Source organism: Heteronotia binoei, chromosome 1 (genome assembly GCF_032191835.1).
Source record: "Heteronotia binoei isolate CCM8104 ecotype False Entrance Well chromosome 1, APGP_CSIRO_Hbin_v1, whole genome shotgun sequence".
Taxonomy (NCBI): domain Eukaryota; kingdom Metazoa; phylum Chordata; class Lepidosauria; order Squamata; family Gekkonidae; genus Heteronotia; species Heteronotia binoei.
Window position 1 is genome coordinate 29,381,335 of NC_083223.1, and position 288,358 is coordinate 29,669,692.

At 46.0% G+C, this 288,358-nt stretch overlaps 2 protein-coding genes across 3 annotated transcripts; both read right to left on the minus strand.

The window, feature by feature from the left end:
* Positions 1–478: 478 nt before the first annotated feature.
* On the minus strand, positions 479–79,956 carry ETF1 (eukaryotic translation termination factor 1). Of its 2 annotated transcripts, none has more exons than XM_060232860.1 (11): positions 79,729–79,956; positions 79,367–79,497; positions 41,554–41,729; positions 41,332–41,471; positions 27,302–27,440; positions 25,471–25,661; positions 24,490–24,619; positions 19,974–20,129; positions 17,915–17,979; positions 11,152–11,299; positions 479–2,463 (listed from the first exon to the last, which is right to left on the minus strand). In XM_060232860.1, the coding sequence occupies exons 2-11, from the start codon at positions 79,450–79,452 to the stop codon at positions 2,381–2,383; spliced, it is 1,314 nt and encodes a 437-aa protein (XP_060088843.1). In that variant the 5' UTR covers positions 79,453–79,497; positions 79,729–79,956; the 3' UTR covers positions 479–2,380. The 2 variants fall into 2 exon arrangements, with proteins under 2 accessions (XP_060088843.1, XP_060088852.1); XM_060232869.1 differs by having other exon boundaries at positions 79,367–79,488; positions 79,729–79,863.
* Positions 79,957–84,296: 4,340 nt separating this feature from the next.
* On the minus strand, positions 84,297–127,244 carry HSPA9 (heat shock protein family A (Hsp70) member 9). Its single transcript, XM_060232924.1, has 17 exons — positions 126,824–127,244; positions 119,913–119,971; positions 118,332–118,419; positions 118,062–118,243; positions 117,072–117,196; positions 116,049–116,122; positions 115,393–115,499; positions 110,125–110,287; positions 104,923–105,015; positions 103,611–103,820; positions 102,729–102,956; positions 98,901–99,005; positions 96,967–97,084; positions 95,030–95,124; positions 87,522–87,614; positions 86,905–87,045; positions 84,297–84,971 (listed from the first exon to the last, which is right to left on the minus strand). The coding sequence occupies exons 1-17, from the start codon at positions 126,869–126,871 to the stop codon at positions 84,912–84,914; spliced, it is 1,989 nt and encodes a 662-aa protein (XP_060088907.1). The 5' UTR covers positions 126,872–127,244; the 3' UTR covers positions 84,297–84,911.
* Positions 127,245–288,358: the final 161,114 nt, after the last annotated feature.

Here is a 288,358-nt window from a genome sequence, read left to right on the forward strand (position 1 = left end):
CAATCCACAGACTCCAATCCTGTGAATTTGAGGGAGGTATTTGTGGGTTTCCTGCAATGTGCAGGGGGCTGGACTAGATGACCTTGGAGATCCCTTCCAACTCGATGATTCTGACTACATTCCTCCACAACTGATGGCAGTGGAAAGTGACTTATGGTAACCCCATAAAGTTTTCAAAGCAAAGAGATGGTTTGCCATTCCCTGTCTCATGACCCTAGACTCCTTGGTGGTCTCCCATCCAAGCTTTAACCATGGCAAACTCTGCTTAGCTTCTGAGATCTGATGGGACTAAATTAGCCTAGCCCAACAGTGGAATTTTCAGTCACTTACAAGGCACAGTGCCAGTGCAAAAGTTTGGATCAGGTGGCTTTGGATCAGAGGCTTTAGCACTCTATTCAGAACCATCTGAAATGATTAAGACAAGCAATAGCAAACATTGCAACCCTCCAACAAAAAATAAAATCAGGAATCCAGACTATATTCTTAAATATGGTTTAATACTCTTCTCCATTTCTGTACATCACAACACCAAGATATCACTGCTGGGAGCTCTCTGAAGAGGCTATGTAGTATGCAAAAAAAAAAAGTTAGGATTCCCACCCTTGTAATGTGTTTGTATAAGTGTAATACATATCAGTATATATTGATATACACATCAATATATAATGCAATATATATCACCAGAGATAACACATTGATTAAAGAGGTAAAAAAATTTGGCATCATTTCCAAACTTAAATAGTAAAAATAAAACTACAAAAAAGGAGCTGCATACCCTAAATGTGAAACAAGCAGTATATTAAAAAAAAATATATGTAAATTTACATCCAATTTTTTTCTGCTCATGTCATGTCACAGCGGACCCATTTACCATGGCAAAAATCAAAGTGTAACTGCTTTGAAGAGCACAAGAATGCTTTATTTTCAGGCGTTCCACTTGCATACCCAAGATCCCACAAAGGGCTTCTGTTGAGAGACTTTGCCCAATACAAACACTTCTTGTGGACAACAGCAAACACTGCCCTGCCTGCTGAATTATAAAAAGATACAAATTCTATTGCTCACACTGACAGAAAGTAATTTTGGACCTCTTTTTAAGAATACACTGTGATGGGAAGGTGTAATTTTTAAGACAAAATCTCCCCTTCTTTGATTCAAGTGAGACAGGATTATTGGGAAAATGCATGATGTTTCCAAAGTTGGGGAGCTTCTGACCCAATATGAGAGAGACAGGAGTCAAAGGTGAACAGAGCTAGGCACTAAAATATCAGAGTATCCTTCAGAAAACTAGCCAGATCCAGAGTGGGAATAATAAGGAGGGTTAGATACCTGCCTTCCATATGCCACAGTGTTCAAAGTGAACCTTTGGTGCCAAGCTTCTAAAAACAAAACAAAACCCTTAACCAATTTTTTAAACAGATGCTTCGTAGCCACCTGTGCCAAGGATTAAGTCAGTCACAATTTGCTAGCTACTTGCATTGAAAGCAGGGTTTTTTAACTTGTTGATCCATCAAGACATCTTATGCAGTCCCCAAAGGAAAAAAAAAGGATTTAAAAAACCCCCAAACCCTAATAAAAGAATAGAACCAAGCATAAGAAGCATTAGGCTTGCTTGTGGAAACTGTTTATTGACTGACAAGAGGGAAGAGTAAAGGCTGCACAACTCACATCCTCAGTTAAAAGTCTGCTGAGACCCTGGCATTTCAATTGCTGTGAATGAAAACACACTTTCTGGATTTGTAACAAGCAGTGCTGGTTGCAATCTTAAGATTTGTTTTTAAAAGGGTGGACTTCCAGACCATCTGAATTTGCAAGTCACACCTGTCAAGCTGGCATACCATTGTATTCAATTCCTCAGACCCTCCACCATCACTGAGCAAGAACAACAGGAACAATCTCTCTCTCCCCAGGATTCTTCTGCTGCAGTCTAAGCCAAGAACGCCATGGAAATGGGTCGTGTCAACTGCAAAATGCAGCAATAAATTGTCTCCAATCAAAATAAGAAACAAACCAGTATAATCTTTCTAATAATCTTCCCCCTCCCCAAAAATGGTTTACAGCAGTTAATGTAGCATGGTTAAAAAAATCATTTCCATAAAATACAAGAGCAACCAATTTCACCATCAAGTAAAAGTAAAAACTGGGATTCTTTGCTTTAGATTAGTCCAAAATGGTATTATAGAAACTTAGTAGATTGCTGCTGTACTGACACTATGACAAACCATTAGGGCTTCATTTTTGTTTTCAACCTGGTATTTCTGGATAAAGTTCTGGAAATACTCCAATTCTAAGGCAGGGATCTTGTTTTCCATTGCGAGTTTGCTCCTTGGGTTGGATGCTGGAGGGGTGAGGCACATTTTGCCAGACCCAAGTCGACTACCTAGTAGTCATCGAGGTCAAAAAATTCGTCGTCTCCTCCTTGGTATTCCATGCCCTGGAAGTCCACTCGGTACCGCAAGATACCTGAATACATGACAAAGAAAGATATTAGCACTTAAGGACCTTGACCAACCCCCCCCCGCCCCCCCCAAAAGTTCTCATGCTGGACCTAAGAATTTCCTTTCCGCTTATTTTTATTTTATTCTATTGAGTATTTTTGACTGACTGATGTAGACGCACCATTTTTTATTTTCACTAGCTGCAAGGAACTACTGTACACAGCAACTGGCAACTTGCTGTTGAGGTAACTAGCTGGCAAGACCCACCAACCTCTATTGCAACTGAAGCTGCATTTCTAGGTTCCAAATGAATGAGAGAGCTGCAATATGCCTAGAAAATGGAACCCATTTGATTGAGACCAGGGCATGGCTACTAACAATAAAGTTTTGGCTACGTTTACACTTTAGGGCAGACCCTGCTAGTTATATTCACATGATGCTGGCAGACTCTTTCATTTCCAATTGGTATAGTCGGATCCAGAAGAAAATATATTCCATAGGTGTCTCCCTGGACAACCTCTGTATGCCAAGTGAAATGCAGGCATTCAGAATTCTGAAACAGAGGATTTTAGATATTGAGAAACAGTCCCTTTGTTCCTCGAAACATAAAACTTGTTCCCCTTTAGCATTTGGTATCTTCCCAAATTATGGGCTGCCTGCTGCCTACCGTTCCCCGCTTACGTCACCCCAGTTAAGCTGCTCTTTTATGTTAGGAAGACTTAATGTTTTACCCTCAGCGCTACCGTCTGGGAGGTTTGCCAACATCCCTTATCAGGAAAGATTCTGCCTATGTAATGGAAGGCACCTCAAAACGGTCACCCATGTCTTACTTCACTGTGATTCTATGGGGAAGTGCAGGACTGTATAATCAAACCTATCCTGTCTAACCTTTATAGACTACCTGAGGCAAAGTTGATTTTCTTTCTGCTATCTGAATGATGTTCCTATACCACCAGCCAAGTTGCAAAGTACCTTTTGGCTGCCATAACAATCAGGGAGCAAAAGACTAGCTTCCCTTTTTGATGCTTGACTAGTTTTTATAACTGAAACTCTGTAAATTTGCCATACTGTACTTTTCACTTCTATGCCAATAAACGTATTTGGATTGGCTATTAGCATATTTTGTACCCTCTTCTTCCCACTGTCCAATTTTCTAGTCCTCTTCATGTTCCAAGTAATGTGCAGCTGCTACTCTGTGACAAAGTGTGCAGCAGCCAGGGCTGCACTGGTCCAGGGTGCATTGTTGAGTATTAGCCTCCTCCTTGTTTCAGCTGTAGGGATGTTCTTAACCGGGGTGGCCAGACTGTGGCTCAGGAGCCACATGTGGCTTTTTCACAAACTCTGTGTGGCTCCTAGAGGTTAAGAAGGAGCTTAATGCTAGCTTACTCTCAAGTAAGCGTGTTTAGCATTGGGACCTCAGTCAGCCTCTGAGTGCTGACCCATAAGTAGGTGACTGTCCCCACCATGTGTGAAAAGGAAAGGAGGGGGAAATAGGCAGTCTTGCCTATTCACCACACCCGGAGACCTAGAGCACGGAAAGAGTGCAAGAGCCAAGGAGTCACTGGAAAGAAAGACAGAATTAAAGAGGGCAGTGCAGAGTTCCCCCTAAGTTTCATAGCTCTTATAGGAGCTGTATGGTGTCAAGGCAAAAAAAGATACATAATGATGCAAACGATGGTCAGTGATTTCTATGGTACATGGTGCCAAAAAATAATTCCCCAATCCTTCCCTATGGTGGTTTTATAGGGACTGTTATTCCCAGTTTTTGTTTTTAAAAATATCTCCTTCTAGCATGGTCATGTTGCAAAGTGCACACATATGTATTTTATCTTTCTGTGCAAATAAAGTATTAAGAGTTTTAATAAAGATGTGTGTGTAATATTTGTTCATGCCTTGAGGCTCTCAAATGTTTATTCTATGTGGCTTTTACATTTAAAAAGTTTGGCTACCCCTGTTCTTAACAATGCCAGCTAGTCCTCTGCCTTCACTTCTCTGTGTTATCTGGAAGACTGCCTAACAGACAAACTTCACCTCTTTGTCTGTTCGAGGTGTCAAAACACTTGATGTCAAAACATATAGTGTTGATAATGAAAAGCTGATTTCAAGAATTTATAAATTACTATTGAAATGGTCTATGGAAGATGAAGTAGTTAAATCTCAAATGATAAAATGGGCAATTAATATAAATAAAGAAATACAAATGGAATCTACTTATGGAAGAACTCTATGAAGATATCGACATGTTACAACATTAAAGAAAATTGCTTCAAAATGTTATATAAGTGGTATATGACACCTACGAAATTGGCAAACATGAACAATCAGGTGTCAGACAGATATTGGAAATGTAAAAAGCATGAAGGTTCTTTCTACCATATGTGGTGGACTTGTGAAAAGGCAAGACAATTTTGGCAAATGATTCAGAAAGAAATGTCAAAAATTTTAGGTTACGACATTAAGAGGTCTCCAGATATTTTTCTGTTGGGATTACAACTGGAAAGTTTTCCGAAACAAGATAGGACGATTGTGTGGTATCTGCTTTCAGCTGCAAGGACATTATATGCGCAGTTATGGAAGCAAAATAAAACACCAGAAAAATGGGATTGGATTTTAAAAGTTATGTCTTGGGAGTAAAATGGACAGGCTTACAAGAATCTTAAAAGACTATGACATGGAGAAATTTAAAATGGAATGGGAGAAATTTCAAAAATGTTGAAAAACATTGGAAGGTAAAGGGACATTTAGCGATTTTTGATAACAGTTGAAGTTCTGTGGATAATGGACTAAAAATTTTTATTGTGTTATGTTTTGTTTTTTTTAATAAGGGTTGAAAGATAAGACTGAAGATGGACTACAATTATTTTATAGGGTTTGGTTTTTCCTCTACTTACTCTTTTTTCATTTTCATTTGTTACAAGGTTTTTAATATGAAGATTCTAAGACTGATAAAATTATCTTATATCTTTAGCAATTTAAGTAAACACCGGCGGGAGTCATGAAAAGGGGGGAGGGGAGGAGGAAAAAAATGTAATGTATTGGTATTAATTTCATATTTTCTTTTAAGAATATTATAACAATATACTGCAAATTTAATAAAAATTGTTTTACCCAAAACACACAGTGTTGATTAAATATCATTTTCTTTAATGGGAACAGGAAGAATATAGAATCTAGGCACTGCCTGTTAGCACCACCAACCATAATCTTTATTTATTGGAAGGAAACCTCAGTAATTTAAATGCAACCAAGCAAGTTCTAGTTAAAAGATATGCTACTTTTCAGTGCCACCAGACTGTTCTGTCCAGTGTCCTTTTTCAGGAAGGTTCTTGGTAGTGGCTGCCTCAAAATGCCACTTCTAACCCCTACATTTCACTCAAATACATCTTTCCCTCTGTCTACACAAATAAGCTTATTGGTACATGGCATTTCCTCTTTAGTGCCTACTGAAAAGCCTGGCAGCACTTTTGTATTTATGGAAACAAAATATGCATTCCCTGCTCTTTTGTTTTATGAAGTCCTGTAAGCTACACAAATGTCACAAAGATAAACTTTAAAATGTAAACAAGATTACAGTCTAGTGTATATTTGAAATGTGGGACTGGAGAAGAATTTTACAGATATCATGGATTGCTAAAAAGACAAATAAATGGGTTCTAGATCAAATCAAGCCTGAACTTTCTCTAGAAACTAAAATGACTAAAACTAAGAAAGTGAAATTAATTGCAAAACACAATAATGCTAGGAAAAGAGGAAGACCCAACAAGAGATGAATGGAAGCCATGGCCCCCAGTCTGCAAGACCTGAGCAAAGTTGTTAACAATGGTTTCAGGAAAAAAGCCCAAAGGAAAAAAGCTCACAGAAAAAAACCCACGGATATAAATGCTCACAGAAAAAAAGCCCAAACAGAAAGAAGCCCAATTGGAAAAATACTATGTAAAGCACCATAGACATTTATAATTGTGGATAACCATGCATCTTCATTTATGAGAATGAACAGGTATTATCTATATTTTATATTTGTCGCGCCCTGGTCACCCCTCCCGGTCTCCCGGCGCCACCGGCGCCCCTCCCGGGCTCTCTGGGGCATTCAGCGGGCATGAGCTTGCGGCTGATGAATAGCACCGGGCGTTCGTCCCCGGGGCTCCCCTGGAGCACAGCCGCCTCGATACCGGTCCCCGAAGCATCGGTGTGCAACACAAAGGGCTGGGAGAAGTCCGGGTTGCGCAGCAGAGGGTCATGGGAGAGGCTAGTGTGCAGCGTCTCGAACGCTGCATCCTGGGCTGGCCCCCACTGCAGGACGTTCGGGCACATCTTTCGCAGGCTGTCCGTCAACGGGGTGGCCACTGCCGCAAAGTTGGGGATAAACTTGCTGTAGTAGCCCGCGAATCCCAAGAAGCGCCGTAACTGCTTCTTGGTGCGCGGGCGGGGCTGTTGTTCCAGGGTGACGACCTTTTCTGGCAGGGGTCGGAATTGGCCCTTCCCCACTAGGAACCCTAGGTATTTTAGCTCCTGGAAGCCGAGGCGGCTTTTCCGCGGGTTGACGTGGAGCCCGGCGGCTCGCAGGGCTTGGAGCACCTGGCAGAGGTGGAGCAGATGGGCGTCAATATAGGCCCGAGCAAAACCCTAGGGGGGCTTGCGGCTCTGCCCTAGACGTAAGGCGCTGGCAGATGTCGCAGGAGCGACAGTAGGCCTGGACCTCCCGCGCTACGGAAGGCCAGAAGAAGTTGGCTAACACCCGAGTCAGAGTACTCTTCACCCCCTGGTGGCCCGCCCATTGGTGGTCGTGGGCGCCCTTCAGGACCTCGGGCCTGTACCGGTGAGGGACCAACAGCTGTTTCCCGTGGCCCAGCCGCCCTTTTACCTCTCTGAACCAAACGCCTTCTTCCCGGATGATCCGAGGCAGGCGCCGGCTCCGGCGCTCATCCACGACCACCCCGTCCCGAAATGCTTTGTGCTGTCGCAACGCCTCCAACTCCTCGTCCTCGGCCTGAGCCTGCATGAACTGCGGGTCCGCCGGCCACGTCTCTCGGCCGCCCGTCGTGGGACGTTCTGCAGTGGACGGGCCCTCCCCGGGGTCGGTATCCTCTGGCTCCCCTGCGGGGGCGGCGGTGTCATAGCCAGCCCCGGCAGGCTGGCCCTGCTGGCCGGGGTTTGCTGCCTCCACCACGTCTCCAAAACACGGAGCATCCCGCCCGAGCAGTACTAGGTAGGGTAGGCTGGTTACTTTGGCAACCGGCACACTCCAGTAGCGGCCCAAGTACTTCAGCAGGATGGACACCACTGGGCTCCTTTCGATGTGTCCATGGACGCACTTGATGGCGGCAATGCGGATGACAGGCAGCGGGGCGGTCACCAGGTGGGCCCGTATCATGGACAGTGAGCTGCTGCTGTCGACCATGGCCTGCAGTTGCCGCCCTCCCAAGGATACCGGAATCGCCGGGGGGGGGCGAGCCCCCACCTCGGCCGCCTGCCAGGACTCTTCCCAGCTCACGTTGCACTCCATCAGGGGGCACTCTTGCTTGAGATGGCCCCACTGGCCACAGGTGAAGCAGGGCCCTACGTCTCCCGCCGTGTGGTGAGCCTTCGGCAGTGGGCGTCCCTCCTTCTCCCCCTCGCGGCCGCCGGGGCGAAGACTTGGTCCGGGTAACGTCGGGCGTCCTCTGGGCCCCCACCATCCAGGCGCGGCGCGGGCCGGCAGCAGCCGCGCCCAGCCTCCACGGTCTCCGGTCCCGAGCGCCTTTCCTGGTGTTGTTCCTGGGGGCGGCCCGGCCGCCGGGCTGGGGAGAGCCCTTCCCTGGCTTGCCGCCCTCTGCGCGGGGGGGCAGGCTGTGGTGGTCGGTGGCCTGAAAGTTCTCCCACAGCTCCTGGACTTCACTGAGGCGGGTTGGCTTCCAGCAGACCACCCAATGGCAGGTACGCGGCGGCAACACCTGCAGCAGCTGCTCCACTACCACCAGCTCCACGATGCGCCGCCCGTCGCTGGTGGTGGGGTTGAGCCAACGGGTGGCAGCATCCTTGAGGGTCGCTATCGCCGAGCGTGGTCGAGTCTCCCCTGTCGGTAGCCAGGAGCGCAGCTTCTGGCGGTGGGCCTCGGGCGTGATCTCCAGGCGGTCTAGGATGGCTGCCTTGAGTGCTGTATAGTCCGCCGCCTGGGCCCGCTCCAGGGCTTTCATGGCAGCCTGGGCCTCCCCTGTCAGGTAGGGTCCCAAGATAAAGGCCCACTGCTCTCTGGGCCAACGAGCGGCCTCAGCCACTCGCTCAAACGCCTCCAGGTAGGCCTCGACATCGTCCTCCACTCCCAGCTTCGTCAGAGGGGGCCAAGGGCTTCTTCCGGCGCCAAATGGTGGTGGCCCCGCCGGCTCCGGGCGGGCCAGGAGCGCCTGGTGGAGGTCCCGCACCAGCGTGGCCTGAGGCGCCGTCTGCTGCTGGGTGACCTCCCGTAGAAGCTGCACCTGGAGGTCTGCGAGCCACTGCCCAAATTGGGCCAAATCCACGGGGGCGGGGTTAGTGTCCATAGCAGACATCAGTTCTAGGTTTATCACAGAGTCCTCACTCGTTTCGTCTGTTGACGAGTCGCTGGACTCCGGCTCGATGTGGGGTCGCCACTCGACTTGAGTGCCACCCGGGCGGGGCCGGAATATGGGGGCGTGGCCATCTTAGGCTCGGGAGAGGGCCCGCATTCTCCACCACGTTGTCGCGCCCTGGGCACCCCTCCCGGTCTCCCGTCGCCGCCCCTCCCGGGCTCTCTGGGGCGTTCCCCTGAGGTCTCAGAAACAGGGGTGGGAGCCAGGTCCCCCGTGGGAGCCAGGTTACCACAGGCCCCCCGTTCCCCTCCTGGCTGTGCTGCGGCTCCTGTCCCTCTCTCTCGCGAGGCAGCCTCAATAAGCCCCGGCCAGCTTCCTCCCCGACCTCCTCCTTCCTTTCCTTTATCTCCCTGGCCCAGTCCTCCCCCTTCCTGGGTTCTGCCCCTCTCTGGCTCCTCCCCCCTTCAAAGCCCCAGACGCCCGGGAGAGGCGAGCCGGGGCTGGGCTGCCTGGGGCGTCCCGGACCTCTGCAGCGTGCTGGGGTGTGGTGTCTCTCGCCGCCATGGGTCAGGCGGCTCTCCTCCTCTCTGCCCAGCGCTGGGCTCAGCTTCTCCCTCCTGCTCCCCGATGTCTCGCTCTGGCCAGGCTCCTCGGAGACGGGCTCGTTGGCTGAGAGGCGTCGTTCGGGCGGCTGTTGGCACCCCCTCAGCCCAGGTGAGGGGTGGGGCCGCCACGGGGGCTTGGGAAGGTGTGGGAGGCTCTCGGGGCGGGGGCTGGGAGCGGCTGGCAGGCACCGGGGGGTCCCCCTTGCGTAGTCCTCGCCCGGGCTGGGCGGGACAATATTATTTTAGGATCAAAATATATTATATTCACATGCAACAATATGTGTTGTGATTTGTATTAAGTCTAATTAAATAATTTTTTTGCTAAGTTATTTGTATATTTGATGGACTGCAGAGGGACCTGGCTTGCCAACGCATGGCCAACACGTGGGAGTAGGAGAGGTAGGAGGTGGCCTGGGGTGCCACCTCACCTACAGGGCACTGCTAGGTGTCCCCACCCCACCCCTCGTCCTGCAGCTCTCAGCTTCCCAAGTCACAGACGCGAGAAGCTGAGAGTGGCTGGATGGCGTGTTGGTGAGGCTCTTCTCCAAGCCCAGCTTCCCTTGCAAGGGAAGTTGGGCTCAGAGAACAGTGAGCCCTGCATGGCTGCTCTCGCCTTGATGAGCAGGGCGTGTTCCTCTTCTCCAAGAAGGAGCTCACTCTTCTCAAAGGGGAAGAGTGAGACCAGCTCTGGGCTTGCCACAAACTAACACTGGCTAATGCACAAGCAGGTGGCAAGCCCAGGTCCAGCACTTGGGGACCTTGAGCATCCAAGGTCAACACCTGCCCCCGTGCCCCACCATCCATGCCTGCCCCGCTGCTGCATCCCCACCCGGGGGGAGGGCAGGTGCAGCGGCATGGCAGGAGAGTGCAGGGATGGCTGTTGGTGACCCGCACCCTCGCTCTTGAAAGCAATGTCCCTTCTTAGGGCAGTTTTGGAGCACTTCTGAGAGTAAATATAACATATTTTGATTTTTTATTATTATTTATTTATTTATTTGTATCCCGCCCTTCCCACAAGTGGCTCAGGGCGGCTTCCAGATCTTAAAACAACATAAAATATAGATAATACCTGTTCATTCTCATAAATGGAGGTGCATGGTTATCCACAATTATCAATATCTATGGTGCTTTACATGGTATTTTTTGAAGTGGGCTTTTTCTGTATGGACTTTTTCCATGTGGGCATTTTTCCATGGAGGTTTTTTCCTGTGAGCATTTATGTCCGTGGGGGTTTTTCTGTGAGCTTTTTTCCTTTGGGCTTTTTTCTGGTTACCGTTAACAATAGGACATTTTGAAGGACATTTAATTCACAGGGTCGCCATAAGCTGGAAGCAACTTGACAGCATTTAACAAACACAGCTTCAATAAGACATCTGTCCAGCTCAACTATTCCACAATTAAGAATGTTTCTCCAGTTGAAACGGTTCACTTTGTAAAAATACAGGGCCATGAAGAGGTCAAGTGAAAAGTGCAGCTTGTTCCAGATTGAAGCTGTGGCTACACATTTAGTGTCCCACTGGTTGATACCATACCAATAAAGAACACCCCCCCCCCCATTGATATATGCCACTTTCTCCTTTTTACCTCCAATTCCACCAAATCCTTTCACAAATTGGGATCCTTCCTGTGACTTGTCTGTCACAATTTCCAATGTGGCTCCAAATTTCTTGTAGTTGTTTGCAAACCACTCAAGGAGGGGCATACTTTCTATCAGCTCATGTTCTTGTCCAGTCTACACAAGATCAAAATTGAAAACAAATGCGTAAGCAATGCAGCTTTCTGTAACTCAAACTGCCAGTTGCTATGCCAACTGTTTGCCAAGTACAGAAAGACCTGCTGCTAATAGAAAAAGTACAGTCATGTGACTGAGAACTGGTCACTGAGAACACCTCAGCAATGCTGATTACAAATATACAAAAGCAGAAAGATCATAAAGATGAAGGTACAAATCTATCCTGTCAAGCCTGTCATGTGCTCATTCCATCATCAGCCTTTTATAATTCTCTTTCATGCTTTTCAAGAGCATTAAGTATTCAAACAGGAGAAGTCACAAGCTCACTTTCCCTTCTCTGAGATGTTTCTCCCCAATTATACAGATGACACGATTTTAAGTGTCCTTTGCTGGTTTGCCAGCTACTCTTCCCAATTAGGGAACAGAGTTTAGACTTCTTTCTCCTGGCAGCTTGCAAATCTGTTGTGTGAAAAGTGATTTGGTCCACACCCACTAGTGTGAGCTATGTCAGAATTAAGAAAGACAGGTTGCTTGCCTGTAACTGTAGATCTTTGAGTGGTCATCTGTGCATTCACACCCATGGGATAGTGCGCCTGCGCCGATCCCCGAATCGGTACCTGAAAAAGCCCGGGATTTTTCCGCGCTCGGCGCCAATGGGCATGCACAGGCGTCCCAGTACGCATGCTCACCGGCACCAGCGCGGGGATCCCGCCAGTTCCTTCCTGACCGCTGGAAGCTCCTACTGGAGGGAGACTGTCAGCAGTGGGGAAGGAGGGCGGGTAGTGTGAATGCACAGATGACCACTCGAAGATCTACAGTTACAGGTAAGCAACCTATCTTCTTCGTGGTCTCTGTGCTTCACACCCATGGGAGACTAGCAAGCAAAACATACCTGGAGGCGGGAAGACGGTCAAACGGAAGAAACAGCTTGCAGCACCGCAGTTCCCAACCGAGTCCTCTGCTGAGCATGCACGTCCAGCATGTAGTGCTTCATGAAGGCATGTGGAGAAGACCAGGTAGCAGCCTTGCAGACATCGGAAAGGGACACACCTCTCAGGAACGCCACTGACGTGGCCATCGCTCTTGTGGAGTGTCCACGAACAGGCCCAGGTAAAGGCTTCTTCGCCAACAAATAACAGAGTATAATCGTCTCCGTGAGCCATTTTGAGAGCCTCTGAGACGAAATCCTGGAACCTAACTTGGGAGCAGCATATGAAACAAAAAACTGCTTGTCTTTACGAAACCCCCTTGAACGATTGAAATAAAACAGTAAAGCACGCTTAACGTCCAGAGCGTGCAACCTACGTTCCTCGTCCGAGGAAGGGCTAGGGTAAAAAGTGGGTAACCAAACTTCTAAATTAAGGTGGAACTGAGAAACCACGTTGGGGAGAAAAGTGATGTCTGGAGCTAAAGAAACCTCAGCCTCCCAAAAAGCAAGGTAAGGGTAGTCACAACGCATCGCCGTGAGCTCCCCCACACGACGTGCTGAAGTGATGGCAACTAAAAATGCAGTCTTCCATGACAAAAGTTGTAAGGAGCATGTTGCCATGGGTTCAAAAGGACGACGAGTCAACTTGTCCAGAACCAGAGTCAAGTCCCACAACTGCGGAGGGGACCTAAAGGGAGGATGAAGTCGGAACAACCCCTTCATGAACCTTTTGGAATGAGGGTGAGCAAAAACAGAGTAACCCTCCACTGAACCATGGAAGGCAGAAATGGCTGCCAGGTAGACCTTGATGGAAGAGAATACCAGCCCCTCATCCACCAAAGCCAACAAAAACTCGAAAATTGCTGAGAGCCCGACACTGTCAGGCGGCACAGGAGAGTCAGCCACAAAGTTGCTAAACTTCTTCCACTTCCTCTCATAAGAAGTACGGGTGGAAGGCTTCCTACTGCTTAGGAGGACTTGTTGGACCCTGGTAGAAAAACCTAGTGGTCGATGAACCACGCTGTCAGCTTCAGATGCGGCACGTTGTGGTGGAGCACGTGTCCGCCCTGAGCCGACAACAGGTCCGGTTCCGCCGGAAACTGGTAAAAGACCCCCCTCGACTGTTGGAGCAGGATTGAGAACCAATTCTGATGAGGCCACCAAGGCGCCACCAGGATGCAACGTGGCCCCTCCTGCACTAGCTTGTGGACCACCCTCGTCAGCAGAGGTAAAGGTGGGAACATGTAAAGGAACCGCCCCCCCCCCCCCCGGCAGTAGGAGTCCATCTCCCAACGAGGCTGGATCCGCCCCTCCCCTGGCACAGAACAAAGGGCACTTCTTGTTCTCGGCTGTCGCGAAAACATCCAGCTGTGGGTACCCCCAGAGTTGGAACACAGGCTCCAGGAAACGCCATTGCAGTTCCCATTCGTGTGGAGAGGCTCCACCCCTGCTGAGAGAGTTCGCCTGTATGTTGAGGACCCCCGGCAGATGTGTCGCCTTCACAAAAATGTCTAACTGGAGGCACTCCATCCAGAGATCCATCGCCAGCGCACATAGCCGGCGAGATACTGTCACAGTAGGAGCCGGGAGATGGAAAGGAGCTCCCTGGCAGATGTTGTTCTCCGACTCCCACCATTGCAGCGATTGATGGGATGGTGAACCTCTTTCGAGGTGAGTCTCTGAGAGGACGAAAATGGCGCAAGAACCATAGCTGAAGACCTCTCATTCGTAGTCTCGCGAAGCGTAGCATGCTTGTTGTCGTCGCCATCAGCCCCAGCATCCGCTGAAGCTGCTGCGCTGTGCCCCACTTCTGCCTTTGAAGAAGCTGCACCAGACTGACAATGTCTTTTGCCCTCTACGAAGGCAGAAATGCCCGATGTTGGTCTGTATCCAACAGAGCCCCTATGGACTGCACTGTCCTTGACGGAGTGAGATGGGATTTCTCCAGATTGACCTGCAGCCCCAGGGTGTCGAGAAGACGCATATTGATGACAATGTGCGTTGACAGACTCTCCCTCGATTTCGCCACAAGGAGCCAATCGTCGATGTATGGGAAGACAACAACTCCCTGAAGACGAAGATGGGCAGCTACAACGCTCATCAGCTTCGTAAACACCCGAGGTGCAGTAGACAGGCCGAACGGAAGGGCTCTGAACTGGAAGTGCTGGGCACCCACTGCAAACCTGAGGAAACGTCTGAACGCCAGATGGATGCTGACGTGGAAATAGGCATCCTTGAGGTCCAGGGTTGCCATCCAGTCTCCCTGATTGATGAGGGGCAGGATTGTTTGCAGCGTGGCCATTCTGAACTTCTGGTACAGAATGAATTTGTTCAGATTCCGAAGATCCATGATTGGATTCAAGCCCCCGTCCCTCTTGGGGACCAGGAAGTAGCGAGAGTAAAAACCTCCCGTCCTGGCCTCCAACGGAACTTCCTCTATGGCTTGTTTCTGTAGGAGGTTGCTCACCTCCGCCAGCAGAGGTGGGGAGGGGGGAGTGGTAATCACCACGGATTGGTTCGGGGTCTCAATAAATTCTATTTTGTAGCCCTCTTTTACAATGGACAGGGCCCACCTGTCCGTAGAGATCAACTCCCAGGCAGGCAGGAAAGGGCAGAGGCGGATGGATGTCGTGCCAGTGGGGGCGATGACGCGTGCTGTAGAAAAGTCGAAGGCCCTGCTTCTGAGGGCGAGCACCCTTGGACTTGCTCACGTTCTGGGAACCATAGTGGCTCCTATTATTACCGGAGTAGGAAAGCCTATCAGGCTGCGCAGAGCGGGGACGCCACTGTTGCTCAGAGGAAAACTTCTGGTGGGGCTTCTTGGCCCAGGGTTTGTGCCACTGTTTTGACCTGGGAGCCTTCGATATAGCCTGCATGCCCAGGTTCCTGGAGGTCTTGACACTCTTGTCAAACTCCTGCAGTGCAGTGTCTGTGGTGGTACTGAAGAGGCCGTCTCCTTCAAAAGGCAAGTCCTCAACGAAGGTCTTGGTTTCCTGATGCAAGGCAGTCAACCTCAACCACGAGTGGCGCCGGATACAGACAGCAGAAGTGATGGCTTTAGCCGACACCTCCACCATGTGCTTTGCTGCAGCCAGTTGTTGCTTGGCTACAGCAAGGCCTTCTTTTTGTAACTTTCTGGCAGCCGCCTTCTTATCCTCGCTCAAGGAGGAGAGGAGGGGGGAGAGCTGTTCCCACACGGAGTACTGGTATCTAGCCATGCAGGCTGCATAATTAGATACCTTTACTCCGAGGGCCCCTGCTGAATAGACCTTCCGACCCATGCCGTCTATCTTCTTCCCCTCCTTATCCGGTGGGGAGGAGTGGACCTTGCGCGCTTTAGAGGAGGAGACGACGACCACTGAGTTCGGCTTCGGGTGGGTAAAGAGGAACTCGGCTCCCGCCTCCTGGACCCTATACATATGGTCCAGCCGCTTGGAGGAAACCGGTGTGGTTGATGGCCTCTTCCAGGGCTCCTTCACCGCCTGAAGGATCACCTTGGTGACTGGCAATGCAATGGCTGTGGATGTATCTCTTTGCATGATATCAAAGACGTTATCATCCACAACTGGCTGAGGCTGAGTCACAGGCAGGTTGAGGGTGGCAGCTATTCTCCTCACGAGATCCCCATAGGACTTCAGATCCTCCGACGGTGAAATCGGAAGATCCTCAGCCGTCTGGGAACCAGGTGAGGGCTCCACGTCCTGGGCGTCGCTGTCTGAGGCCGATGATGAAGACTCCTGACGAACTGAGTGTTCAGATAAGATCGGTGTCGATTCCCTCGGTGGCGACCAGATCGGCGGCGATGCTCGTCGATGAGGCTCGATCGGCACCATGCGCCTCTCCGGAGGGATCGATACCGATGCAGACGGCTTTCGGGAGCGATGCGAGACCCTGGACATGCAGGACACCTCCGACTCCTGCTCCCACTTTGGAAATTCCCTTGGGTACCACTGGTACGGCGGGTAGTAAGAATATGGAGGTTGCCACCTGCACTGCTCCCACGGTGGTATCGGGAAACATCGAGGTGCAAACGGGGGTTCCGCCTCCCGTCTCTCTCTGGACCTCATCGGCGTAGCCGGGTCCATTGGTGCCGATGCCTCCAATTCTGACCCGCTCGCACTGAGCCGGCGCGACCCGGATGACTAAGATCGCTGGGTCAAATCTATCTCCTGCTCATGCTCTGACGCCGAAAGACGGGGCTGAGTCACTGGGCTGCGGCGTGGGGAAGCCAGGATCTTCCTCGGTGGTGTGGAAGCCGAAGCGTCGACCGAAGGCGATGGAGTGCGGGGTCGCTTCCACTTCTCCTTCGATTTTGCCTTCTTAGAAGTGGATGCTCGGGTCCCTGAGTCATCCCGACGCTTCTTAGCGGGCGTGTCCACCGAACCCTCATGGGAACTTTTTGTGGAGCCTCGCTCTTTCAGCAACTCGGTCACAGTCGGAGCCACATCGGCCGATGTGAGCTCCTGGGCCAGGGTGTCTGCCATCTTCGATGCTGACGAGCCCGATACCGATTTCTGCGGGCAGAGTGCCGATTCGGTCAACGCTGCCGACAGTTGCGCCACCCGGTTCTTCCTCATTTGCTTGGAGAAGCGGAGGCAGTGTGGGCAGGCCTCCACATGATGCGCTTCTCCTAAGCAGAGCAGACACAAGGAATGGCCATCGGGGGGGGGGGCAATCTTTTTCCCGCAGGCACGGCACCGCTTGAAAAACCCCCAGCGACTGTCCATAGACAGCAGTCGCCAAAAAACCCGCTCAGAGTCCTCTGAGGGGAAAAAACTGGGGGAAAACAAACAGGGGGAGAACCTCGAAGGATAGGCCGACAAACACACACAGAAAAGCTTTTTTTTTTTTTTAAATTATCTAACTAACTATCTTATTTAACTAACTACACTAAGTAAAACAATAAACGGGCTATATACAACGAGAAGACGCAAAGCCAAAAAAACTCACCGACCGGAGAACACGAAAGGTAAACCTCTCAGCGCAGCGGTCAGAAAGGAACTGGCGGGATCCCCGCACTGGCGCCGGTGAGCATGCGTACTGGGACGCTTGCGCATGCCCATTGGCGCCGAGCACAGAAAAATCCCGGGCTTTTTCAGGTACCGATTCGGGGATCGGCGCAGGCACACTATCCCATGGGTGTGAAGCATAGAGACCACAAAGAAGATCTCTCAAAATAATGTGCATGCCTGGAACGAGTGGACTTCACAGGGAAATAAGCACAACAAAGAAAAAAGCACCAGAGAAGTTGGTCTGGCAATTTCTCTGCTAAGCAACTCATTCTAAGCTGTTCTAAACCCTTTAATTTGTCTGCTAGGGAGGAATCAGCAACAAGGACTTCCTTTCCTTTGCTGCCAGTGGAAAGGGTCTTACGTCTGCATGTGCTTTTGAAACTGAGCAGAGAAAGGAAGCTGCAGTTGCCAATTCCTGCTACATCAAGAGGAACAGAACTAAAGCTTCCATGTAAGAAACATTTAGCAGATACAGGAATGTGTAGGTAACAAAGAGAATAAAGGGGGCTGGGTCGCCAGTTAAGTTTTCCACAGCCATTTTCTCATACATGTATCACAAATATTGTCTAATTACAAAGCACCTGTAAGGTAAGTTAGGCAGACACACATTCATTAAACCCCAAGCTGCCAGCATGCTTCATAGCTAGTGTAAGTGATGTGGTGTTTGAAAAATACCTCTTTATCTGTGAAGTGGGATTTATCTTTTTCTTGTTCTGGTGTCAAATAGAGTATCTTCTCCTCTGGCAGGGTGGAAGAAAGAGATTCATCAAAAATTTACAAAGCAGATTAAGGAGCACAAAATTCCTAACGAGCACAAAAGCCAGATGATATTAATACAGGGGACTGGAAACTCCCTTTTTTGTGAGGTGTGCACTCTCGCTCAAACAAGCATGGTTGGACTTTGTGAACAAATACAAGTTAGTTGTGTTAGAAGCATAGGCTGTGTCATTACGCCTCACCTGTTTTGGATTTCAGAGAGAGGAGGTTCTTTTCCACCACTGGCTAGAGTAGAAGATGGCCAGAGAGGTTTTCAGAATGGTTCATTAATATCTATAACCTGCCCTCCCCTCCAAGGCAGCAAATATGGGGGCTGTCCCAATTTTTCCTGTGAGGCAGGTTAGGTCAAGAGATGGTCATCATCCAGTGAGATCATGCCCAAGCTTACTTTGTGCAAGCACTGCAATGACCTCACCCATCCTGATCTGCCTTGGATAGCAGCTGCTCTGAACTGACAATGGAGAATAGAAGCTATCATTGCAGGGAATAATCTATTACTGACTTTAGAAAGAGTGGAGTGCTGCTACGCAAGACAGGTCTTATTCTGGCAGCAGCTTGCCTCTCCTACTGCCTGCTCTGAAGAGCTGTGGCTACAGATGACATCTTGGTGTGAGGCAGAGGCTTGTCTCCCCTATCTGGGAACATGGAGGTAGTCCTACTAATGTCATTGTAATGACCGATAATGGAAGGAATAAAGGGGAGGTAATTCCATTCCAGTTTTCAGCACAGGTGAAAGTGTTTTCTCTCCCAGTAGCTGGGACAGATGTGATTCCTGTCCTTTTTTCTACCTGTATGATGCAGAAGGATGTGGGTGAAGATTACATTTTTCAAGACTACTCAGCCAGGAGATTTTAAGATGGCAAGTACAGGGCCACAACTGCATTCGAAGATGAATTATAGCTCACAGGTTTGGGGAAGCCCTAGACAAGATGCCCTCCAGCAGACCACCTCCTCTCGGCTCACCCCAGTCAAACACTTCCTCACTAGCAGGAAAAAGCAGAGCGCAGCTTTTTCTAGCTCTGCCAGCCCCAATGGGACTTAGAAGTGCAAATGCACCACATTCCACTGGTGAGACAGGTACAGTTCCCAGAAGTCAGAGAGTGACAATGCTCATGCTCAAGCATGCCCATGCCCAACACCTCTCCAGGTGCTTTTCCCCAAAGAAAATGCTCCTGTCATAGTGCTGCCTCGCAGCAGCTGAAGGGAGGGGAATGCAACTAGTTCACAGTCTTCTGAGCCTTGTTGATGCCCACCAAGGCTACAATGAATGTGAAGGAGTTATTCGGATCTGTCTCCAGCTACTGGGAGAGAAAACACTTTCCCCATGCTCTTAGAAAAAACTGTCAGCACCAACAATGTTTAGAGAATCAAAACATCCATCATTCACATGCTCCATGGTCCGCTCCCAGTAGCAGATGAAGGATTATTCCAATTCCTGCTAGGAGAGGATGGGCCAGTCAGGAGGTGGACCCTGGCAGCTGCCCAACTAGGCTGACTCTTGGTGTTAACCCTGAAAGCCTCTTCTTACCTCTAAAGCCAGGGCTTTATCACTTAACGGTTTACCACCCATCTTGAGGGGTTTTCTGAACATGGATTGCAAGGGCAAAACAGGTATGTTTACATACATATATTAACCGTGCTGTGCACTTAAGACACTGGTCTTTACTGTATCCTAACCTGATTTACATCTAGATGACTTTGTAAATAGTTATCTGAGTTAGTTTGAATGTTGATACAGGAACCATTTATATACACTATTTTTGACATTAAAAAAGTTGTATTAAAAAAAAGACACTGGTCTTCAAATCCATGTTTGTGTATTTACAGATGCCCCAGAGATCGTGCTTTAAAACTTCAAATGAGTCATATCAGCAAAAGAGAATATGCAAGATCAAAAGCGCTTTAGAATGTAATCTGCATCATTCTAAGCAGATATGCAATTGCTAAAATCCCATACCTTCTGTGCCTTGGCAATGGAGCACATATCTCATTATATCCAGATTCTCATAAACTATCAGGATCTCTACTGCTCCCATTTCTAAGGCTTTTAGAGTGTCTTCAACACCAAAACAGTACTTTCCTGTGTCCTGGCTGATTTCATCAAAATATCGGCCTAGGGCAAACCAGAGAGAGAGAGAGAGGAATGAACATTCCTTATGTATTATAAATCAAGGTTCAAACTTTGCTCAGCAGAATAGCAAAACCTAACAAAATGACCAAATGATTCATTGGCAATAACACAGCTATAGCAATTGCATGTATTTGACTTCTTCTGACACAGGAATCCTCCTAACGCCTAATTACTGTCTCTAGCAGGCTTGATTCATAGGAACAAACAGAGTTTCCCTTTATTGGTGCACAGTTAGATTTCATTTTGAGGACAGAAGGTGGTCACAAATGAGGTTTTCATTGGTACCTTGCAGGAACCCGATCAAAGGTAATCCAGACAAAACAGCAAACCAGTGTAAGAAAAACTATGTTCTTATTTGCATTTTTGCATTTTTGGAAGGTTCTCATTCCCTAGAACCCAATTTGGAATTACTCAGATCCCCAATCTAAGCCCAAACACACGCTAGAACATGCTGCAGTTCTGACTCTCCAAGAATTTACTGTTGCTTAGAACTTCTGTTACAAACACTAGAGAGATAAATGCCATCTCCCGTAAACCAATTGATCAAGGACTTTACAACCTTATCAATATTTGAATATATGGCATGCAGACAACAATTGCACATGGACGTAGTTTTAGATATTTGGAAATGTTTTGCACGCTTACTTGCTGACTTGTCACCACTGTCTTACATTCTAATAGTGAAATCCAGATATCTTTGGATACTTAAATCTGGTGACTGGAGCTGTGAATAGGCAAGAGAGATTTTTCTACGAACCTGAAAAGAGCCCTACATTTGCAAAAAAATGTAAAATCTAAAAAAACAAAAACACTGGGTAGTTAAAAAAATCTGAAAACAATAAACAGAGCCTGTAGCTTTAAGCAACGGATTCCCTTGAGAGGAATGAACATTCCTTATGTATTATAAATCAAGGCTGTTGCTAGGCAACAACAGCATTTCAAACTTGTCTCTGTCAGTAAAAATCAGGGGAGGGTGTAAGGCCCTTTCCAGCCCTATTTTGGCCTTTGAGGGAGAATTCACTGAGTTGTCAGCTCCAGGTTGGGAAATCCCTGGAGATTCTGTGAAGTCTGAGGAGTGCGCACAACACAAACAAATGGCTCCAACACAGCCATTTTCCCCAGGGAGACAGATATCTAGAGTTTAGTTGTAATTGTGGGGAGTTGCCAGGTCCGACCAAGAGGTTGGCAACTCTAGGCCTTGCAGCAACCTCTGGGTGATGTGATGCCACCTGCCTCGCATGACTCAAGTAGCCAGAGCTGCTTGCAAATGTTCAGCAGCAGCTACCCAATGAAAGCCAGTGTGCTGTAGAAGTTACTGATTTATATTTATACATTACATTTATCAAATGGCCTCCCTGGTAGAACCAGGCTCAGGGCAGTGTACAATAGTGATGCAAAACATCAATAAAACAAATACAATTTAAATAAGACAATGAACACATAATAATCTAATTCATTATCTGTCTTCATTGACTACAGATGGGGCTAAAATGCTAACATCCTAGTGGCACCGCTATCTCATGGGGAACAGATGGGGAATGGGAAATGGGATTGCCAAGACAGAACCTTCACTGTCCTCAACCAAACGCCTGGTGGGATATCTCTGCCGTGCACAGGCGTGGATGTTATTTGGCAAAGAGTTCCACCAGGTTGTGCAACCTGATGTCTCTCAGGCCAGGGACCACCAGTAAGTTCCGATCTTTCAAGTATTACTGCTCTTCTGGGGTTATACCAGGAAGAAAAGGAGATTGGATTTATATCACACCTTTCACTACCTGAAGGAGTCTCAGAGAGGCTTACAATCTCTTTTCCCTTCCCCTCCCCACAACAGACACCCTGAGAGGTAGGTGAGGCTGAAAGAGCTCTCCAAGGACTACTTTTGAGCAGAACAACTCTAAGTGAGTTATGATTGACCCAAGGCCACTCTAGCAGTTGCATGTGGCTCTGGAGAGGTGGTCCTGGAGGTACATAGGTCCCTGATTGCTATGGACAGTACCATATCCTTGAATCTGATTGGGTACTCCTCTGGAAGCCAATGCAGCTTGCACAGTGCTGGATGGATATGTAGTGTGAGAGGTGTATCTGTAAGGACCTGTGCTGCTGCTTGCAGCAATTTGAGTTTCTGGGTCAGCCCCAAGGGTAGGTCCATGTAGAGGAAGTTACAGTAATCAAATACTAAGGTGAGCGCTGCATGGATTATAGCGGCTAGGTCAGGGTGAGACAGGTAGGGGGACAGTTGCCCATCCTGGAGCAGGTGGTAAATGCCAGTCTGACAACATGTGTGACATGGGCTTCCATTGTCAAAGAGGCATCCAGGATAACACTCAGACTTCTGAAGGTAGGTGCCAGTCTCAAGGACACACCACCAAGGACTGGGAGTTGGCACCCTAACCCAGAGTCTCCCTGGCTCAGTCACAGAATCTCTATCTTAGAAAGATCCAGTTTCAGCCGTCTCTTTTTAACCATCCCACCACAGCCTCCAGCCCCTCTGTCAAATTTTGTAGGGCAGTATCTGGCCGATCACCCATCAAAAGGTAAAGCTGGGCATCATCAGTGAATTGATGAGCTTCAGTGTACTTAGAGCTTCAGATTAGTGTCTACAAGACTCAGGTTCAGATCGTGTAGTAGCAGCTGTGTTATTTTGGACCAGCCTCATACTTCAGCCTACTTCACAGGAGTGTTGTCTGGATAAAGAGGAGGAGGAGGAGATTGGTTTTATACCCCACCCTTCATTTGGAGTCTCAGAGCAGCTTACTATCTCCTATCCCTTCCCTTCCCCACAACAGACATCCTGTGAGCTGAGGAACTCTTTTGGGAACTGAGCTGAGAGAGACCTGTGGAGCTGAAAGAGCTCTTTCAAGAAATGCTCGTGAGAGAACAGCTATGAAAGAACTTGTGACTGACCTAAGGTCACACCAGCAGATGAATGTGTGTGTGTGTGTGTGGGAGGAGTGAGAAATCAAACCTGGTTCTCCCAGATCACACTCCTAACCACTACACCAAACTGGCTCTTTGTGAGAATAATGTAATTATTATTCTGCAAGAGAATAATGTAAGCTGCTATGGTCCCTACTGCGGAAAAAGCTGGGGTATAAATGAAGTAAAGTAAGAATTAATATAGCTGAAGGTGGAAGGCAGTAAAAGGTAGGTTGGTAAATGGCTAAGGAGAGACTGAGGCAGGGAGAAGATATGGGAATTGCCAAGAGGAGGGAATGAGTTTAAGAGCTTAGGGTTGGAGGAAAGGAGAGACATCAGAGGGATATAATGCCACAAAATCCACCCTCCAAATCATCCATTTTCTCCAGGGAAACCAGGGTTGACAAACTCCAGGTTGGGACTGGTGACCACCTGGGAAGTACAGATGATTTCCAGATGACAGAGATCAGTTTCCCTGGAGAAAATGGCTGCTTTGGAGGGTGGACTCTATGTCATTGGAGCCTACTGAGGTGTCTGTCCTCTCAAGTCTTCATGCCCAAATCTCCAGGCATTTCTCATCCTCAATCTGGCAATCTGAGATGCCTCCCGCAAGTCCTTGTGGGTTCCTGCTTGCTTTGTTTTCTATTTCTTTTTGGGAATTGTAGTTCAGGTCCTAGGAAAAAAGGCTGAAGGAACTTGGTACATCTCTCGTCTGGAGAGGAGATGACTGTAATATGATCACCATCTTCAAGTACCTGAAGAGGTCTCATAGAGAGGATGGTGCTTTTTGTTGCCCCAGAAGGTTAGACCAGAACCAACAGACTGAAATTAAATCAGAAGTGTTTTCACTAAACATTAGGAAGAACTTCCTGACAGAGTGGTTACTCAGTGGAACAGGCTTCCTCAGGAGGTGGTGAGCTCTCTTTCTTTGGAGGTTTTCAAGCAGAGGCTAGATGGCCATCTGACAGCAATGCTGATTCTGTGAACTTAAGCAAATCATGAGAGGGAGGGCAGGAAGGGCTGAATCAGTGCTTAGTTCTTGTGGTCATTTCTTACACATCTAGGAAAATGCCGATCGCCACTTTGGGGGTCAGGAAGCAATTCTTCTCCAGGCCAGTTTGGCCAGGGACCCCTGGAGGTTGTTGGATTTTTTGGCCATCTTCTGGGCATGGAGCAGGGGTCACCGTGTGTGAGTGGGGAGGGGGGGAGGTCTTTCTGAATTTCCAGCATTGTGCAGGGGGTTGGACTTTGGGATCCCTTCCAACTCTATGATTCTACGGTAATAAGTACAACACAACCTTGCTAGTATTATTTCCCACTATAGCAGAAGGAAGATTCCTATACCTTAAATAAGTACTCCTATGGAATATCTGAGGTCTGTTTATGCTGCAAGAAAAGGTCAGATGATCAAAGCATTTATTCATACCTATTAGTTTCTTTTCTTGAATGAATTTCACATTAGACAGAACCTCAGTGGACAATTCAATAGCTTGATTGAACCCATTTTCACCACCATATGAGATGTCAACTAGCTTTAGTACTTTGGACTGCAATCGCTACAAAGAAAAGATGCAAACCTCAATGTTAGAAGCATTACTCTAAAAGATGAAGAATGTTTCATCATTTACTAAAGCAGAACTTCCACTCAAATACGGGCATTTCATACAGAGATAACCAAACACTTCCCATACCAAATTCAAGGGACAGGGCATCACTAAGATTCCTGCTTTTTGCACTCAAAAAACGTAAAATGAAATCCCACCTCTTATGTAAAGGTAGATAGTGACCATTTGCTTTTGTGCTCAGATCCTCATTGTGCAGCTCTGTCCTATACTGCACAACACATTCCTTCAGCACAAGGTGCTTTTCGCTCATGCAAAAGCCTGGACTTGCATCAGCCAAAGGCATCAGGAGAACATTCTCTGCAATCAAAGACAGCTGTGCAGGTGGGAGGTGTAAGGTCCAAGTCATTATTTCTAAATAAACCAAACAGATGGAACTAGCTAATGGAAGGGGTGGGATAATTAACACCCAAGACCTCTTCCTGCTGCAGCCCCCCTCTCCCCAGATTTGCCTCTCCCTGAGGATTCCCTGTCCCCCAAGAGCAGCATCTTGGGGAGAACTGAGGTATACAGTGAGAGGAGGCAAGAATATTCAGTTCTACTGACAGAAATAACTTGCATAAACAGAAAACAGTCTGGATCCACCTCAAAAGTTTTAAGTCTTCAATGCTTTTATAAATACAAACATGAACAGTGTTTGATGTATGCCTGGAATCCAGGGGAAAATTTCCCATTGTTTCTAGTGGTCATTGTCTGCACAGTTCATTCTCTACCCACACCCAGAATTAGGCCCACAAGCTGTCAACACAACTGAACACTGCTTGACAAAGGACATTTCTGTGTACCTGATCAAACATGTCTGACTGGCTCAGCTCAGTTTTAAAGTCAGCCGATCCAGCTAACACAAGGCCAGCCACGTTCACTTTGTCTCCAGAAATGAACAGCTGCACAGCTGTCTCTGCTACTTTCCTTACATAGTTGTGCCGTTTCTCCATCCTCAAGCGAGCAAAACGCAAGGCAGACTGACCTCCTCTTCCTTGGAAAGAGAGAAGTTAAAATGTAGCAAAACTGAAATTTCTCTTAACAAAAATGGGGTTTCAGCCTAAATTATCTCTTTTCCCTTCAGATGCCTGGACCAAGTACATATTTGTCAACCCATGACCAAGTTCACAGAAAACAGATCTCCATGCCACTATCCATAGATAGCTATTTCAAGGCAAATTCAAGATTTACAATTTATCTGCAATCAGCCTGACCACACTGTGAATTAGGATCTGTGTGCTTAAAATACAAAGCTAAATTTATTCATCGTGTTAATCTGGCCTCAAAAGACCTCTGTTACAACCTAACTTAGAAAAGCACTTTACTGGTGCCATGGCTGCATGCTTCATAATTAAACTTTCATAGGCCAATGCAGAGCCTGTGGGTCTCCCACAGATTTCAGGGGGCCAGCCTAACCATACCTAAGCTAGGGATGGATTATGGCCAGACTTTCAGAAATGGACAAATATTCATTACAACTACAATTTCCTTCTTCTTCCTTTCTGCAATTCCCCCATTTGGCACTGGTTTTTGACCACAATGTTCCCCATCATCACCAGAAGGAATAGGCAGTAAAGATCTACTTCTGCCTTCCAGCTGCATAGACAGAGCATTTTGGGTGGAGGGGCCCAGGAGATAGAAGATTTGTTGGTGGTGCCACGGGGCTTGGTTGCTTCTTCCCTCCAGTGACCAGCCCTCCCGGTCCTAGCTCTCACCCCAAAAAAGGAATAAAAAGGGGGGGGGGGGGGAGAGGCATGAAACAGTAGTGGACTAATCAAGAAATCCGGGCAAACACCATCACAAAAGTACCAGCACTGATGGTCACAGCCTGTACATTTAGAAAACCATTGTAAAACACTTTGGTTGACTGATAAAAAAAATGGGTTCATTTCAGAAGGGGATGATAGGAGGCACCGGCCCTAGGAAGGAGTGGTAAAAATGAGAAGGGGGAGAGAGTTCCTGTCTCATGCGCTTGACACCTTAGTAAATAAAAAATGAACTAAATAAAAATTAGTAAATAAAAAAGGGGTGAGGGGGCAGGGGTATTATTTTACAGTGTGTCTTCTCTCCTGTGGAATGTGCAGTATATCTGATCTGGCCCCAGGCCCTCTCTCTCTCTCTCGCTGTTCTTCTCTCAATCTCCCCCTCACTGTCACTTTCTCACTCTCTCGCTCCACCTCGCTGCCGCTCTCTCACTCTCCCCCTCACTATCTCTCTCTCGCTGCTGCTCTTGTTCTCCGCCTCACTGTCGCACTCTGTCTGCCACTCTCACTCTCCCCCTTGCTGTTGCTCTCTTGCTCTGTCGCTCCCTCTCGCTCCTCTCTTCCTTGCTCTCTCTTGTGCTCTCTCTCTCTCCCTCCCTTTTCCTCAGGTCCAATGGAGGAGCCCTACAGAAGGAAGGGGGGTTGTTAAATAGAGCAGCCTGGCCCCCCATAGCTATGGGCCTGCAGCCTTCCAGTGGCAGTTCATAGGATCCATCCCAATGTTTATACCGGAAGTAAAATGCATTCATACATAAAATACATAAAATGCATTCTACCCAGTCAAAATTTGATTAAAACTTCTCCTCCCTGGAGACACTCTTGATTAGTCTAATCTCATCTTTTATACTTAGGGGTCCATTTTATACTTTACCATGCTTCTTTGGAAGATCTACTGTGAATTTATGCAGCACTTCTCGGGTGTTTCCTTGAAGAGTGCCAAAAAGTGCCCCACTACCGTCTATTACGATAAAGCCAAACTTGCTGTCATCTGACAGTAGCGCTGTAAGGGCCTGCAAGGCAGCATAGAAGAAGAAGAAAAATACAAGCAGGTGTCTTGAAATGAAACCCTGGCTTTCAGTGCTTATGGGAACTCTGTAGAGTGAACTGAGCAGGAATCAGCAAGGTGAAGAATTGTGTATTTAATTCATTTACACCCTGCTTTTCTCCACAATAGGGACCCAGTGGCTTAAATCACTTACCTCTCCTCCATTTTATCCTCACAGCAACCCTCACAGCAACCTGTGAGGTGGGTAAGGCTGCGATTGTAACTGGCACAAGGTCTCCCAGCAAGTTTCCATGGCAGAGGGGGAATTTAAACCTGGGTCTCCTAGATTTAAGACTAGCACCCTAACCACTACAGCATACTGGCTTACTTCTGCTGAAGGGATACGTGCATCCATTTTGACTTCAAACCAGGTGAACCAATTGTCTGATGTCATACTTCCTGAAAGCCAAGTTAATTTAAAGCCTATTATTGCTGCCCTAGATGAATGGGTGATTTGATTTTTACATGAAGTGAGAGTTACTGCCACATAGGTTTAGATGATGATGTTCCAAATAAATAAGGGGAAAACAGATTTGATTAAAAGTGAAAGGAGAAGCACTAGAGGAGAAAGAAAGCTTTACACTCAAAGCTCAGTCAAACTTGAATTAAAAACAGTCATACACCACTGTAAAAAAGAAAGGAGGGAAGCACCAGAAGTGACCAGAACAGGAAGGGAGGCAAACCAAAAATAACGCCCACTGAAGAACTTATAAGTAAATACACCACAAGTCTAGGATTTACATCTTTAAGCAACTGACCAATTAATGAGCATGAATTGCCTTTAGGCAAGTAAGACAAGTAGCAGAAAGATGTGTCATTAAAGCTCTAGAGTTGGCACGCCAGCACTATGTGCTTGTTGCCCACCCTGGGCTCCAGTTAGGGGTATATGTCAAGCTTGGTTATTTTAGTATAAGATGGCTGACCAAATATCAGGTTAATAATCTGGTCCTTCCCCATTATTTATAACCTAGCAACCACATACGCCTCACCATTTGGCAGAAGAATGCTTATGTTACTGGGGAAGGCCTGCTGTGTCTAAAGGATGCACTCCCTAAAATTCACAGGCCCGTTATCAGTTTGCAATGTAGTGTGAGAATGCTTTTGTAGTGAAAATGATAGTTGCTGCTGTACCCTTTGAACCTTAGATTTGAGTAAAGAGCCTTTTGTTATGGTTTATGATACCCTATATAGTAACCATGTAACCTCTGGTATCTCAGTATTTCCAAGGACCATGTTCCTTGGAGCACCTTTGAATCCCTAAATAAATCAGTCTATTTGAAACAAAACAAAGGACTTCATTATTGAGAATCTCAGGGCTTGACAATATAACATCGGAAACACTGTTCGAAGTCTGTGGCAATCTCAGCAGTTACAGGCTTCTAAGCATCCACTACTTGGGCAGCCATGTTAGCATACTTCAGAATCACAAGGGGCTGCATGCTGCTTAAGAACAAGTTTGTTAAATTCCCCATGTATCAGAAAAACAAGCGAAATACTAGTGAGGAACCACAAACAAGCACAATGGTGTGGTGCAGTCAGTCTGACACAATGGGTGCATTGCACACAGATCTGGAGATGCAGGTTTAAATGCCCATGGGGCCTAGCAACTGCTGCCTAACCCAAAACCATAAGTTAAACCAGAAAGCCAGCAGTCATCCAGAAAAATAATCCAGCACATCCAAATTGTTCCCTGATCAAAATGAAGACGGGAGATTTATACCTTGCTCTTCTCTCTGAAACAGAGACTCAGAGAGCCTTACAAACGCCTATATCTTCTCCCCCCACAACAGACACCCTGTGAGGTGGGTGGGGCTGAGGGGCTCTCACAGCAGCTGCCCTTTCGAGGAAAACTCTTGCGATAGCTATGGCTAACTCAAGGCCATTCCAGCAGCTGCAAGTGGAGGAGTAGGGAATCAAACCCAATTCTACCAGATAAGAGTATGCACACTTAACCACTACACCAAACTGGTCCTATGTGAATGTTCCTTTTGAGTATTACAAATAAAGTAACTATTTTTGGAAAATGCTGTTTTAAAAATCAAGATATCTTAAGAAATTTTACTTTGGTCAGTGATTTATCACATTTTCTTTAAAATACAAAGTGATTTTTAAAAGCAAACCATGCACATTGAGAGATTATTAAAAGGGACAATTACTGCCTGCGGGCTCACCATCTAACAGTGACGTGAAATATAAAAATAGGGAAGGAGTTAAAACACAAAACTGGGAAAAGTCTGAGCAAAGAAATGAGTCTTTAAATGTTTCATGAAGATGGTGACGGACAGAAAGAGCCAGGGCATTCCAAATACAAGGGGCAGCTAAAGAAAATGCAGGCAAGGAGAGCTCAAAGCAGGGGTGATAGCAGCAAGTGGGAAAACAGAATGCAAAGAAAGGGACCTAGGACACAGCTTTTTTCATGGCATACTCTTAAGGGTAATACTCATTTATTTTATGGCAGGGAATCATAATCTGGCAGGTTCCATATTACACTACGCACAGGCGGCTGGGGCAGTAACTCAAGAGTTGGTTTGCCAGAATGCCAGAATCAATCTGTGCTAAGGATTACATTTCATTACAGCTTTTCCTGGAAAATCTTGTCTTTGAAGCTTGATCTTGAAAGACATGACAATTCAAATCACGTGTCCTGTTTATAATGATGGGCTTTACCCTGGAGGACAGGCAGTGAATTCCAATTTCTAATGCCATGTTACACCAGGAAAATCCATGTAGCCCACTGTCAAGCTCCTGCATATATCTTTCCCTTAGAAGCTGATTTTTAGTATTTACTGCATAATAGCCATAGCCATTTGGCTAGGGAGTGTTTAGATTCTCACGAAGTACTGTTTTGTCTCATGAGTGTGAGAAAGAATGCTCTGGTAGCTTCAAAGTCCTTATCTCTTTGATATGTGGTTCTTCCTCCTTTGTTGTTTATTATGGTAACATTTGACCCTGAAGTGCCCATCAAAATAGTAACTGTTGTAAACCCCTATTACAGGGGTGGCCAACAGTAGCTCTCCAGATGTTTTTTGCCTACAACTCCCATCAGCCCCAGCCACTGGCCATGCTGGTTGGGGCTGATGGGAGTTGTATGCAAAAACATTTGGAGAACTACTGTTGGCCACCCCTGCCTTATTATATACCTCTGTATGTGGTTTGATTCTTCAGTTCTTTCAGTTACCTGTCTTGTAAGCATCTCTAGGTCTTAATAAATGAATCTTTTTGAAGTAAACAAAGGATATCGTTATTGGGACTATTGGAGCTTGACATTTTGAAAGAACTAGGACTGAACCAGATCCAGTAACTTTTAACGCTATGGCGGAAGAAGCAACGGACAACAGCCAGATTCCAGATCAACCAGCCTCTCCAGAAACCGGGGGCTGGGAACCAGGAGCCATCCCAAAGCAACCCCTGTGGCACATAATGGACATGAGGAGACAGGCTGGGAGGGGTTCCCCACTGCACATCCAGCGACTATTCATCACCCCAAAGGACTGGAGGCCACCACCTTAATGGATGCAGGCTCAGCCAGATGAGATGTGGTCCTGGAACTACCCCCCCTCCAACTACGAGGGGAAGCAGAGGACAACCAGGACCAGCTAGGAGCAGGAGGGGGTAATGGAAGGGAAGAGAAGAGAAGAGAAGGCGACAAGCCCGATCCCTGATGATGAGGCAGAAGAAGATGGAGTGGATTTGAGAGACTTCCTCCATCTGATGAGGCTCGAGATGGTGGAGATGGCACACAACCTGAGGGAAGAAATGCGGGTGAACAACACGTGCCTTACACAAGAGGTCGGCCACCAGATCAACCAAGCACTGGACCTGCAGCGACCACTTGCCCTGCAAGGTAGACCGCCGCCACCACCCTAGCTGCCACCAGCCCAACAGCTGCTACTGCAGCCCCAGTTGCCCCGACGGGGACCCCAAAGAAGTAGAATATTTCACCATACAAGCTAACAGCTTCATGTATTACTGGGGGTATACCTTCCCCGATGAGTTTAGATGGGTGGATTATTTGGGGTCGAAACTACAAGGAGCAGCCGAGAGATGGTATGTAAGCCTCTATGAGAGCCGCAGTCCAGAACTGGACACCGTATAAGAATTCCTACGAGGTGTCCTAATCCAAGAGACTCGGGCTCTAGCCATATTGCATGATATGCAGCAAGGGACCTGGTCCGTGAAAGAGTACACCATGGAATTTCAGGTCAATGCAGCCAAAGTACGCGGTTGGAGTGAACTGATGATGGAGCAGTTCCAGAGAGGGCTGAACGCCAGCATACTGGATCGGGCCCTACACCATGCTCAACTGACCTCGCTGGTGGGGTGGATCCAATTAGCAGGAGAAGTGGAGATCAACATGTGGCATGTCGCCCTCCAGCGACAGCAGCAGCAAGGGGGTAAGGGGGGACATGAGTCTCGGTCCGGAGCAAAACCAGAAAGGAAGAAACAGGGACCCAAGCGGGGTGCAACGAAAACTCGCAGGGCCCCGACGTTGCTTCTGATGTGGGGATGTGAACCACATGGCGAATGAGTGCCCAGAGAGACCTCGAGACCTCCCCCTTACTCTGAAGACCAGCGCACCCAAGCAGGCAGAAGGCTGCTCGAAGGAATCAGGATGGGGCAGCATCGCCACGGCTGCCCCGCGAGACGAGGATGTTATAGCAGTGCTGGACTCCAGAGAGGAATCCTGGGAAGAAGGGCTGTCGGGAAACAGGAATGACCTGCACTAAGTGGCGCCGAGCAGCAGGTTGGAAATTGAACATCGCCCCTGAGGATGAGAATTACGGGGACTTTGTTTTTCATCCCTCTAACTTTATTGAACTCTGCCCAGAAACGCTTCATGCATGTAAGGACTTTGCTGGACTTGGGGTGCACCAGAGACATAATTGCCCCCCAAAATGGTGGAGGTTCTGGAACTGGCCAAGAGCCCTCTACACCACTCTACCAAATTTGAGCAGATGGATGGGACAATAATGGAGGGGGAACCTTGCACCGAGCAAACCCAGTTGGTACCAGTAGGAATAGAGGTCCACTGGGACATGGAGATTTTTGTAGTAGCCCCCTCATCCTCATTTGACCTAGTGTTAGGAGTAGGCTGGCTAGCTAAACATGAACCGAACATAAGGTGGGGAGACCAAATCATAGACTTTAGGGACCCAGCCTGTGATAGCCGTAAGTGGAGAAGCAACTGGGCCCCCGATCCACCCCCGGTGAATGAGAAATGATGCCTAACTATAGAAGAAGTGAGATCCATACTTAAAGAGTACAGAGATCTTATGGCGGTGTTTAGCAAAGAAGAAGCCAATGAGCTACCTCTCCACTGAGACACCAATTGTGCCATAGAGCTGGTCCCGGGGCAAAGCCTGCCTAGAGCCAAAATCTACCTGAGCGAAGAAAAGAGAATTTCAGAAATTTTTGGATAAGAATTTAGCCACAGGGTTTATCCGCCCAGCTACGGCCCCTCACGCCGCGCCAGTGTTGTTCCACAAGAAAAAGGATGGGGGGGGGGGAGGCTGAGACTTTGTACTGACTTTAGGGGGATTAGCGCGATTTTGGCATCAAATGCCTACCTGATCCCACTCATAAAGGACTTGTTGAATACAGTGTCCCAAGGGAAAATCTTCACCAAATTAGATTTGAGGGATGCCTACTTCCGAGTACACATAAAAGAGGGAGGTGAATGGAATACGGCATTCAACACCCCCCTTGGCCAATTTGAATACTCAGTGATGCCATTTGGATTACAAGGCACTCCCGGGGTCTTTATGAATTTCATAAATGAGGTGCTCAGGAAATATCTGTACAAAGGGGTTGTAGTTTACCTGGATGACATAATTATTTATTCGAATGATATGCAAACACACATGAAATTAATGAGAGAAGTGTTGAAAACACTCTACGACCACAAACTATTTGCTAAACTTTTGAAATGAGAGTTCCGTAAAGTGGAACTAGATTATTTGGGCTACCGGGTGTTGGGGAAGGGATTGTTGATGGACCTGACCAAGGTACAAGCGGTTTTAGACTGGCAGCCCCCCAAACCACAAAAACAATTACAATCTTTTATCGGATTTGCGAACTTTTATCGTAATTTTATCCAGGGGCCCATACCATGCTACCCCTGACAGACTTGCTAAAAAGAAAAGGGAAGGATCCTGATGCAAAAAAACCTGGGGCAAAACTCACTTGGACTGATGAGTGCCAAAGAGCATTAGAAAAGTTAAAGAGGTTGTTCACTAGTGAACCGATATTAGTACACCCCAATGAATTAAAACCCTTTGTGGTACAATGTGGATGCTAGTGATGTGGCCGTGGGGGGAATTCTAATGCAAATGGATGAAGGGAGGAACCTAACACTGTGTGCCTATATCTCCTGCAAATTCTCCGCTGAACAGTGTAACTAGTTGGTATTGGACAAAGAGGGGTTTGCAGTTAAATGCGCCCTAGAAATCTGGCTTTCTTGGTTTGAAGGAGCCAGAGTCCCATTTGAAATATGGACTGATCACAAGAATTTAGAAGTCCTGACAGGCCGAAGGAAATTAACTGAGAAACAAATTCGGTGGGCAGGCTTCTTTGCCAAGTTTGATTTCAAACTGAAACACATCACTGGCTCTCCCAACTTCTTAGCAGATGCGCTCTCCCGACTCCCACAGCACAATAGCCAAAAAGAAGTAATAGATTCGTTGATCTCTCCTTCCCACCTCGGAGGGGCTGTAATTAAGAGATCTCAGAAACCCTGTTTACAAGCGGAGGAACATTGGGGGGAAAGGCTAAAAGCGGCAGACAAAGGCGAGAGCCGACCCACGTAAGTATGCCGAGGAGAAGAGGGGTTTTGGTACAAGGACGAGAAACTGCATGTTCCGGAGAGGTTGCGCAAAGAAATTTTACAAAACTGCCATGATAATAAGACTACTGGTCATTTTGGGTATGTCAAAACACCACATTTAATAAATCGACAATTTTGGAGGTCGTTCATGAAGAAGGACATTTCTGAGAACGTGGCCTCTTGCCCAATTTGTGTAATGGCTAAACGAAGAGGGAGAAAACCTCCGGGACTGTTGCAACCCCTGGAAACGGCTAGCCGATCATGGTCGGTAGTCTCCCTGGACTTTATAGTTGAGTTATCCCCCTTCCAAGGGAAAATGGTGATATTAGTAGTAGTGGACACCTTTTCCAAACAAGCTCATTTCATTCCTTGTTCGAAAATACCCACAGGTAAGAAACTAGCACAATTGTTTTTCCCAGACGTGGTGAAATTCCACTCATTTCCCAATAAGTTAATTAGTGACCCTGGAGTTCAGTTCATTGCCAACTTCTGGTGGGAGTTTTGCAAATTGATTAATATTGAGCAGGGGCTAAGCTCAGCCTACCATCCCCAGACAGAAGGGCAGACAGAACAAATGAATGCGCTGCGGTGTTTTGTAAATCATCAGCAGTCTAATTGGGTGGAGTTTCTGCCGTTTGCTGAGTATGGTTACAATAATAGTGTGCACAGTTCTACAAAAGCAACTTCTTTCTGGGTAGTGAATGGGTATGAAGGGAAATAATTCCCTCTCCTGCTGGGGGGAGAACAGGAATTTCTCCCTTCACCTTTGAACAGTGGTGGGCTAAACGGAGTGAAGCCTGGGTGGCAATACAAGAGAATCTAGATGCCACCAAAGAGACTTATAAAAAACACTATGACAAGCATCATTCCCCCCACCTGGGATTTTAAAGTGGGTGACACCATGTTTCTGTCCACAAAGAACTTACCGTTGCATCATCCGTCCAGAAAACTTACAAATATGTGGGGTCTTTTAAAATAAAAAGGGTGATAAAGTGACTGTGGAATTAGAACTGCCTAAAATGTTTAGTGGGAGAGATCCTGGATGCTAAATTGAAACAGGGGGGGCTGTATTATTTAGTCAGAAGTACTTCCCACCTTCACACAATGAATGGATAGTCGAGACGGATTTAAAAGCTCCGCTGTTAATCGAACAATTTTATAAACATTTCCCCCAGACGCCCCAAGGGATCATCTGAGGGGGGCAGTATGTCAAGCTCTTGCATATATCTTTCCCTTAGAAGCTGATATTTGGTATTTATTACATAATAGCCATAGCCATCTGGCAAGGGAGTGTTTAGATTCTCACAAAATACTGTTTTGTCCTATGAGTGTGAGAAGGAATGCTCTGGTGCATTCAAAGTCCTTATCTCTTTGATATGTGGTTCTTTCTCCTTTGTTGTTTATTATGGTAACATTTGACCCTTAAGGTAGAAATGCCCGCCAAAGTAGTAACAATTATGAACCCCTATTATATACCTCTGTATAAGGTTTGATTCTTCAGTTCTTTCAATTACCTGTCTTGTAAGCATCTCTAGGCCTTAATAAATCAATCTATTTGAAGTAAACAAAGGATATCGTTATTGGGACTATCAGAGCTTGACACCCACTTGGGTATTCTTGTTCATGCTCTCAGACACAAAGAGCTGTGGCAGAGAGAAGAATCAACAGAAATTATCTGAGGAACCAGTCAGATCAGGAAACCACTAGAAGGGTACTTCAAGTCATGACAAGTGGTGGCCTTAGATCCAGTCCTTGGATAGCAAGTAAATGATGTGGCTGTCAAGCATGGTAGAATTCTATTGGTAATTAATTGTTTTAGGGTCCTCCATAAAGCTGGCCTATGAAATATCATGGAGGACCAAGGTCTATTAACTCTGTTATTCTTTCCCCCTCCCCCTTCTTACTTTATTGCTTGCAAAGTAGAAATAGAGAGAAACGAAACTAACTTAAGAGTCCCATACATTCCTGTTAGGGAGTGTGGCACATCTGGGGAAAGCAAGGACAGAGTCCTGATAACGCTATGAGAATGTTGACATTTATAATCATTTATGTGTGAGAGCGCATCCCTCACCCCCACCTTTTGGAATCCTTTTGAAGTATGCCTTAAATTATTGTATCGATGTATCTTTAGCATCACTCTCAAGAATCTGTTACACTGAAAGTATCGGTCTATGAATAAACGTAGTTTTGTATCAAACCTGACTCGTCATTGAAACCGCCTGCTTGACATTTTGAGAGTGATCCTATAAGAAGTTTAACAGCCCTGGCAACTTTGTAACCGGATGGCTGAAAAGATTCCAGTGAGCAGTGAACTTCCAGAACCTGAAGAAAGGGCGAGAGCACCAACACTACTGTGGCATGTGCTAGACGCCTGGAGAGTTGCTGGAAAGGGCTCCCCTCTCTATATTCAACAACTCTCGGTTACCCTGCGCCAGTGGCAACTGCGCACCTCTACCACCACGATGGACGAGGCACCGGCACGCAGAGATGCCATCCTAAGCAGGCACATGCGCCAGGTGAAGATGGCCACAGGAGCAGGCGAGGCGGCCGAGCCTGGAGAGGAACGGAGCGCAGTAGTGACCTGCACGGAAATCGATCCACCTTTGGCAGAGGTGGAAGTGGCTGGGACCCATGAAATAATGGGCCCAGGGGAGGAGGAAGACGAGATTGCTCGAGAATTCCGGTCGATGGCAAGAAAGAAAGTCAAAGAGGTCGCCAAAGGGTTGTGGGATGAGATGCAAGTGATAACCACCATGATGGCCGGAGAATTCAATAGGCAAGTCGACTATATTCTGAGGATGACTGACTTGAGAAGAGCCCCGCAACCGCCTGCAGCTAGACCCTCAGCAATACTGCCCCAGGCGCAACTGGTGGCACCCTGGGCCCCTTGAGAGCGCGGCCGAGGGAGGGAGTTGGAGGCCACCTTCGATGGGGACCCTGAAGAGGTGGAGTACTTCACAATCCAGGCCAATAGCTACATGCATTATTGTGGAAACACCTTCCCTGACGAATTTAGCCGTGTGGACTACCTGGGATCGAAGCTGAAGGGAGCCGCTAAGCAATGGTACGTGAGTTTGTACAAGGCCATGGGCCCAGAATGGACAATGTGGCCACCTTCCTCCAAGCATTACTGGCCCAGTAAGGGACCCCCTACAGGAGACCCACGCGCTGGCCGCCCCAAGGGACATACAACAAGGCTCTAAGTCGATCTGTGAGTACGCGGCTGAGTTCCGCACCAACGCAGCTAAAGTGAGGGGGTGGAGTGAGCTGATGAAGATGGAACATTTCACCCGGGGGCTGAATACGAGTGTTCTGGATCGAGCCCTGCAGCAAGCGAGGCCAACCACCCTGGTGGGGTGGATACAGCTGGCGGGAGAGGTAGAGACCAACATAAAGAGAGTGGCCATGCAGTGCCAGCAGCAGAGCGGCAAGACGGGCTGTGACCAGAAACCATGGGTGAAGACGGAAGGCAAAGAAGACCCAGGTGGGGGGAGGAGCAGGAAAGTCCTCGGCGATTCGTAAGTGTTTCCGTTGCGGGGACCCGAACCACCTGGCCAGCGGCTGCCCTAACCCCCCTAGGCCAGCGTCAACCACCACCAAGACAAGCACTCCAACTCCAAAGAAGCAGACCAGCCGCCCTAAGGATGCGGCGAAGAGCAGCGTGGCCACGAGCTCGGTGCAGCTCATCGTCATTGATGAGCTGAGTGAGATGTCCTGGGAGGACGAGCCGGCGGGAAACGAGGACAACCTGCTCTAAATGGTGCTAATCAGCAGGTTGCCAACGAACCGGCACCACTCAGGGTGAGAGTAACGGGGTCACTATATTTTGTACCAGTGATTTTGTAAAACAGCAGACTCAAGAGGTTCATACAGGTGAAAGCCTTGATTGACTTGGTGCGCACGAGGGACATAATCACCCCTAAACTGGTGGACGCGTTGGGGCTTCCCACAATGGCTTTTCCGCATGCCATCGAATTCGAGCAAATGGATGGGTCAGTGATGAGGGGAGAGCCATGCGTGTTAGAGACTCAATTAGTGCCAGTGGGCATTAAAGACCACTGGGACCAGGAGGCTTTTGTTATAGCCCCATCTTTCTCTTATGATGTAGTTTTAGGAGTGGGGTGGCTGGCAAAGAACGAGCCAGACATCTGCTGGGGGGACCAGACAATAGAGTTCAATGATACGAGGTGCCAAGCCCATCATTGGAATAAGGAATGGGGCCCCAGTCTGCTGCCCAGAAATGAGAAGGTTTGCCTGACAATGGAGGAAGTCCAGACGATCCCTAAGGCATATTAAGACTTAAGGGGGGTGTTCAGTGAACAGGGAGCTAATGAACTCCCGCCCCATAGGGACACGGACTGTGCTATTGAACTGATCCCGGGGCAAACCCTGCCCAAGGCAAAGCTGTACTCAATGGGGTGGGCTGAAAAAGTGGAACTGAGGAAGTTCCTAGATAAGAACCTGAAGAGAGGCTTCATACGACCCGCCACGGCCCCCCACGCAGCCCCTGTCCTCTTTAGGAAAAAGAAAAATGGCTTGCTTAGACTTTGTGCTGATTTTCGCGGGATCAATGGGATTTCCACTTCTAATGCATATCCAATACCCCTCATCAAGGACTTACTCAGTACAGTGTCGGAGGGGAAGATCTTTACTAAATTGGATTTGAGAGACACGTACTTCAGGGTGCGCATCAAAGAGGGGGACGAGTGGAAAATGGCGTTCAATACACCAATGGGACAATTTCAGTACCTAGTGATGCCATTGGGGTTGCAAGGAGTGCCGGGAGTGTTTATGAAATTTATCAATGAAGTGCTGAGAGAATATTTGTTTAAGGAGGTGGTGTTGTACCTGGATGACATAATTATCTATTCTCAAGACCTCCAATCACATGTGAAGCTAGTGAGGGAAGTCCTCAGCACACTGCTAAAGCACAAGTTGTATGTTAAGTTGTCTAAATGCAAGTTCCACAAAACTGAACTTGATTACTTGGGTTTCAGGGTGTCTGGGCAGGGACTGGCCATGGACCCGAGTAAGGTTCAGGCGGTTCTAGATTGGGCTCCCCCGAGGACACGTAGACAGCTCCAATCATTCCTCGGGGTCACAAATTTCTACCGTACCTTCATACCGGGGTTCGCTCAAATAATATTGCCCCTCACTGAATTATTGAAGACAAGGGGGAAGGGTCCAGATTTCAAAAAAACAGGATCAAAGCTAAATTGGACGCCTAAATGTCAAGAAGCGTTCAATAAGCTTAAAAGGCTGTTCACAAGCGAGCCAGTCTTGAATCACCCCAATGAATTAAAGCCTTTCATTGTGCAATGTGACGCTTCTGATGTCGCTGTCAGAGCCATCCTCATGCAAAGGGACGAGGAGGGGAGGCTGAAACCCTGTGCCTATATTTCTAAGAAATTTTCTCAGGAGCAGAGAAATTGGTCGGTGTGGGATAAAGAGGCTTTTGCAGGGACCTATGCTTTAAAAACATGGAGGTCCTGGCTAGCAGGCACCAAGCTGCCATTTGAAATTTGGACTGACCACAAAAATTTGGAGGCACTCACCGGCCACCATAAATTTACCGAGAAGCAAATTAGGTGGGCGGGGTTCTTCTCCAAATTCGATTTGGTACTGAAGCACATCCCGGGGACAAAAAAATTCTTAGCATACGCCCCTTCGCGCTTCCCTCAGCACAATAGCCAGAAGGAGAAGGTAGTGGACTCCCTGATCTCCCCCTCCCAAGTAGCCGCCATGGTAACCACACGGTCCAAATCAAGGCAGAATCCGCAGACAGAGAAGTGTGTGGGGGGAAACGGCTAGCCACCGAGACCGAAAAGCAAGGGGAAGACCGGCCGGGTGAAGTTCAAAAGGGGGAGGATGGGTTTTGGTATAAAGAAGGCAAACTATATGTCCCTAAGAGCCTCTGCTCAGAGGTCCTGCAATTTTGCCATTCCAACAAGTTGGCCGGGCACTTTGGGTATGTGAAGACACTGCACCTAATTAACAGGCAGTTCTGGTGGCCCTCTATGAAAAAGTACGTTTCTGAGTTTGTGGCTTCTTGCCCTATTTGCTTAATGGCTAAGAGAAGAGGGGGAAAGCCCCCTGGGTTGCTGAAGCCTCTAGAAACAGCTATACTTCCTTGGTCCGTAGTGTCAATGGATTTCATAGTCGAACTACCAGTCTCGCAGCGGAAGACCGTAATTCTGATAGTAGTGGACACCTTTTCCAAACAGGTGCACTTCATTCCTTGTGCGCAACTGCCAACCGCTAAGAGGCTAGCTTATTTGTTCTTCCACCATATTGTGAAACTCCACTCATTCCCCGATAAGATCATTAGTGACAGAGGCCCACAGTTCGTTGCCAACTTCTGGCAGGAGTTTTGCAAACTGATGGGTATAGAACAGGGGTTGAGCTTAGCGTACCATTCACAGACGGACGGACATACGGAACGGGTGAATGCGCTTTTAGAACAGTATTTACGGTGTTATGTATACCACCAACAATCTAATTGGGTGGACCTCTTGCCGTTTGCCGAATATGGTTACAACAACAGTGTGCATAGCTCAACCAAAACTTCCCCATTTCAGATTGTGAATGGATACGAAGGCAAGCCTGTCCCATTGTTGCCGGGGGGAGAGCGGGCCCGAGACTCCACCTCCTTCGAACAATGGTGGGGCAAACTGGAGGGAAGCTGGAAAGGAATCCAAGAGAATCTAGAACTGGCCAGGGAAGCTTATAAAAAACAATATGATAAATCCCATGTGCCCGTGTGGGATTTCAAAGTGGGGGATTCTGTGTTTGTGTCAACAAAAAAACTTTCCGCTGAATCAGCCTTCAGAGGAGGACCAATTGTGCATGCTTGACAGTGGCTCAATATCCTTGGCATGCAAGTACGAATAAAAGATTGTATGTAATGTTGTGCACGTGCAATTAACATCTGATTATATTGTGATGGAAACTGAGTAAAACAGTAAGCTATCGATTAAATGAGCAACATTACATAGTAGCTACAATTTGGACAAAAATGCAGAATGCTTCTTACCTCTGTATGGAATTTATTATCACACAAATACAAGGATGTATTTATTGGCTTGAAAGGTTCAAAGTCAATGTTCACTTTCTTCTCTTTTCCTTCTTCCGTCACAATTGTTCCACAGTAAACAACCAGACCATTTGGAGGTACTGTAAAGAACATAGGTTGCAACCTTAGATGATGCTGAAGGATGTGTCAAATTACACAAAATGTAAGCAGCAGAACCTTTACCTTTGTTATAAAGTTTTAGTCGTTGCTGTACAGATGTAATGGCGCCAAGGACTGAAAGGCGATTCACTCGAGACTTAATGTTGGATGCTGTACCAAACTCATCAGCTAACATTTTTGCCACTCGTGAAATCTGGTCTTTGGGGGGAATGATCAGTGATATCATGCTGGTGCCATTGCTAAGGGGGAAGAAAAAGAAACTAGGTTAGGCATGCAAATTCACACTCCATATAAACTCAAGCATGCATGAGAACATGTATCTCAAATCTATGCCACACCGTCAGGGGCTCCTTTAATTTTAAGTTGTTATTCCCCCCTCCCTTATATATCCCTTTTGACACGTCTCAGGCCAAAGAATGTCTAAGGGCCAAACTAGTAACCCTCTGCATACATTAGGATACTGCATTATGTGTCCCTCACCATTTGATATTAATGGCTGAATGACACAACTGGAATATTAGGATTCAGGGGTACAACTTATTTAAAAGGGACAGACAAATGAGAAAGGGTGGAGGCATAGCAGTATATGTGAAGGAGGTATATACTTGTGAGGAAATATGTGAATCTGAGCATGACAGCTCAGTTGAGAGTCTCTGGGTAAAAATAAAAAAGTAATAAACAACAGTGATATTATGGTGGGGGTCTGCTATAGACCACCAAGCAAGGCAGAGGACTTGGATTAGATACTCCTACAACAGAATGCAAAGTTCTCCAAGAGAAGGGACACAATGATCATGGGAGATTTCAATTACCCGGACATCTGCTAGAAGTCCAACTCTGCTAAAAATGAAAAGTCAAATAGATTCCTGACTTGTCCCGCTGACAACTTCCTTTTCCAGAAAGTGAAGAAGGAAACAAGGGGATCTGCAATCTTGAATTTTATTCTCTCCAACAAGGAAGAATTGATTGAAGAAGTGGAAACAGTGGGCACCCTGGAAAGTAGTGACTATATGATTTTGGAATTTACAGTCTTAGGGAAGGGAAAAGCTATATGTAGTCAGACTTATAGGTTGGACTTCAGAAAGGCTGACTTTGACAAACTTAGAACTATGCTGGGTAAAATCCCATGGTCAGAAATACCTAGGAAGAAGGGGGTTCAAGAGGGGTGGAAGTTTCTTAAAAGCGAAATACTGAAAGCGCAATCACACACAATTCCTATGAGAAGAAAAAATGGAAAAAGCCTAAAGAAGCTGAGTTGGCTCCATAAATAGCTCTCTAAAGATTCGAGAAATAAAAAAAGACTCCTTTAGGAATTGGAAGGAGGGCCTTATAACCAAGGATCAATATAAACACATCACCAGTGCTTGCAGAGAAAAAGTTAGGAAAGCTAAAGCTCAGTATGAGCTTAGGCTAGCCAAAGATGCTAAAAACAAAAAAACCAGGTTCTTTTCTTATGTTCAGAGTAAGAAAAAGAGCAAGGACATGGTACGCCCATTGTGAGGGCAGGAAAGTGAAATTGTTAACAGGTAATGAAAAGAGGGATGAACTGCTCAATTCCTACTTTTCCTCAGTCTTCTCTTCTGAGGGAAACAGTGCTCAACGTGGCAAAAACAGAACACATAATGAGGGTATGGAGTTCCAACCTAGGATCACCATAGGGGTAGCACATGAACACCTAGTTTCTTTAAATGAAACTAAGTCCTCAGGGCCAGATGAACTGCATCCAAGGGTTCTAAAACAGCTTGAGGATGTAATTTCTGAGCCTCTGGCTATTATTTTTGAGACTTCTTGGAGAACAGGAGAGGTGCCAGAAGACTGGAGGAGGGCGAATGTTGACCCCATCTTTAAGAAGGGGAAAAAGGAGGATCCAGGTAACTACCGACCCATAAGCTTGACGTCTATACCTAGAAAAGTTTTAGAACAAATCATCAAACCATCAGTCCTGGAACATTTAGAAAGAATGGCTGTGATTACTAAGAGCCAGCATGTGTTTCTCAAGAACAAGTCATTTCAGACTAACCTGATCTCTTTTTTTGAGAAAGTGCTGTAGACATCGTTTATCTTGAGTTCAGTAAGGCTTTTGATAAGGTTCCTCATACTGTCCACATACTGGGGCTCTTAAGATGACCAAGCAGTAAAAGGCAGAGAGAGAAGTACTTTCTCACAATACAAAAACCCATGGACACTCAATGAAATTGCTGAGCAGTCGGGTTAGAATGGATAAAAGGAAGTACTTCTTCACCCAAAGGGTGATTAACACACGGAATTCACTGCCACAAGAAGTGGCAGTGGCTGCAAGCATAGACAACTTCAAGAGGGAATTGGATAAACATATGGAGCAGAGGTCCATCAGTAGCTATTACAGGGTTGCCACTAAAATTTTATTTTTCATTTCCCTGACCAACATTTGTCAATTTCTCTGACCACCATTCAAATAGAACCAAAAGTTAAAAAATGAATAGGTCATGTTGCATTAATGCAAGGCTTAAGGAAATGTTCCATGCTACAACTACACAAGTCTCTGCATAAGTAGTTGTCAAAATAAGAGATTTAATATTAGCTTCTTTCAACATTAACTGCAGTGACATCTGTTTTGCAATTGAACCAAAAATTACACCAAGATACAAACTTCAATTCAAGTAAACTCTGAATGCTAACAAGTAGGAAAGTGGTTCCAGAAAGTGTAATGAGCAGATCAGCAGCAAGAAAGGAGGTGGAGTTTCTGCAATCTAGAGAAGCAGACACCCTCATTTGCAACCCTTATGCATGGGAGAAGTCAGGAAAGAGGGTGAGAGGGCTGGTTTTCTGTAAACTCCAGCAGGAAAAAGCAACCACATTTCCAAAATTTACTTTGCATGGTGCAGAGCAGAAAGTGCTAGTTGTTTGTGAAATCCAACAGCGGCAAAACTCATTTGGGTCTGTGATGGGTTTTAGCAGGAGACAAAATATCCATTCCATACTCAAGCATGACCCAAAAACATGCTTATTTTTATATGTAGGTTAAATGCAGTACTAACAAATAGGGATGAAAACAGATGTTTAAAGTTTGTATATTGCTATACATTTAAACAAGCCTTGCTTTGCAAATGCTACAGGCAGACCTTGGAAATCATGCAGGGACAGAGCTCAACAAACACATTAGGCTGATTGCTGGGAGTGGAGTTGAGAAAAAGATGGAGTTGGGGAAAGGGCATCATTAAGTTTTACTTGCATTCTGCTACTTCTCTATTCCAGTTGCCACAGGAACAGATCATGCTCTTGCAGCAGCAGGTCAAAAATCCACTGCTTGAATATATTTTAATCACAATTTCCCTGACTACAGACCGATTTCCTTGACTTTCCCTGATCAATTTCCATTTCCCTGACTTTCCAGAAAGTGGCAACCCTGTATTCGCTACAGTGTATTGTTGGAACTCTCTGTCTGGAGCAAGTGATGGCTAGTGTCCTGGCCCCACTGATGGACCTCCTGATGGCAGCTGGGTTTTTTCTGTCACTGTATGATACAGAGTGTTGGACTGGATGGGCCACTGGCCTGATCCAACATAGCTTCTCTTATGTTCTTAATGGCCAAGTACCTGCCTGGCATGCCTAAGGCCCCAGGTTCAATCCCCAGCATCTCCAGCTAAACAGATCTGGCAGTAGGAGATGTGCAAGACAGTAGGCATTAGTGTCCTTGATGGATCAGTGGTCTAAGTCCACTGATGGACCTCCTGATGGCACCTGGTTTTTTTCTGTCACTGTATGACACAGAGTGTTGGACTGGATGGCCACTGGCCTGATCCAACATAGCTTCTCCAGCTAAACAGATCTGGTAGTAGGAGATGTGCAAGACAGTAGACATTAGTGCCCCTGATGGATCAGTGGTCTAAATCCATGTAAGGTAGCTTCATGTATATTAACGTACAGTCAAGTAGTAATCCTCAAGAAAAAAGGGCCCCATATACTGTTAGGAAGATAGGACCACCCTCTAGGTGCAGAAATACATCTTCAATTTTACTGTTCTATGACTACAGTTTACAAAGGAATTATTTTCATTCAAGTTTTTATAGCACTAAAAAAGAAACCATGGGGGAAAGACACTTGGAAACAGGCAAGGTAGATTTGCAGAGTTTTACTTTTGAATATATCTAATCATACAGTCCTCATATTGAGGGAGCCAAAAATAATGTGAAAAAGGAAATTAAAGAAATCACATAATGGGTATCCAAACTACCTAAATATTCCTTTGCTCACAAATCATGCTATCACTGGCTTTCATAAGTTACAAACTTTACAACATAATGGTCAGATTTCTAAGAACCCAAGTTAGTTCCTACATGGTTCTTTTGTGTTTCTCATTTGGGTAGAAGATATGCCACTTATTACTAGGTTCTTAACTTTTTTTGTAGTATCTTGATGCTTTTAGCACACTGAACTCACAGGCTACAGACATAACAAAACATATAATCCGATCATGCAGTTCCTCCAACAAAACCTGCCACTTTACTGGCAGAAAAGAGGGTTGTGATTTCTGCTCCCTCTGCTATTCCTGTGGGTCAGCTGACTCTCAGGAACCAATCTTCAGAGGGCTCAGTAGCTTCAAGCAAGAAGGGCAGCCAGGAACATTGTGCTCTGTGAAATCCATTACTGGATACAGCCCCCCCTCCCCAATTTAACCTCACTGCAACTTGAAACTTGTATAGAGCTGGTTTTCATTAAAATTCATTTTGGGCCTCGGGGGAGGGGGGGGTTTACTATACCTATGAGGTATGCATATTTGGATCCAGGAAGATTTACTCAGTTAAGTGTCCCCTAACAGGGGAACAGAAAAAGGCAAATGGAAGGATATCTATTTTACTCCCAAATGCTGACTGTAGATGATCTACTAGAGCACTGTAGTCAATCATACCAAATGCTGCTGCTAGATCTAACAGTTTCAATGACAATGGAGTCCCTTATCCAGGTATAGCTACAGATCACCAGCCAAGATCAGTAGTACTGTTTTAGCCCTGAATCCAGATTGAAGCGACACAAGGGCAGTTTCACCCAGAAATGCCCTCAGTTTCCTCATTCACAACCTTTTCAACCACCTTGCCCTGAAAGGGGAGTATGGATTCAGGCTGATAAGAGGACCATTACTCTTTACATGCAGATAGATTCAGGTGGCTTACATGCAGTTAGCTTGTGGTAACAAATGTCCCTAAGCCACAGGTAGCTAGGAACACCACTATGAAGACGTTCAACCTCTGAAGTAAAACACAGCAGCAGCACTGGGGAAGCATGCACTGACTCCTTGACACTCTGAGGCCCAGAGAGGGAGCAGATGCAACTAGGACAGCACTGTATGTAACACTCGCAACCTGGGCATGAGTCACAGCATGCTTGCTACCCTCTAGGCTTTGCAAACATGAACCACCTTAATACAACTAGACCACCTGGGAGAAGTAGCTATGAAGCTGCCCAGCTTTAATAGTTTTAAACTGATAAATGTATTATGGTTTTATATGTTTTATGGAATTGATTGTTTTTATGATACTGTAAGCCGCCCTGAGTCCACTTGTGGAGAGGGCGGGATATAAATGTAAAGTAATAAATAAATAAATAAATAAATAATAAATTAGCAGAGGCATGTGCTGGCTGAATGGAAAGGAAACAAATGTAAAAATGCATGCAGCTTTAACTACTTGCAAAGCTAACCAGTTTCATAACCGTCACCCCATTATTCCACAAGAGTGCTTGTTAAAATTTCTCATCAGTATAGCAACTTATGAAGACATGAATACATACCTGATAGGGATGGGCACAGACCAGAAAATGCCAGTTCAGTTCATGAACCCAACCAGACCGGTCTCCGGACCAGTTCATGAACCAAACCATACCCTGGTTCGCTAATCTGTCCGGTTCATAAAAAAGCCCCCCCACTGGGCCTCAAGGCTCCAAAACGGCAGGATGTCTCCAGATCACTCTCCTCAATGTGCCCACAAAGTTTGATCCACATTGGGCTTTGGGGGGGCTGAGTCACAGACTTCTAAAAAGTCACTCAATGAAATGTTTCAATGGGATGTCACTTTCGCTGGTTCAAGAGTGACAAAAACTGACCTAGGTGAGCTAGAGGCCTTCAACTAACACTGTTCCTCCCTGGGGTGACCCTCCACATGCCCCACATTACATGCATGTCAGATTTGGGGGAGTCCAAGTAGCAGACTAGGCCACCAAGCAAGGTACCCCCCCAAGAAACTATTTTTGGGAGACTTGTCCAGGGCCAGCTTGAAACACTACAGTGTGGACCTGGTTAAGCTACAGGCATCAAACTCCCAGAGTAGCTCCCCAGGGACCATTCGCATGGTTGTGGGTGGCTGTGTCTTCCTGGGACCAGTCACCCAGGCCTGGTGACATGACTGATTGGGGCCAAACCTCCCATCCTACCTGGGAAGGTGACAGAGACAACCAAGCCTGACAACTGGGACTGACAGCTGTGGGAGGGGACACTGGTGGACTAGCTGAGGGAGTGTGTAGGTCCCTCCACTGAGGGGACCCACACCAAATCAACCAGACTCCCTGTGTGATGGAAAGACTCCCAAGTCCCACTGTTGAGATGGAATGCTGATCTACATCAACAGTGCCCTCAATGAGGCCAGACATGCATGGATGTTGTCAGGCTGGAGGCCAACAGTCTTTTGAGAAAAGACTGGGAGGTATGGTAAGGTGAGGCATCTGTGGTTCAGACTCAGACTGGAAGAGGGCAAGGGTGAGCAGATGATGGCCTTGAGGTGCACAGGTTTCATGGCTTCCAGCATGTTCTTTGACCCAAGGCCCACCAACCCAGTAGCATAGTCTCACATCCTGGTTGTGGTGGCCTTGCAGCTGAGGTGGAGAGTGTGTGCTGCTGGAAGGGGGACCTGGAGTGACTGACTCATGCCGATTACAGCGCCTGGGATCATCAGAAGTCTTGTATATGCCAGAACATGAATGATGTGAAGCACATCCAGCAAAATGGTTCCCTGATGTTTCTGTTTCATTTACCCTGGGCAGCGACTACAATGAAAAGAGGGGTCAGAGATGGCATCTATCAACATTCATTTTTAGTTTCCAGGGTTTTCCCATGGTGGAGAATGGGCAAAGACATAGAGGACAAGTGGGTCTGAGTTGGCAGGCTCAGCCAAGAACTGGCCATCACATCAGCAGAATCCTCTGCCATTGCATCTCTGGCACCCACACCAGTGCTCTCTACCTCCCACCTCACAGCGGACAACCAGAACTCCTGATTCCCATTCCCACATCTCCTCACCACCCCTGCCTCTTTGTCCTTCTCACCCTCCTCCTCCAACTGCCTCCCTTCCTCCTCATCCTCAACCTCTGCACCCTCCTCCTGCTCAGCATCTCTCACCTACCTGTTGTCTCTGGCCTAAGCGACAGCTTTGGAACTGTCGCACCTGGTTGCACAGTTCATGCTTCCACTGATGAAGCTGCATATTTTGGAGGGCAATACTTCCTTTGATACGGGGGTCACACATGGATGCCAGCTTGAACTACTGTACTTCAAATAGTGGGTGCAAGCACTCCTTAATGCCTTTCTGTAACCTGCCGACCAGGGCCCTGACTCGGTGAAGAACCTTCGTTCCTTCAGGGCCTGGCTGCAGCACAGACTCCTTTGCCCAATCTAACCCATGAATGAGGGGGATGACTTGCCCCAGGCTGGCTGTGTGGGCACAGAGCACATTGGTGGTGTCCAGAAATGGTTTCAGGACACGCACATTCTGGGAGAGGGTGAGCCAGTCATTGGAGCTGATACTCAGCTTACCCTTCCCCTCCTGGATGGATACGGAGGACAGGACATCCTGCACTACACTCTTGCCCCACCAAATGGGCAATTATGGCATAAGTGGAGTTCCACCGGGTCCCAATGTCCTGGAGGAGGACATGTTCTGTCTCATCCACATCACCCTGCCTCTCTCTCAGCAGCTGTGAAGCCCTGAGGCTTCTCAAGAAGTGCTCTGCCAAGCGCCGACAGTTTTCTAGTAGGGATTTGATCTCAGTGGCTCCCACCCCAGTCCCAACATTGCTTCCCAGCCCCAGGGCATCCCTCACCACTAGGTGAAGCTTGTTTGCTATACAATGTTTTTGAGTTTGGCTTCTTTGGCGGCCTTACGCATGTTTGGGCCACCATCTGTGACCAGAAACCATGGATGATCCCTTTCCCTCCAAACCACTCCCTCAGGCTACTTCGAAGGGCTGTTGCGATATTCACTGCTATATGCTCCATATCCATACCCTGAGCATGGAGGAGCACAGCCTTGTAGTCAGATGGAAGCGTCCCTGTCCCTGCTTGGGGCATGGCCCCCTGGTCATGCCGGAACTCCTCCGGTTGCCATCAGTGTGGTAAGGTAGTCATGGTGGTGGTTGCGCCAAAGGTCCGCTGTCAGGTGGACGGTTCGCCCTCGTGCCTTGGCTAGCTCTGCTTTGACCAGCCGCACCATGGAGTGATACATGGAAGGCAACACTCGCCAGCTCATGGTCCTCCTGGAGGGGATGATGTACCAAGGGACCACGCACTGTAGAAGCCCCCAGAATCCCACATCCTCCACCACAGAGAAAGGCTGACCATCCAGCGCAATCATCTGACCAATTTGCTGAGTGATTGCCTCATGAGCCCTGGACCTCATCTTCCGCCCTGGTGATGGAGAGGACCCCAGAAGCATGACCTCTTGAAGGGTGACTTGCCTAAGGGAACTCATGGCAGAGGCTGAAGATCCCGTTGTACTGCCCCGCCCCCTTGCTCCCCTTTCTTCATTGACTGGGAGTGTGCAGCCCATGCCCAGCAGCAGATTCTGGAAGTCCACTCTCCAGTCATGTCAAACTGGGGTGTGACCTATGCAAGTGCTTCTGTAGAATACTAGTGGTTAAGTGATACGGGTCTCGTCCCCTATGAATACGTGCCTTGCATACCTGGCACTCTACCACACAGGGATCACTGGATGGAATGTGGAAATACTTCCATGCAGGAGACTGGAGCTGTGCCTGAACTTCCATAACTGGGGCACTTTGCAGACACAAGTGCTTCCCAGACCCTTGAATGATTGGAGGAATAGGCAGGGGATCTTGACCGGGAATCTCTGGGAACAGAACAGGAAGACATTTTGTGGCCAGCATCACAACCCTTAGCACTAGTGATGACAGCTTCCCCACTCCCACTCATACTTTGCCTCTGTAGCCCATCCAGAACTGGTGGGAGCTCTTGAGTGGCAACCACTGTGGATGCTGCAGTGAAAGTTGATGTGGGGAAGGTACTAGGGGAGGAGGCCACTGGTGCGGGAGACGGTGGTCTTATCCTTCTACCTATGTTCACTTTTGCCAGTCTCCCCATCTGCCTGCATCCATGACCACGATCCCTTCTGCTCCCCTTCATGACCCTGCACGTCAGACACTGGTAGTAGGGACAGAACAATTATATCACAATATGCAGGGAAAGACAACAATGGTGGATTGGTGCTTATGTGGCAGAGGAGAAAGGATACTTTTTTGGAGCACAAAAGGAACCCACAGCAGAGAAAGAGGCAGTTAGCCAAGCCCCCCAGACATCTGTAGGAAGCTTGGGTGTCTGAGTGGGGTAGGAGAGAGAGAACCCCTCCAAGCAGAGACTGAAGCAATCCAGGAAAAGGGGGTGCTTATTGAAGGAGTCAGAAAGCGGACCCACAGCAGAGGAAGAGGCAGTTAGCCAAGCCCCCCAGCAGTCTGTAGGAAGCTTGGGTGTCTGAGTGGGGTAGGAGAGATGGACCCCCCCCCCAGGCAGAGACTGAAGCAATCTAGGAAGAAAAGGTGCTTAGTGAAGGAGCCAGAAAGTGGACCCAAAGCAGAGGAAGAAGCAGTTAAGCCAAGCCCCCCAGAAGTCTATAGGAAGCTTGGGTGTCTGAGTGGGGTAGGAGAGGAAGCCCCCCCAGGCAGAGACTGAAGCAACCCAGGAAGAAAAGGGGGTGCTTTTTGAAGGGACAGAAAGCAGAAATCTATCCACGTTTCCAACTCCTCACAGCAAAGAAAAGGGGGGGAGGGAAATGCAGAGAAAAAGGCAGTTTTCAGAACTTAAATAAAAAACCTGTTTTAAAAGTTCAGAAATCTATCCACGTTTCTCACTCACAGCAAAAAAAAAATAATGGGGGGGGGGAGAAAAATGTAGCTCTTAATGCAAGGAAAGGAGAAAAAAGAGAGCGATGATGCTTTTCCTCAGGCAGTTTGGATACAAGCCAGGAGATTCCATAGGTTTCTCCACCCACCCCAGTAATTCCCCCCCCACTTCAGTCCACCAAAAGATATTCTTTTGTGTGCAAGGAGAACAGAACTCTCAAAAACCCAACACAAACAGAGGACAGGAATGCGCCTCCAGTGATTATATACATCCCCCCTCCCATCCTGAGGAAGTCAGATCGATGCCTGTAATTGGAAATGAGACTTGCCTGTCAGCTTCCGATTGTCACTATTGGTCCCGACAGCTGGAAAAGTGGCTATTTTAGGCGCAAAATACAATAAAGTGGATTTTTTAGGCACAAAATACAATGGAAAAGTGGATATTTTAGGTGCAAAATACCAGGGGTGGAGTTGCTTTGCTGAGAGTGTACAAAAGCTTCCGAGCCAGGCAGAAAGCTTGGAGACTTCCTGGTTTGAACATGTGATTTCAAACCAAGTTCTCCGAGCCTGGAGCAAGGTAAAATCCAGACCGGATTTTAGTTCAGTGTTTGGGTCTGTGCCCATCCCGAATACCGGAGATAAATTCTAGCAGCTGTAGAATAGTTTATACTCTTACAATATGGAAATGAGTAGCTGATTGAAGTGTGTCAGATATACTATGCAAGTATCAATAAGCAAGACATGCTATCTGTGCCTGTTTATTCATCATTCTAAAACTTCTCTCCCTGCCTGTACAACCAAACCAACACAAGCACATACTGCAGAGCGTCGAAGCATATTTTGCAGTACGATAGATAATACACATGACATCAAATGGTAATGAGCCATTAGTGTCACTCAATTCCCAAAGAGAAGTTTAAACATCTTCTGGGGCTGGTAATTTGTCCGTTTGTAATTCAGAAATTCCACATCCATAGTTCACCTGAAATAATCCTGTATGGAATTCACATTTAGACATAATACAACTTAAAACCATGCTACTAGTTTGGGATCCTTCAGACAAAAGCCAATTACATCAGGGTGGATCTCACACAAAATATTTGCCAATCAAAGAGCTTTCCCATCAGTGGATTTCTTCACCTTCCTCTCTAATAGCAGCATGAGAGGGGATTCAGCAGTCTATGGCAAGAAGGGGGAACTGCCAAAAATCACTCCCCACTTTCCATCAGAAGAAATCCTACACTGGATCCAAGACAGTTTCATTAACTGTTCAGTAACCACAAATCACATGGATGCTAGCGGCAGCTTGCTCATTTGCTTAAATTTAAGTTTTTACACATAGTCATTGTGCGACACACTGCTGCCATCTGCTGGTTAAATCAGTAAACAGTACAAGCAGGAGAAAATGCAATCTATGGGACAGTTATTAGACTTGTACTGCCTTAATCAAGATTCAGATTAACTTTCAGTGTTCTGTAGTTTTGCTGCTCTAGAAACTGATATTTGGGTAACATCAAATATTCAGAAGATTCTGAATCTTCACCTGGCTTCAATAACTGAACACTATGAGCTGAAAACTAGGGCTCAGGGCATGTGAATGTAGCAAATTTTAACGTGATTAAAATTTGGTAACAATTAGGTGTGCCTGATAAAAAAAATTCCAGAAAATTTGGATTTGGGGGTATTCAGGGCTAGAAAATCGGGGGAGGGGGGAGAAATCATATCTCCTAATAGCAGCTTCAGTAGCTGAATCTGATTTGGGAGAAATTTGGCTATTCCTGAATATAGGGCCCTATTATACCCCTATGGGCCACTGAAGTCAATGGCAACACAGGGTATAATGAAAGGTGGCTGGTGGAGAGGAGGTTCAAGGTAGAGGTCCCAAAATTTCAGGGCAGCTGCAGGGGCCTCTCCCCTATAGAACCCCTAAGTCCCAAAAAGATTGGACCAGGGATTCCCATTCTAGGGGCTCCCAACAAGGTTCATTTATCCCAGTGGTGGTAAAAAAAGCAATCAGTCACTTTTCCCACTATAATAACAGTGGGAAAACTGACTCTGACTCTGGGGAGCAGGGGTTTGAGGGAGAGCCCTAAAACTTGCAGGGCAGCTGCATGGGGCCTCTCCCCCACAGAACCCCAAAATTCCAAAAAGATTGGATCAGGAGTTCCCATTCTAGGGGCACCCAAAAGGCCCATTTCTCCCAGTGATGGGGAAAAAAGCAGTCACTTTTCCCCACTGTAATAACTATAGCACCATAATGTTAATCTTAATGCAAGTTTTAATGATTTTAAGGATGATTTTATAATCGAAATTGTAATTATTGTATATGGTTTTACTGTACATTGTATTTATGTGTTGTGAGCCGCCCTGAGCCTGCTTTGCGGGGAGGGCGGGATATAAATAAAAAGTATTATTATTATTATTATTATTATTATTATTATTATTATTATATAATAACAGTAGGAAAACTGGCTCTGGGGACCAGAGAGTTTGAGGGAGAGTCCCCAAATTTGTAGGGCAGCTGCAGGAGCCTCTCCCCCATAGGCAGAGCCATGTCCTCAAGCAGAACCAGTGCCACCACGCTACTACCTTTGGCATAAGCGGTACATTAGATCAAACTAGGGAATCTCTCTCATTCAAAAATTGGGGTGGTGGCCAATGTACCCTCTAAGCTACAAAGCCTTGTGAGCAAAAATTCTACTTTGTGAGCTACTGGCATTAAAGTTGTGACCTACTGCATAAATTAGTGTGCTCTTAGGCCATTTTTCCTGAGCTAAGACAAAAATGTGTGAGCTGGAGGCTACAAATCTGTGAGCTAGCTCATGCTACCTCAGCTTAGAGGGAACACTGGTGGTGGATATCTCCAGTGCATTGAATGTAGTACTACCATGCAGCAGAGATGAGTCATGGACTTCCTGCATGTGAAACATCTGCCCACTGAACCACAGCCCCACAGAAGAAATACCTGTGTGGAATCCCTCAACGCTCCACATTGTTTGTCATTGAAAGAACATCTTGGAAACTACCGGTAGGACACTTGGGTTTTAAAAGAAGCTGATGGAAAATCAGGGCTGCCCAAGCGGAACTCTGACCGACATGCCAAGTGGCATGAAACTATCACCTCTGCTCTTTTTAAAAGCAAGTATCTTGGGAACCTGTCACTGCACCGTACTTATCCTACATCTTGGTCCTGCCATGGCACATTCCCAAAGAGAGAAGCATTCCTTTTATATCACAACAAAGCCAAGAGACCAGCCATCATAAAAATAGTCAACACAATGGAACCCTCAGAACATAACAGAGATATCTTGACTTCCTGTCTCAGTAGACATAATAATTAATAACTAAGTTGTTTAGTTCTCAGCTTTTCACAGAAAACAGACTATGTTGGTCTTAAAACTGCCACTGCAGTCAAACTTAGTTCTCAGGCATATTAACCCCATCAGTACCTGTTCTGAATCCAAAACTGCAACTTTTTTGCTCTTGTTTAATATTTATCCACTTCTAGCAGCAGTTCCCACTCTGTCACTCCGGCATCTAGATTCTAATGGTGCTTCCTGGCAACATATCTCTCCAAACCCCATATGTCAGGGGTGGCCAACGGTAGCTCTCCAGATGTTTTTTGCCTACAACTCCCATCAGCCCCAGCCATTGGCCATGCTGGCTGGGGCTGATGGGAGTTGTAGGCAAAATACATCTGGAGAGCTACCGTTGGCCACCCCAGCCACATGTAATATGAGGAGACATCCTTTTCACTGAATCTAATGAAGTTCTGGTTTCATTTATACCACCTAGCATTGACCTTTGCTTGTCTTGAGATGCCACTGGCACAACTTCTTAATGTCATTCTCTCACATTTAGGCGTTCAGGTTTGTAGTTGTTTGCTGCTGTATTCTTCCCTTCTTAGTTATACCCAGTGAACATCCAGGACTTAATATACATCTTGACTCTAACTGGGTCTTCCTGACCATCAAAACCACACACACCCCAATCTATGTGTTATGGCTGAATACTAAATAAAACTTAAATGTGACAATGGACTCTTTTGTAACTGTAATGGTGACCTAGCTCTTTGGTGTTACCCAAAACCCACATGGAGATGAGCTAGGGTTGCACCCCAATTGTACCCTGAACCAAACACAGCCTGACTCCATTTTAAAAACCCTCCCACCAAAAATCTGTTTTTTATTCATCCGTAACCTGTCCTTTTTTGTATTGTTTTAGTCTGGTTAAAGAAACTAGGTGGACCTGCCTCTTCCTGGCTACAGTTTTTTAAAAGCTACCCTGAGATGAAGGCAAACCTTTTCAGAAGGACTGGTGTACTCTTTGTTAAGCTTCTCCTGACTGGAGTATGAGACAAATCAGATTTCCCTGTAAACTAGAAATCGGGTGTCCCCTATGATTAGAGAAAAGCTGGGGGTCAACCTATGGAATGTAAAAATGCACTGACCAGTAACTGAAGGCCAGATGCATACACACCCTGTTCTCTTTTAAATGGAACCAGTTCTGGCCTAGTTACACTGCTTTTTGGAGAAACCTACACTCTTGGTTTGGTGTAGTGGTTAAGTGCGCAGACTCTTATCTGGGAGAACCGGGTTTGATTTCCCTCTCCTCCACTTGTACCTGCTGGAATGGCCTTGAGTCAGTCATAGCTCTGGCAGAGGTTGTCCTTGAAAGGGCAGCTGCTATGAGAGTTCTTTCAGCCCCACCTACCTCACAGGGTGTCTGTTGTGGGGGAGGAAGATAAAGGAGATTGTGAGCTGCTCTGAGACTCTGAGATTTGGAGTGGAGGGTGGGATATAAATCAAATATCATCATCATCATCATCATCATCATCTTCTTCTGAAAGTATCCCCTATCTGATCTAAGTTGAGAATGAGAAACTGAAGCCCTAAGCTGGATTTCTTAGACTAAGCTAACACAGGGGCAGAACAAGACCACTGAGAGAACACAAAATCTAAACTAAACTAACTTTTCCCTAAGGCTGAAGAACAGAAAAGCAACCCAGCAACAATGCCCCCCACACAATAAGGCCAAAATCAACTGAATCCGAACCTGATTTCAAAGTTAGAAAGAGTCAAGTCAGGCAACCAGAGGAAGCAAGTCACAAAGAGTAACACAAGACTGTGACAGTAACACCAGCTGCAAGGCCCACCCAGGAAAAAAGGCAAAAGCACAAGTGTGTGTAAGACAAAACAACTCAGAGAAACACAGCAACCCACTGACACCCACCACCAGTCCCCTTCCCAGCAACCAGAAGAGGGGGAGGGGAGGAACTTTAAAAACCAATCCTAAGCTCACAACAAATCACACTGTGCAAAAAAGGAGCTAAAAAAACCAACAGCACTATCCAGAAGAACTAAACCACAAGATACAACCCCACAATAGCAGCTGCCCCCTAACCCAAGCAACAAAGGAAACACCAGTAAACTATTTAAAAACATTTGTCAATGTCCACAAAACAGTAACAATTAAATCTGCAAACAACCACTAACACAACTTGTGATCAGAAATTTAACCAAACAATTAACAACAGTGAACAAAACACTCCCCCAACGCAGCAACAAAATAACAGCAATAATTCAGTAATATCTTGAAAGAAAGTACTGAAATATTTCTACAACAAACTTTTAAACCCTCACAAAATTTTAACTTCTAAAGACTAGGCCAACCCCATCTTCGCCAAAAACCCTATCCCATCTCAAGCAGGTCACTCACCCTAAACAGGATAGGTAAAAGGACACTATAACAACAAGTCCTTTTACTTGTCTTAAAACCTGCTTAAAAAAAAAAATCTCCCCAAAGCTTACCTGAAGATGTTTTCTTCAGATATCAGAGTCCAGTCCACCAGCAGCCAGGCAGACCAAGAGACACAGAGAGATGCAGAGAGAGCAACAGCAGCTGAAGTCAAGGGTCAGCAGCTACACTGGTCTGTCTCTCAGCCAAACTGCTAGCCAGCAATGGAATCCAGCCTAGGCTGCAGGACTCCTTAAATGCTCTCTGCCAATGTACAAAACAGTTTCAAAAAAGAACACTGCCCTGTGATTGGACAGAGAGCACTGCACCTTGCAATTCTATTGGCAGAACTGCAAGTAAACGGTGTTGCTAAGCTGGGCTGGTATAGCCCAGCCAGCAGCAACAACAGCCTTGCAAAGGTGCATACATTTTCAATTTAAAAATGAGCATCCTAAAATTGGACCCCCATAGTCCAATCTTTTTGGGACCTGAGAGTTCTGTGGGGAAAGAAGCTACTGCAGTTCCCCTACAAATTAGGAGCCTCTACCTCAAACCCCATCCCCTCCAGCCACCTTTCATTATTATTTTGCCATTGACTTCAATAACTCATAGGGTATAATGGTGAGATGGGGGCACCCTCTTTGGGTGCCCCTACAATTGGACCCCTGATACAATCCTTTTTTTGGGACTTGGGAGTTCCGTGGGGGAGAGACTCCTGCAGCTCACCTACAAGTTACGAGCTTCTACTTCAAAACCCCTCCCCTCCAGCTGCCTTCCATTATACCATATTTTGCTATTGACTTCAATGGCCCATAGTGTATAATGGAGCCAAATAGCTGCCGAATTTTAGTGGCTATTCACGGCTGCTGTATTGGCACCCAAACCAAATCAGAGAAATTGATTCGGCTCTATATGGCTCAAATACAGCTGAATCAGCTGTTTTTCAGGATTGTATTCGGTTCAACTAACTGAATGCACATCCCTAGTAACAATGCCAGGAATGAGATATGTCTTAATGGGATAATAATACAATGAAACAGGGATAAACAGTCCAAGAACTAGACACCTAAAAATGTAAAGAAGGTCACCACCAACCAGAACCCACTGAAATTTAAAAGGTAGAGCAGGCAGGCAGATAGATCTATATACTGCAGGGGTGGCCAATGGTAGCTCTCCAGATGTTTTTTTGCTAAATTATTATTGGTCAAAGGTTTTGAAGAGGGGGGAAGAAAACGAATCCAGTAGTGGTGCAGAGAAGAGTAATTAGACCAACGAAAAAGAATATGTTGTGCGGAATCAGGTTCCTTAAAGAAGCCGAAACCAACTCCTTATAAGGAATACCCTTATATCAAGACAGCTGAAGCCTTTCAAGACAATGCAAAAGAACAGTGGCAGCACAATATGTAAAATACAAAAATACAAAATATTGTGCAAAAACAAACTCTCTTGACTGGTGTATACAAAATTCTATTGTCATGAAATGAACAGCCTACAACAGTGGGCATGCATTCATACAGTATAAATAGACAACAAACAAAAGTCTCAAAACAATATTCCAAGGAGGACCCCACAGTCTCTGAGTTTTCCAAACTGAGTACTAAGACTCAATAATAAAGTTCCACAGGAGTCCCTCCGTTGCTTGTTGACTTCTGAAGGAAAAATTCTAGCCTTCACGCAAACCCCGGCTTTGATTGCGTTCCGCTGCTCCTGCAGCTTCCTCGTAAGTCAACTGAAACCTCCAGCCAAGTTGATTAAGCCGCAAATTAAGATACCAAAATGGGCATTTGAGAGAGAACTTGGCTGGAGGTTTCAGTTGACTTACGAGGAAGCTGCAGGAGCAGTGGAACGCAATCAAAGCCGAGGGACTCCTGTGGAACTTTATTATTGAGTCTTAGTACTCAGTTTGGAAAACTCAGAGACTGTGTGGGGTCCTCCTTGGAATATTGTTTTGAGACTTTTGTTTGTTGTCTATTTATACTGTATGAATGCATGCCCACTGTTGTAGGCTGTTCATTTCATGACAATAGAATTTTGTATACACCACTCAAGAGTGTTTGTTTTTGCACAATATTTTGTATTTCTGTATTTTTGAAGCCTTTCAAGACAGCTGAAGAGAAAAGATTAAATCTGGCAAGATGTAAAGGATTTGTCAGGTTGGAAAAATACTGTGCCATAGAATCTTGTGCAAGAGGCCAAAATAACATGGGAAGCAAACTCCAGAGCTACCAGACTTGATTATTTGGGTTTCAATTTCCCAGATCCTCCTTTGGACAATATGAAATATGGCCCTTTCATCAGAACTGGCCAGGGAATCTAGGTAAATTCTGATGGATTTAATTTTGGACACTATAAATTGTGACCATGTTGAGCTGTAAGAGTCTGCAGGAAGGAGAGCAATAAGTTTATTGGAAGGAGGACTAAAATGAAGACGAGGCCAATACTTTATAGCAGATGACCATGCCCACGATTTGATAAGATGCAGACCTATTTATTTTACTCTCAGCACAGAGAGTAAAATAAATGACAGAATTAAGTAGACCAAGAATCCTGTGCAGGAAGATAGCATTAATGTTTTCAACTTCTTTAAGAGAAATTCTGGATCCACACAGGGATCCCATACAACAGATGTGAGATAACTGTGGCCTGGAAAATTCACAGAGCAGCCAGAACGAATTGGTTACCTCTTAGATGGAAAAAATAAGTTATAGCCACAATCCCTGGCCAAATTAAGAGAATGTTCCCGATGGGAGCCTCATTTTAGGTTGTACTGAAACAAAACACTAAGGTATCTAAACGATTTGACCTGTTCAATTTTTCTGGCCTCTATTCTCCAGCTAAAATACTTTCAAGATTTAGAAGAGACCAATATTTTTATCTTGTCAAAATTAACAGAAAGGAAGTTTGTCTGCAGTAACTATTGAGAATCACAGTAGGCCAACCCTAGTAAAAGAAAGAATCATTGCATTGTCAGTGCATAATAAAACAGGGACCAAAAAAAATGTTCAATTTGGGCGGGTGGCCATCAGAGTTCCCTGAGTTAGTGTGAGCTCTGGCTCACAAATTTTTGTCTTAGCCAGGGCCTTTTTTGTAGGAAAAGCCCAGTAGGAACTTATTTTCATATTAGCCCAGTAGGAACTCATTTTCATATTAGGCCACACTCCCTAACATCACCATTATTTAACATAGGACATTTTTGTAGGAAAAGCCCAGCAGAAGTTCATTTGCATATTAGGCTACACCCCTGATGCCAAACCAGCCTGCGCTCCTGCTCAAAAAAAGCCCTGGTCTTAGCTCACAAAAAATGGCCCCAGAGCAAACAAATTTATGCAGTAAGTCACAACTTTAATGCTAGTAGCTCACAAAGCAGAATTTCTGCTCACAAGACTCCACAGCTTAGAGGGAACATAGGTGGCCATCTATTTTAGCTAAGAAAGAAGGTAGATCTGAGAGAAATAAATTAAAGGGGGGGGGGGGGCAGGACACATCCTTGTCACAGAAAATGTGTAAGAGACCCTCTCTTCCATTGAATTTAACCTGGCAGGCGTTTCCTGAATGTAATTTGGGAAGCAAAAACAAAAGACGATGTCAATGCCCAGTTTGTGCAGTTTTTCCCATAATAGGGGCCTGTTAATGGAATCAAAAGCTTTATGAAGGTCAATAAAAGCTGCATAGAGCTTTCCGCCTGGGTAGGGAAGATATTTCTCAACTAGAAAGGCTAGAATGGAACAATGATCCAGGGTGGTATGATTTGCCATAAAACCAATTTGTTCTTTGCCTGGTAAGTTATGCTCGGACATTCATTCAGGTAATTTTTTAAGATGTTTAGCATAAAGCTTTCCTAGAATGAATAATAGGTCTATAAGGGGACTATTATAGAATTCAATTAGGAGTCAGGGAGAATGCCATACTTATCAATCAATGTAAAAAGATGGGCAGGAGAATTAGACCACCATTCAATATTGGCCTTCAAAAGCTCTGCTGGAATACCATCTGGACCTGGGGCCTTATTAGGTTTGAGAGAATTAATAAGCTCACTAACTTCTTCATGAGTAACCGAAGGCCAGTCAGGTACAACTGATGACACTGAGAAGGCATTAATCGAAACGGTTGAGGCTGGATCATTAAACAGATCAATGTAACAGGCACTCCATTTCCTTGCTGGAATATTACAAGGAGATTGACATGTATGTTTTGTCTCCTGTGTTGAGCATTCTTTTGGACTTGGTCCAATAAATTTACTGGGGGGGGGGGGGTGGAATCCTAAATTGGGGTGGCCAAACTGAGTCAGAAGCCACATGCGGCTCTTTCACACATACTATGTGGCTCCTGGAGATCAAGGTGGAGCTTATTGCAGGCTTTCTCTCAAGTAAGCATGCTTAGCATCGAGACCTCAGTCAGTCTCTGTGTGCTGTCCCATAGGAAAGTAACTATTTCTGCCATGTGTGAAGCAGGGAAGGATGGGAAAATAGACAAGCTTGCAAGCCCTTCTTCTCCACCACAGAAGTCACCTGGAGATCTAGAGAGGGGGGAAAGAGCCCAGGAGCAGAGAGAGCCATTGAAAAGAGGGACAGAATTAAAGAGGGTGGCGCAAGATTTCATAGGTTTTGTAGGAGCTCTCAAAGCAAAGAGAATGTAAGGTTTTGCTAGGGTATTACTCAGGTAGACTTCTCATGCAGAGGCAGAAAAAGTTTATTTGAACTGAGTCAACAAAAAAAACTTCTTAGTACAGGCTTGTACATGTTGACGAGACTGAGGTCTTGCCAGAACTAAAGTAAAATGTAGATACAAATTAAAGTAAATTATGTAGATACGAATTAACTGTCACATAATTTCCTACTCAACCTGTTCCTGCTAGAACCATCTGAATTCAGTTCCCAGGCTCTGATGTTTCCCTTCAGCCAAGGTTGTAGACACATCTTGAGTTCAGGTTGCCTCTGTCTCATTGGAGACAAGATTAGAAATCCAGCAGTCGCTTTTGCTTTTGAGCACGCTTACACATAATAGTCCATTAACAGTATAACACTTTAAAATAGTCAAGAGAGTAAAATAAGCTGTTAATCCATCTGGTGGTTAATGCCAAGTGAAATTAAACCAATAACTGAATACATGGTGATGGTTATATGGCTAAATATATAAAACAGTGAGTAACAGCAAGTAATGCCAATAATGCAGGAATAACTCAAAACAACTGACACAGGGCAGCGCATTGTCAGGACTAGAGAGGTACAATTTCCAGAAATTCTGTAGCTTGGAAAAAAACGGAAATTTTCGGAAAAAATGAAAAAAAAAATACTACATCAGCACTTTTTTTCCCTTTTCCAGATTGAAAGTCATTCTTTTTGGACAATTTTACTTGGCATGAAATGATCACAACTAGCATATTAAAAATATAGTGCATCCAAACAATTATTACAAAAAGAATTTATTTTTTAATAATATTTATTTGTAATTGTAACAAATGGAGCAATAATCTCCTAACTGTTTACTAGTTTATGTGGGACAAAAAAACCTCCAGAAAACATTTTTTTAAAAATCCAGAAGTAACAATTATTCATATTTCCTCTCCACAGTATTAAATAAAAATAAAAAAACCCATTATCATAAAAAGAACTGAAGAGGGGGGAAGTGTATAGAACGGCGTGTGGGACTAAGTTTCAATGAATGGGCATGAAATTTAAATAGAATCATTTCCTGAGCTGTAATTATCAGTATGTTTCAGTCTCTGCTACTCTGATGTATCTGTGATTTTCACAGTTATTATGGACTTCTAAAAACTGAAGGTTTGCCCGGATTGAACTACCCTTTCACATGTCAGCTTATTTCTTGATTTAGTGTGAGTGTTTCCAAACATAGACCAGATTCTTTCACATGCTGCAGAAGCTGGGTGGAATCTGAAGGTGAGAAGCAAGAGGAGTCAGAGGCTGTGTTGTGCAAAGATCTTGTCACCATGTTGCAGGAGGAATATGTTTAGCAGAATCCCATATTGCATTCCTGGACCAAATCCCTGAAGATGTTCTATATTCTGCAACATTTGAAAGTACTTTCCCAACATCAAGTCCTAAATGTGATGCTTGTTTTGTAATCCAGGCAAATGCAGCAGCAGTGCTATCATCACTTATATTTCCATCTTTGAATCTTGGATCCAGCAGATTTGCAGCAGCATGAATTGGATGGCAACAAAATTCTTCCCTTTTTAAATAAAATCTTTCATAGAATCAGAGTTGGAAGGGACCTCTAGGGTCATTTAGTCCAACCCCCTGCACAATGCAGGAAACGCACAAACACCTTCCCCTAAATTCACAGGATCTTCATTGCTGTCAGATGGCCATCTAGCCTCTGTTTAAAAACCTCCAAGGAAGGAGAGTCCACCACCTCCCAAGAAAGCCTGTTCCACTGAGGAATCGCTCTAATGGTCAGGAAGTTTTTCCTAATGTTGAGCCAGAAACTCTTTTGATTTAATTTCAACCCATTGGTTCTGGTCTTACCTTCTGGGGCCACAGAAAACAATTCCACACCATCCTCTAAATGACAGCCCTTCAAATACTTGAAGATGGTGATCATATCACCTCTCAGCCGCCTCCTCTCCAGGCTAAACATCCCCAGCTCCTTCAGCCTTTCCTTATAGGACTTGGTCTCCAGACCCCTCACCATCTTTGTCACTGTCTTCTGGACCCGTTCCGACTTTAAGATCCTTCTTAAAATGTGGTGCCCAAAACTGAACACACTACTCCACGTGAGGTCTTACCAGAGTAGAGTAAAGCGATACCATCACTTCACGTGATATGGACACTATACTTCTGTTGATACAGCCCAAAATTACATTTGCCTTTTTAGTCACCGCATCACACTGCTGACTCATGTTCAGCATATGATCCACTAAGACCCCTAGATCCTTTTCACACATACTACTGCTAAGACAAGCCTCCCCCATCCTATAACCATGCATTGGATTTTTCCTACTTAAATGCAGCAGAACTTCACATTTATCCCTGTTAAAATTCATTTTATTGGTTTTAGCCCAGTTTTCCAGCCTGTCAAGGTCATCCTGTATCCTGCTTCTGTCTTCTGTGTTTGCAACCCCTCCCAATTTAGTATCATCTGCAAATTTAATAAGCATTCCCTCTATTCCTTCATCCAAATCATTAAGAAGTTGAACAAAACAGGTCCCAGGACAGATCCTTGAGGCACTCCACTTGTCACTCCTCTCCAAGAGGATGAGGAACCATTCACAAGCACTCTCTGGATGCGATCTGTCAATCAGTTACAGATCCACCTAACAGTAACACATTTTACCAACTTGTCAACAAGGATAGTATATGGAACCTTATCAAAAGCCTTACTGAAATCAAGATAAACGATGTCTACAGCATTCCCCTGATCCAGTAAGGTAGTCACTTTCTCAAAAAAAGATATCAGGTTAGTCTGACATGACTTGTTTTTGAGAAAACCATGCTGGCTCTTAGTAATCACATCCATTCTGGGATAGAGTCTCGGGGAAAAGGTTAGCTATGGGCCCAGCAAAAATACAGGCTGTGCTGGATTGGGAGCCCCCTAAAAACTCGTAAACAGCTATAATCTTTCATCAGATTTGCGAACTTTTATAGGGGATTTATTCAGGGGTTCGTCAATATCATGCTACTGCTAACCGACCTCCTGAAAACAAAGGGGAGGGGTCCAGAGACAAAGCGTCCCGGAGCCAAATACCTGGACGAGCAAATGCCAGGACGCTTTTAATCGCTTGAAAAGACTATTTAATTCACCCCGATGAGCAAAAGCGTTTTGTGGTGCAATGCGACGTCAGTGACATCGCTGTGGGGGGAATTCTCCTGCAATTAGATGATGAAGGGGCCCTGAGATCTTGTGCGTACATATCTAGAAAATTCTCCCCTGACCAGCAAACTGGTCGTATGGGACAAAGAAGCCTTTGCAGTAATATTTGCCTTAGAAACATGGAGATCATGGTTAGAGGGGGCGAGGGGACTTCACACTAAAACACATCCCAGGAACGAAAAACTTTCTGGAGGATACGCTATCCTGCATAACAGTCGAAAGGAAGCAGTCATTGACTCTCTAATCTCCCCTTCCCACTTAAGCAGGGAGGTCACCACTCGATCACAAAAGCTCTGTCAAGAGACTGATAATCAATGGGGAATCAAACTTAAATTGGAAGTAGAAAAAGAAGGGGAGGCTAAGCCCCAGGGAGTTGAACAAGGGGAAGGCGGTTTCTGGTACAAAGACGGCAAACTATATGTCCCAGAGATCCTACGCCAAGAGGTGTTACAGGCTTGCCACGATAGTAAAACAGCAGGCCACTTTGGCTATGTGAAAACTTTACACCTCATTAATAAGACAGTTCTGGTGGCCATTCATGAAACGGGACATTTCGGAATACGTGGCCTCTTGTCCGGTCTGCTTAATGGCCGAAAGTGGGGGGGGGGGAACCACCCAGACTGCTCCAACCGTTAGAATCCCCCGCAAAGCCGTGGCCGATGGTGTCTCTAGACTTCATCGTAGAATTACCAACATCACAAGGGAAAACCATAATCTTTGTAGTAGTGGACACCTTCTCGAAACAAGCACATTTCATCCCTTGTTCCAAACTGCCCAGAGCTAAAAAGCTAGCGCACCTATTCTTTCAACACGTGGTTCAACTACACTCATTCCCAGAGGAGGTCATTAGCGACAGGGGCGTTCAGTTCGTTGCCGACTTCTGGAGGGAGTTTTGCAAGCTAGCGGGCATCTAACAGGGACTAAGTTCTGCATACCACCCACAGACTGACAGACAAGACAGAACGCATGAACGCGGTGCTTGAACAGTACTTAAGATGCTTCATTAACCACCAACCATCAAATTGGGTAGAACTACTCCCCTTCGTGGAGTATAGATACAATAATAGTGTGCACAGCTCCACTAAAACCACTCCTTTCCTGGTGGTAAATGGCTATGAAGGGAAACCCTTCCATCCTTACCAGGAGGGAAGGTACTGGACAGCCCCTCTTCATTGGAACAATGGTGGGATAACTTGGGGAAACGTACAGGAAAACCTGGAAGCAGCTAAAGAGATTTATAAAAGACATTATGACAAATCCCACTCCCCCACTTGGGACTTTAAAGTGGGGAATACTGTATTTCTGTCAACAAATAACTTACCAATCACTCAAACTTCAAAGAAACTGGCATATAAATTTATTGGTCCCTTCCGGATGAAAAGGATTATAAACAAAGTGACTGTAGAGCTGGAATTACCTAAAATGTTTAGTAAGGTTCATCCCATTTTCCATTGCAGTTTACTCAAGGAAGACCCTGGGTCGATGTGTTGGCATCCCCAACAACCAGCCCCGGACCCGATCCCAGTAGGGAACCAGAACCATCACGAGGTGGAGGAGATCCTCGGCGCTAAAATAAAACGGGGGGTGTTGCATTTTCTAATCCACTGGAAACATTTCCCGAAATCACATGATGAATGAGTTTCTCACTATAATGGAGAGGCCCCAGCCCGGATCAAACAATTTTATGCTAAGTTTCCCAAAAAACCCTGGAGGAGGGCCTATGGGGGGCAGTATGTCAAGCACTGTGTTTTCAGAAAGATATAATGGCTGAAGTATCGTCAAGTAATGGCGCTGTGTACCAGTCATTTCCAACTCCCCTTTTTCTCATGTCCCTGTAGCCATCTGGCAGAGGATGTTTAACGGAATTGACTTGTTTTCTTTTAGTACCTACACTCCCCCCTAATATCCCAGGCCTCTACAGGTCTTATCTTGGTCACAGGTTGGCATTAGAAGGCTATTGCTAGGTATAGGAAAATTACTACTTTGCCCTTTGAACTCAGAATTCCAGACGTGTCTGTATCTATACAGCTTGCTGTATCCCTGTTTTCTTTAGTCATCTCAAAGACAGTGTCTCATCTGCAACATGGAATTTGAATAAAGTAACTTTGATTCAAAACAAAGGACTCTATGCTTGAACTACCTGTGCTTGACAATTTGCTAGGGGTTTTGATGGGGTCTAGACTGCAAGTGTTCTCTTGTGGAAGGGTTTAGTAGGGTTTTATTATATTGTGTTAAGATTTTAGTTTGAAATTGTGAGCTGCAAGGAAAGGGTAGAGTACAAATACTACAAATATTTTAAAAGATAAATAAGTAAACCATGTCGGAATTTTGGTGTGTTAGATGAGGTCAGCTGGAGCTAGATTGCTAAGAAATTCCTCTTCTGTAGTGGTGCTGTTGATGGGTTCTGGTGGCACTGGGTTTTAAAAAAATCTCTATAGTTCATAGTCCCATTTATAGAAACCTATAGTAGAACTGCACCTTATATGTCTGTGTTGTCATTTTCAGTATTTTATTTATTTATGTTATTTATAGTCTGCCTTTCTCACTGGGAACTTCAGGAGGATTACATAGAATAAATCAATGCAATCAACATGCCAGAGGTGAAGCACAGCATAAATATAAACATGGCATATTAAACTAGAAGAAAAATTACATAGCAGGAACCTACTTAACAGCAACAAATAGTACAAACTATACACAGTGGCAAAGTCTTTACCTCAAGCTTCTCCCTCTGAGGTGGAGGCCATCTCTGTAGGTTATTCCCATCCATCCTTAAGGGAGACAGGAAATACTTTTTTCTACTTCCTGTTGGCGCCTTCAGAATGACCCACCCTTCAGTTCTTTTCCTGCTTCTTCAGAGAGATCAGCTTAGATCAGGCCTTACCGTTCTAACTCTTAAACTCTAGATTTTTCTTACATATTTTCCCTCATAACTATCTTTATATACTTCCTTTAACTCCTTCACTGTTTTGCCTTATATTCTAACTCATTTTTGTAAAGACTAACAAATAAAATCCCTATTGCTTCTGGACAAAATCATGTGTCTGCTGATCTCCTGCTTAGACAGTCTAGTGGGCCAGGCTTCATTCCAGACCACTGCAGCATTCCCTTCGTTCCTACCAGTTGTCCATCATGGGAAAGAAGATTTTTCATCTCTGGATTCCTGTATCCATCAGATCCAGTCTTCTCTAGCAGGTGAAGGTCAGCAGTCTTTGACAGGGCAAGGTATTCTACGCTCAGGTCTATGGGGAGTTCTTCACAGCTACGAGCCCTCAACATTGGGGAGCTATCCTGAACAATGTTCTCGTACAGTGTCAGTGGACTCTCGAAGAATAGAGTTTTCCCATCAACTTCTAGAACTCAGGTTCATCCAGCCGGCTCTGAATTACTTCAGGTTGGATCCAGCCCATCAGCCTGTCTTTGTCCGGATGGACAACATCGCTACCAAGACATGTCTGTACCATACATCTAAGGGACACTGCTCTGGGAGGTCCCACAGAGATGGCCTCCACCTCAGAGGGAGAATGACCACTGGTACCACCGTGAAGGGTCCTTCTCCTCTGAGGTCAGAAGGCCATCTCAGCCCTCCCATCATCATCGACATTTCTGTTTCTATGTGCTCTTCTCTTCTTTTTACCTTTCTACCCTGTATCTCACCAGGTACTGTTATATGGCCATTAATGTTCTTGTTTAGTACATTTTCTTTAACAGAATTAGAGTATTACTTGAATTACGGTTACCGCTTTCAGAGTCCCAGAACTGAAGGATGGGTCATTCCGAAGGCACCACCAGGAAGTAGAAAAAAAGTATTTCTTGCCTCCCTGAAGGATGGATGGGAATAACCCACAGAGATGGCCTCCTGACCTCAGAGAAGAAGGACCCTTCTTGGTAAGTACCAATGGTCATTCTTCCTGAACCCTATTATTAGAATGCATACCTATTTCCTGTGCATAAAGCCGTCTTTAATAATTGAACTTCGCAAAGCATGTGGAATCCATATATCTGACTTTTTTCTCATTGCAAGAATTGGTATTTTAAAACTGAAGACTATTTAGGAGAAGAGTGGCCGAACCTGGGGCCTGGAGTCCCTCTGCCCCCGTGACAGGCTTTCTTGCTTCTGGTTTAGCCCCAGACCGATACTCACGTCCCCCCTTTCCTCCCTTTTGCTGCTGTTGATGGAGAGCCACTCTCTTCATTATGGTTTCGACTTCACCAGCTAGTTGTATCCATCCCACCAGGTTGGTTGATTGAGTTTGCTGGAGGGGTCGATCCAGCACACTCACGTTCAATCCCCTTTGAAATTGCTCAATTTTCATCTGTTCGTGCCACACTCTTACTTTTGTGGCATTGGCTCAGAAGTCTGCTGTGTACTCTCTCATCAATCGGGACCCTTGCTCCATGTCTCTTAGGGCAGTCAATGCTCTGGTTTCTTGGAGTCTTCATATTGTATCAGTGTGGCCCTCAAGAATGCCATCACCGTGTCTAGTTCAAGGCTGTGAGTCTCGTAGAGGCTCACATACCATCTCTTGGCCGCTCCTTCCAGCTTGGATCCCAGATAGTCCACTCTGCTAAACTTGTCTGGGAAGGTGTGACCCCAATAATGCATAAAGCTGTTAGGTTGTATGGTGAAGTATTCTACTTCTTATGGGTCACCATCGAAGGTGGCAGCCAGCTCCCGACCCCTCCCATAATCCACCGGACGGGTGGGAGGTTGTTGTGGTGGGGGTAGCTGAGGTGGAGGCGGCGGCGGCTGCTGTGGTTGTTGTGGCACTGGTTGCCCTCTGAGTGGGGCCGGGGGATGTAGTGCCTGGTCAATCCTTGTCCTCATCTCACGATCATGAAGTCATAGTTCACCCGCATCTCGTCTCTTATATCCTGGGCAATTTCCAACATCTGGAATCTTATGAGTTGGAAGAAGTCCTTTGGGTCAGGGTCTTGGTCTTCTCCCTTGTCCTCGGGGATCGGGTCCATGCCTTGATCCTCTCTGCCATCACCTCTGCTGGCTTCCGAGGTTTCCGGATTTCCCTCTTCTGACCGTGCTCTCAAGGGGGAAAGTTTCAGGATCGCTTCTCAGTGCTTTGGCCTCGAGTCTATCAGTGTGCTTGATCGGCGCAGACCCCAATCTTTAGGAGTGATAAATAGTTGCTGTATGTGCAGCAGGGAGCCTCTCCCGACCTGCCTCCTGGCGTCTAGGATGTGCCACAGAGGAGGCCTGGGTCCTGCTCCGGATCTCCGCCTGCCAGAGTGTCCGGGTCTGTGGAGCTTCTCTGTTGTCTGGACCTTCATCAGCCATGGCTTAAAAAGTTTCCAAATTCGGTTAAGACCCCACAAAAGAGTCTTCTCAAAATGTCAAGCACAGGCAGTTCAAGAATAGAGTCCTTGGTTTTGAATCAAAGTTACTTCTTTATTAAAACTCCATGTTGCAGATAAGACACTGTCTTTGAGAAGACTAAAGAAAATAAGGATACAGCAAGCTATATAGATACAAACAGACACGTCTGGAATTCTGAGTTCAAAGGGCAAAGCAGTAATTTTCCTATACCTAGCAATAGCCTTCTAACGCCAGCCCATGACCAAAATAAGACCTGTAGAGGCCTGGGATATTAGGGGGGAGTTTAGGTACTAAAACAAAGCAAGTCAATTCCGTTAGATAAACATCCTCTGCCAGATGGCTACAGGGATGTGAGAAAAAGTGGGGTTGGACATGACTGGTACCCAAGAGCCATTACTTGACAATACTTCAGCCATTATATCTTTCTGACACCATAGTGCTTGACACAAATAAAACAACCTTACAGCATCTCCTGAAAATGTCTAAACACTCTTCAAAGAACTATAGCATTAGAACTAGAGAACTCTCATCCACTCCTAAGATACTATTACCAGGTCAATATATTAGTTTCTTGTAAATTAGATGGCACTCTGCACTTTCAGACCCAGGGTTGATTTATTTAAAAAGGTAAAGGTGCAAGCACCAGTCGTTTCTGACTCTGGGGTAACACTTTCACAATGTTTTCATGGCACACTTTTTATGGGGTGGTTTGCCTTTGCCTTCCCCACTCATCTACGCTTTCCCCCCAGAAAGCTGGGTACTCATTTTACTGACCTTGGAATGATGAAAGGCTGAGTCAACCTTGAGCTGGCTACCTGAACCCAGCTTCCGCCAGGATTAAACTCAGGTTGTGAGCAGAGAGCTTGAACTACAGCACAACAGGTTTACCATTCTGCGCCATGGGCTCTAGTCAATATTTACATTGTTTTAAATTACTTCTAAAGCGTGGCTGGAGGAAATCCTGACCAGATTTAAGCTTAACTTCAGCTTTGAGTAAGGTTGTTGTCCTCACAACGGACTCAGGACCAAGGCAAGCAACATGGCATATGCCGGTTTACAAAGCAGCAGGCCAGGGCTGAAGAGGTCTTACTGAGCTATTCCTGATCTGTTGGGTATACCTGTCCTTGAACTAGGTCAAAGAGATAGCACTCAAAAAGTTTTGAGCCCACCCTTCAATATGTTTCTGTGTAGCTCAAACACATACAACCCTGAAGAAATCCAGTATTTCCATGGCTTGATACCTTGATGAACAGATGGAGGAAAAAAGAAAGAAGCGGGGATGAGGGTGCCCAGCTATGATGGAACCGTTGCTGTTATCAACCAGAGGCCTGGCGGAACATTTCTGCCTTATAAATCCTGCAGAACTGCATTAAGTCATGCAAGGGTCCTAGTGGTCCTTTCAGCGTGCCCTTTAGTAACCCTTGGGACCTAGACTTGCCATTCCCTTTTCTCAAATGCTGCTTCTTTCTGGGATACCCACAGACTCCACACTTTGCCCCTGCTTTTATAGTGCTGTGAGATGTGATACTGATGGGTTTTTACACTAACATATGCCCATTCTACTCTTCTCTACTAATTGCTATAAATACACCAAGAGATAGCATGGAGAGGGAAAAGACTATATTATGCAAATTATGATCAGGCTTCATGTTCAATCATGGTTTTGGGTCATTATTGCCCCACCTACTTTTTGTGCATGCCTTCCAGGCTACATCAAGATTTTAATATTAATCTAATCTTAGAATGCTTTTTAATTACAATGATTAATTTTATCAATGCTTGATTTATAATATGTATGTACGTATAGTATGTATTGTTTTAATTGTTGAAGTACCTGTGTTGTGAGCCGCCCTGAGCCTGCTTCGGCGGGGAGGGCGAGATACAAATTAAATATTATTATTACTCACTGTCCCTATTTCCACTCATGAGGACTAATCTCCTAAACCTGTTCTACTAGCAACAGTAATTTCCTTCAGCAAGGAGCCCTCTCCTGATGCAGACAGTTCTACTGCCAGCAGAATATATTGCCTTTTTCTCCAGAAGACATAAGCTTAAAAAGCAGTACAGCTGTCCTTCTATGCCTACTGCACCTAAACTGAATTTTTCAGGTCAGCTAACCAAAATTCTATCACACAGCATCTCAGTAAAATAATGCAATTATAGATCACAGCAGAGTATAGCAAGCCACTTACCAAAATGAACCATTTATTGATAAATCATTATCATCACTGGGGGGAAAAATGAATCTGCTCAATTTGAACTTTACTACAAACATGCATGTTACTACTTTTATAAAACAATGCATTTTTAGAAAATTGAGACTTCTCTGTGAAAACACAAGTAGTGAGCATTTTTGTGGGTCAAAAATGACTACTCTCATTAGATCCAAGAAGACTTTGACTTTGTTTTGGTTTTAGGTCTTATAATAATATTATGGATAATTATATAGAATCCAGTCCACCGTAATACTGAAACATCTAACATATACATGAAATCAGTTTTAATACACAGTTGTTTATGCTTGAACTGTGAATGGCCCAGAGCTAAATGGCAGAGGATTTGCTTTATGTATACACACCTGGCACCGTATGACAAGAAGCCCAAGACTGTGAAGAGCTGCTGCTAGTCAGGAGAGATAATGCTGGACTACATGTACCCCATAATATTTTAATGATTACAGTCACCAATAGGTTATCATTAGGGGTGTGATGGGGGCTTTGTTGCAGTACATTTTGAATTTGAATAACAAAACAGGTTTTAGGTATACTGATTTAAAGATGTATGTGCTGTAGATAAAGAACTGTTCCTTGTTCCCTTCTGGGTTTTATTAATACATTTTAAAAGACTGGATTGATATATTAAGGTATCTATGCTACTGAACCTATTGGCTACTTCCTTGTCATGAACATCTGCGTTATGAGCAGATCTAATATAACTTACATTTAGGAAAGAATACTAAAAAGTATTATATTAATTTCATATACTGCAGAAATTTCATTCCCGCCCCACAGCAAAAATAGCTAACTAGAATATCTGATCAGAAAAGATTCAAAGCAGATTTGCTGAGAATTAATGAGGGGTGCTTGTAAAAGACATATATTGTGATGGAATACTCTGTGGGGTAATCGTTGAGGGAAAAATGAAGTTTGAATCTGCCCAATTTGAACAGTATCACACACATGCATGTTACTACTTTTATAAGACAATGCATTAATTTTTTTTAGAAAATTGAATCTTCTCTGTGAAAACACAAGTAGTAGGAATTTTTTGTTCTCTGTAGCACCTATTTAGAATGCAAACACTGGTAATTTTCCTCAAGGTTTAAAAGATGTAACCTTGTATCAAAGAGGGAAGAAAAAACAGCTGATTTTAAAAAGTTTTGAAGAAGCAAATTGGAAGTTTTATTAACAGAACAACTCTAAAGGAATGTGTAAATCGTGTAAATCGATTATTGTGAACAGTGCTACAGATTATTTAACTGCAAATGCAGGTATAAGAAATCAGAGGTTAGCTGATTAGAGAAGCATCATGGAAGGAGATGGGTGATGATCTATTACATGTTTAGTAAAACTATGTGTTGTGCAGGAGGGGCACAGGTTGATCCTGTCATTAAAAGATTAAAATTTCACAGAAGAGTTACAAAACTGGAAGGATCAAACTGGAACAAAGGTCATTTACACTTACATGCCCATGCCATGTAACACAGGAGTAAGAAACTCCTCTATAGATTACTCTGGACTTTCTTTAGGCAAACCACATTTAGTTCAGTGGCTTTGATCGATCATTCATACAGATTTTGTGTTCAGACTCAATTATGGTTCAGGGGAGCTGTTTATAGGGCTGGGTCTGATTTTGAACATTAACCTGAAAAGTTTCATATGTCCCTTTGAGAAAATGCCTCTAGATTTTAAGTCTAGAGACAATCTCAAAACACCTCAGGAAAACTGAGCACTTGCAAGAAGGTTGGGGGGGACTTCTACAAGAGAGTTGAAGAAGATCATATCAGAATGGAATCAATTGCTCTTGTGTAGAACAATGTGAGAGAGCAAACCAGGAAGCATTGGCCTGTGTGACAAGATTAGCCACTGCCTGGTCATGCCTTTTGGAATGTTGTGCCTTAAGGGAATGGGTCATCAGATTTTTGGTTTCCTATGGTCACTACACAGTCATATACACATACAAAGTAATGAGATTTAATGTGTACACAAATGTGTGTATACAAATATTACACATACAAAGTAATGAAACCAACTGTTGGTAAACAACCCAGCCCAAGGAACATTGGCTTCAGACAGGGTGCACCCTCTGCAGTCCCCATTTTAAACTAAAAGGCAGGCAATAGCAGTATATAGCTTTCTAGCCACATTCATGGTAACTGGGCTCCAAAATGATTAACCTTGGACACAAGGGAAGTTAGGAGGTAGCCAGATTCAAACTGCTGGGCAATGAAACAAAGCTGCCCCCCCCCCCCATTCTGGATGGGGAAATTGTCCTAGTCAGCAAATGGAGCCCTAACAAATATAAGTAGGTAAGCTGCTGGCACTCAGGTCTGCCTCCTTCACTAGATCCAGGTTTGAGTGTATTTTCTAAAAGTCAGAGAAATAGAAAACAAAGAAACTATAAACATTGCAATAAAAATAGGGCAAGATTTTACCTAGACATTTCGTTGTTGTTCTGTCACACAGTTGAGTTCAACTCTGCGACCCCATGGACAAAGTCACGCTGGGCCCTTCTGCCTTCCACCATTCTCTGAAGTCTGCTCAAATTCGTGTTAGTCTCATCAGTAACACTATCCAGCCATCTACCTAGACATACGGGGCCTGTATACTAAAACTTAGTGTAACTGCATACTAAGCAAAGTATGACGCCTTCCTCCAATTTGTGACTTTTCTACTGGAGGAAGAAGACTGGAGGATAGGATACTACCCAAAGCATAAACATTAATACCACAAATAAAAAGAAGTCATGCTGCTAAAGGAAGAGGTCAGAAGTGTATAACCAGGGGTGGCCAATGGTAGCTCTCGAGATGTTTTTTTGCCTACAACTCCCATCAGCCCCAGCTGGCATGGCCAATGGCTGGGGCTGATGGGAGTTGTAGGCAAAAACATCTCGAGAGCTACCGTTGGTCACCCCTGGATACCCTTTATAACTACCTAATTGCTATGCTATGTGAGCAGAAGTATAAACAGTAACTTTTCACCTCTGCCTGCTTTATGACCCTAAGGTTGTATATCCATAGATCAGTGGATCCCCAGATTAACATGGGGATCAAAGAAGGGTAAGTTGCTGTGCAAAGGGAGAAACAGTGAAAACATCTCAGGAAAACTGAGCATTTGCAAGAAAGATGCAACGAGAAGTACGTACCAGAAGCAGAAAGCGAACTTTGAAACCAGGTCAAAAATAAATAACAGGTTACAGAAACAAATTTGGATATTTCACTAAATTCTAACACAAAACTCTTCCCAACTATTTAATCAAACTAATAGACAAGCTGCAATACCTGTACATAAAAATGAGCTTAAAATAACACCAATACTGAAAATGCACCAGCCCATTTATATATATGTAAAATATGTATTTTTCAAATAATATGTATTCTTCAAAAGGGCTGCTGCTTATAAACTAGTTTAAGCTTGCCGAAAGTTTGGTTGAAACAAAGAGTTCAACCATACTTGGAGAACAAAGGGGAGGGAATAGCCATGAAGTAGGGTTACTATATTTTGAAAAGCAAAAAGAGGACATATTTCCCAATTGACCATTTCAAGCGGTCACTATGACAAATTTTATTTATACCCCTACTATGTAAACTGCAATAATTTAAACTGCAATATTCCTAACTTTCCAATCCAAAAAGAGAACATTTTCATTTTTTTTAAAAAAGCCCAAAAGAGGGTGGACACACAAAAAGAGTGGACATCTGGTAACTCTATATAAATGTTATACAACCAGATCATTTGTTATGATGAAACCATCATGCATAGCATGCACAAGTGGATTCAGCCTTCACATTTTCCTTCTAGCTTGCTCTTCACACTAACAGGAGAATCTTGGTGGAATGCAACAATTATCAAAACAATCTTAACACAGCAAAAATGGAACATGAGAAGTTAGCACCACTACACCAAACTCTTCTTGCTTTAAATATGATGCTGCCTGCAATCATTCTGAAATACCAATTCTAATTGAATGCTTTACCTATATAAAGTCACCTGTCCTGACCCCTTTTGTACTTCAAGTGCACATACAACCACTAAATCCGATTTCCACAGATAACACCACACTTCATAAGCTTCAACTAAAGACAAAACAGCTTAAAACAAGCTGTATGACAACTGTATACCAATAAGGCCTGACTTGTTGCCTCCTGATGGCTATCAAAGTTTACCATCCAGTAATCCATGGCAACCCCTGAATTTTCATATCTGCAACTAAAGACAGTGTTTGGGATCCAGACAGCTTGACTGTATATGACTTATGTATGCAGAGTGCTTGCATGTACGAAGTAGAGAGAAGCTGATGCTTGCGCACCAGAGAGGAGAGTTCGTTTACTACCAAGCTAATGTCTCTGTGCAGAATAACTTCTTCCACTAACAGGGCAAACATTTCAACTCCCAGTGCACTGCATACACCTGAACTTCTGAACAATTCATATTTCCTAGCTTCTCCACTAGGAGCAGAGTACAACCAATGGAAATTCAGATTTTTCTTGTGTGCGGTTCAAGGATCACAAATACAGTACAGCAGGGCAGGAAAAGTTGCTTATACATCCCCTTTTCTCATTCCCTAGAAGATGAATTAAGTGCTATATACAGAAAACAACCACAACTGATTTTTAAATATAACAAATTGCTAGTGAATAATTTCATCGCAAAGCAAGCTCTCCCTGCCCACCTTTCTCCCCAAAGGAGGAGCCTCAGCCAATGGAGAAAATAGAGGTTTTGCTCTGTAGCTCCTGAGCGATTGAGCAAGCCTGGCAAAAAGTTGTGCTGCAGAAGGAAGCAAGAGAAAGGGAGAGGGAAGCAGATGACAACCAGTTGTTGGGGGGGCCTGATAGAAGCCCCCCCAAGGTTGCATGTTTGACACCCCTGCTCTAGACTGATCCTGCATTGAGCAGGGTGTTGACCTGTATGGCCCCCTTCCAACTCTATGATTCATAAAGGCTGCTGACTATTAAACATCTGCCCCATCTTCCCAAGTTTCCACAGGGCCTGAAAAACTGAGTTATTTCGACAGGCCTTTGGTACCTAAACCGAGAGAGGACTGCCACTGTACACCACTGAGAAATTGTGATCACTATGGGATCACTATTAGTAAAGGACGATCCCGCCTAGGTTGTTGCTGAACAGCACCATAAAATGTTTTAATTGTATTTATTGTTTGAAGTTATTTGAACTAATTGTCAGCCGCCCTGAGTCCGCTTGCGGAGAGGGCAGGATAAAAATTCAAGGTAATAAATAAATAAATAAGTTCTGAATTTCACAGGATGGTTTGGAGTCCATCAAAAACAATGAAAGCCAAGATTCAGATGATACTGAGAAGGCTGCCTGAATTTCTCTTCTCAGCTCTTTTGAACTTAAAAGAGGAGGAGAAAGCCAGGGTCTTTCTTGCTGTCTCAGCATGAAGTAGAAGATCCTGCCTGCCTAGAAGACTTGAGGAAGGATCTCCTATTGTGTTTTGGGAAAACAGAGGGAGGTGGTCATCACAAAGATTTGAGATTGTCCCTAGCTACCAGAAAAACATACCTATCTCCAGCTACTGTTCTCTATGGATTTAATAAGTCACACCTATTTTAATTAAAAGGTAAATGGAAACAGTCCCACATAGATAAACATTATGGGAGGAAAAGTCCCATTTCTTTGGCATAAAAGGGATACATCATTATAACAAAAAGGCAGCATAGAGAGTCCATCTATGATCTCAAGACAGACAATCAAGCCAAGCAAGCTATAACACATGTCATAATGAAGGCAAGATAGCTCAGTCACTGGCATTACAGGGCCAAGGAGAGACGCCCCACCAAAGCAGCCTGCATTCTTTGACTCCAAATAAATTGTCTCTATGGGAAGGCAATGAAAAATGCCAGCTTCTCACGGAAAAATAAAAAGGAACAAAGGAAGACTACACATCAAAGGGTGACAGTGATAATACAGCCCTTTATATATTTTGAACTCACTCTTGCTACATACACTTAATGTTATCTCAGTCTTCACCCAATAATTGTTGGTAACTCACCCATGAGAACAGACGGAACTGGGCCCAGCTAAAGGTTATGAATGGGTGGCCAAAAGGGCAGGTCTTGGAGAACAGTCTAGGCCTAGTTCCCAACAAAGGATCCCAAACTTGTGCGGATTATGGCACTTCAGATTGCAAATATTAGATCTGCGTGTCACAAGACAGAATGCCCCTCCATATTAGACAGAGAAAAAGGAGCCAGAAAGTAGAGGAGCCTTAGTCCGTGGCAAGGCTCATACAATCCTGGTTTCATACTGTGCCCCAAACAATACTACAATGCAATCCTATTCAAAGTTATTGTTTGCTAGAGCCCACCAATTTCAATGATCTTGTTTCCACTTAAGGCTACAAGATTCTGTTCACATACCTGAATACTTAACATACTTTTAGAACATGTGTCCCCACCACTTTGGGGACGCGGGACTTAGATAGGAAAGGTCCTGGCCTAGCCTCAGTCCCGTTCCATGTGGGGATTATATAATTATATTTCCCTCACCCCAAAACAGCCGGTCGTAGCCTGAATGGACTCGTTGAATTGTGTCCAGTGAGACCTAGTCCTTTGAAATAATGAGGTTTTTTTTTAAAAAAAAAAAAGAGCGGGGGGGGGGATATCGAGTCGCTGCCACCTCGGTCGGCCCTTCCGCTTACCCGCGCGCCGCCTCGAGGCTCTTGATGAGCTTCTTGATCTTCCAGATCTCCACGTTCCTGTCGGCAGCGCTGGGATCGTCCGCCATCTTCTCCCTCCTCCTCCTCCTCCTCCACCACCGCCCCTCCTGCGGCTGCAGTAAGCCAGCAAGGCCGCCGCACAGAAAAGAAAAAGCCCATTAACGAGAGAGAGAGAGCGCCACCGGGCCTGGGCTTCTCTCCGCTACCTCAGGCGGGGTTGCGAGCCCTTCAGCCGCCATCCCTTCCCTCCCTTTCGCCAACCAACTGGCATCCCGTGAGGCGGGCAAGCCAGGCAAGGAAAGGCTCGCCCGCGCTCTCCCTTCTTTCTTTCGTCCCCTCCTCACCTCAGGCTTGGCCGCCGCCTCCCGCTCTCCGGCTCCCCTTCCCGGACAGCAGCGCAGGGGCTCCTCGCGACGGCACTTGTGACGTCGTTAACCGGCTTCTTCCTTCCTTCCTTCCCCCTCCGCCTCTCCTGCTCTGCCCCCTCCCTCTCGCGTTTTCCCTCTCCTCTCCTCCGCGATGCATGTGTTGCAATCACCTCACATGGGGCTTCTGATATCACTTCCGGTTCTTTTTTTATTTTATTAAAAGAGGAGCAGCCACAACCTGCGTCACTTTCCGGCCACTTATCTTTCTCTCATTGGTTACGGTCACTTGCTCCATTGGCCAACTTCCTCCTTCCCCGAGAGAAGACAAGAAATGTGGCACCCATGGCACGGCGGGAGTTGTAGTTTCTGCTCGTCCAGGGTCACTCAGGGCGGATGTGCAGGATCTCGCGTTGTCGTGCCCTGAGTGGCGCGAGTTGCGTCAGGTCGCGTCCGCTTTAAAAGAGACACACACACCTTTTTTGGGAATGCCTGCGGATCCCATGAGTCAGAGTTCCGTAGGGTGGGGTGATGCTCGATCGAGTAGGGAGTGGGCTCGCGCTATGCAGTTGCAGAGTGAAATTGTGTCAAATTACGCAGCTAGAGTTTAGGTGCGATCCTAGCCGCTCAGAAGCAAATCCTCTGGGAATTCTATGTAATTTAATCCCTAATGAGTATAGTTAGTTGCAAACTGGGGACCTTCCAAATTTTCTGTCACTCGAACAAATTATGCATAGCGTGATGCTGAGCCGGCCCAATTGTTATAATTCGTTGAAGTTGTTCTGAGAATGTTGCCAACCTGGGGCCTGGAGATCTCATGGAATTTCGCCTGATTTCCAGACAACGCAGATCAGATCCCCTGGAGAAAATGGCCACTTTGGAAAGTGAATACTGAGGGTCCTCTTTTCCCCAAATCTTCAGGAATTCCCAACCCAGAGATGGCAACAGTAGCTCAACCTAACCTACCTTGAAAGGGTGTTGTAAGGATAAGAACAGATAAAGAACTGTTTTGGGTCCTCTTTAGGGAGAAAAGCAGTGAACAAACAAAATATATTATCTTGTGTATTCTGACTGGCAGTTCTTCAGGAGCTCTGACAGAACCACTGCTGACTTCACCTTTGTGTACATCAACAATTGCTGGATAGTTACCGAAATGGTACTAGAGCAGCAATTCTCAACTTGTGTATGAAGTTGCAATGCTTTATAACAGAGCTTTAGCATGGTACTTTTAAAGGCATATGGGAGAGGCAGGTGGGATGCTAGGATAAATCAATGTGTGGTTAGATTTAAGTCCAGTCGCACCTTAAGAGACAAGCAAGATTTCCAGGGTATAAGTTATCAAGACGTAGAATGTGTAAATGGAATGGCAGGCAAAAAATTTTATGGGATGAGAGAGCTTCTTGGAGATGCTTTATAGAAAGGGAAATTCACATCAACAACTGCCAGGAATCCAAGTGCAGATATGTCCTAAAACAATAGCTCAGCATGGCTCCTATGAATATTTGTTGAGACCTTGTGTATGCCACTTCCTGATAAAAGATTCACAATCACCAATGTTTGGACTGACTGTAACAACTTTTATAGATTATTAATCCACATAAATTATCCATAACTTTAAAACTGTATTTTCAGTTACAGCAGACTCCTGTTTACTGGCTCTTTGGTATCTCTTGCTCTGAATATTGACATGACACCCCGCCTCCTTCCTCCTAAGTAGAATTTGGATGAAGTATAGTGCAAAATATGTACCCTCTCAGTCCCACCCACCTCACAGGGTGTTTGTTGGGGGAGAAGATACAGGAGATTGTAAACCGCTCTGAGTCTCTGATTCAGAGAAGGGCGGGGTATAAATCTGCAATTCTTCTTCAAAATATTTTTAATGATCATTTAATTCAACATGCAACAGTACCATTCAATCAGCAGTGTATATATGCCAACTAAATAAAGTTCCGATAACAGGATTTTCCCAATCGTACTATAGCCTGCTTGTCAGAAGCCATGTTTTGTCCCCTACCATATTTTCTTCTCTTGCTAATGTTCCTGGACTTCGGGAGTGAGGGGGAGGCTGGGCTGTATTGTGTTGCATGTAATGTCTTTGGACTGTGAATGATGTCTGTGGAGAGAGCTGTGAATACTATCCTGTGAAATTTTTCCTCTTCCTAACTCATCTGGACCCAAAGGAGGAAAGCGATCTTAGAGATAAGACTGTGTGATCTTCCTGCCCTGTCTCTTGGCATGTTTATGTTAATGGGATCTGGGAGAGGAGAAACCCTCACCTTGGGGCAATTTAGGGGTGATAGTATTATGTGCCTTTATTCCTAGCAATGCCTTTCAGAAGGAGATCCTGTACTCGTAGCATATCAATAAACCTATCCCCATATGGTGGAAGTATATATGAATGTTACTTGGCAAACCTCACACTGCTGCATTTCCCCAAAATCCAGTTCCGGGGGTGGTTTACAGTAGAGAAAGTGGGAAGCAGCAGTTGAAACTATTTAGTGCATTTTAAAAAGCCTGAAGTATGAACCATTTACCAATGAGCTTTCAACCCACACTACAGTGCTATCGAAATGCAATGCCTTCCTATCCAGCTGGAAAGATGGTAAATGTTATATTTATTTATATTTTTGGCCTTTATATTTTTAGACATAAAAATGCTTTGGAAGGTCCAGATTGTTTCATCTGCAGTCCATCTGAGCATTTCAGACTTCACAATTGCATTTGGAGGAAGACACTACCTCCAAATCCAGATGACAGTAAAGAGGTATGCTTTGAGGCAATTTTATACACAATTTAAAGGCTTCGGAGACATTAAGTGGGACTCATTGACATGCAAATATATAGCCAAGAGATAATCAGGGAAATATAGCCACCAGCGAGCCTGCAGCAAACGTGGACTATTGCACCCTTCTTAAATCTTCGTTCGCGAAGCCAAGCCGAGAGAGAGACAGTCAAGGGGACATTCCACTCCCCACTCCCTTCTCTGTAACATACAAGTTAAAGCAAACATTTGGCAGCAGCGTCTTGGAAGTCATACCTTTTCAGAAATGAATAAATTCTATCTGGAGAGTGATTCTCCCCACCTACTTCATCTAACAGCCTCATGCAGAGGAGAAAGCTAAACCTGCTCATGTACTGGGAGTAGTCTTTTTTTAGGAGAAAGATAGCCCCTACATCTAACAACATCTAAACTAAAAAATCTAGAATAACATTAACTGACTGCTTCCTATTACTGCTTTTGTAAAGAAAAAGCAGAGTTGTAGCTCACAAGGGAATGAGGAAGATTATACAGTTGCCTGTCATTTATGTGTGAAAGGTCATGAGAACTTAATTAGTTATTGGATCAGACCAAGGTTAATTGAGTCAAGCCTCTTGCAACCAGCCTCTGCCACCTCCAAGCCTGCAAAAAGAGAAGGCTGTACCCTGCTTGGCCCTGGAATATCATGAGGGAGCTGCAAGTCATAAGAACATAAGAGAAGCCATGTTGGATAAGGCCAATGGCTCATCCAGTTCAACACTCTGTGTCACACAGTGCCCAACATCTAAAGTCAGGATTTCACTGCACCATCTTACATTGTTCCTGCCATCAGGCTAGGAAAACTTAAATGAAAAATCAACTTTGTGCACATTCCTACTTAAATAGAAGTCACCGTCATATTCCATCGCCATCTATCCCACACTCCATTCACCAGTCACCTTCCAGCTCAACAAAGTTATACCTGACACCAGCTCTAAAGACTGGCACTCCCTCCAAGAATACCCTCCTTTTTACTCCCTAGTAAATCCATCACTTTTTAACTAGAGGCTTTCTTTAATGGAGCCAATAGCAGTAATTTCTTCAATAGAATCATTAGATTTGAGTCCAGTAGCACATTAGAGATCAACAAGAGTTTCAGGGTGTCAGAAAGTGTAAAAGCGTCCTTCATCAGACAGTGTCTGATGAAGAAAGCTTTGACTTTTGAAAGTTTACACCCTGAAACTCTTGATCTCTAAGGTGCTACTGGACTCAAATCTAACTGATCTACAGCAGACCGACATGGCTACCCTCCAAACCTATCTTCTCTGGAATTATTCAGCTTGGATGATCATGGCTTCTACATATCATACATGACCAATTCTATAGGCAATGTTAGCAAAGTTTCAGATGATTTTTGAACACCACCTGGAAAAGAATCTGATGGTTTAAGTTCTGGGACAGGAAAATCCTAGCTTGCTCTGGAGCTGTTTGTATTTAGTGATACCCTGACCAGGAGAGGGAAAATGTTAAGTATGCCGCTGGAAAGAGATGCACCAATGCATGACCTCAGCTTGAGGTCTCTAGTTATGTGCCATCATCGCAGCTCCTGTCAACTATGCCAGGGTGGCCAACGGTAGCTCTCCAGATGTTTTTTGCTTACAACTCCCATCAGCCCCAGCCAGCATGGCCAATGGCTGGAGCTGATGGGAGTTGTAGGCAAAAAACATCTGGAGAGCTACCGTTGGCCACCCCTGAACTATACCATGAAGTCAGAGACGGGATAAAAAAAAGTAGCACTTAAAAACACGGATCCAGTAAGAATGATTTTATTAATTGAGAGGCTGTTTTCCTGTAAGAAGAAATGAGATATCAGCTAGAGCAGAAACCTTAGACAAGTGGTAAATGGAGCTTCAGAGTGGCCTTGTTTACAAACTACGGCGACGTGAAAACAATCCACTTCTTTGGATGCAAGGATAACTAAGCTAGGATAACTAAGCTAGCTGCAGACCTGAGTGCTGCGTACATCAACCTGCCACTGCTGAATCCAGGCTCCACTGCTATTCCTTCCCACAGAAAAACAGAAATCTGTTCCCAATACAGAGAAAAATTCAGGAACCCCAAAGCCCCACCCTGAATTTTATGACATGGTTCCCTTGAGCCTTCTGAAATTGAGTACTGCTGGAATCCTCTAGATGCCCTGGAAAAAAGGTCACTGGCACTCAGGGGAGCTGTGTTGCACTATTTTTTTTTTTTTAAATCAGGTGATGGTTTCACTAATAGACACTTCACTAATGTATACATTTAGGAAATTCTTATAGGATACTGCAAAAACACAGTAAAGACATAAATTTGCCCACAGTTGCTCAGGAAGCAACTTCAAAACATTTTGCCCCTTCTTCCTGCTCCAGTCTGTGCATAGACCAAATCATTGCTTTTCTTCCTTTTGATCCCCAGAGCTTCCAGAACTTTCCCGCTCTGACGCCATCTGTGGAAAGCGGGGGGGGGGGGGGGGGGGGGGAGAGGAAGCACAAGCACAAACATAGAATTTGTTAGCTATGAATACATGCTCCATGAAATTCCTTCTTATATAAGCAAGTGTGTTTTATTGCTCTATTCTGAAAAATCTTGGCCCGTTTTAATTATGATCCTCTGACACCTTATGAAGACTGTTCAAAAGGGCCTAACTACCACTACCATACAGGAATGTCACATCTCTACAACAGAGAATCTCAGGACTCTGAACAATATGAATGGGGGGACAGCTTATGTCACTGGTTTACACACAGCTGAAGAAGAAAAGCAATTTGAGACAGAGGGGCTGCGATAAGAGGGCACCGTGAAGCTAAAGGGCCTACTGCCAAGCAACAAAATGGCAAAATTGTGTAGAACAATGAAGGGACACCTTAATACGCAAGGGTCCACAAATAAGGTTCTCAAGCCATCAATGGCAACCAGGAAACTAGTTTTGGTGACCTCCATCCTCACAGAGGCAACCATTTTAAGAACTGCCAACTACACAGGAAAGCTGAGTATCACTTTTGAAATAGTAGCATGTATTCGGCGGTGGCCACTGCAAACCACATAGAGACACATCCAGTTTTCCCTGTTGTACTCATATGAGAGCCAGTTTGGTGCTCTAAGTGTGCGGACTCTTATCTGGGAAAACTGGGTTTGATTCCCCATTCCTCCATTTGCAGCTGCTAGAATGGTCTTGGGTTAGCCATAGCTTCTCACAAGAGTTGCCCTTGAAAGGGCAGCTTCTGGGAGCTCTCTCAGCCCCATCCACCTCACAGGGTGTCTGTTGTGGGGGAAGATATTGGAGATTGTAAACTGCTCTGAGACTCTGATTCAGAGAGAAGGGTGGGGTATCTGTCATCTTCATCATATGTGGCAGCTGGTGCAAAGGGATACACTTTTTCCTCTGGAGCAGGCAGTAAGGAAGGGGAGCAGTGCGGGCCACTAGAAACAATGTTTAGCTATCAAGCCCACCCTCTACTAATTGGGGATCTGATGTCAAGATGTATTGGGGGGGGGGGGAGAGAGAAGCCTAGCTGTCCACCCTGAATGGCAACAGTGTAGAGATCCCTATTCCCTAAGCACAGGGTGCAATCAGGTGTAACTGAGAAAAAACACTCCACTGTCTCCTTGGCATTCAATAATAAGAAACTACAGAGGTACGTAGGGGCTGAATGTGCTCGTAGGGAGAATGAACCATCACCCTTAATAGGCGTATCTACTTCGTATACGTCTAGCAGGCTATCATCTATCAATGTCTTGTCTGATCAGAGTTTGTTCATTTTACCAAAGTTATTAGCATTGCTGTCACCCAACCATTTTCCAAGAGAGGTAACCAGGGCAACCGAAGTTGCTGCCCCAATCCATTCTGATATCAGTGGAGAAGGTCAAGAAAGCCCAAGAAGCAGCAAAATCTTCAGTGGGTAGCACTATACAGAATTTGGGGGAGGGAGGAAGGAGTATTTTTGGTTCATCCCACTCAGCCTTGCCTGGGAGTCCCACCCCCAGTTCCCCACAAATACAAAATGTATTTTTTTAAAGTCATGAAATGGAGCATGGGGAAGCAGAATGAAACCATGCAAAATTGTATTATATTGATAACTGTTTAGTTTTGTATTAATGAAATAATGTAGCCAGCAATCTGAAACCGGGGACTTTGAGCCTTTCTATTGAAATGATCACCTTTACCATTAACTGTAATCTTTTTAAAATATATCCAAGGTGGTTAGTTGTGCCCTCTGTTTAGCCTGTTCCCGCATTCTCCCAATGGGTTTCATTTACTTTACTGAATTGGCTGCTCCCTCTTGAAACTGCACACACAGACATGGTTGGGGAGGGGGGAAGATCCAACAGTGGATCCCTCCTTTTCTTGCTCAAGTCCGTGGAGCTAGCTGCCTTCCTACCTTTTTGTAGGCCATTTCAAAAAGCTTCAGGGATGCCTGTTGCAGTGTGGATGCTGCCTGCCGGATGTTCTCGCCCGTTTCACTATCTTTACGAGCCAGCAGCTCACGTGTTTTGGCTATTTCTTCTCGCAGCTTGTTGCACTGTAAAAGCAATTGCAGACACACACGTCTGTGACCATTTTTGGCTTCTGGACCAAGGCACAGATCAGCCAACATATCCTGTAATAATTAGCAAGGCATGGCTAAGCTCTGACAGTACAGAAGGACACACTGAGAGTCCAACATGCTCAATGCTGTTTCCCTAACTGAATATTCCACAATAATGTCCCTCCATACCTTTCTCCAGCACTGCTTCTGCACAGAAGGGTGCACAAACCTCACAAGTTAATTTTCCTAGGCAGTTCCTTGGGAGAAATTTGAGTTTCTTACCTTTAATAAAGGTTTTCTTGGGTTAAGGTTACAATTCATTTTTAAAGAATGCCTTGATCCCAACAGGATGCTTAGTATTTTGCAGGATAAGTCAGAACAAACTTGTTGTGAAGGATTATGTAACTCAGAACAATTTTAAACTTTCTTTTTAAAAAGCTGAAAAAGTGCATCTGCTATCATATCCATACCTCCTCAGCAGGAAGCTGATCTTTGAATTCTTCCATCTTGGATTCTGTATCATGGATGATTCCTTCTGCCATGTTTACAGCTTCAACGCGTTCCTAAGTAAAGCAACAAATGGGGGGGGTAAGAGAACACACAGATTCCTGTGCTCACAGACCCTCACATATATCTACAAGATGGCCAGGACAGAAGCAGGAAGTCCCCAGCTGCCATTCTTGTCATATTTTAGGACACTCCAGTGCTTGCTTCAGCAGCATATAAGCTTAAAAAGTTTATTTCATGGACATATTTTGTGTGCATAAATATATCCCAACTCTATGAACCCTCAAGTCTGCATTCCCTCCATACAACCCAAAATCACAGAGGCTGGTACACATCATCTTTACGCAGTAGAAATGTGCCTGTCACCTACAGGGACATTCACAAGCTATTTATTTGGAATGCAAGAAATGAAAAATGCTTGCCACTTCATTTCCAGTACTAGGAAACTTCTAGCACCCTAATTGTATGTTAGGAATGCAAGGGCTCTGTCAGAACTTGTAACTGTGATTTCTTTGCTTAGCCAAACTGCCTCCATGTTGTAACTTAGAAAGCTGACAGCGGTCATTGACCCGGGCCTCTCTGCTATGCCAAATATTTAGGGCAGTAAGACAGGCGGCAGAGAGTCTCTGCTTAACATCCACAGGTGCCCTTTGAAGCCGAGCCGTTTGGCCTTCACAATAGGGGGGCATCCTCCTTTGCTGATAACGAAGGCTGGGAAGGAGAGACAACTGCTTGGGACCCGTGTGAATTATTGTTTTATTATGCTTTGCTGTGGGCATAAAATGTAACCAACTGCCCAGAATCGCCATTACTGTTATTTCGTTACTATAGTACTGTAGTTCTTCTAATAAAGATTCCTAACTTGCAACAAGTATTGGACTCTTCTGAAGTTCATCCAAGTTCTGACATTATAACAGTAATCCTTTTGTTTGGACTTATCGGAACTGGCAGCCTGGCCCCATGGCGGCACTGGCACCAGACAACGGAGAGCCCAATATCCCACCAGACGAGGAACCCCTCGACCCAAAGGTAACCGGGGCGAGGAGGAAGATTAAAGTCCCGGCACCGTTCTCCGTCGACGCCTTCCCCTCCCGAACCTGGAGCCTGCGGAAATCTACGACCGCGATGGAGGCCGCGGAGCAACGCTACCGACTCATCGCCACGGGCGAGAGGGAAGGGGACGAGGACGAGCCCAGAGACGAAGGGCTCGGGACTTATGGAGGAGGGGACCCGATCCGAACGTTGCGCAACGAGCTGTTCGATTGGGTGAGAGAGATCCACGACGAGGTTCATGCCTCCCGAACCCTGATGGCAGAGGAGATGCAGCAGAACCTGGGAGCGATCCGCGACCAAATCCGCACGCTCCAAGGAGTCGTGGCAACGGGACAAGCCCCGGGAGGAGGACCAGCGGGTCCGCCGGCAGGCGCGCCGGCTGGACCCCCGGCCGGGGCCCCAGCGGGGCCGCCGGCTGGCCCTCCGGCGGGACCGCCGGCCGGCCCCCCAGCAGGACCCCCAGCGGGGCCGCCGGCTGGACCCTCAGCGGGACCCCCAGCCGGACCTCCGGTCGGTCCGCCAGCAGGTCCCCCGGCTGGACCGCCCGCAGGACCGCCAGCGGGCCCTCCGGTGGGACCGCCGGCTCCGCCACCCAGTGGGCCGGTGGCTCCGGTGGCCCCCGCCCCCGTCGCCCCGGCCGGGGGAGACGGGGGAGGACACCGGGAGCTGAAGATTACCTTCGATGGAGATGGGGAAGCGGTGGAATACTTCACGATCCAGTGCAACACGTTTTTTACGCACTGGGGAGCGGGGTACCCCACGGAAGCGAGCCGCGTGGCCCACATCGCCTCCCGACTGAGAGGACCGGCCCAGAAGTGGTACGTGGGGCTCTACACGGGGCGGAAACCCGAGCTAGCCACCGTGGCCGATTTTCTACAGGCGATGCTCAGGCAATACGGGGACCCCCTGCGAGAGGAAAAAGCCGTCGCGGCCCTACAAAGGATCGAGCAAGGAAACCGCACCACCCGAGAGTACGCCACCGAGTTCATGGGCTACTGCACGGCAGCCAGGGGGTGGAATGAAGTTATGAAATACACCGCGTTCAAGAACGGCCTGAACGCTAACATCTTAGACCGGTGCTACCACCAGGGAAGGCCAGATACCCTGGTGGGATGGATCCAACTGGCCGGGGAGGTAGAGACCGACCTCCAGCACGTCGGGATGCGACGCCAGCAACGGAGTAAGAAAGGAGGGAGACTGAGCCCCTCGCCGAGCAAGACAAAAGGGAAGCGGGGCCCCGCAACCTCAACCCCGGGGTCGGCAGCGCGGAAGTGCTTCAGGTGCGGGGACCCGAATCACCTGGCAGCAAACTGCCCAGGGAAACCGACCCCTACTCCGACGCCACCCAAAGCGACGCCCACCGCGCCGAAGAAGAAAGGCGGACGAGCGAAGGAGCCCAGTCGGGGCACCGTCGCCACTTCCTTGGCGATTGACGAGGATATTACCACCATAGAAGAATCCAGCGAGGAGTCCTGGGATCAGGAGTCGGCGGGAAACGACAGCGACCTGCTTTAACCAGTGCCGCGAGGCAGGTCGACAAAACGCCGGCACTACTGACGGTGAGAGTTACCGGGGGGTTGTTGTTCATGGCAGTCACCCTTTTGAACCCCAACTTGAAAAGATTTATGCACGCCCGGGCCCTAATTGACTCTGGGTGCACGCGGGACATCATCACCCCCCGCTTAGTGGAAGCGCTGGGGTTAGCCACGGCCCCCCTTCCCCACCCCATCCAATTCGAGCAAATGGACGGGACACCAATGAGGGGAGAACCGTGCACCCTAGAGACCCAGGCCATCCCCGTGGGAACTAAAGAACACTGGGGGGTAGAAGCTTTTGTCATAGCCCCTTCCTGCTCCTTCGATGTAGTGGTGGGATCGGGATGGCTAGCAAGACACCAACCGGACATTCGTTGGGCAGAGCAAATAGTGCGGTTCCCGGACTGGCGGTGCGAGCACCACCACTGGAGACCCGAGTGGGGCCCGAAGGCACCCCCGCAGAACGAAAGACTCTGCCTCACCCTCGAGGAGGTGGGATCGATCCCCAAAGAGTACAGGGACTTGAGGAAAGCGTTTAGCGAAAGGGAGGCGGACGAACTTCCCCCTCACCACCCTACAGACTGTGCCATCGAACTCATCCCCGGGCAGACGCTACCAAAAGCAAAACTGTACTCCATGGGCTGGGCAGAGAAAGAGGAGTTAAGAAAGTTCATTGACAAAAATTTGAAACGGGGCTTCATTCGACCAGCCACAGCCCCCCATGCGGCCCCCGTACTGTTCCGCAAGAAAAAGGATGGGGGGCTTAGGCTTTGCACAGATTTTCGCGGGATAAACGGGATTTCTATGTCCAATGCTTACCCAATCCCGTTGATAAGAGACCTTTTGAACACAGTAGCCGAGGGCAAGATTTTCACTAAGCTCGATCTCAGAGACGCGTACTTCCGCGTGAGGATTAAGGAAGGAGACGAGTGGAAGACTGCGTTCAACACACCTATGGGACAGTTTGAGTATCTAGTAATGCCATTCGGGCTTCAGGGTGCACCAGGAGTCTTTATGAACTTTATAAATGAAGTGTTAAGAGAATTCTTATTTAAGGGGGTGGTGGTGTACCTTGATGACATCATTATCTATTCGAAAGATCTTGAATCTCATGTGCCCCTTGTGCGAAAAGTACTAGCCACACTCTGTAAGAACAAACTGTATGCTAAGCTGTCTAAATGTGAGTTCCACAAGACGGAACTCGACTACCTAGGGTTCCGAGTGTCGGGGGAGGGACTAGCGATGGACCCCGCAAAAATCCAAGCGGTTCTGGATTGGGAGCCGCCCCGAACCCGACGGCAGTTACAATCTTTCATCGGGTTCGCAAATTTCTACCGCGGGTTCATTAAGGGGTTAGCCCGGGTGACGCTCCCCCTCACAGAGCTCCTGAAAACAAAGGGGAAGGGGGAAGCGGCGAAAAAACCCGGGGCGCGCTATGGCCTGGACGCCAGAATGCCACCGGGCGTTCCAAGAACTTAAGCAACTCTTTACCTCTGAACCAATACTGGCTCACCCCAATGAATTAAAACCCTTCGTGGTGCAATGCGACGCCTCCGACGTCGCCGTAGGAGCCATATTGATGCAGAGGAACGAAGAGGGGGAACTGCGTCCCTGCGCTTACATTTCCCACAAATTTTCAAACGAACAAAGAAACTGGTCGGTGTGGGACAAGGAAGCTTTTGCTGTAATGTTTGCCTTGAAAACTTGGAGATCCTGGCTAGAGGGAGCCCGAGTCCCCTTCGAAATCTGGACCGATCACAAAAACCTAGAAGCCCTCACGGGCCGCCGCAAACTGACAGCCAAACAAATTCGCTGGGCGGGGTTCTTTGCAAAATTTGATTTCGTGCTGAAACACATCCCAGGCACTAAAAACTTCTTGGCTGACGCGCTATCGCGCATGCCCCAGCACGAAAGCCAGAGAGAGGAAGTGATCGACTCTCTCATTCCCCCATCGGCAGTTGCGGGAGGGGTCACCACACGTTCAGGGAAAACGACCGGAACCCCGGAACTGCCACATAGGGAGCGCTTTGCGTCAGAAGCGGACTTAGAAGGAGCAGAGCGCCCCGACGGTCTAGAGCAGGGGGAGGGGGGGCTTTGGCTCCACAAAGGGAAAATTTACGTACCAAAGTCTATGAGGAAGGAGGTGTTAGAACAGAGCCACTCCAACCGCCTTGCTGGCCACTTTGGGTATGTGAAGACGCTCCACCTCATCACCCGTCAATTCTGGTGGCCAAAACTAAAAAGGGACGTTTCTGAATTCGTATTAGCATGCCCTACATGTATTATGTCCAAACGCAGAGGAGGGAAGCCCCCCGGCCACCTCGTCCCTCTTCCCACGGCTAGCCGACCCTGGGCTGTAGTATCGATGGATTTTATAGTGGAGCTGCCCCCGTCCCAGGGGAAAACGGTGATATTGGTAGTGGTTGACACTTTTTCAAAGCAAGCCCACTTCATCCCTTGTAAGAAATTACCCACCGCTAAAAAATTGGCCCAACTGTTCTTTAATCACGTGGTCCGCCTACACTCGTTCCCGGAGAAGGTCATTAGCGACCGCGGGCCACAGTTCGTTGCCAACTTCTGGCGGGAGTTTTGCAAGCTAGCTGGCATCGAACAAGGGCTTAGCTCAGCCTACCACCCGCAGACGGACGGACAGACGGAGAGAGTAAATGGGCTTCTCGAACAATACTTACGGTGTTACATTAACTACCAACAAACAAACTGGGTGGAGCTGTTGCCGTTCGCAGAGTATGGATACAATAACAGCCTCCACAGTTCCACCAAAACCTCCCCTTTCCAAATAGTCAACGGCTATGAAGGGAGACCTTTCCCAAACCTCCCCCTTCCGGCAGGACCAAAAGAACCCACGTCTTGCCTCCAATGGTGGGAGGGAATAAGGGAAGGATGGAAGGTGATTCAAGAAAACCTGGAAGAGGCAAAAAGGGAGTACAAACGATACTTTGACAAGAAACATGCCCCGCAGTGGGACATGAAGGAGGGGGACACAGTGTTCTTATCTACAAAAAACTTGCCCCTTCCGCAAGGGTGCCGCAAACTCGCCCTCAAGTATCTGGGTCCGTTCAAAATAAAGAAAGTTATCAATAAAGTGACTGTCGAACTGGAGTTACCCAAATCCCTTAGTAAGATCCACCCTGTTTTTCATTGCAGCCTTCTTCGCAAGGATCCTGGAGCTACGCCATTCCATCCCCGCCCCCCGGAACCGCCGCCGACATTAGTGAAGGGTCAGAGTCACCATGAGGTGTTAGATATTCTAGACTCTAAGGTCCGGAGGGAGGTGCTGTACTATCTCATTAGGTGGAAGTACTTTCCCCCTAGCTGTGATGAGTGGGTGAAAGCCACTGATGTATCTGCACCGCAATTGCTAAAAAAGTTTCACCTACTGTACCCACACAAGCCCAAGCCGAAGAGCTTAGGGGGGGCAGTATGTCAGAACTTGTAACTGTGATTTCTTTGCTTAGCCAAACTGCCTCCATGTTGTAACTTAGAAAGCTGACAGCGGTCATTGACCCGGGCCTCTCTGCTATGCCAAATATTTAGGGCAGTAAGACAGGCGGCAGAGAGTCTCTGCTTAACATCCACAGGTGCCCTTTGAAGCCGAGCCGTTTGGCCTTCACAATAGGGGGGCATCCTCCTTTGCTGATAACGAAGGCTGGGAAGGAGAGACAACTGCTTGGGACCCGTGTGAATTATTGTTTTATTATGCTTTGCTGTGGGCATAAAATGTAACCAACTGCCCAGAATCGCCATTACTGTTATTTCGTTACTATAGTACTGTAGTTCTTCTAATAAAGATTCCTAACTTGCAACAAGTATTGGACTCTTCTGAAGTTCATCCAAGTTCTGACAGGCTCATTTCAAAGATCTTATGAAATAATTTCACTTTAACTACAGTTAGTCTGTGAAAGCAGCATTCATCTCAAAGATTCACATCCTGGTTTGCCTTGACATCACCTCTGACCAGGTGATGTTGTATCTGAGGAGCTCATGAGGGTGGCATTGGTGAAGAAGACAGGGCATCTACATTCACACATCACACTACAGTTAAAACTAGCCAATGGGCCTTAGCAAGCTATAATCATTAGAATGGCTTGCATTAAGACAATTATACAAATCACAGTTGGCTTAATTAAATGAAGGTTTGACACTGGTCTGTACTAAGCCATGGGGTGGATATAATGAAGTCTTTCAAGGGGAAAACATCTGTTTGCAGCAAATGTGCTCTTTATGCTCTATATCATGCAGTGTTAGTGAACTAGACATTCTGGCAGATGAAGGAACAATGGATCGCACCCGTTTGCCTAATTTCTTTAAATCAATGATAAAACTACCTATTGACAACTCTGTGGCCTGAATGATGCCTGCAGCAAGACAGAAATCAGAGTTGTCAGATAATTAGTTCAGTGCACTACCATTTGGTCTGTGTGACAAACTAGTTCTAGAGAGACTCAGAATTTCAAGGTCAGGTATTTTCCCACAGAGGAGGATAAATAAATTCTGCCAGCATCCTGATATTTTGTAGATGCTAGAATTTCAGTTACAACAGTGTAAAGGGTCTGCAATATTTGCCTACTACAACCTAACAGCTACAACCTAACCTAAAATCAAAAATATGCACCCTGGTTCTTCTACAGAGACACAAATACAAATACAGAGTACTGGATAAAAACAGTCACTTTTTTTGAAAGCCCCAGTTGGAGGAAATTTTTCAACTTATAAAGAAAAGAATGTTTGCACAATATTTAAGCGTGGCCCTCTCTGTGGATAAGTTTAGTGTAATACCTCAGAAGTCCAAATTCTGAGCAATTAACCGTATTAGAAATTAAGATTTCAGATAGATGAACTAGTCACATTCTGTGTAAAGTTACCTTTCTTCGCCTATCTTCCTCTGCATACTTCTCAGCGTTTTTCACCATGTTTTCAATATCGTCTTTGCTAAGGCCACCAGAAGACTGGATCACAACTACGTAAAAGGTGAAAACATGTTTAGAGATAAATGTGTTTATCTAGCAAAAATATACTCAACACTATCTAGTGGCACACAGTTAAGTTTACCTGTGGAAGATCCTATCCTATTTGTTTTATTGGCACAGATAATCCTTTATGCTGAAGGTTCACTGTTCTTGACAATATCATACCCTCAATTTTTTAAAAAGAGCTAACTTGGCATTTTTTGCTGCTTCTGACATTTTGCGATTATAATAGGGGAGCAAGTGTCTACATCCCTTAATCTCTCAAAGCAGCAAAGACCAGCTCCCCAGTTGTGGGGTACTCAGTCACAAATTTTCCATACAACTTTTCAGAATGATGTTATGACAAGGGGGGAATTTTGAATCCCGACTGCTGCCACCAATTATGAGACGGGTGTGACCGATGTAACCAACACTCCGCTAAAAGTGATCACCCTGTCACTATTTCTGTTTTAAAAATTTGCCCCTTAGAAAATAGCACAGTAGGTAAAGGGAAGGATTAAACAAAAATTGGTTTATTAAAACACACTGGTAGGGAAGGAGATTAAAATGTACATAGGTGTTTGGGCTTTAGCAGATGGGAACAAGACATTTAAACTTGCACACAAAATGTCTGCTGGGTGACTGGCTACACACGATAGAGTTTCCCTAAAAGTTGCTCCACTTTTCCTAAAGGTTTCAAGTATCTTTCTGGTTTAACTTATGACAACTGGACTATATTTATAGTTAACATTTCTATTTCACACCAACTTGTGGGCCCTATGCTTTGTCCCAATGGGTAAAAGCCCAAGGTCTCTGCTTTAGACCTTCTCCTTGTGGTACAATCGTTACTATCCGCCCATTCAGACTAGTAACCTGGGTGTCACCTCAAAATTCCTTTTTCAAAGCCTGATCTCCCAGTCTTTTCTCCCTTTTGGACACTAAACTTAATAAAGAGACTGTTTTCCCCCTCGAGATGTGACATTTGATTGACAAATACAGAGACTGATCATTGCTTCTGAGAGCAGTTTCTCACCAGAGTCTCTAAGATTTAAAACCCCACTTCATGGGCTCTGCCTTGTGACTTTTGTCACACTCTTCAGAGCACCTCCAAAAGACTTCTGCTCTCTTCTCCAGTCAGTCTTCAACTCCCTTCATGTTCCATAAATGACTTTTTCAACTACCCAACTGCCACTCTCCTTTGCCAGTTTGAAGCAGTCCACCAATGAGAGTGAGTTCTATCAGATGTCACTCAATGGTCCTTAGCATGCATATTGCTGCTGTTTGTCACAGATGTGTTGAAAGTAAACGTAACAGCACACACACACAAGCTGGGTTGTGGTCAAAACTAAAAACATAGAACATCTTATGAAATGTTTTCACATGGACCACCAAGAATTTAAAGTTAGAACTGAAAATGCAATCTAAATGGTGGCCAAGTTTTAACCAGGTAGATAATGCATGTGTCATAATTCTTCTAGACTCGCATTTCTGCTGTTTCTAGATTGCAAAAGAAGTTAGTTTTTCAATCCGACTTTTCTCTTCCTCAAGGAGTCTCAAAGCAGTTTACAATTGCCTTCCCTTCCTCTCCCTACAACAAACACCCTGTGAGGTTGGGTAGGGCTGAGAGGGTTCTGAGAGAACTCTGACTGGCCCAAGGCTTCATGTGGAAGAATGGGGGATCAAACCCAGTTATCCAGATTACAGTCTGCTGCTTTTAACCACACCACACTGGCCCTCAATTACAGGTCCCAGAATCTCCACAATATCCCCAAAGGCCACAAACTGCAGTAGCACACCTTACTCAGGTGTACCATGTCATCCCTCCACAAGGAAACAATGATCCATGCACTCACTTTGTTGTTCACGCCCTGTGCCTTTATCTTTTGCAGAAACATGAACGATTCCATTAGCATCAATGTCAAAAGTCACCTCGATCTGAGGAACACCTCGTGGAGCTGGGGGAATCCCAACCTGGAATCACAAAGTACATTGCTGATGGTTCAAAGAAGAGGACAACTTATTGGAAAGTTTTGGCATTGTGAAATATTATGAAAATTAAGGGCTGATTCAATGAACAATTCACAGATTCAGTGCCACACAGACGCAGCTTTACATATTACTTAATATTTCTACGAGATTATGGGATGGATCCCACTTTGTTTCCGTGTTTGGAAGGGATAATTACCAATACTCCATGGCAGATCCTCAACTTTGCCCCCTCCCCCATACTAAACACATATGAAGCTGTCTTATACAGAACCAGACCACCCATCCATCAAGATCAGTAGTATCTACTCAGACTGGCACCAGTTCTCTTTCACATCATCTACTACCTGGTCCTTTTAATTGAAATGCCAAGGATTGAACCTGGGACTTTTTGCATGCCATGCAGAGGTTTTTCCACTGTCTTAATTTCTTGGGGTCTCCCAGAAGCATCAATGGAGTCATATTTGGGGATGCAGTGGCAGGAGAGGTGAGAGATCAGGCTTCTACAGACAGAAAACCTTTCTGCAAATTACCCCAAGATGCCCCTACCAAACATCTGGGCAGCTGCTGTAAATGTCACAAAGAGACCCTGACACTGTTTACAGAAGATGTTCTGCCATTCTTTGATTCAGACCACTGCCATTCTTTGATTCAATGCCTACACATTTACAACTTAAGTACCATAAAATCTGTACAGTTTCAACACTATGCAGATTTCCTGCAATTTGTATCTGAAGAACAACATCTGGGGATTGGGAAGAAGTCAGATATGGAAGAAAAATAGAGTAGTGGAGATAAAATAGGAGAGAGGCGGCTGGTAAAGGCAAGGGTAAAGTGGTGAAAGAATGCTATATTGAAAGTAGTGTTAGGAAAGAAGAGAAAGGAGACAATCCTGAAGAACAACATGCAGCAAGGAACATCAACAGTCAAAGTGTGGGATGACCACTAACATCACTTAGAGCAAACCAACCAAGGAACAGGACATCTTTAAAAAGTCCTTTGATAGGGTCAAGTGGGGAAGGTGTCACTTAAAACTTTTGCAACAGTCTACCTTTTACACTGAAAATCAGCAACTGAAATGTCCAAACTGAGCTTTCAGAGCAGGGGCGGGGGGAAAGAGATATTGTTACTTTTCAGCCTTGCCTCGTAAAGTTGGTTTATTTTCCATTGTACCTTAATCTATTCTTAAACTCACTCTCTGTGCCTGGTGATGCTGCAGGTGGCCTACAATCATACAGGCATCAATAAATCAATTACTCTCAGGTGTCATGAAAAACTGTTGTGTCGGTGTTACAACTCAACATGGAGCACAACATAGCAATCTAAAGCAATAAGAGTCAGGTGACAAAGTGGGAAGGCAGGAACTTGGTGGGTGTAGGCCCACTCAGTCACAAACATGGACTATGTATCGATGGAATTAAGAAAAAGCTTTCTAGGAGTAATTTTAGCCAAGAAACTTTCCTTGAAAGGAATGGTGCTGCATGACCTCCATCTCTAAAGATCATTCTATTTTAGGAACTCCAATACCTCTTGACAGTCTTTAAATTATTCTATTATTTATAGAACAAAACATACACCTCAAAGAGCACTCTGTAATATCTGCATTCTCCGGCATAGTTAACACTACCAGCAATTTTGCCCCTACACATTACCCCCTTCCAACTTAAACTCTGAAGAAACAATGATAATGAACAGAGTAATGTCTGTATAGAAATGTCTCTCAAAGTGAACAGATGACTCCACTCTTAAGATTATTACCGTATACTAGCAAACAGGCTCAAGTTATAGAAAACCAACATACCAGTGTAAACTGGCCCAGCAGCTTGTTGTCCCCAGCCATCTCTCTCTCACCCTGGTGGACTTTAATCTCCACTTGAGTCTGCCCATCAGCAGCTGTTGAAAATACCTGCAAAACCCAAAGGTCAGGTGTGTCAAGCATGATATTTCTGGTTATTAATTTAGTATGTATTCTGTGTTTATACCTCCCCCCTCCCTTTCCTGAATAAAGACTTCTCTTCAAAGTCCCCCCCACCTGTTGACTCTCAAGGATGCAGGATATGCAAGTAATCTTCCTATTGTAAAGCAGAAATGCCCCTCCCCCGAGTTCCCATACATATCAGCAAGCCAGGAATGTGTGGGAAACTGATGTTGTTGTAGTACCCAAATGAATAGTTGATAGTATGCTTTGAACCCTCTATGCAATTCACATATGTATGTTATGCTTTTGAAGTTATCTGAACTTTGTCTTTGAAGTAGCCTTTAAGATGCTATGCTGTGTAACATTCTGTATCACTTCCAAGGTATCATTCCTTGGAGCAAGTATTGGATTATCAATAAAACAAGTCTTTGATTTAAACAATAGCTCGATTATTCGAAATACCGATGCTTGACAAGGTGGTCTCCTGGAGCATACTGGGCTGTTGACTATTATCCTAGTGTTTCTCCCCAACCACCCGATCAGTCATACAAAGGAACAGCCAGGCATTCTCTTGCCCAGTAAAAGAATGTCTCTCTCCTGTCCCACTCCCTCCTTTCAAAAATTTTGTTTTTATTTTTGTTTCAAAATAATACAATGCAAAGCCACGCAAAGCAGTTCCATACAAAAATAATAAAATAGTATATTTGCCCCTTGGCGCAGAGTGGGAAGCTGCAGTACTGCAGTCCAAGCTTTGCTCACAACCTGAGTTTGATCCTGGCGAAAGCTGGGTTCAGGTAGCCAGCTCAAGGTTGACTCAGCCTTCCATCCTTCCGAGGTCAGTAAAATGAGTACCCAGTTTGCTCGGGGTAAAGTGTAGATGATCGAGGAAGGCAATGGCAAACCACTCTGTAAAAAGACTGCTGTGAAAATGTCATGATGTGACATCACCCCAGAGTTGGAAACTACTGGTGCTTGCACAGGGGACTACCTTTACCATTTTTTATCTTTGCCCAAGTGTAGACATCATGCAGTCCTAGGATCAATACAGCTGTAAGATGTTTTAAAGTAACTATTCAGTACAAATTCAGTTCCTATGCTTACAACTTAACTTCAGGTCTATTACTGACTAGCACACATGAAATGTGCATTTCCCAAGTAACATATCAGGGAGTTTGACACAGAGTAGAAGCTGCCTCCAAAGGGTTCTAATATAAGACTGAGATATAGTAGTTGAAACACTGTTACATGTACTCATCTTTTAAAAAATAACAGATCATTATAGTATTTATTCTTAGGCAGAATATCAAGTTCTGTTAGATACTAAACAACAGGAAACCAGAATGTTTCTTGAGTCTTTAGTGACTGAGAACTATATGATATTTTACCTAGTATAAAATAGTCCCACAATCTAATTCTCCAATCTGAGATGGAAAGCATTGATTTATTTTTCCACTGGGATGCTAACACAAGTCTTTCCACAGCTAACAGTAGAGTAATTCCTTTAAGTTTTGTTTTGTTTGTTGCCATCTCTGGCCACCCAACCCTAAAGTACTAATTCAAAAAGAAAGGAAATTATTTTCCTGTTATCACCTTTGTTTCTTTGACAGCGTTAACCCAAAATTCATTAACCTTAGGGCAGGGACCACCAGGAGTGTAAAAAATCATCCATGTTATGAAAACAAAACAGTGTTTCCCAACAATTTGGAGACATGGACAGTTTCTTTTTGTACAACTGCAAAGGTGTGTAGTACAATCATGAGGCAATTTTAATAGTCTGAAATTTGATACTGAAATTTTTTGATGTGAAGCCAGGGGTGTTCAAAATTTGTTGGCAATCAGCTTCCTGTATTTTGTTTTGAAGATCTTTTTTACAGTTGTTTTGGCTAGTTGGCATTTTCATGTTAGATCTGTTTAATATTGTATAAATTCTGGATACCAAACTTTCCATAGAATCATTAATTTTTTGCATTAGTAACTCCAAATCTGTTAGCGGTCTAAGACTTTAACTCAGAAGAAAAGTTGAGGTTAGCATGTTTCTTATTTGAAAGTATCTGAACCATGGAAACAGATTTCCCAACTTTACTTCCAATTGAGCTTTATCCAGTATTTTAGTTCTATCCAATAAATTTTTATACATGTGATACCAGCTTGACACCACATATCAAAAAGTCTATTTTTCTTTGCCAGTGGGAAGGCACTGATCAGGATATTGCAGCTTTCTCTTTCTATCCCAAATTTTTAGGGAACTTTCTAGAAATCTAGTTAAAATAATCAGTTTGTGTTTGTGTTAAGAGGTAGTCCAGAAGTATTCTCCCAGGGAATATGGGTGTTGAATGAATTCTCTACTTGATTTAACCATCTGTCAGAACTTAAGAACTTCAATTATTGGACTTTATTATTGGAATTTAATGTTTTATCTATATTGGCTAAATTGGACACTTTGTCATACAGTGTAAGGTTCGGTAAATCTAGGCCACCTCTAAAAGCTGGTTGATGTAAGGTATTAAATGGGATTCTTTATTTTTTAGTTGCCATAGGAAATATGTAGTGGTTTTCTGCCAGTCTTATAAGTCTTTTTGGGGAATTTCTATCTATTATTTCTAGAGTTCAAAATAAAAGGTAATTAGGTAGTATAAACATTTTTAAATTAAATTTATTCTATCTGCCCAGAAAAGTTTTTAATGCAGTCCAGTTTTCTGTGTCTTCATATTGTGATGAAGTTTACAAAAATTACAGTGCATCGTCTGATAAGCATGATTTGTTTTTAATTCAGTCCAGTTTTCTATCTGTCTTGGTATTGCGATAAATTTTACCAAAATTACAGTGCATTAAGTCTGATAAATCAAGCATGATTTGTTGATTTTATCCAGTTATACCGATATGTGGATTTAAGCTCTTTAATTATATCCTCTGGCAAAACAATCAGAAAAAAGTCAGTTTTGTTTTGGTTTATATTTAACCAGATATAATACTGAATTGATGCAACACATCTTGTAGGACTAGGAGATTGTTTAGGTTTTGGTAAGTATAGTACCAAGTCATCAGCATGTAAGCTCAGCTTATGTTCTGTATTATTTATTGAAATACTAGAAATCTGAGGGGGGTTTTCTAATTGATTCTGCAAGGGGTTTCATGCTTAACGTGAACAAGAGGGTGAAAGTGGACAACCCTGTCTGCTGCCCCTTCTGAGATAAAAGTTTGTCAGAGAAGACATCATTAACTTTTATTTTCACTGTAGGATTTCAGTAAATATCCTCAATGGCATTAAGAAATTTGTCACCAAAATCCTTGTGTTTTAAAAAGTGATATGTAATATCTAGGGAGTCAAAGGGTTGATGGAAATCTAGAGCCTAGAGAAGAGTGTCAACTTCCTTATGTTTATAATAATTCAGCATATTTAAGATTCTTCCGATATTATCAACCAAAGATCATTTTTTAATAAATCCTATTTGATCCATTTGGACATATTCTGGGATTATTTGTATAAAGGATTTTTGTCTCACACCCTTCTGAACAGTCTTCTCACATAGCTGGCCAGGTCAGCATGTGAAAGGAAGTACACTGTCCCCTATCAGTGAAACAGTGACTCAGTCCAGAAGCCTGCTTGCACAGATATTAAGCGGGGGAAGAAGTCACAGTTGTAGTTCCCCCATCCCAAGAGATGGCATACCAGGAACAAAGAACAGAAAAACATTCAGGATTTCCTATTACCTGGCTCTTCTTGGTGGGAATAGTGGTGTTCCTGTTGATGAGTTTAGTGAAGACTCCTCCCAGGGTCTCAATTCCCAGGGAAAGCGGCGTCACATCCAGCAACAGCACATCAGTCACATCACCAGCCAACACACCTCCTTGGATGGCAGCCCCAATTGCAACTGCTTCATCTGGGTTCACTGCTTTGCTAGGGGCACGGCCAAACATGTCTTGCACAGTCTGCTGCACCTGAAGGAACATGCACCACATGCACTTGTATTAACATCACACCTGAGATTCATCCCATGATTAAGCAGGTAGCTGCCAGTGTTCTCTAGCTGCAGCAACTGGACTCAGCCCACATTTTATTCTCCAGTGCAAATAAGAAGCTTCATATACATGACTGTAATAATATGCAAACAACTCTTGCACCGAGAGTGGGGAAAAGCAGTTATCTCCTATGTCCAGAGGAAAAAAACCTGTGGAGTTGTGTATGGGCGGGGCAGAAGTACAGCACTTCAGTCTAAAGAGCCTCAAGCATTGGACAAGTGGACAGCTAGAGACTTTAGCAATGAAGGTGTAGATTCTTTTGGTGTTCCCCAAAGAACAAAGAGCGTGAAGACAAAAGAAAAACCAGATCTCTTTCAGATTCAGTTAGAGAAAATAAGCTGCAGAGACTGCAAAAGAATCAAACTGCATCATCACCTTAACAGTAATGTCCTTAAGACCCTTCTGTCCCCAATTAATGTATTCCATGATACGCTGTTTTTAAAGAGCTCAGCAAATGGTCCAAAGTGCACGTGACTGCTCCCAAGACGACAAAACATCTCAATGAGCCTGCTTTGGCGGAGAGGTTGGGACATAAGTCTAATAATAAATAAATGACAGGGAATCTGCGGGTACCTTGGGCATTCTGGTCATGCCGCCAACCAAGATAACTTCCCCGATGTCACTCTTGCTGACTTCAGCATCCTGCATAGCTTTCTGGCAAGGGGCAATTGTCCTCTTAATCAGATCAGCCACAATCCCCTCGAACTGAGACCGTGTCAGCTTCATGTTCAAATGTTTTGGCCCAGAAGCATCCATTGTGAGGTAAGGCAAGTTAATGTCTGTCTGAAATACAAAACAGAAATAGTTAAGTTCAAAAACAAGGGAAGAATGGACAGAATATCCAACAGTGTGATAAGAACAGGGGAAGAACCACCCCGCCCCCATCATGCATGCTGAACAATAGCATGTCAGATTTGTGTGCTTGCTACACAGGGCCAGCTCTCTGTCTAGCCAGCCAATTTGATTAGGGAGAATACAACAGGCAGGGCCTGCATCCCCGACATGATCCATGAAAAGCCATGAGCTGGGGAGGGGGGGCAACGCACTGGTAGCAGCACCAAAGTTCAGCCTGTGTTCAGCCCCTCCCCTCTTTTGATTACTGCCTTGGAACTTATTCAGTTTAAGAGTTTACAGGGCATACATCAATATATACTATTCTGTGTATATATCTACAGGAATCTCATGACACAGGCCCAGCCACCCAGTATCAACACCAAAGTAGCTTTGCTACTTTGCACAAAAAAAAAAGAAAAAAGATAATGGAGTTTAAGAGCGAGGAAATGAGCCCTCTTGGTTGTTACTTGGGAGAAGGGGGATAAACCGCCACCTTGAGGCTAGTGACCTTAGCAACCCCTGCTGCAGAAAATCAAGCCAACTTCTCCAGCACAGTTTATCTGGAGATCCATATTTAAATTGATATTTCTTAATCAGAACAGCACAATTAATGTATTCCATGATACGCTGTGTTGGGCTAACTGCGTGGGGATATATTGCAAATTTAACATGCAGAGAGAACTCGATCATTGACCCTTGCCAAATCAAGAGGATCACTGATTATACCTTAAGGTTGCTTTTTTAAAAGCTGAAAATGGAATGTTATTATTTCCACCTCTTTGCCCTCTTCCCCATCCATGAATGTAGCCAGTAGTCAGAATTGGGGATACTTATTATTTGGCATCAGATTACTATAACGTTCTGTAACTTGCTTTTAAGTAGTTTTATTTTACAGTGGTTATATATATATTGTACATCATCCAGAGCCTTGCAGCAGCAAGGATTAGGCAATGTATAACTATTACTACTACTAAAAATAATAATGTAAAAATCAATAAGGACCCCACATAGATCAGGACCATGTAAGTTGCAATGTAATTAAGAACCTCACCTGGACTGAAGAAGAGAGTTCACATTTTGCCTTTTCTGATGCTTCTCTAACTCTCTGGAGAGCCATGTTATCTTTGGTCAAGTCAACACCTGTCTGAAAAAAGAAGCTGGACAGTTTCAGAGTCTTCTTCTGCACTTGTGCCTAAAACACTTCAAATGTAAAAACTCCGCAGCACACTAAAGATTTAGTCAGCTCTGCAGGATCAAGTCACTCTACACTGTGGCCCTTAAAGCATTAAACAGCACTTCTAGTTTTATCCTCACTTTATACAAAGTTTCCAAAATTTTAGCACCTTGACCAAAGGGTAATGCAATTTACAAGAGCATTATCTGACAGCTAGTTCTCTGGTCTGCAATATATTAACTGAGGCTTGCTATTTCAACTGCCGTTTTCCAGTTTCAAAGCCCAGAGTGTAGTTCTATCTTGGCACATGAATGCCCACCTCTTAGTATTAAAAGACCATTTTAGTCCCACCCCAGTCTTCTGTTCCTGATCATATGCTGTTCATGATATGGGGCTGGAACTATTTTGCCTGTATAAGGAAAAGCAAACACCTGCCTTTTGCAAGATGCAATCCTAAAAATATCAACTAGACTCTCAGTAGCTCTTCTAGCCTCACTTGTGTTGAATGGATGAACTGATTCCACTGAAAAGAGCAAGAGCCCAGTGACACCTTAACAACTAACAAAATATCTGTGGCAGGGTATGAGCTTTCTTGAGTCACTGCTTACTTCTTCAGATATAGCTAGAATGTGAGTCCATCAGTCTCTTTCTCTAATCTACCTTTGAATTTCCTTTGTAGGAAAACTGCTGCTCTTAAGTCAGCAACTGAATGTCCTGGAAGGAATTTCAAAGGGAAATTAGCAGCTGATGGTCTCACACAGCTCACAATTCAAGCCAATTCAACGCAATACTAAGGAGCTACAACGCATACTGATTAGTGACACTCCCCTCACACAGGCACTGGCCCCCCGCCCAACCTTTTCTTGCTTACATACTGCCTGCTAACCTAAAACAACTTCTCACTCGCAATGATAAACTACTTAACAATAACATGGACTTTGGTTACAAGGCCTACAACGAACCAAGATGCCAACTCTGTTTTTCATATAGACCCTAGCAACCCCATCACTGGACCTAGCAACATCAGCCATACCATCTCAGGTTCCTACTCCTACTTATCCTCTAACATGATTTATGCCATCACATGTCAGCAATGCCCTTCCACTTTCTACACTGGACAAACAGGGCAGACCTTTTAACAAAGAATTAATGGACGTAAATTGGACATCAGAAACCACAACATTAAAAGATGTGGGTGAACATTTTAACCTTTCAGGACATTCAGCTGCTCGCCTAAAAAGTAACAGTTATCTTACAAAGGCATTTCAAAGGAAGATTAGAAAAAGACTAATGACTTGCAGCTGATAACAAAACTCAAAGCAATGCATCCACCTGAACTGAGTCAAGACCCTAGAGTTTCCTGTCTCATTATAAATGCTGATTTCTCCAATGGACTACCTCTGTGCATATCACACCTAATCCAATCTCACCTTCTACTTTCATTTGCCTGCAAATATCATTTGGCACCTGAAACCATTCTACTTTCCAATAATTAGGATAGATGAACTCACGTTCTAGCTGTATCTGAAGAAGTGAACAGTGACTCACAAAACTCATAACCTACCACAAATTTTGTTAGTCTTTTAAGTGCTACTGGACTCTTACTCTTTCTGAAATTCCTTCCAGAACATTCAGTTGTTGACCTAAGAGCAGCAGTTCTCTTACAAAAGAATTTCAAAGAGAGTTTGAGACTGCAGAATTGCAACTGATAATGAAGCTCAAGACAATGCATCCACCTAAACTGAACTGAGAATGAGAACAATGCATATCACAACTAATCCAATAGCAACTGCCGTTCACCTGCTAATGTCACATTAGAAATTCCACTTTCCAATAATTAGGACAGATGGACTTATATTCTAACTGTATCTGAAGAAGTGAGCAATGGCTCATGAAAGCTCATACCCTGCCACAAATTTTGTTAAGTTGCTACTGGACTCTTGCTCTTTTCTACTGCTACAGATAGACTAACACAGCTACCTATCTGATCTGATTTCACCTGCACATTCATACAGACCTATCAGGTGCAGCTCTTACGCTTATAGTCCTGATCAACTTCCATGTGCCTGGATTAAACTATTTATCAATATCTGCAACATCAATAATAAAATTCAACACTGACAGTTCACATCAACAAAAGAGAAGACTGCCTCTGGTACTGCCTTCATAGAAACAATGTGCTCTGCCCTGACTTGGAAAGCCCAGGCAAGTTAGATCTTGTCAGATCTCATAAGCTAAGCAGTGCCAATCCTAGTGAGTATTTGCATGGGAGACCTCCAAAGAATACAAGGGTTGGGAAGCGAGGCAGGATATCAAGTCATTTCTCTGAAGATCCTCCATGCCCCGGTAGGAGTCACCGTAACTTTCAGGCACAGCCACACACACACAAACAAAATGCAACCCCCCTTTAAAAAAAGAAACAATGTGCTCCAACCTATGACTTCATTTATCTCCTTGTAGCTACAGTACCAGCATACACTTTGCACATTCATGGCAGAAAGAATACTGCCAGGGGGTACTCTTTAGATCCTCAAAACACACAGCTGTGATGGGGAGAAAAACTACCCCAAGCATGCAAAAGATGCTCAAAAGGAAGTCATAGCCAAACATGGCTCTCCACCACTATGCACTTCTCCCCTTCACACTTTCCAAGAAGTAGCCAGCTTCAATGGTGTAAAACATGAACCAGCCCTGCAATAATTAGTTGCACCAAAGATGCACAATGCTATGTTATCATACTGATGTCCATTTTTGCTACTTGCACAAGAATGGAGATAAGCTTCATGGAATAGTTACTGGAATCCCAGAAGTAAAAGAGGAGAAGGAGCATGCCATTAATGTCAGAAAACCGTTTTTAGAAGTATAAAATAAAAGAGACTCATTTAGGAAATGAAAGGAGGACCAGTGCTTGCAGAGAGAAAGTTAGGAAAGCTAAAGCTCAGTATTAGCTGAGGCTAATGAAAGATGCTAAAAATAACAAAAAAGGGGTTCTTTTCTTATGTTCAAAGTAAGAAAAAGAGCAAGGATATTGTTGGTCCCTTGTGGGAACAGAAAAGTGAAATTGTAGCAGGTGATGAAAAGAGGGCAGAACTGCTTAATTCCTACTTTTCCTCAGTCTTCTCCTTATAAGGAAAAAATGCTCAACATGGCAAAAACAGAATGCATGATGAAGGAAAGGAGTTGCAGCCTTGGCACAGGGTAGTACATAAACACCTAGTTTCCTTAAATGAAACGAAGTCCTCAGGAAATGAACTGTCTCTAAGGGTACTAACAGAACTTGTGGCTATAATTTATGAGAATTCCTGGAGAACAGGTGAGGTGACAGAAGACTGGATATGGGCAAATAGGAGGATCTGGGTAACTACTAACCTGTCATCTTGATTTCTATTCCTGGAAAAGTTTTAGAACAAATCTTCAAGCATTTAGAAAGAATGGCTGTGATTACTAAGAGCCAGCATGGGTTTCTCAAGAACAAGTCATATCAGACTAACTTGACCTCTTTTTTTGAGAAAGTCATTATGTTGGTGGATCAGGGGAATGCTGTAGACACAGTTTATTTTGATAACTTTCCACATACTATTATTGTTGACAAGGTGGTAAAATCCTGTTACTGTTAATTGGATCTGTAAGTGGCTGACAGATCACACCCAAAGAGTGCTTGTAAATAGTTCTTCATCCTTTACGAGAGGAATGACAAGCAGAGTGCCTCAAGGATCTCTCCTGGGACCTGTTTTGTTCAACATCTTTATAAATCAGGGGTGGCCAATGGTAGCTCTCCAGATGTTTTTTGCCTACATCTCCCATCAGCCCCAGCCAGCATGGCCAATGGCTGGGGCTGATGGAAGCTGAAGGCAAAAAAAATCTGGAGAGCTATTGTTGGCCACCCCTGTTATAAATGATTTGGATGAAGGAATAGAGGGAATACTTATTAAATTGCAGATGATGCTAAGAAAAAGAAGATATTGGATTTCTATCCCGCCCTCCACTCCAAAGAGTCTCAGAGCGGCTCACAATCTCCTTTACCTTCCTCCCCCACAACAGACACCCTGTGAGGTGGGTGGGGCTGAGAGGGCTCTCACAGCAGCTGCCCTTTCAAGGACAACCTCTGCCAGATCTATGGCTGACCCAAGGCCATGCCTGCAGGTGCAAGTGGAGGAGTGGGGAATCAACCCCGGTTCTCCCAGATAAGAGTCCACTCACTTAACCACTGCACCAAATAGGGGGGGTTGCAAATACAGTAGAAGAGATACTTTAGGACACAGGATAATTTTGACAGGTTGGAAAACTGGGCTAAAACAAATAAAATGAATTTTAACGGGATAAATGTAAAGTTCTGCTTTTAGGTAGAAAAAATGCAATGCATCATTACAGAATGGGGAAATTTTTCTTGGCAGAAGTACGTGTGAAAAGGATCTAAGGGTCTTAGTGGACCATACACTGAACATGAATCAGCAGTGTAATGCAGAAGTAAAAAGGCCAATGTGCTTTGGAGCTGAATCAACAGAAGTCTAGTGTGCAGATCATGTGAAGTGATGGTACTGGCTTCCTTGGGAGGTGGTGGCCTCTCCTAATGTGGAGGTTTTTAGAGAAAGGCTAGATGGCCATCTGACAGCAATGCTGATTCTGTGAACTTAGGCAGTTCATGAGAAGGGCAGGAAGTTTTCAGTCCTTAGTTTTCGTGGCTTCTTCTTACATGCCCAGGGGAATTTTCCTTGCCTCTTTGAAGTCAGGCAATTTTTCTTCAGGCCAATTTTGCCAGTGATCCTGGAGAGGGTTTTTTTTTTGCCATCTATGTGGTCACTGGGGTGTGTAGGGGGAAGTTACTTGTGTATTTCTTGATTTGTAGAGGGTTGGACTATATGAATCTGTTCACTTCCAACTCTATGAATCTATGATTCTAAAAAAAACTGTAAAAAGAATGTACCATTGCTGCCAGAAAACTTTAGAGCCCTGTCATTCAACCAACAATGTCAAAAAACACAGGTATGACAAATTGGTACAAGTCTTGGTCGACTCTGAACACTTTTTGGAAAAAGGCCTCCAAACACAGTAAAGGGCACAAGACACACAACTCCTCACCTCTCTCTTGAACTCCTTAACAATATGCTGCAACAAGGCCTGGTCAAAATCTTCACCACCCAAGAAAGTGTCACCATTGGTGGATTTGACTTCAAAGACTCCCTTCTGAATTTCCAAAATAGAAATATCAAATGTGCCACCACCCAAGTCGTAGACTGCAATGCTAAAGATTAGAAAACAAACAAAAATACATCAGCATTTCCTGAACAGAAATCACACAGTGATACAAAAGCCCCTGGGGGGTTCTCATTAATCAGAGGATATCTTTGTCAGAAATCAAGTTACGTTAACTCTCAACACTCTCCGACTTCTTCACTCTTCTTTCCACTTCAATGAAATGTCAAGGATTTCAGAACATGTCTGTTATGGTTATCACCTAGATGATTTTGACAAGGAACTGATTGAAACTGGAAGCAACTTCTTGAAAAGGCGGATCAAACAAATGCCCGGTTCATAGGGCTGGCCAATTTCTTTTAACAATAGAGCTCCCATACCTTAAAAGTTTATAATGATTTCAAAAAGGATTTTGATAGGGTTTCACATACTACTCTTGTTGATAAGTTGGTAAAACATCTCCAGGTCTCCCTGGATGAAGCATCTGTCCTGGACCCATTCTAGTCCAGATTCTGACCTGGCCAGGGGGTGGAGACAGCATTGGTCACTCTCACAGATGACCTCCAGAGACATCTGGATCGAGGCGGATCAGCATTGCTGTTGTTAGCTCTCTGACAGCAGTGTTTGATACGGTCAATTATGATCTTTGACCTACCACCTTGCTGACACAGGAATGAAGGGGACTGCCTTGCAATAGTTTTCCTCCTTCCTCCGGGGTTGGGGGCAGAGGGTGGCAATCTGTGACAGTCTACCAGTGGTACCCATTAGAATGTGGAGTGACGCAGGGAGCAATCCTGTCGCCAATGTTGTTTAACATCTGTATGCGCCCCCTTGTCCAGTTAGTACAGAGGTATGAATTGGGTTGCCATCAATATGCCGATGACACCCAGCTCTATCTGTTGATGGACGGCCACCCAGACTCTGCCCCAGAAAATCTTGGCCATGTGCTCGAGGCTGTGACGGGGTGGTTGCAACAGAGTGAACTGAAACTAAATCCATCAAAGATGGAGGTCCTTTGTCTGGCCCGGGGTAGAATAGGTATGGGAATAAGGCTCCCAACCATTGCCGAGGCACTTTCGTTGCAAGCGCTGAGGGTCTGCAGCCCTGGGGTGATCCTGGATGCCTCATTGTCTATGGAGGCCCAGGTCACCGTAGTAGCCAAGTCTGCCTTTTACTAACGACAGCAGGCAAAACAGCTGGCTCCCTACCTTTCCGTCCAGGATCTGGCCACAGTGATCCATGCAAGTCACTTCCAGACTAGATTACTGCAATTCATTGTACAAGGGCTTGCCCTTGAATCTGATCCAGAAACTCCAACTTGTCAAGAATGTGGCAGCATGTCTGCTTGCTGCAGTCCCTATGTGGGTGTGCATGCAACTGGTACTCTGCCAGTTGCACTGGTTACCAATTGAGTACCACATCCAGTTCAAGATTTTGGTTCAGACCTTCAAAGCCCTGAATGGACTGGGACCAGCATATCTGCGAGATGCTTTACGCTCCATGGATCAACATCTGCTGGTAATCCCTGGTCCAAAAGAAGTCTACTTAGCCTCAATCTGGTGCAACAAGCTCCCATTGGCTATTAGGGCCCTGTAGGGACATGTGGACATATGAAGCTGCCTTATACTGAATCAGATCCTTGGTCCATCAAAGTCAGTATTGTCTACTCAGACTGGCAGCAGCTCTCCAGGGTCTCAAGCTGAGGTTTTTCACACCTATTTGCCTGGACCCTTTTTGGAGATGCCGGGGATTGAACCTGGGACCTTCTGCTTACCAAGCAGATGCTCTACCACTGAGCCACCGTCCCTCCCCTTGTTGCAGTTCCACAGGGCCTGTAAGACAGAGCTGTTCCACCAGACATTCAACTGAGGTAGTGGACATTTTGTTATTCTGTGGCCTCCCTGCTACAGGGGCCCCAATGAAATAACTCTGTCAAGCCATTCTTATACCAGCTAATGGATGTATGGAAGAAGTGGAGGCAACTGATACCACCAACTGCAGAATTAAGAGTTTGTTTTTAGATTGTTACATTGTTTTATTATATTTATTTATTTTTATTTATTTATCTGGGATTTATATCCCGCCCTTCCCACCGAGTGGCTCAGGGCGGCTTACAACATATATAAAACTAACATAAAAATAAATTACACTTTAAATTTAACATTTCATAATAAATAATTAAAATCCAACATTTGTTATAAATATACATATCATTAAAAATCAGACAGCGGTCGTGAAGCTACACTCTATTCAAATTCAAATACTGATTCGGTATACAGTCTTCAGCATTCCGGTATTCCATAATCAATATTCAGTAGTCAGTATACAGGTATACAGGGCCAGTTAGCTGTGGGCCAGCCGGAAGAGGATTGTCTTACAGGCCCTGCGGAATTAAGTAAGATCCCGCAGGGCCCTTACCTCTTCCGGCAGCTGGTTCCACCAAAATGGAGCCATTACAGAGAAGGCCCGGTCCCTTGTGGTCTTCAAGCGGGCTTCCTTTGGCCCGGGGACAACCAAAATATTTTGAGATCCCGATCACAGTGCTCTCGGGAACATGCGGGGAGAGACGGTCCTTCAGGTAGGCAGGTCCTAGACCATATAGGGCTTTAAAAGTAATAACCAGCACCTTGTACCGAATTCGGTAGGATATTGGCAGCCAGTGCAGAGCCCGAAGTCCCGGCTGAATGTGCTCCCATCTTGGGAGCCCCAATAACAGCCGGGCGGCGGCGTTCTGCACCAGCTGCAATCTCCAGGTTCGACACAGGGGCAGCCCCATGTAGAGGGCATTGCTGTAGTCCAGTCTCGAGGTGACCGTAGCATGGATCACCGTTGCTAGATCGTCGCGTTCCAGGAAGGGAGCCAGCTGTCTTGCCCGCCTAAGGTGGAAAAATGCGGACTTGGCATTGGCTGCTATCTGGGCCTCCATAGTTAAGGAAGGCTCCAGAAGTACCCCCAGGCTCCTGACCCTGTGCGCCGCCGTCAGCGGCGCACCGTCAAAAACCGGAAGGGGTATTTCCCCTACCGGGCCGCGACGGCCCAAGCAAAGGACCTCTGTCTTCGCTGGGTTTAGCCTCAGCCCGCTCCGTTTGAGCCACCCAGCCACAGCCTGTAATGCCCGGTCCAGGTTTTGTGGGGCGGAGACCGTCCGTCCGTCCATGAGCAGATAGAGCTGGGTGTCATCAGCATACTGGTGACAACCCAGCCTATACCTTCGGGCAATCTGGGCAAGGGGACGCATATAGATGTTAAATAACATCGGGGAGAGAACCGCACCCTGAGGCACCCCGCAGTCAAGCGTGTGCCTCCGGGACAGCTCATCCCCAATCGCGACCCTCTGTCCCCGACCTTCAAGGAAAGAGGAAAGCCATTGCAAGGCCAACCCCTGGATCCCCGCGTTGGCGAGGCGGCGGGCAAGTAACCAATGGTCGACCGTATCGAACGCTGCCGATAGGTCCAACAACATCAGTACCGCCGAACCGCCCCGATCCAGATGCCATTGCAGGTCATCTACTAGGGCGACCAGCACCGTCTCCGTCCCATGGCCCAGGCGAAAGCCGGACTGAAGAGGATCAAGGACAGAGGCGTCACCCAGGAAGGTCTGTAGCTGCATCGCCACTGCCCTCTCGATAAGTTTGCCCAAATAGGGCAAATTCGAAACCGGCCAATATGAATCTAGTTTTAACTCTGTATTACTGATTGCTGTTACCCACTCAGAGCCCATTCAGGAAAGGGCAGGTTATAAATCCAATATAATAAATAAATAAATAACAATATGTGGTTTGGACCCTGTTACTGTTAGATGGATCTGTAACCGGTGCTTGTGAATGGTTCCTCATCCTCTTGTGACAAGTGGAGTGCCTCAAGGATCTGTCCTGCGGCCTGTTTTGTTCAACATCTTTATAAATGATTTGGATGAAGGAGTAGAGGGAATGCTCATAAAACTGGCAGATGATACTAAATTGGGAGCAGTTGCAAATACAGTAGGAGACAGAAACAGGATACCGAATGATCTTAACAGGCTGGAAAATGGGGCTAAGACAAATAAAATTAACTTTAACAGGGATAAATATCAAGTTCTGCATATAGGTTGGAAAAAATCAAATGCAACATTATAGGATGGGGGAGACCTGTATTGGCAGTACTATGTGTGAAAAGGATCTAGGGGTTGTGACTTAACACGAGTCAGTAGTGTGATGCGGTGGCTAAAAACGCAAATTCAATTCTGGGCTGTATCAACAGAAGTATAGTGTCCAGAACATGTGAAGTGATGCTATCACTTTACTCTGCTCCAGTTAAACCTCATTTGGAGTATTGTGTTCAGTTTTGCGTTCAGGCACCACAATTTAGGACAGATATAGACAAGCTGCAGCATGTTCAGAGAAGCGCAATTAAGATGGCAAGGGGTCTGGAGACCAAGTCCTATGAGGAAAGGCTAAAGGAGCTGAGTATGTTTAGCTTAGAGAGGAGATGGCTCATCATCATCTTCAAATAGTTAAAGAGCTTTTACATAGAGGATGGTGTGGAATTGTTTTCTGTTGCCCCAGAAGGTCAGACCAGAACAAACATGTTGAAATTAAATCAAAAGAGCTTCTGGCTAAAGATCTGGAAGATCTTCCTTAGAGTGATTCCTCAGTGAAAGAGGCTTTTTTGGGAGGCGGTGGCCTCTTCTTCCCTAGAGGTTTTTAAACAGAGTTTAGATGGCCATCTGACAGTGATCCTCATTCTGTGAATTAGGCAGATCATGAGAGAGGGCAGGAATGGTTGCATCAGTGCTTAGATCTCGTAGCCCCTTCTTACATGCCCAGGGAAATGTTAATCACCACTTTGGGGTTGGTCAGCAGTTTTTCTCCAGCCCAGTTTGGCAAGGGATCCTGGAGGTTTTTGACATTTTCTGGGCATGGAGCAGGGGGTCACTGGGGAGGTGTGGGTGTGTGTCATGATCTGAGGCCTAGTGTGTCAATTCTGGGACTGTCTTCAATTAAAGAAGGCCTCCAGCTGTGGTGTGAAATGATCTCATTGTCCTCAGAGAAGCCAGCATATCTATCTGGTCAACTAGGATGAACTGAAGAAGAGGATTCAAGTTTCCAGAAAATAGGAAAAAGGTGCTATTTAAAAAAAAAAAACTTGCATGAGGTTTTTTTGTTAACTACTTACATTTTGTCCTCAGCCTTGTCCAAACCATAGGCTAGCGCTGCAGCGGTGGGCTCATTTATCACTCTCAAAACATTCAATCCGGCAATCTGCCCAGCATCTTTGGTAGCCTTGGAAGAAAGAAGCCAGTGTGTTAATCATCATCTCTAGAGAAACAGGGAGATGTCTCCTCGCTCCAGTCAATTGCTTTGGGAGCAATTCTTGCAAGCAACACAAATATTACTGAAATTAATATTGGAACCCTTATTCAATTAACCTTTTTGGTTCTTAATTCCTTTTTTTTGGGGGGGGGGAGAGTTAAATTTTTGTTCCCCTCTTTTTCTTCTAACACAAATGATGCCACATGTGTGCCACTCTGGCGCAGAGTTCCCCAATGTGATGCCTGTGGGTGCCATGGTACCCATCAAAGTGTTTTTAAAGTGGGCAAAGCCAGGTGGAGCTTTGGTCCAGCAAAACTGTGGCAGCCTTTTTTTGGCTGTGCTCACCAAAGAATTCCAAATGTGCTCACAGGCTCAAAAAGAGTGGGGACTCCGGCTGTAGTATAACACTTCTGAGGAAGAACAAAAGTGGGAAATTATTCCAAATGCACTTATGCTAAAAAATATGTTACACTGGAATAAACCACAAGCTGCAGAAAATACAGGATTCTGCAATCCTACCTGCCTCTGAGAATCATTGAAATATGCAGGAACTGTGATCACAGCATTCTTTGCTGGTCGCCCCAGGTAGTTTTCTAAAGGAAATAAAAAGCAGAATGCATCTCATTTTAAACAAAAAACTAATATTAAGTCATCTACAAAGCAAAAATAATTTGGACAGAATCTTGCCATTTAAAGTTATGTTAATGAAACTTCAGACTGTCAGCGGATTTTGACAAAGTTGTTGTCATTTTTTCTAGGCATTCAAGCTGGCAAACAAGAGGGTATACCATTGGTCACCTTAAAACAACCTTGGCTAAGAGATTCTCACTGCCCAAAATCATCCCAAAACAGTGACACCATTCTTGTTTGCCTAATGTTCAAGGTAAAGCTCACATCCCGTTTAGCACATGCTACATTCATTTTTCCATTTGTGTTCTGCACAATTCTATGCAATTTCATTAACCATGCCAATAAATACAATTGTAATATTTTAAAACTTGAAGCTCAAAACAAAGTTTTCCCAGAGGCATATTAAAACCTGCAAACTGGAAACCTTTTATGCATAATTTAATCCAGATGCATTTCCATGTGATAGCTATTTCACATAATCAGTGGATAGTACGTGCATAATGTGGGAATGAGGACAGAAAAGGATTGGCAAAGTTAGATAAATTAAGCAGCCTGAAAAGCTTCACAGGAATGTGGTATGCAACCCGCTACTGCTGTGCAGCTTTCACTGGCTTCGTAACCTGAACACCAACCTGACATTTAAAGCTGCATTTAGGAACTACAAATCTCAAAAGCAGGCCTTACTTCACTACATCATGTGTGCGTAGGTCAGTGATTACAGCCACACTGCACAATTCCACATGTAAACCTGCCCCCCCCCAATTATTAAAGCCATTAAAACTTGCTCACATGGGTAACAGTAAAGGCAGCAGAGTACACTGTTCAAAAACCAAGGTGCATCTCAAAACCAACATGCCAGTGTCATCTTCACCCCTTCTTACAAGTCCAGCTCAAACTCCCTCCTGTACAAACCTGCTGTCTCCTTCATCTTCATCAATACGAAGGCACCAATCTGACTCGGAGAGTACAGCTTTCCATGAGCTTCCACCCAGGCATCACCATTTGAAGCACGGACAATTTTAAAAGGAACATTTTTGCTGAAGGCACAAGCATTTTCCAAAAATTAGGACCATGAGTTCAATACACAGTTATCATTCCAAACACCTCATGCAACTTTAAGGTAGGAAAAATTCTATTGCAAAACTGCCACTCCTGAAATCTTATAAACTCAAGTTTGATTAATAACCTTTAAGGATATGGAAAGCTTCCTTAGTATTCTATCAGGCTGCCTAAAAAAATTTCCCTGCTCAAGAAGTCAACAAGCAACTTAAACTCTGAGACAACGTATCCTAACAAGAGATCCACAAAAAAGATCTCCCATTGCCTTCTTGTTTGTTTAAGCTGCAAATAGCAGCTCCATGCCCTAACCATACTGGCTCCTACAGAGCTGCTGCTAATCAAAGTTGACAATACTGAGTTAGAGAGACCATTGTTACAACTCGGTAGGAAACAACTTCCTCTACCCACATGCCTAAGTTTAACTAACACAAAAGGGGCAGACATGTATTTGTACTCAAGGGTATCCTGCCAGGGATATGTTAAAAAAATAAATTGACATCACTGCAACCTAACAGGCTGAGTAATTGGAAGTGATCAGAAAAGAGATCTAGGAATGAAGCCATGCTTATCAGGCTTTCATTGTGAATTCAGCACATGGGGTTGGTTTTTGCTCTCCCACCCCCAGCTATTAAGAAAAAATGCAACTTTCCATGGCTTATATTTTTTAAAAAATTACTTGGACCATATGGCTACTCCTATATCATCCACCGCCTTTACCAATACTTGAAATCAGAGCTTAGTGAAATCAGAGAAGCTAGAGCTACCATTTCCACTTGTGCTAATGTGTATATGATCATGCTATATTGTTTTTAAAAACAAAACCAACCAAACAAATTTTCTTACATATCTTTCTGCACTTCTGAATCATCATATCGGCGTCCAATAAGCCGCTTGGTAGCGTAGAATGTATTATGAGGGTTAGTGACAGCCTGCCGCTTAGCTGGCATTCCAACCAATCGCTCGTTGTCATTCGTGAATGCTACAACAGAAGGGGTGGTTCTGGCACCTTCGGCATTTTCCAGCACCTATACAAGGAAAATGAAAAGAACTGATAAATGGCTGCAGCTAAGAAAACAGGTTTCCGAAACTGGACCACCAGTTATTTCAACTCACTTTAGCTTGCTTTCCTTCCATAACAGCTACACAGGAGTTGGTGGTGCCAAGATCAATACCGATGACAGCACCTTTGATTGCGTCTGAGCTGAAAAGTAAAATTTAAGATGAATAACTAAGCAAGCAAGCCATTAAAATGAGAGAGTCACTGACACAGTTACTTGCTGGAGAAGTACTTCAAGTAGCTTACGCATCCTGTCTCCAAAGTAATCAATCAACATAATGTCAAACGGGACCATAGAAGGACAAAGATGAGTTTTACATCAGAAGCAGTATGCTTGCTTTCGGCAAATGTGAAAGGGTCCATGTAGATACATGTAACTTCAAGCCATCTTTCACACAAAGACTTGCTGCAGAGCTCAAGAAAGCAAAATTGCTTGATTGTGTATACTGAAAAACCTTAAGTGTATTTGAAAACTCGGCTAGAAATTGTTAATACAAATTTGTAGGTTAAAGACAGTTGATAGATGCCAAGAAGTTGCTGCTAATCAAACCTTCCTAGTTAACATGTGGGACCACTACTCTTGATTTTTCAGGAAATCAAGGATACATTCCTTTACAAGAAAAAGTGTGCCACAAAATTTCCACTACCAGAATTTCCAAAAAGACCAAATCAAAAAGTTTTGTATTCTAAAGGTAATTTTAAGTGTAAGGTATTCTCAGCTTCCTACGATATGTAATTGCTAGTTGGGGCTTTTTAATGGACTAGTTTTTAATTATTTGGTAGTTAAAGGTAAAGGTAGTCCCCTGTGCAAGCACAAGTCATTTTCAACTCTGGGATGACATCGCATCACGATGTTTTCATGGCAGACTTTTTACAGGATGGTTTGCCATTGCCTTCCCCAGTCATCTACACTTTCCCCCCCAACAAGCTGGGTACTCATTTTACTGATCTCAGAAGAATAGAAGGCTGAGTCAACCTTGAGCCGGCTACCTGAACCCAGCTTCCACCGAGATTGAACTCAGGTTGTGAGCAGAGAGCTCAGACTGCAGTACTGCAGTTTTACCACTCTGCGCCATGGGGCTGCTGGTACTGTAGTTATGTGTTAGTAAATCTGCATGAATTAAATTGCATTTTAATATACATTTGTCATAGCTTTCATCAATTCTTCAGCAATTTTTGCGCAGGGATAAAATAAGTAAATACAACAGAAAAACTAAAATGAACATTTGTTTTAAGTTAGGCTTTCACTGAATATTCCTAACTACAACTTCATATATTGTACATTATATTTAATGACACAGCTGCTAACCCAAAACAAGATTAGATACAAAACACCCTGAGGTCCTTAGAAAAAGTGGGAGAAATATAAAATAATTAGAAATTATGAGGTTGGTTCTGAATTCTTCTGAAATTTGTGGGTTTCAGCACCCACAGGGTTTGAACTGGGAAATGGTTTTTAACATCAACAGGAAAAAAATCCTTTAAATGTCATTATCCTATTTTCAAGTTGCAACATGAGACACCAGGCATCTTCACAAAGATGCTTCAAGCAGCAGCCTTCTCCAAACTCTCAGGCACCTATGCCATTTCAATAACAACCTTTCATTGTTGCCAATCTGTTCCTTGAGAATACTTACGCATATTTCCTGCTTGTTACACCTCTAAGGATATCTTGACTTAAACCATTCCAGATAACCTATAAAATAAGAACATCCAATAAAAAATACATTTGCAAAGATCAGGATAAGCACCATTCTTAGAAGGTGTTAAGCCTCTAAAAGTGCCCTCTGGCAATCAATAATGTGTCAGAAGACATGCATTGTAACAATCCGATTAGACAGTCTTTTCTGTTTCCCTAATGTGCTGATGTATAGTTGTGTGGATTTTAATAAATATAACTTCTTTAAAAAAGAAAATAATGCTTGAGCTAAATGAAAATGCTTTTTCTATTAAATAAAGATACCTTTCTTGACAAGCAACACAACTTATACCCTGAACATGTTTAGTTGAACACAATTCCCACAAAAATTGATGGGACTTATTTCCCTATGTATACGCCTAGGGTTACAACCACAGACTTGTTTTAGACATCAGCAAATCCTGGGTTGCCCCTAGAAACCTAGATCATATGTTTACAGGAATTTTTGCCTCTTTCACCCCCTTCCCTTACCTGTAGATAGCTAGCTGGAATTTCTGCTTTTGTAGCAAGCTATACTTTGTGACATCTGAGCCAGCAGCCTGGTTTACACTTTCCTAGCAAGCCATGATTAATAGCCACTACTTAGTGTGCTAGGAAAGTACAAAATGCTGTTTGCTGGTATAAGACACAATGGCAAAATTATAACTTGATCTGAACCTGGGAAAATTGAATTATCTAGCCATGTATGAGGTAAGGTGGAAGACAAGATCTAGGACCACCCCGGTTCATTTGTATAACAGCTAATCATAGTTCGCTCTTACAGTCAAACGTAGCCTTGAAATCTGCATCAAGTAAAGACAATTCATCAATTCTATATTCCAAGTGTTAGTTTCTCTCTCTGGTTAGACCAATGATGCCCACTCAGTGGGACCGGATGTGACTCTGACCTATGGCTCTTCTGAGTTCCGTTCCCAAATGTGACACCTGATCCATATTTTGGTTCCCACCTTGGAATAACTGTTGCCAAAGGAACAGGTAAGCTGCGAGCCTCTCTAAAGGGCAGGCATCATGCCAAGGATGTAAGTAAACATTGTTCTTTTGGATGATGGTATCTGTGAATGGGGTTCTCCATGAGCTGTGGAGTGAGTACCATAAGTTGAGACAACAAGAAAGACTCAGTCAGCTTTTCTGCTGATAAGGGAAAGGACAATTTTCTTAAGACATAAAAAGGTTATGCTTAGGATCATGGGACCTGTCTGGACAAAAAGCTTATATAATAGCATTGTACTGAGAAAAGGAATTAAGTGATTTTGGGGTATGTGTGTAAAAAAAAAGCCATGCAGGAACTCATTTACATATTAGGCCACACCCCGACATCACCATTGTTTCACACAGGGGTTTTTTAATAGAAAAAGCCCAGCAGGAACTCATTTGCATATTAGACCACACCCCTTGATGCCAAGCCAGCCAGACTTGCGTTCCAGCTAAAAAAAAGCCGAGTGAATGAATACAAAAATAAAGTCTGTAAATTTGACTTTGAAAACATACACACACCCCTTTTTTGCACTGAAGTTTTTTCATTACACTGGAGGCCAGTTTGGTCACACAAAGTGTTCAGTTCCACACACTCTTCAATTCAGGGGTGGCCAAACTTGCTTAACGTAAGAGCAACACAGAATAAATGTCATATGTTTGAGAGTTGCAAGAAATGAACATCAGATGTTGGAGGGAGAGGTGGAAATGCATTCTCCCAGCCACTGGATGGCTTGGAGAAGCGATTTAAAGAGAAAAATGCCTTCTCCAACTCAGCAGACAGGACAGTGGGGGCTTTGAGAGCTACACAATATGTGTGAAAAAGCCACATCTGGTTCTTGAGCCAGTCTGGCCACCCATGCTCTAAGTCATTAGACTGGCTGTGCCTTACCTGTCTTTTAAAAATCTCAGGATATAAAGCAATCAGCATATTTATTTGAAAAAAAGTGCAAATTGAAACTGGAATGCAGAAATTCCTTCTGGGTAAAATGTTAAATTCCCTCCCTCCTGACTACCTCACACATATACCAGAAGTGACTACTAAAAATTACCTTTAGAACTTGCAAACAGGGGCATAGCTAGGGCTTTGGGGGCCTGGGGCCCAAGATTTATGTGGGCCCCCCTATGTGTGTGCACGCTGCCAGAAACAGGATATGATGTCACTTCCGGTGATGTCACTTCCGCAGGATGGCCACCACTTGCAAGGGAGCCCTGCTGGAAACAGGGAGTGATGTAACTTCCCCAAAATGGCCACCACTTGTGGCGGGGGGAACAGGAAGTGGTGTCACTTTGGGGGCGGCACCCCCCCCCCAAGATGGCACTGCCGGTGCAATCTAGGTCATGTGATTGATAACCTGATTACCCCACCACACCATGTGACAGGGAGAAATGCCACAAGCAGCCTGCTGGCCCAGCTGTTCTCCTTGTGCCCTGAACTTGTGGGACTTCTATATTAAGCAAGCTTACAAGAAAAACAAGGAAAACAAAAACAGGCATGCTGATGTGGTTTTCAACAAGCAAAGCTATAAGGAGGTCCCCAGCTTGCTGGGTGACCTTGGGCCAGTCACACAAGGTCACTGAGAGGACACTGAGGAGGAAAACACCTTTTTAATGAGAAAAGGATGAGGAGTCTGAGCCTTTTCAGCATGATAGAGGTTTATACAGTTAAGCAGGGGAATGGGGGGGGGAACAGGCAGGGAAAAGTTTTTTTCTTTCTCCCATAAATATAAATCCAGGTGAGTAGCCATGTTGGTCTGAAGCAACAGAACCAATTTCGAGTCTTTCTCCCATATTACTAGGACTCAGGGGCAGATTCAGGACAAAAGTCAATGAGTAATAACATTATACAAGTCACTGGCAGAGAACATAGCAATGGCCACAACCATACACAGTATGCTTTAAAAGTAGGTCAGACAGACTGATAGAGGAGAAGTCCACCACAGTGGCTACTAGGAAAGGTGTCTGAAGACAGCCTCCAAATACACAGAGAGTATACCTCTGAATACCATGGCTAGGAGGCAGCATCTCTATGCCTCTATGCCCTTTCTGTCAACCCTCTAGAGCAGGAGTGGGCAAACTGTGGCTTGGGAGCCACGTGTGGCTCGTTCACACATATTGTGTGGCTCTCAAACCCCCTGCTGCCCTGTCAGCTGGCTTGGAAAAGGCATTTTGTGTTTAAACCAAGCCAACCAGCAGCTTGGAAAATACAGTTAAAGTTGCTTTCTTTCCACCTCTCACCAGTCCCCCCCATTTGCCTTCTTGCCTTCCTTCCTTCTTGTGGCTCTCAAACGTGATGTTTATATCTTGCGGCTCTCAAACATCTGACATGTATTCAATGAGGCTCTTATATTAAACAAGTTTGGGCACCCCTGCTCTAGAGCAAATGGCTGGACTCTGGAAGAAGCAGCATGCTGGACTGGATGGGCTGAGGATCCACTCCAGCAGGGTTGTTTTTAAAGTGGGAGGCTGACATCTTCCTCCCTGAGCTCCCTGGGGAAAGCTGCTAGCATACTGGCGTGAGGACTGTCAGATATGAGAGACCCAAGTTCGAATCTCCCCTCTGCCACATAAGCCTACCAGGCACTTTCAGGCCAGCTGTGCACTCGCTGCCTAACCTACCTCACAGGGCTGTTGTCAGCATGAACTGAAAACGAGAGAGCAACAGTATCGCCTACCCAAAACTCGTTGGAAAAAAGATCTCTTGAAATCTCTTTTGAGGCAGATCTCCTGCTCTGCCTCTCCCTCTGAAAGAACCCGAAGGTGGGGGCAGCTTCCGGGGGGGGGGACCTCTCTCGGGCGTCCTTCTGCAGGGCGCCCATTCCCACGGCCTCAGCCGCAAGTGGTCTGAAACCGGTTTCAAGCCGCCCCGTGTAGACAGGCCCAGAAAAGGTGCCAAAAGTCACTCCCAGAGCGGTGACTGGCCCCTGCAGCGCCTTCCCGCACTCACCACGGCTCCTCCTCCGGCGCCTCCCTGCATGGGCCGGTTCTGCGCCGTGTCCGCCATGCCCGCGCCGCCGCCACAGCCCGGGGAGGACAGAGTTAATCCACCGGGAGGAAACGGGAGGGGGGAGAGGGAAGGAGAACCCGCAAACTCCGGGCGAGGCTGCTGCGGCCGCCGTCCCACGTGCCCCAGGGAACGCTCGAGCCGGTTCCGGGCGGAAGGAAGGCCAGAGAAGGGCAATGGCCGCCGAGTGCGCAATGCGCGCGCTAGCATTGCTGTGTGTGCGCACAGCCTAAATGGATCGGAAATCTTTCCTGTGCATCTGCTGGAAAGCGGGGATGGGGGGAGTTATACCGTCCAAAAAGGGTTTCCATTTTCCTTTCCTCCCTCATGCAACAGGTAAAGCTTCCCCATTCTCTGCCGCTAGCCGCAGGAGACGGTGTGCCTGATGGATCCTGCTAGCTCCCCCGGCGGGGGGCCCCCCAAACCTGGGGCGACCCGCCCCCCGCCCCCTACGCCACTGCTTGCAAACACAGAACCTCTCACTAAATGCTTCACTGCACTGGCCCATGCCATCACTAGAGATGACTTGAGTTCCAGCTAAAAAAAAGCTGAGTGAATGAATACAAAAATAAAGTCTGTAAATTTGACTTTGAAAACAGTATGGTACCTCTACTCTAAAACATACACACACCCCTTTTTTGCACTGAAGTTTTTTCATTACACTGGAGGCCAGTTTGGTCACACAAAGTGTTCAGTTCCACACACTCTTCAATTCAGGGGTGGCCAGCCTTCCATCCTTCCGAAGTTGGTAAAATGAGTACCCAGTGGAAAGCAATGGCAAACTGCCCCATAAAAAAAGTCTGCTGTGAAAACATTGTGAAAGCAACATCACCCCAGAGTCGGAAACGACTGGTGCTTACACAGGGGACTACTTTACCTTTATGTTCTATACAAAGGATAAAATCAGCAATTAAAAAAATCCCTTGTGCTTCTGAGCTACAGTGAGGCAGCATGGAGTACTGGTTAGAGCAGGGGTGTCAAATGTGTGGCCCATGGGTCAAACTGGTCCGCCCAGGCCTTCAATCAGACCTGCGGGGCTTTCTTCTCCCCCCTCCTGTCATCACCGTTCGAAGCTTCCAGGCTGCCATGTCCCCAGCTCTTCTTCCTTCACTTTGCAGAGATTAAAACAGAAAGCAAAACTGCAAAGAAAATGCAGAATGGATTTTCATTCAGGCTTCTGGACAGAGCAGATGTGAATGGAAAATCTACTCCACATTTTCCTTACAACTTTAGATAGATCCAAGTCTATCTCGGGAGGTGGTGGGCTCTCCTTCCTTGGAGGTTTTTAAACAGAGGCTAGATGACCATCTGACAGCAATGAAGATCCTGTGAATTTAGGGGGAAGTGTTTGTGAGTTTCCTGCATTGTGCAGGGGTTGGACTAGATGACCCTGGAAGTCCCTTCCAACTCTATGATTCTAAGTGGGCAGTCGTGTTGGTCTGAAGCAGTTGAACAAAGCAGGAGTCAAGTTGCACCTTTAAGACCAGCCAAGTTTTATTCAGAATGTAAGCTTTCGTGTGCTCTCTTCACCATATAAGGGGATCAGGTATAGCAGGTATACCTGTTCCTTACAACTTTGTCTCTGTATTTCAATGGAACTCAGTTTAACTTTCCAGCATTGTTAGGGCCAGCTGAAGCTTCCTGGAGTTGTGTTCTTGCAAATCAAGTGATGCTTTGAGCCAGCTTTGTCTCTGCTCAACTGAATGAAAACTAGTGCTACTGAGTACTCTAACTTGGCAACCCACAGCCAAAGGGGGATATTATACTGGAGAGCCATTGCTAATCTGAGTGGACCCGGGGAGGGGGGGAAGCTTGCAATGCTGTGCTATTTTATAGTTTCCGAGGCTGAGAGCATTTTTTTCCCGTTTCTGTTGCGATCCTTGTGCTTTTTCTTGATGTTTTATTTTTAAAATTGCATTGCAAAATCCCCACTATCCCCCCACCTTTCTGTTTTAAACAAATCTCTGCAAGAGTTTTAAGCATGTTTGTATTTTAAGTTAAAAATGATGTCTTTAATTGTGTTAGCCTGTGTCCTCTATAAAGTCTGTATCTCTGCTATCTGGTATTACATTTGAGGACATGCATGGCTCAGTTTCACAAACCCCCATTTATGTCAGATTCAGCACTCCTAACAAATGAGCTTGACGCTCCTGGGTTCAAATCCCCTCTCTACCATAGAAGCTTGCTGGGTGACCTTGGTGACTCCCTCTCAGTTGAACCTACCTCACAGCACTGTTGTGAGAATAAACTGCAGAAGAGCAGAATACCAGCCATTTTGTATTTCTATTTGGAATTATTGTATGGCATTGTGTGTAATACAGTCATGCGGTCCTAAGATCCTATTATGTTGCGGTCATTACATGATGGAAGTCCTCCAGGATTGTCCAGGGATCCATGTCACTAACTTCCTAAATAATTATCAACATCCTAACCATAGACATATTAAACAACACATGAAAAGTTAATACAAAGTTAAACGATTCACAAAACTCAAGCTCAAAGCCTGGAATTCGCCAGCATCGGCTTAAAAAAACTTCTAAAGTTAAGGTTATAACTTTATAACCTTAAAAAAGCAGAAGTACTGAGCGCCCCCGTAAAATGTGCCCCTTATTTGGCTTTCATTTCCCCCATCATCAATATTTGGCACTCAAAGTTAAGACGGCCTCCTAATATGGAGGCTCCTTTTAGCTATTGCTAGAGAACCTACCATGATCAAGGGCAGTCTACCTCTGTACACCAAACAATGAACGGGAGGAGGGGGGGAGGTAACGGCATTCTTCTCATGAGGCTCTCAACGCCCTTGACTTTTCCAGCCCCGGTAGGAGTCAGCACCGTTTCCCCCTTCTTCATGCCCTCTTTCCGGCATGCCTTACCTGGCCAGCCCCGGGAAGCAGCACACGGAGCCGTGCAGCGCTCAACATAGCAGCGGTGTTGCCAACGCGACTGAACCCCCGGCAGAAACAGGCAAGAGAAAAGACACGCGCGGCAGCGGCTGCTCCTTCTGGAAGCCTCCAACTCACGTGGGAAAGGGCGTGGTCATTCTATAGGTGCCAAAGCAAATTGCCTCATCCAAAAACTCTCGCCAAGAAAGGTTTAGGGGAGACACCCCTCCCAGTGCCAGTTTATACACTGCAGTAAATTACAAGGAATCCTATAAACGTGTTTTCTTAAAAATATCGGTGACAGAAAGCACAAGTCCTTTTGTATCAAAACAGGCGTTTGCTTAGGATAACTTTATAGGGTCCTTAAACGACAAGATACGCACCAAGGTCAAAGATTAGAGCGGGTTTGATTGCTGACATCAGGAGGAAGGTGGGATCATAAAAGCGCGTGCGTACTCAGCCTTGAAAAAAATTAATGGCGCTTAAATGAGCGCAGTCGCAATAAGAGCCTGATCACTAAGCGTTTAGTTGCTTTTTGCAAGATGCGTGAGGATTGATATATTTTTAGCACGTTGCAGTAGGATAATTTGAAATTATCTAAAGGGTATAAAATAAGATTGAAAACGAGAGTAAGAAAATAAAAATTGTGTATTAAGAAAAATTATCAGTACAAACGGCAGAGATTTGCTTTGACTTCTGAAAGGTATTCCTGTCTAATCACCATGAAGTCTACTATGTCGTAAACGGTACCAATTGTTTTGTTAAATCGGAGTATAGTGGCACATCAAAAACTAACATTTATTTCTGCAGAAGCTTTCATGAGTCAGCTCATTTCTTTAGGTGCAACTTTCTCTGTCGGTCCCATCATTTTTTCCAGAAACCAGAAATCATGTCTTGGGTTGCCAACCTCCTGGAGAGGCCTGGAATTACAACTGATCTCCAGACTAAAGAGATCGGTTCCCATGGATAAAATAGGTGCACACTGAATTTCCCAACCCAGAGTTGGCAACCCTAGGTATTGCCAAAAGTTCCATAGCAAAAAGCATCTGGTAATACATAATTATATGGAATTATTGGTAAACAGGAAAAGTGAATCTGTGACTTATAACACAGCCCAGAAGCAGGCCTGAGACAGTATCTGACAAGCGTAGCCATTCTGCCTTTGAACCCAGAGGTCCTACTCAGTTGTTGTGAGGAAGAAGGTCTCTTTGTGGACACCTGTGTCTTTTGAATCCATCTAAGAACACAAGTGTAGCTCTGATGGATCAGACCAATAGATCTACAGATTTCCCAGGATTCATTTTTTCGTCAGAAGTCTGCATTAGTTTATGGGAAGTATGGTTTTCGAAAGATCCGTGTTGGTGTCATGGGTCATTTTGTAGAAATAGAAGTGCTGGAATTCATTAGCAGAACTCATTAGAAGAACTCAGTCGCATATACCATACACCCCTGACATCACTGGAATGCTGTCAGCGTTGTGATAACGGTAAAGGTAGTCCCCTGTGCAAGCACCAGTTGTTTCTGACTCTGGGGTGACACTGCATCATGACATATTCACGGCAGACTTTTTTAATGGTTCAAATTATTGTTTGCCATTGCCTTCCCTAGTCACCTACACTTTACCCCCAGCAGCATTGTGATAAAAAGGAATAAAAGAAACAAAAGTATAAATCACTCTAGTTAACTTTAGAATGCATATAGTGAATTTTGACTTTAAACTTTTAACTCAACTTTGAAGGACCTGGAGGTGCCAGTCTTTGGAGATGTCACCAACTTCCTTTATCCATATTTACAATATCTTCAGTCCTGTAGGTCTTAACTGATATTTAAAGCTCAGTTATTCTAACAGTTATGTTAGAAAAGTATATTGTTTAATGTATTTCAGGACTAATGAGCTGATCCAGTTACCTCTACTAAATTAAAATGTAATAATATGAGAAATGTATAGCAAAATAAGTCCTTAAAAAGCTAATTCTAAGAAAGAAAAGTTTATTTTCCCATTTTTCCTGGACTAACTCCCAATAATACTGTTTTTGTGTGTTTTTGCTATAGAATCTAGATGATGAATATCCCTGGTAAGATTTGAGGTGATGATGCTCCATACTGTAATCAAGTTCTCATATATTTTGACAAAAATTGGTATGGTGATAAGGTCAATTGAAATATTGTTCTTTTCATAGAATCATAGAGTTGGAAGGGACCTCCAAGGTTATCTAGTCCAGCCTCCTGCACAATGCAGGAAATTCACAAATACCTCTTCCTAAATCACAGGATCAGCATTGTTGTGAGATGGCCATCTAGCCTTTGTTTAAAAACTTCCAAGGAAGGAGACCCCACCACCTCCTGACGAAGCCTGTTCCACTGAGGAACCACTCTCACTGTCAGGAAGTTCTTCCTAATGTTGAGCCAGAAACTCTTGATTTAATTTCAACCCGTTGGTTCTGGTCCTACCTTCTCGGACCACAGAAAAAAATTCTGCACCATGACAGCCCTTCAAGTACTTGAAGATAATGATCATGTTACCTCTCAGCCACCTCCTCTAAACATGCCCAGCTCCTTCAACCTCAGCCTCATCACCATCTTTGTTGCCCTCCTCTGGACCTGTTCCAGCTTGTCTATATCCTTCTTAAAATGTGGTGCCCAAAACTGAACACAATACTTCAAGTGAGCTCTTACCAGAGCAGAGTAAAGCGATACCGTCACTTCACGTAATCTGAACACTAAACTTCTGCTGATACAGCCCAAAATTGCATTTGCTCTTTTAGCCACCATATCACACTGCTGACTCATGTTAAGCATGTGGTCCATCACAACTCCTAGATCCTTTTAACACATACTACTGCCAAGACAAGTCTCCCCCATTCTGTAACTATGCATTGGATTTTTCCTGCTTAAATGCAGTTATCTTTCTTAAAATTCATTTTATTAGTTACAGCCCAGTTTTCCAGCCTGTCGAGGTTATCCTGTATCTTGTTTCTGCCTTCTACTGTATTTGCAACCCCTCCCAATTTAGTATCATCTGCAAATTTAATAAGCATTCCTTCTATTCCTTCATCCAAGTCATTTATAAAGATATTGAACAAAACAGGCCCCAGGATAGAGCCTTGAGGCACTCCACTTGTCATTCCTCTCGAAAAGGATGAGGAACCATTCACAAGCATTCTTTGGGTACGATCTGTCAACCAGTTACACACCCACCTAAAGGTAACAGGATCCAAACCACATTTTACCAACTTGTCAACAAGGATAGTATGTGAAACCTTATCAAAAGCCTTACTGAAATCAAGATAAACGATGTCTACGGTATTCCCCCGATCCAGCAAGGTAGTCACTTTCTCAAAAAAAAGAGATCAAGTTAGTCTGACATAACTTGTTCTTGAGAAACCCATGCTGGCTCTTAGTAATCACAGCCATCCTTTCTAAGTGTTCTAGGACCAATTGTTTGATAATTTGTTCTAAAACTTTTCCAGGGATAGACGTCAAGCTGATGGGTTGGTGGTTACCTGGATCCTCCTTTTCCCCCTTCTTGAAGATGGGAACAACATTCACCCACCTCCAACCTTCCGGCACCTGCAAGAATTCTCAAAAATAATAGCCAGAGGCTATTTTAGAACACTTGGATGCAGTTCATCTGGCCCTGAGGACTTAGTTTCATTCAAAGAAACTAGGTGTTTATGTACTACCCCTATGCTGATCCTAGGTTGCAATTCCATTCCCTCATTATGTATTCTGTTTTTGCCACATTGAGCACTGTTTTCTTCAGGAGAGAAAATTGCGGAAAAGTAGGAACTGAGCAGTTCCACCCTCTCTTCATTACCTGTTACAATTTCACTTTCCTGCCCTCGCAATGGACCTACCATGTCCTTGCTCTTTTTCTTACTGTGAACATAAGAAAAGAACCCTTTTGGGGTGTTTTTAGCATCTTTGGCCAGCCTAAGCTCATGCTGAGCTTTAGCTTTCCTTTTTCTCTACAAGCACTAGTGATTTGTTTATTTTCATCCTTGGTTATAAGGCCCTCATTCCAATTCCTAAAGGAGTCTTTTTTGTTTCTCAACTGTTTATGGAGCCACCTCGGCTTCTTTAGGCTTTTTCCATTTTTTCTTCTCATAGGAATTGTGTGTGATTGCGCTTTCAATATTTTGCTTTTAAGAAACTCCCACTCCTCTTGAACCCCCTTCTTCCTAAGCATTTCTGACTATGGGATTTTACCCGGTATAGTTCTAAGTTTGTCGAAGTTTGCCTTTCTGAAGTCCAACCTATAAGTCTGACTACGTATAGCTTTCCCCTTCCCTAAGACTGTAAATTCCAAAATCACATGGTCCCTACTGTCCAGGGTGCCCACTATTTCCACTTCATCAATCAATTTTTCCATGTTGGTGAGAATCAAGTCCAAGATAGCAGATCCTCTTGTTTCCTTTTTCACTTTCTGGAAAAGGAAGTTGTCAGCAAGACAAGTCAGGAATCTATTTGACCTTTCATTTTTAGCAGGTTTGGACTTCCAATAGATGTCTGGGTAATTGAAATCTTCCATGATCACTGTGTTCCTTCTCTTGGAGAACTTTGCAATCTGTTGTAGGAGTATCTCATCCAAGTCCTCTGCCTGGCTTGGTGGTCTGTAGCAGACCCCCACCATAATATCACTGTTATTTCTTACTCCTTTTATTTTTTAAAGTCTGGCTTTAACTCTGGCTCACTCAAAGAGCATGCTGGGTAGAACCAAAGTGTAACCAAATGCTGCTAGCTAATTCTCCCCTGTTCCCCCCTCCCTTCCGTAGAGAGTGTCCCTGCTTTGAAATGGTGATGTGTGAAAAGTCTTATCTGAACCTTCTCAGCTCAGGCCCGGGGGAGACAGGAAGCCTGGGAGTATCAAGGCCGTGGGCCTCTAATCAACATGAGAATGTATTAGTAACATCTATGTGTGAATGTTCCCTTTGCTAGATTCCCCGACCCGTAGGAATCCCTTTGAAGTGTTCCTTATATGCAATGTATCTATTATACGGTCTTCAGTCTTTTCAAGCTCTGGCCAAGGCCGCAAGTAACCAGCATCAATAAACTAGTTCTTTGTATCTACATCGACTCGTTATTGAATCTGCAGACTTGACACTCAATTGAGCTTCCATGTTCAAATGCACAGATTTCCTCACAAATATATACTCCTTCACATATATTGCTACGTCTCCGCCCTTTCTCTGTCAGGACCCCCGGGTACTCAGTAAATAGACTTAAAGTTTTTGTAAAGTTCCATTTATTTTAGAATCCAGGTAACCACACTCAGACAGGCATTCTGAGTCAAATCTGAAGATATGAGGAGGGACCCAGGATAATATAGTGTTAGGAATTGTGAAGCAACACCCCCCCCCCTTCCCAGGCAAATTTACTTTCCCAGCTATTCTTCCCAAGCACTTTCGGATGGCCCAAGGTTGCCAACTTAGATACATTCTGCTACTGGAAGCCAACTAGACATAATACAAGCATGTGTGCATTGAAACATACTATGGGAACAGGGGAGGGGGAGGGAAGGGAGAGATAATGGCAAAGCAGAATGTGAAACAGTTCAGCAACACTTTACAAGGCACTTACAGAAAAATTAACTCTTTCATGGCAAGATACTTGGCATTCTGGACCCCTAAAGACCCCCACCCCACCCCTGGGGCGGTCCGGATGTTGACGATGGAATTGTTTTATTAGCTCAAGGGCACAGATATGTTCTGCCTGGACCCATTCAATTTGAGAGATAGGAAAATGTAACCACTTAATCAGATAATACAAGACCCCCGTTTTGAGTTTAGAGTCTAGGATGGATTCAACCTCGTGATGAGGCTGATTCTGGATCATCTTAAGGAGGAGCTGGATTCTGGGGGTGCCAAGTATCATCCTTGGGGGCACGTTTTAGCCAGCTGCAGTGAAAGACAGGATGGAGTTTGCAATAAGTTTTAGGCAGAGCAAGTTCTACAGTCACCTTATTAATCAGTCTCTTAATGTGGAACGCTCCGATGTTTTTGGGCCCCAGCTTCCCCAAAGGTTGTATGTTGGGGAGGTTTTTAGTTGACAAGTACACCCAATCCCCACATTGTACATCACAGAAGGGTTGTCTTTTCTTGTTATATGTTTGCTTATAAATCCGTTTAGCTTTGTCTAATTGATGCTGAGCCACTCTCCAGATTGTTTCTAAGTTTATCACCAGGTTTGGAAGTCTGCGGCTTCCAGGTTGGTTCCCCCTGGATGCGTGGTTTGTCCTCAAACCTGTGCACAATGTGGAATGGTGAGGGGTTAGTGGAGCTATGGACAGAATTGTTATACGCATATTCTGCAAAAGGGCAATAATTCACACCAATTGGATTGTTGGAAATTGATAAAGCACCGCAGCTATTGCTCTAGCATCAGTCTTCCCATCCGTTTAGGGGTGGTACCTAGAGCTGAACCTCTGCTCCATTTTGGTCAGCTGGCAGAACTCCCTCCAAAAGATGGCGAACAATTGGGACCCCTGATCGGATATTACCTTATCTGGAAAACTATGTAATTTCACCAGGTGGTTGAAAAATAGTTTGGCCAGCTTTTTGGCGGATGGGATTTTTGAGCATGGGATGAAATGAGCCTGTTTAAAAAACGTGTCTACAACCACTAATATCACCGTTTTCCCTTCACTTTCTGGTAAGTCAGTTATAAAGTCCATTGAGACCACGGACCGAGGTCTGGTGGCCGTCTCTAGAGGCTGGAGTAACCCTGGGGGTTTTCCACCCCGTTTCTTTGGCATTACACAAGTAGGGCACGAAGTACCATAGTCTGAGATGTCTTTTTTCATTCCTGGCCACCAGAATTGTCTTTGCACTAAGTGTATAGTTTTGATAAATCCAAAATGCCTTGAGAGCTTGCTGTTGTGGCACAGTTACAAGACCTCCTTTCACAATGATTGGGGCACATATAGCTTCCCATTCCTGAATTCCAACCCATCCACATTTACCACTACCGATGGGAGTAGGTTTCAGATCCTTCATCTTCAGTGGTTTGTTTGATTTTAGTTTGTAAGTCCTCAGGGACTTTTCCCCGTTTGGTCTGACTATGAGTTTGAACAGCCTTCCCTCCCAGTTGCACTGGGGTAAACATAGAGTCCATAACTCTCATGTTCTCGTGCTGAGGCAGCTGAGAGAGTGTGTTCGCTAAAAAGTTCTTTTTCCCTGGAATGTTCTTTAGGACAAACGCAAAGCGAGAGAAAAATCCAGCCCAGCACATTTGTTTGGGGAATAGTTTCCTGCTAGCACGTAATGCCTCCAGATTTTTATGGTCAGTCCATATTTCAAATGGAACCCTGGCACCTTCTAACTGGTGCCGCCAGGTCTCTAGCGCATGCTTTATAGCAAACGCCTCCTTGTCCCATACTGACCATTGTCTTTCAGTTTCATTAAATTTCCATGAAATATAAATGCAAGGGCATAAGTGACCCTCCTCATCTTGTTGCAAGAGGGTGCAGCCTATAGCCACGTCCGATGCATCACATTAAACCCAGAATTTCTTAGTCTCATCGGGGTGGATTAAAATAATCTCATAAATAAACAGGTGCTTTAATTTGTCTTTGGCAGTGTCAGAACTTAAGAACTCCAGGCAGATCCCATACTTAGTTTCCAAGCTAGGATTTTATTAGAGAGAACTAAGAACTGTTAGATACAAGGTACAAGATAACAGTGATGGCGAGAGCCAGCACTGGCCCAGTTTTATATAGTAAAACAAACAACCCACAAAGCTTTAATTCACACCGTTACAGGCACATCTGTCTTCCCACCAGTGCTATCAGCAAAGACATTGCCTCCTTACTCTGAAGGCCACACGATTCGGCTTCAAAGGGTGTCAGTGTGAGAAAGTACAGAGATACAACATTATTCAGTCCACAGCCCCCAAATACTTTGGATACCATCGGGGCAGGGTTAACTACTACTCAGGCACTTCAGGTTAAGAAAGGTTACAATATGGGGTCGGTCTGGTTCAACGCTCAGGTCCACCCTATGCATACTTGCCAACCATCAATTATACTGGTTCTACATTAAGCTAGCAATAATAAAGTTACAAGTTCTGACATACTGCCCCCCCTAAGCGCCCTCCCCCGGGGGGTGGCGGCTTGGGCTTGTGCGGGTACAGCAGGTGAAACTTTTTTAACAGTTGCGGCGCAGCTACGTTTTGAGATTCGACCCATTCATCACAGCTCGGGGGGAAGTGCTTCCACCTGACTAAGTAATACAGTTTCCCCCGTTTGACTTTGGAGTCCAGGATTTCGTGGACTTCATGGTGACTCTGACCCCTCACTGTCGTCGGAGGGGGCGGCGGAGCCCTGGGATGGAAGGACGTGGCACCAGGGTCTTTCCGGAGTAAGCTGCAATGAAAAACAGGATGGATTTTGCTTAGAGACTTGGGCAGCTCGAGTTCTGCAGTCACTTTATTGATTACTCGTTTGATCTTAAAAGGCCCAAGAAACTTCAACGCAAGTTTGCGGCAGGGCTGAGGAAGGGGGAGGTTTTTTGTGGACAAAAAGACAGTGTCTCCCACTCTCAATTCCCATTCCGGAGAGTGTTTTTTATCAAATTGTTTTTTGTAAGCCTTTTTCGCTTCCTCCAGGTTCTCCTGAATTCCCTTCCAGCTCTCCCGAAGGCCCTCCCACCATTGTTGGCACGACGTGGGTTCTGAGGAGGTGGCAGGGAGGGGAAGTGTTGGGAAAGGCTTGCCCTCATAGCCATTTATGATTTGAAAAGGAGAGGTTTTAGTAGAGCTGTGAAGGCTGTTGTTGTAGCCGTATTCAGCGAATGGGAGTAGGTCCACCCAGTTGGACTGTTGGAAGTTAATGAAACAGCGGAGGTACTGTTCTAGAAGGCTATTAACCCTCTCCGTCTGTCCGTCCGACTGGGGGTGGTAGGCTGAGCTGAGGCCCTGCTCAATACCCGCAAGCTTGCAAAACTCCCGCCAGAAGTTGGCAACGAACTGCGTCCCGCGGTCGCTAATGACCTTGTCTGGGAACGAGTGTAGGCGTACAATGTGTGTAAAGAAAAGTTGGGCAAGTTTTTTAGCCGTGGGGAGTTGCTTGCAGGGGATGAAGTGGGCTTGTTTGGAGAATGTATCGACCACTACCAAAACAACAGTTTTGCCCTGCGACGGCGGGAGCTCCACAATGAAATCCATAGACACTACCGACCAAGGCCGGGTGGCTGTTGGGAGGGGCACTAGGTGGCCGGGAGGCTTACCCCCTCTTCGTTTAGCCATGAGACAGGTGGGACATGAGAGGACGAATTCGGAGACATCTCTTTTGAGCCTAGGCCACCAGAACTGTCGGGTAATGAGGTTGAGGGTTTTGACATAGCCGAAATGGCCCGCCAGGCGGCTGGAATGACAATGCTCTAAAATCTGCTTGCGGAGGGAGGAAGGCACATAGATCTTTTCGTTGTGCAACAGGAGGCCGTCCTCGCTTTTACGGAGGTTCGGTGGTTGGTCTGCCTCCCGAGCAGTCTCTGCAACTAACTGAGACAAGAGGTCCGGCTCCGGGGGGCCGATCCTCTTCCCGGAGCGGGTGATGACCCCCCCCGCGATGGCCGAAGGGGGGATAAGGGAGTCCACCACCTCCTCGCGGAGGCTCTCGTGCTGTGGCAGGCGGGAGAGGGCGTCCGCCAAGAAATTCTTGGTACCTGGGATGTGTTTCAGTACAAAGTCGAATTTGGCGAAAAACCCAGCCCACCTGATTTGCTTTGCAGTCATTTTGCGGCGCCCGGTTAAAGCCTCGAGATTTTTGTGGTCAGTCCAGATTTCAAACGGGACTCTGGCCCCCTCAAGCCAGGAGCGCCAGGTTTTCAAGGCAAACATGACTGCAAAAGCCTCCTTGTCCCACACTGACCAATTTTTCTGCTCGTTCGAGAACTTTCGTGAAATGTAGGCGCAGGGGCGCAGAACCCCGTTGTCCCCCCTTTGCATTAATATGGCTCCGACGGCGGCGTCGGAAGCATCACATTGAACCACGAAAGGTTTTAACTCGTCAGGGTGGGCTAACACGGGCTCCGAGGTGAAGAGGCGTTTCAATTCTGTAAAGGCTTTTTGACACTCGGGCGTCCACGTTAGGCGCGCGCCCGGCTTTTTTGCCTCTGCCCCCTTCCCCTTTGTTTTAAGGAGCTCCGTAAGGGGTAACATGATGGTGGCGAACCCCTTTATGAAGTCGCGGTAAAAATTTGCGAACCCGAGAAAACTTTGGAGCTGTTTGCGGGTTCGTGGGGGCTCCCAGTCTAGCACCGCTTGAACCTTTGCTGGGTCCATTGACAACCCTTCCCCCGATACACGGAAGCCTAGATAGTCAAGTTCAGTTTTGTGAAATTCACATTTTGATAGTTTGGCATACAACTTGTGCTTGCACAGGGTGCTCAACACTTTTCTGACTAGGGGTACATGTGACTTGAGATCTGGCGAATAGATAATGATGTCATCAAGGTACACCACCACCCCCTTAAACAGGAACTCTCGCAGAACCTCGTTGATAAAGTTCATGAATACCCCAGGGGCCCCCTGTAGCCCGAAAGGCATAACCAAGTACTCAAATTGTCCTAGCGGGGTATTGAACGCAGTCTTCCACTCGTCCCCCTCCCTGATGCGGACTCGGAAGTACGCGTCTCGGAGGTCGAGTTTTGTGAATATTTTCCCTGTGGCCACAGTATTCAATAGGTCCTTAATCAATGGGATCGGGTAGGCATTAGACATCGAAATCCCGTTTATCGAGCGAAAATCTGTGCAAAGTCTAAGCGACCCATCCTTTTTCTTTCTGAAGAGGACGGGGGCGGCATGGGGGGCTGTTGCCGGTCTTATGAACCCACGCTTCAGGTTTTTGTCCAAAAATTTGCGGAGTTCCGCTTTCTCCGCCCAACCCATGGAGTACAGTTTCGCTTTTGGCAGTTGCTGCCCCGGGATCAGTTCGATTGCACAGTCCGTGGGGCGGTGAGGTGGTAACTCATCCGCCTCCTTCTCACTAAAGGCCAGTTTTAAGTCCCGGTATTCCTTGGGGATCGAGGCGACCTCCTCGAGGGTGAGGCAGGCTCGCGCATTCCGGGGAGGCGGATGCGGCCCCCATTCGGGGCGCCAATGGTGGTGTTCGCACCTCCAGTCCGGGAATCGGACGATCTGCTCCTCCCACCTTATGTCTGGCTGGTGGCGGGCGAGCCAACCCGAGCCCATCACCACATCAAACGAGCAAGAGGGGGCAATTACAAAAGCTTCGATCCCCCAATGCTCTTCGGTCCCAACGGGGACCGCCTGCGTTTCTAGCTTACATGGCTCTCCCCTCATGGGCCCCCCGTCCATCTGCTGGAAAAGCATGGGTAGTGGGAGGGGGGACGTGGCTAATCCTAGCGCCTCTACTAGGCGGGGGGTGATTAAGTCCCGGTTGCACCCCGAGTCGATTAGTGCTCGGGCATGCATGAACCGTTTTAGGTTCGGGTTGAGAAGGGTTACGGCCATAAACAATAAACCCCCAGTGGCTCTCACCGTGAGGAGTGCCGGCTGTTGTTGGACCTGCTTCGCGGCACCCATTAAAGCAGGTCGTTGTCGTTTCCCGCCGACTCGGTGTCGTCCGACTCCCCGGTCGATTCTTCCATGGTTTCTGGTTCGGCGGTAAAATCCTCGTCAGTCGCCAGGGTGGTGGCGACGGAGCCCCGTCCGGGCTCTTTCGGCCGATTACTCTTTTTCTTCTTGGGCCCCGATGCGGTTGGCCTGGCTGTTGGCGGGGTGGACCCCGCTTTGGCTGGGCAGTTGGAGGCGAGGTGGTCCGGGTCGCCGCACCGGTAACACTTTCGGGCAGTGGTAGGGGTCGAGGTTGTCGGGGCCCGTCGCCCCTCCGCCTTGGTGGGTGTGGATTTCAACCCCTTCTTCGCCAGTTGCTGTCGGCGAAGCCCCACGTGCTGGATGTTGGTCTCGACCTCTCCGGCTAGCTGGATCCACCCGACCAAGGTGTCGGGTCGCCCGTGGCTGTAGCAGCGGTCGAGGACGTTCGGGTTCAGCCCGTTACAAAAAGCAGTATACTTCATAATCTCGTTCCACCCTCTCACTGCCGCGCAGTAGCCCAGGAATTCCGTGGCATACTCGCGAATGGATCGGTTGCCTTGTTCGATGCGCTGGAGGGCTGCGATGGCTTTCTCCTCGCGGAGCGGGTCGCCGTACTGGCGGAGCATTGCGTGCAGGAACCCCGCTACGGTTGCTAGCTCGGGCTTCCTCGCGGTGAACAGCCCGACGTACCATTTGCGGGCTGGACCTCTCAGTCGGGACGCAATGTGGTACACCCGGCTGGCTTCGGTCGGGTAGTCCGCACCCCAGTGGGTAAAGAACGTGTCGCACTGTATGGTGAAGTACTCCACGTCTTCTGGGCTCCCGTCGAATGTAATTTTCAGCTCTCTCCCCCCCCCTGCGGCCGGGGGTGCCGCGGGTTGGGGCACCGGGGCCGGCAGGGCCGGTAGGGCTGGTGCAGCTGGGGCCGGCGGCGCCGGCGGTGCGGGCACGGGGACCGCCGGGGGCGCCGGAACTGGCGGCGCCGGGGGCGCTGGGACCGGCGGCGCGGGGGCCCCCGGGGCCGGAGGCGCCACTGGTTGTGGGGCCGGCGGGGCTGGAGCGGGCACCACCGGCGGCGCGGGGGCCAGCGGGGCCGGTGGAGCCACGGGCGGTTGCCCCAGCGGCAGCCCTCCCACGGGGATCCCCAGGACCGCCGTTTGCAAGGTGCGGAGCTGGTCGTAGATCGCGCCAAGGTTCTGTTGCATCTCCTCGGCCATCATAACTCGGGAGGCGTGTACGTCGTTGTGAATTTCCCGTACATAGTCGAACAGGTCGTTGCGGAGGCTCCGGACCGGGTCGTCCCCGCCTCGCGGTTCTGGACCTTCGCCCTGGTCGTCGTCTCCGTCTCTGCTTGCCCCGTCGCCCAGCATACTTCTGTACCGCTGCTCCGCCGCGTCGATCGCCGCTGTGGACTTCCGCGGGCTCCAGGATCGGGGTGCGGCGAACGCGTCCACCGAGAAAGGTGCGGGCACCTTAATCTTGCGCCTCACCCCCGTCACCTTCGGGTCGAGCGGCGGGTCCTCCGTTGGAGTGGTGGGCTCTCCGTTGTCTGGAACCTTTGCAGCCATCGGGCCGGGTTTCCAGTTCAGATAAGCTCCAAAACAATGGGATCACTGTTATAATGTCAGAACTTAAGAACTCCAGGCAGATCCCATACTTAGTTTCCAAGCTAGGATTTTATTAGAGAGAACTAAGAACTGTTAGATACAAGGTACAAGATAACAGTGATGGCGAGAGCCAGCACTGGCCCAGTTTTATATAGTAAAACAAACAACCCACAAAGCTTTAATTCACACCGTTACAGGCACATCTGTCTTCCCACCAGTGCTATCAGCAAAGACATTGCCTCCTTACTCTGAAGGCCACACGATTCGGCTTCAAAGGGTGTCAGTGTGAGAAAGTACAGAGATACAACATTATTCAGTCCACAGCCCCCAAATACTTTGGATACCATCGGGGCAGGGTTAACTACTACTCAGGCACTTCAGGTTAAGAAAGGTTACAATATGGGGTCGGTCTGGTTCAACGCTCAGGTCCACCCTATGCATACTTGCCAACCATCAATTATACTGGTTCTACATTAAGCTAGCAATAATAAAGTTACAAGTTCTGACAGGCAGTCCTCAATCCAATTAAGGGGAGCACCTTCATCTTTAAGAGGTCTGTTATGGGTAGGGCCACCTGTGCAAAGTCTGAGATGAGGAATTGTTGTAATTGTTTTCGGATTCGAGGGGCCTGCCAGTCAGCAACAGCCTTGACCTTGGCTGAGTCCACTGACAGGCCCTGCCTGGAGACTCTATAGCCCAAGAAATCCAGTTGTTCCTTGTGGAACTTGCATTTGGATAGCTTTACAAATAATTTGTTTTTGTATGGTGTCTTTAGCAACTCTCGCCAACTTCACATGAGAGAAGAGGTCCTTGGAATATATAAGGCAGTCATCTAGGTATACTCTCGGCTTGACTTCGCGAACGAAGATTTAAGAAAGGTGCAGTAGTCCACGTCTGCTGCAGGCTCGCTGGTGGCTGACAAGACCAATGCAGGACAGGCAGGTCCGGCCACAGTGGCTGCAGGGAAAAGTCTGATTTGGGGTTGGTGCTGTAGCAGTATGATTCTTCCTCAATCTCCTTTTGTCCTCAAGACCAGCTATGTGTGCGTTCTCAAAGGAAGAGACAGCCTGGTGGAAGGTGTGCCTCCATGCTTTGCGATCTGAGGCTAGGTCAGACCACTGATGATGGTTAATGCAACAGGTACCAAGGGATTTCTTCAAGGAGTCATTGAACCTCTTCTTTGGTGCCCCTCTATTTCGATGGCCGGTGGAAAGTTCACCATACAGGGCAATCTTAGGAAGGCGGTGATTTTCCATCCTGGAGATATGCCCTGCCCAGCGCAGCTGCGTCTTCAACAGCAATGCCTCGATGCTTGTAACCTCCGCCCGCTTGAGGACTTCAGTGTTGGTCACAAAGTCACTCCAGTGGATGTTGAGGATGGTGCGAAGGCAGCACTGATGAAAGCGCTCAAGGAGTCACAGATGATGACGGTATAATACCCACAATTCGGAGCAGTAGATGAGGGTTGTCATCACAACCGCTTTGTAAACATTGATCTTTGTGCCTTTTTTCAGATGCTTGTTGCTCCACACTCTTTTATGCAGTCGGCCAAATGCATGGTTTGCCTTTGCCAGTCTATTGTCAATCTCCTTGTCGATCTTGGCGTCTGAGGAGATGATGCACCCCAGGTAGCTGAACTGCTGGACTGTCTTCAAAACTGATTCACCCACAGTGATGCAAGGAGGGTGACAATCTTCCTGGGGTGCAGGCTAGTGGAGAACTTCTGTCTTCTTCAGACTAACTTCTAGCCTGAATAGCTTGGCAGCCTCTGCAAAGCAGGACATCATATGCTGCAGAGCTGATACCGAGTGGGAGACGAGTGCAGCATCATCAGCAAACAGTAGCTTTTGGATAGGTTTTTCCATTGTCTTGGAGTGGGCCTTTAGTTGCCTCAGGTTGAACAGGCTGCCATCAGTGCGATAGTGGATGTAGACACCATCGTCATCATCTAAATCTACTGCGGCTCTTTGAAGCATCATGCTAAAGAAGATCGTAAAGAGAGTTGGAGCGAGAACACAGCCTTGCTTTACACCTGCGCCTATTGGGAAGGGCTCCGAGAGATCGTTGCAGTATCTAACTTGGCCTCGCTGGTCTTCATGTAGCTGGATGACCATACTGAGGAACCTTGGGGGACATCCTAAACGTTCCAAGATTTGCCACAGGCCATTCCTGCTAACGGTATCAAAAGCTTTGGTAAGGTCGACAAAAGTCACATATAGACCCTTGTTCTGTTCCCTGCATTTCTCTTGGAGCTGCCTGAGAACAAATACCATGTCGGTGGTGCTCCTGTTAACTTTGAAACCACACTGGCTCTCTGGGAGGAGTTCTTCTGCAATGGTGGGCACCAGTCTCTTCAGGAGTATTCTAGCAAGGATTTTGCCTGCGATGGAGAGCAGGGTTATCCCCCGGTAGTTGGAGCAATCTGACATTTCCCCTTTGTTCTTATGTAGAGTAATGATGATTGCATCGCGAAAGTCCTGTGGTAGTTTGCCTTGTTCCCAGCAGGTGACAAGTACTTTGTGAAGTGTGCTATGTAGTACTATGCCCCCATGCTTCCAGATCTCTGGTGGGATTCCATCAACTCCCGCTGCCTTGCCACTTTTCAGTTGTTTGATGGCTTTAACAGTCTCTTCTAGGGTGGGGATCTCATCCAACTCTGTTTTCACTGGTTGAAGTGGGGTGAGGTGGATTGCTGAATCTTGAACTACGTGATTGGCACTGAAGAGAACCTGAAAATACTCTGACCACCGGTTCAGTATAGATGCCTTGTCTGTGAGGAGCACTTGGCCGTCTGCACTACGCAAGGGACTCTGAGACTGATATGATGGACCATATACTGCCTTCAGGGCTTCGTAGAACCCTCTTAAATCACCAGTGTCTGCACACAGCTGGGTTCTCTCTGCAAGCTTGGTCCACCACTCGTTCTGAATGCCTCGAAGCTTGCGCTGGAGGTTGCTACATACAGCGCGAAAGGTTGTTTTTTTCCTGGGACAGGAGGGCTGAGCAAGATGTGCTTGGTAGGCAGAGCTCTTTTTCGCCAGTAATTCTTGGATCTCTTGATTGTTCTCGTCAAACCAGTCCTTGTTCTTCCTTGTGGAGAACTTGAGGACTTCTTCAGAGGTCAACAGGATGGTAGTTTTTAGGTGTTCCCAGAGTGCTTCTGGAGAAGGATCTGTGAGGCAACTGGGGTCCTCAATTCTTGTCTGGAGTTTTGCCTGGAAGGCAGCTCTAACTTCGGCTGACTGAAGGCTGCCAACCTGAAACTTCCTCCGGGAGATACCGCCTCTCCTGGGTGTAGATTTAAAGTGAAGACGGAGATTGCAGCGTACAAGATGATGATCCGTATGACATTCTGCACTGGGCATTACTCGGGTGTGTAAGACATCTCGAAGGTCTCTCTGGCACACCAGAATGTAGTCAATAAGGTGCCAATGCTTGGACCGTGGGTGCATCCAGGTTGTCTTTAGACTGTTCTTCTGCTGGAAGATAGTGTTGGTAATGGTGAGCTGATGCTCCGTGCAGAATTCTAGCAGGAGGCGCCCGTTATCATTGCAGTTGCCAATGCCGTGTTTGCCAAGTACTCCTTTCCAGGCTTCCGAGTCTTTACCTACTCTGGCATTGAAGTCACCAAGGATGATCACCTTGTCCTCTGTAGGGGTCTTCCGTACGAGGTTGCGTAGATCAGCATAGAACTTATTCTTTCCTGCAGAATCTGCTTGAAGGGTTGGGGCATACACACTGAAGAGTGTTGCATGCTGCTTGTTTTGAAGGCAGCAGGCCCCTCACGTGGGTAGCTGGAGATGAAATGTGATGGAGCCGCACATCGGAAGCAGACCTCTCACACTTCTCTGCAGCCATGCACTGCCCCTGTGGGTGCGGTTTTTCCCTGTGGTCCTAAGTGCCGCACGCCCGTTCTTTCTGTAGTTGATCTCGGCACAGGCAGGTGTCAGCAAAGGGTTCATTGAAGTTTCAAAATGATCAGACTTGTCTTTGTTAAAAACTAAGTTGCCTTTATTGATAACTACAATGTTACTCCGTTCACTGATTCATTGGAACTGATAACAGATAGCTCGAGCCATAGGCATTTATGAATACACTTCAAAGGATTTGGGCTTTAAACTATTTCCCATAATAAAACTACAGTTGGTCTCTGCAAGTAACACTTTCACATGCCCGCTTATCTTTCCCTCCTAGCAATGTCCTTGCTTTGCTCGGGAGGCGCCAGGACGGTTGGCTGAGCACTCTGCACTTCAAAGGCCGTGCTGGCCTTTAGATCCTTGGTAGCATCCATTCTCATCTGTTCTCACCCCCCTCTTTTACTATGCAGAGTACCTGGGTTAGTAGCAAAGGGATTTATTCAGTATTTGTGTTAGTAAGCAGTAAATAATAAATTCAGAAAGCAAAGGTAACTTCAATGAAACATAGCCTGACAGCGGGTATCCATTTCGCAAGTTAGTTGTATGCATCCCACTAGGTATCGGGGTTATCTTGCACCAATGCCCATCACAGCAGGTTAACTGATAATCCCTGTTTGTAAGTGGCAACTCTCCTCTGCTCATCCCAGCTGTGTACTTTCGCTTCAAGCATGCAGAACTCATGGGCGTACTCTCTCACCGGCCATTTTCTTTGCCTGATCACCTCCAGCTGGGCGATAACATTGGTCTCCTTCATGGGGTCCTCGAAATGCTGCAACAACAATCGCAGGAACTCATAAGTTGAATACAGTTTGAGTATGTTTGTATTGTATAGGGTGACAAACCAGTCAGCTGCTGGACCTTCCAACTGCGCGCCGATGGCATCCACGCATAGCTGTTCTGAAGGGAATGAGGTGCCCCATTGCTGTAAGAAACTTTGGGCTTGGATAATGAAAAACTCCACCTTCCCCAGGTCTCCGTTGAATCATGCAGCGGGGCCAGGAATGCTTGGCGGCGGCCCTCTTGGCCTGTGCCGGTGGGGGCACCAGTGGTGGTGCGCCTGGTGGCGGCTGCAGCAGCACCGGAGGAGTGGGCACTGGCAGAACTGGCACTGGTGCTGCTGCCAGTGGTTGCTGGTGTGGCAGGGCCAGCGGTGGCAGCTGCTGCCCTCCCTGGAGAGGGGGGTTCACCGGCAGCCCCACGGGTGAGACCAGTACTAAGTCCGGGGCTCTGGTAGTTACCAGAGGCCACAATTGAAACTTGCATAGGAAAAAATCACTCATGAAGTAAATCTCTTCCTGGATTTGCCCCACAACATTTTGCATTTGGATGCAGATGCGTTCCAAGTCGGCCACTCAGACCCAGTCATCTTCCCAGGCCCTCCGCTGGCCCTCTCCCCGTGGATGCAGCTGATGCGGTGGGGACAGTGCCTGCTGCTTCCTTAGGTCTTGGTTCCTCACTCATGTTGCACAAGGGGTCCGGGCCGAGGGGAGATGCTGCACATGGAGATTTGACTCTCCTCATATCTTCAGATTTGACTCTCTTCATATCTTCAGATTCAGATTTTACATTCTCATTTGTCTGACTCTTTTAAATAAGTTGTAACCCTGAATTCTAATATTCCAGTTGTGAGTGTCATCCCACCAAGTTTCAGTAAAGTCTAATATAGTCTCCTTCCTTTATTAGGACTTCCAATTCCTCCTGTTTGTTTCCCATACTCTGTGCATTAGTGTAGAGACATCGGAATCTATGTTTTATGCATCCTGAGATTTAGTTTCCGTACATACCTGCAAGTTAATGTTAGCTAGTGTATGCACCGGTGTCTGCAAAGCTTTAGTGTTCTTATCCCCAGTTTCTGGCATAATATGAGACTTTGAATTATTGTCTTGCTCCCCCATGCAATTTAGTTTAAAGCCCTCCTTATTAGGTTAGCAAGGCTATTACCAAACACCCTTTTTGTCCTCCAATATTAACATCTCCAATATTAACATCTCATCACAACAAAGCGGTTGTGATGACAACCCTCATCTATGGCTCCGAATCGTGGGTTTTATACCGTCATCACCTGCGACTCCTTGAGCGCTTTCATCAGCGCTGCCTTCGCACCATCCTCAACATCCACTGGAGTGACTTTGTGACCAACACTGAAGTCCTCAAGCGGGCGGAGGTTACCAGCATCGAGGCACTGCTGTTGAAGACGCAGCTGCGCTGGGCAGGGCATATTTCTAGGATGGAAAACCACCGCCTTCCCAAGATTGCCCTGTATGGCGAACTCTCCACCGGCCATCGAAATAGAGGGGCACCAAAGAAGAGGTACAAGGACTCCTTGAAGAAATCCTTTAGCACCTGTCACATCAACCATCACCAGTGGTCTGACCTAGCCTCAGATCGCAAAGCATGGAGGCACACCATCCACCAGGCTGTCTCTTCCTTTGAGAACACACGCATAGCTGGTCTTGAGGACAAAAGGAGATTGAGGAAGAATCGCACTGCTACAGGACCAACCCTAAATCAGACTTTTCCCTGCAGCCGCTGTGGCCGGACCTGCCTGTCCCACATTGGTCTTGTCAGCCATCAGCGAGCCTGCAGCAAACATGGACTATTGCACCCTTCTTAAATCTTCGTTCGCGAAGCCAAGCCGAGATTAACATCTCTATATATTTGAATACATTCTTTGGTCATTTTTCACCTACATTTTTTAATTGTCTTTTTTAGGATCGACTCCATATTCCCAAATATCCGTTATTTTCTGGATGGTAATTGGAGAAGCAGAAAATAGTGGCGCTTTTGTCCTAAAAAGGAGGGACTGGTGCTTCAAATAGCAAGTTACCTTTTCTTTATGTGGCTTGAGGCCATGATGTACTAAACTGCAAAGCTAAAGCCTTGGCTGATGAAGGTTTTTGAAACTGAAACCACTTCCTTGAATTGACTTGATTCTTCTATTGGGCTTATTTACATCGTGACGGAAAAAGATGACCTTTGTAATGAGACTATGCAGCAAGACGAAATGTATTTCTAATTGGATATGGACATTTCCTTTTAAGGGCTTTGTTGTTGTCATAATATAATTGCTCTTATAGTGCTACACAGTTTGATACTTATTATTTTGCAGAGCTGTCGTTTGTTTGCAAACTCAGGGATTCCCAATTTTTTTTAAAAAAATTATTATACAGTTCTTTTTCCAAATTTATAATTTTATTGAGAGTTTTTTGAGTTACAATGGTTTAAACCATTCTTAAGGAATATAGTTATGGTGCTTTGTTTTATATACATTCACCAAAGAGAAAAACACAGTGTAAAAAACCAAACAAACAGTCTCTAAATTAAAATTACAAACATACAATAGGAAATATCAAATTATTGAGCCCATATTAGCTTATAACATTTTCCTTCTTAAAAATAAATCACTGAGTTGTACAATGTGTTGTTCGTTATTATCTCCTGTTGAGTTAAAAAGGTAATTATAAGAAACCAAGGTGTAACAATTTTTTTCATAGGATATAGCTGAAATTGTGTGATAACTGCTATATGCAATTTTACAATAAATAAAATACTCCCAAATATTGTTATATCAGCTTTGAAGTGTAGGGATTTTTGGATCTTTCCACTTTTTAGCAAGCAGTTTTTTTGCAATTGATAACAATACTACCACCATTTCTTTTTTGCATCTGTCTATTTGGGTTGCATTCCAATGGTTTAAAAGTATGGTCTCTGGAACTTCTGGGATTGTTATTGAAAGCATTAATTGTATCTTTTCGATTATTTGGTGCCAAAACCTTTGTATCTTGGGGCAAGACCACCAGCAGTATAAGTAGTCTGCTTGTATGCCACAATTTTTGTAGCATAGCCTAGTGTTTGAAGAACTTACAAGGTTCATTGTTAAAGGAGTCAGGTACCATCTGTTGATTAATTTTAAAGATTGCATTTTTACGGAGTAAATTTTTGATTGTGAGTTTCTAAGTTCCCAAATGTTGTCCCAGTCTTCATCAGTTAATTATAATTGTAAATCTTTATGCCATTGTTTTTGAAAAAGCATTATTTTTTCCTCTTCTAATGTATTGAGGAATTTGTATATTTTAGACAGAAATCCTGGTTCTTGTTCTTCTCTGTTTTGAATGAGCTGTTCAAATGGTGTTTGTTGATGTTTTCTAGTTTCCACCAAACGTGGCAAATTTATAAGGTGTGTTAATTGAAAATATATATGCCAGTGAATTTTTTGGCCTAGCTTAGCCTCCAACTCCAGTTTGTTTTTAATTTTGTTCTTATGCAGTAGGTGAGTCATACCGTTTATCCCTTTCTGTTCCCAGTGACGAAAGGTGTTTTGTATGCACCCTGGTTCAAACCATTTTTGTGAAATAAACGAGGCTTGATACGATATGCCTGGGGCTATTTCCAAAACCAGATTTTTAAAGAGTTTTTCAAAAAGGTTAATGAGTTGCCCTTAAATTCTCTCTGAATATTTTTGTCCCATAGTAAGTTATAGAGAATGTTTTCACTTAATTCCCCCTTTTCAATCTGTAAAGTACTGTGGTCGGCGCAGTAAGAGACCAGAGTCAGAGAGTGATTTCAGCAAGCTTTACTTCAGGAACACACACACACAGACTGACTCTGTTCAAACTTCCCGCTCCTTTATACAATTCTTGCCCCCTTCTGATTGGTCCTTAACTATCTACATGGATTGGCTATTTACAGGGCCCTAAGGGCCTATCAGGGTACAGTATGAGCCTGGATGTTGATTGGCTACTTATGTTTCAATCCTTCCCCTGATTGGGCATGCTTAGGCCTTCTCTGGAACCCTGGTGTTGAGTTCAAGCTCTGGCTTGTTCGGCTTCCCTCCAAAAGTAACAGTTCCCTCCAAAAGTAACAGTTCTCCCATTTGAGCCTAGGACACAACACAATCTGAAACCAATCTAGTGTGCTAGATGCTGTAGCAGCTGTTACAATATTTGCAGTATTTGATGCTTCATAGTATGTCTTTAGATTAGGTAGATCTGATTGCTTCAGTTATTTCATGGATTGTAATGGAGCTCTCTAAGGATTCCCGCTGCTCTTTCGTTAATTGCTTCATAGTGACGCTTTTTATATAGTCTTCTTGCTGTTGCTCTACGATTTCCTGCTTTTTGTAAAGTTTTCGATAAAAATTTTGGATGATTTGTCTCATTTGATCTTCTTGGTTAGTCTCTTCACCTTCTTTGTTTTTTAATGATCTTATAATTCTTTTCTCTCTCTCTTTTTTAAGTTTATAAGCTAGCCATCTACTTGTTTTGTTGGCGTTTTCAAAGTAGTTTTGCCTGGCCCATTTCAGTTTTCTTTCTAATTCTTCCGTTAGCCATAAGTTGATTCCATGTTGCGTGGCTTGTATTTTAAGTTTTATATCTTTGGTATTGCTAATTTTTTGCTGCTTCTCATGTTCCTTTAACTCTTTCACCAAGTCTTTATATGACTTCATTCGTTCTCTGTTTCTTTTTGCTGTATAGCTAATAGCTATACCTCTAAAAAAAGCTTTGAAGGTGTCCCAGATATTCTGGATGCTTGTATCTTGCTCTGAGTTACGTTGAAAAAATTCCTTTATTTCCTTTTTAGCTCTTTCATAAATGCTGTTTCTTTCAAGATCTGGAGGTTCAAAGTCCAACGATTGCTCCTTAAAGGATATTGCAAGACCACCTGAATAGGGTTGTGGTCTGCAAACGTTTTTGGTAAGATGTTGGCTTGGTTAATTAGCGGGATTAAGTCTGTCGAGATCCAACACATGTCAATTCTAGACCAACACTTGTGAACATGCGAATAGTGTGTAAAGTCTTCTGCTTGTAAATTCTTGATACTCCAAGTATCGATCAAGCTTAGTTCTTCTGCCATCTTATAAAAGGTCCTGGGTAAGACACTACGAGATGGATTTTTCTTCAGTTTTTCAAATTTTTTGTCTTTTTTAGCGTCAAATACTGCGTTGTAGTCTCCTATAATGCAGCAGTTTTCTGGCTGTAGTTCCAGTAATTTCCGATGTAGATTTTTATAGAAATTTTCTTGTTTGTCGTTTGGAGCATATATATTTGTGACAAGGGTTCTCCTTTTGTTAATTATGGCTTCTATTATTAAGATCCTTCCTAGTTCATCTCTGTATAACAATTTGGAATCTATATTCTGGCTGACATATATGGCTACTTCTCTTCTCTTTCCATCATCACATGAGTGGTATAACTGTCCCAATTTCTTGTTTTGTAAAAATTTGGTGTCATCTTTCTTTATATGTGTTTCCTGTAAACAAATGATTTGAGCTTTAGTCTTTTGGAGTTGTAAAAAGGTCTTTCTTCTTTTCTTAGGTTCATTTAAGCCATTTACATTCACAGATAGAATCTGTAGCCCAATTTTATTATTCATCCTAGTATCTTTTTACTATCTGCTATATTTCTTTGATCTAAAAACAGAAAACCAACAAGACCCCGGGTCCAAATGGCTTGCCGGTGGAAGTATATAAGTCCTTTGAAGATTTACTTTTAATTCCTTATAAAAAAGTGTTAGAGGAAATTCAGGAATCGGCTGTAATTCCAACATCTTGGAGGGAGGCATTGATATCTTTAATCCATAAAGAAGGAACAGAACCGACAGATATCAAAAATTATAGACCAATCTCTCTCCTAAATGCAGATTATAAAATCTTTGCGATGATACTGACTAACAGATTTTAAAAAGTTATAACAAATATAATACAGGAAGATCAAACTGGATTCATACTGGGAAGAATGATGCGGCAAAATTTGAGGTACTTTCTGAATATCCTAGAGTACTACAAAGAGCATCCTGACAAGCAATTCGCAGGTATCTCACTAGACGCTGAAAAAGCGTTTGATAACATGGATTGGAAATTTATCGGCAAAGCATTGGAAGCGATAGGCTGTAGCAGGAGTTTTAAGAAGCTCATAGAACCCATATATACTAAGCAAACCGCAAAAATTAATATAAATGGATGCAACTCAGAATTTGTCGAAATAGAACAGGGGACCAGACAAGGATGCCCCTTATCTCCTCTCCTTTTTGTAATGACAATCGAATTTTTGATTAAGAAGATAAGAGACGACACTGAAATTAGGGGCTTGAAAATAAAAAATGAAGAATTTAAAATTCAGGCGTTTGCAGATGATTTGCTGTTCATCCTAGAAGATCCTATCCACTCTATTGATAAATTGAAAACAAGGCTACAACAATTTGGAGAAGTTTCCGGTTTTAAAGTTAATACGCAAAAAACTAAATTCCTAACCAAAAACATGAATAAAGAACAAATAATACAATTAGAGGCCAAATCTGGATTTAAATACGAAAAAAGTATTAGATACTTAGGGGTTCATTTAACAAACGATTTGAAATCTCTCTATCGAGATAATTACGAGAAGATTATTAAGGAAATAGAAGCAGACCTGGAGAAATGGAGAGATCTACAAATCTCCCTTTTAGGGAGAATAGCCACGATCAAGATGAATATCCTCCCTAGAATCTTATTTCTATTTCAGATGATTCCAATTGAAATACCTAAGACCTTTTTTCAGAAACTTGATAAAATAGTTCTGGCTTTTATCTGGCAAAACAAGAAGCCAAGAATCAAGTTAAAAGTCCTCCAAGAAAATAAATTAAGAGGGGGTATGGCCCTATCGGACTGGAACTTATACTATAAAGCATCTTGTCTAGCCTGGGCTAGAGACTGGCTCTTATTGGAAGATAAAAGATTATTAGTATTGGAAGGTGCAGGGCTGACCAAGGGTTGGCACGCATACACCTGGTATCAACCCTCCCAAAGAAATAGCAACTTTCAGAGCCATGAAATACGTAAGGCGATTTACAAGGTGTGGTTTGAAACTAAAAGCAAAACTTATACATATACACCACTTTGGGTTTCACCAGTGGAAGCAGCCACACAAACGAATTTATATAATTGGGGAAATTCCTATAACTATGCCACATTGCTAGACTCTGATAATAATCTAAATCTGGAAGGAAGCACCATATCGGACTGGTGGGTTAGATGCCAAGTTAAGTCGATGTATCAATCGGATAAAGTTTTGGGCTTCCCAAAAGACTCGGAAGTAAATGAATTTGATACCATGATCTATGAGCCCAAAAAACTTATCTCTAAAATTTACAATTGGTTATTAAAGGTTGAGATGCAAAGTGAATCAGTTAAAGAAAGTTGGATAAGATGGCTACAGGACTTTGGCTACCCTATTGAATTAGAGGAATGGGAAAAAATCTGGAAATATAACATTAAATTGACCAAAGCAACAGTTTTTAAAGAAAACTTGTACAAAATGATGTATAGGTGGTATCTTACCCCTGGAAGACTAGCCAAAATGAACCCAAGCTACAACAATAAGTGCTGGAAATGTAAAAAAGACAAAGGGACACTCTACCATATTTGGTGGATGTGTGAATTTGCTAAAAAATTCTGGACGCAAATTAATATATGGATCCAAAAGGTTTTTTAAAAAAGGATTAAACACTCCCCTGAACTCTACCTACTGAGTATATGTAAGGAAAATTTGCCCTGAGGGGAAAAGAAATTATTAATGTATATGATCACTGCCGCTAGGATACTTTATGCGAAATATTGGAAATCCCCCCAAACTCCGGACAAAGAAGAATTTTTATTTAAATTATTAGACTCTGCCGAAATGGATATTCTGACGGTAAGATTGAGAGACGGTAATTGGAAAGAATGTATGAAAACTTGGGAACCAGTGTATATATGGGCAAAAAGTATTGGAATGGTGGTGAGATACTAGAACTGGTATTTGGTAAAGCCCTCACAACTCCTTATACATGTGGGTGGATAGGTGGTGGGAAGTCACGGGTTTTTGTGTGTATATTATGTGTATGTTGTTTGACATGTGTTTGGCTTTGTTTGTTATTATTGTTTGATTCACAATAAAATATTTAAATTAAAAAAAAAAGATTAGGTAGATCTGCCCCTCCTCGGTTTGAAGTTCTTGTTAGAGTTTCAAAATTAATGTGGGGTCTCTTATAATTCCATAAGGATTTATTTAGTTCTGATTGCCATGTTTTGAGTGTTTTTTGTGGGATGACTAGTGGAAACGTTCTGAAAAGGAACAGATATTTTGGGATGATAAAAGTTTTAATTAGCTGTAATCTGTCTGACCAGGCAAATGATTGGGATTTCCATTTCTTGAGCATCGCTGCCACTTCTGTGTGAGTATGTCCAAAATTGTTGCCAAAAAGTTCTGTTGGGTTGGTGGCAATGTATATGCCTAGGTAGCGCCATGTCTTTTGGGCTATTTTAAATGAGAACTTATTTTCCAATGTTTTCAGTTGTTCTTTTTTGATGTTAACTGGGTGCAGCACTGATTTATTGTCACTAAAAATTAATCCTGAAATCTGGTTAAATTGTGAGATAGAGTTTTTAAGTTCCTGTAGGGATTTTTCTGGGTCTGAAATGTATAACAACAAGTCATCAGCATATAAAGCCAGTTGATTTATTTATTTGGATGTCTTTAATATTACGATTTTTCCTTATAAGTTCTGCTAAGGGTTCTATTGCTAAAATAAAAAGGAGAGGGAAAGGGGACAGCCTTGCCTAGTGCCTCTTTGCAGCTGTATTTTGCCTGAAGTCAAATTATTGGCCTTAATTACTGTGGTTGGTTTTGAATATATTGCTCTTTTAAAAATTTTTCCAAATCCCATCAGGTCCAAAATGGTATGAAGATAATTCATGTCTATGCTGTCAAATGCTTTTTGCACGTCTAATGACAGTAAAATGGCTTCTAATTTAGTATCTTCACAGTAATTTATTATTCTGAGTATTTATCTTATACTATCCGTAATATTTCTCTTTGGAAGAAATCCTGATTGTTCTTGTCCCTGAGAGCCTCAGGGATCTGTCCTGGGATCTGTTTTGTTCAACATCTTTATCAATGATTTGGATGAAGAAATAGAGGGAATGCATATTAAATTTGCAGATGATACTAAATTGGGAGGGGTTGCAAACACAGAAGAAGACAGAAACAGGATACAGGATACAGGATGACGACATGCTGGAAAACTGGGTTAAAACCAATAAAATGAATTTTAACAGGGATAAATGTAAAGTTCTGCATTTAGGTAGGAAAAATCCAATTCATGGTTATAGAATGGGGGAGACTTTTCTTAGCAGCAGTATGTGCAAAAAGGATCTAGGGGTCTTAGTGGATCATACGCTGAACATGAATCAACAGTGTGATGCAGTGGCTAAAAAGGCAAATGCAATTTTGGGCTGTATCAACAGAAGTTTAGTGTACAGATCACGTGATGTGATGGTATCACTTTACTCTGCTCTGGTAAGACCTCATCTGGAGTATTGTGTTCAGTTTTGGGCACCACATTTTAAGAAGCATATAGACAAGCTGGAATGGGTCCAGAGGAGGGTGACGAAGATGGTGAGGGGTCTGGAGACCAAGTCCTATGAGGAAAGGTTGAAGGAGCTGGGGATGTTTAGCCTGGAGAGGAGGCGGCTGAGAAGTGATATGATCACCATCTTCACGTACTTGAAGGGCTATTATATAGAGGATGGTGTGGAATTGTTTTCTGTGGCTCCGGAAGGTAGGACCAGAACCAATGGGTTGAAATTAAATCAAAAGAGTTTCCAGCTCAATATTAAGAAGAACTTCCTGACCGTTAGCGCAATTCCTCAGTGGAACAGGCTTTCTCAGGAGGTGGTGGGCTCTCCTTCCTTGGAGGTTTTTAAACAGAGGCTAGATATCCATCTGACAGCAATGAAGATCTTGTGAATTTCCTGCATTGTGCAGGGGGTTGGACTAGATGACCCTGGAGATCCCTTCCAACTCTATGATTCTATGTATGATGGGAGGATTTTTTTGAGTCTTTCTGCCATAATTTTTGCAAATATTTTGGCATCTGCATTTAATAAGGCTATGGGTCAGTAGGCCGCAGCTGTAGTTTGATCTGCATTGGGTTTGGGGATTAATATAATGTCTGATTGTAGCCAAGTGTTAGGAACCCTGCCTGTGGCAAAAATGTTGTTACACAATTCTGTAAGTGGTTTAGTAATCTCTGTTTAAAAATCTTAAAAAATTCTATAGGAAAGTTATCACTTCCGACCGCCTTATTACTTTGGAGTTGCCCAATTATTTTCTGTACCTCCATTTCTGTTATGTCTTGTTCTATTATTTTCCTGTGGCTTTCTGACAACTTTTGTACTAAATTGTTTTCCATTATGTATTTTCTTATACTGTCACAATTGATATGTTTAGCTGTGTAGAGGGTTTTATAAAATTGTTCTAAGACTTGTATGATCTGTTTGTGTTCAACACCTTTTGCATCTTTTATGCGGTGAATGTGTCGGATTTTTTGTTACTTGACCCTCCATGATAAGATTTTTCGTGTCTTTGGAATTTTCATCCAATATTGTTGTTGTATATAAAGTAAGAATTTCTGAATTTTTTAGATATAAGTGATTCAAGGAATCATCTTTCAATCTTTAACATTTTAAAAGTATTTTTAGAACCTATATTCTTGTGTAAAGTTTCAAGTCTTTTGATGTTTTGTTTTAGCGTACTTATTTCCCTGAGTTTTCCTTTTTTGTGTGCTGCAGACATTGAGATAAGCTGGCCTTGGAAGACTGCTTTCAGTGTGTCCCATGTTGTTTGGTGCAAAGTGGCATCTGGATTGTTTTCTGCAAAAAAATCTGTTATGTTTTTAGCATTTGTTCTGTCAGATGTTGTTGCAATAAAATGGATTTGTTTAGTGCCCATTTTTTGTGTGTGGTTCTGTGTTCATGAAATTGAATTGTGAGTGATACTGGTGAATGATCTGACCAGATTTTTAACTCTATGTCAGAGTCTTTTATTCTGTCCAGTAGAGAGTATGAAGCTAGGATACAGTCTATTTGTGTGTATGTTTGAAATCTGTGTGAGAAGTCAGTAAGTAAGTAATAATAATAATAATAATCTTTAATTTGTATCCTGCCCTCCCCGCCGAAGCAGGCTCAGGGCGGCTCACATGGCATAACATAATATGCAACATTCCAACAAGGTTAAAACAAGGTGTTTACAGAACATATTACAAATCATATATACAGATTATTATCCTACATTAAAACCATCTAATTACCGTATTTTTCGCACTATAAGACGCACTCCCCCCCAAAAAAAAGTGGGGGGGAAAGTGTGTGCGTCTTATGGAGCGAAGGTACCAGTACCTACCTTCCGGGGGGGGGGGATCTGCTGCCTCTGCCTCTGATCCTGGCACTTCCCCCAAGCCTGCCTGCCTGGCTCCAGCTCTGACGCTTACAGCAAGCGCCAGGATTGCTCCCTCTGCCCTCCGATCCCGGCGCTTGCTGTAAGCATCAGAGCTGAAGCCAGGCAGACAGGCAGGCACAGAGGAAGCACCCGCCCCCTCCGCAAACCCAGCGCTTTGCGAGCGCCGGCTGTGGAGAGGGCAGTGTGCTTCCTCCGTGCCTGCCTGGCTTCAGCTTTGACGCTTACAGCAAGCGCCAGGATCGCTCCCTCTGCCCTCCGATCCCGGCGCTTGCTGTAAGCATCAGAGCTGAAGCCAGGCAGGCAGGCACGGAGGAAGCACCCGCCCCCTCCGCAAACCCAGCGCTTTGCGAGCGCCGGCTGTGGAGAGGGCAGCGTGCTTCCTCCGTGCCTGCCTGCCTGGCTTCAGCTCTGACGCTTACAGCAAGCGCCAGGATTGCTCCCTCTGCCCTCCGATCCTGGCACTTGCTGTAAGCATCAGAGCTGAAGCCAGGCAGGCAGGCACGGAGGAAGCACGCTGCCCCCCTCCACAGCCGGCACTCACAAAGCGCTGGGTTTGCGGAGGGGGCGGGTGCTTCCTCCGTGCCTGCCTGCCTGGCTTCAGCTCTGATGCTTACAGCAAGCGCCGGGATCGGAGGGCAGAGGGAGCTATCCTGGCGCTTGCTGTAAGCGTCAGAGCTGGAGCCAGGCAGGCAGGCATGGAGGAAGCGCCGGGATCGGAGGCAGCGGATCGCCCCCCAGGAGGAAGGTGCGTCCTATCGTCCGAAGTGCCTTATGTTGCGAAAAATACAGTAAAACCTTCAAATTAGTTTGGTGCTAAAATCTCACTGTTATCCATCTTACAGTTTTTCCGTGGCAATGGAATTTCTTCTACAGAAATTCCATATTAAGCAAAAGCCAGCTGGAAGAGAGTCTTGCAGACCTTGCGGAACTGGGGAAGGCTTTGCAAGGCCTGCAACTCTTCCGGCAGTTGGTTCCACCTATGGGGAGCTGTAATCGAGAAGGCCCTTTCCCTGGTGACTTTCAGTTTGGCCTCCTTCGGCCCGGGGATTGTCAAAAGATTTTGAGAACCAGATCGCAGTACTGTCTGGGGAATGTATAGGGAGAGACCGTCCCTAAGGTAGGCAGGTCCTCAGCCATATAGGGCTTTAAAGGTGATAACCAGCACCTTGTAACGAATCTGATACACTGTTGGCAGCCAGTGCAGTTCCCGCAGCCTCGGCTGTATGTGCTCCCACCTAGGGAGCCCCAACAACAGCCTGGCTGCCGCATTCTGCACTAGCTGAAGTTTCCAGGTTCGGCACAGGAGCAGCCCCATGTAGAGGGCATTACAGTAGTCCAACCTCAAGGTGACCGTTGCATAGATCTCTGTTGCCAGGTCGTCGCACTCCAGGAAGGGGGCCAACTGCCTTGCCCGCCTAAGATGAAAAAGGCGGATTTAGCAGTGGCTGCTATCTGGGTCTCCATTGACAAGCCAGGCTCCAGCAGCAGCCCCAAGCTCTTGACCTTGTGTGCCATTTTCAATGATGCACCGTCAACGCTGGTAGGGGGATTTCCCTTCCCAGACCACCAGGTCCAAATTTTTTGGGATGCAGTCAGGCTGGCCATCCATCAGTAGATAGAGTTGGGTGTCATCAGCATACTTGGTGACAACCCAACCCATATAATTTTGTTCCTGAGAATGTATTGTTCTCCAGGTGTCACTCAATCCATATTTATCCATTATACCTTGCAAGTCAGTTGGTTTGCTTTTTGTTTTTGCATTCTTTTTATAATTGGATCTATCCCAGTGGGAGTCTAAGATGTGGTTAAAATCTCCTCCCAGTAGGACCTCGCCTTCCTGGAAGTTGCTTAGTGTGTCTAGGGTGTCAGCTAAAAATTTTAGTTGTCCTTTGCTGGGGGTGTAAATTGACCCCAATGCAATTAGTTTATTTTCCAGCTTTCCTTTTATGAATATGTAACGTTCCTGTGGGTCCTTTTTCTCTTCAATAAGCTCAAAATGTAAGTGCTTTGATATTAGCACTGCTGTGCCTCTGGCCTTGATGTACCTGAAGATGAGTATTGCTTGTCATACCAGATTGTGTTTAATGTATCTTTCTGGGGGTCTTTTAGGTGTGTTTCTTGGAGGAATATAATGCCTCAGGTTTTTTATGTGTTGTATTAACCGTTTGGCTTTAATTTTGTTGTTGAGGCCTCTGATGTTCCAAGACCATACCTTGAGCATTCTGTATGCTTTACCTAGTAATAATTTCTACCTAATGAATTGCAAAATTACTAAGTTTTCAAACAATTTTACCTTAAAGTTAAATAATACAAATTATCAATACAGTACAACTCTGTATTTGCTTTGAATGATAAATTGTCTGAATGAATTTTTTTTTAATATTTAAATCCTTATAACTGCTGTTTGTTTTAATCTAAATTACTAAATTTACAACCACTACTTACCCTACCTAAGGCTAACTTTGTTAATATCATTAATAATTATGAAATTAAAAGCCAAGTAAATGAAACTTCTTATTAACTATAGATCTATTATCTTAACCACTTAAGTTGAATTTACGCACTAAATTATCCCTATCTATCTTATGCTATACTATGTAATATTAAACTCCTATACTAAAATATTCTAATTGTAACAACAACTCAACCTGTTACTCCAGTTGTCTGCAATTTCCTATGCAGACCTTTGTTACTGAACTTACATTAACTGAAATCTCTTGTATACTTGAGAGCAATTAACTAATCCTTATCCCCCCTCCCACACTGTATTTGGAATTACCAGTCAAGTTTACATAAAGCAATACAATAATTAACTATTACGGAAGAAAAAGACTATAAACACTTATATATGTTTAAACTGTCAAGACGTTGCACAGCTAGCAGTTTCTTTTAAATTGGTTAGTACTTGTTATCAGAAGCAACACATCCAAGAGGATCTTTCCCAAGTCAGCCAGGATGAGTTCCTGAGAATTTAGAGGCTTTGTCAGGAGAGGGTGAAGGAAAGCTTTCTTTTGTTGGGCTTGTTGGGGTGTTCTGGTTGAGGTTGAGGACTCAGTTTCAGTTCCTTCAGCATTTGTGCCCTACTGTTCTCATCTGATGCTTGAAGAAGTTTGCCATTTAATCTCACCATCAGCTTTCCATTAATAGCCCATCTATAGCATATGTTCATCTCTTGCAATCTTGTAGTCACCTGCTTTAGTTGTTTTCTGATTTGAAGAGCCTTAGTGGGTATGTCTGGAAGCACTTGGATTTTGCAGCCATTGTGTGTAATAAGTGTCCATTTTCTTTAGCCTTCTGTAGTAATTTTTTCTTGTCAGATATATCTTGGAAAGTAATTAAAATGTCTCTTGGGTTCTTTCTTTCCTTTGTCGTGGGTGAGCTTATTCTGAAGGCTTGTATTATGGAAAGTGCTGCTTGGTTTTCCATATTTAGTTCCACCACAGGCCAGTTTTTAATACATTTTTAATTAAATCTGAATTACCTGTGATGTCTTCATCCAAACCTCGAAATTTAACATTTCCTTGATGAACAGTAGCTTCAAGAGTAATAATTCTGTCATTTATTGATGAAATAGTTTCTTGTGTCTGCCAACTTTCTTCTTGTAGTGTTTTGCTTAGGTTATATGCAGACTCAGCATATTGAAACACTTTACTTACAGCTTCTGAGAGGTCTTGGATCTGTGCTGTAAATGGTTGTAGATTGGTCGCTATTTTATCAGAGAGAGTAGACATTAAATGTTCTTCCATGTCTTTGAAAGAGGCTTGCAGTGATTCCTGGAGCATATCTTGCATGCTTTGGGGTGCCGGTGAGGCCAGATTCAGGTCTTCTTGTGGGGAAGCTTTCCCAGTGGCCATGTTTTTTTTCCTCCAGAGAGGTCACGTTATGCAGCTTCTGACTCGCTTTTAGGCTGAAAAATGAGTTATTTGTGGCTGTTTTTTCTTTGTTCGTCTGGAGTCGTGCTTTGCCACTCATTTTTTGGTATTTTGGGGCGAAATTAGCACAGCGGTGAGTTCGGGAGGGCCGAGAAGGAAGTGGGATTGAGAAGAGAAAGCCCATTACGCATCCGCCATATCATGCAGCCCCCCATTATACAGTTCTGAATAAATCCTATCAATCAAGCTGCTTTAATGATTCATTGAACAATTGTATCTAACAACTTCAAGTATTCAGTCATTTAATGGAGTATTTTGTTGACATGCTTGTTGCAAGCACATTAATGACACAAGAAGAGCCCTCCTGGATCAGACTAGTGGTCCATCTAGTTAAGCATCCTGTTGCACAACCGTGGGCAACTGGTTACCCTGGAAGCCAACAGGTCAGAGAGGCTGAGGCCTCCCCCCTGATGTTGCCTCCTACATTATTCCAGTGGGGGAAGAGAAGACAGCTTACCCAGCTTTGCCCAGTAGATGGAGCTGCCACATTATTAGTCCAGAGTTCAGAAATAGGAAAGAAAAATTAGTGATATCCCTATAATCAAGAGACACATATGTAGCCTCAAGACTAATGTCATGCAGGCCTTGGATTCAGTGGGAGCTCACAGGAGCACAGTTCCTGAACCTTTCTGAGAGTTCCTCCTCCTCCTTCTGAGAGTTCTGCCTCCTTGTCCATTGAATAGTATGTGCAACTGCATAACAATCCCTGGATGAGCTCCACCATCTATTTTTCTACAAAAAGACCCCTGATGCCATGTAATAGCTTTTATTGTCGCTAGCCAAATATCACAAGTTCTTTCATTTGCACTGGTGTTTTAATGTGTTAGTGGCACAAAGTGGAGACCCCAGACCCAACCTTTTTATTGTGTAACGTGTGACTAGGCAGTCAAAGAATACACCTACTCTTGCATAAAAAAACAGTGTGTAAATCCTCTGTTATGAACGGGGTTTGTTTTCTGGAATGGATCTCTAGCTTACTAAAGGAGGACGGTGGCAGTTTTAGCATGGGCAGTTTTCGCATCTGTGAAAAACCAGATCAGAGGCAGTGAAGCATCTGCTAGGTTCCCTCCCCCCATTTTTCTTTGATGGAAGAGTCTACTTTTGCCTGTGAGATGCTGCCAAGAGCTAAAATTGCCCCAGCATCAAATTAGAGGGGGAGAAGCCAGCAAGTTTCTGATCTGTAGCTGGGAATATTATTGATGAATCATTCTGGTGATGGGAACTGGAGAGCAAGTCTCTAGAGATGTCATTTGTTCTAAGGACCAAGCTAGATATTCAAGCATCCCCAGCTCATATCTGTGGACTCTATAACGTTTAGTTTGGCCCTAGCAGGTGACACTCCCATCTCAAAAGCACATGAAAGGGGCATGCATTTATGTAGCCTTTGCCTAGCCCTGGAGCACTCATGGGGTGTGAGTTTCAACAGAGGACTGGGCCTGACCTATCTCAGACAAGGAAGATGGGATGTGGTATATTTATTGTATATACTCTGGAGCTCTTGTTTCAGTTTCCAGTTTTGTAAGTTAGCTGAATATGCTGGTGGTTGAAGTTGTCTCCTTGCAAAGTAAATTGATGATTATTTTGAGCCAGCTTGTCTTTGCCGAATGGATAGGGTTGCCAAGTCCTCTTCATCCCCCAGCAAGGGACAGTTGTGCGCGTGCTGTGTGCCACATGACGAAATGACATCACCTTGAAGTGATGCCATCAAAATGGCAGCGCCCTTTCAGGGCCGCTCTAGGTGTTCCCGGGAAAACTCTTTGGTTTTCCCGGACGCTCTAGCCATTTTGGAGGTTAAAACTCTATGGTACCTATTGTCCCATAGAGTTTTACCTCCTAAATGGCTAAGAGCGTCCGGGAAAACAATAGAGTTTTCCCGGAAATGCCTAGAGCCGCCCCCGCACAGGCACCACCATTTTGATGATGTCACTCCTGGTGCCAGCAACACGGGGCGAGGTTCCCCCCACCAGCCCAACGTGGATGGGCAGGAGATTTCCTGCCCGGACCGGGGGGTTGGCAGCCCTATGAATGGACCTGAGAATGGATGCCTGTGAGTCCTCTAACTTGGGAACCCACAGACAAAGGAGGACATCACATGGTGTTAGATGTTGGTCTGTATCTCCTTTGGGTCTCCAGCACTGAACAGGAAGGTTCCAGATTCATCTTCATGATGCTGTGGAACATTTCAAGCCTCCACCAGACTTATCCTTTGTGGGAAATTTAGGGGAGAACTGCAGGAGATGGGAACAAAAGTTGAAACTGTACCTTGAAGTCACCAAGGCTGAAAAAGAGTGTGAGGGTTACAAGATTGCAGTCTTGATTCACTGCATAGTAGACAAAGCTCTTGAAGTTTACAATAATTCGCAAGGTGAGTTTGCATTTCCTAACAAGACTCTGGCAGAGGTTTTAACCAAGAAAGAATCCTGTGTTTGAGAGACACCAATTCTGGCAATTACAGTATACAATTGTAATAGATGACTTTTACACTGAGCTTAGAGAAAGAGCTCAGCATTATGAGTTTGGTCCTTCTCAGGATCTCATGTTAAGAGGCAAAATTGTATTTAGTATAACTGATAGCAAACTCCAGGAGAAACTCCTAGAAAAGCCTGATTTCACCCTCCAGCAGGCAGTTGATATGTGCAGAATGAAGCCTCTCAGAAGTGACCAGGCCAGAGCTAGGTCTGCAGAAGCAACATTGCATCAAAAGGAACAAAAGTGAAACTGTTCCAACTCCTTGCAACAAGCATGCAAGCCTCCCCCACAAATGCCTATTCCAGCTAAACTACAGAAGATTTGCAATAAATGTGGAAACACACACAAGCCTAAATAACGTCCAGCCTTTGGAGTTAACAAATGCTTGAGAAAAATAATTTTGCTGAAGTGTGCAAAATGAAAGAACATCCAGACCTATAAAAGGATGTGAAATGCTATTCATGGTCTCATGCTATTCATGAGCTGTGATATCATTTATAATAAAAGCCTAAAAGTCCTCTGGTGAAGCCAAATCCAGGCCCCTCATTGGCTCAACCTGCACTCCATGAGATACTCGCCCATCACGTGTCCATCAACCCCCCCCCCCGGCCTCACATTGGCTCACTGTCCTGTCCCCCGCCCTAAGCCCTCCCCCGCCCACTCTTGATCACTCAGTCTAAGGCATGGGACAGCACAGTAAAGATAGCAGGTCTCCCAGTCTCTTTTAAACTGGACAGTGGAGCTGAAAGCAAACACCATCCTTGCTGCAGTGGCCAAAACTTTGACAGGAAAAGTGCACATTATGCAAATACCAGTCATGCTCCTTGCTTTTGGAAGTGCCTGCATAAAGCCATTAGGTGCAACTGTGGCTCATGGCAGAACAGGTACCAGTATAGCTCAGCTGATCTTTTATGGGACTGATAATGGTGATCCTCCGTTGCTTGGAACAGATGCCTTTACCAGTCTGGATCTCCTCAGGTGAATCTAATTCTTACCCCCTATAGTACCTTGTAGGGATGGATATGAACTGTAAAAATGGTGGTTTGTGTTGGCTTATGGGACTTGGAGGATTATGACATCTGGATAATGAGAGGGGACCCAAGTCCATATAAAGAAGGAGGAGTACCGGTACTTCTCCCAGGCCAGGGTGCATATGAGGCCATGAGGTTGAGGATTCCGACACCTGGGTTACTATAGGGGACCAAAGTCCACATTTGGAAGGGGGTTTACTTTGTCCATGTTGTTTGAGTGTGTGTGTGTGTGCAGTCCCTCAGTCAAGAAGACCAACACCTGGATGATTAGATGGCTTCTTCTTGGCTGAGGAGTGGGTTGTTTGAGGAGTCCAACAACAGAATAAAGATAGGAGACTGAAGTCCATATAGAGGAGGGGGACTTACTTCTGCTTGGGTGTGTGTGTGACCCCTCGTTTGAGGAAACTGACACCCAGGAGACCAAAGTCTGTATAGAGGGAGGGAATTAAAATCTCCCCAGTCAAGGAGACAGACACCTTAGGGGTGACTCACCCTGGTAGACAGGCCAAGAGGTGGGTGTGGCTCAGACCTTTCCCATGGCCACTCACAGTACCCTACTCATCAATATAATACTGAACTCACCCACATACCCTGCCATTCCCAAAAGGGAATGCCTTTTCCATCCCTGGCCCAACAGAAACCACTGTCCCTTGGCTGTGAGGCCGTTGTGTAGCTCAGTGCCGAGACCACCCACGCTCCCCATTTTTACAAAGAGTTAGTGATTTTTAATTTAAAAACCCGAAGAGCTTGCCCCTGACCTGTCAGTGGAGAGAGAGGTTAGTAGTGGCTCAGGTGGTCCCTCCCAAGCAAGAGCCATTTTTATATAAATAAAAGTAAAGGAATTCATCTCCCCACTTGGTTAGGCAGGTGTGCTTTCATCCCTCAAAACCTCATAGATGTCCAGAACACCAAGCAACCCCTTATCCCAGAGAGTGTGACACCCTGAATCCATCATCCTAATGAGTGATTTCCCCCTGACTCCATGACAAGATAGGCGAGTGAGAGATGGATTAAAGTAATGAAGCCCTTTGCCTTTTAAAGGGATAGTGGTCACCACCAGATTCCATCTCCACAATGGGGTGACTGGCTGGGAAGCCCTTGAGAAGACTAGAAGGAATGTTTGTCCACAGCATCAATGTCCTCTCAATGAGCTGGTTGGAGACATGCACAGGATTCTGGAAGCATGAGATTCTGCAAGTTTTAAGGACACAGAGGGACCTAGCCCACCACTGCCATTGATGGGGACAGCCATTCCACCAAGGTCACACAGGGTGAAAGGTGTGGGTCCTTAGCTAAGGAACCCAGCATCCCCCAGAAAGGAGTGTCTGACAACTCCGGAACCCATCTCCCCAATGTCGTGGATGAGATAGTGTGGAAGACAAGCCAACTAGGAGGAGGGGAGTTAACTTTTGCCTGGCTCGGGGGGGGGGAGGATAAGGAGATGGACAGAAGTCCATATATGGGTGTCAGGCGATGGAGACTCAAGGACGTATTCATTTAAACAATGTATACTTTATTGGAAACGCATAGCTTGAAACAGAAGTTGAGACTAATACCTTGGTATGGGTGTTTCGGGGTCTTATGGAACCTACTTCAAAGCAATATCTAAACAATAGCCGTATTCTCAAAACAAAGGGGAGTCAAGGTGCAAACTTTCACACGAGAGCTCGCTCTAATCTTTTAGCCCCTGGGAAGAGGCTGGCTAGCAGTCGTATCTAATAACGGTTACATTCCTTTGGTCTCACTGTCTCCTAAACACATTTTGCACTTCAAACATTCTCTTTGATATGCATGTGGACTACAGCATTCACCTAGACTAAAAGTTAGTATTAAACAAGCCATTTGGTTAGTATTTGTTACTTTCCATAGGATAGAGTTACAGAGCCTGACATACTGCCCCCCCTAAGCTCTTGCTCGGGGTTTGTCTGGGTGCAGTAGATAAAATCTTTTTAATAGAATAGGTGCCCTTAGGTCGGTTGACTTGACCCATTCATTGCAGGAAGGGGGAAAGTATTTCCAACGAACTAAGAAGTCCAATATCCCCCGTTTAAGCTTGGCATCCAGTATTTCTTGCACTTCATGATGACTCTGACCCCTCACTGGAATAGGGGTGGGTGTCATTGGGCGTGGATGCCAAAACGTAGCTCCAGGATCTTTTTTCAAAAGACTGCAATGGAAAACAGGGTGGATTTTACTAAACATCTTAGGTAGTTCTAGTTCGACCATTACTGAGTATTACTTTTTTTTTATTTTGAAAGGTCCCAAGTACTTGTATGCCAATTTTCTGGAAGACTGGGGTAACGGCAAGTTTTTAGTTGACAGGAATACAGTGTCTCCCACTTTGAAGTTCCATTCCGGGGAGTGGTTTTGTCGAATTGTGCTTTGTAATCCCTTTTTGCCGCTTCTAAGTTTTCTTGAATTACTTCCCACCCCTTAGTTAGTGTTTCCCACCATTGCCGACAGGAGGAGGGTGAGCTGGGGTTGTTGTTGGTTGGTAGGCTGGGGAAGGGCTTCCCTTCGTACCCATTTACTATCTGAAAGGGGGTGGTTTTTGTGGAGCTGTGTAAGCTATTGTTGTAACCATACTCGGCGAAAGGTAATAGTTCCACCCAATTATCTTGTTGGTAGTTAATAAAGCACCTGAGGTACTGTTCGAGAAGAGAGTTCATGCGTTCCGTCTGTCCGTCCGTTTGCGGGTGGTAGGCGGAACTCAGCCCCTGCTCGATCCCTGTTAGTTTACAAAACTCCCGCCAGAAGTTGGCAACGAACTGTGGCCTGCGGTCGCTGATGACCTTGTCCAGGAATGAGTGTAATTTCACAATGTGCTGGAAAAATAGCTTTGCTAATTTTCTGGCTGTGGGGAGTTGCTTGCAAGGGATAAAGTGGGCTTGTTTTGAAAACGTATCCACCACTACTAAGATTACTGTTCGCCCATTTGATGCTGGCAGTTCCACTATAAAGTCCACAGACATTACTGACCAGGGGCGGGCGGCCGTTGATGTGGGGTGGAGTAGGCCGGGCGTTTTCCCTCCCCTCCTTTTAGACATTATACATGTGGGGCAGGACGCCACGAACTCAGAAATGTCCTTTTTCATTTGTGGCCACCAGAATTGCCGGCTTACTAAATGCAACGTCTTTACATAGCCAAAATGCCCTGCCAGTTTGCTGCAGTGGCTGTGTTGAAGCACTTCCCGGTGGAGGGTTTTGGGAATGTACAATTTTCCTTCATGGTTTCCCTCCCCCTTTATTAATCCGTCAGGGCCCTCCTCCCCTTCTTGTTCTGTTTCTGTGATCAGTCTATCCCCCCCCCCCCACGGCTCTGCTTTCCCGGTCTTTTCCCCTGACCGGGTGGTCACGCCTCCTGCAACGGCTGAGGGCGGAACGAGGAAGTCTATGGTTTCTTCCCTTTGGCTCTCATGTTGTGGCAGCCTCGAGAGGGCGTCGGCTAAGAAGTTCTTCGAGCCGGGAATGTGACGTAGGGTGTAATCGAATTTAGCAAAAAACCCCACCCACCTAATCTGTTTGGTGGTTAATTTTCGGCGCCCGGTAAGTGCCTCTAGGTTTTTGTGATCTGTCCAGATTTCAAATGGCACTCTAGCCCCTTCCAACCAGGATCGCCAAGTTTTTAAAGCAAACGTCACTGCAAATGCTTCTTTGTCCCAAACTGACCAGTTGCGCTGTTCATTGGAAAACTTTTTAGATATGTATGCGCATGGTCGCAATCTGCCCTCAGGGTCTTTCTGCATCAATATGGCGGCGACGGCTACATTGGAAGCGTCACATTGCACCACGAAGGGTTTCAGTTCATTGGGGTGCATTAAAATTGGTTCGCTGGTGAACAGTCTCTTTAGCTTTTCGAATGCTTCTTGGCATTCGGGGGACCATGCCAATTTGGAGCCTGGTTTTTTCACCTCCGGTCCCCGCCCCTTGGTTTTTAACAGGTCTGTGAGTGGTAGCATGACCTTAGCAAAGCCTTCTATGAACCCCCTATAAAAATTCGCGAATCTGAGGAAAGATCGTAGCTGTCTACGTGTTCGCAGGGGTTCCCAATCCAGCACTGTTTGGATTTTTACGGGGTCCATAGCTAAACCTTTCCCCGACACCCTAAATCCCAGGTAATCTAGTTCCTTCTGGTGAAATTCACATTTTGACAGTTTGGCAATAAGTTTGTGCTCTAGTAGGGTGTTGAGGACCTTCCTCACCAACTTTATGTGGGAGGGTAGATCTTTCGAATAGATAATGATGTCATCCAGGTACACCACCACCCCTTTGTACAGGTACTCTCTCAAGACTTCGTTGATGAAATTCATGAACACTCCGGGGGCCCCCTGCAACCCGAACGGCATCACTAAGTATTCAAATTGTCCCATAGAAGTGTTGAATGCTGTCTTCCATTCGTCTCCTTCTTTAATCCTGACTCGGAAGTAGGCGTCTCTCAGATCTAACTTTGTAAAGATGCGCCCTTCTTACAGTGTACTTAGTAAGTCTTTAATCAATGAGATGGGGTAGGCATTGGACATCGATATGGCGTTTATCCCACGAAAATCTGTGCAAAGTCTAAGCCCCCCATCCTTCTTCTTTCTGAACAGTACTGGGGCCGCGTGCGGTGCCATAGCGGGTCGGATGAACCCCCGGTTTAGATTTTTGTCTAGGAATTTTCCTTAATTCCACCTTTTCCGCCCATCCCAGTGAATACAGTTTTGCTTTGGGTAGTTCTTGCCCTGGTATGAGTTCAATAGCGCAGTCCGTGCTTCTATGGGGGGGGGCAGCTCATCCGCCTCTTTCTCGCTAAACACTCTACGCAAATCCCGGTATTCTTGGGGAATGGATTTCACCTCTTCTATAGTTAAACACAATCTTTTGTTTCGGGGTGGAGGTGCGGTGCCCCATTCCAGTGACCCGTGGTGGTGGGTGCACTTTTTGCTATCAAAGTCTATGGTATGCTCAGCCCACTGGATGTTCGGTTGATGTCTAGCCAACCACCCCACCCCAACTACCACATCGAACGACGAGGAGGGGGCAATTACGAACACCTCCATGTCCCAGTGTTCTTTAATTCCTACTGGGAAAAATTGAGTCTCTTCTACACACAGCTCTCCTTTCATTACAGTCCCATCCATCTGCTCAAATTGCAACGGGTGGGGTAGCGGGTTCCTGGCTAGCCCTAATGCCTCGACTAACCTCGGGGTGATGATTTCTCTAGTGCACCCTGAGTCTATTAATGCTCTAGCGTGCATGAATCTCTCGGAGTTGGGGTTTAATAAAGTCAAAGGGACTAAGAACAGTTCTCCGGATATTCTCACCCTCAGTGGTGCCATTGCGGCGTCGACCTGCCTTTCAGCACCGCTTAGGACAGGTCATGTTCATTTCCCGATGGCTCCGTCTTGTCTCCAGACTTGCTCGCCCTGGTAAAATCCTCGTCAAGCATCGCCAACTGTGCGGTGCTGCCCTGACTGGGCTCCTTGGGTCTACCCGGTGTCTTCTTCGCCTTGGGTCTCGCCGTTTTCGGTGCAGAGGGGGGGAGGGCTCGAGGTTTCTCAGGGCATTCTCCCACTAGGTGCCCCGGGTCGCCGCCAGAGCTACTCTGGGGGGGCGGCTTTTTAGGCTCAGTCTTTACCCCTGACCAAGCCTCATGTCCCCCTCTGGTCCCCTCACGTTGCCTTTGCAAGGCCACTTGACCCATGTTGGTCTCGACTTCTCCGGCTAGTTGGATCCACCCCACCAGGGTAGTTGGTTGCGCCTGGTGGAGGGCTCGATCCAAGAGTGCAGATCGGAGGCCGCTTTGGTAGGCTTCGATCTTCATCACCTTGTTCCACCCCCTCACCCTAGTGCAGTGGGTCTGGAACTCGGCCATGTATTCTCTCACTGTGCAACCTACTTGCTTCAGGTCTTTCAACACGTTCAGGGCGCGGGCTTCTCGAAGGGGGTCTTCGTACTGGCGTAGCATGGCTTGTAGGAAGATGTGCATGCTCCCCAATTCCGGGCTCATCAGGGAAGGAGTTTCCCCAATAGTGCATGTAGCTAGTTGCCTGGATTGTGAAGTATTCCACTTCTTCTGGGTCCCCGTCGAACTTAAGATCGAGTTCACGGGGCTTTTGTGGTTCTTGAGGTGCAGGACCTCCAGGAGGAGGTGCTGGGGCTCCTCCACTCCCTCCACCGCTCGGGTTCGCTGGAGGAGGTGGTGCGGGTGGGACCGATCCTCTGAGCTGCCGGCGTTCCATTTCCCACAGGGCCTGCATTTGGTCGATCTGCCACCTGAGCTCCCGGGTGACGGTCTGGGTATTGCTCTGGATCTCACTCCGGAGGTCCCTCGCCAGCCCTTTCATTTGGGTTTTCACCTTCTCCATGATTTTCTCCTCCATCCGGGCGGCCTCGTCTCCCTTTCCAGGATCCCCGACTTCCTCACTTTCGTCTTCTGAGTTGGGTAAACTTACTCGTGAGGCGTCGACCTCTTCTCCAGCCGGGGGTCGGGTGAGGAGGATCTTGTGGCGCTCCGGGGCTGCATCCATCAGTGCCGTAGAGATCCTCGGCTTCCATTGCTGTGGGCTGATGAACAAAGATTGGGTGTAGGACGGGGATTCGATTCCTATGGCTCGCCTATGTCCAAGGATGTGTCATGGGGGAGTTTTCGGTTCCCCTGGAGGTTCTCCGTTGTTCGAAACTTTTTCAGCCATTTGACTTCAAAGTGGTCGTTTTCAGATAAACCTCTTTACAGATTAGTCTCAAAATGTCAGGCGATGGAGACTCAAGGACGTATTCATTTAAACAATGTATACTTTATTGGAAACGCATAGCTTGAAACAGAAGTTGAGACTAATACCTTGGTATGGGTGTTTCGGGGTCTTATGGAACCTACTTCAAAGCAATATCTAAACAATAGCAGTATTCTCAAAACAAAGAGGAGTCAAGGTGCAAACTTTCACACGAGAGCTCGCTCTTATCTTTTAGCGCCTGAGAAGAGGCTAGCTAGCAGTCGTATCTAATAATGGTTACATTCCTTTGGTCTCACTGTCTCCTAAACACATTTTGCACTTCAAACATTCTCTTTGATATGCATGTGGACTACAGCATTCACCTAGACTAAAAGTTAGTATTAAGCCATTTGGTTAGTATTTGTTACTTTCCATAGGATAGAGTTACAGAGCCTGACAATGGGGGAGAGGAGTATACCTTTCCCTAGCGGAAGGGGGGGATGTGCTTAAGGCCAACACACAGTCTTTGAGGGACAGATATGATTGGATGTGGCACCAAAGTGCAAGCAGGTCTTCAACAACTGCTCCAACATGCTGTTGCAACAATAGAACAAAGCAAGAGTCAAGTTGCACCTTTAAGACCAACAAAGTCCATATAGAAGTCCGTATAAAAGACTGAAAGATGCGTCCAGCAGCATGAGCCTCCAGGACTCCACATAATAAGCGGTCAATGCACAAAGCCTGGCGCAGCCCTGTTGCCCCTCCGCATCTTTCAAGGTGGCTCAGCAAACAGACTGCTTGCCATTCCATACTGTTGTCTGATGAAGTGTGCTTGGAGCACATGAAAGCTTACATTCTGAATAAAACTTTGTTGCTTAAAGGTGCACTTGACTCTTGCTTTGTTCTACTGCTTCAGACCGACATGGCTGCCCACCTGGAACTATCGCAACAATGAAATACAAAGCAGGAAGATCACAGTGAAACAAGTCAAAATCAATGAAAATAAACGGTGATCACAAAGCACTAATAAAGTACAATAGCATTTACTGGTAAGTAACAAACAAAGCAGTACTCTTGAATAATCTCACAAATATAACAGAGTTTCAATAATAAAGTCTATGCAAAGTTTCAACAGCATAAAGGCAAAGCTCATCCTGATGAGGAATCCACCAAATAGATACACGTATTCTGGCTATAAGCCATGTTTCACAACAAAAGCTTTCCTTCCTCAGAGGCAGTGCCGGTGCTAGGCTTTCTGGAGTCCTAGGCGAGGCTACCAACTTGCGCTCCCCCCCCCACCCCGGTCTGGCTGTCAAGTGCTCCTCAGTGCACCTGCCCTCCTCCCCCACCCCCGCTGTCCCCAGGTTCAAGCCCTGCAGAGTCCAGCCTTGAGAGGCTGCTGGGGCATAAATTAGGGTTGCCAATCTCCAGGTGGAGGCAAGAGATCCCCCAGTTTGGAGGCCCTCCCACCGCTTCAGAGTCATCAGAAAATAGGATGGGGAGGGAAACGTCTACTGGGCACTCTATTATTCCCTATGGAGACTGATTCCCACAGGGTATAATGGAGAATTGATCTATGTTTATTGGGGAGGGAGCTGTTTTTTTAGGTAGAATCACCAAATTTTCAGCATAGCATTGAATGCTTCTTCTCAGAACACTGACCAAGTTTGAAAAGGACTGGTCCAGGGGGTCAAGTTCTATGAGCCCCAAAAGGAAGTGCCCCTATCCTTCATTATTTCCAATGAGAGGAAGGCATTTAAAAGGCGTGCAGTCCCTTTAAATGTGATGGCCAGAACTCCCTTTGGAGTTCAGTTATGCTTGTCACAACCTTGCTCCTGGCTCCACCCCCAAAGTTCCCAGATATTTCTTAAATTGGACTAGGCAACGCTAGCAGAAAGTGTTTCCAGGCCAATTTTCTGCAGAAACACCTCTAAGAAAAATGTTATTTTAACCCATGATTGAGAGGAGACCAGCGGAACATTACAACAGACACTAAATTTATTACTCTTCACACTTAAGAAACCTAATGACATAGACATCAGTCTCCAAGTCTGACATGCTTATTGTCTTTGCTGTTTCCCCCCAGTTCAACCCAGGTTTTAATCTGTTAAAAACATTTTCACTGTTTTGCATACTAATCCATTCCCACTCTCTGTATGTAGGACTGCTAATTCCATTCCATACTATTGTCTGACAAAGTATGCCAGGCACACAAAAGCTCCCACTTTGAATAAAACACTGTTGTTCTTAAAGGTGCCACTAATACACAGTTGTGCAGGAAAAGGAAACAAACTGAAATAAACTGGTCAACTGAAATAAACTGGTCATCAAGAGCCCTAGTTTTAGGGATGAACACACAGCACTTCCTAAATCTCCTGCTTAGCATGATTAGGGGAATCCTGGCTGCAAGATACTCCAGTCAACTCACCTAAAAAAAGCCTCCGCTCCTCTCTCTGTCCCTTTCAGCAACTCAACAATATATTTGTAAATAAAGCAAATGCTGCAAAATTGTCATAAGTGTTTAGTGCTCTCTTTTCCAGCATGAAACAAAGATGACAAAATATGGAGAGAAGAGCAGTAGTATTGTAAAAGCACTACTGCATGCACAAAGCAATTGCAATGGAATCGTAGACTGAAAGGGAAAAAGGGAGTGAACAAAAAACCGAAATAATTGAATTAAGAACCTGGAAAGTTAAACAGATGCAAGGGACATGCTAGAGAAAACCCAATCCTTACTATTTCACTATGTCAGGAGTGGCCAATGGTAGCTCGCCAAATTTTTTTTGCCTACAACTCCCATCAGCCCCAGCCGGCATGGCCAATGGCTGGGGCTGATGGGAGTTGTAGGCAAAAAAAAATCTGGAGAGCTACCTTGGTATATGTCATGACTGAGACAGCTTTAGAAAGGGGAAAGTTTGCATTATCTGAGAGTCCTTCTATTCCAGCAATTCTGCAATTTTTATATGGCAAGAAAAGTTTCAGCATGTAGCACTGGCTCTGCATAAGAGGGGGCGGGGGGAGATGTCTTGCCCAACGTGAATGATTCTGCCCACCTTCCCTTTTAACAGCCACAGGCTTCAGGCTTTGCACTTGCAATATATTTCAGTGATCTCAGCCTTAGGATGATACTGAATTGATCAGCTGTGTTATTTTGACCTATACGACATGCATACACAGCACAAACAAATCTACAAAAACCAACCGTGCAAGAGGAGACCTGAGCACCCCCGCTAGAAACCTCTGCCAGTGCCAGATCTGAAAGTCATTGGTGCAGGGTTGAAAGGGGGGGGGGAGAATAAGACAAGCCAGTTTTTCCTGCCCTGTGCCTTTAAGAGCCTGGAGAATCCAACTGGTGAAGATTCCCGAACCCCACCCCCACCCTTTGGGAAACTGGTGTGCTCCTTTGAATACCTACCTACTCTTTCCCCCTCCCTCATGCTAACTGCGGCTCTGATTAAAACTTGGTTGGTCTTAAAGGTGCAGCTTGCTTTATTCTACTGCTTACGACCAACACGACTGCCCACCTGGATCTATCTGTGGCTCTTAGTGGGTGCTGAGAAGAGCGGGAGCAGCAGCTTCGCACCATGCTTGGGCAGGGGGGGGCGATGGGGGGGAGGAGGAGGGGGGAGAAAGAGAGAGGAAGTGAGAGAGAAAGAAGACATGGGAAAAGACTGACAGAAGAGATAGATAGATAGATAGATAGATAGATAGATAGATAGATAGATAGATAGATAGATAGATAGATAGATAGATAGATGATGGATGGATGGATAGATAGATAGATAGATAGATAGATAGATAGATAGATAGATACATTTTATTTGTATCCCGCCCTCCCCGACCAAGCGGCTCAGGGCGGCTAACAGCATAAAATTCGATACATACATTATATAATAAATAACATTTAAAAACAGTTAATTAAATCCATAAAATTCTAAAAACATTAATACATTTAGTGCTATTCCATCAGTAAGTTTAGTTGGCAATTTAGTAGTATCAGCTGGTGAAGGCCATTTGGAACAGAGTGGTTTTGCAGGCCCTGCGGAATTGTTCAATGTCCCGCAGGGCCCGCATTTCCTCTGGGAGCTGATTCCACAGCTGTGGGGGCAGAACTGAGAAGGCCCGAGTACGGGTACTTTGGAGTCTTACCTCCTTTGGCCCGGGGATAGTCAGCAGGTTCTTCCCTGCTGACCTCAGTGCTCTCTGGGGTTCGTACGGGGAGGGGCGGTCCCTAAGGTAGGCAGGTCCTCGGCCATATAGGGTGTGGAGAAACGCCATTTTAGTCAGTGGTGGTGCTTCATTTGGCAGGGGTCAGTAAATCCCTCAGCAGGCTTTGTAGCCTTCCCCTCACTCCCCCCCTCCCTTCCAGAGCCAAACCAACAACGCTAGGGGGAAAATCTCCTAGAGAGGCAGGAAGTGCTGTTGTTCCTTGCATGTGTTAGGCAGGAAGAGAAGGCAGATTTGAACTGGAGCTCGAGTGAGCATGTGGTGAGCAATGGAGGCTCCTGCCTGGGAGGGCCCAGGCAGGCAGACTAAGTAAGTAATTCACAAGACAGGGCAAGTTTAGATCAGGGCCAGCAGGACGCGTTTATAACACATTTTGTTTGTCAGGCTGTTTGCTGTGCGTGTGCTGTGCTGTGCTAATTTTGTAGATGCAACTGTTTTTGTTTTGTTTTTCTTTCCCTATCCTTTTCTCTTTTAAATAAATGTTTTTTCTGTTTTAAATGCTGGCAGTCAATCTCTGTACCACATAGATCCCCAGACCGCTTCAGACCACGCTGTGTTGAGAAGGGGGCCCCGGGGAAGGGGGAAGGCATGCAGTTGGATAAGGTGCCAATCCTCCAGGGGTGCCCCAAAGAAGTGCTGAGGTCGCTGTGGAACCCAAGTGCAGGGTGGCAGAGGACCTTGAGGCTGGGCCTCATAGCTGGAGAGGGGGATTGGGAGTCCTGTTCCTCTCAATCTGAACCCCGGGACTGAGCAGGTGGTGGCAGCGCGCCCAAGGGGCAGGAGGAGAAATAGCTCCCTCCAGGAGTTGGCGACCCCATAGGGAGCAGACGGGACCGGGTCTGAAGGCAGAATCGGGCCGGTTCCGCCACACTTGGTGGCAGCGGTGGGATAAGAACAAACAGAGAACTTGATTGGCCAGGCATTTTTGTTTTTTTTGATACGTGCAAGCACCCAGAGGAAGCAACAGCGGTTTTGTTTTATTTTCAGGTCAACTGGAGTAGGGAAAGTTTAGCTAGTTAGGATGGAGCGTGCTAAGATGCGGGAAATCCTGAAGATGACAAAGCCACAGCTCCAGGAAGAGTGTGCAAAGCACAAGCTGGAGTGTGACAACATGACTGTAGTAGATATGAAAGACCTCCTTTTGGAGTATCATCAGCATGCAGGGGCACTTGCAAAAGTGCCCCCCACCCAGTCAGAAGCAACCTTGCGGCTACAGATGGAACTGGAGAGAATGCATATCGAGGCGGACCGAGACTGCAGACGGGAGGAACGAGAGAGAGAGGAACGACAAGCAGAGAGGGACAAGATCCGCAGACAGGAGGAAAGAGAGAAAGCTGAGATCCTCAGACAGGAGGAACGAGAGAGAGAGGAAAGACAAAGAGAGAGGGAGCTGAGACGAGCTGAGATCCACAGACGGGAGCGGGAGGAGCAACGTCGCCATGAGCTTGAGGTGCTACGTCTGGAAGCTGAACTAAGCAAAGAGATCCAAGTCACCCCCAAAGACTTTGCAGTGTACCAAGAGGGAGAAGACCCCTCCATATACCTCTCCAACTTTGAGAAGGCAGCCAAACAGTGGGGGATTGCAGAGGAAGACTATATGTCTTACCTCTGTAGCGTCCTGACTGGAGAACTCTCAGCCATCTATCACAGCATGCCTATGGAAGATGGGGGGATAACTTTTGCGGCCTATAAAGCCACTGTATTTAAAAGGTTTAAACTGGGGCCAGACCACTCCCGTAAGCAGTTCAGGGGTTTGGCTCCACAAGAAGGTAAATCCTATTCTGAATGTGGGGTAATGAAGGAACAAACAGTTCCAGTGTTATTGGGCCGGGATTTGTTGGTTGGCCAGTACTCTATCAAACTCTACCGCAGCCAAACCCTCAGAGGAAAGTGGGAGGAGGAAGGCAACTTTCAGGAAGCCACCTCACCACCAACCAGGGAGGGGGAAATAGCCCAGGTTACTGAGGACGAAGAGAGGGCAGTCACCCCGGAGGGGGAGGACCAGCCTGTCTCAAGCCCTGGAGGAGGGGTGTAGCTTTCCCCAAGTGCAGCAAGAGGCTGTGGATGTTCCTAGCGAGGAAGGGAACCTGTCTAGCGTAAAGGATGTGCAAGCTGAAGAGACCGAGGTGGAGAGTGGAGATTTCACAGGAGGTTCTGAGAGCAGCAAGGCTAATGTGGGCTCAGAGGAGCACATAGCTGAAGGCTTGGGGGAACGGGAGCGGTTCCAGAAGGGGGTCCGGAGCGACCTTAGGTTGGAACCGGTTCACCAAGTAGCTGTGGATCAGGAAGTGGGATCGTCCGAGACGCTCTCAGAACAGGTTGTCTTGAAGCAGGGCAGACAGGAATCCTGGGAAGCTGTGGGACCTTCCAGGCAGGAAGGGGGTCAGCTGGGTAGGGCTGAAAAACCAACCGAGGGGACTAAGAACCCAAGCCAAACCCTCAGGGGAAGGTGGGGGGAGGAAGGCAACTTTAGGGAAGCCACCTCACCACCAACCAGGGAGGGGGAGGACCAGCCTGTCTCAAGCCCTGCAGGAGGGTGTGCCCAATGGGAAGAGGGGTGCCAATTTCCGCAAGGGCAGCAGGATGCTGTGGAGCCTTCCAGGCAGGAAGGAGCTCAGTTGGCTGACACTGAAAAACCAACTGAGGGGGCGGAGAACCCAGATCAAACTTTGGCTGAGTGTTCTGGAAACAGTGGGACTAGGGGTGGCTTGAAGGAACAGATGATAGGAAGTCTGGGGGAGCCAGAAATGTTCCTGTCTGAGCTTCAAAGTGACCCTAGGCTAGATCCACGGTGTGAGGTGGCAAGGGACCAGAAAGTGGAGTTCGCAGAAGCTGAGACAGGGGCTAGGGTGATGGATGTCCTGCCACTTCATTCTGGTGAACGGAAAGTGGAATGGGAGGGACCCCATATGATGGTGGATGACCTGGACGATGCTACTTATGTGGTGGCTATGGAGAAAACGGGAAAGGCAGTTAAAGTGGTGCAGGTGAATATGCCACAGCCATTCTCTGCGAGGTTCATAGTGTTGCATATAGGTAGGAAGGAAGGAGACAAAAAGAAGCTGGGACAGCAATTGTTTGCAGCACCAGAGGTAGTTTTCTGGGAGGACAGAGTGGACAGAGGGAACATTCCACCAATGAGGGATAAAGAAGAGGCAACTGTGTGGGAACTGGGCAGTTTCCAACCTCATATGTGGGGCCAGGGATTCCCTCCTTTGATGGACCACTCACCCCAGCAACAGCAGCAACGAAGGGAGAGCACCAAACTCCAGAGGTGGTCCTGGGAGATGGAGGAGTACATCTTAAACTGGACATTCCTTCTGAATGCAGCAATGCGACTTGTTGTCCAGAAGGGACATGGGCACCTAGGGTGCTGGACTTTGTGTATTATTGGAGAAATACCTGAATGTTTGTGTAATGTTTTGGTTAATGGGTTTCTCCTTGTTTGGTTGGATTCTGCTACGGGGTCACCTCTGTAGGAGGCAACCCCTCCGGCTCAGAATTTAAGGAGGGGGAAGTGTGGAGAAACGCCATTTTAGTCAGTGGTGGTGCTTCATTTGGCAGGGGTCAGTAAATCCCTCAGCAGGCTTTGTAGCCTTCCCCTCACTCCCCCCCTCCCTTCCAGAGCCAAACCAACAACGCTAGGGGGAAAATCTCCTAGAGAGGCAGGAAGTGCTGTTGTTCCTTGCATGTGTTAGGCAGGAAGAGAAGGCAGATTTGAACTGGGGCTCGAGCGAGCATGTGGTGAGCAATGGAGGCTCCTGCCTGGGAGGGCCCAGGCAGGCAGACTAAGTAAGTAATTCACAAGACAGGGCAAGTTTAGATCAGGGCCAGCAGGATGCGTTTATAACACATTTTGTTTGTCAGGCTGTTTGCTGTGCGTGTGCTGTGCTGTGCTAATTTTGTAGATGCAACTGTTTTTGTTTTGTTTTTCTTTCCCTATCCTTTTCTCTTTTAAATAAATGTTTTTTCTGTTTTAAATGCTGGCAGTCAATCTCTGTACCACATAGATCCCCAGACCGCTTCAGACCACGCTGTGTTGAGAAGGGGGCCCCGGGGAAGGGGGAAGGCATGCAGTTGGATAAGGTGCCAGTCCTCCAGGGGTGCCCCAAAGAAGTGCTGAGGTCGCTGTGGAACCCAAGTGCAGGGTGGCAGAGGAACTTGAGGCTGGGCCTCATAGCTGGAGAGGGGGATTGGGAGTCCTGTTCCTCTCAATCTGAACCCCGGGACTGAGCAGGTGGTGGCAGCGCGCCCAAGGGGCAGGAGGAGAAATAGCTCCCTCCAGGAGTTGGCGACCCCATAGGGAGCAGACGGGACCGGGTCTGAAGGCAGAATCGGGCCGGTTCCACCACATAGGGCTTTAAAGGTAATTACCAGCACTTTGTAGCGAATCCGGTATACAACTGGCAGCCAGTGCAGTTCACGCAGCCCCGGCTGTATGTGCTCCCGCTTTGGGAGCCCAGCAACAGTCTGGCAGCCGCGTTCTGCACTAGCTGCAACTTCCGGGTTCGGCACAAAGGCAGCCCCATGTAGAGGGCATTACAGTAATCCAGTCTCGAGGTGACCGTTGCGTGGATCACTGTTGCCAGGTCCCGACGCTCCAGGAAGGGGGCCAACTGCCTTGCCCGCCTCAGAGAGAGAAGAAGAAAGGGGATAACACTGACTGACAGAAAGAAAGAAAGTGAGGAAGGAAGGAAAACATTAAATGGCAGCCTGGGAAAACATGAAATGCCAGGCCATTTCAGCTTCTCTTCCCCACCCACCCCCCACTCCTACTCAGATTAGCAATGGTAAGGGAGGGAGGGCGTTACAAGTTTCTTTCCTTATCCCAGCAAACTGGGTGAGGAGGGAGAGAAGGCGGCAAGCCCCAAGGAGCAAAGATCCCGGGCGAAAGCACAGCACTGTGATTCCTGCTTCACTCTTTGTCCAGGGGGGAGAGGAAGCAAAGCAGGGCGCAGAGAAGGAGGAGACGGGATTGTCTGCTGGGAGAAGAAGCCTCCCTCAGCCATCCTGCTGGGACTGGAGTGAGCGGGTGAGACTCCACTCGCTGCTGCATTGGGAGGGAGGGGGAGCTCCGTTCAGTCCCTTCTCTGCTGCTTCTGCCCGCTGCTCCAGAGGCTCCCAGGCAACATTGAAGGTTCAGAGGGAGCTGGCTGGGCTGCGGGCAGCAGCTGGTCTTTTTTCCTTCACCCCGAAGAAGGACGCAGGCGGCTGCTGAGAGGGCTGGGCGAGCAGGGAGTGGACACGAAGGGTCAGCGTGAGTGGGGAGGGGGCGGCTGCCCTGCGCCCCTGTGGTGAGGTGGCACCCTAGATGGCTGCCTACCTCTCCGACTCTCACGCGCCGGCTCTGCTCAGAGGTGATTCAGCTTTAGCTTTCACACTTCAAAATTCACATATACTCAGTTGGAATTCCGCTTGGTCCCTGTATTTCACCCAATGCAACAAAAACTTCCTAGTGAGATTTCAGTTCACAATACAGCAGGCAGCAGCTCAACAATATCCACTGACTGAAGGTAAATTCATTCAGTGGATATTGTTGAGCTGTGACAATCTCATGTAAGTTCATGCGGGTGTTAAATGTGGCTAGCCTGAATATCACAGGAAAAGGTGGCAAAAATGCACTGCAAATAAAAGGCATGCTAAGCTTCAGCATCCGTGTGACTGTTATCATGCCCCCCTGCACCCTCCATAATCATTCTTCCTTATCTCCATTGTGCGCCTCTTTCAGGGGGGGAGCCAGCATCTGTTTAAGCTCAGGCCCGTAGCTACATGGGGGCCTGTGGGGGCAAAGCCCCCCGACTTCTGGGCAAGGCCCCCTGACTGGAGGCCCCAACCAGCTCCCAGGGTCTCTGCTATGGCTCCAGGGGCTGCTGCTGGCCCCGCAAGCAATTTGGCGGACTGGGGGCAGAAGCAGTTCCCGCCTCCCGCGTGGCTGGGGCTGCTTCTGCCATTGGTCCCACACACTATTTTAATGGTGGGGAAGGGAAGGAGCCAGCGAGAGCGGCAGGGCAGGGAAGAGCTTCCCTTCTCTCCTCTCCCTGCTGCTTTCCCCACCGCCCAGAGCCCCTGGGCACCCCTGTCCTCCATCCTCTCCCTACAGGCTTGGAGCACCGAGAGACAGTGGGGACTGCTTGGCTGTTGTCAGACGATGGGACCTCAGAATCAACCAGACCTTGATTTGTTGCAAAGGTAGGCTTTATTCTATAATGCATAGGTATCTGAGCACAGGGAAATTGAGACTGATACACTTTGGTGTTATGGAGATAGCTATATAGAAATACATCAAAGGGGATCATACAAAGCCACAATCCCAAAACATTATTGAGCTGATGTGCAAAGATTCACACAGTCTTGTTCTCTTATCTATTGTTACTGCTATTCTTCTGGGGACAGTCCAGAGCTGTCCCTGGAGGTGCCTTATCTTCAAAGGGTGGAATTTCTGCCTTTGTTAGTATCAAGGGAAATGAAGGTTCACAGCAAGCATTGGTAACATCTGCATTTTCTTCTTTGATATGCGAGGCCCTTTCTCATGGTTAGTAACAGAGTTCAAAGATGGCTACAGTGCAGCTAAGCATTCCATTCAGTAATGTTACAAGACATTTTATTCAGCAAGGTTACATCGGCTGACAGCTGTGCCCTTTGCACTGGCCTGGCGCACTCTGGCTGAGGTGTCTCCCAGTCCCTTCCCTCTCATGTGCTCATTCTGGCTGCTTCCCTCCAGCCTCTGAGCGCACCGCCCACGGTTGCCAGCCCCAGCCTTCTTCCAGCTTCTCCTCCTCCTCACCTCCTGGACGCCCAGGGTGCCCTCAGGCCAAAGAGTCTGCCCAAGGAGTCCTGCGGAAGCGGTGGTGGGCAGGATCAGAGATCTCCGGGTGCCCCTCCAGACACCGTTGTGCCCCCAGGGACCCTTCTGCCGGTGGAGGACTTGCACTGCCCTGCCGCCCTTTGGGCTGGGGAGCCCAGTGCCTGAGCCCTGAAGCCTCCCAAGGGCTGCCTTCCAGCTTCCGGGCTTGCCTGAAGTCCGGCGCGTTCCTCTTCCACCTCCTACAAAGGTGGAGGGCACCAGCAGGCAGGGCAGGGAGTGAGGATCTGGAATCTATTAGAACGGGGCCCTGGGGGAATTGTGCGTGTGTGCAGAGGTGACCAGTGGGAGACCGCAGGTCACTGGATGTAAGGACGTAAATACACTCTGCCTATGAAGATCTGTGTCAGGAAGTTTAACTGGCCAGGATTGGATCTGGCCAGGCAAGAGGGTTGTTCCAGGAGATGTATATAATCGGTGACCTGGCCCCACCATGTTCTCTTTGTGATTTACTCGCCAATAAAGCATGTTGCCTTCTACAAGTCTCTTAACTCAGTACATTACACAGAGAGAGAGTGAAAGAAAGAGAGAGACCTGCACATACAAGCGCCCAAATTCTGAATTGCAACTGCACATTCCCTCAGCTCTGCCTCTAAGTCTTTTTCTCTCTGCCTGCCAAATACAGCCTGCAGAGGTTGGATCCTCAGTCTTGAGGTTAGAAAATGCAGCAAAGCTGGTAGGGGAAAAGGAGGGAAGGGGGGGGGGAGAAACCCTTCCTTACCCTCCAGCACTGAAACTGAGCTGAAGCTGAGAGTTCTTGCTGCATGTACCTGCACTTGCCATAACAATACAGATCTGAACAGGTTACAACAGGGGAGCTTTACTTGCTTTTGCATTGGAAGGAAGGCTGGTGGCTTCAGTCTCCCCCCTGCTCAAGGTGGCATTTGGTGTCTTCCAAAAGCCAGAGGGCTCTGGCTGGAGAAAGTGGCCTTTGGGGCGGGGCAGTTTGGTTGGAACCTTTTAGGAGGAGAGGAGTTAGTACCTTGTCCAAGATGCAAAGCACTGACCTGGGTAACAGGGAAGAGGGCGAAATCTGGCACCACAAGCTTTCCAAAGCAGCACAGCGGCAGGGTAACCATACAAGAAATTTATTTTGATTAAGATTTCTATTTTGCTTAGTACCAGCTTTTTTTTTTTTAAATGGAACCTCTGTGTGCAAGAGCAGTATTCTTTTATGGCTTGTAGCTGTGAACTGGCAAACTTTGCATGCAAAGCTGGTGCTCTGATGCTGAGCCGCATGCTGACTAATGGAACTTCCGCACAGAGCTAGATCAAGTTGTATAGTGCTGGCCAGACTGGGCCCAGTTGCAGTGGAGAACCTGCAATGACTTGCAGGGGATGACCTGTTTCCCCAGTATCCTGAGGGAACAAATAGATCCCAGAACCATACAGTTTGTATAGTCATAGACAACACAAATGTGCATCATCACTACCTGGTTTTATTCCAGGGTCTTGTTTTCTGAAGGTGGAGGATCTTGTTTTCTGAAATCTCATTTTTTTCTACTTTAAAACTTACAATTGACTTATAGATAAGTCACATGAAACAAACCAGCTGTTAAGTTAATTTAGCACGGTTTCTTAAAGAGGGTGTGTGTGTGCAAAACTGAGACAGAACTGGAATGGACCACAAATCTTTTTCAAGTCTCAAATTAGAAGAATCTCAGGAAAAATCTCAGGAAAAAAAGACCTCTTCCCTAAGAGTGCTGCTGCCAGTAAGAGTTGATGGAAAGGAAAAGGAAAGGTCCCCTGTGCAAGAACTGGTCATTTTGGACTCTGGGGTGACATCACATCACAACGTTTTCACGGCAGACTTTTTTTATGGGGTGGTTTGCCATTGCCTTCCCCAGTCATCTACACTTCCCCCCCAGTTAGCTGGGTACTCATTTTACCGGCCTCAGAAGGATGGAAGGCTGAGTCAACCTAGAGCTGGCTACCTGAACTGGGCGAAGCCGGAATTGAACTCAGGCCATGAGTAGAGGACTCAGACTGCAGTACTGCAGCTTTACCATTCTGCACCACGGGGCTCCTTAAAAGGAAAGGTCCCCTGTGCAAGCACCAGTCGTTTTCGACTCTGGGGTGACGCTGCTTTCACGTTTTCACGGCAGACCTTTTTTTACGGGGTGGTTTGCCATTGCCTTCCCTCGTCATTACACTTCCCCCCCAGCAAGCTGGGTACTCATTTACCGACCTCGAAAGGATGGAAGGCGGAGTCAACCTCAAGCCGGCTACCTGAACCAGCTTCCGCTGGAATCAAACTCAGGTCGTGAGTAGAGGGTTCTGACTGCAGTACTGCAGCTTTACCACTCTGCACCATGGAAAGTTGATGGACCAGTGATCTAATTCAGTACAGGGCATCTTCATTTGTTACTATGCTAGAGAGAAAAAAGTAGCAGATGTTATGATTAAGAAGTGGTATGCATGTTACTCTGTTTACTCTCCAAGGGCCAAATTCATATAAGATTATTTTTTTTCCTATGTACAGATCATCTAGTACAGTGAGCCCTAATGTGCTGACCATAGGCAATTGTACCTACTGACTTCCTTCTGCCTCTCTTGCTCAAAGCAAAGCCAAAGCTAATTTTTCTCTATTTCCTTGGAATATTAAGTGCCCAGGATGCATCATTTTCCTTTCTGCAGCTATCTGCATCTGGAAACTGCTGTATCAATTTCAGGAGGATGTTTGACATGGAACCTCCTAACATTTAATGGAACCTCCCAGCTTTCTGCAAAAGCAGTCCCCAGCTCCCCCTGCAAGTTAAAGGGCCTGCAAAACATCTGATCGGCGGGCCTTTAAACTCTGATGGGTTGCCCGGACTGCTTCTGCCCCTGGCTGGAAGCAATTTGGTGGGGGGGAGGGGAGGGCGACAGAGAGGAGAGCAACTAGAGGGAAGGTCATGTGGGGTGCTTGGGGGCATCAGTGCCCCCTGAAAAATGTAAATGCCCCCTGATCTTCCAAATCCTGGCTACGGCCCTGTTTCAGCTACAGAGTGGGTAGGAAGACAGCAAGGAGGGTGAGTGAATGTCAAGGGCTGTGGGGGAGACAGCAAGTGTGGGGTGGGGGGTTAGTGAAGGCCAAGGATTGGTGGGTGGGAAGACAGTAAGTGTGGGTTGAGTAAATTTCATGGATGGGGTAGTAGTGTTGTGCCAAGGGTGTGGGGGTGGTTGAGGGGAAGAGGTGATTTGAGGGTGGGAGGTAGTTGGAGGGGGTGGACTGGGAAGTTGGGGGATGGATGAGAGAGAAGACACCAAGGGTGGGGGTAGTGAATGCCTTCACTTGGGTGGGTGGATGGGAAGACAAAAAGGGTGGGAGGGCACTTGCCCAGAGCCTCTTTATACAGTCCATTGTATTTTTGTTCATAACTGTCCAGTGATTCCAGTGTTTGGTTCAGGGAATATGGTGGTGTTTCTTCCACCTAGGGAATTCTGGTCTGCCATGCCTTTTACCCACTCAACCCATTTGGAGGGAATGGATTCCTCTACATTTTGGGTCCCTTCCATTACTTACTTTTATTTATTATTGTAGAAAACAGCTGAGGACTGTTCTCCCCTCCCTGGAATATTCATGCCACTAGACCACCCAAGTCCTTGACATCCCAAATCCTTGGTGATTCGACTGCCTTTAATCTCCTGCACTGCTCACTCACCCTACTACATCATTTTGGAAATGGATCTAGCTTGTGACAAGTTGCTCAGTCTCCAAGTCTTCCCTTACTTCCAACCTCCTCTTTTCCATCCTACCGGAGAGGTGGAGTCTGGTTGTGGCAAACCACTCTCACCTATGCTCAGTCCCCTTCCAACCTTCGTCCCATCTCAAGATACATCGATGAGAGGGCTTAGACTACTAACTCCCCTTCGACACTGATGTTATGTAATTCCAGGTCCATAAATAATAAGACCAGGACACTGCAGTACTATCTTGCAGCTCAGTCCATGGACCTGGCTTGCGTGACTGAGACCTGGGTTCAGGAGGGTGAGACAGTTGCCTTGAAAGAACTTGCCCTGCCAGGTTTCTCGGTCTTACATCAGTCCTGAACTCAGGGGGGGGGGTGGCCTTGCTCATCTGGGAGGCTTTCTCCTTCAAGCCACTCCCCATCCCAAGGATCACTGGGATTGAATGTGTTGGCCTGGTGTGGGAGTCTAAGGTGAGTCTGGCTGTCTGTTTGATGTATTGACCACCTAGCTCATCAGCAGACAGCCTTCTGGGCTTGTTGGAGCGATGGCTGAGTGGCCATTGGAGTACCCATGGCTATTGTTCCTGGGGGACTTCAGTGTTCATGAGGATGATTCCGCCACCTCTGTCCAGGCCACAGAACTGGTGTCTTCCATGGCAGCACTGGGACTCCACCAATATGTCTCGGACTCCACACATCATGAGGGCTGCACATTGGATTTGATCTTTGTCATGGGGTTGAATGTGGATCTGGCCTCAAAGGAAGAGGTGCCATGGTCAGACCACTTGGTATTGAAGGCCCGACTGGACATTCCCACCCCCCCACCCCCGTCTAGTTGGCGAGCTGATTTTTGCTCGCCTGCAGAGTCTAATGGACCCTATTGGGTTCCAGAATGCTCTGCGGGATCCACAGCCCTTCTGCATCTCTCTAGATGAGCTGATAGGAGATTGGAATTCCCGTCTCACTGAAGCCATCGAGGAGATCGCACCCCAACTTCCTTTCCGCTCTTGTGGGAAATCATCCCCCCGGTGTACAGGAGAACTTAGGGGGATGAAATAGGAACTCAGATGACTAGAGTGAGTTTGTCGGCGTACTCATGACGAGGCAACATGAACATCTCATATGACACTTGTGAAAGCCCATGAGATGGCGGTAAAGGCTGTGAAGAGGGAATTCTACTCAGCCTCCATTGCATCCACAGATTCATGCCAAGCTCAATTGTTTGGGGGTAATTCAGTGTCAAGCCCCGAGATTACCAATTGTGTTGGTTCAGTGTCAAGCCCCGAGATTACCAATAATGAAGTCCTTTGTTTTGTTTCAAATAGACTGGTTTATTTAGGAAGTCAATGGTGCTCCAAGGAACATGGTCCTTGGAAATACTGAGATACCAGAGGTTACATGGTTCTATATAGGATATCATAAACAATTACAAAAAGGTGCTTTATTCAAATCTAAGGTTCAAAGGGTACAGCAGTAACTTTATTTTGCACTACAAAAGCATTCTAACACTACATTGCAAACTGATAAGGAGCCTGTGAAATTTAGGGAGTGCACTCTTCAGACACAGCATGCCTTTCCCAGATGGCAAGGCAGACGTGTTTGCTAGGTTGTAAATAATGGAAGAGGACCAGAGCATTGATCTGACATTTGTTCAGCCATCTTATACGAAAATATTCGGACTTGACATACTGTTATGTCTCTTGAATAAAGGGACATACACCACACATACTGCCCTCCTTTAGGCCCGCCCCTGTGGTTTGTGTGAATGTTTGGCATAGAATTGTTTGACTAATAACGGAGCTTCTATGTCTGTTTTAGCCACCCATTCATCATGTGACTTTGGAAAATGTTTCCATAGAATCAGAAAATACAGCACCCCCCATTTCATTTTAGCATCTAAGATTTCTTCCACCTCGTGGTGGTTTTGACTCCCCACTGGGATTGGGTCCGGCACTGGTGGTTGAAGGTGCCAACACATTGCACCAGGGTCTTTTCGAAGTAAACTGGAATGAAAAACAGGGTGAACGTCCCTAAACATCTTAGGCAAATCTAACTCTACAGACACTTTATTTATAATCCATTTTATGAGAAAAGGTCCCAAAAATTTGTACACCAGTTTTTTAGATGGCTGCAGAAGGGGTAGATTTTTGGTAGACAGGAATACCGTGTCCCCCACTTTAAAGTCCCAAGTGGGAGAGTGGGATTTGTCATAATGTTTTTTGTAAGATTCCTTGGCTGCTTCCAAATTCTCTTGGATGTTATTCCACGCCTGCCCCAAATTAGTCCACAATTGTTCAAAGGAGGAAGGTGCCTCTTGCAACTCCCCTCCCGGTAGCAGAGGAAATGGTTTTCCCTCATACCCATTCACCACCATGAATGGAGTAGATTTTGTGGAGCTGTGTACACTATAGTTGTATCCATATTCTGCAAACCGGAGCAACTCTGCCTAATTTGATTGTTGGTGATTCACAAAACACCACATTGGTTCATTCAGTCTGCCTGTCTGTCTGTAGGTGATAAGTGGAGCTGAGTCCTTGTTCAATATGAGCTAACTTACAGAACTCCCATAAGAAGTTGGCAGCAAACTGAGACCCTCTGTCACTAATTAACTTATTGGGAAAAGAATGCAGTTTCACAACATGCTGAAAGAACAAATGTACCAGTTTTTTGGCCATTGGTATTTTAGAGCAGGGGATGAATTTTGCCTGTTTTGAAGAAATATCAGTTACTACCAGAATTACGGTTTTTCTGTGGGAGGGGTGTAGCTCCACAATGAAGTCTAGCTATACTATTGATCAGGGTCTGGTGCTTGACTCCAATGGTTGTAGAAGTCTGGGTTGTCCCCCCCCCCACCATTTTGCCATGAGACAGATTGGGCATGATACTACATATTTGGAAATGTCTCTTTTCATGAACGACCACCAGGATTGCCTATTTACTAAATGCAGCGTTTTTACATAGCCAAAATGCCCGGCCGTTTTGTTGTCATGGCAACTTTGTAACACTTCTTTTTGCAGGCTCTCTGGCACATACAGTTTCCCATCTTTGTACCAAAAGCCCCCCTCTCCTTCCTTCACCCCCTCCGGTTTGGCATTTACCTCCTTTTCCACCTCAGCTTTAAGCTTTGCCTCCCACTGATCTTCGGTTGCTTGGCAGAGCTTTTGAAAGTGGGTGGTTATGTCCCCTTCAAGTGCAAGAGGAGATCAATGAGTCTATTACTTCCTCTTTTTGACTGTTGTGCTGAGGGAGCCGGGATAGTGCGACTGCTAAGAAATTTCGTGATCCAGGAATGTGTTTTAACTTGAAGTCGAACCTAGCAAAGAATCCTGCCCATTTAATTTGTTTCTCAGTTAATTTTCGGTGGCCCGTTAGCGCTTCTATCTTTTTGTGATCTGTCCAGATCTTGAACGGAACCCGGGCCCCTTCTAACCAGGATCTCCAAGTCTCCAGGGTGAATTTGACGGCAAATGCCTCCTTGTCCCACATGGATCAATTTTGTTGTTTTGGGGAGAACTTTTTGGAGATGTAAGCACAGGGCCTGAGGGCTCCCCCCTCATTGGGCTGCATTAAAATTCCCCCTACAGTGACGTCACTGGCATCACAATGTATCACAAACGGCTTCAGTTCATTTGGGTGAATTAATATCGGTTCACTGGTGAACAACCTTTTTAAGTTGCTGAAAGCCTCCTGGCATCTTATCTGTCCATACTAGTTTTGCTCTGGGCCATTTCACTTCCAGCCCCTTCCCTTTCATTTTCAGTGGGTCAGTCAGAGGCAACATGATGTGGGTGAAGCCCTGGATAAAATTATGGTAAAAATTCAAAAATCTGATGAAGGATTGTAATTGGTTACGGGTTTTGGGGGGTTCCCAATCCAAAATGGCTCATATTTTAGCTGGGTCCATTGCTAAACCCTTCCCTGACACTCTGTAGCCCAGGTAGTTGAGTTCTGTTTAGTGAAACTAGCATTTTGACAGTTTAGGAAACAGTTTGTGTTCATACAGGGTTTTTAACACCTCTCTTACTAACTTGATGTGTGAAAGGAGATCCTCTGAGTATATTATTATGTCATCAAGGTACACCGCCACCCCTTGGTAAAGGTGCTTCCTGAGTACCTCATTTATGAAGTTCATAAATACCCCGGGTGTTCCTTATAATCCAAATGGCATTACTAGGTATTCAAACTGTCCCATGGGTGTGTTGAATGCCGTTTTCCACTTGTCCTCTTCTTTTATGCGGACTCTAAAGTACGTATCTCTCAAGTCCAATTTCGTAAATATTTCCCCACGGGACACCATGCTCAGATCTTTTATGAGGGGGATTAGATATGCGTTTGATGCTGATATAGCATTTATACCTCGGAAATCGGTGCAAAGCCTCAGCCCCGCATCCTTTTTTTTGCGGAACAGCACTGGTGCGGCATGGGGTGCAGTAGCCGGGTGGATAAACCCGTGCTTTAGAAATTTGCATGGCTCAGTTTTTTCTGCCCACCCCATTGAATAAATTTTTGCCTTGGGTAGGCTCTGACCGGGTATTAGTTCTATTGTGCAATCAGTCTCTCAGGGGGAGGGGTTCATTGGCTTCTTCCTCGCTGAACACTCTCTTTAGGTCTCTGTATACCCTCCTCTATGATGAGGCATAACTTCTCACTTAGGGGGGGTGGATTTGGATCCCAACCCCCCCTCCAGGTGTGACTCTTACACACGGGATCTAATCTATAATTTGATCTCACCATTTGATGTTTGGTTCGTGCTTGGCTAGCCAACCTACTCTAAGACTATGTCAAATGAAGAGGATGGGGCCACCACAAAGAGCTCTGTGTCCCAGTGGTCTCCTATTCCGACTGGCACTCCTTGCGTTTGCTTTGTGCATGGTGTTAGCCATGCGAGCATGCTATGAAAAATTTCTTACCTGGATCAAATGAAATGATTTCTTCAAATTGACTCTTCAGAAGAAAAGGGCCTGAGCAGCGGGAGTTATTGAAAACAGCTAATGGAAAGCCCCTCACTTTCCTAGGTCGAGCTGACTGTTCTGAAAACATGTAATGTGTGCCCAAGCAGAATGAACAAGAAGAATCAACAGAAGACTACAATAAACATGCAAAAGTATTTATTCATCTTTGGAACAAATGCCAGAGCCCTTTTAAAAACTTGTCTAATGAAGACAGGAAGGGGGGGGGCTTGATAATAAGAATTAACTGATAGAAGGGATTAACATTTCTTTTAAGGGTCTCAGGACTCTTAATTAGACGCCCCGATAGTTCTGTTGGTTAGGAGGGGTTGGAAAAGGGAAGAGGTGTGTTGAAATGCTTTAACATGAATATACATAGTTAGAAGAAACCAGAGGAAGGGCAGTAAGCCAACATAGCTTGGATCGAAAATTCTCTTTTCTGGATGGGAGGAGGGAAGAGCGAGAGAGAAAGCTGGCCTGGTTGCCAGAAGCAGCCTGCATGGAAAAAGGTCACAGCACGATTTAGCTGACACACAGCATGTTTTATACAGAGATTTGATACAGAAGTATAACCATATAGAGAATTAATATAAAGATTGTTTTAATTATATAAAGATGTTCATTATTGAGGAAATGATTGTGGCGATGTTCCATAGAATGATGTGATTGATCAGAAGGTGATTAGAAGGATTGGAAGTGACGCCAAAGCATTGAGGATGAGATTTTTAAGGAGAACTTTTAGATTCAATACATTCCAATGGTAGATTCTTAGTTATTAAGAAGAGTACATACATATCTACTATATGGGCATAGATTTATAACATTGTTTCATTATTTTTGGTGCTTAAATCACATTTTCTATCTCACCTTATCTATTTAAATTAGGAAAGGGGTCTTAAACTTCTAATAGAAATGAGAACAGTGTCAAGTCTGCTGTAACTTTGGTCAGGCCTGCACTCAATCTTTGGTTCAGGAGAGAAGCATCCTGGGTAAAGCCATACTGTATTCCAATATATTCCAATGCTGCTAGCTTGAGCTCTCCTCACCCCCCTCCTTTCCTTTGTTATGTAGTCTTGCTTTGAAATGGGAATATGTGAAAGAGTTTATCGGGCCTTCTCAGGCTAGGCATCGGGGGAGGTTGGCGCCAAGAGATGCTCAAGGCCAAAGCAGGCCTGAGAAAGAAATTGTAACATCAATGTGTGAATGTGCCCTGCATAGTACCCCTCCCTCAAGAATCCCTTTGAAGTATACCTTATATGATGGCATTCTACTGTATGATCTTTAGTCTTTCAATTTCGATGTAGTCGAGAACCATGATATCAATAAACTAGCTACTTTGTTATCAACAAGGACTCGTTATTGAATCTGCCGACTTGACATTTTGAAAGACTCCCCTTCGAAGCTCAACCGTTCCGGCAACTTTAAAACCTGATGGCCGAAGAGATTCCGGACAACGGGGAGTTTCCCAACGAAGACAGGGAGACCGAGACTCCGTGGCACATCCTTCACTCTAGGAGAACCGCAGCGTCCCCTCCCCAGTTCAAGCTGGTGATCACCCCTCGGCAATATCAACCAAGGACCTCAACCAACACAATGGATGAGGCACCGATCTGCTGGGAGGCCATCATGACCCGACACACCCGAAGGGTCCGAATGGCCAAGCAAGAGGCCATTAGAAAAATTGGAAGTGACGCCAAAGCATTGAGGATGAGATCAGATTTGTGGAGAGTTGAGTGAAATATACTCTGAACTGAGGGATGAGGAGACCTCTGATTATCAATTATACAAGGAAAGAGTCAGAGTCTGCTTTGGCTTAACAGCAGAGCAAAGTAGGAAAAAATTCAGAGAAATCAGAAGAAAGCCTGGAGAAACATACTCTCAACTAGGTTGTCGGTTAGACAGAGCCCTGAACAGATGGGTAGAAGGGAGTAAAGTTTCCACCTTAGAAGACTTAAAAAATTTAGTGGGCTTGGAACAGTTTTATAACCAAGTCCCCTCTCAGTATAGGTGAGTACTGAGGATAAGAGGTTGAAAACAGTAGAAGAAGCAGCTGTGATTCTAGATGAGATTGAATCAGATCTAAGGAGATCAATGTGGACTGCTCCAAATAAACCCCCCCGAGTCTGGAACTCTCCAGAAAAGTCTGGGGCGGGTAACAACAACCCTGCAAGGGCGGTACAGTCCACCTCCATATAAAAAGATGGAGGTTGCTTGTTTCCAATGTGGAGAAATAGGGCATTATGCTAGATCCTGTCCAAGGAAGGACAAAGGGAAAAAGACACCACCAAATAAGACAGTTAAAGTGGTGCAGTACCTAAAGCAAGAGGCAGATACAAAACCCTCACTTCCAGAGAACACACCACCAAAAAAACCCACTAGTGTTCTGAAGGTATGGAAGGTGCAGGAAGGCTTGAGTGAAGAGTATACTGAGACTGTGACAGTAAATGACCAGGAAGTCAAGGTGTATAGAGACACAGGGGCGCAGGTTTCCCTGATACAGCCAAGCTTAGTACAAAGTCATCAGTATTTACCAGGGGAATCATACACCATAAAAGGCATTAGAGGACCTGCATTTGAAGTGGCCCTAGCAGCAGTTCCAACTAAATACAAAGAGTTCCAAGGCGTTTGGATAGTAGGAGTCCTAAATGATATAGGAACCTCGCTTTTAGTAGGCAATGATTTAGCTTCTGAATTAAAGAGACAGCAAGCTAATCCGGTAAACATTGTTACGAGAAGCAAGCCAGAACCAGCAGCTGATGTGTTGGTACAGCAACCAGAAGAAGAGGAAACAGTGTTGCAGAACATCCCTGCTGCAGAATTCCTCAGAGAACAGCAACAGGATGACAGCCTGAAAGAACTATGGCAGAGAGCTGGGTTGAGTGATACTGAGATCACAATTGAATATCCGTGCCAATTTAAAGTGATAGACCAAAAGCTATACCAATTAACATTAAAAAGAAAACATAGCGTAGTATGGGAAAGAAAGAAGCAATTAGTCATGCCAAGAAAGTATAGGATGCAAGTGTTGGATTTGGCCCATGCATCACCCATGGCCTCTCACCTTGGCATCAATAAGACAAGGGACTGAGTGCAAGAACGGTTCTTTTGGCCAAATATGGGCAAGGACATAAGGGCTTTTTGTAAATCGTGTCAGGCCTGCCAATTGGTGGGGAAAGCCCTAGATAAAACCAAAGGTCTATTACAGCCAGTCCCTATAGTCACGGAAGCCTTTGGGAAGATAGGAGTAGATATCGTTGGTCCTATCTCCAGAGTGACCAGAAGGGGAAACAAGTACATCCTTACCATCGTAGACTATGCCACTAAGTTTCCAGAAGCAGTTCCACTTAAGGACATTGAGGCTAAAACCATGGCGGAAGCCCTGCTGGATGTGTTTGCAAGACTGGGTTTTCCGAAAGAGATGGTGACTGATTTAGGCACCACATTCACGTCAAATATGATGCAAGAGCTTGTGGGATCTGGCATGTGACCACAATGGCATACCATCCGCAAGCAAATGGACTAAATGAAAGGTTTAATGGCACTCTAAACCATGTGCTGAAAACCTATGCATACAAGCATCCCAACAATTGGGACCAGCGGTTGCAATACCTGCTCTTCGGGTACAGGGAGGTACCCCAAGAAAGTTCCGGGTTCAGCCCATTTGAACTATTGTATGGAAGACAAGCCAGAGGACCCCTTGATGTTCTGAAAGAGGCGTGGTCCAGGAACGAGGACATCCAGGAGGCAGATGTCATCTCTTACCTATACGAACTACAACAGCATCTGCAGGAGGTGAGGACGGCTGCTGCAGACAACATGAGAAGATCGCAATGACGGCAGAAACAGTGGTACGACTCCAAGTCCAGAGACAGAAAGTTCAAGCCAGGAGACAGAGTATTGGTTTTGAAGCCCAGGAAGAAGAACAAGTTAGATGTGGCCTGGGAGGGACCTTATACCATCACCCATAAGGTCTCCAACGTGAACTATGTAGTAAATCTAAGTGAGAATGGTGAACAATGTAAAGTATTCCATGTAAACATGTTAAAGCCTTATTTTGATAGAGGTAATTTGGTTTTAATAGCTAAAAAGGGAATTGTGTGGGAACTAAATTGTTGGGTTGGGGGGAAATATCCCAAGGAGTTACCATCAATGAGGTTCAGTTCACCCCTGCTCTTACTGGAGAACAAGGAGGCCAATTACAAGCCATATTGGGGAAGTACAGAACAATTTTTTCAAATGTACCAGGTAAAACAAACCTAGCATGTCACAAGATTGACACAGGGGATTCGCGGCCTGTAGCACTCCAACCGTATAGAGTGACCGGCCCGAATGCCAAGTATGTACAGCAGGAGGTAGAAGAAATGCTGAAATTGGGTTTGATTGTACCATCGGAAAGTCCGTGGGCCTCACCTGTAGTCCTAGTACCCAAACTGGACAAAACTATAAGGTTTTGTGTGGACTACAGAAGATTAAATAAAATTACAGTACCGGATGTATATCCAATGCCTCGCATAGATGAGTTGGTCGAGACAATTGGAGCTGCCAATTTTATTACCACCATAGACTTAACAAAAGGTTATTGGCAGGTAGCTATGGATCCTAAAGATCAGCAGAAAACAGCTTTTGTAACCAAAGAGGGACTCTTTGAGTTTACTGTATTAACATTTGGGTTAAGGAATGCTCCCTCCACGTTCCAAAGATTGATCGATAAGATGTTAGTGGGTCTTAAGGAGTTTGCTCTAGCATATATTGATGATATTGCTGTTTACAGTGCTACATGGAAAGAACATTTGCAGCAAGTGGCCATTGTGTTACAATGAGTAAAAGATGCGGGTCTCACCATCAAAGCATCTAAGTGTCAGCTAGCCATGGCCCAGGTTAAGTATTTAGGGCATGTGCTAGGAGGAGGTAAGATAAAAGCAGTTTGGGGAAAGGTGCAAGCCATACACGAGTGGCCCAGACCCCAAACAAAGAAACAAATTAGAGCATTTTTGGGCATAGTAGGATACTACAGAAGATTTATACCTGAGTTTAGCGCGATAGTAGCACCACTATGCGAGTGCACAAAGAAGAAGAACCCTGATCCAGTAAACCGGAATGCAGAGTGTCAACAAGTTTATGAGCAACTGAAAGTGGTTCTGACCACTGAACCAGTGTTAAGAACTCCAGAGTTTAACAAGGAATTTACCCTCTTTACTGATGCATTTAATGTTGGGATAGGTGCAACATTAAGTCAACAGGGAGAGGAAAGACAATACCATCCAATTCTTTATTTAAGTAGAAAATTGTTAGACCGAGAGCAACACCTTTCAGTGATTGAAAAGGAATGTTTAGCAATTGTATGGGCAATAGGAAAGTTAAAACCATACCTGTGGGGAAGAAAGTTTACACTATGTACAGATCATTCTCCCCTGAAATGGTTAAACCAGGTGAAGGATGCAAACAGTAAACTAATAAGGTGGAGTTTACAGCTCCAGGATTACAATTTTGACATACAGGATATCCCTGGAAAGCAAAATGTAATTGCAGATGCACTGTCGAGAAGAATGTAAATTCTGAAAAGTTTGTTTGTATTGTAACTTTATTGAAGATATTCGTACGTATACATGAAGAAGAATGTATATAGTTAAGAATTTGATGTTATAACATAAGACGTGAAGTTATAACAGAGTGTAACCCAAGTAAGTGTGCCCATGTACCCATTGCTCAGCAAAAGGCTGAGACCTTTCGCCTTGCGCAATGATTCAGAAGGGAAGGGACATGTGACGGTAAGGAATGGGTTAACAAGAAAACTGAGGATGCATAGAGTCTTCAAGAGAAGCAAAGCTCATTGTTCCCTCTATTTAGACAGCCACGGGGCTGTGTGTGACTAGAGACGAGTCACAGTAAAAGACCTGAGAGGTCACAGAGACACTTCTCTTAAGAGCTAAAGAGGTGGTTGAGGGAAAGATGTGGGTCTAGAAGTCTGAAGGGCTGGGAGAAGAGACACCAGTCGACTTAAGGGACTTGGCACATTATACCCAAGAGGCCAACCTAGAATAGTGTTGGAGAGTGGAATCTATATGATCTGTGAAACCTGAGAGACCTAAGTGAACTTGATATTATAAAGCCTGAACTACGAAGAAATTGTTAACTGCTTGAGATACATTATAGCCCATGTATATATTTCCCATTCCCCAGTTGAAGACGGTGTGTGTACGTTAATAAATTTTTGTGATTTACTTTAAAGTTCTCTGGTGCCAGTATATTGGGAAAGCTATCAAAGCTGCTGTGGTCCCCTACCTACAAACTGAGTTTATATCCATCTGAAAGCAAAACAAAAACCCCAAAGAGACTAGTAGTGAGAAATCCATATTACACTCACCCCTTGAGTTCCATAGCCGTGAGGTAAAATTCAAGAGGAAGAACTGAGGCTGAAGAGAGGCTGGGGTAGCCATAAGCCGCATATAGAAGTGATCCAGTGAGACCACGAGGCGCGCTGTTATAGTATCCAACCAGTGTTGGGTCGTCATCAGCTGTAATCTTCAGTTTCAGATCAGCTGTCCCAATAAGATACTTAACAAGTCTCTTCACTGCATTCCAATCATGGTGATTATGTGATCTTGTCTTTCTGCTCAAGATTCCAACAGCTGCACTGATGTCAGGTCGGGTGAGTTGAGCGAGATACAGTAGTTTCCCAATAGTTTATTCCAAGATAGTGGTTCAAAGTCCCAAAACGTTTTACTTACACTTCTGCATTCAGCTTATCAACTATCTCTTGCACATCAGATTCATATTGACAGCATAAAATCAAATCATCCACATCAGAAATAATGTACTGGTACTGTCCATCCTTTATTCTGGAGAAAAGATAAGGTTCCGCTATTCCTTGCTGAAAACCTTGTTCCTTCAGCAACACAGTTAACTTCTTGTACCAGGCTTGTGCAGCCTGCTTCAAGCCATACAAACACTGGTTCAGTTTGCAAACAAGGTTCTCACTTCCTTTCTCTTGGAAGCTATCTGGTTGCTCCATGTAGATCTCCTCATTGAAGTCTCCATTCAGGAAGGCTGTCTTGACATCAAGATGCTCCACATGCATTATTCTTGATGCTGCCATGCTCAACAAAGTTCTTATGGAGGCATATTTGACAACAGGTGCAAAAATCTCAGAGAAGTTAGCTCCAGGTCTCTGAGTAAAGCCTTTTGCCACTAAACGTGATTTGTACTTGTCTATTTCCCCAGCAGCATCTCTTTTCACTTTAAACACCCATTTGCACCCAACTGCCTTTCTATCTGGGGGGCAGATTGGTTAGTGTCCATGTCTGTTTGTGCTGCAAGGATTCAAACTCATCTTCAATTGCCTGCTTCCATTTTTCTTTTTCATCCTCAGGCAAATCACTTATTTCCTCTAGGTTTGAGGGTTCTGCAGATTGCAGAACATTACAAACACCATATCTGGCAGGTGGTACTCCCTTGTTGCTCCTTGGAGATTGCCTCACAGTATTGCCTGTCTCCCCTTCTGGTCCAGCTTGATCTGACTCCCCTTCTGCTTCTGGGGTGCTTTCTGGCCTACCTTGAAGGTTGGCGCTACTGGCAGTCAGCCAATCAACCATTTCAGTGAGGGACATTCCTGCATCAGTTTCCTGATCTTCCTGCACTGTGGGCTTCATTGTCTCAGGTATCAGGGTTACACTGCTCTCAACAATATGCACAACATTGCATTCTTTAGATAACAGAGTCTTTGGATCCACCACCGTATAGCCTTTGCCTCCTTGGGCATAGCCAACCAAGATGCCCAGTTCTGCTCTAGCATCTAGCTTTCCCCTTCTTTTCTCAGGGATGTGGGCAAACACTTTGGATCCAAAACATTTCAGGTGTTTTAGGGATGGCTTTCTATCATGCCAGCCCTCAAAAGGCGATTTATCTGTGACTAGAAGGAACTCTATTGTGCAGATATACAGCAGTAATCAGAGCTTCACCCCAGCATTGCTCTAGCAGGTTTGCTTGCATAAGCAGACATCTAGTCATATTCAGCAAAGTCCTATTTAAACGCTCTGCAGAGCCATTCTGCTGTGGGCTGTAACCAGCAGTGGTCTTATGCTGAATTCCTTCCTGCTCTAGAAAATTCTGGAACTCATGGTTGCAGTACTCTGACCCTTTGTCAGTAAAGAGTGTCTCTGGAGCTTTTCCAAACTTATTTTTCACTGCAGCCACATACACTTTGAACTTCTCTAAGACTTCAGTCTTTGATTTCAACAGGTATGCATACAGAAAACAAGTTTTCCCCTCTTGGAAACTTAGCACATATCTGTTCCTCCCTGTGCTTTCTTTTATTGAACCCATAATATTGCTTCTTATGGTCCCTAGAAACTTCTCATTGTGCATTGGCTTTCTCTTGCCATAGGATGGCGCTGTGCCTTTCCCCTTTACACATACATCACAAGCTTGCAACTCTTGGCCACATTCAGCAAACTTTACTTCACATGCAGTCAGCAACTTCTTAACAGAGCTCACATTCCTGTGTCCCAACCTTTTATGCCAGGCATAAAGGCATTCCTTATGAGGACACAAGCTTGCTCTTGCCTGATAGGCATGACCCATTTCTACAGGGTCCAGATAGTAGGCACCATCAAATCTGACTGCTTCAAAAAGCACATCACTTCCTGGGTAGGCAGTGGTATATTGTCTATCTTTAATCAAAAACACATTTCCTTGATCTGTCAATTTCGTTACAGAGATTAAATTCTGATCCGCTTGCTCAGAGTAAACACAGTCCTTCAACAACACATCAATTAGCTCTCCATCCTTTGAATAAAGTGAGATCCTCATAGATCCCACGCCATTTGTCTATAAAGTATCCTCATTAGCAAGTTCTCCTCTTGCTTTCATCCAAACAAACAAACCATTGGCGAAATCTACATATATGCGTACTCAACCCGGAGTCAAGCATGAAAGCCTTCTTGGCATCTACATCACTAGATCTCAACACGTAAGAGACCTCACCACGAGGTGTTGCCTTTGTTTGTGAGTCAGCAGCTCCCTGCTGAGACACTGTCCCTTCTGCTTTGTTTGAGGAGCTGGGGTTCTTGCCCTTAGAGCTGTTCTGCTTCAACTTACAGATGTCAGACACTGGAAAAATACTATGATATAATCTAATGCTTGACTTAAGCTGTGGTAACATGTTTAACTGACTCCATTTTCTAACCTATGTCACTAACCCTGAGGAGAGACCTTGCATATCAAAGCAGATGCATAGCTATTACTAACACTGGTGTGAATTGCTGTCCCTGAAGCTAACAAAAGCAACATCCCTTTGAAGATAAGATGCCTCCGGGAAAGGCAGTTTGGCCATTCCTGTGAGATCGAGAACCATAAAGAGATAAGAGAAAGTAACCATGTGAAATGTATCACTTTATACTGGGCATGCTTGGGAATGTAGATTTGTTTAGAATCCTTTGATGTACAATTCTTTAAAGTAACTCCTCACTGGCTGGAAAGCATCAGTTCCAATCTTCCTACGCTTAGAAACTATGAACTATCAAATAAAGCTTTAACTTTGTATCCAGTGGAGTCTGGCTGATTTGAAGTTCCATTGTCTGACAACAGAACCTCACTATGTGGCCTGGTTTTAAACATCTATAACAGACTCTGTGGTCTTTCTTTCCTTTCTCCTCTTTTACAGCCAATGCTTGCATTTGACTTGACAATCTAGAAAATCTGCATTTAACACTTAAATCTCTTAAATACGCAATTGTAAAATCGATGTTAATTTCTTCTCTAGATTCAGCAGGGGCTAGAATGCTCTCACAACTTTCAGGAAATGATGAGACAATCACAGCTTGAATTTCTTCCGTGGATACCATTGCTCCCACCGATCTTAACTCGGCAACAAGTGCTAGGATGTTATCCAGGTGAGCTGAGATATTGCCCCCTGGGGCAAGACTGAGGGAATACAGGTGTTTGAGCAAATACTACCTCTGGAGAAATGTGCGCTGGCCATACTTAAGGTTGAGATTGTTCAAAATCTCTTTTACATGACCATTATTGACCATGATGGCAGTTTCCTGAGATGAGATTGAATTTAGGATCAGCAGCTTAGCTTTAAGTTCATCTGCATCAAACTTCTCCCTCTCCTCTTGGGACATATTATCTGGTATATCATAGTCCAACACATACTTTAACGGCTGAACTCCAAGAGCACACTCAATTGCCAGTTTCCATAAAAGGAAGTTATCCCTGCTTAACTTAGGGATGCGTAACTTGGGGGAGCTATCCATACTGCATACAGCCTGTTCAGATGGTTGTAACATCATGGTTTCCTCACGAGTTGTAGGTGAAAATGCTGTTCCAGAATCAGCAGCCGTTTGCCTCTCTCTGGGTCTTCTGGGTCTGTGCCTCCGATGGGACATCAAAGAGAATCCGTTCCTGTTATTCCCAAGCAGTCAGCCAGTGACTGCAAGCGATGGGGAAGGAGATTCCTTCAGATGCAAATTCGTGGAGAATCACCTCAGCACTTCCCTATGCCTTTCTTAGCTAATTACTGCCTTGGCTCTTGCTCACAGCTATGAAGCTTACTGCGGCCCAAAACCTTTGTTAGGGTTTAGATATACGATTAGCAGAGTAATGTGGAGAGAACCACAAATAACAGCCAGGCACACGGTTTAGCTTAAGAATAAAAGTAATTTACTTTACTAATGAGAAAAGGGATGACTGGGATTTCTAGAAAACAAGAAAGGATTCAGTATCCTATCTAGCTTCTAAGCTACATCTCGACTCTCTCAAGTCTTAACTTCAACTGCATGGAGATCTAAGGGCTTAACACAAAGGACAATAAAACTACTAAATGTATGGATAAAGTATAAGAAATATGGTGATGAGAGGAGACCTTTGTGGATAGTGCCAGCTGAAGTGATAAAGATAACGGCTAAAACAGCCAAAGAAAAACGGCTATCATACAACCAGTTACTAAAAATACAAAGTGGAAAAATAGAACTGAAAACTGCAGAAGAACTGAGTTACAAATATGATTGGTTTCAAATGCAACAAATAAAAAGTTTGATGGAGAATGATATTAAAACCGAAGGAATAAGGAAGGAGCAAACAGAAATGGAAAGAGTTCTGCTTGGAGATAGTGAGAAATTAATTTCAAAAGTATACAAATTACTTTTACAATGGTCTACAGAAGATGAAGTAGTGAAATCTCAAATGATAAAATGGGCAATTAATGTAAATAAAGAAATAAAGATGGAATCTTGGGAATATCTGTGGAAGAATTCTATGAAACTTGCAACATGTCATAGTATTAAAGAAAACTGTTTTAAGATGATGTATAGATGGTATATGACTCCAAAAAAATTAGCAAAGATGAACAACAAGATGCCAGATAGGTGCTGGAAATATAAAAAGCACGAAGGTTCTTTCTAGCATATGTGGTGGACTTGTGAAAGGGCTAAAATGTTTTGGCAGATGATTCAGCAAGAGATTTCTAAGATTTTGGGATATGAATTCAATAAAGTGGCAGAGACTTTTCTGCTGGGATTACAAATGGAAAAATTTCCAAAAGAAGACAGAACTTTAATCTGGTACTTGCTTTCAGCTGCTAGGACATTGTATGCGCAGCTGTGGAAGCAAGAAAAAATACCAGAGAAATGGGATTGGATTACAAAAGTTATGTCATGGAGTGAAATGGACAAATTAACAAGAAAACTAAGAGACTATGATTTGGAACTTTAAGTTGGAGTGGAAGAAATTCAGAAGATACGTAGAAAAAGAGTGGAAAATAAAAGGACATTGGACAATCTTTGATAATGATTAAGGTTTTTAAAATAAGAATATAACTTTTGGGGTTTTTTTTGTTTTTTTTAGTTAAGGGTGCCTTTAATATTTGCTTTCTTTAAGTAAATAACACTGGCGGGGGTCAAGTAACGGGGGGAGGGGTGGGGGAAAAGTAAGATATGGGGTAGAAAGGTTTTTCTTTTATTTTAAGCTTTTATAAGTTGTAGATATAGTTCTGCTACCATATGTTACTAATAAAATTGTTTATAACCAACACAAAGGACAATAAAACTGACCAAATGTTTTCCCTTAGACCACCACCCAAATATATGGATTAGCCTATTAGGGCTCTCCCTCAATGGTCACTATGCATATTGACATCTAACCTTAGCTGTCAAGTAGATGGATTCAACAAGGAGTCAGAGATTAAACAAAGACTTCATTTATTGATTGACCATTACTGTGGCTCAAGCCGAACGCTTGAGTAGAATGAAACCAATACATTGATACAAGCATTATAAGATACACTTCAAAAGAATTCCTAAGGGGAGGGTAGTGGGAGAGCATTCACACATTCCCAGGCCAGTTATCACACCGTTTGGCCTTGCTTACATGTACGGCTCCTACTCCCTCGCACCTCTGTCTGGGAAGTCACAATTTACTTCATTCACAGCAATTACCAGCCATAAAGGAAAGGAGGGGTCACTAAAGGAAAATAACCTAGCAGCATTTGGCCCATCGTGATTTTAAGCAGGCCTGTTCATTACAGGCAGGACCCAACAGTCCTTGAACAGAATCAGTCTATCTTGACATTGGCGGGAAGTACATGCAAACATTCTCATTGGCTCTACCAATCTCACTGGCTAAACATCAGCATGCATATACAAACAATTAACTCATGACAACAGGAAGTGAAATTTCATCAAAAACCCAACAGATTACCTGGAGGTCCCTTCCAACTCTGTGATTCTAGGACAGTATGAATGGGCTGGGTGATGGAGGATAAGATGGCAGCAACCTTGTCAGCATTGTTCTGGGTGATAGCTGTTACAGCCAGATTCCATTTTCCCAATGGTGTGGTAAAGAGAATGGTGGATTTCCCCCAAAGCGGACTCCAAAATATGGTGATAGCCCAGATGTTGGATTCCTAAAAGCTCCCCTGAAGGGGTGTATGGCCCCAGCTGAAAGATGGGTGTGTGACTCAGTGCTCTGAGACCACTCACAGCCTCCCTCAACTCTTTCACCTCAGCCTTGCCCAAAGCAGGGGACCCTTTTCACCGGTCTGCTGGACACCATCTTCCCCTTAACCCATATAGAGGAGGGGGACCTTTCTCCCTGGCTGTGGAGGACTTGGCCCCTCAATCTAGGAAGTCAGCACCTGGATAATGAGAGGGGATCAAAGTCCATTTATAGGGGAGGGATTATTAATTTTTAAAGGGAAAAAAGAGCTTCCCCTCCTCCAAGGCAGTGTCAGAGATAGACTAGTAGTGGCCCTGATTAGCTAGAGGAGGTTTTGTTTGGGAATTTTAGCATCTCTCACTAGCTTAAGCTCATACTGAACTTTAGCTTTCCTGACTTTTTCTTTACAAGCACTGGTTAACTTCTTTATATTCGTCCTTGGTTATATGACCTTCCTTCCATTTTCTAAATGAGTCTTTTTTTTATTTCTCCAGTCTTTAGAGAGCTGTATATGAAGCAACTTTGACTTCTTCAGGCTCCTCTCATTTCTCCTTCTCATAGGAATAGTTTGTGATTAGTTATGCAAGTGAGTTATGCTAATGAGCTCTGACACCTCTTTTCTTATAAAATGGTCCCTGGTGTTGACCCACCACCTGCAGGCCTGTAGACAGTGGCAATGGAGGTTTTGTGGTCTAGCTTGCAGCATCATGCTCGCTGTGGTGCTGCTCCTCCTCACCCTTCTTTAGAAGCCCAGAAACCTCCATGGCCAATCAGAATGCTGAGGGCAGGGATAAGATTGTCATAGTCAGGGAGGGATCCGAAGCCTCAGAACCTCCTGACCTTTCTCCCAGCTATGATGAAGGCATGGCAATTTTAAGCTGCCCTTACATTTGCCCGAGGCCTCAGGCAGGGCTGTCTTGTCCTTGACTTAATCTTTTTTCACCACAAATCCAGAGCCTGGGAACTTTTTGGAGGCTTTGCTTTCCAACACCATACTGGAAAATTGATTTTCAGATATCCTCCTGGATTGGCAGGGCTATTCAAACTGGAAGGACACCCTTGCTTTGTCCAAGTAGGAAAGGAAAAGTTCCCTGTGCAAGCACCAGTCATTTTCAACTCTGGGGTGACATTGCTTACACATTTTCACGGCAGACTTTTTACAAGGTGGTTTGCCATTGCCTTCCCCAGACATCTACACTTTCCCCCCCAGCAAGCTGGGTACTCATTCTACCGACCTTGGAAGGATGGAAGGCTGAGTCAACCTCGAGCCGACTACCTGAAAAACCAGCTACTGCCAGGGATCGAACTCAGGTCATGAGCAGAGCTTAGGACTTCAGTACTGCAGCTTTAACACTGCACCACCAGGCTCTTTTGTCCAAGTAAGGCATACACAAATTTGCATAGCCCTTCATGGAGTGAGAGGAGGCATGACCTAACGAGTTTTGGATACCTTCCATCACTGAAGGAGAAAAGACAACTAAGGGTCCCATTTTAATTCATCTCATCCAGGGTAGAGGTTTATAAAATTATGCATGGGTTTGAGAAAGCTGACAAAGATAAATGTCCCATCCCTCGCAAAATCCTGAACTCAAGGGAATCCAATGAAACTGATGGATAGTAGGTTCAGGACAGACAAAAGGGAATACTACTTCACACAGGAGTTATTAAAATGTGGAGATTGCTGCCAGAGGATGCAGTGATGGCCACAGGAATAAACATCTTCAAAAGGGGATTAGATAGATTAATGGATAAATTTATCAGTGGCTAGTAGCCATGGTGACTGAGAGGAATCGCTACATTCAGAGGCACTAAACATCTGAATCCCAGAGCCGGGAAGCAACTTCAGGGGCAAGTCCCAGCCTCTATGACCTGTTGTTGGCCCTCCAGAGGAACTGGTTGGCCACTGTGTCAGACAGGATGCTGGACTAGGTGGACTATTTGTCTGATCCAGCAGGGCTCTTCTTATGTTCTTAAAAGTAAAAACCAACCATACAATTAAGTGAAGTACATTAAAAAAGGGAGAGTCTAAAACTCTGGAATCTGATTCTTTTGAGAGGCTTAAAGCTGCCTCATTCTGCACAGAGTCAGATTATGACTGAGAGGTAGAATTTTTTTTACAGACATGTCCCAAGATCACATGACCTTCATTGATTTTAACACAAGGCTGAAAGTTGGCTGCACAAGAAGGTTTAGTTGCTTATATAAAACTTGTTTAAAACCATTCCTTCTTTCAGTAGTCTCCAAAGATTTTGGCCATTGCAAAGAAGGCCATTATTCTGTATGTTCCAAAGATTGTTTGAGACAGCCTTGAGTTTAGGCTTGCCAATCAGCAGGTGGCAGTTGGAGATCTCACAGAATTATCACCAGGGCTGGCGCATCCCAGTCAGCCAAGTAGGCAGCCACTTAGGAAGTGCCAGTGCCATGGGGCAGGTAGTAGGTGCCCATCTCCCCATGTGCACCGCACTGCCCTCTGTACCCTTTCCCAGCCACCGCTGCATTTGTCCTTGCTGCCACCTACCTCTCTGCTGCCCTCATCTGCCTTGCCACCTACGAGGCGTACAGCGGGTGGGTGGGTGACAGTAGTAGTGGAGGCAACAGGGAAGGGTTACTGGTGGCATGGTGGGGTTGTGAGGAAAAGCCCCCTACTTTTCATACATGTGAACATCATGATCACCAGCATGGTTGCCAGGGTGCCTGGAGATTTGACTCTCACACCTCTGCTCTAAGAAGTGGACTTTGCTTGCAGTTTCTGGCTTATGTGGATACCATAAGCCTCAGCTTTGCATTCTACGTCTCTGAAGACATGCTCCAGCTGCTCCTTGTGTGCCCAGTCTTGGCCACTGCCGTGGAAGAAGCAAGGCCACCATGTTTCCAGCCTGCCTTCATGAATCTAAGGCTAACAACAAGCAGAATCCATCTTGCTTTCCTGATTCCATCTCAAGCATCTGCTTCAGCTTTTGCATAAGGCAATCAAGCTTGTCCAAGCACACCCTGCCAGGCTAGAGACTCCATTCCTCCTTAGTGGGAAAGTCACACGTACACACCCTAGCCTGCAAGCAACCCATTAACTCATGAATGGATTAATAGCTCAACTGTTGATCCTAATTGCTCAGCAATACCAGAACAATTACTCTTGCCCAGCAGAAGATGAGAAAAGAGGAAGGACATCTCCTGTCTTCATCAAGTCTTTTGTCTACACCGGGTGGTACCTAGGCCATGTATTTTATTCCCTATTGTCACCCTCCTAGTTAATCCCACTTAAACTTAAGTACCCAGCCATTCCCATTCTCACTCCAGCCTAAGTACCCTGGGGCCAACCCAGGCAATATTGCAGCTTGGAAATTTCCAGGTCCACTGGACTAAGGTGAAGTTCATTGGCCAAAGCAGGCATCCAATTAGGTGTCAGTAAGGAATGTCCAGCCCTCTTGAACCTCCCATCTCTCCTCCCTTGGACCTCCCAGTCCCAAGGGTCTGAGGAAGCCTATTTAACCTCTGACCCAACTCCACTCATGTGTGCTTCTATTCAGCAACCCACCTTCCGCTGTCTAGATCCATCCCCAATTCTGGCCACAGTTTTGGGTCCATCTCCCCTGTCCTCTCATGTCGCCATTGGAAACCTTCCTGGAAGACTACGATGGTAAATATTACCCTGTCTGTTTATCCATATATGTTCCCCTATTGATCTATCTATATTTCCTAGACCTGTGTGAATGTGTGAGTGTTTTGTATTTTTACCTTGTATGAAAGAAATATTATTCTAAATAAATTACAATTGATTTTTACTAAATTAGAGTCTCTTATTGAGCATTGACTCTCTGAACGGTTGAGCCTGGTATACAATTGATAACAAAGATTCCTTTTTAGGGTCAGCTGTCTCTCAATCTAATTCCCCAATCTCATTTTGAGAGCAGTTTCCCTAACAGAAATTGGTGGAGAAAGCGTTGGCATTATCCTGTTTGTGTGAACACACGCGTGTCTTCATACAAACAGACGTAAGGTTGCACCGTTCAAACAGTCTTGCTAGGGAGGCTATTGTGTGAGTGATTGAGTGAATGAGTTCTGTGTGAACGGCTCTAGCGAGCATCTCTATATAATTGTGGGTTGGGCTACTCCCATTTCTATCATTCAGCGTTGGACTTCTCAGCCGCCCCGAGGAGGCCAGACACCTCGCAAGAGGACTGAGCCCGATCGAATGCAAGGGGGAAGTCCCGTGAAGCCTGGCCGCCGTCCCGAGGCCTTTCTAAACGCGTGTATCGTGGGAGGGAATGTCAGGATAGGTCAGAGCTGTTAAGATCTGGATAGAGCACCCTTCCCTTCTCCCTTTTCTTTAGAGCGTAGTGCACACACACTACACACACACTCAGACACTTGCACACACACACCCAAGTCCTTACACGAGTCTAGGCCAAGGCTAGTCTAAGGCACCCGACAGTCAAGAAGGCAGGTGGGTCGTAGGACCGCTGCAATCTGACTGCTGGGCAACTTTTTATTTTGTCTGCCCGAAGACGCGACCGTTGGGTCGGCTCGTGGACTTCCCTTTGGCTGAGACGCAATCATAGGATTGGCTCATTGCCTAAAACTCTGCCCGGAGACGCGATCGTTGGGTCGGCCCGTGGCTCCCCTTTTTCACCCGAGACGCGATCGTTGGGTCGGCTCGTGGATTTTCCATTTGGCTGAGACGCAATCATAGGATTGGCTCATTGCCTAAAACTCTGCCCGGAGACGCGATCGTTGGGTCGGCCCGTGGCTCCCTTTTCTGGCCGAGACGCAATCATAGGATTGGCTCGCTGCCCCCTAAACCCAAGCCGAAGCGCAATCAGAGATTGGCAGTAGGCAAAACAAAAAAAGGGAACATAAGTAAAGTTGCCAGCCCAGGTGTAAAATAGCACATAGGAGCCAGGAAGCATCTGGAAATATGCTGCTAGTTCTTACACTTGGCTGTGCCTTTAAGAGAATTTAGTGGAAGGAGCAAGAAGCTCTCCTTTAGGGTTAAAAATTTGTCCCAGGTCTGAGGAGATAGGCAATCTTCCCAGCCGAAAAATTTCCCTTTTGCTTAGGGCCAACAGAGGAAAAGCTCAGGCTCTGAGACTTTTAAAACTTTTGATTTGTTTGGAGGCAGAGGCTAGAGAAAAGCCCCTCCTGAGGAGCTCAACAATGTGTGCAAGGCCATAAGCCCATGCCACAAACATTTGTTAGTGTTGCAGAGAACTAAGGAAGGTCCTGCAACTCTCTCCTTTACTTGTGAGACACACAGAGGTGTCCTGCAAGTTCTTTGCTCCCCAATAAGCAGGAAAAGTGCCAGGGAAGGCTCCTGCATCAGTTAATTTTGGTGGCCTGTGGTTAGGCACCTAATAGTGCAGGAAAACCAGCCCTGCAAGTAAAGTTAGAACTTTGAAAAGAACTAAATTGTAAGATATGGAAATCCTTGCCCAGAAGGAAGAGATCCCCAAATTGGAAAAGTGGTTGGTAAAGAAGGGAGATAATCCCTGGAAAAAGGGACTCTTTAACCAAGGCTCTGATCCCCTCCAATCTCTCAGAGACATTTTTGAGGAGGGTTGCAGCAATAAAACAATTAGCACTGGCAAGAGAGATCTTTTTGCCACATGGGGCTTGTTTGAAGCCCTACGAGATAGCACTACCCTGAATAGACAACTCAGGGAACAGCTTACACAAAAGGAAAAGCAGATAGAAAAGAAGGAACAAGAATTAGAGGCAAGCCTTAAGAGACACGCAGAGGTGCTGGAGCGGGAATTCCAGAAGCAAACTGCTGAAAGGGAATCCATGCTCCAGAGCCATGCGGCGGTGCTGGAGCAGGAATCCCAAAAGCATACCGCCGACAGGGAACTCCTACTCCAGACCCATGCAGCCGAGATAGATACAATTCGGCAGAACCATGAGGTAGAACAGGCAGAATTGCATAGAAGACACGCTGCAGAGATAAACAGACTGGCGGCGGAAAACAATAGCTTGGACCTCGACTTGCAGCAGGCAAGTCGAACCATAGAAGAGGTCAAGATAGAGAAAAATACCCTGAACTTAGCCTACCAGAGTACAGTGTCCGCTCTAAATAAGGCCCAATCGCAAATAAAAGCGTTGGGAAAAGAGTTGGAGCAAACCAAAAACCGGAATGATAAATTGCAATATGCCGTTGAAATAGCCACAGAAACGGTGAGAAAAAACAAAGAAGCAGCCAATCATGAGGCATGCAAAAAGGAGATCGCTCTCCTGCAGAATAAGATAGACCGCAAAAATGCTCTTATAGCGACGGTCTCTCCATCCACCCTCTATGCTTTCTCCTCAGACGAGGAAAGTGAGGATGAGGAGGTAACCAAAGTTAGTGGAACTGCCCCCGCCCTGGTATGTCCGGTAATCACTCGACAGACCACCACCAGACATGGGAACGGCAAGGATGAAGAGGTGGTAGAAGGAAATAAAAGCAGGTCAGCCCCAGTCCGTCCTGTGGTCACTAAAAAGACCACAGCCAGAAAACAGAATGGAGCTGAATCTGTAAAAGTAGTGAAGGAAACCAGATCTTGGGGAGCAGAGGACATTAAAATGGCTGCCAGCTTCCTTGGCCCCTATAACATAGACACCTCAGTGTTGTGGATGGCCAGCGCTAGAATTCACTACAAAGAAGCCTCCTTAACTGAATTAAACCATGTGCTGAGATTATGCGCCTCAGGCCCTGAACTAGACAAAGTAAGAAATGTAATGTATCGCCTGAACCTGTCTAATGCCACCATCTTAGAATGGATGGCTGAGGTACTATTTGCCACCTGGGATGGAGAGGATATAAAAGATCTCTACCATCAGACCTTACAAGGTCATGATGAGCGTCCAGTGAGCTATCTAATAAGGAAGAAATTCCTAGCAGAAGCAGCTAAGGTAGTATCACCCAAAGACAATGGGGAACCAGATTATGAGAATCAAAATTTCATATCCGATGTGATCAGAGGTCTCAATATACCCACCTTGAGGTGCTATGGCATAACAGCCCTGGTAAACACCACCTGGAAAGATCTAGAGGCTAATCTTGACAGAGTTGGCAATTTTATGGAAAGAGAGAGTAGAATGAAAGCTGACTATGCAAAAAGGGAAATAGTTCATGAAGACTACACAGCTAGATTAAGTGCGCATGAGAAGGAGATAGCAAATTTAACCCACTCTCTCCATGAGGTCAAATGGAGACTGGAGAATGCTTTAAAGCATGCCCAAGTCTCTGAACAAAGAGTTGCTGTTTTAGAAACACAGCTCACTCAGGCACAATATAATCAAGAGCAAGATGGGCATGGAAAAGAAAGCCAGAACTGGAAGTTCCAAAACAATGGCCTTGGTTCCAGCTCTTCTTGCCATCCCCAGCTTGTCCCAAAGGTTCCCCTTCACAAGCAGGCTTATGCTCCTAGGCAGAGACAGTCAGCCCCTGAGCAACCCTGTCCTCCCGCGGCCCAGCGGACCCCTCGAGACAAGGTCAGAATGGCAGCTTGGTCCCAGCTTAGAGCCACTGGAGCAGACATGAAGCAATTTGATAAGAAGCCCACACATGTGCTACTCGCTGCACTTTCAGAAGCCATGAAGCCACCAGGGCACATGGCTCCCAGAGCCACAGGGTTTGCAGAAAATGGAGATAGCCTCCCCAAAGCTACTGCTTTGGAAGATTTCCCTAATAAGGAAAGGGTAGGGAAACTTACAAATCCTACTCAGGAAAAAGATTTAGAAATCCAAAAGCTTGCTGAGAAAAATCAGGAACTTCAGCAAAAGTTAGAAGCTAGTAAAGAAAAGGAAACTGCCAGTCTCCTGCAACATGTCCTGGAGTCTTGCAGGGCCACAGAGAGGAGATTGGAAATTCTGGAAGTGCAGGACAAAAGGAAATATGGCGGGGCAAACCCAGCTGTGCAGCCCCAGACTTCTTTCCCCCATGAAAATGAGAAAACAGTCCCTATTTCAGTTCTCTTACCCCAGAATCATGAAGGAAATGTGGTCTCTGAGCCTATGCAGAGTTCCACAATTATGGCACAAGGTATTCCTTTTTGCAAGGACTTGCTCCAGACACTCCTACATGAGCAAGCCTCAGCCCTTTACGCCAGAAATTTTCTGTCTTTAGCTCATCCCATTTGGGGAATTTGAAAGCCAGAATTCTGTGGAACTCAGAGAATGGTAATCCCACATGGGCAGGCAAGGTTCCTTTGTCTCTGAACCTCCCCCCACCCAAAGGAAAATCTAACATCTAGACTTGAATGTCTCTTAAAACAGAGAGTTCTGGCTTCGTAAGGTTTAAAGGTAACAAGGGCGCCTTTTCCCTTGACTAAACAAGAAAACATACAAGCAATGACTTGGACTACAATTAGACCAGGCCATTTCTCCAGGTGAGGCCTGGAGATCTCCTGGAATCCCAGCAAGGGTTCCAGCCTGCAGTTAGTTTCTCTGCAGGGTAATGGGAGCTTGATGTAGTATGTATTTAGTCTAACCCTTTAAAAATGCCAGCATCAAGTACCCGAGAAAGAGAGACTGAACTAGTTTTTTGTTAATTCAAAGCTTTCAGAGCAAGATGTAAGAAACTGTTTTAACTTTCAAATTGGCTGAATGAAAATCTGTGAAACTCCCAAGTTCATCTTTCTCTCTCTCGCTTATAAAGTCAGAAAATATTTATTTCCTCAGTTCTATGAATTTTAAATGGTATAGCCTCTGAGCTTGTACAGAGTGCCTGCAGATTGGCCCAAATAGAACTGGTTAAAGTATTGCAAATGCTCAGCACTCCTGCCATCAGGAAGAAATGCTAATTGTTCTCCCTCTTGCTCAATGGAAATCTGTAGCAGTAAAGATTTGATAAGCAACTAAGCAAAGGGATAGAATTTTAAATGCATTGCCCTGAGAAATTAAATTTTTGTTTATCTCGGGTCTCCCTAAGGTACAAGCAACTCAGTGTCTTTGAGAGAGAGAGAGCCTCATTGTCTTGTAAGAAGTGTTGCCTCTCCTTCTCAAAGGTCACAGCAACACAAGACCGCTAACCTCAAATGGGCAAGTTTGTCATTTAAATCTGAAAGTACAGAAAGGAGAACCTCCAGCAACAACTAATGTAGTACTGATTGGCAAATCTCATGCAGACCCTCTTGAAATAAACTCAGCCAAATTCAGCTTGAGTTAAAGAAACTGGAAAGAGTTACAATTTTGAGCCCCACCCAGGCAGAAAGCTCATTATTTTCCTCCTCCACCTTTCTTTGTAAAAACTTATCAGGGTCAGATAAGAGCGTACTGGCCAGATCCATTGTGTCTGTTTTAGCCTTTTGTTAAGCTAAACTTCATCCAAGAGGGAAGGAATTTTGGTTTGTCTGTTCAAACCTTCCCCTCCTTTCACATCTAGGGGGGGAGGGTGGAAATAGTGTGGAAATATTTTGTGCTGTTTTGAATTCTCATCTCCTGATTTTGGGTCTACAAAGATATAATTTCAAAAGTTTTTCATTACCAAACTTTTTATATTGCAGTCTCTCACAGAGACAGCCTCTCCCCAGCCAGAGAAATACCTGGATGGAAGATGTGCATACTGCTTTGTTTTTTGTAAGGTTGCCTGTCTCCAGGTGGGACCTGGAGGTCTCTCCCAAAATCATAGCCTTTCCCCCAGTACATTGAGGCTAAGCCTCTGGAGGAAATGAGTGTCCAAGGACATGGACTGCATGCCTTGTGATCTCCAAATTTGACCCAAATTTCTAGAAATCTCCAGCCTGGAGCTGGCATCCCAAAGCTCTGCTTACAGCCAATCGTTCTCTGCTAGAGAAAATCCCCTGCCTGTAAACTGCCCTAATACTAAGAGTTCTCCTAGATTAGAAGCTTTCTTTCTGTTATTTATTTTTGCTGTACCTTTTTAGGTCTTAAAATATTTTTTCTAGTGACTGGTACCAATCTCTCCTATACTTAGGTTTTGTAGCTTTTAATTTTAAGGGAAACACTCTTAACAAATTGCTCCTCAAAGTCTATTGGGCAATCCCAGTGCTTTGCTTTGCAATCTATAGGCCCTTTGCTAAACATTAGAGCTAAGAAAACTTTATCTCACCAATTTTGGTTCCTACAAGAAGTATAGGACATCTGTACACTTCCTTGGGGTAAAATTACCCTCTCCCTGTGCTTTTTCTCTCTCAAGCCTCAAGAACTAACACTCTTGTTTTGGCAGAATTCCTGAAAGTTCTTGGTCTCCATTAGAAATTTGGATTCCTCAAATGTACTTCAACTATTGATATCTTCATTTGCTCTCTGAATGTCATTTATAGCTATGTTCCATCTATGACCAATCTTCCCTTTTAGCTATTTGGTGAATCTTGAGTTTTAACTCTAATTTAATCCTGTCTGCCTGTGGAAAGAGGTATCCACATGTTCTTAAGAGGCCCCCACCTTGTGGGCTCAGTATCTTTGTTTGGTCTTAAGCAATATAATGACCACTGAATGGTTCTGCCTCTACCTAATATATATCTTGTTAGAACTAGACTTTTTCTGAGTGAAAACCCTTTTCTATTTTCCATGTTCTCAAGGAAATGAGCAATAACCTGTTAGATTCTTAATGTAGATTCCTCAGGGTCCATTTCTGATCATGATTTTCTTCTTGCTACTAAATGTTCTTTTGTGTTATTTTTGCATCTATAACCAGTTGGCTGAGCCTATCAAGGCTCCCCAATTCAAGTCTTGTTGTATCATGTTCAAATTTTGGTCTACTTGGTATCTCTGACAGCATGTTGCCTTCCAGCAACACATTCTTTGCACTCTGTGTATGCACAGAGGAAAATCGTTCTCTGGCACAAGCCTTAAACCTGGAGCATTGTGCCATCATCTTAGTTTTGCCTTTTACTCCATAAAAGGTTTCTTCTTAAAGGGATATGCTTTCATGCCTCAAGTCTTTCTTTTGACTTGCCCTTGCAACAACTAAGCATTTTTCTCGTGGTACTACAGATGCCTTGCCCATCTTTTCTCTTTTTATGAATTGCTTAATTTGTTTGTCAAGGTGAATTAACCATAATTTGATTTCTAGGATTTTGTGACTGTTTTTGTTAAGTTTGCTCATCTTTTCTTTCAATATAGATGTGCAGGGAATCTGGACCTGCAAATCAAGTCTAATGCATGCTCAGTAGTTCTAATTGTTGATAGTCCTGTTAAGAATTGCTTTATGTATGTGTAACCATTATGTTGCTTTTCAGAATTCTTGTTTTGTTAAGTTTTTGTTGAAATCTGTGCTCACATGTGAGATCGTTTCAGCTGAACTAGCCCAGAGAAAAACTGGATTTAGTGGGACCTGATCAGCTCACTTATGTCCAGGTTTTTAATTTCTCTGCTCTAGTTCACCTGTCATTTTAGGTATGATCCCTCTCATATAAAGCTAGCTAGCATTGTTCTATTGAGGCCTCAGTTTTTGTTTTTGAAGTTTTTATATTGTTTTGACAATTTATTATATTCCAAAGCTATAGCAAAGGTTTTCTTTTGTCTCTTCTTTATGGAACTATTTTCATCATATGGGGGACGCCCCAAACTATGGTCATTTTCCTGGATTGTGCACAATGTTTTATTTTAAGTTTTATGTTGCAACAAAGAATATTTTGGGTTGTGTTTTCTGAATTGTGTATGTTACTTTCCTTCCTTGACAAGGAAAAAGCCTCCTAAAAGTCCTGAATGCTTAGTGTAATAGGCAAACTGGCCCAATGCAGGCCCCTAACATGACATATGTAAGCTTGTGACGTAAAAGCTCACTGGTCACCATACTCTGGACAGGAGGACACTTCACTAATAGCTTTTTAAGACTCCTTTCTTCATGGTTGAATGTATGCATTTTTTGATCTGCTTTCACTGCTCCCTACAATGGTACAGAATCATCTCCATGTTGTCATGTGTGAATGTTTTTGGTTCCTTTTTGGTTCTTTCCTCAAAGCCCACTGTTGCTCTATGGACCATCGGTGATACAGGCAGAAAAGCACCATTGCCGAGTCCATGCTGGGTTACAGGAAGAATTCCCTTTTAGCAACAATAAAGACAGATTTCGCTGGGTGCTAGGGGGGGTGGGAAGACTCTTTAGTTCACCCTCCACTAGGACTTTCACATACCCAATAGGTACCTGGAAGAAGATCCTCTTCAAACCCCAGTATAAGAAGCTTATCAAGGGGGGGAGAAGAGGAAAAGAAGACTCAAGATTAAGATATGGATTCACTTGTAACCATGAACTCTAATGTACCTGTGTGTTTTCCTAATCAATTATTGTCATGATTGTGTGTGATTTATAGATCAATTCTTGTTATTTATCTGGTTTAAATGGCAGTAATGATTTTATGAACTCAACTTTTATTTCAATGATTGTAATCCTGTGTTTTAATACTGTATGCCCTACAACGTTGCCAATGCCTGTTATCCCTGCATCGTAGTATTCAAAGGAAGGAACCTTTGGCCTATTGGAATATTTTTCCAAATTAATTTTTGAGTAGTTGAGATAGTGGCTCCAACCTTTTTAGATAGACGGTACACCCCGGTAGACAATTGAAGCTACGTGGACTCGCCGCCTGTCAACTACAGATATGGACATTGTGTTATTGCAAGACCTCGCCACCAGATGGTGACATAGGTCTTGAGGGGGGGAACTGTGAGGAAAAGCCCCCTACTTTTCATACATGTGAACATCATGATCACCAGCATGGTTGCCAGGGTGCCTGGAGATTTGACTCTCACACCTCTGCTCTAAGAAGTGGACTTTGCTTGCAGTTTCTGGCTTATGTGGATACCATAAGCCTCAGCTTTGCATTCTACGTCTCTGAAGACATGCTCCAGCTGCTCCTTGTGTGCCCAGTCTTGGCCACTGCCGTGGAAGAAGCAAGGCCACCATGTTTCCAGCCTGCCTTCATGAATCTAAGGCTAACAACAAGCAGAATCCATCTTGCTTTCCTGATTCCATCTCAAGCATCTGCTTCAGCTTTTGCATAAGGCAATCAAGCTTGTCCAAGCACACCCTGCCAGGCTAGAGACTCCATTCCTCCTTAGTGGGAAAGTCACACGTACACACCCTAGCCTGCAAGCAACCCATTAACTCATGAATGGATTAATAGCTCAACTGTTGATCCTAATTGCTCAGCAATACCAGAACAATTACTCTTGCCCAGCAGAAGATGAGAAAAGAGGAAGGACATCTCCTGTCTTCATCAAGTCTTTTGTCTACACCGGGTGGTACCTAGGCCATGTATTTTATTCCCTATTGTCACCCTCCTAGTTAATCCCACTTAAACTTAAGTACCCAGCCATTCCCATTCTCACTCCAGCCTAAGTACCCTGGGGCCAACCCAGGCAATATTGCAGCTTGGAAATTTCCAGGTCCACTGGACTAAGGTGAAGTTCATTGGCCAAAGCAGGCATCCAATTAGGTGTCAGTAAGGAATGTCCAGCCCTCTTGAACCTCCCATCTCTCCTCCCTTGGACCTCCCAGTCCCAAGGGTCTGAGGAAGCCTATTTAACCTCTGACCCAACTCCACTCATGTGTGCTTCTATTCAGCAACCCACCTTCCGCTGTCTAGATCCATCCCCAATTCTGGCCACAGTTTTGGGTCCATCTCCCCTGTCCTCTCATGTCGCCATTGGAAACCTTCCTGGAAGACTACGATGGTAAATATTACCCTGTCTGTTTATCCATATATGTTCCCCTATTGATCTATCTATATTTCCTAGACCTGTGTGAATGTGTGAGTGTTTTGTATTTTTACCTTGTATGAAAGAAATATTATTCTAAATAAATTACAATTGATTTTTACTAAATTAGAGTCTCTTATTGAGCATTGACTCTCTGAACGGTTGAGCCTGGTATACAATTGATAACAAAGATTCCTTTTTAGGGTCAGCTGTCTCTCAATCTAATTCCCCAATCTCATTTTGAGAGCAGTTTCCCTAACAGGGTGGCATGGTGGTGGGTTTGCTTGCACCCACTGCCACCTCCAAGACTGGTGTGGCCCATGCCTTTCTCCTCCTCCTCCTGTCTGTCTGGCTGGGGAGGGATAGGACTCAAAGGAGGAGGAGGAGGTTCAGAGCAATGAGAAGCTTGGAGCCACTTGCCCCATCTCTCTCTCTTAGTCACCCAGCTCAATCCCCCTTTCTTTCCCTCCCCACACTACTTTCACAGAGGAGGGAAGGCGAAGGGGTGCTTGCCGGGAAGGCAGGGACAGCAGCACCAGGGAGGGAGGAGCTGATGCCACTTTGCATGCCTGAGAGTAAGAAACGCCTCTTCCCCCTCTCCATACTCCAGAAATGTGCTCTGAGAATTCTATGTTGCTTTTTTCTGGCATTGAAGACCATTTCAACCTTTTTAGTACAAAAGCAAACAACTGTTACAGTCTATGAAATGTAATCGGGCTGGAAAAAGATGGCATCGAGGACAAATATGGAAGCACAGCTCTGTGCTTCTTGGATAAATGCGCCTGGTTTTTTTACTTATTTTTAACTGTTTTTAATTAATGTTACCAGCATAACAAATTTGACTTGGCTATCTCTTAGCCTTTAGCTCACTGAGACTGTTTTCACCTCTTCTGCAGCCCACCTCCGTCATTGGTGTTATGCAACGCCAGGTCCATTAATAATAAGACCTCTGTCCTCCGAGAGTTTTTACTCGAGCAGGACATGGACCTGGCTTGCGTGACCGAGACCTGGGTTCAAGAGGGAGATCTGGTAGCTCTCTCCCAAACAGCTCCCCCGGGTTACTTGGTCTTTCACCAATCACGGACTAGTGGGAGGGGGGGAGGAGTGGCACTGTTCATACGTGAGGCTTACTCCTTCAGGGCACTCCCGGCCCCAAAGATTGAGGGTATCGAATGTGCAGGCCTGGCGTGGGGGGTTGGAGAGGGGTTGGCAGTTTGGCTGGTGTACCGTTCGCCTAGCGCACCGGCCAACGCCTTACCGTCCCTGCTTGAGGCCGTGGCAGGCTGGGCGTTGGAGCACCCAAGGCTGATGATCCTGGGAGACTTCAACGTCCATGCGGATGACCCGACCTCTAAGCCGGCGATAGACCTAGTGTCATCCATGGCAACACTGGGACTCTCTCAATTTGTCACAACCCCCACCCACCAGGCTGGTCACATGTTAGACCTGATCTTTGCGGCCGGGGTCACGGTGGACGATGTAACTACAAAAGTAGTGCCATGGTCGGACCACCTCGCCCTCAGGGCTCGTATGGACGTTCCATCCCAAACCCGCTTAGGCGACGAGCGTATTATGGCTCGCCCGCGGAGCCAAATGGACCCGGAACGGTTCCAGATGGCTCTACGGGATCCCTGGCCCTCTGGCAATCCCCTCAAGGGCCTTATTGAGTCTTGGAATAGCCGGCTCTCTACGGCCATCGATGAGATCGCACCTCGGCGCCCTCTGCGACCCCGGATCAGATTGGCTACGTGGTATAACCCGGAACTGCGCCAGCTGAAACAGGGCCTCAGACGGCTAGAGAGGCAATGGCAACGTATTCGCGATGAAGCAACTAGAGCATCTTATAGAGAATTTATGAGGTCCTATGAGATGGCAGTCAAGGCCGCAAAGAAGATATACTTTGCGGCCAAGATTGCGTCTGCAAATTCGCGCCCGGCACAATTATTTAGAACAATTCGGACTTTAACTACATTGCTGCAAGGCAAGCCAAATGTTAAGGAATTGGAGATAGGCTGTGAGGCTTTTGCGAAATTTTTTACAGACAAAGTCCAATTGCTCTGCCGCGACTGCCCCGCCATGTTGGATACAGTAAGTGGACTCGAGGCTCCATGCCTGCCTTCTGATTTGATCCTGGATCGCTTCGACCCCCTCAGCTTGGAGGAAGTTGACAGAATCCTCTCTGCTGCATGCCCAACAACCTGCGACCTGGACCCCTGCCCCTCCTGGTTAATTAAAGCTTGCCAGGAGGAGCTACGATGTCCTATACGGGACATCATAAATAGAGCTCTCTCAGAGGGTCTTTTCCCAACTCCTCTGAAAGAGGCAGTGGTCCGCTCTCTCTTGAAAAAAACTACATTAGATCCGGCCGAATTGGCGCATTACCGGCCGGTCTCAAATTTGCCCTTTTGGGGCAAAGTAATAGAGAGGGCTGTGGCGTTGCAGCTACAGAGTTTTCTGGATGACGCTTCCACCTTAGATCCTTTTCAGTCCAGCTTTCGTCCGGGCCATGGGACAGAGACGGTGCTGGTCGCCCTCATGGATGATCTCCGGCGACACCTGGATCGAGGTGGTGTGGCGGTATTGCTGTTTCTAGACCTATCGGCGGCGTTCGATATGGTCGATCACCGCCTGCTGACCCGCCGCCTCGCCGACGCAGGGATTCAGGGGTTAGCCTTGCAGTGGCTTTCCTCTTTCCTTGAAGGTCAGGGACAAAGGGTGGCAATTGGGGGAGAGCTGTCTCAGAGGCGCCCTCTCAGGGGGCGGTCCTCTCTCCAATGCTATTTAACATCTTTATGCGCCCCCTTGCCCAGATCGCCCGGGGACATGGGCTGGGTTGCCATCAGTATGCTGACGACACCCAGCTCTACCTATTGATGGGAGGCCGGGCCGCTGATGCCCCTATAGATCTGGACCGGGCACTGCAAGCCGTTGCTGATTGGATCAAACTGAGCAGGCTGAAATTGAATCCAGCGAAGACAGAGGTCCTTTGCCTAGGTCGCAGCGCCCCGGAAGGAGGGATTCCCCTCCCAGTTTTTGACGGGACGCCATTGGCACCAGTGCGTGAAGTCAGGAGCTTGGGAGTGCTATTGGAGTCCTCCTTGACAATGGAGGCCCAGATAGCGGCCACTGCCAAATCCGCCTTTTTTCATCTTAGACGGGCAAGGCAGTTGGCCCCCTTCTTGGAGCGAGGTGACCTGGCAACAGTGATCCATGCAACGGTCACCTCGAGATTAGACATGGGGCTGCCCTTGTACCGAACGCGGAAACTACAGCTGGTACAGAACGCAGCAGCCAGGCTGCTAGCGGGACTACCCTGGTGGGAACACATGTGGCCTAGGCTGCGGGAACTGCACTGGCTGCCAATTGTGTACCGGGTTCGTTACAAGGTGCTGGTTATCACCTATAAAGCCCTATATGGCCAAGGACCTGCCTACCTCAGGGACCGCCTCTCTCCATATGTTCCCCAGAGGGCACTGCGCTCCAGTTCACAAAATCTTTTGGAAATCCCTGGGCCTAAGGAGGCCAAACTTAAAACAACTAGGGAGCTGGCCATAAAAGCGCCCCAATGGTCCAGGCCCCCCCCCCCTATAAAGGGAAGAAACGGCAGCAGTGGTTGTGTTTTCCTGGATGTGAGTGGTGGCTTGGACGCTATTACCCCTCTGGCATGACTAGATACAACTTTCATCCACAGTTCTGACGTCAAGACACCCTCCAGCTCAGTCTTGTCCTTGATATTGTGGAATATAAGAGGGTGGCATTGCAGATTGAGGGAGATCAGTGCTACGGATTTTACGAGTAAATTCAATATAGTTCTCTGCCAGGAAACGTGGTGTCTAGAGGATCCATCCCTAAGTGGTTATAACACTTTTTGCCCTTCCAGCACAGGCTTCAGAGCATGAAATGTAATCGCCAAAACCCAGCTTTGATGCCTCTGAATTCTTTAACTGATAGTTGGGCTCATATTCCTCCTGTTATTATGGTTTGTCAGTTTCTTTCCAATTTGCATACTAAAAGCCACATTTTGGATTTGATCTGTTGTTTCAAAAATTTTATTAGTAACATATGGTAATATATGCAATTTCTTACATCATTAATAACTACTTTTTTCCTCTATCCCATATATTACTTTCTACCTATCCCTCCCCCCGTTACTTGACCCCCGCCTGTGTACTATACTTAAAACATTATTATTAAAGGTACCCTTAATTAATAAGAACCAAAATTCATATCCTCCTCCCTCTTATACTTAATCATTATCAAAAATTGTCCAATGTCCTTTTATTTTCCACTCTTCTTCTACGTATCTTCTGAACTTCTTCCATTCCATCTTAAATACTTCTAAATCATAGTCTCTTAAGGTTCTTGTTAACTTGTCCATTTCACTCCATGTCATAACTTTTACAATCCAATCCCATTTCTCTGGTATTTTTTCTTGCTTCCACAACTGTGCATACAATGTCCTAGCAGCTGAGAGCAAGTACCAGATTAAAGTCCTATCTTCCTTTGGAAATTTTTCCAATTTGTAATCCCAACAGAAAAGTCTCTGCAACTTTGTTAAATTTGTAACCCAAGATCTTAGAAATCTCTTGTTGAATCATCTACCAATACATTTTCGCTCTTTCACAATGTCAAGTCGGCAGATTCAATAACGAGTCGATGTAGATACAAAGAAACTAGTTTATTGATACTGGTTACTTGTGGCCTTGGCCAGAGCTTGAAAAGACTGGAGACCGTATATTAGATACATTGCATATAAGGAGCACTTCAAAGGGATTCCTACGGGCCGGGGAATATTGCAAGGGGAACATTCACACATAGATGTTACCAATACATTCTCATGTTGATTAGAGGCCCGCGGCCTTGGTACTCTCAGGCTTCCTGCCTCCCCTGAGCCTGAGCTGAGAAGGTTCAGATAAGAACATAAGAGAAGCCATGTTGGATCAGGCCAATGGCCCATCCAGTCCAACACTGTGTCACACAGTGGCAAAATTTTTTATATATATACACACACACTGTGGCTAATAGCCACTGATGGACCTGTGCTCCATATTTTTATCTAAACCCCTCTTGAAGGTGGCTATACTTGTGGCCGCCACCACCTCCTGTGGCAGTGAATTCCACTTTTCACACATCACCATTTCAAAGCAGGGACATTCTCTACAGGTGGGAGGGGGAAGAAGGAGAGAGTTAGCAGCATTTGGTTACACTTTGGTACTACCCAGCATGCTCTTTGAATGAGCCAGAGTTAAAGCCAGACTTGACCTACTGCCCCCCCTAAGCCGCTTCTACCGCCCTGTTGGAACATTTTTGATGGAACTTCTTGATCAGATCGGGGGCCAATATATCTTTCTCTGCCACCCATTCATTTTCGCTGGAGGGGAAGTGTTTCTACTTTATCAAATAATACAAGACCCCCCTTTTGACTCTAGAGTCCAGGATTTCTTGGACTTCGTGGTGGTTCTGGTTCCCAATCAAGACGGGCTGTGGGGCTGGTGCTCGAGGGTGCCAGACCGAAGCCCTGGGGTCTCGACGGAGTAAGCTGCAATGAAATACAGGATGCACTCTACTAAACATTTTTGGCAGCTCTAGTTCCACCGTTACTTGATTTATCACCCTTGAGATTCTGAACGGCCCCAAGAACTTGTATGCTAGTTTCTTAGAGGGTTGGCTAAGCGGCAGGTTCTTAGTGGATACAAATACCGTCCCCCACTTTGAAGTCCCAGGCTGGGACATGTGACTTGTCATATTGTTTTTTGTAGGTTTCTTTAGCCGCTTCTAAATTCTCCTGGATTGCTTTCCAACTCTCGCTCAGCCCTCGCCACCACTGTTCAAATGGTGTCGATTCTGGAGAGGGATCCCCTCTGGGCAAAAGAGGCATGGGTTTTCCCTCATATCCGTGGAATGTGGTGAAAGGGGAAGCCTTGGTGGAACTATGCAGGCTATTATTGTACCCGTATTCAGCAAAGGGGAGTAGATCCACACAGTCGGACTGCCGGTGGTTAATGAAACAGCGTAAATATTGTTCCAGAAGCCCGTTTACGCGTTCCGTCTGTCCATCCATCTGGGGGTGGTAGGCAGAACTCAACCCTTGCTCCATCCTGGCTAGTTTACAAAACTCCCTCCAGAAATTGGCAATGAACTGCGGGCTGCGGTCACTAATGACCTTGTTGGGAAATGAGTGAAGTCGGACCACGTGATTGAAAAAGAGTAGGGCCAACTTCTTTGCGGTGGGCAATTGGGCGAGGGGGATGAAGTGGGCTTGTTTGGAAAATATGTCCACTACTACTAATATCACCGTTTTCCCATGAGAGGGTGGTAGCTCCACAATAAAATCCATTGACACTGCTGACCAGGGGCGCTTGGCCGTCTCTAGGGGTTTCAATAGCCCCAGAGCTTTACCGCCCCTTCTTTTGGCCATGATACAGATAGGACAGGAGGCTACGAATTCTGATACGTCCTTTTTGAGGGACGACCACCAAAATTGTCTGTTGATTAAGTGCAGCGACTTAACGTAGCCTAAGTGCCCTGCCAGTTTGTTAGAGTGGCAAAACTGTAGCACTTCCGCTCTCAGACTCTTTGGGATGTAGAGTTTTCCCCCTTTATACCACAGCCCGTCCTCCCTTTTCTGAATGTCTCCAGGGCGGTCATCCCCTTCCTTCTCAGTTTCCATGGCCAGTTTCCCCGTACCTAATTCGCCCAAATCTCTCTTTTTCTGCGACCATGTAGTTACCACAGCCGCTACCTGTGAGGGTGGGACCAAGGAGTCTACCACTTCCTCCTGCTGACTCTCGTGTTGCGGGAGGCAAGATAGAGCGTCCGCTAAGAAGTTTTTCACCCCTGGAATGTGCCTCAAGGTAAAGTTGAACTTGGAGAAAAATCCCGCCCACATGATTTGCTTTTCGCTCAGCTTCCTCTTGCCCGTAAGGGCTTCAAGGTTTTTGTGGTCAGTCCAGATCTCAAACAGCACCTTTGCTCCCTCCAGCCAGGACCGCCATGTTTTCAAAACGAAAGTTACAGCAAAAGCTTCCTTGTCCCACACTGACCAGTTCCTTTGCTCGCCTAAGAACTTTCTGGAGATGTAGGCGCAAGGTTTTAGTCGCCCTTCCCCGTCCCTTTGCATGAGTATGGCTCCGACGGCCACATCGGAGGCATCGCATTGCACAATGAAGGGGCGCTGTTCATCGGGGTGGCTTAGGACCGGCTCACTTGTGAACAGGTGTTTCAGTTTGTCGAAGGCCGTTTGGCACTTCGGGCTCCAATTCAGGTGGGCTCCCGGGCGCTTCGCCTCTGGCCCTTTCCCCTTGGATTTTAGCAACTTGGTTAGGGGGAGGGCGATCTGGGCAAACCACTCTATGAAGGTCCTATAGAAATTTGCGGATCCGAGGAAGGATTGGAGCTCTCTACGTGTCCTCGGGGGAGCTCACTCTAGTACCGCCTGCATTTTGGCCGGGTCCATCGCCGGCCCCTCCCCCGACACCCTGAACCCCAAGAAATCCAGTTCTGTCTTATGGAATTCACATTTAGACAATTTGGCATACAGTTGGTGGCTCATCAGTGTGCTTAGCACCTCTCTCACTAATTTCACGTGAGATTGCTCGTCCTGCGAGTAAATAATGATGTCATCCAGGTACACCCCCCCCCTTAAACAGGAACTTTCTGAGTACATCATTTATAAACTTCATGAACACCCCCGGGGCCCCCTGTAGTCCGAAGAGCATGACCAGGTATTCAAATTGTCCCATAGGCGTATTAAACGCGGTCTTCCACAATTCCCCCTCCTTGATGCAGACTCGGAAGTACGCGTCTCTCAAGTCCAGCTTGGTAAAAATCTTGCCCTCGGACACTGTGCTCAACAAGTCCTGGATTAGGGGAATGGGGTAGGCGTTGCTTGTTGAAATCGCATTAATCCCGCGAAAGTCTGTGCAAAGCCTAAGTGAGCCATCCTTCTTCTTCCTAAACAATACTGAGGCCACATGGGGGGCGGTCGCCAGTCGGATGAATCCTCTCTCCAAATTCAGGTCTAAGAACTTGCGGAGCTCCTTCTTCTCCGCCCAACCCATGGGGTATAATTTGGCTCTGGGTAGAGTTTCCCCTGGGATTAGCTCTATGGCACAGTTGGTGTTCTGGTGGGGGGGTAGCTGTCAAGTCTGCTGTATTTTTGGGAATATATTTTCTAACTCTGGTTCAGAAGCAAGGGATTCTGGGTACATACTGAACACCGAATGCTGCTAGCTAACTCTCCTTCCCCCCCCCCTCCTCCTAGCTATGCCTTTGTTGTGTAGTCTACTTTGAAATGCTGATATGGGAATGAGATGTTGGAGCCTTCTCAGGCCAAAAGGGCTGTGGGAGTACAGAGCGCCGCGGCCTTGGTGTGAGAATGAGAGATTAACATCCTAGTGTGAAAACCTGCTGCTTAGTGTACCCCGCCCGTAGGAATCCTTTCATCTATACCTTAAAATGCTTGGTTCCTGTTCTTGTACCTTAGTCCTTCAATTGTTATCATGGTCTACTTTTCTGCTTTCAATAAACTAGAAGCTTGTTTTCAACCAAGGACTCGTTATTGAATCCAGCTGACTTGACATTTTGAAGGACTCACCTTTATCGGAGTTCAACCTTTCCGGCAACTGAAAAGGCAATGTCCGATCAGCCTCCGGACAACGGGGAATTCCCAGCCAGAGCAGAGGGGGCCGAGACACCCTGGCACATCCACACTGCCAGAAGGACCGCGGCTTCCCCTCTCCAGTTCCAGTTGGTGGTCACCCCCCGGCAATACCAGCCGAGGACCTCGACCACGTTGATGGACCAGGCACCGATCCGCCGAGAGGCGATCATGACCCGCCACACCAAGCGGGTTCAACTGGCCGAAGCCACGGTTCCCAACCCGGGAGAGCCGGAGGAAGGAGCCGAGGCGTCCGCGACCCAAGTCCCGGGCGGCGGGAGCGAAAGCGCAGAGTGCGGGGAGGAGGACGAAGGGGGGCTGAAACCCAAGGACCCGCACGACGAGGACTTCCAGATGTTCCGGTCAATGGTGCGCCGTGAGGTCGACGGGGCAGTGAGGGACCTCAAGGACCAACTACAGACCCTGACCGCCCAACTGGGGAGAGCGTTGGGAGTAACCGGGACTCGCCAACAGCAGCCGGGGCCAGGGGGGCCACGCGGCCGACCGAGCCAACCACCACCCGCCGCTGTGGCGGCCACCCAGGCGCCGGCGGCGCCCCCAGCGCCGGCGGCCCCCGCCCCGGTCAGACAGCGAGACCTTGGGGGGAGCCGGGAGCTGGATGCAACATTCGACGGGGATCCGGAGGAAGTGAACTATTTTGCAATCCAAGCGAATAGTTACATGTACTATTGGGGAGATCTGTTCCCCGATGAAGTGAGCCGAGTGGACTATTTGGGCTCGAAGTTGCGGGGGGCCGCCAAGAAGTGGTATGTGAGCCTGTGTGAGACCAACAGCCCGATCCTGCACTTCGTGAACACGTTCGTGCAAGCTCTACTGACCCAATACGAGGACCCCCTGCAAGAGGCCAGGGCGCTTTCGGCGCTTCGAAATATGAAGCAAGGGGCCCGATCCATCCGGGAGTATGCGGCGGATTTCCAGGCTAACGCCGCCCGGGCCCGGAATTGGAACGAAGTAATGAAGATTGAACACTTCACCAACGGGCTGAACCCCAGCATCCTGGACCGGGCGCTAACCCAGGCCCACCCAGACACGCTAGTGGGGTGGATCCAGCTCGCGGGAGAGGTGGAGACCAACCTGAAGCGGGTGGCAATGCTGAGGCAAGCACTGACTGCCGGAAGAGGCGCACCCAAAACCCCACCCGAAAAGGTCGAGCCTCCCAAAACCAAGAAGCCGCCAGCGGCCGCCCCGGCAGGGCCCCGCCGCTGCTTCCGTTGCGGCGACCCCAACCACCTCGCCTCCAACTGCCCCCAGCCGCCCGCAGGAGCCGCCCCGACGCCGGGGCTGAACAGGCAAGGCACCCCGGGTCCAAAGAAAACCACGGGCCGCGCTAAGGACGCGGCGAAAAGCAGCACTCTGATGGTGCAAGAGGAGTTGCAGGAGGAAGAAGTCCGTCTCTCCGCAGAGTTAGCTGACCTCGCGTGGGAGGAGGAGCCGGCGGGAAACGGCGCCGACCTGCTTTGAACGGTGCCAGCCAGCAGGTCGATCGGGAGGAGGCACCATTAACGGTAAAAACCACGGGAAGACTGTACTTTGTAATGGTGAAGCTGCTAAACCCAAAACTGAAAAGGTTCCTGCAGATCCGCGCCCTCATAGACTCGGGGTGCAACCGGGAACTAATCTCCCCCAAGGTGGTGGAGGCCCTGGGACTAGAGCGGTTGCAACTTCCCCACCCCATGCGGTTTGCACAAATGGACGAGTCGGTGATGGGGGGGGAGCCCTGCATGCAGGAAACAGAACCATGCCCCCTGGGGATTGAGAGCCATTGGGACATGGAAACGTTTGTCATCGCCCCGGCTTGTGGCTACCCCGTGGTGTTGGGAGTGGGATGGTTGGAGAAACACGAGCCCCTTATCCGCTGGAAAGCACAAACCATCCGGTTCCCCGACCCTGATTGCAGCGGGCACTCGTGGGACACGGCGTGGGGACCGCGGGCGCCCGCCGCCCGAGAGAGGGCGTGCGTCCTGGTAGAGGAGGTGCACCAGGTCCCGAGTGTATATCAGGACCTCATGGAAGTGTTTAGTGAGCGGGAAGCCAACCAATTACCCCCCCACCGGAACACGGACTGTGCCATAGAACTGATCCCCGGGGAAACCCTCCCCCGGGCCAAACTTTACCAAATGGGGTGGGCTGAGAAGAAGGAGCTGCGCAAGTTCCTAGACCTGAACCTGGAGAGGGGTTTCATCAGGCCCGCCACGGCGCCCCACGCGGCCCCGGTGCTGTTTAGAAAGAAGAAGGACAATACGCTTAGACTTTGCACTGATTTTCGCGGGATAAACGCGATTTCCATGTCCAACGCTTACCCCATCCCCCTCATTAAAGACTTGCTGAGCACGGTGGCGGGGGGGAAGATCTTTACAAAGCTTGATCTGAGAGACGCGTACTTCCGAGTGCGCATCAAAGAGGGGGATGAGTGGAAAACGGCGTTCAACACCCCGATGGGACAATTTGAGTACCTAGTCATGCCATTCGGGCTGCAGGGGGCGCCTGGGGTATTCATGAATTTTATAAATGATGTACTGAGAAAATTTCTGTACAAAGGGGTGGTGGTGTACCTGGATGACATCATTATTTATTCCCAGGACGAACAGTCCCACGTAAAACTAGTGAGGGAGGTGCTAACCACCCTGCTGGAGCACCAACTGTATGCCAAGCTGTCTAAATGCGAGTTTCACCGCACCGAATTAGACTACCTCGGGTTCCGGGTGTCCAAAGATGGACTAGCCATGGATCCCGCGAAGGTGCAGGCAGTCGTAGAATGGGCCCCCCCGAGGACACGTAGACAGCTCCAATCTTTCATCGGATTCTCCAATTTTTACAGAGGGTTCATTGAGGGGTTCGCTCAAATCGCCCTGCCCCTGACAGACCTCCTCAAAACAAAGGGAAAGGGGGAAGACGCAAAGCGACCGGGGGCGAAGCTTAACTGGACACCCGCTTGCCAGGCGGCTTTCGACCGGCTCAAGCAACTGTTCACTAGCGAGCCGGTCCTGAGTCACCCAGACGAGCTCAAGGGCTTCGTGGTCCAGTGCGACGCCTCCGATGTCGCCGTAGGAGCCATTCTCATGCAGAGGGATGGGGAGGGGAAATTGCGACCCTGTGCCTACATCTCAAGAAAATTCTCAGATGAGCAGAGGAACTGGTCAGTGTGGGACAAGGAAGCCTTCGCAGTCATGTTTGCACTAAAGACATGGAGATCGTGGCTGGAGGGGGCTAGAGTGCCATTTGAAATATGGACGGATCACAAAAACCTGGAGGCACTCACGGGGAAAAGAAAGCTCAGTGAGAAACAGATCAGATGGGCGGGGTTCTTTTCCAAGTTCGATTTCATTCTGAAACACATCCCGGGGACCCGTAACTTCTTGGCTGATGCCCTGTCCAGGCTTCCGCAGCACGAAAGCCAGAGGGAAGAGGTGGTCGACTCCTTAATTTCCCCCACACAAGTGGCGGCCATGGTCACCACCCGCTTGCAAAAGAGGAGGGAGCTGGACGGAATCAGTCGGGAACGCATCGCTCTAGAGGCCGAGAGGGAGGGAGGCGGGCGGCCTGAGGGGGTGCAGAAGGGGAAGGATGGACTGTGGTATAAAGGGGAGAAACTGTACATCCCGATGACTCTGAGAAAAGAAATTTTGCAGCTTTGCCACTCATCTAAATTGGCGGGCCACTTTGGCTATGTAAAGACGCTGCACCTAGTAAACCGGCAGTTCTGGTGGCCGTCCCTCCGAAGGGACGTGTCGGGATTCGCGACCAGCTGCCCAGTGTGCATAATGGCGAAGAAGAGAGGGGGGAAGCCCCCCGGTCTCCTGCAGCCGCTAGAAACAGCCAAACGCCCCTGGGCCATTGTGTCGATGGATTTTATAGTAGAGCTCCCCTCTTCACGGGGGAAGACGGTCATTTTGGTGGTAGTGGACACGTTTTCCAAGCAAGCCCATTTCATTCCCTGTGCCCAACTACCCACAGCCAGGAAGCTGGCCATCCTATTCTTCGATCACGTAGCCAAACACCATACAATCCCAGACAAAGTAATTAGTGACAGGGGGCCTCAGTTCGTTGCCACCTTCTGGCGGGAGTTCTGCAAGCTATTAGGGATGGAGCAGGGGTTAAGTTCAGCATACCACCCCCAGACAGACGGACAGACGGAGAGAGTGAACGGGGTGCTAGAACAGTATTTACGATGCTTTGTGGGCCAACGCCAGTCAGACTGGGTAGACCTCCTCCCGTTTGCAGAGTACGCCTACAACAACAGCGCCCACAGTTCCACCAAAGCCTCCCCCTTCGCCACGGTATTGGGATATGAGGGAAAGCCAATCCCGCTGCTGCCGGGGGGGGAGAGCCCAGAAACGGGCTCTGCATTTGAGCAATGGTGGCAAGGACCTAGCCAATACTGGCCCTCCATCCAGGAGAACTTAAAAGCAGCAAAGGAGGCTTACAAGAAGCAATATGATAAGTCTCATGTGCCAGTCTGGGAACTAAAGGTTGGGGACTCAGTGTACCTGTCAACGAAAAATCTACCTCTCTCCCAACCATCCAGAAAGTTGGCCTTTAAGTTCATAGGGCCTTTCAAGATCAAACGAGTGATTAACCCAGTAACTGTGGAGTTAGATTTGCCTCCGGCCCTTGGTAAAGTTCACCTTGTGTTTCATTGCAGCCTGCTGCGTCGAAGCCCAACCTCGACCAATTGGCATCAAACGGAATCAATGCCCATCTCGGGCCGGGGGAGTGCAGAGCCCCCCCCAGGCTTCAAAGCACGAAAGCATGATCAAGAACAACCTCGAGCCCGCCCCGTAGGGGGGGCTTAGGGGGGGCAGTATGTCAAGTCTGCTGTATTTTTGGGAATATATTTTCTAACTCTGGTTCAGAAGCAAGGGATTCTGGGTACATACTGAACACCGAATGCTGCTAGCTAACTCTCCTTCCCCCCCCTCCTCCTAGCTATGCCTTTGTTGTGTAGTCTACTTTGAAATGCTGATATGGGAATGAGATGTTGGAGCCTTCTCAGGCCAAAAGGGCTGTGGGAGTACAGAGCGCCGCGGCCTTGGTGTGAGAATGAGAGATTAACATCCTAGTGTGAAAACCTGCTGCTTAGTGTACCCCGCCCATAGGAATCCTTTCATCTATACCTTAAAATGCTTGGTTCCTGTTCTTGTACCTTAGTCCTTCAATTGTTATCATGGTCTACTTTTCTGCTTTCAATAAACTAGAAGCTTGTTTTCAACCAAGGACTCGTTATTGAATCCAGCTGACTTGACAGTAGCTGGTTCGCCCCCTGCTCGCTAAATACCCCCATCAGATCCCGAAGGACTCCAAGTCCCAGTGCTCCTCAATCCCCATGGGCAAGACCTGAGTTTCTAATTTGCACGGCTCCCCCCGCATCACCGACCCATCCATCTGCTCGAACTGCATTGGGCAGGGCAGCGGAGAGCTTTCTAGTCCCAAAGCTTCTACTAAGTTGGGGGTGATCAGCTCCCAGTTGCACCCTGAATCTATTAGGGCCGAAACTTGCACGAACCTTTTCAATTTAGTGTTCAGTAGTTTCACCACTACAAAGTAAAACCGTCCCGTAACGCTCACTCTCAGTGGTGCCGGCTCCTCCTCGACCTGCTGGTTGGCACCCTTCAGAGCAGGTCGTTCTTGTTTCCCGCCGGCTCGGACGCCCAAGCCAGGTTGCTCAGCTCCGCCGACAACAGCACGTCTTCCTCCGGTTCCTTCACCACGGCGAGGCTGCTCTTCACCGCTTCCTTAGGGCGGCTGGGCGTCTTCTTAGGCATCGGAGTGCTCACCTTCAGTCCCCCGGTGGGGGCTTTGGGAGGGGCTAGGCAGTGGGAAGCGAGGTGGCTCGGGTCCCCGCATCAGAAACACTTGCGGGGTCCCGCCGGCGCTCCCCCTCCCACGATCTTCTTGGGCTTAGCCTTGGTGGCAGGCGGGATTTTCTGCCCCTTCCTGGACTGGTGCTGGCATGTCATTGCCACCCACTTCATGTTGGTTTCGACCTCCCCCGCCAGTTGTATCCACCCCATCAGGGTGGTGGGTCTGGCCTAGGTAAGGTCCAGATCCAGGATGCCGGCGTTCAGCCCTCAGGTGAAGTGCTCAATCTTCATCAGCTCACTCCATCCCCGTACCTTGGTCGCATTGGTCCGGAACTCCACTGCATACTCCCAAATGGATCGGGAGCCCTGTTGCATGTCCCTCAGTGCGGCCAGGGCCCACGTCTCTTGGAGGGGGTCCTCGTACTGGGCCAGTAGAGCCTGGAGAAAAGTCTGCACATAGTCCAGTTCCGGGCACATGGCCTCATACAGGCTTACATACCACCTCTTTGCAGCTCCTTTCAATTTCGAGTCCAGGTAGTCGACTCTGCTGAACTAGTCCGGGAAGGTGTTCCCCCAGTAGTACATGTAGCTGTTAGCCTGAATGGTGAAGTACCCCACCTCCTCCGGGTCCCCGTCGAAGGTGGCATCCAACTCCCTGCCCCGACCCCCATCTCTTGGGGCCGGGGCCACCGGCACACCCAGCTTCGGTGCTTGCCCCACCACCAGGGCTTGCGGCGGGGCCACCGGTGGCCATGCCTGTGCAGGTTGGGAGGGCCTCCGTGGCCCGTTTAGGCCCATGGCACGGGAGATTTGGGCAGTCATAGCCTGCATCTCGTCTTTCAGGCCCTTGATCGCCCCATCCACTTCATTTTGGATCATGGCCCGGAACATGCGGGCATCTTCCTCAGGCATGTCCTTTGGCAGTGGCTCCTCTCCCTCTTTTTCTTCACCCTCAGGATTTTCTCCCTGCCCTTGGGTATTGAGGGCAGCCTCTGCTTTGCCTGACTCCAGGGAACCCGGGTTGGCGGGTTCCGCCTCAGCCAACCACACCCTTCTCATGTGGCGGGTCAGAATTGCATCCCTTTGAGTAGGCGCCTCGTCCATGGTGGTGGTCGAGGTTTGCGGCCAATACTGCTGGGGGGTGATCACGAGCTGAAAGGTCGGAGGGGAAACCGCGGCTCGCCTGGTGTTTATTACGTGCCAAGGTGCTGCTGGCTCTTCCTCCAGGTAGGAAAGCTCTCCGTCTCCTGGAATCTCTTCAGCCATCAGATTACAAAGTTGCCAGGATGGATGAGTTCCAAAGGGAGTCTTTTCAAAGTGTCAAGTCGGCAGATTCAATAACGAGTCGATTTAGATACAAAGAAACTAGTTTATTGATACTGGTTACTTGCGGCCTTGGCCAGAGCTTGAAAAGACTGGAGACCGTATATTAGATACATTGCATATAAGGAGCACTTCAAAGGATTCCTACGGGCTGGGGAATATTGCAAGGGGAACATTCACACATAGAAGTTACCAATACATTCTCATGTTGATTAGAGGCCCATGGCCTTGGTACTCTCAGGCTTTTTGTCTCCCCCGAGCCTGAGCTGAGAAGGTTCAGATAAGACTTTTCACACATCACCATTTCTAAGCAGGGACATTCTCTATGGGAGGGAGGGGGGAGCAGGAGAGAGTTAGCTAGCAGCATTTGGTTACACTTTGGTTCTACCCAGCATGCTCTTTGAATGAGCCAGAGTTAAAGCCAGACTTGACACACAAGTCCACCACATATGGTAGAAAGAACCTTCATGTTTTCTACATTTCCAGCACCAGTCCGGCATCTTGTTATTTATCTTTGCCAACTTTTTAGGAGTCATATATCATCTATACATCATCTTAAAACAGTTTTCTTTAATACTCTGACATGTTGAGAGTTTCATAGAGTTCTTCCACAAATATTCCCATATATCCATCTGTATTTCTTTATTTACATTAATTGCCCACTTAATCATTTGATATTTCACTACTTCATCTTCCATAGACCATTTTAAGAGTAACTTATAGATTTTCGAAATTAATTTTTCATTATCTCCAAGCAGAACTTTTTCCATTTCCGTTTGTTCTCGTCTTATTCCTTCAGTTTTAGTATCACTTTCCACCAAACTCTTTATTTGTTGCATTTGAAACCAATCATACTTATAATTCAGCTCCTCAGCAGTTTTCAATTCTATTTTACCGCTTTGTATTTTTAATAATTGATTGTATGACATCTATTTTCCTTCTCCTAGCTCAGCTGTTATTTTAATTACTTCTGCAGGCACTATCCATAGTGATTTTCTCTCATCGCCATATTTCTTATACTTCATCCAGATATTTAGCAAATTACTTCTTATGTAATGGTGAGAGAAAAAACCATCCATCTTTTTCTTCCCATAGTACATATAAGCGTGCCAGCCGAATTTATTTCCATGACCTTCTAGCATTAAAAGTTTTTTATTCAATAACGTCACCCAATCTTTTACCCACACCAAACATACTGCTTCATTATATAGTCTTAAATCTGGTAATTGGAATCCTCTTCTTTCTTTAGCGTCTGTTAAAACTTTCATTTTAATCCTTGGTTTCTTTCCAGCCCATACAAATTCTGAAAACTTTCTTTGCCATTTATTAAATTGTTTGCTGTCTTTCACAATCGGGATAGTTTGGAATAAATACAGTATTCTCGGCAAAATGTTCATCTTAATTACAGCTATTCTCCCAAGCAATGACAAATTAAGCTTGTTCCATTTTATCATATCTTCGTCTATTTTACGCCATAACTTTTCATAATTATTTTTAAACAAATCAATGTCCTTCATTGTTATTTCCACACCCAGATATTTTACTTTAGAGGTAACCTCACATCCCTTTAGCCTCTGCAATTCCTTTTGTTTATTTACTTGCATATTTTTACATAAAAGTTTTGATTTTTCCTTATTAACATAAAGTCCCACCAATTCTCCAAAATTTTGTATTTTAGCTAACAACAAAGGAGTTACTTGTGTAAGATTTTCATTTATAAACATTATATCATCTGCAAATGCTCTATATTTATAGGTAAAACCTTTAATTCTCATTCCTTCTATTTCTTCATCATCTTGTATTTGCATCAATAAAATTTCAAGAGACATTATAAACAACAATGGCGAAAGCGGACAACCTTGTCTTGTACCTTTGCTAATTTTCATTTCATCTGTGAGATCTGCATTTATACATAACCTTGCACGTTGTTCAGTATATATTGCCTTTATCATTCTTATAAAGTTTCCCCCCAACTTTATTTTCTCCATTACTGCAAGCATAAAGTCCCAGTTCAGATTATCAAAAGCTTTCTCTTCATCCACAACAAATAATGCAACTTCTTTCTCTAGATGTCTTTCATAGTATTCTACAATATTTACAACAGATCTAATATTGTCTCTTATGTGCCTTTTGGGAAGAAAACCCACCTGATCTTCCTTTATAAAATTTATCATTTTGGATTTGATCTGGAAGTACCAAATGTAGGGTAGAAAGAATCTGGATGTCAGGCTCTGTAAGGTTTAAGAATATTAACTGCAACATACTAACCCATATATCCTTACTACTATGTAGTCTCTATGCATATCAAAGAGACAGCCATTAATGTGTGAACATTGTGGATGCTCCCAGGACACAAAAGAATGCGGCCGTTAAAAGATAGCTTTGCCGCAAGGCAACTTCTCAGGGGAAAGAGATAAGCTGAAGCCTGTGTGAAAGTTTGCACCTCGAACTCCTTGATGTTTTGGGAAAGGGAGCTTTGTTTAGAATTGCTTTGATGTAGAATCTCTTAAGAGTGACCCATGCCTAGGCATCGGTATTAGTCTCAATCTTTGTATCCAGCTATGAGTTTCCAATAAAATGTCATTTTGTTTCAATTGAACATTGCCTTGAGATTCCATCATCTGACACTGGAGCACTTTCCAGGGCATCCAAGTCAGATTGTTTTTCTTGTGAACATTTGTCCTTCCCAAAGAAAGAGAGAAGGAGAAAGAAAGAAAGAAAAAAAGAGAATGTGCAGGATCAAGCCTTCTCCTTCATGGCCCACTAAAATTTGGGGACTTTGGGGGTGGAGACTTTGGGGGTGGAGCCAGGAGACTGGAAATTATGTACAAACATGCTTAAAACTCTTGCAATATTTTCTTTAGGAAAGGTAGGAGAATAGTGGGATTTTGCAATGCAATTTAAAAAATGAAACATCAAGAAAAAGCACAAGGATAACACAGCAGAAAACTAAAAATATAAAATGCTCTCAGCCTGGGAAAGCATGAAATGGCAGCCTGGGAAAATGTGAAATGGCAGGGCATTTCAAGCTTCTTCTCCCCTCCTCTGCCTGGTCTACTCAGATTAGCAATGGGAAGGATGGATGGATGAATGGAAGGAAGGAAGGAGAGAGAGAGACAGGGGGAAAGAACGACCGGGGGGAGAGAGAGAGATGAAATGGCAGGGCATTTCAAGCTTCCCCCCCCTCCCTGGTCTACTCAGATTAGCAATGGCAAGGGAGGGAGGGAGAGAGGAAGGAAGGAAGGAAGGAAGGAAGGAAGGAAGGAAGGAAGGAAGGAAGGGAGGGAGGGAGGGAGGGAGGGAGGGAGGAAGGAGAAAAGACTGACTGAGAAAGAGAGAGGGGGAATGGGAAATAAAGCAAATAGACAGGGGAAAAGACTGACAGACAGAAAAGGAAGGAAGGGAGGGAGGGTTCTCCCTACTTCTTCCCACTTCCTTTTCTCAGTAGGGTGCTGAGCAAAATACAGGAGGAGAAAGCAGGCATTATCACGCTGGTTCCCTGTTTGGCTAAGGAAGCCATGGCTTTCAGAAGTAATCCAGTTGTCAATTATGGAGCTGTGGAGGCTCCCAGTCAGACAGGATCTATTGTATCAGGATCCAGTTTTTCAACCAGATCCCTTCTGGATGAAATTGTTGGCATGGAGACTGAAAGGAGGGACTTAAAATTATCGCATTTGTCCAGAATCAGATAAATCACAGACATTATATTTCAGGCTAGACATCTGGCCAGTAGACAAATATATAATAACACTTCTGATGGGTTTGGACATATAAGGGCTATGTTCCTTTAACCCTCCCCTCTGACTGAGTAAAATTAGTCAAAGGCACACTTAAATTGGCTCTCCGAATAATGAGTAAGCCAAAGGGGGCAAAACCTAAGACACCATCAAGCACTCTGGTGACAATGACAGCTTTTTTGACCCCTCGGGGCCCATCCTGTGCTGAGGATAAACTCAAGCTGAGCCCTGAGCCACTTGTGGGAAGGGCGGGATATAAGTTACGGAATAAAATAAATAAATAAATAAATAAGCTACAGGTGAATATGGTCACCGGCTCTTTAGCAGAATTACTGGACAATGCTCCTCTGACAGCAAAAACTTTCCTGGAAGCTATGACAGCACTGAAATCTAGCCTTCTGGAAGAAATACACTTCTTATGGCCTCTGATAAGTCAGCTCGAATCTCTCCAGACATTAATGAAGGAGATTGGGAATACAGCAGAAATCTGGGCATGCTGCATCGTGAAACTGAAGGGGTTTTGGAGCCCCCCCCCACCCGTTGCAGCCAAGGGAAAATGGCGATCACCATGTCCAGTACCTGCTGAACTTCTAACATGTTCGGCAACCTGTTTTTGGGTCATTTTTATTTTATCAACACACCAAATTCAGCACGCTTAACCTTGCTTAACTATCTCCAACTTTAAAATTTTTTTAAAAACAACCCTGTAGGGTTGGTGGGGAGCGTTGCTTGTGTTCCTTAATTTGAGATTGAAATTAGGACCAATGCGATGACAAACGACTTGGATGGTTCCTAATACGTAGAACAGGTTTGTGAGAAATAAGTGACTAAGTGGTTGATTTGCTTGGGATGGAGAAGAGGGGTTCATGATGCTGATGAAGACATAATATCCTTTAAGGAATCCAAGGTCAGAAAGAAAACGATGCAGTTTTTTTCATTTCAGCCATGATATACATATAGACAGAGGTTATAAACTCTGCAGCATTGAAGGCAAGACATTATTGACCAGAGTGGCAAATGCAGTGAGCAGTACATGTACAAGCAAAAGGGAGGCGAAAAATGTGAGGATGACAAAAGGGCAAGTTTAGCAATTCAAGGAGGTATTCAAAAGCTGAAAGGAGACAGCTTTATATGTGTAACTTTTAGAAGCGATATTTTTGTTTTATACATGGAAAACCAGAAGATGCAAATCTCGCAGCTCTCTGACACTAGAGAAAAAAAAATGGTTTCAACGCTTACTTTTCAATGGGCGCCAGAAAGCGATTAGTGACACCCTGGCAAGTCATTCAATTTAAATTTCAAAGTGAATGCAAGGGCAGCTGCCTTCAGGCCAACCAGCGAAATGCGGCTCAGTTCGGTAATAGAAATACACCCTTTCCTGCTGAAACAAAAAAACCAGCCACACCTCAAGTTAACAAATGAAAAAGCAAACCTCCGAGTCTTGGCAAGTCATTCATTAGGTATCCCCATCAAACTCTCTCCCTTTACCTATACCTTTAATTTAAATTTATTTGATTGACAAAGTTGTGCGCTGAGCTCCGCAGTTGATCAAAGCATATAGTCCTGTAGGTCTGTATTGGTTGAAATAGGAATGAGTCAAGTCACACCTTTAATTAATTTTCCTCAATGGCATAGCAATAATTGATTTTACAGACTCCATGGGGGAAAAAAAGGGTTTTGGAGACTGGCAGTAGGCATCCTCTCCACATGGGTAGGTGTTGGGAACCATGAGCTTGTGATTTTTCCAAAGTGCCTTCCAAAGGAGAGGATGGTGGTTTCCCTTTAGCTTCCCCATTCATCGACACATTGCATAAAGGAAGCTGTGTTCTCGATTTGCGCGCCTCAGAATTATGGCCGGCTGTAGTCGACCTAGAGCCAGCAACCTGCATCAGCTTCCATGGGGATCTAAACGAGGTAGTGACAAGACTGCAGCGACTCAGCTTTAGCGCCATGAGTGGCTGCAGTTCTAAACGTGTGCAGAAAGCCTGTTCTGTTCCCGCGTCTGCACACATTCCTTTATGGAATGATATATTAGTGATTATGTACTTTGGTTCACAGCATGGCCTACTGCTTGAGCTTTAATGGATTGTTTGAATTTTGGAACCCTGGGTCCCGATCCAATTTTTGCAATGGAGCGGCATTGCAGGAGTGTAAATGTCGGATGTGCATGGATCTTCATGAATTGATATGGTATTTGCATTGAGATGAAATCAAACCACTGTACTTCTATAGATCCTCATGGATCCACATGATTTTTGCTTTGGGTCCCCCCAGCCTGACCATCTTTTTTTATATCATGTGCATGGGCAGAGTTTGCACCCAGAGAACGTGGATCCACAGCTTCATGGCAGAGCCAGGGAGAAAAAACTTGGTTTTGGACCACGGATCCTCATGGATCCACATGATTTTTGCTTTGGATCCCCCCAGCCTCACCATCTTTTCTTATATCATGTCCATGGGCAGAGTTTGCACCACAGAAACATTCCTTTTAGCAAGTACTTGCTCAAGCACTCCCACATGAGGAAGCCCCAGTCCTTTTTTCCAGAAATGCTCTGTCCTTAGCTCATCCCATTTGGGGAACTTGAAAGCCATAATTCTGGGGAACTTCAGGGAATGGCATTCCCACATGGGCAGGCAGGATTCCTTTGTCTGTGAGCCTCCCCTCCCCCCAAGGGAAATCTAACTTTGAAACTTGAATGTCTCCTAGAATAGAGAAACCTTGTTTTGTAAGGTTTACAGGTAACAGAGGCATCTTTTCCCTCAAGTAAATAAAGAAAAAGAGAAGTAACATTAGACAAGGGCAGTTCTCCAGTCAAGAGCTGGAGATCCCCTGGAATCCCAGCAAGGTTTCCAGCCTTCACTTTTCTCTGCAGGGTGAAGGGAGTTTGATGTAACTTCTTAATTTTAACCCTTTAAAATGGCAGAATCAAGAACCTGAGAAAAAGAGGCTGAAAAAGGTTTTGTTAATTCAAAGCATTCAGTCACGGCAAAAGGTAAGGAAATGACCATTTCAACTTTCAAATTGGCTGAATGTAAATGTTTGAAACTCCCAAGCCCATCTTTCTCTCCCACTTATAAAATCAGAAAAAAATGTATTTCCTCAGCTCTATGAATTTTACAGTGGTATAGCCTCTGAGCTTGCACAGAGTGCCTGAAGACTAGCCCAAACAGAGCTGGCTAAAGTGCTCAGCATTCGTGCTCCTCCTCCATCAGGAAGAAATGCTAATCATCCCCCCTCTTGCTCACAAAAGTCCACAGTCGATCTCGGTAGGCTAGATAAATGTTTTATTTAAGGGCCAAGTGTTAACCTGGGTGCACCTCCTAATTTAAGGTTTGAACTGCTAAGCTAATAGGACTGGGCCAAAGGCTACTTCCTTAAGCATGACGATGTGAAGGTGACTGACATAGGAAACTTTGTTCATCATGCAGTGTCCCTGAACACAAGGTTGCAATTTTAATAAGATGGGCTTGAGCAAGATAACAACTACTAATTGGCTAGGTAAACCTTTAAATGAATGCCTAAATGCAATGGTACATAAGTACATCAGATTTCACGGTTACAAGTTTGATTCATAAATCATTTCTCTAGTCACCGCCTTGAGTCTTCTGTTTCTTCCCCTCCCCCCCTCGATAATCTTCTTGTGCTGGTGGAAGGGAGAGGAACTTTCTCCTGCTTTGCTTAAAAAAGCACACTTCCTGGAGGAGGGAGAGAGATAGGGAATGCCTGGCGGCGGTCATTAGTAGCCCAACCCCCCCCCCCTTGTATAAGAAATGGCCGGGCTGAAGCCAATTCTCCACAGAGCATGCTCAATGCAGCGTTTCACAATGTTTTCGGAGTTGGATCCAGTATTTCTGCTTCCCTTAGACCTGGGATCATATGTCATGGTGGGATCCTATTATGGTGAAGTCAACGTTTACAAACGCTAATAGGCACTTGCAAAGACTTCTGGGGGAGATGTTTATACTCTGGTTACATTTGATATGAAAGTATGCAATGCATGACATACAGTAGAATGGGTTCCACCTTATCCAGACCCTTAGGCTCCATCTCTGCATTTAGTAGGCTGTGCGCACTATATTCTCAAGGCACATCAGTTGGCATGCCCCAAGCGCTAGTTGCCACAGATTGTCATGTCTCCTGGGAGAAAAAGGCTACTGGGCTGGCACTCCGAATCAGGGAGTATGCATTCGTATGATGCCCCTCCCCTGTAAATGTTGCCGCCCTCAGCTCTCGGGTTCTGCTCGACAGCCAGTCCGTTTCCCTTTTGCAGTAATGCAATCAAGGGCTGCATCTCCAGATGGCTCCAAGGGTCAGAACAGGCTCTCTTCCAACACCGACCCTTATTTGGTCAAGGACGGAATAAGGTTCATCCCCCAAAAAACTAAAAACAAGATTACATTCTTTGAAATATATAACATAAGTGGAGAGGAGTTGTCACTGAGTGTACTCAGGTTAAATACATAACAAAAGGTATCAATGTAGAGAAATCATAACATTAATCTCAAAATGAAGAAAAGGTCAGTAGGGTTGGAACATGGAACCCCCATAATTGCAGGGCTTCATTACAACAAGAAGTAGCAAGGCTATTGCTCTGCTCTCAGACAACAAACGCTCCCAACCACAATCTGCAATTCTTGAACCGTGACAGGATATGTGAGACTGAATATTGTTAGCGTAGTGAAATGTAATTGTTAATTGCAAATCAGCAATAGCATACCCCACCATGGATTTTATTAAATTCCAAGGCATCACGATGCATATTTTGAAATGCATATGTTAAAAGAGAATGCTCTATTATGACAAAATAGGAGGCAATTGCACCTTTAAGACCTACTAATTTTGTTCTACAACTTAAGAACAGCCGGTTTGGATCTGCTGTACTACGAGTAAAGCTTTGTTGATATTGAAATAGATATTGAAATTCACAGCAGCAGGTCAACACAGATGTTAAAATGAGATGTTAAAATGAGATGTTAAAATGAGAGTGATGGCGCCACCTTGTGGATAAAGTGCATCAATACAACCCTTGTGTTCAGATCACGGCCAGCAGTGTAAATAGTACAAAAATAATCCGGATTTATATAAACCAGCTTCAGTTCACAGAAAATCTGGCTTAAACATGAATGTAGAATTGTAGCTGAATTTGCAGACTTCAGAATGCAGAGGAAAATATTAAGCCTTTCACACGAAAGCCAGTGTCATGGGTGCTGGGGACCCTGCAGAAGAAGCTGAGCCTGCAGAAGAAACTGTGCCCCTGCCATCTGCACCAGTGCCCCTGCCTCCTGCTGGAGAAGATCCAAGCCCCCCTGCCTCGCCCTCTTGGGTGGCTCGTGTGCGTGACCACCTTCGTCAGGACCTCAGGGATCGGAGGAGGGCGGCACGCTCACAAGCAAGACACTCCCTGAGCCCTGAGTTTTGAAAAGATTCTGGCCCTTCTGGAGTGAGTCTCAGCAGGATCCTTGCTGCCTCTCTGAGCCAGCAATTAGCCCAAATGGGCAACAGCCAGCAGAGGGCTATATAGCTGTGGGCTTTGGGAGGAGGCTTTGTGGAAGCAACTAGTCACTTAGCTGACGTTCTAGCAGCCACTTCGGCTTTTGACTTTGGCTTCTGGACTCCCTGACTTTGGCTTGACTTCTGGACCCCCTGACTTCAGCTTCTGAACCTCTGACCTGCGATACCTGGACTGTGATTCGGTGTTGGCACCTTGGACCCTCTTTGCTCACCGGCTACAGACCTTGGACTGCCCCTGGACTTTGCCTGACCCGGCCTCAGCCCGTGACAGATTGCTTCCACCAATACAAACACCCATTCCACAGGATGGATGCTGAAGCAAGTGGAACCGCAGGACTACTGGCTGCGCTCCAAGCCCAGGTACAGCAGCTGACACAGGCAGTAGTGCACTTGCAGCAACAACCTGCGGCCAGTGCTCCAGCCAAGTGCCCAGTTCCCCCACCTGACAGATTTGGGGGTGCCGTGGAAGAATTTCCTGCTTTCCTAGCGCAGAGTCGGCTGTACTTCGAATTAAGAGCACGGGACTTCCCCAATGACAAAACAAAGGTGTGTTTCATCATTAGTCTGTTAAAGGGGCAGGCGGCCAAATGGGCCACACGCTTGCTGGTTGCGTCCTCTCCCCTACTGACTGATTACCAGGGGTTTGAGGCCCACCTGTCTGCTGCCTTCTCAAACCCAGTCCAAGCAGCCACAGCCAACTGGAAAATCAGGGCGCTGAAACAAGGCAAATCCTCGGTGGCTCAGTATGCCACTGAATTCAAGCTCCTGGCCCAAGACTTGGCGTGGAATGAGGCTGCCCAGATGGACCAGTTTACCGAGGGGTTGGCAGAGGAAGTCCTGGACAAACTGGCCAGGGTGGAGCAGCCACCCACGCTCCAAGAACTTATCACCCTCTGCCTCCGCGTCGATGGCCGCCTGGAAAGTCGCCACCAAGCCAACACCAGAGGGCGCCAGCTCCCTGCGCCATGCCACTTGGCTTCTCTCCCATCCCCAGCTAACACCAGAGATGAGGGTGAGCCTATGCAGCTTGGAGCTGCTCGACCCCGCCTGACTCCAGAAGAAAAGGCCAGACGCTGCATGCAGAATCTGTGCCTCTACTGCGGCACGGCAGGCCACTATGCCTCTGGCTGCCCTGCTAAGCGTCGGATACCCGGACCTTCGTTGCCACCGCCGCCAAAAGGTCAGCCCCAGGCGTAAGTGGACCCTCCAGCCAGGGGCGACTACCTGGGTCCTCCAAACAGCAGGCTGATACCCTGGGCCCGTTCCTGCTACCAGTCAAACTCCGTCTGCCTGATGGACGCTGGCTGTTTGTGTCAGAACTTGAAGAACATCAAACGAGGCTCATAACTCTGGTTAAAGTTTAAGCATTTATTGAGAACTGTGTTCAGGTAGAAGACGAGTTGATTCTGATAACAAGTTCAGCGGTGGTTAGATTCTTTACGCTAGGCTAGTTACAATAACAAACTGGTTCCCACCCTTCAGGAGGCCCTGTTCTGTCTCCAAGGCTCCTTATCGTCGGGGGAGGAGAGGGGGAGGCAGAGCCTCAAAGGGTACTGGCAGATGTTTCCCAAGGTCTCCCCGTCACCCTCCAGTAATCACAGTTCGTATGGAATGCAAAGCATCTGGGCACGGCGCTAGATACAAAGCTGGCTATTTCTTAACAGTTACAATATGGATTCAACTAGGCTAAGCAGGCATAACAGTCACAAGGTTTATCAATTACAAGTTCTGACAGTTTGTGTATGCCATGCTGGACTCGGGAGCGGCCCACTGTTTTGTAGATGCCGCCTTTGTAAAGCAGCACCAGATCCCAGTGCAGACAAAAGAGATTCCAACGCTGGTGGAGGCTATTGACGGGCGCCTCCTCCGTTCTGGCCCTGTCACCCAGGAGACCTGTCCCATCACCTTCCACGTCCAGCAGCACCAAGAACAGCTGCATGCCTCGCTTCCCGCTGATTCTAGGCCTTTCCTGGCTGAAGCTGCACAACCCCATCGTGGACTGGGCCCAGCAGGAACTACGCTTCCAAGACCCATGCCCCCATCTGACTCCTCCCACCACTCTAGCAGCCGGCATCCCGAGTGGTGGTCCTCAGCTCCCTCAGAAGTAGGCGGATTTCACCGATGTCTTTGAAGAGACAGGAGCTGATCAGCTTCCCCCTCACCGGCCCTATGACTGTGCCATTGATTTGGTACCTGGGGCAACACTCCCGGTGGGGCGTCTGTACCCAATGTCGAAGCCTGAGTTGGCAGCTCTGCGAGACTTCCTGGACAAGAACCTGAAACGCGGATTCATCCGACCCTCAACCTCTCCACTGTCTGCTCCAGTCCTCTTCGTGAAGAAGAAAAGTGGGGAGCTCCGTCTGTGCAATGACTACCGGGCCCTGAACAAGATCACCATCTGCGACCGGTACCCTCTACCACTGATCCCTGAACGCTTGGATCGCTTAAAGGGGGCCCAAATCTACACCAAGCTGGACCTCCGTGGAGCGTACAATTTGGTGCGCATACAGCCCGGAGACGAACGGAAGACCGCGTTTGGGACCCAATGCGGGCAGTACAAGCACCTGGTGATGCCCTTCGGATTGACCAACGCCCCCGCTGTCTTCTAGAGGTTCATGAATGACATATTCTGGGACCTGCTCGATCGCTTCACGATCATATACCTGGATGACACCCTGATTTACTCCCGCAATCCTGCCCAGCACGCCGAGCACGTCCACCAGGTCCTGCAGCGCCTACGAGCCCATGGCCTCTACGCCAAGCTGGAGAAGTGCAACTTTGACCTGCACTCCGTCGAGTTCCTTGGTCACATTGTGTCACCGCAGGGAATCCTCATGGACCCGAAAAAAGTGGAAGCGGTCCTGACCTAGCAGGCTCCTCAGAATCGCAAAGACCTGCAGCGGTTCCTTGGTTTTGCCAACTACTATCGGCAATTCATCCCGGCCTATGCATCCCTGACCACACCCCTGACTCAACTACTCCGCCCCAAAGAACCCTTCCGCTGGTCCCCAGAGGCCGATAACGCCTTCTCCACCCTGAAGACCCGTTTTGCCACCGGGCCACTCCTGAGATACCCCGACCCCCAGCTTCCCTTTACGGTGGAAGCTGATGCCTCCAACGTGGCCCTGGGAGCAGTGCTGTCCCAGCGCGAGGAGCCGTCCCAGCCACTCCAGCCCTGTGCCTGTTACTCGCGCCAGCTCACTGCTGCAGAGAGGAACTATACCATCTGGGAGAGGGAGTTGCTCGCGATCAAGGCGGCTTTTGAGGTTTGGAGACATTACCTCGAAGGGGCTCGCCACCCTGTTCAAGTGCTCACCGACCACCGGAACTTGGAGCACCTCCAGACCACCCGCCGTCTCAACCAGCGCCAGATCCGGTGGTCCCTATTCTTCTCCCGCTTCGACTTCTGGGTCTCCCACATCCCCCATACCCAGAACCGGAAAGCAGACGCGCTCTCGCGGAAACCGGAATACGCCCCTGCTTCAACTGAGACCGCGCCCGCTGCTCCCATCCTGCCGCCCTCAGTGTTTGCAGCCACCTCCACTTCACCAGCACTCGTGGAGGACATTTGGGCTAGCCAGGCCAATGATCCCTGGGTTTAGCAACACCTCCAGGCACTCCAAGATGACTCAACAGGCAAGTTCACGACTCGAGGCGGCCTCTTGCTACACCGCGAATGCCTCTATGTTCCGCCCGGGCCCTTGCAGGCAGAAGTGCTACGCCTGACCCACGACTCGTTACCCGCCGGGCACTTTGGACAGCATAAGACCACCCACTTGCTGACAAGGGAATTCTGGTGGCCACGAGTTTGCTCCGATGTTGCCCGTTATGTCAACTCCTGTGACGTCTGCCGACGGGCCAAAGACATCCCAGCCAAACCCTCAGGGTTGCTACAGCCCACATCCTCAGGACCCTGGGATACCATCTCGATGGACTTCATCACAGAACTTCCGCGATCCAAGGGTCAGACTTGTATCTTGGTGGACGTCGACCTATTTACCAAGATGGCCCACTTCATTCCGTGCCCGAAACTTCCCACAGCTCAGGAGACGGCCCAGCTCTACCTGCAACACATCTTTCGTCTGCACGGACTCCCAGCCCACCTAATCTCAGATCGGGGCCCCCAGTTCTCCTCTCGGTTCTGGCAAGCCCTCCATTCCAGCCTGGGTACTCGAGTGCACCTGTCCTCTGCCTACTACCCACAGACAGATGGTCAGACAGAGCGCACCAATGCAACGCTAGAGCAATATCTCCGCTGTTACACCTGTTACCAGCAGGATGACTGGACCACTCTGTTGCCCCTAGCGGAGTTTGCATACAACAACGCGGTCCATTCATCCACCCAAATGACCCCGTTTGCTGCAACCTACGGGTACCACCCTCGGTTCTTTCCGGCGATCCTGCCACCCACGAATGTCCCCGCCGTCGATGCCTACCTGCAAGAACTCAGCGCCAGCCAAGACTTGGTCAGAGAGCAGCTATAGCGGGCCAAGGAGGCATATAAACTGGCTGCGGACCGGAAGAGGCAAGAAGGCCCTCCAGTGCAGCCAGGGGATCATGTGTGGCTCTCAACTCACTACCTGCGCTGGCCTGGTCGGTCTCACAAGCTGGATACACGGTTCATTGGACCCTACCCCGTCATGGAACAAATAAACCCCGTCGCCTTCAGGCTCCAGTTGCCACCCCACCTCCGCATTCACCCTGTGTTTCATCGCTCCCTCCTTGTTCCGGCTGCACCCCCCAACCCAGCTCGGCCTCCTTCCCCACTTCCGCCACCACCGGTGCTGGTGGATGATGAAGAAAAGTATGAGGTGCGCCAGATCCTGGACTCCCGGTACCATCGTGGAAGCCTCCAGTACCTTGTGGACTGGGAAGGATACGGCCCGGAAGACCGGTCTTGGGAGCCTGTGGACAATCTTCATGCCCCGGACTTGGTGCAACGGTTCCACAACGACCATGCCGACCTCCCAGTCCCCTCGACGGAGGGGGGCCCTGGGGCGGGGATAGTGTCATGGGTGCTGGGGACCCTGCAGAAGAAGCTGAGCCCACAGAAGAAACTGTGCCCCTGCCACCTGCACCAGTGCCCCTGCCTCCTGCTGGAGAAGATCCAAGCCCCCCTGCCTCGCCCTCTCGGGTGGCTCGTGTGCGTGACCGCCTTCATCAGGACCTCAGGGATTGGAGGAGGGCGGCACGCTCACGAGCAAGACGCTCCCTGAGCCCTGAGTTTTGAAAGGATTCTGGCCCTTCTGGAGTGAGGATGCTTGAGTCTCAGCAGGATCCTGGCTGCCTCTCTGAGCCAGCAATTAGCCCAAATGGGCAACAGCCAGCAGAGGGCTATATAGCTGTGGGCTTTGGGAGGAGGCTTTGTGGAAGCAACTAGTCACTTACCTGACGTTCTAGCATCCACTTCGGCTTTTGACTTTGGCTTCTGGACTCCCTGACTTTGGCTTGACTTCTGGACCCCCTGACTTCGGCTTCTGAACCTCTGACCTGCGATACCTGGACTGTGATTCGGTGTTGGCACCTTGGACCCTCTTTGCTCACCGGCTACAGACCTTGGACTGCCCCTGGACTTTGCCTGACCCGGCCTCAGCCCGTGACAGATTGCTTCCACCAATACAAACACCCATTCCACAGGATGGATGCTGAAGCAAGTGGAACCGCAGGACTACTGGCTGCGCTCCAAGCCCAGGTACAGCAGCTGACACAGGCAGTAGTGCACTTGCAGCAACAACCTGCGGCCAGTGCTCCAGCCAAGTGCCCAGTTCCCCCACCTGACAGATTTGGGGGTGCCGTGGAAGAATTTCCTGCTTTCCTAGCGCAGAGTCGGCTGTACTTCGAATTAAGAGCACGGGACTTCCCCAATGACAAAACAAAGGTGTGTTTCATCATTAGTCTGTTAAAGGGGCAGGCGGCCAAATGGGCCACACGCTTGCTGGTTGCGTCCTCTCCCCTACTGACTGATTACCAGGGGTTTGAGGCCCACCTGTCTGCTGCCTTCTCAAACCCAGTCCAAGCAGCCACAGCCAACTGGAAAATCAGGGCGCTGAAACAAGGCAAATCCTCGGTGGCTCAGTATGCCACTGAATTCAAGCTCCTGGCCCAAGACTTGGCGTGGAATGAGGCTGCCCAGATGGACCAGTTTACCGAGGGGTTGGCAGAGGAAGTCCTGGACAAACTGGCCAGGGTGGAGCAGCCACCCACGCTCCAAGAACTTATCACCCTCTGCCTCCGCGTCGATGGCCGCCTGGAAAGTCGCCACCAAGCCAACACCAGAGGGCGCCAGCTCCCTGCGCCATGCCACTTGGCTTCTCTCCCATCCCCAGCTAACACCAGAGATGAGGGTGAGCCTATGCAGCTTGGAGCTGCTCGACCCCGCCTGACTCCAGAAGAAAAGGCCAGACGCTGCATGCAGAATCTGTGCCTCTACTGCGGCACGGCAGGCCACTATGCCTCTGGCTGCCCTGCTAAGCGTCGGATACCCGGACCTTCGTTGCCACCGCCGCCAAAAGGTCAGCCCCAGGCGTAAGTGGACCCTCCAGCCAGGGGCGACTACCTGGGTCCTCCAAACAGCAGGCTGATACCCTGGGCCCGTTCCTGCTACCAGTCAAACTCCGTCTGCCTGATGGACGCTGGCTGTTTGTGTCAGAACTTGAAGAACATCAAACGAGGCTCATAACTCTGGTTAAAGTTTAAGCATTTATTGAGAACTGTGTTCAGGTAGAAGACGAGTTGATTCTGATAACAAGTTCAGCGGTGGTTAGATTCTTTACGCTAGGCTAGTTACAATAACAAACTGGTTCCCACCCTTCAGGAGGCCCTGTTCTGTCTCCAAGGCTCCTTATCGTCGGGGGAGGAGAGGGGGAGGCAGAGCCTCAAAGGGTACTGGCAGATGTTTCCCAAGGTCTACAGACCTTGGACTGCCCCTGGACTTTGCCTGACCTGGCCTCAGCCCGTGATAGCCAGGGACTGTAATTCAAAGGTAAAACCATAGCAGTTTTCCCAGACCTCCCACCAGAGGCTCTCACCAATTATGAACTCCTAAAACCTGTGGCTCGGGCTTTGGCTGATACTGGTATCTACAAAGCCCTTTCTCCTCATACTGGGCCAGAAATGGTTCCTTCCGGGACTTCCTAGAAAGGCATTTTTGAAATGAAGATGTTCCAGTCTTGCAAGATTCACTGATGTCTGTTCTAATGGCCTTTTGAAGGAGAAGTCTACTTTGGAACATGATCATATGGTACAGTTACTTTGAATATTTACAACTCCTGGATTTGTTAACGTCTTGGAAATCAGTCTATCCTGTTTGAAAACTTACAGGTTTTGAGAAGTTACTATGCTTTGAGTCTCAGCCTACCAAGGGTCTTGTTTCTATACTATACAGCCTACTTCACTCATTCAAACTATCTAAATAACTACTAAATAGCCTGGCAGAAAGACCTTAGAACCCCCTTTCTTTCAAAAACTGACAACAAATTTGGACTTCATCACTTTTTCTGAGTAAATCCCTTAACATCAGGGCCCACGCTTATAAGACTTTATCTCGATGGTATGTCACTCCAGCCCAATTGCCTCACTCTTTTTTTTCCTCTCATAATGCTAAATGCTGGAAATGTGGGTTGTGTACTTTCATGGTTGGTGGGCGTGTCCAATTATTTCTCATTTTGGGCCCAAGTCCTCACAGAAACGTATTTCTTTACGGGCCTTCAGTGTCAAGTCTGCTATGAGTTACTCAATACCTGTATTAAGTTTGGTTCTGATGTGAAGGAGTCTGGGTACTTTACAGTGTACACCGATTGCTGCTAGCTCACTTTCCTGCCCCCTCACTAGAGAGGCCTTTGTTGTGTAGTCTGCTTTGAAATGCTAACATGTGAATAAGATAGTGGCGCCTTCCCAGCTTTGTTCTCCGGGGGAGGATGGGGCGTCAAGGCTTCGGCCTGGGAATGAAGGGAGTAGCATCCTAGTGCGAAAATGTGTTGCATAGATTACCCCCACCGTAGGAATTCCTTTAATCCATACCTTAAATGCTGGTTTAATGCCTATGTATTTCAGTCCTTCAATCTCTGCCATGGTCTCTAGTTCTGTTTACAATAAACTTGTTACTCTATTTCATCAAGAGACTCGTTATTGAATTCAGCCGACTTGACATTTTGAAGGACTCCCCTATCTTGGAGTTCAACCTTTCCGGCAACTGAAAAGGCGATGTCCGAACAGTCTCCGGAGAACGGAGAACTCCCAACCAGAGTGGAGGGGGCCGAGACACCCTGGCACATCCATACTGCCAGAAGGACCGCGGCCTCCCCTCCCCAGTTTCAGCTGGTGGTGACCCCACGGCAATACCAGCCAAGGACCTCCACCACGCTGATGGATCAAGCCCCGGTCCGACGGGAGGCGATCATGACCCGCCACACCAAGCGGGTCCAACTGGCCGAGGCCGCTGCCGCCAACCCGGGCGAGACGAGCGAAGGCGCTGGTGGAGGCGCTGGAGCTGCGGGGACTCAAGACCCCGGGAGTGGAGGCGAAGGGGCCGAGTGCGGAGCGGATGACGGAGGGGCGAGACCCAAGGACCAGGCCGATGAGGATTACGAAACGTTTCGGGCGATGGTCCGCCGGGAGATCGACGGGGCGGTGAGAGACCTCAAGGACCAGATGCAGACCCTGACCGCGCACCTGGGCAGAGCGCTGGGGGTGACCGGGGCTCGCCAGCAGCAGCCAGCCCCGGCGGGTCCGCGGGGACCCCCGGCTCACCCGGGCCCCGCCGCCCCTCCACCCGGAGCGGCCCCGCAAGCCCCAGCGGCGCCCCCTCCTGCCCCGGTCAGACAAAGAGACCTGGGGGGAGGCCGGGAGCTGGACGCCACATTTGACGGAGACCCGGAGGAAGTGAACTACTTCGCGATCCAGGCGAACAGCTACATGTACTACTGGGGGGACCTATTCCCCGATGAGGTGAGCCGCGTGGACTACCTCGGGTCGAAGCTGCGGGGCGCAGCAAAGAAGTGGTATGTGAGCCTATGCGAAACTAACAGCCCGGTCCTCCACTTCGTAAACACCTTCGTGCAAGCTCTACTGACCCAGTACGAGGACCCCCTGCAAGAAACCCGAGCGCTGGCGGCGCTGCGGAACATGAAGCAAGGGGCCCGATCCATCCGAGAGTATGCGGCCGACTTCCAGGCCAACGCCGCCCGGGCTCGGAATTGGAACGAGGTGATGAAGATCGAGCACTTCACCAATGGGCTGAACCCGAGCATCCTGGATAGGGCGCTCACGCAAGCCAGCCCCGATACCCTGGTGGGGTGGATTCAGCTGGCGGGGGAGGTGGAGACCAACCTGAAACGAGTGGCAATGCTGCGCCAAGCACTAGCCACCGGCAGGGGAACGCCGAAAGCAGCCCCCGGGAAGGCTGAGCCACCTAAAGTCAAGAAGCCGGCGGCGGCTGCTCCGGGGGGGCCCTGACGTTGTTTCCGGTGTGGGGACCCCAACCATCTGGCCTCCGGCTGCCCCCAACCAGCCACCGGGGCTGCCCCACCGCAGGGAGCCACCCGCCCGGGCACCCCCGGCCCCAAGAAGACCACCGGCCGCCCTAAGGATGCGGCGAAGGGCAGCGCGCTCCTGGTGCAAGAGGACCTGCAAGAGGAGGAGGTGCGTCTGTCCGAGGAGCTGGCCGAGCTGGCGTGGGAAGAGGAGCCGGCGGGAAACGACGCCGACCTGCTTTGAACGGTGCCAACCAGCAGGTCGACCGGGAGGAGGCACCGCTAACGGTGAGACCCACGGGAAGGTTGTACTTCATAGTGGTCAAATTGTTGAACCCAAAGCTAAAAAGGTTCCTACAGATCCGGGCCCTCATAGACTCGGGCTGTAATAGAGAGCTGATTTCCCCCAAGGTGGTGGAGGCTCTGGGGTTGGAACGCTTACAACTGCCCCACCCCATGCACTTTGAACAGATGGATGAGTCAGTAATGGGGGGGGGGAACCCTGCACGCAAGAGACTGAGCCGTGCCCCCTGGGGATTGAGGACCACTGGGACTCAGAGACGTTTGTGATCGCGCCCGCCTGCGGCTACCCCGTGGTCCTGGGAGTGGGGTGGTTGGAGAAGCACGAGCCCCTCATCCGCTGGAGAGCCCAGACCATCAGATTTCCCGACCCAAGTTGCAGCCAGCACCTTTGGCAAGCGGCATGGGGGCCACGAGCGCCAGCCGCTCGGGAGAGGGCGTGCGTCCTGGTGGAAGAGGTGCACCATGTCCCGGACGCCTACCGCGACCTAATGGAAGTTTTTAGTGAGCGGGAGGCCAACCAGCTACCCCCCCACAGGAGCACAGACTGTGCGATAGAACTGATCCCCGGGGAAAGCCTTCCCAGGGCCAAACTCTACCAAATGGGGTGGGCTGAGAAGAAGGAGTTGCGTAAATTTCTAGACTTGAACTTGAAAAGGGGGTTCATCAGACCCGCGACGGCCCCCCACGCGGCCCCCGTGTTGTTTAGGAAGAAAAAGGACAACAGTCTTAGGCTTTGCACTGACTTTCGTGGGATTAACGCGATTTCCATGTCAAACGCCTACCCCATCCCCCTCATCAAAGACTTGCTAAGCACGGTGGCGGGGGGGGGGGGAATTTTCACAAAGCTTGACCTGCGGGACGCGTACTTCCGAATGCGCATCAAAGAGGGGGATGAGTGGAAGACGGCGTTCAACACACCGATGGGACAATTTGAATACTTGGTCATGCCGTTTGGATTGCAAGGGGCACCTGGGGTGTTCATGAATTTCATAAATGATGTATTGCGGAAATTTCTGTACAAGGGGGTGGTGGTGTACCTTGATGACATCATTATTTATTCTCAAGATGAACAGTCCCATGTGAAACTAGTGAGGGAAGTGTTGGCCACCCTGTTGAAGCACCAGCTCTACGCCAAGTTGTCCAAATGCGAGTTCCACCGCACGGAACTAGACTATTTGGGCTTCCGGGTGTCTGGGGACGGGCTGGCCATGGATCCAGCCAAAGTTCAGGCAGTTTTAGAGTGGGCCCCCCCGAGGACACGTAGACAGCTCCAAAGTTTCCTCGGATTCTCCAATTTCTATAGGGGATTCATTGAGGGCTTCGCCCAAATCGCTCTGCCCCTAACAGACCTCCTGAAGACGAAGGGGAGGGGGGAAGAGGCAAAGCGGCCAGGGGCCAGGCTGAATTGGACACCGACTTGTCAGGCGGCTTTCGACCGGCTTAAACAACTGTTCACAAGCGAGCCGGTCTTAAGCCACCCAGATGAGCAGAAGGGCTTCGTGGTCCAATGCGACGCCTCCGATGTCGCCGTAGGAGCCATTCTCATGCAGAGGGATGAGGAGGGGAAGCTGAGACCCTGCGCTTACATTTTGCGAAAGTTCTCGGAGGAGCAGAGGAACTGGTCGGTGTGGGACAAAGAGGCTTTCGCTGTCATGTTTGCACTGAAAACTTGGAGGTCCTGGTTGGAGGGAGCCAGGGTGCCCTTTGAGATATGGACGGACCACAAAAATCTAGAGGCACTAACAGGGAAAAGAAAATTGAGTGAAAAACAAATCAGGTGGGCGGGCTTCTTCTCCAAATTCGACTTCACCCTGAAGCACATCCCGGGGACCCGCAATTTTCTAGCGGACGCCCTGTCCAGGCTCCCACAGCATGAGAGCCAGAGGGAGGATGTGGTAGACTCCCTGATCCCCCCCACGCAAGTGGCGGCTATGGTCACTACCCGCTCGCAGAGGAAAAAGGCATTGAGTGGGCTAAGCAAAGAACGAATCGCCCTAGAGGCCGAACGGGAGGGAGGTGGGCGGCCAGAGGTGTTGCAGAAAAGAAAAGACGGTCTTTGGTACAAGGGAGAGAAACTGTACATCCCGGAAACCTTAAGGAAAGAAATTCTCCAACTGTGTCACTGCTCCAAGCTGGCTGGGCACTTCGGCTATGTCAAAACCTTGCACTTAGTGCACCGGCAGTTCTGGTGGCCGTCTCTAAAGAAGGATGTGTCGGACTTTGTGGCTGGTTGCCCGGTGTGTGTGATGGCAAAAAAGAGGGGGGGGAAACCCCCGGGGCTCCTACAGCCGTTAGAAACAGCGAAACGACCATGGGCCGTGGTGTCCATGGACTTCATAGTCGAGCTGCCATCCTCCCGGGGAAAAACAGGCATACTGGTGGTAGTGGACACGTTTTCAAAACAAGCCCACTTCATCCCCTGCAGCCAGTTACCCACAGCCAAGAAACTAGCAGCCTTATTTTTCGACCACGTGGCCAAACATCACTCCATCCCTGACAAGGTCATAAGTGACAGGGGACCTCAGTTCGTTGCCACCTTCTGGCGGGAGTTTTGTAAATTATTAGGGATGGAACAGGGGCTAAGCTCTGCCTATCACCCCCAGACGGACGGACAGACTGAGAGAGTGAACGGGGTGCTAGAGCAGTACCTACGGTGCTTTGTAAGCCTACGCCAGTCAGACTGGGTAGACCTCCTCCCCTTCGCAGAATACGCTTACAACAACAGCGCTCACAGTTCCACCAAAGCATCTCCCTTTGCAACAGTGTTTGGGTATGAGGGGAAGCCGATCCCCATGTTGCCAGGGGGGGAGGGATTGACGGGCTCAAGTTTCGAGCAATGGTGGCAAGGTCCCAGCCAATGTTGGCCAGCCATACAAGAAAACCTGAAGCTGGCCAAAGAGGCGTATAAAAGACAGTATGATAAAAGCCATGTGCCAGTCTGGGACCTGAAGGTGGGGGATTCTGTATTTCTGTCAACAAAAAAACCTGCCTCTGGCACAACCGTCTAGGAAGTTGGCTTTTAAGTTCCTAGGGCCATTTAAGATCAAGCGGGTGATCAACCCGGTGACAGTAGAGCTAGACCTCCCCCCTGCTCTTGGTAAAGTCCACCCTGTTTTTCATTGCAGCCTACTGCGCCGATCTCCGGAGCCGTCCAAGTGGCACTCACAAGATTCACCAACCCTCCCCTCGAAGGGGGAGTGCCGGAGCCTCTCGGGGCCCGAGTTGCTGAGCCATAAATGTGAACCGCCCTCCTCGCAAGGCCGCCCGGCAGGGGGGGGGGCTAGGGGGGCAGTATGTCAAGTCTGCTATGAGTTACTCAATACCTGTATTAAGTTTGGTTCTGAAGTGAAGGAGTCTGGGTACTTTACAGTGTACACCGATTGCTGCTAGCTCACTTTCCTGTCCCCTCACTAGAGAGGCCTTTGTTGTGTAGTCTGCTTTGAAATGCTAACATGTGAATAAGATAGTGGCGCCTTCCCAGCTTTGTTCTCCGGGGGAGGATGGGGCGTCAAGGCTTCGGCCTGGGAATGAAGGGAGTAGCATCCTAGTGCGAAAATGTGTTGCATAGATTACCCCCACCGTAGGAATTCCTTTAATCCATACCTTAAATGCTGGTTTAGTGCCTATGTATTTCAGTCCTTCAATCTCTGCCATGGTCTCTAGTTCTGTTTACAATAAACTTGTTACTCTATTTCATCAAGAGACTCGTTATTGAATTCAGCCGACTTGACATTCAGATCCCCCAATCCCCTACAATATGCCTTCTAAATCTGTGGGAAGATTATAAGATTTCTGATTTGAAAAGAGACCTGATTGCTGTCTTGTTGACAGCTGCCAAGTTTGCTATTGCATCAACATGGCGGTTGAGGGACCTTCCGCTGAGAACTTGGTTAACTAAGTGTTGGGAATACTTCATTTTAGACAAGATTACAGATAAAATCTCTTGTAGGAAGCAGACTTTCTGGAGGTCCTGTTTATTAACTAAATAGTCACCTCCTTAAGACTATTTTTGTCAGGTATTTATAGCTCTAATGCATCTCCTTCAGTGTTGGTTTTACATTGATTTATGTTCTAATTCGTTTGTTTAAATCTGTTGTTTGTTTAAATCTATGCACATGATTGTACATAAATATGTTTTTACTTCATATATATATATATATATATATATATATAATTACACTTGGATCACCAAGTAATTGACAGTAGACCAAGGTGTGTATCTTCTGAAACCATCAAAACAGGACATTATTGCCTTTTTACATGCCAAATGGAAGAAGGGGCTGTAACGAAACACTTTAAAGAGACAAGTGGTAGCCATCACCACAGTTCTGGGCAACAGAGGGATGGGGAATCTAGCCTCTGATAGGCACATAAAAAGATATTTAAGAGGAATGGTATGATTAGCTGCCCTAGTCCAACGTAGGTTTCCTGCCTGAAACCTGTCTGAAGTTCTGTAGGCACTGACAAAACCTCCATTGACCTGAAACATCTATCATGGAAGATAGCCTTCCTAGTTGCAATGATGTTGGTGAGGAGGGTTGCAGAAATAGGGGCTCTATCAATAAGTAAGAAGCTGCATACTTTCCTAAAAGATTCAGTTGTGTTTAGGATTAATCCACCTTTCATCCCCAAAGTAAATTTGCCTTTTCATCTAACAGATGACACTACCTTATTTCTGCCCTAACCTACATATCCAAGAGAAAACATATGGCATAAATTGGATGTCAGAAGGGGCATCCACATCTATGTAAGGAGGACAGCCACTTTCAGGTTTTCTAATTCTTTTTTTTGTATCATATGGGAATCAAAATTTTGGCAAGTCAACCATATTCTTCTGGATTAAAAGGTAAATCCGCAAGGCTTACAAGGTTCAAGGTCTCAGGGCTCCCATGAGTTGGAGTTACAGCCCATTTCACTAGGACAGCCACCACTTCAGTCACTTTTTTCACCAGGGCTCCTATTGAGGAGATGTGTAGGGCAGCGACCTTTGCCAACTTTGTGAAACACTATAGGATAGACCAACAAAACTCCACAGAGGCTGCTTTCGGGAGAAGGGTTCTCCAATGGGTGTTGGTGCAGTGATATGATGTTTTATCCCATCTGAACTATACTTGGTTACATAATCCAGTTGCGGATGCCTTCACCTCACTGAAGGAGAAAGAAACCTGAAGGTTTCTTCTCTTCAGTGGGGTGAAGGCATCCAGTAACCCCACCATGGTTTCTTCTGGAAGTTTTTTTTTTTTGCATGTTTAGCTTCATGTTTACAAGTTGGGAAGTTATTGCTTTATTTCTTCACTGTAGTAATCATTAAAGATAAAAAATGGTTAATGTGTGATGTTGTATTGAACAAGGCTATTCTGTGTCTGGAAGGACACCCTTGCTCTGTCCAAGTAAGGCATATACAAATTTGAGCGAGAGGAGTTGTGACCTAACCAGTTTTGGATGCCTTTGCCTCACTGAAGAGAAGAAACCTTCAGAAGTCCAATGTTTGTTTTTTTTAAACTGAAAACTCCCAGGCTCTTCAGCCTTTCTATGCAGGGAACATGCTGCAGCCCCCTAATCATCTTGGTTGCCCTCCTTTGTGCTTTTTCCAGCTCTGCAATGTGCTTTTCCCCATTCCTAATCATCCATAACATGGCGTTTGCCTTTTTCACCATTGTAGCACACTGAGTCAACACTTTCATTGCTCCATCCACTATGATCCCAAGATTGCCCTCCCCCCATTCTCAGAACCCATTAGCCTTTACCTGAAATTAGGATTTTTTTGTCCCAATGTGCATCACCTTTCCATTACCAACATTACTTCATTGCCACATTGTTGCCTACTCATCCAGTTTGTGAAGGTCCTCAGCTTTCACCATCCTGAATAATTTTGTGTCATCTGCAAACTTGGCCACTATACTACTTATTCTTAGTTCCTGATCATTTATGAATAAATTAAATTGTACCGACCCCAATACCAATCCTTTTTGGGACCCCACTTCTTACTTCCCTCCATTGTGAGGATTGTCCATTGAGAACTTGTTCTCTTATCCCATGGCTGCAAAGTTACTCAGGTGTCTCTGGTGAAGTACCCTGTCAAAAGCCTTTTAAAAGTCCAGGTATATAATGTCTACTGGGCCACCATTGTCTACAAACTTGTTCACTTCCTCAAAAAATTCCAAAATTTTGGTAAGACAGGACTTCCCTTTGCAGGAGCCATGCTGATTTGCCCTCAGCAGACTTTGTCCCTATATGTGCTTAACAATACTATCTTTGAACAAAGTTTGACTCCAGTGGCACCTTTAAAACCAACAGAGTTTTAATAAAGGTGTAAACTTTTGTGTGCATGACACACTTTTTCAGATACAGTGAAATGGAAATAAACAGTCCATACCATACCATACCATACCATACCATACCATACCATACCATACCATACCATACCATACCATACCATACCATACCATACCATACCATACCAAACCTTTAATGGCATAATAGATTCAGATAAAAATACACAGAATATAAAAATTTAAACATTGGAGATAAAATCAAAATAAAACCGAGCTTACAGATGCATTCAAACATGGTCAGAATTAAATTTAAGGATGTCAGCCAACAAGGCGGGTCTTAGATTAATTGAATTCTGCATAGCGCACAATGTTATAATATTTAATGGTCTCTCCAAATTTCCGGCTGCAACTGACTTTACTTTTTTTTCCACAAGGGGTTGCAGTGTGATAGATTTTTGTGTGGGTTCACCCAACCTTCTGTCATCTATCAATAACTTTTACATCGATCCGCGCACAGAAAGTGACCACCTGCCCCTAACTCTATCCCTAAGATTGGATCTGGAGGTTAATATGGTATCACCTTTCCAATCCGTGAAGGCCCCTGAGAATGTTCTAAAAAAAATCAAGTGGTCCCCAGCCCTAGAAAGGGAGTTTTCTTCCCTCTTTGGCTCTGAAGCGCTACGCAGATCAAGGGATTCAATCATAAATTCCAATTCAGACGATTCAATCCTTTCTGGATTCTCATTATTAATTGATTATTGTAGTGCCAAAGCTAAACCTGTGATCTTGTCTAGGTCTAGTTTCTCCAGCTGGTTCGATACAGATTGTTTAGCTTGGAAACAAGAACTGAGAGCTCATTTTAAAGAGGCTTGTCACTCCAAAGACCAATCAAAAATTAAGGCCTACATTGCTTACAAGACAGCCTACCCGGAGCTTACTACATCCAAAAAGAAAGTTTTCTTTCAGAATAAATGGGACCAACTTTACCACTCGATAAAATCTAACGATAATAAGGCTTTCTGGAGAATCATTTCAGGTAATCTAAAAACAATTCTGTTACTGACCCAAATATCTCTGAGCAAACATGGGTTGATTACTTCTCTAACATTTTTGCTGCTCCATGTGTATCCCCTCCTATCTTAGCAAACCTCTCAGTTACTGATATGCCGGTCTGGCCTCCAGTAACTCTAGAGGAAATCAGTGAGTTATTGAAGGATTTAAAAGCGGGTAAAGCACCTGGCCCTGATGGCCTTCCCGCTGAGGTATTCACAAAGTTTGCCGATTGGTGGCTCTTGCCCCTTGCAAAATTGTTCTCTTTTATCGATCTGCATGGCTCCATCCCTGACTCTTGGCTTGACTCTATAATTATTCCAATATACAAAAAGGGGGGGTTGGAGTTACCAGAAAATTTCCGCCCCATTAGTTTATTATCTATAGTGGGCAAACTGTATGCAAATAAACAGTCCATACATATAGGTACAGGCTGAGTAGTAAATTAGTATACAGCAAAATGCAGATGTCTAACAGATTCAAGGACCAAAGAGGAATAACAAGCATAGTTTATATGATTGGGTTTAATTCTGGGGGGAAACACAGTGAAGAAATAAATATGTCAAAATTGGAGATTGATAGGCAGATGTATCCTTAATTGTGGAACGCTGAGAGTAGTTAACTGAGATTACTGCCATTACTTTACATCTGTCTCTTCTCAGTTATGGAGGTGACCTTACAGCATTGTTTGAAGTAGGGTGATTGTCTGTGTAGAGTTATCTCTCCTGTTCCCAGATCAGAGAAATACATTCCAATCTACCGTTCCAAATTACATTACATTCTACTATTCATTATGTTACATTCTTTGATTGCAGTTTCTACTAATTTGCCTGGGACAGACATTAGGCCAACTGGCTTGTAATTTCCTGGTTCCCCTTTGGATCCCTCTTTAAAAATTGGTGAAATATTTGCTACAGTCCAGTCTCCTGGTACAGCAGCTGAATTTAGTAATAGGTTACATATATGGTTTAGTAAATCAAAGATCTCATATCTGATGTACCGTATTTTTCGCTCCATAAGACGCACCTGAGCATAAGACGCACCTAGTTTTTAGAGCCGTTTGTGTGAATTTATAGGCATTTGTGTGAATTTTTTGCAGTATTCGCTCCTTAAGACGCACACACTTTTCCCTCCACTTTTTTTGGGGGGGGAAAGTGAGTCTTATGGTGCAAAAAATACTGTATGTCATCAGGATCTGGAGATCTGAGACAACTCATGGATGTATACCATAAGGATCTGAAGACTTAATCAATTTTAATTTCCCCCGTAGGTCTAGGACATCTTCTCTGGTCACCTCAATTTGGCTCAGTTCTTCAGACTCCCTTCCTGAAAACTGGGACTGTAGCATGGGTACGTGCCCCATACTTTCCACAGTGAACACAAAAGCAAAAAAGGTCATTGAGCTTCTCTGTCGCCTCCCCATCTTTCTTTATCAGTCCCGTTATTTCTTTGTCATCCAGATGCGAGATGCCCTACTGCTTCTCTGCCTGGTTTCCTACTCCAGATATATTTAAAAAAAAAATGTTTATGTTTGTCTTGATGCTTTTAGCAATCCACTCCTCAAAATCTCTTTTTGCATGCCTGATTATTGATTTACATTTTATTTGTTTGTCAGAGCCTCTGGTTCCTCCAGTTCAATTCATTGGGGCATTTAAATGCATTGTGTCTGGGTTTTGAACCCGTAATTAACTTGAAGCCTTTCCAGAAGAAAGTAGGAGTTAAAAAAAATGCAAGTAATTTTCTATGATGATATTATTCACAAGCTACACTTTGAACAGTGAGCATATTCACACAACGTTGCAATTGCAGCAAGCTGGGACATTCATGTTAATGGGAATTATATGCAAGGGTCTGGGTCTCACATGTTACATTGCAGATGCGAGATATCTGCTCTGAACTATGAGATGCACAGTTTGGCAATTTAATGGCCTAAATGCAACAGCACAGTAGAAAGATGAGCAATTATCTCATCAAAGTGAAACTCTCTACCACCAGAAAGGAGCAACGGTGAGCTGTTCAAAAAACGTTTTGCTTTCAGACCACTCTGTTAATAATGAACAATGCCAGAAAGGCAACTTAATTCAAATCAGTGACAAATGGCATGCTAGTATTGGCAGACTGTAATTAAAGCAAAAGCAGGCTCAGGGGGGAAGCTGTCCCAAAGCTTTGTTTATAACAATTCTGCTTTGTTGTCATTCCATTAACAGAGTTAAAGTTAGAAAGAATGGATGTCAAATCTTTCAGGAAACAAGGCTTTAATTCTTGGCTCAGTCACACTAACAGCAAAGATTGCTATCTACAGAGCAATGTTCCATGTTCATTTCCATGCTACAAGAAGAGGTGGCAATAAGAAGTCAAAGGAAAAGTTGCCCGCCCTTCCTTCTCCAAATGGTTGTGTTTAGCCCAATGTTGAGCAGCAAAAGAAGCCCCGTGGCACAGAGTGGTAAAGCTGCAGTACTGCGGTCTGAACTCTCTGCTCACAACCTGAGTTTGATTCCGGCGGAAGCTGGATTCAGGGAGCTGGCTCAAGGTTGACTCAGCCTTCCAACCTTCTGAGGTCGGTAAAGTGAGTACCCAGCTTGCTGGGGGGAAAGTGTAGATGACCGGGGAAGGCAATGGCAAACCACCCGTAAAAAGTCTGCTGTGAAAACGTTGTGATGCAATGTCACCCCAGAGTCGGAAACGGCTGGTGCTTGCACAGGGGACCTTTCCTTTCCTGAGAAGCAAAAAGGACACAAGAGAAGCCATGTTGGATCAGGCCAATGACATCAGGAGGTCCACCAGCAGGCCAGACTCCAGAAACCTTTCCACTGTTGCCCCCCAAGCACCAAGAATACAGAGCATCACTGCTCCAGATGTAGTGTACTATCTATACCTTATGGCTAATAGCCACTGATGAACCTCTGCTCCATATGTTTATCCAATCCCCTCATGAAGGTATCAGCCACTTCTGCCACTTGTAGCAGCCACTTCTGGTGGCAGTGAATTCCACATGTTTATCTGTTAAAAATCTACTAATTAATTTCATTGAGTGCCCACAAGTTCTTGTATTGTGAGAAAGGGAGAAGGTACTTCTTTCTCTTCTTCTCTGTCCCATGCATAATTTTGTAAACTTCAATCATGTCACCCCTCAGTCATTGTTTTTCCAGGCTAAAGAGCCCTGACCTCTTTAACCTTTCTTCACAGGGAAAATGTTCCACCCCCTTAATCATTTTAGTTGGTATTTTTCCAATGCTGTAATTTTTTTAAAAATCCAGAACCGTACAAAGTATTCCAGATGAGGCTGCACCATCAATTTATACAGGGGCATTATGATACTGTCTGATTTGTTTTCAGTTTCAGTTGCTGGGCTTGGCAAAGGTAGAAAAATGCCACCTTGGCAATATGCATGACCTGGGCCTCCATCGAGAGGCAGGTATCCAGTATCATGCCCAGGCTTTTGACAGATGGCACCTGTATTAGTGGAGCCCCATCAAGAGCTGGTAGTCTGCACTTCAATCCCAATCCCATCCCTCCCAGCCACAAAATCTCCATCTTTGATGGATTCAGCTTCAACCTGCCCTTTCTTAGCCAGACAACCACAGCCTCCAATCCCTTGGCCAGATTTTGCAGGACAACAGCTGACCGGTCACCCAATAACAGATATAAACTGGGTATTTATAGTTAGGATTTTTGACTCCAATATGTATTACGTTGCACTTGCATGTTGAACTTCAATTGTCATATTGATGCCCACTTGCACAGACTCAACAGATCCCTCTGGAGCACCTCACAATCCTCCCTGGTTCTCATGACCCTGAGCAACTTAATGTCATCCACAAACTTAGCCACTTCACTGCTTACTTTCACCCCAAATAATTAATGAACAAGTTGAAAAGCACCAGACCTAATACCGAGCCCTGTGGTACCCCACTGCCTACCACCCTCCACTGTGAAAACTACCCATTTATACTCACTTTCTGACTGATTCCTCACTAGGCTTGTTCCGGTGTTGGAGCTCTTTTCCCCCTGATGTTTCCGTCCAATTTTGCACAAGCTGCCCAGGGACTGCGACTTGCCTTGCTTCTTTCCCGCAGCAAGCAAGATCCTCTGAAAACTGGTTTCTGCTTGCTGCAGGAAAGAGATGGGGACAGTAGCAGCCCTGGGGCAGCTCGTGCACAATTGGATGGAAGCCTCAGGGGTAAAAAGAGTTCTGATGCCAGAACAAGCCTAGTGAGGAATTGGTCTCTGTTTCATGCTAATTAACCAGTTTTTAATTCACAAGATGACTTGTCCCCTTACCCATGAGTACTGAGTTTACTTAGGAGTCTCTGCAAAGAACTTTATAAAAAGATTTCTGGAAGTCTAGGTAAACAACATCTATTGGGTCACCCTTGTCCACATGTTTGTTCACCCCCTCAAAGAACTCTAACAGGTTAGTGAGACAAGATCTTCCATTACAGGATCCATGCTGATTCTTCTTCAATAGATTTTGTTCAGTATTCCTACTAATTCTGTTTTTAACAACAGATTCCACAAACTTACCAGGTGATTAATGTTAGACTGACTGGCCTGTTATTTCCTGGATTTCCTCTTAACTTTTCTAAAAAGATGGGAATTAGATTAGTTACCTTCCACTCCTCAGAGATGGAGGCAGATTTTAATGAGATTGCATATTTTCATCAGGAGATCCACAAGTTCACATTTGAGTTCTTTCAGAACTCTTGGATGTATGCCATTCAGGTGTGCTGATATGTCAGTTTTTAATTTGTCCAACTTCCATAGTGAAGACAAAGGCAAAAATTGCATTCATTTCCCTATTAACCTTTAATAATCTTTTTACCCCTTGGTCATCCAAGGGCCCCACTGGCTCTCTGACTGGTTTTCTGCCACTAATGTATTTGAAGAATTTTTATTGTTGGTCTTTATGGTTTTTGCAATATATTTCTCATAGTCTCTTTTTGCCTGTCTGATCACTGACTTGCATTTTATTTGTCACTGCCTGTGTACCCTTTTATTTACCTCACTCACAGTAGCCTTCTACCACTTAAAGGAATCCTTCTTACCTTTTACCACTGCCATTACTTTGTTCAGAGAGGGGACTGAATGTTCTTCAGTGGGGCTTAAGACTGTGGCCCTCATTAATCTTTCCTTGTATGGTGCTCCGACTGTTTAATCATAAGTCACTTGCAGGATTGTTCAAGTGGCAGTTATCGGTGGAGCTGGAGGCGCGAGCAGCGAGCTATGGGGGTCCATCAAAGCTGAGACGCCGAGACAGGGCCGGGACGCGGCCGCGGGCTGGCGTCTGGCGGAGGCCGGGAGAGATTGAGCCGGCGCCAGGGAGGAGAGCGCGGAGAGTGTGGAGCGCGGAGTTGGTTGGGGCTGTGGCGGGGCTCCTGCTGGGTGCCGGGGAAGAGCATCGTTACCTCGGAGCGTCGCCACTGCTCGGAGCCACTGAGGAATATTGTTACTGCCTAGGCCGACGCCGAGACTGAGAGTGGGCGAGCGGCCAAAATAAACTGACCCAACACGCGAAAGGACTGGGGCGTGGACTGGCACGACGAGGAGGGAGAGGGGTGGGTGGAGTGAGTGGGGTAGCTGCGGAGGGAGACGGAGTTATGGGGGTGTGAGTGAGCAAAGGAGTGGATTGGCCCCGGGGCGTAGGTCCCGGTGAGCACCCCGGTCTCCGTTTCCACACACCCCTTCTCTTCTTTTCTCTCTGGTTCTTCCTCCTTGCTCCCCCCTCGCCCCCCTCCCTTATCCTCCCCCCACCCCGCCCCCCCCACCCATGGCAGGGCTAGCAACTGAGAAGCTCCCTCACCAACGAAGTCCTATACGGGGCTCAAAGGCTGGGAGATTCAAAACGTGGACAGGGAACTATGATCATTTCTCATATCCATGCTTCAAAGAACTATATTAAGAACTGCACCCTAAGAATTGTCTCCACACTAGAAAAACTGCACCTGCACTTTAAGACCGCCACGAAGCACCAGAGACGCCTGAAAACCTAGACACTCAATTTTTAAACTTTTCAATACCAACTAACAGCACTTTAAGAACCAAATCCTACCTCACCTTCCTTAACTTTTATCCTCGCTACCAACTGACTATTGATCACCAACTAGAATTACTATTAGCAATGAATTAGATTTTAAATTGATTAGGAATTGGATTTGATTACTATGTATTTATGTATTTAAATGCATACAGAATTAATTAACTAATTGATTACTTATTTACGTTAGCACCTTAAATTTAGTTAGGAATAGATTTTATTATAGTGCTAAGTAAGAATTACTTACTAATCAATCATGGAAAGATTATGGTGAACTAGATAATTGGGAACCGAGGACGAGGGTGGGTTGGGGACCTATACTATGCATTTATGTAAATTAGCTAGGTGAATACGGCCATCTTATCACAACCATCGGAGAATAGGTTTGGATGTCCGGTCAGGGGATTCCAGTGCTCCTGGGGAGGGGAAGATATGACGGTGGGAATGGACGGAGATGCGAGGGAAGGAGGCCGAGACAAAACAGTGCTCGGCCCCCTTCCAGTCTACTTCCCATCCCAACGGTGACAAGTAGTGGGACCAAGAGAAATTGCCCGCGTCCGACACTGGTGTTATGCAATGCCAGGTCTATAAATAATAAGACTGAGACCATTGGGGACTTCCTGCTTCGGCAGGACGCTGACCTGGCTTGCGTGACCGAGACCTGGGTTCAAGAGGGGGAGACGATGGTGCTCTCCTAGATGACCCCCCCGGGTTACTTGGTCTTTCACCAGTCGCGGATTAGCGGGCGGGGGGGGCGGTACTCATATGGAAGGGTTACTCCTTCCGGGCTCTCCCGGCCCCAAAGATCGACGGCATTGAGTGTGTCGGCCTTGTGTGGGATGTTGGAGAGAGGTTGGCAATCTGGCTGGTGTACCGTCTGCCTAACACACCGGCCAGCGCCTTACCATCCCTGATGGAGGCGGTGTCTGGCTGGGCGTTGGAGTACCCAGGGCTTCTGGTCCTGGGTGACTTCAATGTCCATGCCGACGACGCGGCTTCCACTCAGGCGATGGACCTAGTGTCTTCCATGGTGACACTGGGACTCTCTCAATTTGTCACGACCCCTACGCACCAGGCGGGACACACATTAGATATGATCTTTGTGACCGGGATTCAAGTGAACGAAATCGCAACAGAGGCGATACCATGGTCGGATCACTTAGCCCTCAAGGCTCGTATGGAGACGCTACCACAACCCTGTAAGGGCAGAGAGCCTATTTTGGCTCGCCCGCGGAGCCTGATGGACCCAGACCGGTTCCAAATGGCTCTTCGGGATCCTTGGCCCCCTGGCGATTCCCTTGATGCCCTGGTTGATGCCTGGCAAGATCGGCTATCCGGGGCAATCAATGAGATCGCACCCCGACGTCCTCTGCGCCCTCGTTCAAGGCTGGCTCCGTCGTTCACCTTGGAGCTACGCCGGTTGAAACAAGGACTCCGACGACTAGAGAGGCAGTGGCGGCGCACTCGTGGCGAAGCGGCGAGAACATCCTATAGACCGTTTATGAGGTCTTATGAGATGGCAGTCAAGGCCGCGAAGAAGAATTACTTCGCGGCCAAGATTGCATCTGCAAATTCACGCCCGGCACAATTGTTTAAAATAATTGGACATTTAACTACACTGCCCCAGGGCAGACCAAACGTTAGAGAATTAGAAATAGGCTGTGAGGCTTTTGCGGAATTTTTTGCAGACAAAATCACGTCGCTCTGCCAGGACCTGCCCATCACATTGGATACAGTATATGAGCCCGAGGCCCCGTGCCTGTCTTCCGGTTTAATTCTGGATCATTTCGACCCACTCAGCCTGGAGGAAGTTGACGGAATCCTCTCCTCTGCGCGCCCTACAACTTGTGATTTGGACCCATGCCCCTCCTGGCTAATTAAATCTTGCCTGAGGGAGTTTGAATGTCCTTTATGGGACATCATAAATAGATCCCTCTCGGAGGGGCGTTTTCCAACATCTCTAAAAGAGGCTTTGGTCCGTCCCCTCTTGAAAAAAAATACAGCAGACCCGGCCGAATTGGCAAACTACCGACCGGTCTCTAATTTACTGTTTTTGGGTAAAATTATAGAGAGGGCAGTGGCGTCACAGTTGCAGGATTTTCTGGATGACGCTTCCATCCTAGACCCTTGCCAGTCCGGCTTTTGCCCGGGTCATGGGACGGAGACAGTACTGGTCGCCCTGGTAGACGATCTCCAACGGCATCTGGACTGGGGTGGTGTGGCGGTGCTGATGTTGCTGGACCTGTTGGCTGTGTTCGACACGGTTGACCATCAGCTACTGACCCGCCGCCTTGCCGATGTAGGGGTTAGGGGGGTCTGCCTTACAATGGCTTTCCTCCTTCCTTGAGGATCGGGGACAAAGTGTGGCAATTGGGGGCGAGCGATCCCAGAGGCGCACACTGGATTGTGGAGTGCCTCAGGGGGCAGTTCTCTCACCAATGTTATTCAGTATCTATATGTGCCCCCTTGCCCAGATTGCTAGGAGACATGGGCTTGGGTGCCATCAATATGCAGATGACACCCAACTCTACCTGCTAATGGATGGCCGGCCTGACTGCGTCCCAGAGAACTTAGACCGGGCTCTGCAGGCTATGGCAACCTGGTTGAGGCGGAGTGGGCTGAAACTGAATCCAGCGAAGACAGAAGTCCTTTGTCTAGGTTGGGGCGCTCGGGGAGGGGAAATACCTCTCCCAGTCTTCGACGGGGCGCCGCTGAAAGCGGTGTGCCGGGTCAGGAGCCTGGGAGTCTTACTGGAGCTTTCACTATCAATGGAGGCTCAGACTGCAGCCACTGCCAAGTCAGCCTTTTTCCATCTAAGGCGGGCAAAGCAGCTGGCTCCCTTACTAGAGCGTCAAGATCTGGCAACAGTGATTCATGCAACGGTCACCTCGAGACTGGATTACTGTAATGCCCTCTACATGGGGCTGCCTCTGTACCGAACCCGGAAGCTGCAGCTGGTGCAGAACGCGGCGGCTAGACTGCTGTTGAGGCTCCCCAAGTGGGAACACATACAGCCTGGGCTACACGGACTGCACTGGTTGCCAGTTGTATATCGGGTTCGTTACAAAGTGCTGGTCATTACCTTTAAAGCCCTATATGGTCGAGGACCTGCCTACCTTAGGGACTGTCTCTCCCCATATGAACCCCAGAGAGCACTGAGGTCGGCCAGGAAAAACCTGTTGACCATTCCCAGACTGAAAGAGGTGAAGATGAAAAGCACCCGTAACCGGGCTTTCTCCTCTATGGCTCCAAGCCTATGGAACCAACTTCCAGAGGAAATACGGGCCCTGCGGGACCTTGAACAGTTCCGCAGGGCCTGTAAGACCATCCTCTTCCGATTTGCTTTCGCTGAAGAAGAAGGAAATTGTTAAGAAAACTGCCATCATAAAAGTAAACATAGCATTAGCACTTTTTATTAATTTTAAAATTTAACCAGAATTTTAATTAAACTGTTAAATGTAGTTTTATTCAATTTTGTATAATTTATTTATTTATTTATTTATTCCGGGATTTATATCCCGCCCTTCCCACGAGTGGCTCAGGGCGGCTTACAACAAACAATAAAACAATAAAATCAATGTATGAATCATGTTGTTAGCCGCCCTGAGCCTGCTTTGGCGGGGAGGGCGGGATACAAATAAAAGTTGTTGTTGTTGTTGTTCATTAACCATACAGGCCTTTTAAAATACCTATTTGTACTCTTCCTAACATGGAAGTTTACATTTTATCTGAGCTTCTAGGATTGCAATTTTAAATAGTCTTCAAGCTTTCCAAAGGGATTTGACCTTCCTTTCCTTTCCTTTCCTTTCCTTTCCTTTCCTTTCCTTTCCTTTCCTTTCCTTTCCTTTCCTTTCCTTTCCTTTCCTTTCCTTTCCTTTCCTTTCCTTTCCTTTCCTTTCCTTTCCTTTCCTGTTTCTTCTTCATAATCACCCTCATTTGAGAGAAGTTATCCCTTATAAAGTTAAAAGTGGTTGTGTTTGGGGCAACTCCATATTTACATAAATGTTGAACTAAATAACACTGTTCCCAACCAGCACTCTCACATTTACATCTCTCACTAGATCTTGGGCATTACTTAGAACCAAGCCTCTCTCCTGGTAGGTTATGTGATCATCTGATCCATAGCACAGTCATTGAGAGTATTTAGAAACCCAATCTTTTTTTCCTGACTTGAACACATATTGACTCAATCAATGTGTGGGTAGTTAAAATCACCTATTATGACAGTTATTTCATCTAGCTGCTTTCCTTAATTCTTTTGCTATTTTTGAATCATCCATTAAACTTTGACACGATGAGCAATAGCAAACTCCCAAGAGTTAAACTTCCTATTGGAGCACACTATTTCCACACATAGCATTTCTGTAAGTGAATCTATTTCTCTTACATTCTCAGTCTTACTGAACTGTGTACCCTCTCTTACATACAGAGCTATTCCATCTGCAAGCCTTCCCTGCCTACCCTCCTGATATAATTTGTATCCAGTAATCTCTGTATCCTCATGATTTTCCTCATTCCACCAAATTTCTAAAATGCCCATAATATCTATGTTCTCCTTTGACACTAAGTATTCCAGCTCCCCATTTTACTTTGTATGTAAACATATATAATTTCCCATACATCTTAGGCCTGCAACCTTCTCCTGCAGCCTCTAGACTTTGTCAGGCAGTCTGTCACTCTCTCAGTGGCCAAGCTGGCTGTTGAACAGTAACAGCTATCCTTTCAGCTCTGAGATGAGCCATCCTAGAACAGAAACATTTAATCTCCTGTCGTATTTCCTCCAAGATTTAGTTTAAAAACCGCTCTGTCACTTTTTTGATTTTAAGTGCCAACACCTGGCTCCTTCACAGGATAAGTGGAGCCCATCTCTTTTCATAGAATCAGAACCAAAAACTTGAAAGGGACCTCCAGGGACATCTAGTCCAATCCCCTGCACAATGCAGGAATTTCACAAATACTTTCCACAAACATACATCCCAGTGAATCTTGCTGTATGCCCAGAAAATGGCAAAAACCTCCAGGATCCCCTGCCAAACTGGCCTGGATCTGATGATCTTTCTAATTCATAGAATCAGCATGGCTGTCAGATGGTATCTAGTCTCTGTTTAAAAACCTTCAAAGAAAGAGAGCCAACCACTTCCCAAGGAAGCCTGTTCCGTTGAAGAACTGCTCTGTCAGGACGTTCTTCCTAATATTCCAGCTTGTCTGTATCCTTCTTAAATTATGGTGTCCAAAACTGAACGCAATACTTTAGATGAGGTCTAACCAGAATAAAGTAAAGCAATACCATCACTTCATGTGATCTGGACACTATACTTCTGTTGATACAGCCCAAAATTGCATTTGCCTTTTTAGCTACCACATTACACAGCTTTTTAATTTTTTTTTATTAAGTTTGAATATAAAAAGGGTAGGAAATGCGGGGTTACAGAAGCAAAAAAGGAAAGGGGATACAAGATTAAAAAACATAAACAAAAATACAAAGCAGCATATATACCTGTTACATTTCTACCTCAAGACAAAATACCAGATTCTTTCTACCTGAAAGACTTAAAATTTTGTCCATTATAACCCTTTAATTCTACAGTCTTCTTATTTTGTTATATAATTTTAGCTATTCTGCAGTTTATAATGTAAATCTAAACTCTTAATCTTCAGTACATACAAACGAGAAAAGCAGAAGAACCAACCCTGAAACAGAGCTGACTGGTTAAATTTAACATCATTAAAAATAAAAGCTAACTAGTTGGTTTAACAATATTAGCAGTTAACATAAGCATAAAATGTAAATATAGTTCCTTAATCCTTAATGTTAATTTATTTATTTTTAGCAGAGAGAGAAAGCAAAAACAGAAAACACAGTAGTTTATATGTTTCGTTATAGAGTTTCTCTTGTCAGAAATATCAAGAGCAGATTTAAGATTACAGAATATTTGTGAAGCCTGTCTTATTCTTTAAAAATATTGGAGACTAAACCCTATTTTCATAATGCTCTGAAAAACACAAGTTAATATGCAATAGTTACCTCATCTCCCATACACGATTATTTTAGGTAAATAAAAACCCATGCAATCTCCTTACCCCACTCTTAATTACATTATTCTATTTAACTTCCATAGATAATTATAACAAACTGAAGAAAAGCATCCCAATTCTTAAAGCCTCATTTGCCATTATGGAATCACTTATTAGCCCCTTTTATTGATTCAATATTAACCAGCTAAATGTAAAAAAAAAAGGCGGAGCAAAAAACAACCCAAAAACAGTTTAAAATCTCTTCCTTTTGAACGCTTTCCAAAATTTGATCATCTTGCTGAAATTTGCCTTTTCTCCTCTTGATATCTCCATTCGTTTTGCTGAAAATGGTACGATCACTGCTTCGTCACATCCTCCTGTGCAGGCTATAGTCGATGTTGACTTCCATTTCAGCTTTATAACTACGCAGTTATATGTCTCCATTTTGCTTTTCTTCCAGATCTTTCCCAACAAATCTTTAGCTTTTTTTCTCAGCTTGACAGACATCGCTGAGGACTCTTTATTACTCTGCTCATGTAGATTTTCATTTTTGCTGTATTTCAAAATAAAAGTCCCCGTCTGTTGTTGCACCAACTCTGCTAAACAACCAAGTTCCTGCTTTAAGGAGGTTATGTTAATCATAATATCACGCACTTTGATTTGAGCTGCCATTTCCTCCATAAAAAAACCCTCAGTCTGTTAATCAAAGTTAGAGAATAATTCAAAGACCCAGTTAACCTGTTTCCTTCAGTTTCAAATTTTCCTCCTGCATTTCAACTATAACCATTTCAGTCCTAATAAAGCATCAAATACATTCCTCTTCTAAGCATATCCCGTTTTTGTTCAGACCATATTGTAACCAGAAGATGATCTTATTTACGCTTATTTATTTATAAACCAAATCAATTCAAATATCTTTGCTCAGTCCAGTTTAAATTGTTGAAAGTTTCCAATTTGTTCTTTGCTTTCTGAAGCCTTCTTTACGGAGAAAAGGGGGAAATTTCCCTCCTCTTCACCTTTCTTTTGGAACAGTTCCAATTGTTGTTATGTTAAAAGATCCATTAACCGGTATTGTTAGAAAGCTGACTTACTTTCATGGTAGAATTCCAGCGATTAAGGTAGAAGAATGATGCATCAGAAACTTATTGAAAGAGAAAAGCAGTCGGGCAATCACCTCTTGCTGCCGTCATGGCGATCTTGGTGGTGGGAGCACCGGAGCAGACAGGAAAAACAAGGAACAACCGCCATTGTTTCTCTGGATCCTGTCAAGTTCCTTGCTAGCAGGGGGCCTCCCCAAGGCTCCCCATGGGATGCTATGGCTGTAGCACCCCTCGTACCGCTTAATGGGGGGGGGGGTCTTTGGAGCCAAGCTCCTCCAACCAGCTCCTAGCTCAAGGTGCTGAAACCCAGGAAGTCCACATTACATTGCTGACTCATGTTCAGTGTATGGTCCTGTAAAAGCCCCAGATCCTACTCTCACATATGACTGCCAAGACAAACTTTCCCCATCCTTTAATGATGCATTTGATTTTTTCTGCCTAAATGCAGAACTTTATATTATTCCTATTAAATTTTATCTTACTTGTTTTAGCCCAGTTTTCCAGCCTGTCAAGATCATCCTGTATCCTGACCCTGTCTTCTACTTTAATTTGCTAGCCCTCCCAATTTGGTATCATCTGCATCCCCTCTATTCCTTCATTTAAATCATTCATGAAGATATTAAAAAAAAAAACAGGTCCCAGGATGGAGCCTTGAGGCATTCCACTTGTCACTCCTCTCCAAGAGGACGAGGAACAATTCATAAGCACTCTTTGAATTTGATTTGCCAACCAGTTACAGAGTCACTGAACAGTAATAGCATCCAAACCACATTTTAGCAACTTGCCAACAAGAATAGTATGTGGAACCTTATAAAAAGCCTTACTGAAATCAAGATAAACTATGTCTACAGCATTCTTCTGATCCAGCAAGGCAGTAACTTGCCCAAAAATGCGATCAGGTTAGTCTGACATGACTTATTCTTGAGGAACCCATGCTGACTCTTAGTGATCACAGCCATCTTTTCTAAATGATCCAGGACTGACCGACTGGTGATTTGTTCTAAAACTTTTCCAGGTCTAGACGTCAAGCTGATTGGTGTCAAGTCTGTGTATAACTCTGGCTCAGCCAAAGAGCATTCTGGGTAGAACCAAAGTGTATTCAAATGCTGCTAGCTAAACTCTCCATTCCCCCCTTCCTTTTGTTATGTAGTTTTGCTTTGAAATGGAAAGATGTGAAAGCCTTATCTGCGCCTTCTCAGGCCTGGCTCAGAAGGGAGTCAGGCGCTGTTTACGATCAAGGCCAAAGTAGGCCTGAGAACGAAATGGTAACATCAATGTGTGAATGTTCCCTGCATAAACCCCCCTCCCGTAGGAATCCCTTTGAAGTGTCCCATATATGCTTGTATCTACTGTATGCTCTTCAGTCTTTCAATCTTGGACTAACCTCAAGTAACAGTATCAATAAACTAGTTTCTTTGTATCAACAACGACTCGTTATTGAATCTGCCGACATGACATTTTGAAAGACTCCCGATCCGAAGCTCAACCGTCCTGGCAACTTTGTAACCAAATGGCCGAAAAGCTTCCGGGAGACGGGGAGCTTCCCATCGAGGAAGGGGAGCAGGAGGCAACTTGGCACGTCCTGGACACCAGGAGAGCGGCTGCTTCCCCTCCGCAGTTCCAGCTGGTGATCACACCCCGGCAGTACCACCAGAGGACCTCGACCACTTCCATGGATGAGGCACTGATCCACTGGGATGCCATCATGACCTGCCACATGAGAAGGGTACGGATGGCCGAGCCAGAGGCCACCAACCCGGGCACCATCGAGCAGGGCGAGGTGGACAGCATCATCATCGTCCAGGTGCCGGAAGACGATGCGGAATGCGCCGGAGAGGGGGAAGAGGAACCGTTGCCGAAAGACATGCACGAGGAAGATGCCCACATGTTCCGAGCCATGGTTCAAAAGGAGGTGGATGGGGCGATCAAAGGGCTAAAAGATGAGATGCACGCGATGACCGCCCAACTCTCCCGCGCTTTGGGTTTGGCCGGATCCCAGAGATCCCAACCGGCTCCACAGGCTCAGGCCCCTACAGCGCTGCCACCGGCACCACCAGCTCCCCCAGCGAGAGGGCTGATGCTGAGGCCAACGGGCCCCACAGCCCCGAGAGATGGGGGGCGAGGCAGGGAGCTGGAAGCCACCTTCGACGGGGACCCGGAGGAGGTGGATTACTTCGCCATCCAAGCGAACAGCTACATGTACTACTGGGGGAACACCTTCCCCGATGAGTTTAGCAGAGTGGACTATTTGAGCTCGAAGCTGAATGGGGCCGCAAAGAGATGGTACGTGAGCCTGTATGAAGCCATGAGCCCTGAGCTGGACTATGTGCAAATGTTCCTCCAGGCTCTGATGGCCCAATACGAGGACCCCCTGCAGGAGACGTGCACCCTGGCTGCTCTCTGAGACATGCAGCAAGGGTCCTGATCCATCCGCGAATATGCTGTGGAGTTCCAGGCGAATACGGCCAAGGTCCGGGGGTGGAGTGAGCTACTGAAGATCGAGCACTTCACCCGGGTCCTGAACGCCAGCAGGGCCCTTACCCAAGCCAGACCCAACAACCTGGTGGGCTGGATCCAGCTGGCAGGAGAGGTCGAGACCAACATGAAGCGGGTCGCGATGCAACGCCAGCACCAGTCGGGGAAAGGCCAGCAGAAACCTACCCCCCCCCTGAGCCTGAGGCCAAAAAGCCCGCCTGGGGAGGGGGGAAGCGACAGTGGGGCCCTGCCGGTGCTTCAGGTGCGGGGATCCGAACCACTTGGCCTCCAACTGCCCGAACCCCCTGGCCCCCAAGACCCCACGGGGGGGGGTGAAAACCAACGTGCCAACCCCGAGAAAGCCGCCCAGCCGCCCTAAGGAAGCGGCGAAGAGCAGCGTCGTGGTGACCGAGGAGCCGGACGAGGAGGTACTGCTGTCAGCCGAGCTGGGCGACTTGGCCTGGGCGTCCGAGCCGGTGGGAAACGAGACCGACCTGCTTTGAAGGGTGCCAGCCAGCAGGTCGATGAGGAAGTGGCACCAGTGAGAGTGAGAGTAACGGGACGTTTATACTTTGTGACAGTGAAACTCCTGAACCCTAACCTGAAAAGGTTCATGCAGGTCCGGGCCCTAATAGACTCGGGGTGCAACAGAGAACTGATATCCCCCAAGATAGTGGAGGCACTAGGGCTCGAGAGCTCGCCGTTACCTTGCCCCATGCAGTTTGAACAGATGAACAGGTCGGTAATGCGAGGGGAGCCATGCAAATTAGAGACCCAACCCCTTCCGATGGGGATCGAGGAGCATTGGGACCAGGAAGCCTTTGTTATTGCCCCATCCTGCTCCTACCCGGTGGTCTGGGAGTAGGCTGGTTAGAGAAACACGAGCCCCGCATTAGATGGGGGGCACAAACCATCCGGTTCATAGACCCTCTTTGTGTGAGCCACCTGTGGAATCCCGCCTGGGGCCCACGCACTCCAGTAGCCAAGGAGAGGGTGTGCATGTTGGTGGAAGAAGTTCACATGGTCCCAAAAGCCTACCGAGACTTAATGGGGGTATTTAACGAGCAGGGAGCTAACGAGCTACCCCCCCATCGTGACACCGACTGCGCAATAGAACTAATCCCAGGGGAGACCCTACCCAAGGTAAAGCTTTATCCGATGGGGTGGGCAGAAAAGAAGGAGCTCCGCAAGTTCCTAGATCACAACCTGGAGTGGGGCTTCATTAGGCCAGCCATGGCCCCCCAAACCGCCCCAGTCCTCTTTAGGAAGAAGAAGGATGGCTCACTTAGACTTTGCACAGATTTTTGCAGGATAAACGCGATTTCCACGTCCAACGCCTATCCCATCCCCAACATTCGGGACCTCCTGAGTACACTTTTGGGAGGCAAGATTTTCACCAAGCTGGACTTAAGGGACGCGTACTTCCGGGTGCGCATCAAAGAGGGGGATGAGTGGAAGACGGCGTTCAATATGCCTATGGGACAGTTTGAGTACTTGGTCATGCCGTTTGGACTGCATGGGGCTCCGGGAGTGTTCATGAACTTTATCAATGACGTGCTCAGGAAGTTTTTGTTTAAGGGGGTGGTGGTGTCCCTGGATGACATCATTATTTACTCACAAGATGAAAAGTCGCATGTTAAGTTGGTGAGGGAGGTGCTCAGCACCCTGTTAGAGCACGAATTGTACGCCAAACTGTCTAAGTGTGAGTTCCATCAGACAGAGCTAGACTATTTAGGGTTCCGCGTCTCTGAAAAGGGGTTGGCAATGGACCCGGCTAAGGTGCAGGCAGTACTAGACTGGGCTCTCCCGAGGACACGTAGACAGCTCCAATCGTTCCTCAGGTTCGCAAATTTTTATAGGACCTTCATTGAGGGGTTTGCCCAGATCGCCCTGCCCCTGACCGAGCTCCTAAAGACCAAAGGGAAAGGGCCCGAGGCGAAGTGGCCAGGGGCCAGGCTAAATTGGACTCCGAAGTGCCAAGCGGCCTTCAACAAGCTGAAACGCCTGTTCACTAGTGAGCCGGTCCTGAGCCACCCCGAAGAGCAGCAGGACTTTGTTGTGCAATGTGACGCCTCCGATGTGGCCGTCAGAGCCATTCTCATGCAAAGGGATGTGGGAGGGAAGCTGAGACCCTGTGCCTACATCTCCCGGAAATTCTCGGGAGAACAGAGGAACTGGTCGGTATGGGACAAAGAGGCTTTCGCTGTCATGTTTGCTCTAAAAACGTGTCTTTGCTAGAGGGAGCCAAAGTACCGTTTGAAATTTGGACCGACAACAAAAACTTAGAAGCCCTCACGGGGAAGAGAAAATTGAGCGAAAAGCAAATTCGGTGGGTGGGGTTCTTTTCCAAGTTTGATTTTACGCTGAGGCACATCCCCGGGACGAGAAACTTCTTAGCGGACGCCCTCTCGCGGCTCCCGCAGCACGAAAGTCAGAGGGAAGAAGTAGTGGACTCGTTTATCCCACCTTCTCAGGTGGTGGCCATGGTCACTACCCGATCCCAAAAGAAAAGAGAGCTAGAGGGATTGAGTAAAGAAAAACTGGCCGCCGAGTCAGAAAGGGAAGAGGAGGGACGGCCAGAGGGAGTGATGAAAGGGAGCGACGGACTGTGGTACAAGGGGGAAAGCTGTACGTCCCCAAGAGCTTAAGAGCGGAAGTACTACAGTTCTGCCACTCCAACAAACTAGCGGGGCTCTTTGGCTATGTAAAATCCTGCACCTCATCAGCAGGCAATTCTGGTGGCCGTCCCTAAAGAAGGACGTGTCAGAATATGTAGCGGGCTGTCCCATTTGCATCATGGCAAAAAGAAGGGGTGGGAAAACGCCAGGACTGTTACAGCCCCTGGAAACAGCAAAATGCCCCTGGTCAGTGGTGTCTATGGATTTCATTGTGGAGTTGCCCCCTTCTCATGGGAAGACAGTAATCCTAGTGGTGGTGGATACATTCTCCAAACAGGCCCATTTCATCCCATGCACCCAACTACCCACAGCAAAGAAGTTAGCCACCCTCTTCTTTAATCACATGGTGAAACTCCACTCATTCCCAGACAAGGTCATTAGCAACCGTGGGCCGCAGTTCGTTGCCACCTTCTGACGGGAGTTTTGCAAACTGGTGGAGATAGAACAGGGTTTGAGTTCAGCCTACCACCCCCAGATGGACGGACAGACAGAGAGAGTGAACGGGGTTCTAGAGCAGTACCTCCGCTGCTTTATAAACCACCGCCAATCTGACTGGGTCGACCTGCTCCCGTTCGCAGAGTATGGATACAATAACAGTGTGCACAGCTCCACCAATGCCTCCCCCTTCTCCACCGTGCACGGGTATGAAGGCAAGCCAATGCCCTTGCTACCGGGGGGGGGGGGGGACCTCCCTCAGATCCCACTGCGTTCGAGCAATGGTGGCAGGGACTGAGTGGGAGCTGGAAAGCCATCCAGGAGAACCTGGAGGCAGCCAAAGAAACCTATAAGAAATACTATGACAAGTCCTATGCTCCCGCTTGAGATTTCAAGGTGGGAGACTCGGTGCTTGTGTCTACCAAAAACCTGCCCCTCAGTCAACCATCCAGGAAGCTGGCCTATAAATTTCTGGGGCCCTTCAAAATCAAAAGGGTCATTAGCCAGGTGACTGTGGAACTAGAGCTGCCAAAGGCACTTAGTAAAATACACCCTGTATTTCATTGCAGCCTGCTTCGTCGAGACCCCAGGGCTTCGGATTGGCATCCTCGAGTACCAGCCGCCCAACCTGTACCAATTGGGAACCAGAGCCATCACGAGGTCCAAGAAATCCTGGACTCTAAGATCAAAAGAGGAATCTTGTATTACTTAGTAAAATGGAAGCATTTCCCAGTCAGCGAAAATGAATGGGTAGCTGAAAGAGACATCTCAGCACCAGACCTGATTAAAAGATTCCACCAAAGTCAAACACGCAGGGCTGTAGAGGCAGCTTAGAGGGGGGGGGCAGTATGTCAAGTCTGTGTATAACTCTGGCTCAGCCAAAGAGCATTCTGGGTAGAACCAAAGTGTATTCAAATGCTGCTAGCTAAACTCTCCATTCCCCCCTTCCTTTTGTTATGTAGTTTTGCTTTGAATGTCATTTTAGTTGGATATTTTTATATTGTTGTTTTATTATCATAAATTGTGAGCCACCCTGAGCTTGCTTTGGTGGGGAGGGCAGGATATAAATCAAATAAACTTGAGGGGGAGGGCAGAATATAAATAAGCTAAACTAAACTAACATGTAATCAAGCCTTTCAGGAGAAAGAAAACATTGGCTGAGTGTTGATCAGGGATAAGGCATCGGATAGTTGTAATGACAAATCATATGAAAACAAGGTAGACACATTAAAGAACTCCTAATGAACACAGAAAATATGTTGTCAGGCAATTTCCTATTTGATGTTCTTTCTGGCCTATTTGTGCTATTTAGCAAATAGGAAGCCAGTTATTTAGTACCCAGACTAGGTATTTATGTGCTCTACCTAGCCATCAACACAAGAAGAGGCTGTTAATGCTCTTGGCTGTTAACAAAAGCGATTTCCAATTGCCAGTTTGTCAGATCTGATTTTATTTGATTTCAGGGGATTGATCAGCATCATTCCACCCTCCCATCTGCAGATAACCTTGCCTGCACAGGTGTAATTTCAGCAGTATCGTGGAACTGGACTAGTGTACCTTGTAAAGACCAATGTTTCCCACAATGTATACAGCCAGCAGCTTGCTTTATGTCCCAGTTTTACTTTATTGCTCGGCACCAGATAATGCAATATAATCAGTAGACCTCACATTGGTCACATCACTTTTTAAAATTTAATTATGTGAATAAATTCTCCTTTCCCCTTTTCTGACACAGCCCTGTGATACATTTTGGCATAAGCATGCACAGGAAAGGTCCATTTGTATTTGTACCCAACCTAGGCCTCATTTTTCTCAGGAAGTGAAGTTTATTCTTACTTTTAATAAAGCTTGCAAATTAACATTACAGTATAGTGGCGTGGAATGTCAGATAACCATACCAAACAATAAACTGTCTCATGTTTTCTTGAATGGAGGAACTGACGGACCTTATTTAAGGGGAGCACAAATGGGAGAATCATTTTGTGCTTGGGAAACAAATTTGATGAGCTGTAGTGAAGAAATCCCAATGGGAGACTCACCACATAAATTGATAGAAGGAATATCATCAGGAAAGGAAGTTGATGAGTCAGTTAACAGACCTGATCTTGTTTCGACCGATGCTCCTCCACAATTTGCACCAATTCAGCAGACATTACAGAATGTTCAGGAATTGGCCACAAAAGTCTTAGAAATTATACAGAAGGGTGGACACTGTCTCCAAGTTTGGAAACAGTATGTGGAACAAGTTTGTTATCTGAAACATGTAGAAAGTATCACATTTCTTTGATACTGACTAGACATTGTGTAATATTGACAAGTGCAACAGGAAAACGGTGTCCATATGAGGGACATGGATACATTACCCCAAAAGATTCAGGTTTACTGTTTAGTGGACTCACTTTTGGGTCAAATCATATAGATGATAGATATGTGTGTGTTTGGATTGGGGGAGGAGAATCTTGGAGTAGATGTTCTAATAGAGACCAGTGTTATGTAAGAGTAATTCCGAATGGACGCGTTATGGAACAATGCATTGGGAAAGAAATTTTATGTCCACAACTTGATACATTAATTCCTTCAAAAAGAATACCAGATTACTCTACAATTCCTAGTGATTCTGAAGGAAGGGAGCCCCAGGTTCTTCCAGTAGATGCTTCCCCAGAACCACAGGTCTCTCTAACCGAGTTATTTTCAAATTTCAGTTCTGAATCAGAAGAAGAAAACCAAATCACTTCGTTTTCTTCAAAACCTCAAGAAAACCCTCGAGTAAATGAGTTTCCAGGGGTGGGGAGTGGGTGGGGGAGATTTCAGATTACTTTCTGGAAGAAGAAATTATATTGTGTGCCTTAACAGGAAATCAAGCTATGTGCCCATCTAGAATGGCTTGGTGTGTCCTAACATATGTTCATTGGGATCCTATAGAAGGCAAAATAATCGGGCAAATAGGGAAGAATGAGAGTGATATAATGGATTGCTAAGTGGATGGAAATCATTTGAGGGGTCCTCTTGTGATATTTGAGGAAGGGAGCCAACGTGTAGAAGTGAGAACATTGAGGCCTATGCCAAGGTATACGTATAGTGTTTACATTCGGGATGTGTTTCCACTTTAGGAGATTGTTCTATACAGTATCATTATAAAGAAGTCATGATACATAAGAGACATGGTAAATTCGATATTCTTAAAAATGAAACAAATTGTGCTGTTTTAAAGGTTAATAGTTTTGCATTTGTGACTGCAGGCTATACCCTTACTGGGTTTAATTGATCTCAGATGGCAGAGGAATGGCATTCCCAAAATAGTACTTTAGTGACACCTTCTGGTGCACAGTTTGTTGTGGTGGGAGATTGTCAACAAGAGAAATGGATTGTGGAAACAGATCAAATTGGAGAATGGGGACCTCCTGAATGGGGAGTGCAATTAGATGAAAGTGAATGTGATTTGAAACAATGAGACACCATTTTCTGATACCAATGCCATCGTCAATTTCAATTGCTGCCAGCAGAAATGGGTGTTTATCAGGTACATCAGCCTGGAAAGACCCTCAATTTTGAAGTATTAGCAGGAGAAATTGACACTGAAACCTCGAAAACATCCTTTGATTGGTCCACATGTAGTGAAACAAGATCATAAAGAACAAGTGATATTGATTCCAATTTGTTCATTGAATCATAGACTCATAGAGTTGGAAGGGACCTCCAGGGTCATCTAGTCCAACCCCCTGAACAATGCAGGAAACTCACAAACACCTCCCCCTAGTTAGACTGGACTTGACAGGCTTAAATATGTCACAAACTGTACCTGAGTGTGCTCCTTATGTCACCACCAGCAATGAAGGATGGAGAGGATGGTTAGATATGTAGTATACAACTCAATTTGGAAAAAGTAGAAAGGCTAGAGGATTGGATACGATTTTGGGGGCATCAGGATTAGCTACTGGAATCCTGGACTCAATGAGCATTGAGGTATTGACAAATAAAATTAGTTACATGACTTCTGAAATTCGGAAGATGGGAACTCCAGTTTCTTCATCCTTTGCACAATTGGGAGCTGGGCAAAAGATGGTAGCTAATATCTTGCTTTTCTGGCAAGAAACTGAACATAAGGATGAAGAAGCTATAGTAGAAGGAATAGCTGCATTACAAGTTAGTACTGCGTTAGCCCTAGCTTATACTCAAGCCCAGGACCTCAGTCAGCAGATTGTGATGCAAATTATGTGAGAAGGATTGTTGGGGAATATACCTTTAGAGATTAAATATTTAATTTGGGAAAATGTAACTAGAGAGGAGAAATTATTGGCAGAATGGTGGAAGTTATTGGATTTTTCATATAATGCAGATCAATCTAGTATAACTGTATTTGTGTTTACTCTATCCCAAACTTTACACTATGATATGTACATATTTACATTATTTATTTATTTATTTATTTATTTATTTATTTATTTATTTATCTGGGATTTATATCCCGCCCTTCCCACCGAGTGGCTCAGGGCGGCTTACAACATATATAAAACTAACATAAAAGTATAAAATTACACTTTAAATTAACATTTCACAATATATAATTAAAATCAAACATTTGTTATTATGAACTGTACCTTTAGGAATGCAAATGTCAGAAGGTTTGGTAATGTATGCCATTGATCATCATTCTTGGGCAATAAGTGGGAAACTACTAGTATGGATGGATGTGTTCAATATGGAACATTAGGATTCGTGTGCGAAGATCACAATCTGCAATAGAGGGATGAGTGGTTTTATACAAGGGAGAATGGAACACAGAGGTGCTCCTTTGAGGTTATGACTGAACGGCAAAGCTCTGTTGTTTATGCAGGACAGAGTTGTGTGTGTTTGAGGATGTCATGTCCATTAATTTGCATAGATAACTTTAAATTGTTCTATACAACAACACAGATCGATAGATGTTATTGTCAGGTTGAGCAAGTCAGCAGTTGTGATTTTGAATATCATGTTCCTCACTGGACAGTGGAATTAATGAAAAGAAAACCCCAATTATTTAATCATGTCAACCCAGTAACTTTGGTGATAGATATGCTAAGAAAATTGATAAGTCATCCAGAACTGCAGAAACAATTAAAGATAATAAAGGAAATAGGAGACAGGGTAGCCATTAATGTGCAGCATAATCAGAAGATTTTGCACATTGCAGAGGATACAGAGATACTAGGAGGAGAATCTTGGTGGTCTTAAGAACATAAGAGAAGCCATGTTGGATCAGGTCAATGGCCCATCCAGTCCAACACTCTGTATCACACAGTGGCCAAAACACACACACACAAACACACACACTGTAGCTAATAGCCACTGATGGACCTCTGCTCCGTATTTTTATCCAATCTCCTCTTGAAGCTGGCTATGCTTGTAGCTGCCACCACCTCCTGTGACAGTGAATTCCACATGTTAATCACCCTTTGGGTGAAGAAGTACTTCCCTTTATCCGTTTTAACCTGACTGCTCAGCAATTTCATTGAATGCCCACGAGTTCTTATATTGTGAGAAAGAGAGAAAAGCACTACTTTCTCTACTTTCTCCATCCCATGCATAATCTTGTAAACCTCTATCATGTCACCCCGCAGTCGACGTTTCTCCAAGCTAAAGAGCTCCAAGCGTTTTAACCTTTCTTCATACGGAAAGTGTTCCAGCCCTTTAATCATTCTAGTTGCCCATTTCTGGACTTTTTCCAATGCTATAATTGTCAAGCATGGTGAAATTCCATTGATAATTGATTGTTTAAGGGTCCTGCCTAACCTGGTCTGTGAAGTGTCATGGTGGGTCCCACTTTTCTAGCTTGTTATTTTTTCCCTTTCCCCGTCTTGCTTTATGGCTCATAATTAGTAGTAGTGAGAACTGAAACTAAGTAATCAGCACCTTCCCATACATTCTTGTAAGGGAGTGAGAGACATCTGGAGAAAGCAAGGATATAGTCCTGATAACGCTATGGGAATGTAGACATTTATGATAGTTTATGTGTGAATGCTACCCTGCAACCCCATCCCTTGGAATCTCTTTGAAGTAGACCTTAAAAGTATTGTATCAATGTGTATTCAGCATTACTCTCAAGAACCTGTTACCAAAGTATCGGTCTATCAATAAACGTAGTCTTTGTATCAACTTCCTCGTCATTGAACCTGCATGCTTGACAATAATATCCTTTTTGAGCTGCGGTGACCAGAATTCCACACAATACTCCAAATGAGGCCACACCATCGATTTATACAGGAGCATTATGATACTGGCTGATTTGTTTTCAATTCACTTCCTAATAATTCCCAGCATGGCGTTGGCCTTTTTTATTGCAATCGCACACTGTCTTGACATTTTCAGTGAGTTATCCACCACGACCCCAAGATCTCTCTCTTGGTCATTCTCTGCCAGTTCACAACCCATCAATTTGTATTTGTAGCTGGGATTCTTGCCCCAATGTGCATTACTTTGCACTTGGCCACATTGAACCTCATCTGCCACGTTGACGCCCATTCACCCAGCCTTAGCAAATCCCTTTGGAGTGCCTCACAATCCTCTCTGGTTCGCACCACCCTGTGGCCATCTGCTCCACAGAACAGTCATTGAGAGCATTTAGAAACTCAATCTCTTTCTCTCGATCTGAACACATATTGACCCAATCAATCTGCGGATAGTTAAAAATCACCTATTATGACACAGTTTTTATGTTTAGCAACTATCTTTAATCCTTCCATCATATTATAATCATCCTCTATCTTTTGATTTGGTGGGTGATAACGAACTCCCATAGATAATTTCCTTTTGGGCCCTCTATTTCGACACAAAGCATTTCTAGAAGGGAATCTAATTCTTTGACCTCAGTCTTACTGGACTGTATACCCTCTCTAACATACAGAGCCATCCCACCTCCAACCCTTCCCTCCCTATTCTTCCGGTATAACTTATATCCAGGAATCACTGTGTCCCACTGATTCTCCTCCTTCCACCAAGTTTCTGAAATTCCCACAATGTCTATGTTTTCCCTCAACACTAAACATGCCAACTCACCAATTTTACTTCGAACACTTCTAGCATTTGTATACATACATCTATAATGTCCCAGGCAAGCCAGACCTGCAACCTTCCTCCTGCTGCCTCGAGACTTTGGCAGGCAGCCCATATTGTTTGTCACCATCTCAGTGGACAACTCTGATCCTTTACCCGGTAGAAAAGTAACAGCTAACCCTTCATCTCTTTGAGATGAGTCCTCCCGAACCAGAGACATTTCATCTCCTGTCGGCTTTCCCCCAAGATTTAGTTTAAAAACTGCTCTGCCACCTTTTTGATTTTAAGCCATCTGGGGACAAGTGGAGACCGTCTCTTTTGTACAACTCCCGCTTGCTTCAGAAAGCATCCCAATGCCTAACAAACTTAAACCCTTCCTCCCTACACCATCGTCTCATCCACACATTGAGACTTCTAATTTGTGCCTGTCTCTCCAGTCCTGCACGTGGAACAGGTAGCACTTCTGAGAAGGCTACCTTCGAGGTCCTGGCCTTAAGTCTCCTGCCTAGCAGCCTAAATTTTTCCTCCAGGACCTCATGATTGCATTTCCCCACATCGTTGGTGCCAACATGCACCACGACCACTGGTTCCTCCCTAGCACTGTCTATCAGCCTATCTACAACACACGTAATGTCCACCACCTTCGCACTAGGCTGGCAAGTCACCATACGGTCAGTACGTGGTTTTGCCACCCAGCTGTCTAATTGCCTAAGGATTGAATCACCAACTACCATGACCCGCCCTTTCTCCCTGCCCAGGGATGGTTCCTTGGTGCAAAAGGATACCTGCTCACCAACTGAAGAAGAGGTCCCTACTGAGGGCACATTCCCCTTATCCTCAGCCCGGTGCCCTGTTCCCTCTTGACCCTCATGTTCCCTGGCAGCAACAGGGCTGCCACATTCAGAGTGGGGCTCATCTAATATGTCCTTAGAGTCTTCTCTGAGTGCCTAACTGACTGTCTCTGCTTCTCCAGGTCAGTCACCTTGGCCTCAAGGGTACGAACTCGTTCCCTAAGGACCAGGAGCTCCTTGCATCGAGCACACACCCAAGATTTCTGTCCTGTGGACAGATAGTCATACATGTGACACTCAGTGCAAAACACTGGAAAGCCCCCACCCCCCTGCTGGCATTCTACCTTCATGATAGCTTTTTAAAAAATATACAGTCTCCTTTTAAATCCTGTTTGTTTATGTGGCTCTCCTTCTGAAGGGCCTACTTACCTTATTGGGAACACAAGGAAAGCAATCACCTTCAGCCCACTCAAATCAAACAAACAGCAGTTCCCCAGCAACCACAATCTCAGAATTTTCAGCAATCCCGCAGTCACACAAACTCAGAAATTCTCAGCAACTTCCCCAGCTACTTAGAAAGCCAAACCTCACCCTTGTAGCACTTCTTCTCTGCTCTCTCTCAAAGCTCTCTGAAATGTGGTCAGCCTCTGGCAAGGCGTAGCTTAATAATGCAAAGAGGGTGGGGAACCCAACCACTCCTAATCAATCAGCAACGAGCACCTTCAGCCCACTCAAACCAAATAAACAGCAGTTCCTCAGCAACCACAACTCAGAATTTTCAGCAATCACACAGTCACACAAACTCAGAAATTCTCAGCAACTTTCTCAGCTGCTTAGAAAGCCAACCTCACCCTTGTAGCACTTCTTCTCTGCCCTCTCTCAGAGCTCTCTGAAATGTGCTCAGCCTCTGGCAAGGCACAGCTTAATAATGCAAAGAGGGTGGGGAACACAGCCACCCCTATTCAATCAGCAACAATCACCTTCAGCCCACTCAAACCAAACAAACAGCAGTTCCCCAGCAACCACAAACTCAGAATTTTCAGCAATCACACAGTCACACAAACTCAGAAATTCTCAGCAACTTCCCCAGCTACTTAGAAAGCCAAACCTCACCCTTGTAGCACTTCTTCTCTGCTCTCTCTCAAAGCTCTCTGAAATGTGCTCAGCCTCTGGCAAGGTGCAGCTTATTAATGCTTTCTTTCTTTTTCTGAAACCTTAGTTCAACAGCAGCGGGTTTTATTAATTTAATAACTCATCCTATTATTGTAATTCTCATTATTCAAGCAGTACTCCTCTTCTTCATGATAATTATCATCATCGTGCGAAGATCAACCAGCTCCAAGAACTCTGAAAGGCCCGAAGATCAATCTCTCGACTGGATGGCATGGACAGTACTCAACCCGATCATTCCTGGTGGGAGGAGTTCCATCAGGTATGAAGGGGGGGAAACTGTTAGCCATGATTATATTGCTGTGAAAAAGCCATATGAATTCCTGAATGTATTTTGGCCTGTGTCCCTCAGTCCAAGCCTGATTTCAGCAAGGGGAAAATTCCACTAGGTCATAATGAACTCTTGTTAAGCAAGCATAGCCAAGCAAAAAAGACTTTAAGCAAACAGTGGCTATAAGTAAATATGCAGAATTATTGATCCATCGTGGGGCTTGGTGCCAGAACAATTTAGAAGACAAGGGGGGGGGAGAGAATGCTTAATAATGAGAATTAATTGTCTTTTAAGCTTTTAATTACATCCCCCTATAATGCTGCTGGGTAAGAAGTTGTAAGGAAAAAGAATGGACCAAGTTTATGTCAAGCATGGCTAATTCTGATCAATAACTGATGGTTTTAGGGCCTTGCTAAAACAGGTCTGGGGAAGATCCCAGAGAACCCAATGTTGTTAGTTTATTATTCTTTCCTGGCTTTCCTCCCGCTTTATGACTGCTTAATTAGAGGGAACAAAGCAATCAGCACCTTCCCATGAATTCTCCTCAGGGAGGATGAGCCATCTGGGCATAGCAAGGCCGAATGCCTGATAACGCCCTGGGAATGTATGTAGTTTTGATATTCTATGTGTGAACGCTCCCCGCGTCCCCCTCCCTTTGGAATCCCTTTGAAGCATGCCTTAAGAGTTGTGTATCAATGTATTGGTTTCATTCTTCTCAAGCAATGGCTTCGGCCAAAGTATCGGTCTATCAATAAACGTAGTCTTTGTATCAACTTTGACTCGTCATTGAACCCGCATGCTTGACATTTTGAGAAGAATCCTTTTTGAAGCTTAATTGCCCCGGCAACTTTATAACCAAATGGCTGAAAAGATTCCAGGAGGTGGTGAACTTCACGAATCTGAGGACGGGGTGCTATGTACTGGATGCCCGGAGAGGACCAGGCTCGCCTCTCCAAATCCAACAGCTCCTGGTTACACCCCGACAGTGGCAGCCGCGAACCTCCACCACCACAATGGATGAGGCTCCAGTGCGGAGAGAGGCCATCCTAACCAGACACACGTGTCAGGTGAAAATTGCCAACGAAGGGGGTGACAACCCGGGACCGGTGGAGCCGGAGGAGATTGACACCACTGTGGTCATCCCTCTACCAGACTCTGATCCTGATTTGGGAAAGAGGGACCTGGATGCTCTGCCCCAAAAGAGGAAGAAGATGAGATGGCCCGCAAGTTCCGTGCAATGGTCCGAAAAGAGGTGGAGGATGTCGCCAAGGGGCTTCGGAATGAAATGCAGGCAATGACCACCCGGATGGCCGGGGAGTTAAACAGGCAAATCAACCGAGTCCTGGGACTACCCAGGCCCCAGAGGGCTCAACAACCCCCTCCAGCCAGGCAACCGGCAGCACCGGGGGCACCAGTCGCTCCACCGCCTGTGGCCTCGGCCCCTCTGCCGGTGGCGCCACTGGCGCCAAGAAATGAAGGCCGAGGGTGAGAGCTGAATGCCACCTTCAATGGGGACCTGGAGGAGCTGGAGTATTTCGCGATCCAGGCTAACAGCTACATGTACTACTGGGGGAACACTTTCCCCGACGAGTTTAGCAGGGTGGATTACCTGGGGTCGAAATTGAAGGGGGCCGCTAAA

Coding starts and splice junctions, on each gene's coding strand:
- ETF1 (XM_060232860.1), bottom strand. CDS start 79,452: ATGGCGGACGATCCCAGCGCTGCCGACAGGAACGTGGAGATCTGGAAG. Junction 41,472..41,553: donor ACTAAAACTTTATAACAAAG/GTAAAGGTTCTG, acceptor TGTTCTTTACAG/TACCTCCAAATGGTCTGGTT. Junction 11,300..17,914: donor CCCACTTCACAGATAAAGAG/GTATTTTTCAAA, acceptor GATCTTGTGTAG/ACTGGACAAGAACATGAGCT.
- HSPA9 (XM_060232924.1), bottom strand. CDS start 126,871: ATGTTGAGCGCTGCACGGCTCCGTGTGCTGCTTCCCGGGGCTGGCCAG. Junction 87,615..95,029: donor AGGAAGATAGGCGAAGAAAG/GTAACTTTACAC, acceptor TGCTTTACTTAG/GAACGCGTTGAAGCTGTAAA. Junction 87,046..87,521: donor ATCAGCTTCCTGCTGAGGAG/GTATGGATATGA, acceptor TTGCTTTTACAG/TGCAACAAGCTGCGAGAAGA.